The sequence below is a fragment of the Notolepis coatsorum genome (assembly GCF_963971535.1).
Source record: "Notolepis coatsorum genome assembly, chromosome: 6".
NCBI classification, from domain to species: domain Eukaryota; kingdom Metazoa; phylum Chordata; class Actinopteri; order Aulopiformes; family Paralepididae; genus Notolepis; species Notolepis coatsorum.
Window position 1 is genome coordinate 39,328,573 of NC_140170.1, and position 288,358 is coordinate 39,616,930.

A 288,358-nucleotide genomic window follows, 5' to 3' on the forward strand; every position below is an offset into this window, starting at 1 on the left:
TACTTCCTTAGGCGCTTAAGGAAGTTCAACGTGAGTCAGAAGATCCTCAAGAACTTCTACTCATGCACAATAGAGAGCATCCTGACTGGCAATATCACCTCCTGGTTTGGGAATAGCACTGCACAAGACCGCAGCAGACTACAGAGAGTGGCCCGTTCAGCTGAACGCACAATTGGAGGGGGGCTTCCCACTCTCCAAGGCATTTACAACAAGCCAGTGGCGGCCGGTGGGTACTTCGCCACTAGGGACGCTATACCAAACATTTTGCAAACATGTACAGTACAGTACCACGCAACAGACTCATGGCAAGACGTGAGCGATTCGACTCACGCTCACGGCAATGAATCGGCTCGTATGAACGAGTCGCTCAGCTGTTACTACAACAACACACAACCAGTCAAATAAAGTATAGTCTAGACTCTAATTCACAACTTGAAACACAATATATAAATAGAAAAGTTAGAAACAAAACTCGCCCCGTCTCCAAACACAGGCAGATCTCTCCCTCTCTCCTTCTCTCTCTCACACACAGCGCGACGTGGAATCGATTCGTTACACAATCAGACCTATTATATACCAAGAATAACTTCAGTATGAGTACAGGGCTGTACACATATTTTGCATATTGTTAAACGAGCCAAGGCTAGCTATTAAACTATCGATATGAATCGAAAATCTGGGACCCTGATGTAAACAAGACAAACGTCTTTCTCTGGTCTGCATCCCCTTAACAATTGTGTGTATTGAGCCGTACTGTATTGTACCCATTCTGCAATCTGTTAATAAAGTTCTCATTCATTCATTCATTCAAACATAGACGATATTGAACAAGCCATAATCCACGTATTTTCAATCCGAGAGAGCTGCAGTAGTTAAATCAATGAGCCATCGACATAGTCAGTGTGGTAACGTTATTATTGCATCCAAGATTGATACACGGCTGGCTAGGCAGTTGGTAGTCATAGTCTTGTGTTATAAAATAAATAAACAATCAGCAATGTCTCGCTTCATGAATGGCCAGCAGTAGCCTAACAGTACTGCTCCTAAAAAAACTATTTACAAACGTTAACGTTAACCACAGAGAGAGAGAGAGAGAGAGAGAGAGAGACTCACTGTTTAGTTGAAACGTCCAGGGCAGGAGAGCTTGATAAACGTGTATAATCCACTGATGATGTATTCCAGACCACTGTCCACTGTAGTCTGTCTCCAGACTGCATCCGCCATATAGCTTGTTAGCCAAGTGTTAGCTCGTTAGCACAACACAAGTACATTCCTTTGTCCATTTCCGCTCGAACAGACTGCAAACTACCTGGCGTTCTATCGCCATGCTCTAAGACAAACTCTAACCTTAACCAACTTTGAAAGAGTGCCTAAGCTTAACAGTCTAAAGAACTTGCAGTCACGGCACGCTCGTCTAAGACAAACAGCTGCCTGCATCATTCTCACAACTATCTCCACCGACCAACCTAGGAATAACCTAGAATTGGAACATTAGAAATTGGATTCGGCCAATCAGAGATCGTCTCTGTGAAATTCTGCTACGGAAAAAAATACTGGCGTCGGCCAATCAGAGAGCGTCTCCGCGAAATGCGGCTACAGATATTCTTGACGCTACTGGCTAGACCGCTTCAAATCGCGCCCGGATTCCAACATAATAGTCATATTTCAACGCACAACGCGTTATGCACTGATTGGCTGTGACGGATACAGCGATCAAACTGTGACGCGCACTCAGAGCGCTATCGCGTATAGCCCGGGCCGAGAAATACGAAAAAATTAAAAAAACGTGATGTCACTTCCTGCTCTGGAAAACGAGTGTTTTTTAATTGCGATAATAACGTTATATTGTGCATTGGAAATACAAACATACTTAAAATGAGTAAATATTATTAATTTTAAACATGTTTATATTATTTATAGGGCTATAAAACAAAAAACAAAAAGATACTTTTTCTTGTTCTACTCTCATATAACCAGGCAGGGCCTGAAGGGGGGGGCGGCGCCCTTGCGCCCCTAGTGGCAGAGCCGCCACTGCAACAAGCGGTGCATGGGCAAGGCGAAGATAATAATCAAAGACTCCAGCCACCCAAACAACTGCCTCTTTGAACTGCTGCGGTCAGGCAAGCGATACCGTAGTCTCATGGCAAGCACAGAGAGACTCAGAAGGAGCTTCTATTCCCAGGCCATCAGGATGCTCAATGAACAATGATTTCTCAATGAACAAGGTTTGAACAATGAACAATCGTAACAACCATCATATGCACTCACAGCACACACATCCACATGCACACACTCACTTTAAACAAACAACTCACTGCTGCACCCACTTTACCCACTTTAGAACACATAAACACACTTTATATTTATTGGCAAAGCATTTGCACTACAACCCATACCTCATTACACCTTACTGTAAATTGTACCTAAATTGTACCTCATCCCATTTCTGCATTGTACTGTATAGTATAATTTATTGTATTGTAACTCAGTTACTTTTCTACTCTGCATTGTACATTGTATATATGTATATATTGAACACTTTTTGTCTACGTACTTGACTTCTATTTTATACTTACTATACTTTTAGTATAGTATACTTATCTATTTTTGTCTAGCACAATCTCTGGAGCAAAACAGAAAGAAGCATTTTATATAAAAGTATTCTGTACTTCTGTATGACAACTAATAAAGAAACTTGAACCAGTACAACCAGTACAACAGGTCATCTACTGCTGGCCACTGAGCAATTGTGGATTCTGAGGACCTTGCTCAAGGGCATGATAATCATAGTTGTTTCATTCACTTTTCCACTTATATTTTTTCAGCTGCTATTGGGGATTTGAACCAGCGATTTTTCCATCCCAAGCTTGTGCTACTCTGGAACACCAGTCCACGCGTAACAACATTGTAGTTGTTTCTGCTAATTGCTCTTGCTTATGAACTGTATTTGTTAAAGTTATGTGATGTATACGATTGCATGTAACTGTCTAACTGTTTCCACAAGAGGGCGCTATAGGCAGAGCTGCTAATGCTGCCACCAGGTAAGAGGTATAAAAGGAGATGTTAACTCCCCCTCTGTCTCTTCCTCCATCGCTCTCACAAGAGAAGGACTCTCATGTACTGTTGGGTGCAACGTGATAATAAACCACGCCGTTTAATGGCTAAGTGAAGAAACCATGTCTCATGAACATATTATTGTCGCCCCATAGCTGACTCTGTCAACAGGTTATGGGCCCAGATCACGCAGGGGCGAGATAATAAAGGGTAGCAAGTTTAGCTGAAGTATAGGCTAGTTTAGTACCGCGAGCACCGCGTGGCTAAAAGCTAGGCCAACAGGAGCTAAAGCTATGCCTACCGTCAAAAAGAGGATGGCGACTAAAGGAAAGAGCAAATGGCCCTCGTTCAACGGAAGAGCAGAGAACTATGAGCTCTGGGAAGAGCGCATGTTGTGCTGCATGCAGGTGTGGGACTGAAGACAACAATCTTGACGGCCCCCATGGGAGAAGTAACGGCGGCCGTGCAAGCCCTGGACAACAAGCATAATGCAGATGCATACTGTGAGTTAGCACCACTGCTAGACAACACAAGCTTGGGGCTGATATTCCACGACACTAAGGACAAAGGCAGAGAAAACCTGAAAGTGTTGAGAGAACATTATATCGGACAGGGAAGACCCCGAATCGTATCCCTCTACACAACACTAACCGCACTGAAGAAGGGGCACACCGAGACTGTGGTCATCAGAGCTGAGCAGATCATTACGGCGCTTAAGAGTGCAGAAGAGAGACTTCCGGTTTAACGTACTATGGAGTGACACGCAGATTTAAGAGCTCCGGCAGAATTGCCTAATTATATAATCTAAAGGCACCCTTTCAAGAAGACGTTTTTACTAGTATTGAATATAATACACCCGTGAACTAGACAGTTTTTGTTTGGGCTTCAAAATGCCTCCAAAAGTTACTAAAATACCGTGTATAATATCTCAGTCGCAGCAGAAAATAACGCAATGTGGTGCGGCCCCGCTCTCACGTGAGCCTTCGATCCACTCTCTCCCAGTGGATACCAGGGAGTCAGAAGCCGCGGCCTTCAAGTTGGACATTCTTGCAACTGTGCGCAATGATATTGCTGAAATCTTTAAAGCTGAGTTGCACTCGGCTCTGGGAAATGACCTAGTAACCATCAAATCCGAACTACAAGCCATGAACACTGAATGGTCAGCCAAGATAACAACTTTACAATCTGAGGTAACGTTGATAAAAGGCACAGTGGCAGGAGTGGAAGACGCGCTAACCACATGCACCGACGACGTCGCCATTTTGAAGGAGAAAGTTGAACATCTTGTCAAAGAACTGATTAAAACAGAAGATAAATGTGAAGATCTCGAATCTAGGTCTCGTCGCAACAACATACGGATTGTTGGCGTTCCTGAAGGTACAGGCTCCCCCCTCACGACTGCAGCCGTCTCCAGGCTGCTTAAGGAGGCTTTCAACATGGAGAAGGAACCTGTGTTGGACAGGGCGCACCGTACACTCCAGGCCAAACCCCGACCAGGGGAGAGACTCCGACCGGGGGAGCGACCTCGCACAATTGTGGCCAGACTACACTACTTTTCAGACTGTGTCGACATCCTAAAGAAAGCAAGAGAGACGAAGAGGATCATGTACGAGGGGGTGTCCATCTCCGTTTTTCCAGACCACACCGCCAAGATAGCACGGGCGCGTGCAGCGTTTAACGAGGTGAGAAGCCAGCTCCGAGAGGTGGAGGGGCTCCGTTTTGGAATTCGCCATCCAGCCCGCCTCATCGTTACCTATCGCGGCAAAGAGAGTCAGTTCGACACACCTGAGGAGGCTGCAACTTTTGTCAAATCGTTGAACAGAAACGGGGACTAGACTGAATTAAAGATGGGACTGTTTTCTATTAGTTTCCACGGACTGATTGGTGAGTCAACGACATATTCGGGCCAACTATTTAAGTTGTATAAAAGAAGAAAAATGAAAGCCTCAACTTGTGCTCGCTACACATAATAGGATGTCAGTCAACTGCTATTTTATTTTTTAGATTTGAAAATTCCCCACGTTGCATTTTTAGATTTGAGTGGTACAGTGTTTATCATTACTGTGTAGCTGCTGCCACCGCGACCAGGTATGGTGTAGGTCAATACAACAGTCATTTTCTAAACATTAGAGTTGGGTGGTACAGTGTGTATTTTTATTTTTGTTGTTATTATTATTCTATGGCTGTTCGGGCCGTGTGGGTGCGCTCTGGCCGCGGTCCGTCGCGGTCCGCGGGGGGAGACACTCCTCCGCCTGCGGGTGGTGTGGGGCCGTGCCGTACGAGGGCGATCAAGATACCACTTATTCCCTTATATCTGAAAATGTACCACGTTTATTTAAGTTGTAGGGTGTTTTCATCATTACTTTCTGTAGCTGCCGTCCCCACGACACACATAGTGTGATGTCGGTTAGTGCCAGATGTTTTTTGTATCTGGGAACTGACCACGTTTAATTTACATTTATAGCACATGGCCAAGGGGGTCGGGGGTAAACACTAGATTTAAGATGCCCTATAACTGTGAAGGGAACACGTTCTATATCTGAAAATTGACCATGTTTAATTTACATTTATATCATATAGCCATAAAGCCGTAGGTTGAACAATAGAATTAAGTTGTAATAAGATCTTATCATTACTCTTTGTAGCTGTTGTTCCCACTACACATAGGCGAGAGGTTGGTCAATACACCATTTATTCACTATACCTGAAAATTTACCATGTTTGATTTACATTTAGATCATATGGCCATAAAGTCATAGGTTAAATACTGGATTTAAGTTGCACTGTACTCTTATCATTGCTCTTAGTAACAGTTGTGCCCCTAATCGTATGGTTTGAGGTTGGTCAATATACCATATATATATATGTATAATTTGTTTTATACCTAATCACGCCTGATTTAAACATCTACCAATTTTCTCCTATTTTTGAAAATTGGCAGGTTCAATCTGCATTTATACCCTATGACCATACATGTTGTAGGTTAAGCACTAGATCTAAGTTGCACTGTATTCTATGTTTAATGAGGTTGACATTGGGAGGGGGGATATTCCAGAGCCTGAATATTCTTTGTAATGGGTGTACCCACTACATATAAGGTCTGGTGTCGGTCAATAACCAGTGGTTTTCTATTTTTGAAAGTTGACCATGTTTAATTTGCATTTACATCCAAGGACCATAAAGTCATAGATTAAACATTAGATAAAATGATCCTTTATTTTGACTCAGGTTGCACTGTATTCTAGGTGCCTAATATTTACATATAACCCTGCTGAGCTCTTTTTTGTTTTGTTTTTGTTAGCCATGGTTATAGCCGTAAGTATCACTGAAGGGAAAGGCTCCTGTTGGAGTCAGCACGGTTGTTCCCATCATTCGGGGATGGAACACTTGATGTGCGGGGGGAGGGGGGAGGGGGGTGGGAGGGTTTGCTTTTGTTTTTGTTTTATGGTACTCTGTTATTCTTATACACTCTGTCTGTTTGCTGTGATTGACATTTTAGCGTGTGCTCTTCTAGGTCCGATGCACGGCAGTCTAGGTTGGTACCCTTCCCTGGTTGGGATACTATTATACACTCTGCAACTATTATTATGTATGATGTCTGACCCACTAACAACTGACAATGACTAACGCAAAGGTTTCGGTGGGACTGGGGAACACAGAATAAATGGGCCGGTCAAAAGGGCTAGGGTCTTCTCCCACATAAAAAAATTGAAAGGCGATATTATATTTCTTCAAGAAACACATTTACGTACCACTGACCAGGGGAGACTCGCTAGACCATGGATCGGTCAGATTTTCCACTCTAAATTTGAAATTAAAACACGAGGGACAGCCATACTGATAGGCAAGAAAGTACAGTTCACTCCCGTTAAGACTGTTTCAGACCCCAATGGTCGCTATATAATGGTAACTGGCTCACTATATCAGACCCCAGTGGTCCTTGTGAGTGTGTATGCACCTAACTGGGATGATGTTAACTTTATAAAGAAACTGCTGTCCTCACTTCCCGACTTAGACACACATCACTTAATACTGGGAGGAGATATCAACTGTGTAATGGACCCCCACCTTGATAGATCGAGTACCAGGACTGCTGTGCCCTCAAAGATGTCTCAAACATTGTCCACTTTTATGAATAACAATGGCTACATTGACCCGTGGCGATTTCTGTATCCTACAGATAAACAATTCTCTTTTTTTTCTCATGTGCATCACTCCTACACACGCATAGACTATTTTTTCTTTGATAAGGCCTTATTACCGTCTTTGTCCTCAGCTAGCTATTCTGCTATAACTATTTCAGACCACGCCCCCGTAACCTTTGAACTTATTTTCAAATCTAAACCCAAAGAGGCCCGTTTCTGGAGACTGGACTCTACCCTACTGGCATCTGATGAATTCTGTAACGTGGTATCTCAAGCGATTGACCTATTTCTCGAGACAAATAAAAATGACGAAACCTCACCCTCATTATTATGGGAGACACTAAAGGCAAATGTTAGGGGCACAATTATTTCATACACCGCACATGCTAACAAACAGCGTCTCGAAAGGCAACAACAATTGGAGACTCTGATTACAGATCTTGATCGTCGCTATGCCGTGGCTCCGACTCCGGAACTTTATAAGGACCGGCTTGGCTTTCAGACGGAACATAATCTTTTATCCACCAAAGAGGCAGAACGACTGTTGCTTAGAACAAGGGGTGCCCTATATGAGAGTGGGGACAAGGCGGGTCGACTTCTGGCCCAACAGCTGAAGAGCAGATCAGCCTCACATCTAATACCACAGATTCGCGATAGTTCAGATTCACTAACAACGGATCCTAAACAAATTAATGACGCATTTGTGTCATTCTATTCACAGCTCTACACATCTGAAGCGCCCAAAGACACCTCTGTAATGCTAGATTTCTTTTCAGGCCAAGTTATTCCCAAAATTTCTCCAGAAGATTGTCAGGACTTAGACCGATCGCTACAACTAAGTGAGGTTGCTGCAGCTATTAAAAAGATGCAGAGCGGAAAATCTCCAGGCCCAGATGGCTACCCTGTAGAATTCTTTAAGACATTTTCAAATCAATTGGCCCCTTTATTATTAGAGATGTTTGATGACTCATTACAGAAGGGTACTCTGCCACCTACTCTCACGCAGGCCTCCATCTCTTTACTCCTTAAGAAGGATAAAGACCCCATAAACTGCTCCTCTTATCGAGCTGTGTCTCTTCTTAATGTGGACAATAAAATATTAGCTAAAGCGTTGGCATGTAGACTAGAGGCTGTTCTCCCCACAGTAATATCTGAGGACCAGACAGGCTTTATAAAGAACCGCCATTCCTTTACAAATATTCGTAGACTGTTGAGCATTATTGGACTACCAAGCTCTCAAATAGTCCCGGAGGTAGTGGTTTCTCTGGACGCGGAAAAAGCCTTCGATAGAGTGGAGTGGGACTATTTGTTCTTTACATTAAAACAGTTTGGATTTGGGGAAGAAATGTTGGCGTGGATACGCTTACTGTACACCGCCCCCCAGGCATGTGTCACAACTAATGGCTTCAGTTCTAAGCCCTTCCCACTCACACGTGGGACACGCCAAGGGTGCCCACTGTCTCCATTGATTTTTGCGGCGGCCATTGAACCCCTGTCCATAGCTCTTAGAGCTGAATCCTTGTTCTCTGGCATTAGGAGGGGAGGTAGCGAGCATAAAGTATCTCTTTATGCAGACGATCTATTGCTCTACATATCAGACCCAATGGCCGGTATCCCAAATATTTTGTCTCTTCTAAAGGTTTTTGGAAGCTTTTCTGGCTACAAATTAAACGTACAGAAAAGTGAATGCTTCCCAATTAATGATCTCGCCCGGAATATTTCCCATCGCCTTCCATCTTTCCAGATAGCGGATACTGGTTTTAAGTACCTGGGCATTAACATCTCCCAATCTCTTTGCTCTCTTCGAAAACAAAACTTTACCACATTAACAACAAAGGTAAAGGCTGACTTACAGAGGTGGAATGGCTTACCCCTGTCCTTAGCTGGCAGAGTACATTCCATTAAAATGAATGTATTACCCAGATATTTATACTTATTCCAAAGTCTTCCCTTATTTCTCCCCAAAGCATTTTTTCTTGATCTGGATAAGATGATCTCTTCATTTATCTGGGAGGGCAAAACACCAAGAATAAAATTATCCTTGCTGCAAAGGGATAGGAGTCAGGGAGGAATGGGCCTACCAAATTTCATGTTCTATTACTGGGCCGCCAATCTTCACAAAATTGTCTTGTGGACGAGTGAACCGGACAGCAGCTGGGGTCAACTTGAGGCCAGTTCTTGCCCAACATCTTCCCTTCAAGCTTTAGCTTGTGGTGAAATGCCACTATCACCAACAAAATATAGTAAGAACCCAATTGTTGTTTCCACATTAAAGATATGGGCCCAGATGAGAAAGATATGCGGGTGGACTAAGCTCACTATGTCAGCACCCATCTGTAATAACCACCTTTTCTTACCTGCTACACTGGACTCTGGGTTCGCTAGATGGAAGAAAGAGGGACTAATCACTTTGAGTGACTTATACATAGATGGTGTATTTGCAGAATTTGGGGACCTATGTGACACATATAACTTACCTCACTCTGACCGGTTTAGATATTTCCAGATTCGGCATTTTGTGAGGACCCATTCCCCTACGTTTCCACAGTTGCCCCCTCCATCAGGTGTGGAGCGTTTTCGACACTCGGCTAGTATGGATAGGGGCCATGTTTCATATCTCTATGATACCATACCTAGAAAAGACACGGCCATAAACAGGATTAGGTCGGGGTGGGAGACTGAACTAGGGGTGGCCTTCTCGGATGAATGGTGGGGGGACGCACTAGAGGGAGTTAATACCTCTTCCTCCTGTGCCAGACTTGGCCTTATTCAGTTTAAGGTCCTTCACAGAGTCCATTATAGCAATGCCAGATTGGCTAAAATATATCCCAATGTGACGGACAACTGTAACAGATGTGCACAGTCACCAGGGGATCTAACCCACATGTTCTGGTCCTGCTCGAAATTGATAACATTCTGGAAGTTCTTTTTTGATACCATCTCGGAGGTACTGGAGATTACTATAGTGCCCTGCCCCCAAATTGCTATCTTTGGGATCCCCGAGGAGGATGTGATCTTGACCAAAAAACAATACAATGTAGTGTCCTTTGCCTCACTGATTGCCCGCAGGAGGATACTCTTGCATTGGAAAGCAGAACCTCCCCCATCATCCAGATTATGGCTGAATGATGTGATGTCATTCCTAAAACTGGAAAAAATTTAATTTACAATTCGAGGATCAGCTGATAAATTCTACACACATTGGCAACCGCTAATCTCATATGTAGATAGAATAGATCCGTTTCCTCCTGACTGAAGTTATGTCGAGTGCCATGTAGGGGGGGGGACAGTTTTCACTGAGTGGGCTTACCTGTTGATTGGGGGTGTTGGGGACAGTAGGCGTGTATTTATTTAATCTCCCACCTCACGTATTTAGGGTCATGCGACCTGGCTGGTGTATCGGACCTGGAGTTGCACTTATGTTTCATTATATCCATAGCAAATATACTTATCCTTTAAGAGTACCATATTGCTGTTAAAGTGGATCCTAATGTCACATTTTGTATTTGTCTTGTTTTATTTTGTATGTATTTATTTACTTTTGTACTGTCTTTTTTATTTTTCTGGGTGGGGCGGGAGGGAGGGATATTCAGTAAGGAAACAACAAAGGACATGACATCTGTATGCAGGATATGAATGTAAATGTAATCTTTGAATAAAAAACTTTGTTTATAAAAAAAAAGAGTGCAGAAGAAGCACCAAGCGATGGACTAATGATGGCGATGGTTATGAGAGGACTACCGGAGCTGTACAAACCGTTCACACTACTGATAACACACGGTTCAGCGGACATGTCGCTGGGAGAGTTCAAGGCCAAGTTGCGAAATGTTTAGGCCTCAGAAGATACCCACCCAGCCGCCGCGGAGGCGGGAGAGAGGGTGCTGAAGGCCCGGGCGACGCCGAGAGAGGACCAGGCCCACGACGGAGCTGGCGTGTTGGTGATGCGGAGAAAAAGGCCATCGGAAAGATAACTGCACAAAGACTGTTTGGTGTAGCTTCTGCAAATCCACGGGGCACACAGACAAAGTGCGCAAAACAATGGACAAGATGCGCATGGACAAGATGGCGGCAGTGGACAAGATGGCGACGACGGTGGACGTGAGACGAGTCGAGACGACGCCCGGAGAGTAGCGGGACAAGAGGACTTCATATTCGGGGCGCAGACAGCGTACATCACCCAGCCAACGCAGCTGCAGCAGGCCCAAAGGAAGGGACTGATCATGGACACAGGTGCGTTGTCCCACGTCATCAACGACAGGAATCGATTCAAGAACTTTGACAACACCTTCGACCCGGAGAGACACAGCATGGAGCTGGCAGACGGGAAGCACACCTACGGGTTGGCGCAAGGGAGAGGAGACGCACAGGTATGCCTCATAGACAGTGAGGGCCGCCAGTGTACAGTGACGTTAAAGAACGCTCTCTACATACCCTCGTTCCCACAAGAACTATTCTCTGTAAACTCTGCTACTGCGAACGGTGCCAAAGTGTTCTTCAATGAAGGTAAAAATGTTCTTGTAGAGCCTAACGGTACGCGAGTTAACATAGAGGTGTACAAGAGAATGTATTATCTACAAACAGAGTGTAATGACAACAACAAGTGTAATAATAATGATATGTGTAATGTGACTGTCAGTCACGATATTCAGACATGGCATGAGATCATGGGTCATTGTAATTACGAGGATTTACTGAAACTGCAAGCAGTGACAGAAGGCATGCACATTGAAGGTGAAAAGCGTAGACCTGACAAAGAATGTGTAGTGTGCATAAAGGGGAAGTTCACTCAATCGAGAAACAGAAATCCCACAGAAAAAGTAAAGGTACCACTTGCGCTAATTAACACAGATCTAGCCGGTCCAGTAAGCAACAAGTCCATAGAAGGCTTTAGATATGTACAGTCTTTTACAGATGTGTGTACAGGGGCAGTGTTTGTTTACTTTCTCAAAGCTAAGAGTGACACACTCCAGGCGACGGAGAAATTCCTGGCAGACGTAGCCCCTTATGGTAACATAAGATGATTGAGGTCCGACAATGGAACCGAGTTCACAAATAGAGAGTTCCAATCACTGTTGAGAAGGAACAAGATAAGACACGAGACGTCATGTCCGTACTCCCCACACCAGAATGGAGTGGCAGAGAGGGAAGGACATACTCTTTTCGAAATGGCTAGGTGTAAGCTAATAGCTGGTAACTTACCTAAGAGCCTATGGCATTATGCGGTACAAGAAGCCGCTTACACCAGAAACAGGTGCTTTAATAAGCACATGGGCACCACCCCGTATACAGTCAGGAAAGAAATGCAATCTAGCTAGAATGCACAAATTTGGATCAGTGTGTTATGCTTACCAGCAGGACAGAGGAAAGCTCAAGTCCAGATGTGAAAAAGGACTCTTTGTAGGGCACGACAAAGGAAGCCCCGCTTTCCTAGTCTATTAACCCGGTAAAGGGAAAGTGCAGAAACACAGGCTAGTCAAATTTGTCACAAAGACAACATGTGAGAACGAGACACAGACAGAGGAGCCAGAGCTGGACTCCAGAGTAAGGTGTGAAGAAACAGAGACACCTCAGCCTAGTGTACTTAGCACGGTCGTGCAGACAGACAGTCAGCAACCCCCAGAGGATGATGACAAGGAGCACCAGAGGGTGACGTACACGTGCCCCAAGCAGTGGGAGGTATCCCTCATGGGAACACAAACCCCCAAAGTATCTGACAGACTATGCCCGGAGAGAAAGTGACGAGGATGACAGTACACTTACCAGCATTGATTACTGCTACAGAATAGTAAGTGGAATACCTCAGACCTTTAAAGAGGCCATAGTGTCCCCTGAATCAAGTAAATGGGAGAGAGCAATGGATGAGGAGATGAGGTCCCTAGAGGACAACCACACCTTTACTCTAACCAAGTTACCAGAGGGCAGACAGACAGTGGGAGGGAAATGGGTGTACTCAATCAAGGAGGGTATTGAAGGCCACGACAAGTACAAAGCCAGGTTTGTAGCTAAAGGTTACAGTCAGAGGGAGGGGATAGACTACGGTGAGACCTTCTCCCCCACAGCCAATCTGACCAGTGTAAGGGTAGTGATGCAGAAAGTGGCTGAGGACAGTTTGATTTGACACCAGATGGATGTGAAGACAGCCTACCTGCATGCACCCATAGATAGGGAGATATGAACAACCTGAAGGTTACGAGAAGAAAGGAGAGAAGCTAGTGTGTAAGCTAGAAAAATCCATTTACGGCCTGAAACAGTCTGGGCGAAATTGGAACGAGATGCTTCATACATGTCTCATTGAAGATCACTTCCTACAGAACCCAGTAGACCCCTGTGTTTACTCAAGGGAGTCAAAAGAGTCAGGAAAAGTGATAATTGTCATTTGGGTGGATGATTTGATCATCGCAGCAGACAACACTAGAAACCTAGAACAGGTGAAAGGTATGCTCTCCACCAGATTCAAAATGAAAGACCTTGGTAGGTTAAAAAGAATGTCTAGGCATGGACTTCGAACAGTCTGCCAGTTGTGTAAAAATATCCCAGAAGAGATATGTGGAAAAGATCCTGAAACGTTTTGACATGCAAGAATGTAGAACAAGGGAAACACCATGTGATAAAAAACTAGACTACCAAGAGGATGCTCAGAAATTGACAGATGTAAAAATGTACAGAGAAGCTGTAGGTAGCCTCATTTATTTGACAACATGTACTCGCCCTGACCTATGTTTTGTAGTGAGTAAATTGTCACAGCATTTAGCTGACCCCACAGAGGAGCACTGGATTACAGCAAAACATGTTTTTCGTTATCTCAAAGGTACAGCAGATAAGCAGCTTTGTTTCAGAAAGAGCAGCGAAGGCTTAGGGCTTAAAGCCTACAGTGATGCAGATTGGGCGGCAGACACCACAGACAGAAGAAGTACCACAGGGTATTGTGTGAGTTTGAACACAGACAGCTCACTGGTTTCGTGGAAAACAAAGAAGCAGCCCACAGTGGCACTATCAACTTGTGAAGCCGAATACATGGCTCTAGCTATGACAATACAGGATTGTATTTATCTAGAACAACTGCTCGAAGGAATGGATACCTATGTATATAAGAAAACTGTTGTTTATGAAGACAACCAGGGAACCATTGCAATTGCGAGAAACCCTGTGTGCCGACAGAGGTGTAAACATGTGGATATAAAATATCATTTCAGATTTGCAGAGGTCATGTTTGGTGTGTAAATATTGACTGTTATGTAGTATTGACTGCCATATTCTTTTTGATGCTCTGAACTGTATTATTTTCTTTGAAAGATGTTTTTGGAAAAGTTGTACAGTATATAAGACAACCGTAAGTGGGAGTGTTAAAGTTATTTGATGTATACGATTGCATGTAACTGTCTAACTGTTTCCACAAGAGGGCGCTATAGGCGGAGCTGCTAATGCTGCCGCCAGGTAAGAGGTATAAAAGGAGATGTTAACTCCCCCTCTGTCTCTTCCTCCGTCGCTCTCACAAGAGAAGGACTCTCATGTACTGTTGGGTGCAACGTGATAATAAACCACGCCGTTTAATGGCTAAGTGAAGAAACCATGTCTCATGAACATATTATTGTCGCCCCATAGCTGACTCTGTCAACAGTATTATTATTTTAAAAAATAATTAAGTGTCTAGACCACTGCTGCTCACAGTAGCTGAATTGCACAACAATGTGACACGATTGAGGAACGCCACTACATTTCCGAATATGTCTCTCGTGCCTTTGAAGTCATACGTCTCTGTGAGTATCTGTTATAGTATTAATTAGTAGCATTTATAGTACTAAACATATATTTTATGGAGAGAGTGATACTTGTTTGTCATGCTGTCCCTGTGTACTGAATTGTAAGGTCCTGTTGTCCTTATATGTCTCATATCTAGATTCAAGATTGTTGTCATGTGCACAGTTAAACAGACAGTTTGCCATACAATGAAAATCTTACTTTGCTAGTCTGCCCTTCACACAAAATCACACAATACTTAACATATTTAAATACAAGCGAGTGCTAGAAAAATAAGGTAAAAATAGATAAATATATACAAGGCACAGTGAGTAACATCTATTCAATTTCATGACTATTTCTAACTCTTCTCTTCATCTTGCTGCAGGACAGGGAACCCTCTGATGATCAGTAGGTCTACTGAGTAGGGCAACACAAGGGATGAAGGCAGAGTTCTGGGAGCTACTGCTGCCTGAGAAGTACCCCAACCTCAGGAGATGTGCCATGAACTTAACAGCATTTTTTTGGATCAACCTACCTGTGTGAGTCTGCTTTCTCTCACATGAAGATCATCAAGTCCAAGTACAAAACCACAATGACAGATGACCATCTTGTGGACTGCCTGAGGCTTGCAACCTGCTCCTACAACCCAGACTTTGAAAAAGTATAGCTTCCTCTTCCCAGTGGCAGCGTTCTCACTAAGGTAGAGACTGACATTTAATTCTACTAAAAAAAAAGATAAAGGAGAACTATCAGTGACTGTTGACAGACCTTTTTGTGGAATTGTTTTTTGATTGTATTCCACTTTTGCTTTGGCAATGTAAACATGTTTTCTTTTAATTTAATTGACTGTGTGTGTTGTCAGTTGCAATGTGACAGCTCTGTTTACACATCATTCCTATTCCCTTTTAATTGTACGTATATCATTTTTGTTTTGATTGTATTGTTCCACTTTTGCTTTGGCAATGTAAACATATTTTTTCTCATGCCCATTGAATTATTTGTGTGTTGTCAGTGTGTATGCAGAGTGTGAAATAAATGGGTCATGCAGCCTGCATGCCCAACGTGAGAAGTTACAGTCTTGTCATTCTTGTAATTCCTACACTACACCGTTACAATGATATATAAAATATCATATTATATTATATACCCATTCAATATGCACATGACAGAAAATATTACATGCCATATAATATTTTCTGTCATGTGCATATTGAATGGGTATTACTAATACTATTACTACTTAATACTAGCCGAGAGTAGGTCAAATTTGGCTTCAGTGTCGAGTCTAGAGACTGTGTTAAATACCTAGGTGCAGACCTCGACCAAACACTCTCAGGGAAAACAATGGCCCTGAAGGTGATCAAAAAAGTTAACACAAGGGTGACATTTTTGCACAGAAAAAATAGGTTCTTATCACTGGAAACTATGAAATTGCTTGCCAACTGCATGATCCTCAGCCAATATGATTATGCATGTACATAATGGTATAGTGGTGTTACAGTGGAAAGTAAACACAGGCTACAAACCAGCCAAAATAAGACCATATGATTGGTCCTAAATCTGCCACCTCAAACCCATATTAAGCCATGTCACTTCAATGAGGTGGGATGGCTCCCTGTGGAGCAGAGGGTCTCCTTTCTGAAACTGGGACATATGTATAAAATGTTAAATGGATCTGCCCCCAGTTATTTATGCTCTCGCATTGTCCTGCGTGGCCAGGTCCACGGACGACAGTTACGGTCTGGACAGCTCTCAGTTTATGAGCCTAGAAAGGGTTCCTATTCACAGAATGGCTTTCTGTCTACAGCCTGCCGGCTGTGGAACTCTCTGCCCAGGGCCATCCAAAACTCCCCCACTATTGCTGTCTTCAAGAGGGGTGTGAAGCGACATCTGCAACAATAGGTTGCAGTGGGTGCTTGGCTACCACTCTTGAAGAACAGGAACATGACATGCTGTAATGAGGCTCTTTCAGAAAATTGTGTTGTCTATTTTATCTACTTGATCTTCTTAACTCTTTCTTTGTGATTTATTGTATTCTTCTTGGGACCTTTTTTGGAACAAGTCGACAGACTTTCACATGTTATCCTTGTACCCCTTGTTTTTATACTTTTGTATAAATTGTATGTACTAAATCAAAATCAAATCAAAATCAAATCAAAATCAAATCAAATCAAATCAAATTTGGGCTGGTAGCTCTCGGCTAGGTGGCAAATTAAAAAGTAGATCTTGGTTCAGAAAAGGTTGGGCACCCCTGGCTTAGATCAAATGCAATGATAACAGTGATGTACAGAGCAATGTAATTTTGGATTAAAGGTCAAATGCACTTAATTGAAAACTATTTAGTTGTAAATACCTTTTGTTAATCAAGTATATTAAAAAAAATAGAGCTATTCAGGAATCTCTCTCTACCCCCCCTTTGTCCCTTGGTGTATGGTGGAGGGAAAGTATTTTGAACATATACAGCGAGGAGCTATATGAATGAGATGATCACTCAGTCATTACCAGTGTTCATTTGTTTTACGTTCTTTATTAATATCACTGTTTTTGTATTTTCTTGTGTATTTTTACCTTTATGAATTTTGCTTTGTGCGTGTATATCTGTATAATTATTGTTCTATGTGGACTCCAGGAAAGTAAGCTGTTAGCTGATGTAAACAAGACAAACGTCTTTCTCTGGTCTGCATCCCCTTAACAATTGTGTGTATTGAGCCGTACTGTATTGTACCCATTCTGCAATCTGTTAAATAAAGTTTTCATTCATTCATTCATTCATTCATTCATTCATTCATTCATTCACCATTTGTAACAGCTAATGGGGATCCTATTAACACTTTCAGTGCCACGAGGTGGCGCCAGAGTTAGCTCTTGAATGCCACCATCGGCGCCAATGTTACGCTTAATATCGCCTAATCTATGTTTTAAATTATGTGTCTAATCTGCCCGTCGCTTATCAAAGAATCCTTTTCCAGTCAGTGCTGTCAAGGCAGATTGTTTTTTTATCGCTTCATTTCCGTTTGAGAGCATTTTGAAAAGCACCCGTTTTGAGGTAAAAAACAGTCCATTCTGGACCATTCTATGATAATCGTCTTTTACTGGAATATTCCAGAACGTTGATATTTGTCGGCCTATTTATGAATCGTTTTCAAATAAACGCTAGATGATCAATATTATACGTGCACGCATGCACATTCGAGCCGCGCACGGATAATCACCGTGTTCATTTCCTCTTGGATTTTTACAGTGAAACCGATAGAGCCCATTTCACAAAACAGCTTATATCTTCATCAAAATGAGTCTGATTATCCTAACACTGATAACATAGATTCCTTACCTGACTTCAGATGGTATCCAACTGGTATATTCCAATTCCTGATAACCATTCGAAAAAATCGATAAGTGTATAGATCCAACGTGATACAGTAGTACACATGATTCCGCAGGGCTCAGAGGATCCAGAATGAACTGTAGTAACCCCGGCTGGATCAGTGGACTGGAAAATGTGGAGTACAGGATTTTTTTCCCCATCCATTTTCATTGAGTCCATTCCGAAATCCCTTATGTCATCTGGGAGACGATAGGGGGGGCGCTTTTTTCCACATCTGATCGCCGGCGGCACTCGGGTATACTAGGGTAGGCTTGCGTGATGCAATATGATTTCAGATCGCTAAAAAAGAAAAAAAGAAAAAAATTCCGAGAAATCTCGTGAGTGGCTTTCAACGAGATATTAATCATTCCGAGAAAACTCGTGAGTGGCATAGAAAGTGTTAAACTAAACTAAATGGACCACAGGTTGAATGTTCATAAGCACTAGAACAAACGTCACATGTGTACTTTTGATACTTGAGAGCATTCCATATCAAATCCTTCACTTACTGTTACTTACGTAGACTTTTGAATCATATTATCTGGGTATTTCTACTTTTACTGTGAACTTCTTCCAACAGTGGATTTGTATTAAGTAGTTGTTTCTGTTTCTTCTTCTTTTGCCAGAAAAAAAAGAGAGAGGTGCTTGTTCTGCCCTTCAAATGTATGACATGACACCAAAACACATTTCAGATGGAGAGGGTGACTGTGACACAGTACAGTGTAGTTTTGTGACACTCGATCGCACCACTAAAACACAAGGCTCATTTGGATGTTCAGACATACAGTTCATTCCTTCTATGAAGTGGCTCCAGACTATACATCAATGTGACAGGAGTCTTGAACAAGAGAAGAACGGGATGGAGATGACTTCCTATGATCAATCATCTTGTGCCTCAGATGAAGAACCATGCAACTCCATTTAAAGGAACACGCCATTATTATGGGAAATACGCTTACCATGTTCTCCAGAGTCAGACGAGGCACAAGTTAATGGACCAGCTAGCTGTTGGCCAAAAACACCTCTCCCTGAGTTTTAAGCGAGGCTAATGGTCTGCTTCCAGGAATAATATTTTAAAACTTCATTATCTAAAGATGGCACGATAGTGTTATGTTCATTCATATTTAAAGACAGTATAGTTTGAGTACTTTATTATCTAAAGATGGCACGTTAGTGTTGTGTTCAATCATAGTAGAGTTTGAGAGAAAGAATTTGAAGGGTTTGGCCAGGAAGCGTCCGGTGAGTTTCATTAATGGAATATTAATATTGTTCTGATTCGTTCTGATTGGGATTCTCTCTTTTGTCTGCATCCTGCCCTCTACTCAGCGAGTTGACAAGTTTGCGTGAAGTATGTGTAAACCACTTATTCACTACCCTCAGATTTCGAGTGCATAACCATTGGGTCAAGCTAAAAATCCAAGCTTGCTAAACCGACATGCTACACTGCTTAGCCGTATAGGAGGAAGGTGTAGCTCGCTAGGCGTGGGTGGCACTAAGACAACAATGTCATCATAAGGGGACAGTCTCAACAAGGCTCCTGGGGATCAATCAACTTGTCAGGAAGTACTCTTGAGAAACTCAACCAGAGGAACTCTTACTGGTACTTTCCAGAAGAATGTGGGAGCTCTGAGGGTCCAACCCACTGGAATGTTCCCTCTTGTAGCCAGGCAGAGCATTGGGGACAGAACTGGAATTGATAGAATAGCCATTCCTATGCAAATCTACATTCTTGAACCTTAAAATAAGTTCCCACAGAATGTTGTTGTCATGGAAATCAGTGATGGTTTGGTGTACAAGACTCAAAAAGCTGATGTGTTACCATGATGTGTTACCGTGATGTGTTACCGTGATGTGTTATCGTGAATGATGTGTTACCATGATGTGTTGCCACTTGCCATGATGTGTTACCTTGATGTGTTACCTACAGCTACAGTACAGTTTTGCAAGTCATTTTGAATTGCATGGATTCACTTTTTTTTTAAAGAGATGTGCGTGTTATAATGAACATTCCAAATTTCTCATGCACTTAGGAAATAATGGATTGATTGATTGAATTGATTGAAAAGTTTATTAACAGATTGCAGAATGGGTACAGTACAGTACATCTCAATACATACAATTGTTAAGGGGATGCAGACCAGAGAAAGACTTTCGTCTTGTTTCCACCAGGGTCCCCCATTTTCAATTCATCATAACATATATGACATACATGACATACAGATAGACAGTACTGCTACATCTATACATTTATGACATATCAGATTTGCAAATACAGTACTGTTTGTGATACAAAAGTGTCCAGAAAAGGAGTGTATATACATTTGGCGTAGAAACTGTACATTGGAGGAGGTTGGTGGGGTGGGGTTGGGTGGGGGCTGTACATTGGAGGGGGGGGGGGGGGGGGGGGGGGGGGGTAGGGGTTCGGTAGTTGACACACACACATTTTACACTGTACATTGGAATGTTGACAAAGCCTTACTTGGTCATTTACTGTACAACTAGGTTAGGACATTTGTAGGGGCCAGTGTCTGGAAGTGTCTATATCCCATCACCTATATAACCCATGAAGGTTATATAGGGTTAAGGTAAAGGATAGGTTTATAAATAACTTCTTGGGTGAAAATGATGATGAATGAAGGCTAAGAGAATAATCAAAGACTCTAGTCACCCAAACAACTGCCTCTTTGAACTGCTGCGGTCAGGCAAGCACTACCGGAGTCTCTGGTGGATGCACCCTATGTGGATACTGTGATACTGTGAATAATGTATATTTCAGTGGATACCGTGATACTGTGAATAATGTATACTCAGTAGATAGTAAATTATAACACTACCTCATGCATACTGCACCTTATGTGACACTGTGAATAATGTGAATATTCCTCAGCTAGTCAGATAGTAAATTATATTGACCATATTGATCAAATTGTTTACACTGCCTGTGTTGTTTTTTACTACCTGTATACTGTGTTGTTTTACTACCTGTACCCCCCCCCCCCCTCCCCCCCCATGCTGCTATGATGCCTGAATTTCCCCAAGGGGATCAATAAAGGAATATCTTATCTTATGGCCAGTACAGAGAGACTCAGAAGGAGCTTCTATCCCCAGGCCATCAGGATGCTCAATGACAATGACACTATGTAACAAACAACCCATCATCTACTCACTGCACACGCATCCACATGTACACACTCACTTTAAACAAACGCTCACCTTACCACTCACTTTACTCACTTTAGACACTTTAACACACTTTATATGTATCTAATATTAAAGAGATTTGCACTACATTCATACCTCATTTGTACCCTACCCTAAGTTTTGTACCTCATCTAATTTCTGCATTGTACCTCACTGTTACTCATTTTACTCTGTATTGTATATTGTATATAAATTATGTATATTGACTGAACATTCCTTTACTTACTTTTTTACTTACTTCTTAATTACTTACTTTTTTTACTGTATGTAGCACACTATCAGGGGCTCATACAGAAACAAGCATTTCATCATAAAGTATTCTGTATTTTATTATGACAAATAATAAACAAACTTGAAACTTGAACTTGAATTATACGACTGCGGTTTGATGTGATTTGAAGTGATGACCCACTTCTAGGCCAAAGCCAGGGTCCTCCCAGTCAGTTGGATCTAGACACTATGTGAAACAATTCTAATTTCCATTATAACATCAAAACACTAGGGAAGCCATCTTCAGGGAATACACAAGGAGAGACCATTTCTATCCATTGTGGTTCTATGGGTGGACAGCAGGCTGGCTCACTGCAGTATGGAACGTTTGGCATCCATGCCAGCTTCGTATAGGGATGGGGGCGGGGTACTGCCACACCTACTGGGTAGAAACACAAAAAAGACCCCTCACCCCAAGAACGCCTGGCCAGTAAGTAGACATCTGGAACTAGTCTGGGTAAGCGAGAGAGAGAGAGAGAGAGAGAGAGAGAGAGAGAGAGAGAGAGAGAGAGAGAGAGAGAGAGAGAGAGAGAGAGAGAGAGAGAGAGAGAGAGAGAGAGAGAGAGAGAGAGAGACGGGTGAGTTACTGTGACAATTTCCAAATAACTCAGCACCCTAGTAACCACAGGCACTTGCATACAAGGGGCTTGCATCACTTTAACCCAATGCTTACATCATCTGATATGTAAATCAGATGTAATCATTTGGTTACCCAATACAACCACTGCATGGTCAGCTGAGGAGGCACAGTCACAGGGACAGTGGGCGCCTCCTGCATATAGGATGAAGATAAACGCTTTGCAGACTCCAAAATTAACAGTAGCCTACATACTCACTCAATAAGGCTTGGCATGTTTTGGATCTACAAGCTGCCGTTTGTAGAAGGCTAGTAGAGTGTTGGTAGAGAAATTGGTAGATGGCTAGTAGAGGACTGGTAGAGGGCTAGTAGAGGGCTAGTAGAGGACTGGTAGAGGGCTGGTAGAGGGCTAGTAGAGGGCTAGTAGATAGCTAGTATATGGCTAGTAGAGGGCTAGTAGATAGCTAGTATATGGCTAGTAGAGGGCTAGTAGATAGCTAGTAGAGGGCTAGTAGATAGCTAGTAGAAGGCTGGTAGCGGGCTAGTATATAGCTAGTAGAGGGCTAGTAGATAGCTAGTATATGGCTGGTAGAGGGCTAGTAGATAGCTAGTAGAGGGCTAGTAGATAGCTAGTAGATAGCTAGTAGAGGGCTAGTAGAGGGCTAGTAGATAGCTAGTAGAGGGCTAGTAGATAGCTAGTAGATAGCTAGTAGAGGGCTAGTAGAGGGCTAGTAGATAGCTAGTAGAGGGCTAGTAGAGGGCTAGTAGATAGCTAGTATATGGCTAGTAGAGGGCTAGTAGATAGCTAGTAGAGGGCTAGTAGATAGCTAGTAGAAGGCTGGTAGCGGGCTAGTATATAGCTAGTAGAGGGCTAGTAGATAGCTAGTATATGGCTGGTAGAGGGCTAGTAGATAGCTAGTAGAGGGCTAGTAGATAGCTAGTAGATAGCTAGTAGAGGGCTAGTAGAGGGCTAGTAGATAGCTAGTAGAGGGCTAGTAGATAGCTAGTAGAGGGCTGATCCAGATCCAGGCGTCACCCTTGACTCCACACTTTCATTTCACTCCCACATCAAATCTGTCACCAAGTCTGCCTTCTACCACCTCAGGAACATCTCCCGTCTCCGACCCTCACTCTCAGACTCTGTGGCTGAGACCCTGATCCACTCATTCGTCACCTCCCGGTTGGACTACTGTAATGGAGTCCTGTTCGGGGTACCCAGCAAAGCCCTGGACAGGCTCCAGTATGTCCAGAACTCAGCTGCCAGGGTTCTCACTCACACCAAGCCCTGGCAGCACATCACCCCCACCCTCATCCATCTCCACTGGCTTCCAGTCAGGTTCCGCATCACCTTCAAACTCCTGCTCCTCACTTACAAATCCCTCCATGCCCTCGCCCCCCGGTACCTGTCTGATCTCCTCCACCAGTACACTCCATCCCGGAACCTACGATCCTCTGATCTAGGTCTCCTCTCCATCCCTCGCACCAGGTTACGGACTTTTGGGGACAGAGCCTTCAGCGTGGCGTCCCCTGCCCTCTGGAACTCTCTCCCCCCCCCGAAATCCGCAACGCCCCAACCCTGGACACCTTCAAATCCGCTCTAAAAACACACCTCTTCACCAAGGCTTTCCCCATCAGTTAGTTTTAGATTAAATTAGGTCCATTATCCCCTACTTTCCCTCACCCCCCCCCCCCCCCCCCCTATTTTCCTTGCCCTATTTTTTGTCCTGATTGTAAAGCGACCTTGGGTTCTATGAAAGGCGCTATATACATTTTATCTATTATTATTATTATTATTATTATTATTATGGTAGCGGGCTAGTAGATAGCTAGTATATGGCTGGTAGAGGGCTAGTAGATAGCTAGTAGAGGGCTAGTAGATAGCTAGTAGAAGGCAGGTAGAGGGCTAGTAGAGGGCTAGTAGATAGCTAGTATATGGCTGGTAGAGGGCTAGTAGATAGCTAGTAGAAGGCAGGTAGAGGGCTAGTAGAGGGCTAACTTTAGGCTAACTAAACTTTAGGTTAGTTGTAACGTTAGTTTAGGTTCGTGTTAACGTTCGATAATGTACAAAATAAACGTTTTCCGCTGCTATAAACGTCGCACTTTTATTTTGAAAACCCCAGAAAGGAAGCCATTATATATGCTTTACCATCCTGTTCTGTGTTAGCTCCGGTTAGCTCAGAGCGTCCAGTAGTTAGTAGTATATTATCAATACCAGCCATTGGATTACTGTTTTCTAAATTGGGGAGACTTTTAAATCGTCAAGGTAAGAGGATTTTAAGTCATGGTATCCATAAACTTCAATCGGTTCGGATCCTTTGAATGAATGAGAATGTCAACAATCACGACGACACGTTGAAATCACTGACTGCGCTCAGAGAGGAGTGGTTAGGCAAAAAATAGTTCAGAGTATATTTGCTTATAAAACGTAATTGTCTAATTCAATAATTGTTTATTTCTCCACGTGGTGAATACACAGGTCACAACATGTTTACATGAACATTTTGGAGTTGTATTTGGAGTGTATTTCGTGACTGTATACAGTGTAAGGGAACGTCAGGCTCCGGATCTCCCCCACTTCCAGTGATGAAGCTCCGGATCTCCCCCACTTCCAGTGATGAAGCTAAGCTACGCTAACGGAGCGACTGTTCCCAAAGCTAAATGCACGCACAGAGACAAAAAAGGTATGTATCTTCTTGTCTAACTCCAGGGAAGATGTTAAATAAGCTAATTTCCCAAAATGTTGGAGTTTTCCTTTAATGTTGATGTTTGTAAATCTGGTTTTCAGTTTCTTACTGCAGTTGGTTGTTAAGTAATTTCCAAATCTCACAGGGTTTGTTTTTGTTTTCCTCAGTTTTATCATTGACAAAAAAGAATTGTGCAGATTTGATCATGGTATTTACATCGTTTCTTAGCCTATTTAGTTGTTGTCTGAGTTTAACCACATGAGCTTGGAGATCACTGTTGAAGCTTTTGGCAAGCTTTGACTGACTTTTATGAAGTTCAGAGCATTTTTTGTTTCTGGTTTTCATATCGGTCAGTATGTCCGAATGCAACCATGGCGATTTTTAACCCTGGTGGTTCTCAGGGGAGCCATGTTGTTAAGTATTGATGAGAATTTGGTTTTGAAGCCAAGCCGTGTTTCTTCAACTAGTGTACCCCTAAGCTCATCGGACCAGTCCAGGCTCTCCAGTTCTTGGTTAAAGGCCTCACTAGAGTAGGTTTTAAGGTCCCTAGATGTGACTGTTTTGTGACAGCCGGCCGTTTGTTTTATTTTTTTGCGGGTACAGAATATCATAAAATGATCGCTTAACCTGCATACTATAACCCCTTTATTGGAGATTATGGACTTGTCCGAGGTTAGAATGAGATCAATGGTAGTTTGCGTTGAGTCACACACCCTTGTGGGTTGGGTAATTAGCTGACTGACCCTGTGCAGATCACAAAACCTACTGAAAGATTTGAAGACGGGTGCTTCTTTACATTGCATATCTGTGTTCCAGTCCCCAATACGAATTTTCTCTACATCTTCCACCCCAGCTAAGCACCCATCAAGTATATTATAAAAACCTCAGCTGTCCCGACTGTGGTGGGAAGTTGGTTCCACCATCGTGAAGCCAGGACTGAGAATAGCCTGACCCCCCAAAACAGGAGAGGGTTGTAACAGCCATACTGTGACTGACCATCTGTTGTCTTTGTTTTCTTCAAGTACTCGAGGAGGGGACTCCGTGCTCCATTGTTCTGCAGGGGGTCAATTCCATGTCATCTCTGTCAGTTCAGGAGTCAGTCCAGCCAATGATTCCGTGGTCGTTCCAACTTTTGCGAATTGATTCAGCAATAGGATCTTCTTCAAAATTTTAATTCTGAGAACCTTTTAAATGAGTTGCGTTGTTCACAATAAAAAATGCAGACAATCAAGTTTCAAGTTTCAAGTTTGTTTATTATTTGTCACAATAAAATACATGTACTTTATGGTGAAATGCTTGGTTCTGTATGAGCCCCTGAGAGTGTGCTTCATACAGTAAAAAAGTAAGTAAGTAAAAAAGCAAGTAAAAGAGGAATATACAATATACAATACAATATACAATATAAAGTACAGCCTAAGTACAATCTAAGTACAGTGAGTAAAAATGAGTAAACAGTGAGGTACAAATGCAGACACTGAGGTACAAAATTTAAGGTAAGGTGCAAATGAGGTATGAATGTGGTGCAAATCTCTTTAATAAATAGATAAATATAATGTAGTGTTAAGTCTAAAGTGAGTGTTAATAAGGTGAGTGTGTGCATGTGGATGTGTGTGCAATGAGTGTAGATGATGGGTTGTTACATAGAGTCATTGAGCATCCTGATGGCCTGGGGATAGAAGCCCCTTCTGAGTCTCTCTGTACTGGCCATGAGACTCCGGTAGCGCTTGCCTGACCGCAGCAGTTCAAAGTGGCAGTTGTTTGGGTGACTAGAGTCTTTGGTTATTCTCTTAGCCTTGGCCCTGCAACGCTTGTTGTAAATGTCCTGGAGAGTGGCATCAAACATGTACACTCGATCTATTCTGTAAGCAAAACAAAAAGCAGGACCCCCAAAATCTGCCAAGGACCCCCAAAATCTGAGGAGATAGTTGTCAGGTGTGATTTAGTCCAGACTTCTATAACCGTCTATATCGTAGGAGGGGAGATAACTATGGAGAGAGTGAAACCTAGTCCTTACTCACCACTGTACTTTGTATTCTCGGGTGGGATGATCTGCCCTGTCCACGTGCAGACTCAACCATTGGCATATCCTTATTTATAAGGCTATCCTTGGACTGCTGCCAACTTACCTACAGATGTACATTCTCCAAAAAAGTATGGGCAGTTATGGTCTTCGTTCCCAGGGCTTATTTTTTACTAACTGTCCCTCGGTTCGTACTGAACTGGGAAAAAGGGCGTTCAGATATGCAGCTCCCTCCACCTGGAATCAGCAACAAAACCACCTGAACCATGAGTTGGTCTCACTGGTTGCTTTTAAAACACTTCTAAGTGATATGGAATCAAGCACATCTGGCTGCAGATGTTTTGACTGACTATAAATTCTGTGAATTGTCCTTGTTTTTTGTTTTAATTGCTATTATGTTTTTTTGTTTTTATTGTTTTCGTCTGTAAATGTGAAATTGTAACTGTGCTGCTGCCTATCTTGGCCAGGACGCTCTTGTAAAAGAGATTTTTAATCTCAATGAGACTTTTTCCTGGTTAAATAAAAAAAAAATTATTAACTCATTCAGCGCTGGAGGCCTGGAGCATCTTAATTCCTACCACGCCAACGCTGATACAGGCGAGAAACGGCACGGTTTTGAGTGAAATGCACTAAACGCTGCATAGCATCGTTTCCTGGGATTAGACAGGATTACTCTAAAACTATACTCATATTCACCACGGTATAAAACAGAATGTATGGATGGAATTTTTTTTTCTTTTTCACAAATTGAACAATAGATACTCGATGTCAAATGGGCAATAGTTTTATATCCATTGCTATGATATAAAATATAGTTTGAGCCCTGCAAACACCGCCATGTATCCCTATTCTTTAAAGCGGTGGCCTTCTTACCACACGGTAAACAGCGACCTCTGGCGCTGATTGAGTTAAGGGCCAAAGAAAAAAGTTTTTGGATTGTTTTTTTTTCTTTTCGATTTTAATATTCTATTTAATGTCACAGACCTAAATGTTGCCGTTAAAAGGCATACTGGGACCCCAAGGGTGCAGTACCGGCCAGATCCTGCTAGTAGGCAGTATCGAGAGTGCAGTAAACCCTGTTCCAGACTGGGCGTTACGCTTAAACTGCTCCGGGCGCAGTTTTTTAGTACAGGGAAGCCTAGGGCTTCACTCGATTGCATTGAATCGTTTTCAGGACTGTTACGTTCTGGACACCGACCTCGGTCGGTGACCACCCACATTCCTGGCATTTGTCACTGGGCTTGTCACCTGTCATTTCCCTGTCAATTAGTGCTGTCACTTAGGGGTGGTTCCTGATTGGCTGTCACGGGGGGGTGTGTGGAATGTTGGTATTTGGTCTCTATTTAACATACCTCTCTTCTGCTTGTCCATTGTCAGGTCTTCACTAATTGCGTTCGGGGATAACGCGGACGGTTCTACTGTGGACCTCCAATAAGCTCCCATTTACCTTATCTTACGCTTTTAGCACTTGTTCTCTCTTAGAATTTACTCTGTGTTCTTACTATTAAAGTCGAACCTGTTCAAGAGTAAACACTCTCTGTCTCTGTGATTGCCTTCAACCATTGGAATTCACCTACCTGCATTCTGACAGAAGACCTGACCATCAGAATTCCATGGAGGCCATCATGGAGACGCTCCGGACGCAGGGAGCAGCCCAGACACGGATGGAGGAACATCAGCAGCTGGTCAGCGCCGAGTTAATCCGACTCAATGGGGTCGTCGGATCATCCCAAGCGGTGGCGCAGTCGGCGTTGGCCACAGCTCGACAAGCCCAAGAAGGAGTGGCTGGTGTGCAGTCGGCGGCGGGGGAAGCAGCGCTCCACGCAGAGGAAAGTCGGGGGGGGTTCGGGGTCCAGGAGCGGTCCCGCGAACCACATCTGCAGGCGCCCGCTCGCTATGACGGATCACCGGATGGTTGTCGGGAATTCATCACCCAGTGTCTACTCGTTTTCCGGCTGCAACCACGATCATTTCCATCGGAGACAGCGCAGGTAGCGTATATTATCACACTGCTCACCGGCGAAGCTCTCTCCTGGGCTACGGCGGAATTAGAGGCAGGGGCGATAATCTGCGACAGTCTGGACGCCTTTACCCGGGAATTGAGAAGAGTATTCGATACTTCCCGGGTACTCTCGATCTTCGAGGCTGGTGGTCGTCTTCTCGACTGCCGGCAGGGCCTCCGCACAGTCGCAGCTTATGCTATCAAGTTTCGGATCTTGGCTCGGGAGACAGCTTGGGCGGAGAACGTCTGCGTGGTTCTGTTCGTCAGGGGACTCTCAGCGCGGATGCAAGATGCTCTCTCCGCGCGTGAGATCCCCGAGCAGCTGGAAGTGCTGATCAACACCACCATCAAGATGGATAATCGGCACCGGGAGAGGGAGAAGGAGCATGTCAACAACATCCAGCCCCAGGTATGTTTTCCTTCTTCTCCTGGTGTTGATAATTCCATGCATTACACGAGTGGGCCACTGGGTGATGAATCCATGCAGCTTGGAGCGCTGTCGCTCTCGGACGACGAGCGGCAGCGCTTCATCAAAGAGCGACGCTGCTTCCGGTGCGGCCGCACCGGTCACCGCTTCGGCAGCTGTCGGGTCCAGGCTGTATCGGCTCGGCGCCAATCGGGGATGGAAGGTGCGCCGTCGGGCCTCGAGAGGGCGCCAGCAGGGGGGCTCATTCCTGCCAAAACCACGGATTTTCGCACATTTTTTGAGGTGGCGATCAACTGTGGGGGTGACATTAGGGGAACTAAGGCTCTCATTGACTCAGGGGCGGCGGGCAATTTTATTCACGTGGGACTGGTGAAGGAGTGGGGAACCCCGGTGGAGGAGTTAGGGGTTCCCTTACCAGTCTATGCCCTGGACGGTCGGCCCCTGGGCAGTGGGAGTGTCACCCAGCGCACAGTTCCCTTACACATCCGGGTGGAGGGTGGGGAGTGGGAATGGGTTACTTTTTTTGTCATCTTTTCCCCCTATTCTGTCATGGTGTTGGGTCATCCCTGGTTGTCGTCATGTGTTCGTGTCATTAATTGGAGCACGGGCGAACTCTCAACGGCGGCCGACGTCAAGTCGATCGTCAGCGGGAGTTTGCCCAAACCCTTGTCTCCCCCCCCCTCTTCTCTTTTGTCTCCTCCCTCTTTCTCCAGGATGGTGGGGAGCGTGGCAGATTCTGATCTACCCTCTAATCCCGATTTAATAGGGGTGCCTGAGATCTATTGGGACCTGGCGGACGTTTTTAGCAAGACGCGTGCTAAAGCACTTCCCCCTCATAGATCATACGACTGTCCCATTAATCTTCTACCCGGTACCTCCCCGCCTCGCGGGCGAATGTTCTCTCTCTCACGCCCCGAAACCTTGGCCATGAACACCTACATAGAGGAGGCATTGCTTGCGGGGCACATACGCCCTTCCACTTCCCCTGCCGGCGCTGGCTTCTTTTTTGTTGATAAAAAGGATGGGGATCAGCGCCCATGCATTGATTATAGGGGATTGAATGACGTTTCCATCAAGAACCGATATCCTTTACCCCTCATGGACACGGCCTTTGAGTGCTTACAGGGGGCACAGGTCTTTTCTAAACTTGACTTACGTAATGCATACAACCTGGTCAGGATTAGAGAGGGAGACGAGTGGAAGACTGCATTTAACACACCCAATGGGCACTATGAGTATTTGGTCATGCCCTTTGGTTTGGCTAATGCTCCGGCAGTCTTCCAAGCCCTGGTTAACGACGTGCTGCGAGACTTGATTGGGGTGTCGGTGTTTGTCTACTTAGATGATATCCTGATTTTTTCTCGCGATATGGTGCAACACCAAATGCACGTTCGGGAGGTGCTAGACCGTCTCCTCAAGCATCAACTATTCGTTAAGGCTGAGAAGTGTGTGTTTCACACGGACACCGTGTCCTTCCTGGGCTTTGTGTTGACGAAGGGCGATCTGCGCATGGATCCAGCCAAGGTGAGTGCAGTTTTGGACTGGCCACGGCCTTCGTCGCTCAAGGGGTTACAACGGTTTTTGGGCTTTGCAAATTTTTACAGGCGCTTTATTCGCAATTTTAGCGCCTTAGCCAATCCCTTAACAGCTCTCACTAAGGCCTCTCTCCCTGGCTTTGAATGGTCGCCTAGGGCTGAGTCGGCCTTCTGCGATCTTAAACGTCGTTTTACATCCGCTCCTGTATTGATCCGCCATGACGCGGAGGTTCCGTTCATTGTGGAGGTGGATGCCTCTGACGTCGCGGTGGGGGGGGTGCTCTCTCAGAGATGCTTAAAGGATGGGAAAGTGCACCCGTGTGCTTTTTTTTCTCGCCGTCTGTCACCAGCCGAGCGTAATTACGACGTGGGTAATCGGGAGTTATTGGCGATCAAATTGGCACTGGAGGAGTGGAGACATTGGTTGGAGGGGGCGGCACATCCTTTCATTATTTGGACTGACCATAAGAACTTGGCTTACATCCAAGGGGCTAAACGCCTTAACGCTCGCCAGGCCAGGTGGACGTTGTTCTTCACACGATTTCGATATACCATCTCCTATAGACCCGGCTCCAAGAATATCAAACCTGACGCGTTGTCGCGCCAGTTTGATCTTCCTGGGCGGGAGGAGCAGCCCCATCCCATTATTCCACCGGCCTTGATTTTGGCACCCGTGTCTTGGGGCATAGAGAAGGTGGTAAGGTCGGCGCTAACGCGGGAGCCCGATCCTGGTGGGGGTCCTACGGGACGGTCGTATGTTCCCAAGGTGGCGCGCTCACGCTTGCTACAGTGGGCACATGCGTCATCCCTCACCAGCCACCCAGGGGCAACCAGGACCCTGGAATTTATCCGTAGGAGGTTCTGGTGGCCGACAGTGGAGGGGGATACGCGTTCCTTTGTGGCGGCCTGTCCGGTGTGCGCACGTAGTAAGACCTCTCGACGGGCACCGGCGGGTCTCCTTCGACCACTTCCTATTCCTAAACGACCCTGGTCACACATATCTCTGGACTTTATTTCTGGTCTTCCCCTTTCGGACGGATTCACCACCATTTTGGTGGTGGTGGATCGGTTCTCTAAGGCGGCTCACTTTGTCCCTCTCCCCAAGCTTCCTTCGGCCCGGGAGACTGCTGATTTAATTATACAGCATGTCTTTCGGGTCCACGGGCTGCCAGTAGATATCGTGTCGGACCGGGGTCCTCAGTTCGCCTCCAGGTTCTGGAAGGCGTTTGCCGCCGGCCTCGGCGCCTCTGTCAGTCTGTCGTCTGGGTTCCATCCACAGTCGAACGGGCAGACGGAGAGGGTCAACCAGGATTTGGAGGGGGTCTTGAGGTGTTACGTTGCCGGTAGTCCGGCAACGTGGAGTAGGAGGTTGGCTTGGGCTGAGTACGCGCATAATACCCTTCTCTCCTCTTCTACCGGTATGTCTCCCTTTCAGTGCCAGTATGGTTTTCAACCTCCTCTGTTTCCCGAGCAGGAGCAGGAGGCGGAGGTGCCCTCGGCCCAGGCACATGTGGCTCGCTGTCGCAGGACGTGGAAACAGGTTCGGAAGGCGCTACAGAAGGTTTCGGTTAGTACCCAACGGCAGGCTAACCGTAAGCGTCGTCCGGCTCCAGTTTACCGTCCAGGGCAGCGGGTTTGGCTTTCCACCCGGGATCTCCCTCTCCGGGTGGAATCCAAGAAGCTGGCTCCTCGCTTTATAGGACCATTTAAAGTGATTCATCGGGTTAATCCAGTGGCTTACAAGCTACGACTTCCGAGCTCTATGAGGGTTCATCCGACGTTTCATGTGTCCCTGTTGAAGCCATTCCTCTCATCGCCCTTGGCCCCGCCACTGCCTGTGGTTCCTCCGCCCCGGTTTATTGGCGGTCAACCCATTTACGCGGTGCGGAGGATACTGGGTTGTAGGCGGAGGGGTAGGGGGTTTCAGTTCTTGGTGGATTGGGAGGGGTACGGGATAGAAGAGCGTTCTTGGGTGCCTCAAAGGGATATTTTAGATCCCAGCCTGATCGTTGATTTCCGGCGGCTGAATCCCGAGGCTCCTAGGTGAACGTCTGGTGCCGTTCGTCGGGGGAGGGTACTGTTACGTTCTGGACACCGACCTCGGTCGGTGACCACCCACATTCCTGGCATTTGTCACTGGGCTTGTCACCTGTCATTTCCCTGTCAATTAGTGCTGTCACTTAGGGGTGGTTCCTGATTGGCTGTCACGGGGGTGTGTGTGGAATGTTGGTATTTGGTCTCTATTTAACATACCTCTCTTCTGCTTGTCCATTGTCAGGTCTTCACTAATTGCGTTCGGGGATAACGCGGACGGTTCTACTGTGGACCTCCAATAAGCTCCCATTTACCTTATCTTACACTTGTGCTTTTAGCACTTGTTCTCTCTTAGAATTTACTCTGTGTAACTGAGGGGTACAATTCCCTGACTGTATGGTTAGATATGATACTTACTACCACTACCTCTTGTACTTTAGACTCTGGCCACCCAGTACTAGGTATGAATATGTTGAACACTCCCACCTGATAAACGGATCCAACACAAATGTACCAAATCGAAAGTTTGAGTTTTAATACATAGCAAAAGGTATGTACAACGATCACTTAATTACATTTATGATTTGAAATAGTATGCACTTTTATGGCAAATTAGTATTCGTAGGTAGATCAATATCGAATGTCCAATCTCTGATTGCGCAGGAAGCAAATATACAACCTGGAATATTTAGGGAACAATAGCGATGATACTTGAATGATTATATAGCTGGATACACTAGGGGAAGGTTCCGACTGCTTGTAGGACAGCTGGAGGGGGGGGGGTTAGAGAGTCACTGGCTGGATCCCGTCTGGCCGAGGGTATCTTGGGAGAGTCCACAGATGTGCGACACGGTGCCCAACGATCCTCGATCCACAGATGAATGCAGTTGGACCCTCTGTGGCCGGTGTCCTCCGGTCCACGACGGAGAGACGTGAGGCGACCTCGCTGTGCAGAGCGCCGTCTCACCTGTCGTCCTCTCCGGGGGGGGTATTTCCAACACACCGCAGTGTTGGCCTTTATCCATAGAATAATCAAAGTACTCAAAGCATAATCCAAGCCGGGGAAGGCTAGCCGTCGTCGGTAGAATAATCCAATATACAGGTCCACTCGCTCTTTGGCCTGGAGCTCCTCGGGTGCAGCTTCACGTGGGGTCAACCACCCTGGATAAGCGTCCAGCTGATGCCCGAAACGATGGGGGTGCTGATTACTATAGAACTCTTACCGCACGAGGCACTACATATGAATAGACTATTATTAGCTTAATAGAATACGTCCAACTCGACGATATAGTGCCAAATATGACTATTCAAATATTAATATACACGATGTCTCAATGCCGATACTGGGCCGAATTGGCCTTACTGCCCACACGTGGTTCGCGGGGAGGCTTTTGCGTCTGTCACTCTGTTGGAGGGTAAGGAACTGGACTAAAAGAAAGCTCTACTTTAATAGCGCAGTATATATACGCACTATGAACAAATAGTACCATTAGTGGTGCGGTAGACATATTCCTACGCGGAACTAGGACTTGTCCATACATGTTGAGCGGTACGATTGAACCTGGTCTGAGGGGTATGGCGACCTGGCACCAAGGTCTCGTCCAATGGTAGAATGGAGACTATTATGGGATGTTCAGTAGACTAGAAGGGATATTCAATGCATATTGTACAAGGAATATACAAGGGATATCAGGGGATATCAGGGGATATACAATTAAATATATATATATAAATAAATATATATATTCGGTTTAATCTGATCCTTCAGAACAGCCGCCCCCTAATTGGTCCCAACCTAATTAGTTAAGCAGAGACAGATTAACCGCACTGTCTACCACTCAAGGGTTCGCTGTAAGGGTCAGTCAACTCACAAAGTCATAGGGTCATGGTCATCATCGATTGTGTCTGGGAGTCGGGGCAGTTCTATGAGCCTCGCCACAGGACGGGTGTAAATGCGCCCCTGGACGAGTACTTCAGCTGCTCGGACCTTGCCATCGGCACCGGTGATCACTTTGCTTACGCGGCCAGCCGGCCACATAGCTCTGGGTAGTGACTGGTCAATAATCATGACGACTGTTCCTTCCGTCAAATTGTCTCTCTCTTTTACCCACTTCTGGCAGGTCTGTAGAGACGGTAGGTAGTGCAGTAGGAAACTGCTCCAAAACTTGTCGGCTAATACTTGGCTGTACCTCCACATTCGTCGGCCGTTCGCTTCTTCAGGCCGGTACATTGTCTGGGGTAACGCGGGATCTAGCCGCCCCATCAGGAGGGTGTTGGGGGTGACTGGGTCGACATCTGCTACATCACTGGAGACGTAACCGAGGGGCTTTGAGTTCAATACTCCCTCAATCTCCGTGAGGACTGTCATTAGGACTTCTTCCGCCACAGTCTGGGCCCCAAGTACTGCGTACAGGGCTGTCTTTATAGAACGTACTTCTCGTTCCCAAGTTCCACCGAAGTGGGGTGCGTTTGGGGGGTTGAATTGGAAGTCAATCTGGGCTGGAGCAAGGTGGGTCTTAAGTTCTGGGCCCATAGCTTGGAAGCTCTCCCTCAGCTCTCTTTCTCCGCCTTTGAAGTTTGTCCCGTGATCGGACAATAATGTAGACGGTTTTCCTTTCCGTGATGTGAGTCTTCGGAAGGCCATAAGGAATGAGTCTGCGCTCATGGTCGGAAGGAGCTCGATATGTAACGCTCTGGTGGTCATGCATTTGAATACAATACCCCACCGCTTCTCGGTGCCTCTTCCTTTCTTTATGTGCAGCGGGCCAAAACAGTCCATGCCTGTTGAGTGGAATGGCTTGTCGCCGAGTCGGAGGCGACATGGAGGTAGGTCAGCCATCCGTGGTATGCTGGGCTGCGCGCGCCACTTTCGGCAGTCTAGACAGGTTCGCTGGAAGCGTCGCACCGCCTCTCTTCCTTGAAGTATCCAGTAACGACGTCTGATCTCCGCGAAGACTCTCTCTGCTCCTGCGTGGTGTACATCCTCGTCGTATTTCTTTATAATCAGCTCTGTGACCTTGTGTCGGCTGTTCAATACGATCGGGTACTTAATGTCATCCGGTAAATTGGGGGCTCTCCGCAGGCGACCACCCACTCTGATGAGGGTATGTGTGTCACTCTCGGGGGCCAGATGAATCAATCTGCTGTCTGATGGGACGGGCTTTCCTCCCTGTAGACAGTCTAGTTCATCGGGGAACGAGTCTCTCTGGGCTCGTTGCAGTAGAAGCAGTTCTGCTTCCTCGTAGTCAGCTGCTGACATATCAGCGGGGGACTGAATCTCTGGGTGGTGCCGCAGGAATGTCCGTTGCTGCGCACTCTCTATGGTAATGCAATCGTCTATGTTGGGGTCTGCGGAGACAACAGTGCTCAATCCACAGAACATAGGTTTCTTATTCTCAGCCTCCTCGTCACTTGCTTCCCTCGGGGTGGGCGTGGGCCAATCTCCTTCCGGGAGCTTGAGGAATGCTGGTCCGTCACTGTAGATGTTACGACGGGTTAAGTCATCTAGGGACATTCCCCGGGTGATGACGTCAGCTGGGTTGTGTTTTGTATCAACATAGCGCCAGTTTGCTTCTCCGGTTAACTCTCCGGTTAACTCTTGAATCTCAGTGACTCTGACTCCCACGAAGACTTTGTATTTGCATGAATCCGATTTGATCCAGGCGAGTACTGTCGTGGAATCTGACCACAGGATTGTTCTATGCACCGGAATGGTGAGCTCACGTTGGATGAGCGTGGCTAGATGCGCTCCTGCGAGGGCTGCGCAGAGCTCTAGACGTGGGATAGACTGTTGCTTGCGTGGGGCTATTCTCGAGCGGGCGAGGATGAATGCTGTGTAGATCTCTCCCCCCTCTTCTTGGGCCCGCAAGTAGGCTACTGATCCGTAGGCGACCTCGGAGGCGTCACTGAAGATGTGTAGATCCATTTTACATGTCTCTGGCCTCACCGTGGGTGGGAAGTAGCTTCGGCGTATATTAACGCCTGGGAGTGAGTAGAGTTCCATCTCCCACTCTCTCCAGGTGGATGCAAGTGTGCGGGAATGGGGTCGTCCCAGCCCTGGTCCATGTCCCACAATGCTCGTACAGTCATCTTTGCCCTGGTGGTGTACGGTAGTATACATCCTAACGGGTCATATTGTCGGGCGAGTGTTCTGTACACACTCCGCCTGGTGGTCGGTATTGCCGTCGACCTTCCCTGCTCCGTGGTCAGGGGTTTGTGTCTATAGTGGAGCGAATCTGTTTTGAAGCGCCACACTAGTCCTAGTGTCATCTCTTGGGCTTCTCCTGGGATTGTGGCCATCCAGGTCTCGCTGCTCGCTGCCTTGTCCTCGGAGGAGAGGCTGCGCAGTACGTGCGGATCGCTGCTGGCCCACTGCCTGAGATCAAAGCCGCCTTTGATCAGAGAGGCGCGGAGTTTAAGTAGGAGAGCCTCGGCTTCTTCCTGGGTCGAAACGCTTTGTAGACAGTTATCTACGTAGAAGCTGTTCTTCACACTGTGTCGGACCTCTTCGTCCGCTGCTGGGTCCTCTGCGACATGTCTCTGTAGTGCAAATGTAGCACAGCATGGGCTGCATGTAGTTCCGAAAGGGAGGACTTCCCATTGGTAGATGGCTGGGTGCTCATCTCCTGGCCTCTCTCTCCATAGGAACCGCAACAGGGGCTTGTCCTCCTCTACTAATCTCACCTGCAGGAACATCCCTTTGATATCCCCGCTGATAGCCACCTTGTCCTGGCGGAAGCGGAGTAGTACGCCTAGTAGGGAGGGGCCGAGTGTAGGACCGGGCAATAGCTCTTTATTCAGATTTTGGGATCCGATCTGGTAGCTGCAGTTAAACACGATGCGGTCTTTGCCGTTGTGATGAACCTTGTGGTGGGGCACGTACCACGATTCAGTCGTCTGGTCGGCCTCTTTAATGTCAATCTTTGTGACGTGTCCCGCTGTGATGAGCTTCTCAATCTCAGCGCGGTATACACTTTCTTGGGCGGGGTCCTTGGCTAAGCGCCGCTCTGTGTTTAGTAGGTACCGCTCTGTGGCGTCTTTCTTTGCGTGAAAGGTAGGCATCCCTTCCCGCCGCAGGAGTGGCGTGGCGTATCTCAACACGCCGCTGACTGGGACTCTCTTTGTTCCCGTCTCGAGGAGGTTAATGGCGTAGATGTCGTCTTTAGAGCGAATGTCTTTCTTTTCGTTCTTAAAGGGCATTTGTTCTAAGGTCCATAGCCTCTCTACATGCTGCAGGAGTGCGGTGTCTCCCTCTGTGACTCGGGAGTGGAGACAGCTAGTGGCTGTGGTTCGGTTGAGAGATTTGGCGAGTGGGCCTTGGAGAGTCCATCCTAGGCGGGTCTCGACTGCTGCAGGACAGCCTCTGGGTCCGGTATGAACCCGGTCTATCGGGACAATGAGGTCTGCATGGTCGGAGCCTATCAACAGTGTCGGGGTAGCACCGTCTATGAGTGGGATCGGTAGCTTGCGTAGATGTACATATTTCTCCATCAGCTTGGCTACGGGGTATGTGTACCGCGACAGTCCTATTTCTTGGCTGGTGAAAGCGTCTGTAATCCTGTACCGTCGCTCGGGCTGGCCGCTTGCTGCGATAGAGAATGAGACATTCTCGCCCTTTATCGTTTTCAAATCTCTTCTTATTGTCCGAATTGTCATTTGGTTTTCGCTCCCCCGCAGCCCTAGCTGGGCCGCAGCGGACGCGAGCAGAAGGGTCTTCTCTGACCCGTCATCAAGGACGGCGTAAGTGTCCATGACTTTATTCTGGTAGCTCAATGTCACACGGACTACCTTTAAGAGCACTCTGGCTCCGCTGCTGCTGGCGGGGTCGATGTACATGACGCTTGCTTTGCTGCTTGATGGTGCGGGTGGAGGCCGCCGTCTGTTACTGTCGTGGAGTATGTCCAGATGGGCTCCATCGCACCGACTGCACTTTTTCTTTAAGCGGCATTCGGCTGCCATGTGTGATCGCGCACAGCGAAAACAGCGTCTGTTGGACTTTATCCATTGACTCGCTTCCTCCGCATTCATCTTGGGGAATGAGTCGCATTGTGACAGCCAGTGTTCTTTCTCACAGTAGGGGCACACTATCTTCCACTTCTCCTTTCTTGAGGGGGTACTGTGGCTCCTACTGCTTGGCACTGACTCCGATTGGTGCATGACAGTCACCGATCGTCTTCCATCATTTAGTCTCCTGGTTCATTCTCTGGAGCCAGGGGTGCTCCTTCCGAAGGTATCTAGCCGTAAGCTGCTGACTTCTCTCGCCAGGAAGTCGGCTAGATCGAGGAGGTTCGGTTCGGGGCCATTCGGGTCTCGGTGGTCTCTCTGCCGCCTAAAGCGCTCCTGTCGGGCGGGCGGTAGCTTCTCCAAGATCCTCTCTACATTTGAGTTGGCGTATAGTTCATGCCTACCCTTTTCCCTCTGCGCTCCCAGCATCCCTACCAGGGACTGCACTCTGATGGACAGGTCGTCCAGTGCTCGATTGTCTGTTGCTGGGGGTAGGCGGTCGATGTGCCTGATCTCCTGGATCACGTAATCCCATATACGTCCATATCTCTGGTCCAACGCTACCAGCGCTGCGGTGTATGGGGTCGTGGAAGTGGCGTAGGCGAGCGCTATGTTGTGCGCGCGGGGTACCTTTAAATGCTTCAGTAGTATCGCGTATTTATGGCGTTCATCAATGACATCCACCAACATTGTCTCCAGACACATGCGGAGCTCCGTATACTGGGCCCGGTTCTCCTGGGTGAAGTCTGGTACCATAGGTGTGCCAATGTATGACGCGGATTGTTGATACATCGGCGAGCGTTGGGGGAGAGGCCTCCTAGGCGAGTCTCCTCCTGCTCCTTGGCGTGGGCTGGTACCGGCTGTGTACCATGGCCCGCTGGTCCAGGTGCTGTTCCTCGGTGCGGGTCGTGCGTCGTGCTCACCCGTGAATAGCGTCGGGGGTCTGTAGCGCAGCTCCGCGGGGGCATAGCCTGGGCTGTACTGGACCTCCTGGTCCGGTAGAGTACTGTGCTGTCGTCGGGCGTGGTTCTCCTCCTCTTCCTCTTCGTCTTCCGTTAGGTCATCCAGGGCTTGTAGTCTCTGATTTAGCCTCTCCGCAGTGTATGCTGCTCCTTCCCGGTGGCTGGGTCTCGCTTGGACCGGTTGGGGAAGGGGGTCTGCGGGGGGTATAAACCTCGTCTGTTGGTCAAGTTCAGGGTCGCTTACTCGGCTAGGGGATGCCGCCCTGGAGTGATGTCTAGACGAGTTCCTGGAGCCTCTGGTGGAGGGAGGGGGTGTTGTCCTTCTGATCAGCTGTTCTATTAGTTGCGCTTGTGCTCTGTCGCGCTCGGCTTCGCGCTTGGTGAGATCCGATTCTCTCTGGGCACCGGTGGCGGCGCGCTGGGCGTCGGCCCGGTCTCTTGCCATATTCTCTTCCATCTGGATGCGTCTTATTTCCAGGCGTATGTGCTCTTCTTCACTCCGTTGCTGTAACTGCAATCGATCGCGTTCACCCTGGAGTCTATCGCGTTCAGTAGAGGCTTTCAGGCTGACGAGGAATGCCTGCTGTAGTGTCCTCTCTGCCTCGCTGGGAGAAGACGGTTGTATAGGGGAGCCGTCCCTTGGGGTACTCCGTGCGGAGTCTTGGAGCTCTATCTCCACGGTGCTCTCCTCATCTTCTTCCGTGCCGAGTTCTCTCTCGGTAGTGTTGTCTTCCTCCCGGGACTCGTCGGGGACTACTTCTTCGGTATTGGCGGGGTGTAAAGTCATGTCTGGTTCCCCCTGGTCCCCACCGTGAGCTGGGTCAGTTACGTTAGAACCCATAGGGGCCTCTATGGTCGGGGTAGCCTGGTCGTTAGGGTTAGACATAATTTCACTTTCTAGTTTTACCGCGTTTACTGTTGGTAGAAGACTAGGTTGTTGACTGACAGCGTAAGCCTCTAGGTACTGAGGGAGCTGTCGTTTGCGCCGCGGGCGTTGTTGGTTAGGAGGATCGTTTCGTGGAGTGTTCATCATAGGCCATTTTAATATTAATAACACTATATTAATATTACACTGATTACCCTCCGGCTCGAAGGACCAATTGTAACTGAGGGGTACAATTCCCTGACTGTATGGTTAGATATGATACTTACTACCACTACCTCTTGTACTTTAGACTCTGGCCACCCAGTACTAGGTATGAATATGTTGAACACTCCCACCTGATAAACGGATCCAACACAAATGTACCAAATCGAAAGTTTGAGTTTTAATACATAGCAAAAGGTATGTACAACGATCACTTAATTACATTTATGATTTGAAATAGTATGCACTTTTATGGCAAATGAGTATTCGTAGGTAGATCAATATCGAATGTCCAATCTCTGATTGCGCAGGAAGCAAATATACAACCTGGAATATTTAGGGAACAATAGCGATGATACTTGAATGATTATATAGCTGGATACACTAGGGGAAGGTTCCGACTGCTTGTAGGACAGCTGGAGGGGGGGGGGGTTAGAGAGTCACTGGCTGGATCCCGTCTGGCCGAGGGTATCTTGGGAGAGTCCACAGATGTGCGACACGGTGCCCAACGATCCTTGATCCACAGATGAATGCAGTTGGACCCTCTGTGGCCGGCGTCCTCCGGTCCACGACGGAGAGACGTGAGGCGACCTCGCTGTGCAGAGCGCCGTCTCACCTGTCGTCCTCTCCGGGGGGGGTATTTCCAACACACCGCAGTGTTGGCCTTTATCCATAGAATAATCAAAGTACTCAAAGCATAATCCAAGCCGGGGAAGGCTAGCCGTCGTCGGTAGAATAATCCAATATACAGGTCCACTCGCTCTTTGGCCTGGAGCTCCTCGGGTGCAGCTTCACGTGGGGTCAACCACCCTGGATAAGCGTCCAGCTGATGCCCGAAACGATGGGGGTGCTGATTACTATAGAACTCTTACCGCACGAGGCACTACATATGAATAGACTATTATTAGCTTAATAGAATACGTCCAACTCGACGATATAGTGCCAAATATGACTATTCAAATATTAATATACACGATGTCTCAATGCCGATACTGGGCCGAATTGGCCTTACTGCCCACACGTGGTTCGCGGGGAGGCTTTTGCATCTGTCACTCTGTTGGAGGGTAAGGAACTGGACTAAAAGAAAGCTCTACTTTAATAGCGCAGTATATATACGCACTATGAACAAATAGTACCATTAGTGGTGCGGTAGACATATTCCTACGCGGAACTAGGACTTGTCCATACATGTTGAGCGGTACGATTGAACCTGGTCTGAGGGGTATGGCGACCTGGCACCAAGGTCTCGTCCAATGGTAGAATGGAGACTATTATGGGATGTTCAGTAGACTAGAAGGGATATTCAATGCATATTGTACAAGGAATATACAAGGGATATCAGGGGATATCAGGGGATATACAAATACAATTAAATATATATATATAAATAAATATATATATTCGGTTTAATCTGATCCTTCAGAACACTCTGTGTTCTTACTATTAAAGTCGAACCTGTTCAAGAGTAAACACTCTCTGTCTCTGTGATTGCCTTCAACCATTGGAATTCACCTACCTGCATTCTGACACAGGACAATCGATGCATATGTTGTGCCGTATTATGTCATGGACCAGATGGACATCAGATGGACCAGATGGCGATCAAACAATTGGAATATTCTTTTTGGAATACCCCTGAGCACAGGTAAGGACTATCTGACATCAATTTCAGCTTGATCCAACAATGTTTTCATACCGATCTAGCTGATCGGCGTGCATTGTGGTAATAATGAATGCCGTTACTGGAAATCAAAGCATCAGAAACGACCCCCTCCCCCCCCCCCCCCCTTTCATGCATTCATGATGAAACATAATACCTATTATATACATTTGATTTGGAAATAGTAGCGTGTCCAGGGACGAAACGCCAGTAGAATTCACGTAGCGCCCTATAGCCAGCCTCCCAGGAATTAGCCCGGATCATTCCGAAATTATACTTATATTCACCACGGCATAACGCGCGAACGTATTCATGAAATAAATTATTCTTTTTTGCATCTTTGACAGAAGATAGTTACTGTCAAATGACCATAGTATTGTATCCATAGCTATAATATAGAATATAGATATATAGCTCTACAAACAATGTGATGCACTCCTATCTTTAAAGTGTGGAGCTAGAACAGGATGAGGAATGAGTTATTGCATTATACACATGGTATTTATAGATTGTGTTCTCATTATTAGGAGATGAGTGACAACTTCTGGTACATGGCGTCCTCTTAAGTTCTCCTGCGACGGAACAGAAGGAACTTTTCTTTGTTTTCTCCTCAGACATGAAACTACTGCTTTCTCCCCTTCCTGCCTTCCCTTCCCTCAGCATGTTGGGTTTTTTATGGACATCTGCTGGCACTTTGGGCCATAACGGCTTCACCATATGCCCTCTCAGAAGTCAACGCAAAGGAGGACCTGAAAGAAGAAACCTAGCCGTCTCTCTTCAGACAGTGGAGGAAGTACAGGCGATAGCGTTTCGGTACATTCAGAAAGGTGTTTGTGAGGAGAAAAGAGAGTGGCGGTTTGACACGTGCTAAGAAAACATCTTAAAAGTCCATCTAAGTTATCTCAACTCACACGTTCAGTTAGGCTAACCCTGCCTCTTTGGTTTTATTGAGTTGAATCAACGGAAATTATGCAAAGATGATATTTCAGACTCACCTATATAGTTAATGAGACTAAAAGAAAAGAAAAGACAACGCAGTGAGGTTACTTGAAAAAAATTGTTGAGGCGACTAATAATTTTTCAGTGTGGTGTCAAAACTTGAGACCTAACTACAGTAAATAAGAATATCAGCCACAGGTAAACTGGAGGTGTACTTACTACTTACACATACGTATGAGAATCGGTATATATCTATATATTTTTGAATGCACACATACAAATCATTTTCTTTTAAAGGTCACTTTAAGGAAAGAACTGTTGCGGTTCTTGTATAGTATAGTTTAGAAATAGGAAGTATAGCATAAGGATATAGAGTAAAAATTGTATATTGTATAGTAGTGTACATAGGACCCAGTGCCTTAATTCGTAGCTAACAGTGTATTGCATTTATCTCAGGACTCATGTCTATTTTATCATGTCTATTTTATGTCTATTTTATTATCTTCTACTTATTTAATTTACTATTGTATTATTGCACAATCAAAGCGGGCATGGCCACCCGCATTTCACTGTATATCCTGGTATGTATGTGACAAATAAACGTCTTGAATCTTGAATCTTGAATATATACAACTCCAATTAGTTTTGCACCATTAGAGTCGTTTTAAGAAACATTCCCACTCCTCTCTCCTGGAAAAGAGGTCGTTGCCTCATCCAACCTCAGGCCGTGTGTGTCTTGTGGAAAAAGCTAAAAGGAGATGAGGTCGGCTCATTTTCATCTCCCCACTTCCTCACTCGCTCTCTCTCTCTCTGAATTTGGGTCTCTTCTTTGAGAGAAGTGCACCGTTAGCATTACTTTGGCAACACCTCAAGATTTTATTCCGGAGTGTCGTTTTACAGCCATTGAGTTTTTTCTTTTTGTGCTACACTATTAGCCTGTGGTACATATCATGGAAGCCTGTGATGATGGATAAAGTTTATTTGAACAACACCTTTTGACATTCACAGAGCCCATGTGAGCACGTCTCATTAACACAATGAATTATTCTAGACAAGAAGACACTTTTGTTGAGTTTTATCATTTGAACTTAATGACATTTTCCACTGGTACATATTAACAGGGTGACATCATTTAATCGCTCCGGTTGCATTCCAAAACCTGAGAGGCCCTGGAACGTTGCCACTGATTTTTGAAATGAAACCATCTGGTCATTTTAACAGAAAATGCATTGAAGGGAGAGAGAGAGATTGAACGTTATCAGTTGCATGTGGTAGGGTACACTGGTCATGTTTGTATGTGCCAGATTTGTAAACAACAGTCAGTGATGCAACACAGTCAGAACAACATGGTTCTCCATGTTGATATTCCTATCTGCAAGAATTTCTGTTAGAGAGCATTTGGTTTCGTATTCAAGTTGTATATACTATGATTTAAGGCTGTGGTTCTCAGCCTGGGGGTCAGGACAGGGGATTGCAAGATGATTTTGGGGGTGGTCGCAAAAAGATAGTATACAGATATATCATCACATTTATAATCTTTGAACTCTAATGTCAGTCAGAAAAAAATAGCTTGAATAATAATTATTCTTTGACGTCAAAAGTCACCATTCTGTCTCTACCTGACCGATCAATCAAAACCGTGTTGTGGGTCAAAGTGCACCATTCTGTCTCTACCTGACCGTGTTGTGGGTCAAAGTTCACCATTCTGTCTATACATGACTGTGTTGGGGGTCACAAAAAGGCATTCTTCTGTTTTTAGGGGTTACACATCAGAAAGACTCACCACCACTGATTTAAGCCAGTTGGTCCATATGGGGATGGAAACCCCCTAGAGTCCGTGATTTTGAGAGGGGGGTCATAAAGAAATATGGGAAAACATTTCTTACATTTATAATGTGGTAAACCAGCGTTTCCCTTGTGAAATAATGAATATTTGAAGTCTAAAGCCTTCCTCCAATTATGGATAGAGTTAAGTAGCCTCAAAAGGGAAAACGTTGCTGTCAAAGTGCATCCATGTTGTCTATGCTTGACCATGTTGGTGGGTTTGCGAATAGGTGTCTTTCTGTTTTTAGGGTCCATGAACCAAAAAGGCTGAGAACCACTCATTTATTGTGTTAGTTCTAACACCCCTGGCCAAAGCAGGGAGCTCAAAATCAAGATATATGAGTTACCAACACCTCATGATCTATGAGGTACTAACACCCCATGATCTATGAGGTACCAATTTAAAATCAAGATCTATGAGGGACCAATACCTAATTTAAAATCAAGATCTATGAGGTACAGTACCAATACCTAATTTAAAATCAAGATCTATGAGGTACAGTACCAATACCTTGTTTAAAATCAAGATCTATGAGGGACCAATAACTAATTTAAGATCAAAATCTATGAGGTACCAATACCTCATTTGTAATCAAGATCTATGAGGTACCAATACCTCATTTAAAATCAAGATCTATGAGGTACCAATACCTCATTTAAAAATCAAGATCTGCTTCAATAACTCAAGATCTATGAGGTACCAACTGACTTTTTCATCTCAGCTGTAATGTTTGCTTCTCAAACATCTGGAACAGATTATAAAGGAATGTCTGTGTTTTCACTTTGGTGTATCACATTATGGCAGAGCGTTTGCCATAATGTCTCGAAGATGCAACCTAGTTATATATTTGTACTGGCATCGCGTCCCGCTCTTAAGCCATACCGAGATATACCTCATCTCATGTACCTAGTGTACTCCATCAACGAATAAAATCAAATACACCCAGCACCTTCCAGGCCCCGCCCCTACTGCCGTACTATATAGTACCAAGCGTGGCCACCACTCACTCTTCCTCTTTTTTCGTTTCCATCATAGCGGATGCAAGACACCCTATGCAACTAGTTGATATGAAAAGTTTAGAGAAATTAGGTTTGAGTGCTTACCGAAGATTTGCCTACCCCTGAAATCTTCGCGGCATGTTCTGGCGGTTCTGCGACTCTGCAGCGGGATGCATTTTCTATGCATCTCAGCGTCGAGTTCTGTAGTCTCCTTGTCTTGTTGACAGCAGACAGAGGGACAGCGTGTGAGGTGTAGCTATCGAGCTACCTCGCACAAGGTAGGACTTGCGCCATTAGGCATTATCGCTGGTGTTAGTAAATGCTGCTTGTTGTGAGTTGTATATTGCGCCAGGGGCAGGATGTTTGGGTAAACGTCCCTCTAAGAGGTGGACATTTCCCAGGCTGTCCTGGAGCGCGCTGCTAATACTAAATGCTATAAATGCTGGGTCAATGTTCTACTGTTCCCCTCTGTGGGATGTCACTAGGCATGACAAATGCTGGCGTTTGTGATGTGCTCGAGTTGTCCCGAGAGACAACCGAGTGTGTATTGGCGCAAGCGGCGGGATATCTGGGTAAACGTTGTTGTTTTCCCTGTTATCCTGGAGCGCGTGGCTAACGCTATGCTATATTGGGCTACTGTTTTCTGTTCTGTCTCTCTGCTACGGGAAGGTCTATACTACGGTCTTCCCTCCTCTCAACCATTCATGCTGACGGTCAATCGGTGTCTACTGGGGGAGTATTGCGGGGGGGGTTTGTTTACCTTCATGGGTAAATGGGCTGAGGTCTAGGGCTGGTGTGCTGTTGTGAATATTATGAATGAATGCGGGACTGGTTCTCTCTGGTCCGCAACCCCTTAACGTTGTGTGCATGGGCTTGCCCATTCTACAGTATTTTCGTGGTGTTAGTTCATTTATTCATTAACCCCTTCATGGTGCACACCACAGTGGAGGTTGCTGGTTGCAACCACCACTGGTGCTCTGTGTTAGCATCAGTCCTTTGCTTTTGACATGTTGAAACAGTGCCCCACGCCCGGCCGACGCCATGAGGTGTGTCGGCCCGGCGAGTGGCTGGTGGGCTGCTAAAGCCTGTACAGCCACGGTATGGAATTGGCAGCGATTAGTAACTGTGTTTCGAATTGCTGTTTTTTTCTATCAAAAAATGGTGTCTGGTGGCGGGGCCTTGAGGGCCAGCCGACGTCGACACATCGCGCAAGGTTGTTGACGTTATTAGCTTTGACCCAGCCGCAAGCTATAACCGCTCAGGGCTGCCCTCTCCGCAGAGGATCTTGGTCTTCCGCTGGAGCGCGGGCGGTATTGTCCTAGGCCCCACACCGCCTCACACCGCGCAGCCAGAAGAAGAGAGAGCACGGCCTCGTCAGCGGCAATGACGAGGCCCTCGACAGGCAGCCATGTTTTCCCCCGCCAGATGTATCCTAGGCGTTGAATCGACAGGTGTCCAAATGGCCGACAGCCTTGGCGGCCGAGGGATCGGCCATGTTGGATGAGCTCGACTTGGAATATACAAGCCGTCGCCGTCCTGCCGCGAGCAGCCCGCTCTCCGATCACTCCCTCCCCCAACACCAGCGGAAAAAGGGGCTCTGATTGTTTCCTTTGGCTGCGGGCCGCGTGCCTTCGTTGAAGCGCGTGCAGCCCCACTTTTCGCTTCTCATGGGGACAGGGGCTGACACCCAGTTGATGGCTGAGCCTGGGTCTGTCCGTGAGAATGTTGTGCTGTCAAGCGGCTCCCACACCATAAGCTGTGTTGGTTGAGCCTGGTGTTACGTCTGTCAACTATAAGTCTTGTCAGCAGGGGGGCTCGAAACCTTTTTGAGGCACACAGTGCGGGCTTCCCCGACCTCGCCTTCGCCAGGCCAGGTATCATGTTGGTGCCTCCCACTCCTGAAAGATTGGCAGTGGTCTCGCAGGCGTGTGTGATTTGGGTGGTAGTAATATCACTGCAGGGCTACGGTGTGTAGGAACCCATGGGGGCCTCACACCTTGCATGTCCGGCTGCAGAACAACTCCTCAGCATGTTCTGGAGGGGTGTTCAGTGGGGGAGCTTTTGTCACCTAGAACTGATGTCAGCTTCCCCCGTATCAAACCGGCCCTTTCTGTCGGGGTCCCCCCTTGGGTGCGATTGCCTCGTGGGTAGTGTCAGGGTCAGATGTCCCGACACGGAACGCTCTGCTCGCACGGGTCCAGGGTTGGCTACGCACAGCGGGTGGGACCGGGCCGCCTATCTACAGTTCCTAGCGGACCTGCGCCACATGGCGGCGGGTGCGTTGGGAGTGTCATCACATATGCCTACAGCAGTACCATATGTCGAGGTGGATGGAGAGAACGCTGAGGCGGGGACTTGTATTTACACAACCCCACCCGTTTTCGGGTTTGGTACAGACCCTATTTCAGGGTCACCAGCAGTGACAGCTCTGGTCAACGAGATCTCTGTAGACGAAGCAAGCCATCGTCGTGGCGTTTTTCCTCCCGGTGTTCTCTGGTGCCTGAGAAATCGGGAGGGGGGGTGTCAGACCCATGCTGGACCTGTCCCATGGGAAGGTTCAGCATTTTTTGGATCGTCTCCTACCTGTTGAACACTGTCAGGTGGGGGTCTGGTTCTCCTCCATAGACCTGTAGGATGCGTATTCGCATCTCTGATCTTCCATCCTAGGGCTTACCTATGCTTCCTTTGCAGGGTTAGCGTATGAGTACCAGAGGCTGCCGTTCGGTTTTCTCTGGCTCCCCGCATCTTCACCAAGTGCGTGGAGGCCGCACTGGGGCCTCTGCGTCGTCAGGGGTTACAAAGTGTATTCTGCCCTGACGACGTTCTGGTCCTTGGCGGTCAAGGTGGATCGTCAGGTCTCGTACCAGGCAGGTTCCTACCAGCCTGGGGTTTGCTGTAGACTGGAAGTAGAGTACTCCTCTTCCCAGTCAACGGTTGGAGTGCTATGGGCATCCCTCTCAGAGCGTGTTGTCGACACGCTCGGGAGGTTCCGTCCTAGGACGGTTACGGCGCTGTCCGTGATACGCCTGCTCGGTATGATGGCATCTGCTCATTCTGTGGTCCCTCTTGGCCTCCTCTTCACCCCAGGAGGGGGTTACGGAGGTGGGTTTTCCAGTATGGAAATAGACCCGGTGAGAGGCATGTGGAAGCGGCTAAGGTTCCCGTGTCAGTACTGGGGGACCTCGCCCCTGGGGGGGTCCTCACCAGGGGGGTCCCCATGGGCAGTAGGCTGTCACACGTCACGTTTTTCACCGACGCCTCCCTCGCTGGAGACACGTCGGGCCAACGCAGTAGGGGGCAGCTGGCAAACCATGCTGCCCGATCTGTGCTACGTTCAATGTGTTGGTATTGAAAGCGGTTCTTCTGGTCCTCAAACGGTGTTGACCAGGATGGACAATACGACGTCAGTGTTGTATATCGACAGACAGGGAGTTCAAAATCAAGATATATGAGTTACCAACACCTCATGATCTATGAGGTACTAACACCCCATGATCTACGAGGTACCAATTTAAAATCAAGATCTATGAGGGACCAATACCTAATTTAAAATCAAGATCTATGAGGTACAGTACCAATACCTAATTTAAAATCAAGATCTATGAGGTACAGTACCAATACCTTGTTTAAAATCAAGATCTATGAGGGACCAATAACTAATTTAAGATCAAAATCTATGAGGTACCAATACCTCATTTGTAATCAAGATCAAGATCTACGCTCCCCCCGTCTGCACCGGGCGGCGGGCGGCTGGCTATGGGCTATTACGTCCGGACAGGGATTCTTTCCCCCATACATCTGTTAGGTCAGTTGTTGGGGCGGGTACGTTGAGGAGCGCAGGTCCTTGATCCTGATTGCGCCGGACCGGGGTGCAGCTGTGTGGTTCCCGGTCCTGATCCAGCTCTTGGTATCCCGTCATGGCCTGTTCCTTGGTCATCGCGGGCCCTCTCTCAAGCACACGGGTCTCTGTGTTAGTTCCCTGTGCTGGGCCAGCTGCTGGTGGGTTGGCTGGTGAGAGGGTGAGTCTGGAGAGGATGGATCCTTCTGTGGTTGGTACCATCCGAAACGTGCATGCTCCTTCCACTATCGCGGGTTACGCGGGTACTGTAGGTGGCGTATTTTCCAAGAGTGGTGTAAGGCCACCCTCTTGTGAAGCGTTTCCTGCTTGGCGTTGACGCCTTAAGCCGGTGAAACGCTCTTTGGCTCTGAGCTGGGATCTTCAATTGGTCCTCGGTCGGTTGTCCTTGGCCCCGTTTGAGCCTCTTGAGCAAGCGCTGTTGGAACGGCTGTCGTTCAAAGACTGCCTTCTTGCTGGCCATTACCTCCGCTAAAACGCGTGGGTGTGCTTTGTGCTCTTTCGGTACGGCCAGAGTACCTGTCTTTCGTTCCGATAGCGATGCCACTCTGCGGCCTAATCCAGCCTTCGTGCCTAAAAATATCCGGAGTGTTTCCGCTCCAGGGATATTATGGTTCAGGCGTTTCATCCACCTCCTCATGCTAGTGAGTTGGAGGCGGGCCTTCACCTGTCATGTCCGGTCCGGGCTTGGGGGTTACCTCAGCCGTACTCAGGGCCTCAGGGCTACCGATCAGTTGTCTGTTACGGTGGCTCTCGTGCTGGTAAGGCACTGTCGAAACAGCGCCTGTCCCATTGGTTGTGCGAGGGCATTGCCCTTTGCTTCACGTTGGCCGGGTTGGCTCACCCTGGGGGCGTCAGGGCGCACTCCACTCGTGGGGTGGCAGCCTCTGCCGCTCTGCTGGGTGGGGCCTCGGTGGAGGACATCTGTGCTGCAGCTTCATGGTCCTCCCCGGGTCCCTTCGTAAGGTTTTACCTCATGGACATGACCGGGGGTTCTGTCTCCCAGGCGGTTCTGAGGTCTGTGGCCTCTCCTGCTTCCCGTCCTTGGTGGGGTAGCAGGGGTGTGTGGGTGTGGGCCACAATGTGTTGTGTCACACGTGGTTCCGCCTGTGCTGTGTGTTCAAGAGGTTCTAGTTCCCTTTTGCTCGCACTCGGGTGGAGTTGACTGCGCCCCCTCTTCATTAGGAAGGATGGGGTGACGGGACTCCCCTCCCCCCTGATGTGGGCTTACGGGTACTCAGGGGGTGCATTTGTCGGGCCTCGTGTCCGCTCTACCCCATATCTCGGTATGGCTTAATAGCGGGACGCGATGCCAGTACGAATATATAACAATATAAGTTATATGAGTACTGGCTAAGCATCCCGCTCTTAGCGTGCCCTGAGTTCCCTTGGGGAAACTTTTCTTTGGAAACGATTTTTTTCCGAGAAAGAGTGAGTGGTGGCCACGCCTAGTACTATATAGTACGGCAGTAGGGGCGGGGCCTGGCAGGTGCTGGGTGTATTTGATTTTATTCGTTGATGGAGTACACTAGGTACATGAGATGAGGTATATCTCGGTATGGCTTAAGAGCGGGACGCTTAGCCAGTACTCATATAACTAGGTTATATACATAACCTGTCGTTATGGGGCCTCGCTTACAAAAGATTACTGCAACCTCGAAGGTTGATCCAATGTAATATTTCAATTGGACATTGAAGTTCCCAAAGAAACTAGAAAACAAGCACAAAACCACACAGAACCACAGCGCTGCCTGAACATGTGTCTGACAAAACGTCCCTGCCAGATTGTGAGTGAGTGAGTGATCCCAATTTGCCACGCATAGCCCACAGTGCCAGTCCTGCACGCCATGGAGAAAAAGCTATAAACTATAATGAAAAGTAGGCAACTGAGTGATCATGTATTTTCTTTTTCAGCAATTGCTGTTCTACACTCATACAGTTCCTCACACCCAGGAGAGCTGCCCAGCTAGAGTCTTATAGTTGGCCACTGAAGCAGTTGGGGGTTGAGTGCCTTGCTCAAGAGCACTTCAGCGGTTGTTGTTGTTGTTGATGGATGAGGAGAGTGTTAATCGATCATTTCAACCCATCCAGATATCCCTGCTGGTCTGGGGATTCGAACCGGTGACTTCATGATCATAATCCAGAGTCTAAAATGTTTAGGCCATTTGTGGCCCCAACGTTTATGTATGCTAATGTTTCTGTTATGTGTTCAAAGTTTATGTATGATAATGTTTCTGTTTAGTGTTCAAAGTGTATGTACAGTATGATAATGTTTCTGTATAGTGTTCAAAGTTTATGTATGATAATGTTTCTGTTTAGTGTTCAAAGTTTATGTATGTAATGTTTCTGTTTAGTGTTCAAAGTTTATGTATGTAATGTTTCTGTTTAGTGTTCAAAGTGTATGTATGTAATGTTTCTGTTTAGTTTAAGCTAATGTTTCTGTTTAGTGTTCAAAGTTTATGTATGTAATGTTTCTGTTTAGAGTTCAACGTTTATGTATGCTAATGTTTCTGTTTAGTTTATGTATGCTAATGTTTCTGTTTTGTTTATGTATGCAAATGTTTCTTAAACGTTTATGTATGTAATGTTTCTGTTTAGTGTTCAAAGTTTATGTAATGTTTCTGTTTAGTGTTCAAAGTGTATGTATGCTAAGGTTTCTGTTTAGTTTAAACTAATGTTTCTGTTTAGTGTTCAACGTTTATGTATGTGATGTTTCTGTTTAGTTTAAGCTAATGTTTCTGTTTAGAGTTAAAAGTTTATGTATGTTGTTTATGTATGCAAATGTTTCTGTTTAGTTCATGTATGCTAATGTTTCCGTTTTGTTTATGTGTAGACACCCGAAAATGTATGACTATTATTCAAGGTGTCTAACGCTAATCTTTTGCATTCCCTGGGTTCACAAGGACATTGTGTAACCGGCTGACCGCTCTTGATCATCCCTACCCTGACATGGACACTTAACGTGCGGCTCTCTTTGATTCCCCTACCCTGACATTGACTCTTAACTTGCTGCTCTCTTTGATTCTCCCTATCCTAACATTGACGCTTCATAGTGGGACAGGATACAGGTGCCGCCAGGGGCGCTGGTGGTCACGTTGGCAAGGAGACACCGGTGAAGAAGAATGGGTTCAGAGCGCGGTGTCGAGGAAGGAGCTTCCTCTTCAGCGTTTTCCACAGAGGGAGAAGGACACGGAACGGGAGCTCCGGAGATTCAGCAAGCGAGCGATAAACTCAGTTACAAAACGGGTTATCCTAGAAGTATGCGGTAGCTTAGCGTTTGGTTAATGCGCCAGGTAAACTCAGTTACACAACAGGTTATCGTAGAAGTATGCGGTAGCTTAGCGTTTGGTTGATGCGCCAGAGACATTGTGAATGAACCAACAGGCGAGCGACCGCCGAAGACCAGGTGGTAGATATTATCCACCTTGCGGTAACGTGTAGGCGTTATGACAGGGGGTTCACCACGACCCACAGCTTAGCTTTGTTTAGGTTAGCACCACAGTTTAGCCTGCGTGTCGGCTCACCACTTCAGCCCAGCAGCGGACTTCACTACACTGCACGCTCCTCCAGCCCCTCCCCGCCGTTACCCCAGCAGTCCACTGCCCAGTGTCTACCCCGCCCTGCTGCCTGTTATCGCGGGATCTCCGGACAGCCATCTTGGACGAGTGGTGGTGAGAGTAGGCCCGCCATCTTGGATAAGTACAGCGGCGCTCCGAGTGCTGAAACTATATTGGTAGACCTTTCCACTGTGTGGCGCAGGCTCTCTAAGTGCGAAGATAAACGGTGCTTTGAACTAATGCTGGCAGCAGTGTCTAGGGGCGCCACAACCATTTATTGTTTTGGGGAAAAAGCCGGCTTTAGCTAGGACTTTTATTTGCTAATGTGGGCCCACTGTTAATTTCTTTTGAGTGTAATAACAATGTGTGGTTCTTTATAAAGTTCCCATTGAACTCATTTACTACTTACCTGGTTCTCACCTACCGCGAAGCGGAGCAGTAGATAACCCTTAAAGGGGAACTCCACTTTTTTTGGAAATTAGCTTATTTAACATCTTCCCTGGAGTTAGACAAGAAGATGCATACCTTTTTTGTCTCTGTGCGTGCATTTTAGCTTTGGGAATAGACGCTCCGTTAGCATAGCTTAGCTTCATCACTGGAAGTGAGGCAGGACAGTAGCCTTACAGTGCCTTACAGTGTATTGCAAGGTCTGACATTGACCAAACTTGATATGCATGACCTTGGTGGGCTCTAGGTCAACTCCTGAAAAGGGGGTCAATGTCAGACCTTGCAATCAAAAGTTAGGGGGCGCACTGAAATTATGGCAAGGGTTATTAGCCCCCTAACTTTTGATTGCAAAGTCTGACATTGACCCCCTTTTCAGGAGTTGACCTAGAGCCCACCAAGGTCATGCATATCAAGTTTGGTCAATGTCAGACCTTGCAATACACTGTAAGGCACTGTAAGGCTACTGTCCTGCCTCACTTCCAGTGATGAAGCTAAGCTATGCTAACGGAGCGTCTATTCCCAAAGCTAAAATGCACGCACAGAGACAAAAAAGGTATGCATCTTCTTGTCTAACTCCAGGGAAGATGTTAAATAAGCTAATTTCCAAAAAAAGTGGAGTTCCCCTTTAAAGGGAAGAGGTTCTTACTGTGTCTGTAATATAGAGTTAGAGCACTAGGTGCCCAGTGTGGGAATAACTTTCCTATTTGAATAAATCATTTGTATATTGAACTAGACTTCCAGTAAAGGAGACATAAATGTGATCACTGTGTGCGTGTCTTTAATGTGCATTTCGTCTAACCCTTTTCTCTCCGGGTAATGCTCGTTATTGTTTAACCCTTTCCCCACCCCCTGCCTATAGTTTATTCTGAAAGGTCTCCACTTATCATTAAGGAAGAGTACTGCTTTGGGGAGCGAATATATCATCCATCTTACTGCCATCAGGTGTGGGAGGGCTCAGGAAGTATTTGGGGAAGTGTGGGTGTGTGGGGAGCTACTGCTGATCGCCCTGGAAGCAAGAAGGACCAGAGTACCATCCCTAGGTCAGTGAATCCTAGGCCCCATCCACTCCTGCTGCTCGACCTCCACTTCAACATTCCTGGCCTACAGTCGGGGATCCAGCTGGACTCAGCTCTGCTGCATTCTCGCTACCAGGTGGCCATGTACAACCACTCCCATAAAGCAGGGATAATCCACCCTGCTACATATATATGCAAATATTTCTGTTTAGTTCATGCTAATGTTTCTGTTATAGTGTTCAAAGTAAATGCACACAGTATTCTGGATCCAGGTAACCTCTGGCATTCCTGACTACTTGTAGCACACAGACTGTGCCTTCCATTGTTTAGCCCCCTTCACCTTCCACATTTTGTTGTTGTACATGATGTATTTTTGTATTTTTGCCATAAATACCCCATAATGATAAAGTGAAGTCACGTTTTTAGAATTTCTTTTACAAGTTTATTCAAATTTAAATACAGACATTTCTAAAATAACTGCATGGTTTTAGTGTGAGGATTGGTCCGTTACCGCACGCTTCCAGGTACCAATTACCTTCACGCACCTGAAGTGAGTTCCAAATCAGCTCGGTGGAGCCCTTATATACTCTGGTGTTCCGAACGTTCTGGGTCGGGTCGTTTTGGGCTTACCACTAGCTGCTGCTTGTTTTCCTCCCGTGTTGTACCTCGTCTGTTTTTCTCCAGGACGTCTATGGAAGTCGCCGCTGTTGCTTCTCTCTGCCATCTGTTGGATCTGTGCCTCGTTGCCCGCTTTGCGCAATTGCGCCTTGGTGAGTTTTGGAAACGTAATTTTTTTGGATGCTCTGTTTTTTCTCGCATTTTTCTGGACTCGGGACTGTTTTTTGTGTGTTTGGTAAACACTGAAGAGATTGTCGCTTGTGTTTGTACTGGACTCAGCTAAGGAAGACTGGACTGCCTTGTATTCCATTCGCTCGTTTGTTTACATTCTCTCTCTCGCTGTTCCTTCCCGAGTGGATCTTCAAGTAGCTGCAGAGCCGCAGAGTCAGAGGCGCAACGCCACAGTGCCGTCTCTGCTCTGAGACGAGCTGCAGAGCCGCAGACTACTCTGCCCAAGAACATTCTCCCCTTGTGCTTTTTGTTGTTTTCGCTCATTTCTGTTTTGTAAATAAATACGCCCTGGTTTTTGGCTAACTCTGAACTACCTGTCTGTGCCGTGCTGTTGGGGTTGTTAACAAACCATAACATTACGACCCGACCATGTCAACCCCAGCCGACACAGACAGAGTTAGGGCAGCGTTGGCGGTCCAGATCCAGTTGACCAACGACCACACCCAACAGTTAGGTGCGGCTACGGCTGCTGTGCAGGACCTCCGGGCCCAGGTCCAGCTTATTCTGGATTCCCTTGACACTCTGGCCACCCAGCAGACTACCCAGGGTAATCAGCAGGCTGATATTCTGCACCAGCTACAGGCTCTCAGTGCAGCATTTAACACCCTGCTTTTAACCCCACCTGTGCCAGGAGTCCCAGCCAGATCACCACCCGCCGCCGCGACAGACCCCGCACCTCCCGACCTCGCACCTCGGGAGCCCTGTCTCTCCGAACCACGTTTGTTCGACGGTAACTTCGAGGATTGTGCCACATTCATCATGCAATGTGAGTTGGTTTTCATTCATCAACCCAGCCGATTTACGTCAGAGGGAGCCCGATTAGCTTACATGACTAACCTGCTCACAGGCCGAGCAGCACAGTGGGTTACTGCTTCCTGGTCTATGAGGGCCGATTTTTGTTTCTCCTACCCAGACTTCGTGGCAGAGCTCCGAAGGGTTTTCCACCACCCAGCTCGTGGCCAGGACCCGGGAGCTCGGTTGGGCACCTTCCGGCAGGGCAGTGGCAGTGTCATCGACTACGCGCTGGAGTTCAGACTGGCCGCAACCGAGAGCGGTTGGAATGATCGGGCGCTTCATCTCACCTTCCTGAAGGGGCTCAACGTCGCTGTAAGGGACCAGCTTGCGACCCGAGAGGAGCCCGATTCTCTCGAGGGCCTAATCAGCCTCGCCATTTGCATCGACGGCCGCCTCCGGGAGAGAAGGCGTGAGAGAGCACGACTGGGACCCCCAGACGTTCCCCAGACCCCCGTACTCGTGACTGTTCTGCTGACCGTCCTGCCCCCTCCGCGACTGGTGGCTTTTTTCCCTCCCAAGCTGTGACCAAGGAGGAACCCATGCAGCTGGGACGCACCCGCCTTAGCCCGGCCGAACGGGAGTCCAGGCTCAGGTCCGGCCTTTGTCTCTACTGCGGCCGGGATGGACACCGTATCTCCAATTGCCCTACCCGGCCAGAAGGACCAGGCTCGCCGGGACCCCGGGAGATCCTGGTGAGCCATTTTTCCTGTTCCCACACCCGTGCACCACCTAACCGTCTGACGAGCGTCACCCTAGCCTGGGCGGACCAGCGGGCGACGGTGGGTGCACTCATTGACTCTGGTGCTGAGGGGAGTTTCCTGGACGTTGAGTTTGCCACCCAGGCCAACATTCCACTTGAGGACCTCGAGAGGCTCTTGGAGGTTTTCGCGCTGGATCATCACCGCCTGGCTGACATCACTCAACGCACCTGTCCTGTCCTCCTCACCATTGCTGGTAACCACGTTGAGAGACTCCAGTTCCTTATTACCAGATCCCCTCTTGTCCCAGTAGTCCTGGGTCGGCCCTGGCTCGGGCTGCATGAGCCCCACATCGCCTGGTCCTCCGGCGCCATCAGGGGGTGGAGCTCCTCCTGTCATGCCCAGTGTCTTCAGGCGGCGTCCAGTCCTTCGCCCCGGAGTTCCCCTTGTGTGCCGCCTTCGGACCTCTCAACTATTCCCCCCGAGTACCACGACCTCGGGGAGGTTTTCAGCAAGTCCCGGGCTCAGGCCCTTCCTCCTCACCGGCCTTACGACTGTGCCATCAACCTCCGCTCAGGGGCCCCCCTTCCCGGCAGCCGCCTCTACAGTCTGACCGTCCCTGAGAAGGCCGACTCTCTGTCCCGGTTACACTCCAAGGGGGCTCCAACCGCTGAGGATCCGACTCCCATCCTCCCAGAGGTCAGGGTGGTGGGAGTGGTCACCTTGGGCATCGAGACCGTGGTCAGGCGTGCCCTACGTTTCCATCCCGCTCCCAGCAACGTTCCTTTTCGTCGCCTCTTCGTCCCCGACTCAGTCGGGTCCCGGGTTCTCCAATGGGGCCATACCAGCCGGTTTGCCTGCCACCCCGGCGTTCGCCGCTTTCTCCTTCCTGGCTCGTCGATTCTGGTGGCCCACCATGAGGAACGACATAAGGGGTTTTGTTCTGGCCTGCACGGTCTGCGCCCGCAGCAAGGCCTCCCACCAGGCACCCTCCGGCCTATTACATCCGCTTCCCATTCCGTGCCGCCCTCGGTCCCATCCAGGGAAGCCGAGGCCGGGCAGGTCGCCGGGTGGCTCCCGTGGAGGGGGGGGGTACTGTGAGGATTGGTCCGTTACCGCACGCTTCCAGGTACCAATTACCTTCACGCACCTGAAGTGAGTTCCAAATCAGCTCAGTGGAGCCTTTATATACTCTGGTGTTCCGAACGTTCTGGGTCGGGTCGTTTTGGGCTTACCACTAGCTGCTGCTTGTTTTCCTCCCGTGTTGTACCTCGTCTGTTTTTCTCAAGTCAAGTCAAGAGTTTTATTTGTCACGGCATACAAGTATACAATGAAATGCGGGTTTCTCCAGGACGTCTATGGAAGTCGCCGCTGTTGCTTCTCTCTGCCATCCGTTGGATCTGTGCCTCGTTGCCCGCTTTGCGCAATTGCGCCTTGGTGAGTTTTGGAAACGTACTTTTTTTGGATGCTCTGTTTTTTCTCGCATTTTTCTGGACTCGGGACCTGTCTGTTTTTTGTGTGTTTGGTAAACACTGAAGAGATTGTCGCTTGTGTTTGTACTGGACTCAGCTAAGGAAGACTGGACTGCCTTGTATTCCATTCGCTCGTTTGTTTACATTCTCTCTCTCTCTGTTCCTTCCCGAGTGGATCTTCAAGTAGCTGCAGAGCCGCAGAGTCAGAGGCGCAACGCCACAGTGCCGTCTCTGCTCTGAGACGAGCTGCAGAGCCGCAGACTACTCTGCCCAAGAACATTCTCCCCTTTTTGTTGTTTTCGCTCATTTCTGTTTTGTAAATAAATACGCCCTGGTTTTTGGCTAACTCTGAACTACCTGTCTGTGCCGTGCTGTTGGGGTTGTTAACAAACCATAACATTTAGCCCAAAACCATATGGGACGAGCATAAATTGTGCAAGGCTGTAAAGAGGAGACTCTTGTGGTTCTATTGAATCCCTTGTCAATCATACTGTAGGTCATTCATAGGTGAGAAGCCAAGCAACCCCTTTGAACATTTTCTGTGAAAATTGTGCTTAACTTTGGAGCATGATTTACCCCCTTTTAGTGAGCCAGCATGATATGGCCAGTATGTTCAGATTCCTTAAGATCTCTAGTTCCACATGATATTCTTCACAATATTCTCTGAGAGTACTGTAAATTACCAGACAGATAGCATTGATAGCGTTTGTTTTGTCATCTTTAATCAGTTTTTGCGAGGACTCCATTATCCCTGTGGATCCCCTCTTACACCCAAATGACGGTGTAAGAGCTCACGCAAATATAATTTATAGCCTCATAAAGTCAGAGCCTCATTCATTGTCTATGGAGCAGCCACATATTTTACATCCCGGTGACATCATTGATTGACTGATTGATTGAAAACTTTATTAACAGATTGCAGAATGGGTGAATGAATGAATGAATGACTGAATGAATGAATGAATGAATGAATGAATGAATGAATGAATGAATGAATGAATGAATGAATGAATGAATGAATGAATTAATGAAAAACTTTATTTAACAGATTGCAGAATGGGTACAATACAGTACGGCTCAATACACACAATTGTTAAGGAGATGCAGACCAGAGAAAGACGTTTGTCTTGTTTACATCAGGGTCCCCCATTTTCAATTCATAGTGACATTTATGACATACACAACATACATGACATCATGACATTTATGGCATATGGACATACATGACATACAGGTATATAGTACTGTTACATTTGTGACATATATGATATGCAAATATACAGTACTGTTACCCATAGATCCTGACAGAGAGTATATACATATGATGGGGAGGAGACTGTACATTAGGAGGGGGTGGGTGGGTGGGAGAGAAATATACATACGGTGGGGAGAGAATATATACATACAGTGGGGAGGAGACTGTACATTAGGAGGGGGTGGGTGGGTGGAAGAGAAATATACATACGGTGGGGAGAGAATATATACATACATTGGACATTTACGGTGGCCAGTTTCGAATTGCAGCCTCCCGTAGGTGCTCTTTTAGAGCGGTTTTGAATGTGGGTAGGGATTCACATTCCTTTACAGCTTTGGGTACGGCGTTCCACATTGATGTGGCATAATTGCGAAACGTGTTTAGTCCCTTGTTTGAGCCGAATCTGGGTTTAACATGATTTGTTGAGCTTCCTCTGGTGTTGTGGTCGTGGTATTCACTGACCTTTGGGAAGTATTTTGACATGTCGTATAGTGTATCTTGTAGACCAGGCCCATTGCAAGTTGCTGTACTCTATCGTCTACTCTAAGCCATCCTAGGTAGTCAAAGTGGGCAGGGGTGAGGTGGGTTCTAGGAGTAAGGTCAAGTAGTAGTCTGACCAGTTTGTTTTGTGATGTTTGTAATCTTGTTTTTAGCGCCTTTGAGGTGCTTGCATAGTCGTAGTACCCTTAAATGAGTGCTCCTGCCAGACTCTTCAGGGTATTCTTGTTTACCAGAGAGGAGATCCGGTACAAGAATCTAGTTCGTTGGTTGACTTTTTTTATTACCTTGGATGCCATTTTGTCACAGGAAAGATTTGCCTCTAGGATGGAACCTAGGTATGTAATTTCATCTTTCCTTGTGACAATATTGTCACCCACTGTAACTGAGAAGCCGTCGGTCTGGCTGAGTTTGTTATTTGATCCGAAGAGAATGGACTCTGTTTTACCCAGGTGTAATGATAGTTTGTTATCAGCGAGCCAGGTGCAGATTCTGCTGAGTTCTGAGCTGAGGGTTTTTTCAACCTGTAACTTGTTCTTGTCAGAGACCAGCAGGGCTGAGTCGTCCGCGAACAAGAACAAGTTGCAGTCACAAGCTGACGACATTACATTTGCATAAATTAGGAACAGTAGCGGTCCTAGTATGCTTCCTTGTGGAACACCACAGCTCACTGTGAGGGGGGGGGGGGGGGGGGGGGTAGAGTACCATTTACCTCCACCATCTGTTCTCTCCCCTCAAGGTAGGATTGCATCCAGCTCACTGATAAACTATCAAAACCAATTGCTTTTAGCTTGTCAATCAGAATGGAGTGTTTGACAGTGTCCAAGGCCTTTTGTAGGTCCAGCATGACCATGCCGCAGTATTTGCCCGCGTCCACCTCTTGTTTGATGTGGTCGTTCAAATAGAGAAGACATGTGTCAGTTGAGTGGGATGTTCTGAAGCCAGATTGGAATTCGTAGATTTGATTTTTTTCCGCTAGGTACTTTTCGACCTGTTCGTAGACAATTCTTTCCATGACTTTCGAGATGGAGGTAAGAATAGAAACAGGGCGGTAGTTGCGTGGGTCTAATTTGCTGCCCTTTTTGTGCAGAGGGGTCACTCTCACAATTTTGAAGTCCTTGGGGACGTGTCCCTGTTTTATGGATAGGTTTATTATGTGTGTGATGACTGGGGTGATGGCGGCTGCTGAGTCTCTGAGGAATTTGGAGGGGATGTTGTCATGGCCAGTGGCCTTGTTAGGTTGGAGCGCGCTCAGTTTTTTTAGTACCTCATCTGTTGTTACCATTTCCAGTTTGAAGTCGTCTTTGCGGACCCCTAGGTTTTTGTAGTATACTACTATGTGTTCTACCCCATAATGCCCTGAGTGGGAGGGTGGTTTGTTTACCAGTGTTGTGGCTATGTTTGTGAAGAAAATGTTTAAGTAATTGGCTACATCCAGCTTGTCTGTGATGAACGTGTTGTCCGTCTTTATGTTTATGTTTGAGAATCTGGTTTTAAGTTGATTATTGAGTAATTTCCAAAGTTCACATGGGTTGTTTTTGTTTTCCTCAGTTTTGTCATTGATGATTTTTTTTTGCGGTTTTGATCATGGTGTTTACGTCATTTCTTAGTCTGTTTCTTAACATTTTTAGTTCAACCACATGAGCTTGGAGTTCACTGTTTGAGCTTTTGGAAAGCTTTGTCTGACTTTTATGAAGTTCAGAGCATTTACAGTGGCCAGTTTCGAATTGCAGCCTCCCGTAGGTGCTTTTTGAGAGCGGTTTTGAAGGTGGGTAGGGATTCACATTATTTGTTTGAGCTGAATCTGGGTTGAACATGATTTGTGGAACTCCCTCTGGTGTTGTGGTCGTGGTATTCACTGACCTTTGGGAAGTATTTCGACATGTACATGGGTACCTTAGTGGTGTAGTGTATCTTGTAGACCAGGTCCATTGCAAGTTGCTGTCGTGAAGTTGTGGAATAATTTACCTGAATACATCAAACAGATGTGTGGCACAATTTAAAAAGCAGCTAAAAAAATACACATTGGAAAAATACAGAAATTAGTATTGAGGATAAACAAAGTTATGTTATATTGTGTATGTAGTGCTGTACTATATTCACTGCTGTCAAGTGAATCAAGTTTTTTTCTTGTAATCTATAAGTAAAAGTATATTCTATATTGTAATACACTAAATTATGTTATATCTAGTCAAGTAAAAGTATATTCTATATTGTAATACACTAAATTATGTTATATCTAGTCAAATTAATGGAAGAACAAATATAAATGTAAGGGGGTAGGGATCAATAAGCTTAGCTTCCCTCTACTCCTTTTTTGGACATGTCTGCTAAACAAACACATTGCTCTTGACCTTTTGTTTATAATTCCTTCTTTTTTTTCTTTTTTTAATGCTTTTCTTTTAATGTTTTTTTTTATTTGTTGCTATGATTGTTTGGTTCGACGGAACAAGATATCGTGAGTTGTTTGGAGAAATATGAAGAATAACATGTCCAAAAATAAACTTTTTCATTCATTCATTCATTCATTCATTCATTCATTCATTCATTCATACTCTAAGCCATCCTAGGTAGTCAAAGTGGGCAGGGGTGAGGTAGGTTTTAGGAGTAAGGTCAAGCAGTAGTCTGACCAGTTTGTTTTGTGATGTTTGTAATCTTGTTTTTAGGGCCTTTGAGGTGCTTTGGTACCATGAGGTGCATGCATAGTCGTAGTACCCTTGAACGAGTGCTCCTGTTAGAGTCTTCAGGGTATTCTTGTTTACCAGAGAGGAGATCTGGTACAAGAATCTTGTTTGTTGGTTGACTTTTTTGATTACATTGTTTGCCATTTTGTCACAGGAAAGATTTGCCTCTAGGATGGAACCCAGGTATGTAATTTCATCTTTCCGTGTGACACTATCGTCACCCACTGTAACAGAGAAGACGTTGGCCTGGCTGAGTTTGTTATTTGATCCAAAGAGAATGGACTCTGTTTTACCGCTTGGAGGGTTCTATCTCTGATTTCTAGCTTTAGGAGAAAATGGGTCTTCACAAATAGGCCTACTGACTGAACTGTCCTGGAGCACAGGAAGAACATAATGTAAATTCTTAAAGGAACACATCAACATTATGGGAAAGTGCTTAAAAGTGGTCTGTATCAGCTTTTATTAATTTGTGCTAAGCTAGGCTAGCTTGCAGCCGGATAGCTTTCTACTGAATGCCCAGAGAGGAAATTGGTATCCATCTTCTTGACTGACTCCGGAGAAGACAGTAAGCAAATTTCCCCATAATGTTGTGTATTGTGAATGTGTATTCCTTTAAAAAGGGTGGCATTCCCCTTTCAACCAAAACAAACCCCAGGGTCCAGGTGGGATCAGTTGTAGAAACACTGCAGGCCTGTGTGACTCAGCTGGAGCTCCCTTATCTAGAGCGATTCCACTGTTCACTAGACACCAGTACCGTCCCCCAGCCTGTGGAAACTGCCAGTAAGAGTCCCAGTGCCTAAAAACACGCCAAGGAAAATGAATGACTTGCACCCAGTAGCCTTACAGGTTGACTCTGTAATGGTAAATGGCAACCTCTAGGCAAAAGAGCCCCGCTTGGTATTGCACTTTGTTTACATGTTTTGTTTTGGTCTGATGTGTGGGTTTATTAGTAAGCCCTCCCTAGCCCCTAATAGTAGACGATTTGGTTTGTCCCTAGTTATCGGATTTGCTAATAGTGGCCAAGATAATGATTGCCTATGGATAGTTTTAAATATTCATACTTTTTTGAGCTGGAGATTAACTGGTTAAAGGGAAATATTTACAATTGTATCTCCCAGCTGGATTTTCTTTAGCAGTAAGCAATAAGGTGCAAAATATCTCAAGAAAATACTTTTGCAATAGCAATAGGGATGAAATAAATAAAGGTCTAAATTAGGGATGCTCGATATTGGCTTTTTTACCGATACCGATATTCCGATATTGTCCAACTCCAATTTCCGATACCGATATCAACCGATACCGATATATGCAGGGTTTCCCCCCCAAAAAACGGAATAATTTCAGGTAACTAATAATTTCACTGGATGCATTCAAAAGGCTTTCTAAATGTAAGCATTATCTGTGCAAAATATGATAATTAAAAAAGTAAAAATGAACATTTTAAACCAACATGCATACTTTTTACAATAAATAAAATAAGAATTGGTTCTTACTTGCTTGCCTGGGTAAATAAAGGTTAAATAAATGTTAAAAAAAAAAAAAAAAAAAAAAAAAAAAAAATTTACCGATACCGATATTTTCCGATATCACATTTTACTGCCGATATCGGCCGATAATATCGGTCGGCCGATAATATCGGACATCCCTAGTCTAAATCAAGCAGTGCATTTAGAATGTTTTGAATGTTTCTCTCTCACTGTTTTAGTGTAAGCATTCTATTGAAACAATACTGGTTGTTATGGAGATAATGATTTGAGAAGTTTACCCAGGTAAGATTTGTATCCCACTCCATCAACAGCAATGTCTCCTCTATAGTTTTACCTCTATGCTATAGACAGTGGATAATGACATCTAATGGGTTATGTGATGTCATAAATCAACTGATTGGAATATGTCTATAGACGGTTTCAACGTGACTACAGTATCATTCTAAAAGGACAGTATCTTCTATATAATTCATAGTATGGCAAATCTGCACAGAGTTGTGAAGTTACACATACATTTTTTCAGCTTTTCTCCTCTTGGCTGTGCCCTAAAGGACATCACATTTCGTAAAAAAAAATGCCATCTTTAAAGATGACTTTGAGCCAAAGTTACACTGCAATTTGCTTTCAGACAGCACAGTTCCTTTTGAGGTTATTTGTTGGGCATCATTTCAAAAGTCCAATTTTATAATATAAAAAATATAATATATGTCATAAATGCCACATTGGGTTTTCATGTAAAATACCCATATATTTTTTTTCCTGAAAGGTGGGACCAGCCGGACTGCAAAGCTCTATACCAAGGACCATTTAAGATGTCAAACCATGACCATTTATGATGTAATACCTAGGTGCTATGGCATTACCCCATACCATGATGTCATACCCAGGACTGTTTATGATGTCATACCTAGGTGCCATGATGTGGATATCATACTAGTATATATCTATGGATAAGTAGGCCTACAGTGTGGTTGATACCGGTTTAATATCTATGGCAATTAGTACAGTGTGGTAGATACTAATTGAAACTGATGGCTATTTGTTTGTTTCATTATTAGGCTGTAGAATGTTGTCCAGATAAGACATAAAGTATTGGAACTTGTTTTTCTTGTACATTAGCCATGTTGTCACACTGTGGGGACCAATAGTATTAATAGACTTAATAGACCAATAGACTTAAGTGCCATGCTCTACCCATCAAAGTACACAAGGAGAATCCCTAACCCTGGCAGTGTTAGTGCCTTGCTCTACCCATTGAGCTACACAGGGAATGGAACCCCTAACCCTGGCAGTGTGTGACACTTTGTGGGGACAATGTTATTGTTTGTCTGTGATGCTGTGTGTTAGACCATGTCACTGCCCTAGAGGCAGCTGTTTTGACAGCATTACAGATTCCACCTTTAGGAATGCTTTTTATACACGTGTACCACGGAAACAAACCCGTTTCACTCTACAAAGATGAAAAAGACGGTGAGACATTGCCATCATCATCACTTTTTTTTATCCACTTTTTCTCCCCTTTTCCAATTTTTCTCCCATCCCAATTCCATTGTGCCAATTCTTCCCTGCCCTGTCTTGAACGTTGCTCGCATATGCCCCCCACTGGCCGGTTGTAGGGAGGCGCGGACTCTGTGGCGAGGTGTAACGCGTGGGAGGCTCACACTATCCCCGCCACTTCCTGTCTCTGCTGTGCAGGCGTCCCCAACCGATCTGTAGGAGTCGCTGTCCACAATGTCCAGATTACCACCCATCAACTTCCACCCCCTAACTCTGCCAATTGAGTTACCGTAGTATGACGACTGGCCCAAGCTGGAGGCAACGCCGACAGCCGGAGTCGAACCCGGTGTCTCTTGCGTTGGTGACGAGCGCAGTGTCTGCTGCGCCACCCAGCCGCCCCCATCATCATCACTTTTGTTTAAGACGTTCAGGTCTCATCCCCTTACTTACCAGTTACAGAGAAACTCAAAACAAAAGCCTATGTTTAATATCCCGCTGCTCCCCTTGGCTCACACATCTTCGTTAGGTCAAAGTCATATGTGTGAAAGGCCTGCTTGGCCTTTGATTTGTCGCACAGCATTGGGAGATGCCATTGTGCAGACAATGAGGTGTTAAGACGCAAACCATCTACATTGAGGATACCAGGCTTTGTGAATGAGACAATCAACTGCACTCCCTATGTCCTTTGCCCAAAATCTGCTTTATAAGAGAAGATAAGATGGTCCTTTATTAATCCCCTTCGGGAAATTCAGGAAAAGGTAGTTCCCTGACCGGGAATCGAACCCGGGCCGCGGTGGTGAGAGCGCCGAATCCTAACCACCAGTGTCTGTTTGCCTCGTCATGGAATGGTATTCTGAAAATAATTGAATACAATAAAATGCTGTTTTCGTGATTTGATCGTGGTTTGAATTCAGAAATAAAAGTTCCTTCAGCTTTTACCACAATATAACCAGGGGAAAAACAAGAAAGAATGGAACCCTTTTAGAAAGAAAGGCTTCTTTGGTCTTGGGAGCAAACTGTAATGAGTGCAAACAATGACGAAAACAAAACAAAAACCATCTGACAAATGATTTAAAGAGGAAAGGGTTAAATGCCATGTGGCTGGGAATGTTCAGGGCCAGACACTGAGACAACAACTATATTTGACTCACAGTCAGACTTTACAAGTTTACCAGAAACCAAGACTTGCTGATTCAGTAACTGTTTTGCGTGAGAACTACAGCAGTTTGGTTACGACTTCATATGAAAACGAGACAGAGATTCAACTAAACCATTGGTCCTTTAACACCATTCTGATTAAAGGGCAATTCATGTTTTTACACAGGGCGATATTCAGATGGTTCTTTTGGCTTTAAAGGGATAGTTCAGATTTGTTAAACCCTATCCATATTTCTTACTTACCAATGATGATGTTGATCTGTAAAGTCCTTTCTCAACACAATACATGCCGTTCCTCATACTAGCTCCAGATAGTTAGCCACAAACCATTGCAAAGTCAATGGGGTCAAGCTCCTGTCTTACTAAAGCTCACTGAAATGTACTTTGTTTGCACTGCTTACAAAAAACATTTGTAATCCCTTTAAGAGTTAGTCAAAAAAGGGAGCTCCAGTAGCTCACCACGTACCGCGAGTGCTATTTCAGCGCCGTGGACAACCGCGCTCGCGCGGATCTGGGGCTGAGCGCGTTCGAATCCCGGACGGCAGCCGTGCCTTTCCCAGAGTGTCTTTCCCCCCATCTGAACCCTTTCAGCCTGCTTCTGTCGGTCGAACTTGACCAAGTATGAATGCGACGAAAAAGCGATAAACGCTAAAAAGAACCAGCTGACTGGTCAAAGTTAAAAAAAAAAAAAAAGAGTTAGTCAAAAACTATTCTCTGCTAACGGCCATCTTTCAGTTAAAATCAACAGTTATTTAAGCTAAATGAGGATGGCTTTGCCAAAACCTTTGAAAAGTAAATCCCATTAATCTAGCGTTCGCGGTGGCTACCTTTTGCTGATTGTAAAGTGATTATCAGAGAACCAATCCCTGCATTCCAATCTTAGTGGATCCTTAACACTTTGATTGCCCAACCCGAGTTTTCTCGGGTTTACCCCCCGCGGGTTGAATGCTCACTCACGAGAATTCGCGTATTTTCTTGTTTTTTCTTTTATTAGCGATCTGAAATCATATTTCATCAACCGAGTCAACCGTTGGAAATTCAACCACTCCAGGCGCTCAGATGTGAAAAAAGCGCCCCCTATCGTCTCCCAGATGGTAATTCACCCTTTTGGATTGAACTCAATGAAAATGAATGAGAAAAAAAATCCCTGACTCCACATTTTACTTCTCACTCACGCAGCCGGGGTCGATCAGCTCCACTAGTGAGCCTCAGAGCAGCGGGGAATATGTGTTTTTACAGTATACATGGTGAATCAATAAAAGGATCGATTTTTCCGAATGACGATCAGGAATTGGAATAATCCATTTGGATACCATCTGATCTCAGGTAAGGAATCTATGTTACCAGTCTTAGGATAATCAGACTAGTTTTCACGGAGATATAAGCTTTTATGTGATTATGTGATATAGCTGATTGACTGTGCGAGCGGTCAGGAAATAGGAGAATCGATTTTCAGCTCGCGGTCAGAGCGTGCATGCGTACACATATACTATCAATAATCAAGCGTTTATTTGAAAACGATTCATGACATGGCCGAAAAATGACAACGTTCTAGAATATTCCAGTAAAGGGCAATTATCATGGAATGTCTTAATTTTTCCATGAAAACGAGTGCTTTTCAAAATGCTAGAAAACGGAAATGAATCGATAAAAAAACAATCTGCTACGACAATGTTGACTGGAAAATTAGTCTTTGATAAGCGACGGGCAGATTAGACACATAATTTAAAACATAGATTAGGCGATATTAACGTTAACATTGAAGTGGTGCTGGGCATTCAAGGAGGTAAAAAGGAATTAAGCTTGGGCAGTGAAAGTGTTAAAGGAACACGCCAACATTATGGAAAACACGCTTACCGTATTCTCCAGAAGGCTAGCTTAAAAGTCCGGGACAGGTGTTTTAGCTTTTTCTAGTGGTCAACTAGGCTAGCTTTTTCTAGTGGTCCGTATCCACATAATGTTGATAGTGTTCCTTTAAGAGTTTAAGACAACTCTCAGCATAAAGAACTATCTGAGTGTAAAAAAAAAACAATCATACACATTCTTTCATCCTTGAAATGCATGTGTACCAAAATATTGAGATGGAGATTAAACCATCCTCATTCAAATCGGTTACTTCTGCATCAGTACAAACACAACATTAAAAGATTTATTGTCCATTACTTGAATGGTTGCTGCACTAAACATACAGTGATGCAGCCAATCTCCTTATAAATCTCTGAGGTTGACACCACACTAAGAATATAGTCCCGAACCAGCCACAACTTCCATTGAAATATTTGCTCTTATTAAAAAGGGAATGAGAAATGTTACTGGGACAAAGATTACTTGGTCATAAACATAAACTCACTCACTCAGGCAGAGTGCAGAGGAAAACTGTAACACTTCCCCCGGTCCTGCGGGACCGGACGGCAACCCTTCTCCCGGTTCGACTGGTCCAGGTGTCGGACCGTCTCAACTCCCCTTCCATACACCCCTTCATACTACAACATTGCCAACCGGTGGGCTGATCCAGATCTGGCAGATCTGGCATCAGCTCACTCACCTGATTAATATTATTTACTGCCATTTATGTTTATTATGTTTATTGTCTGTGTTGTCGTTGTTGTCTCCACTTTGTTAGACTTGTGTTCCCCTGTCTGTGTTTTGTAAATATGTTTTAGTCTTGTTGGTTGTTTGTACAATTGTTATTGTTTTTCCCAGTGTGCTCTGTGTTCGGTTGTTTCTGTCTACCACACCTGTGTCCTGTTTGTAATTACCCTCTGTCTCTAATTAGTGTTTGTATATTAGGTGTTGTGGGCCAGCAGACACTTGCTGGTTCATTGTTTAATTGTTAACGTTGTTGTCAGTCGTGTTTGTTGTTTTCTGTTCTAAATAAAACCCTTATTATTCACCACTACGCCGTCTCCTGTATCCTGTTTATCTCTCCGTTCTACACTGCAAACTGAGTTCCACCACATCATGCCAGCAAAGCGGCACCATCGTAACAGAAAACATGGAGCAGCGTTCAAAATCGAAAACATCAATCAACAATCAACTCTATGAGAGATTAGTGAACAATATGTGTCAATATATTGTCAACATTTCAATAATTTTGCAACACCACCAGATGACATGAATTAAACGCATGCAGCCAAATGATATGTTAAAATGACTAATTTGAATCTTATTTAAATCGTTATCTTATTTCAAATGTTTTTCTTTTATCTCACATACACACTTGGGCTGCCCCCAAGTAAAGAATTATTTAGTCAACGAATAATCATAGACTATTCAAACTTTAATTGACAAATCTGTAAAAATGTGTTTCCTACATTCTTGTCCAGCAAATGAATGAGAAAACAAAGAAATGACCCCTTTAGATCTAGTGTTAATCAAAGAACAATACATATTTGTGAAACCGGTTGAACTTGTGACCCCAGAGAAGTGCTTCGAAATATTGAATCAACTGACACAAAATTCAAATTCATTTCGATTAACCATAATCCACACACAGTTTTGGTTGGAAAGACAAATCAAGTGTGCCCTGCATGCCAAGGTAATCATTTTGTTTGTGTAGCAGAGTAGCCAGCCCTGGCTGAAGCATAGTAAGCCTATTTGCCTCAGCCAGGGGGGGGGGCTCTTTGGCTGACTGGTAGGTGTTATTCCCATGTAGGAGACCACAGGTTTGAATCTAGGTGTGTTACAGTGGTGCCGTGACCTCGATGGGAAAGTCAAATGGGGGGTGTGGCAGAATAACCCTGTCTGAAACCTAATATATCAGCTGATTAGTATCATCTGTCTGAAAACTAGTACGCCTAATATCTCAGCTGGTTGGTACCATCTGCCTGAAACCTAGTACGCCTAATATCTCTGCTAATTGGTACTATCTGCCTGAAACCTAGTAAGCCTAATATCTCAGCTGATTGGTACCATCTGCCATATGGGTGACCCGGGTTTGAATCCAGGCTTTACAAATTGATCAGCAAAGGTAACTAATGTCTCTCTCTCTTGCTCTCTCTCTCTTTCTCTCACACCTACACTCACAACACAAACCTGTGCAAACTTCTCTATAATCATAACCAATTCCAATAAGGCAATGTTGTCTCTCCATCTCTTGGACAGAGGCAGGACACAAACAGATGGTCCTGTTTAGAAAAAGAAAGGAATAAATCACAGTAAAATGCCTCAGTTACGTAAAGGCACTTACTTTGCCGAAAACCACAGGAAGGTGGGAGTGGAAACACCATTGGATTACATTACTTAGTGATTCTCCTATGCTGTGTGTGGCGCAAGGCCTACAGAGAACTCATCTAACACTAGGGTCCAACTATTGATGACCAACTCTCTCTCTCTCTCTCTCTCTCTCTCTCTCTCTCTCTCTCTCTCTCTCATTTCATTTTAGCATCGTCGATGCCACACACGTGACCAGTTACATCCGCTCTCTGATTGGCGTTCACTCTCACGAGAGGGTTGAGAACGAGGTGAAAAAGTCGACTATAGGCGACAACATACAAGGATTTCACTTTCGGTTTGCTCTCCGCTGCTCCTCGCTCCTCCCAGTAGAAGACTGGCCACTGTTGGTCGTCAGCAATAGGACCCTGGTACATGGGGGAAGGGTGTGAAGTAATGCATATAGAAAAACACCTGAGAAAGGCCAGTCCTCGTGACAAGGACCGTTGGGAGGTGATGATGAACGATTCTGGGGGCATGTTTCCTCTTTTCCTATATGTTGCACACAGTTATGTCCAGGAATAGGGTCCGTTCACTTCAAGTTGAGTCAATTCAGTGGATTAACGCTACAATTCAGAACGCTTGATAATACTGGATGTCGTCGATTCAATCGAAGCCTAAAGACGAAGAACCATATTAAGTCCATTAAGATTTCACTTGAATGGCGTTTTCAAATGTTATCGTCTAAGGTTTTGTGCAAATTCATCATTAAAGACCGTAGAGGTTGAGCACGTTCAGGTGTATCTTATTCACACACCAAGTGATATAGATAGATTTTAGAACCACAAATAAATGCACTGTAAATGTTCAGAACAGACTTATATGGTTCTTCACCTCAAGGGTTCAATTGACCTCTCTCAAACCGCAAACTCTTTGTCCGAGGGAAACAACAGTTGGGATTGGAGGATCAAGAAAAGAGCAAGCAGGGTTTGAGATAGTTCAATTGTAGTTCCAGTTTTCTGGAATTTACCATATTGAAATTCACTTGAAATAACTTGAAACCCTGGTAAGACCAAAGTGCATGATGTTGGAAAGTAGGAAGGGAATGGTTTCTGGAAGAAGACCCGTGTCATGGCTTTTAATGTTGTTACACTATACGACAGGCGAACTATGGAACCACTATTAATCTGAAACCTATATGGTCTCGTTTTCATTTTGTTTACAAACACAACCTTAAATAAAAATGTTTCCTGTTTATGCGAAATAAACAACAGGTCATAACATAGTAGAAGTGATGTGGATTTCAGACGTTTATGCGTACAGTAGGTCTTTCAAAAAGAACATAGAAAATTAAATCCATCGGATGGTCGCGCGACTCCGCCGAGAGCGTCGACCAGCTTCGCATTGCATGTCTCTTCGACAACAGTTTTCTCCTTTTGCCTTCAAGCATTTGACTCCAAAAAAAATCACCTTTGAAGGACAAATACCTAATGTCCTCAATGCTTTCTTTTCTTTTGGGGGGGGGGGGGGGGGGGCATCTTGCAGCCGGTTCAGGCGGCCACCTCAAGATGTCTTTTACAGAGTGTCGTACATCCTCAGGGTGCGCTCCAGCTGCTGGACGATCTTCTGGTAGAAGGCGATCTGCTCCGTGAGGTAGGCCTGCATCATCTCCTTGAAGTCTACCTCTCGCTGGTGGTGGAAGTGGCTCATCTCGGCCTGGAGGGCGAATCCCACGGTCCGGCAGCGCTTCCGGATGCCGTCCGCCTCGTCCTGGTCGCCCTTCCCCTCGTCGCTCATCCGCTGGCTTTCCTTCACCTTGGCGAAGGCGCCTGAGAGCAGAAACAAAAGGGGGAAATGTTAGCTAGTAGCATGATTAGTGTAGCAGAGTAGCCCAGCCTGAAGCCTAGTAAGGGGGTTTTCTCACTAGCCATCCGGGGTCGAATCAGAGCACGATCGCACCAAAATAAGTGTGATGAGAACGCTCCCCCCGTTACCGGGCACGCTGATTCGCTCCAAGACGGGACCGCTTGAAAAGGTGGTTTCGGGTGCGAACCAGTGTCCCCGACAACGGAATGGAGCGTGGTGTGCAAGCAAACCTGTAAGGCTTTCATGCTTGCTTGAATTTTGGGCAATTTTGGTGAGTATTTGCGTGCGTGCATGGGTACAACAGATCAGTCAACAATGTTGAGCTAAAAGTGAAGAAGATGAGGCTTCAATATCTTAAAGTAAGGGATGCAGTGCGCAAATCAGGCAGCTCATTTGATGACAAGGACACATTTCCGTGGTTTGATGCAGTGGACAGCATAATCGGACAAAAACCAACCAGTGATCCCTCCATTGTTTAATCACTTCCCACAGTAACGTGGCCGACGACGGAGCGATCGCAGGTGTGCAAACAAACTGTACCAAACACGGAGGAGGCTTGCTGTAACAAGTGGTTCTGTTGGTGCTAACCTGCTTTCCCAGAATAGAGTTATATTCATACTTCAATTTAAAAATATTATTTAGGTCCGTTTGGGATTGTAGTGTAAAACCTGCTCCAACGAGGGAAGCTGTGTTGCAATTTAGCCGAGCGCTTATGTCTCTCTCTCTCTCTCTCTGTCAAGACACACACACATGAAAACACACAGACACGCACACACAAATTGGCCAGGCTGCGTGTGTCTGAGAGAGAGAGAGAGAGAGAGAGAGAGAGAGAGAGAGAGAGAGAGAGAGAGAGAGAGAGAGAGAGAGAGACAAACACAGACATCAGGGCGCAGGGAGCGCTTATTGTTGCGTCATCTATTATTAACTCGCTAAACTCTATCTAATTTGATCGCGAAATGCTTTATCCGAGAGCAAGAAGGGTTTAAACCCCAGCTATAGCAAACCAACTAGGTGCATACGCCACCTGCTGTACCGGAGTGTTGCTCTCCTCAATTGTGCTTGGGAACGAAACGAGACTGTGGTGTGTACACAGACCAGAGGGGGGAGTGGGAGGGGGGGCGGAACGGACCTACCGTGCCTAATGAGAAAATGCCCTAAGACTAATCTCTCCCTTGACCCGGGGGGAGGGGTCCCCTTTGGATGAGATGTTTGGTTTCTCATGCAGGGGACCCAGGTTAGACTCCAGGTGGTTTACAACAGTATGTGTGAATTCCCCTCTATCCCCACTCAACCCCTCCCTCTATCCACACTCAACCCCTCCCCTCTATCCCCACTCAACCCCTCCCTCTATCCCCACTCAACCCCTCCCCTCTATCCCCACTCAACCCCTCCCCTCTATCCCCACTCAACCCCTCCCCTCTATCTCCACTCAACCCCTCCCCTCTATCTCCACTCAACCCCTCCCCTCTATCCCCACTCAACCCCTCCCTCTATCCACACTCAACCCCTCCCCTCTATCCCCACTCAACCCCTCCCTCTATCCCCACTCAACCCCTCCCCTCTATCTCCACTCAACCCCTCCCCTCTATCCCCACTCAACCCCTCTCCTCTATCCCCACTCAACCCCTCCCCTCTATCCCCACTCAACCCCTCCCTCTATCCCCACTCAACCCCTCCCCTCTATCCCCACTCAACCCCTCCCCTCTATCCCCACTCAACCCCTCCCTCTATCCCCACTCAACCCTCCCCTCTATCCCCACTCAACCCCTCCCCTCTATCCCCACTCAACCCCCTTCCTCTATCCCCACTCAACCCTCCCCTCTATCCCCACTCAACCCCTCCCCTCTATTCCCACTCAACCCCTCCCCTCTATCCCCACTCAACCCCTCCCTCTATCCCCACTCAACCCTCCCCTCTATCCCCACTCAACCCCTCCCCTCTATCCCCACTCAACCCCTCCCTCTATCCCCACTCAACCCTCCCCTCTATCCCCACTCAACCCCTCCCCTCTATCCCCACTCAAACCTCCCCTCTATCCCCACTCAACCGCTCCCCTCTATCCTCACTCAACCCCTCTCCTCTATCCCCACTCAACCCCTCCCTCTATCCCCACTCAACCCCTCCCCTCTATCCCCACTCAACCCTTCCCTCTATCCCCACTCAACCCTCTCTCTATCCCCACTCAACCCTCCCCTCTATCCCCACTCAACCCTCCCCTCTATCCCCACTCAACCCCTCCCCTCTATCCCCACTCACCCCTCCCCTCTATCCCCACTCACCCCTCCCCTCTATCCCCACTCAACCCTCCCCTCTATCCCCACTCAACCCCTCCCCTCTCTCCTCACTCAACCCTCCACTCTGTCCCCACTCAACCCCTCCCCTCTATCTCCACTCAACCCCTCCCCTCTATCTCCACTCAACCCCTCCCCTCTATCCTCACTCAAACCTCCCCTCTATCCCCACTCAACCCACACATCAGACCAAAACAAAACATGGAATAATTCTTTTTTTTTTACCAAGCGGGCCGTTTAGCCTAGAAGTTGCTTATGGTGACATTTACATTTACATTTAGTCATTTAGCTGACGCTTTTTTCCAAAGCGACTTACAAGTTCTGTACGACAAGTCATCAGGAAGGGTACAACTCTATCAGCTGAGTAACAATGTTCATCAGAGTGTTGAGTGCTACAGTGTAGGTTAGTTTATTAGGACAAGTGCATGACGGTAAGGTTAGTTAGGGTTAGATTCCCTTTTTTTATTTTTTTAGATAATGGTTGAAGAAGTGCGTCTTTAGTCGACCGCAAAAGATTGGACGGGTTTCGGCTGTCCTAACTGGGGTGGGTAGTTCATTCCACCATTGTGGGGCAAGGACTGAGAATAGGCGACTTCTCTTTGATGACCCTCCCGTTGCTTGGATAGGAGTAGGTCTGAGGCGGCCAGAAGATGCAGAGTGTAGGGGTCTTGAGGGTGTGTAGTTAGAGACCATTGACCGGAGGTAGGTGGGAGCGGTTCCCTTTGCTGCACGGTATGCCAGGTCGAGGGACTTGAAGCGGATTCGTGCAGCAATGGGGAGCCAGTGTAGGTCCCTAAGAAGTGGGGTGACATGGGCCGACTTCGGTAGGTTTGAGATCAGGCGGGACGCTGCATTCTGAATGAGGCTTGGTGGCAGTGGCCGGGAGGCCAGCAAGCAGTGCGTTGCAGTAGTCGAGGCGGGAGATGACTGTTGATTGGACGAGGAGTTGGGTGGCTTCTTTTGTCAGGAAGGGGCGGATCCTTCTGACGTTGCTCATGCTATGTGTAATGCAAAGAGTGACAAACCACACCCTAAACTGTGGTGTTTCCAAGTGAGGTCATGACACTAAAAATAACCCCCTTGTAAAGGATTTCTATAGGTTCAAGAAAATTAAGTTAAATTCATTGCAAAGAGGGAGCTGCAGTGTGACTTTTATATAGGGCTGCTCTTTGAGTGGTTCTATATAAAACCTTGGTCTATATACACAAACACTTAATTTGTAGACCTTTTTGAGGCAACAAGCTCATTAAAGTGTGTAGTATAATTCTATTCTTACATTACAATCAGACATTTAAGACACATTGTAAGACACTGAGAGGCATTATAATATGTCATGAATCTGTGTGATGAGATTATTGTTAGCTATACAATGGCCTAGGGCTGACCCCTATTAGTCGATTAGTCGACTAATCGGTCGAAAGGAGCCGTAGTAGACTACCCAACCTCTTAGTCGAATATATATAAAGATTTTAAAAAAATTATAATATTTATTTTTAATTTTATTTTGTATCATTCTTTCCAAAAGAAAAGAGGCCTAGAAGCGTGGCTAACGCTAATGGCACGCATACCAGAGTCTAACTGCCTACGAAAACAGGCACAGAGGCACTGAAAGAGGATTTCACCCATCTAATGAACACACTAGACTAGACAAATATCAAGATGTATCCATCAGTGGACCAATTGCATGCTTTTGCAGAGGACAAGAAGCCTTCAGTCAACTCCTTCAGACATTAAGCACCCCCCACAGCCCAAATGGAATGATAAAAAAAAAAAAAAAAAAATGTAATCGTTTTTTTATTATTATTATATATATTTTTTTGTTTTTTGTTTTTAGTCGACCAATAGTCGACTAACGGCAAATTTTGGCCAATCATAGTCGACCATCCAAATCCTTAGTCGGGGACAGCCCTACAATGGCCATATACTAACTAACAGGATACAGTAGTGCGACCAGCAGCTCTATAGCTCACTCTGTTGGTTGGTTGGTCCACAAACGTGTCCCCACTGCGTGTATCACTTCCGCAACGGATTTAGTCGGAATTCGGTTTTTCCGGGTTGGCCTGATTGGTCGCGACGGCCACGTGACACGCTGTGGCACGCCCCCCGCGGCAGCGGCAGCAGCGTTGCCGCTGCGCCCTGCTGTGGCGACGCTCGCGGGAAGCAAGAATCACTTTTGCGAATCTGGTAGTTGGTTTATGACGTTAATTAATAATAAACACTGTTAGGACTCTTAGGGTGTTTTCACACCTGTAGTTCGTTTGCTTTGTTCCGATTCAGGGACTATTATGATACAATTGTTGCACTTGATTCTTAGTTTGTTTGTGTTCACACGGCTGTGTTCACACGGACCAAAACAAACGCACGCGCGAGCAAACTATCACTCATTGGTCAGATTTTGGGGCGTGCCCCCCCCCCCCCCCCCCCCCCCAACCCTGAATCTCCGCGTTACATTGAAATCGGGGAGGAGAGAGCGGGGGAGCAAATTAATGAATGTGGATGAGAGCCGTGATGTAAGTGGTTGCAGATACGGCTGTGGGGGTGCTAGAGACATGATCGAATAGTCTTTTATGCGCCTCAATCTCCTGAACACGGCGCGAGGCATTCCTAATCGATCAGAACTAAATCGGCAGCGAAAAAGCCCATTTTAAAGCACCTATTATTACCCATGCACATGCGCAGATTGCCCACAGAGTCTGGAGACGCGAGATGACGCACGAATGAATGTGGACTGTTCCATCAGAGGGGGGAGCTTCGGTGGCCAGTGTCCTTTCAGCCGACCAGGATAATGAAACAATGATCCCACTAAATGGCCAGAAGCGTCTTATGGCGACATCTACAATTACCTCATTGAGTCTCCAGGTAGACTAATGTTTATATTTAAGTGCAGCGGTCTGTAGCCACTCACATTACCACCGAAGCTCCCCGATGGAACAGTCCACATTCATTCTCTCGGTGAGAGAGAGAGAGAGAGAGGAGGTGTTGTCTCGCACGGTGCTGCTGTTGCAGCGTCACTACAGTCACTAAACTTTCTGTACACTTGCGTGTTCTCCAGCATCTGACGAATGTGATCGTCTGCCCAAATATCAACGAGGCACTGCCGCAGTGTACCGAGTCATCGCTGCTCCACGTTGACCCACGGCTCACTATTATTATTATTGTGTCGGTTTGCTAAATCGATTGCATTCTCACAGCATACGAGTCGCGTTGGGTTCGTTTGAAAGTGCGCCGAGACCACCCTCTCTAGGTGGTCTCGGTCCGCTTGTTTTGTTCCGCAACAGAATGTGATTGCTGTGTTCATATATGCCCAACTGAACCGAAATAGCGGGTAAACGCCAGGTTTCGGATCAACAGCTCCAAACGAGCCAGGTGTGAAAACGCCCTTAATAATAAACACTGTTAGGACTATCTGACTCTTAATAATAAACACTGTTAGGACTATCTGACTCTTAATAATAAACACTGTTAGGACTATCTGACTCTTAATAATAAACACTGTTAGGACTATCTGACTCTTAATAATAAACACTGTTAGGACTATCTGACTCTTACTAATAAACACTGTTAGGACTATCTGACTAGATTCTTGTACCGGATCTCCTCTCTGGTAAACAAGAATACCCTGAGGACTCTGGCAGGAGCACTCATTCAAGGGTACTATGACTATGCGTGCACCTCATGGTACCAAAGCACCTCAAAGGCGCTTAAAACAAAATTACAAACATCACAAAACAAACTGGTCAGACTACTACTTGACCTGAACCCCAGAACCCACCTCACCCCTGCCCACTTTGCCAACCTAGGATGGCTTAGAGTAGACGACAGAGTACAGCAACTTGCAATGGGCCTGGTCTACAAGATACACTATACGACCGGGGTGCCCATGTACATGTCAAAATACTTCCCAAAGGTCAGTGAATACCACAACCACTACACCAGAGGAAGCTCAACAAATCATGTTAAACCCAGATTCGGCTCAAACAAGGGACTAAACACGTTTCGCAATTATGCCACAACAATGTGGAACGCCCTACCCAAAGCTGTAAAGGAATGTGAATCCCTGCCCACATTCAAAACCGCCCTTAAAGAGCACCTACGGGAGGCTGCAATTCGAAACTGGCCACCGTAAATGCCCAAAACCCCCACCACCTCCTAATAGACAGTCTCCTCCCCACCGCATGTATATATTCCCTCCCCGCCGTATGTATATTCCCCTCCCACCCACCCACCCCCTCCTAATGTACAGTCCCCTCCCCATCATATGTATATACTCTGTCAGGATCTAGGGGTAACAGTACTGTATATTTGAATACCGCCTATGTCACAAATGTATCAGTACTAAATACCTATATGTCCCTATGCCATAAATGTCATGTATGTTATGTATGTCATAAATGTCTATATGAATTGAAAATGGGGGACCCTGATGGAAACAAGACAAACGTCTTTCTCAGGTCTGCATCCCCTTAACAATTGTATGTATTGAGCCGTACTGTATTGTACCCATTCTGCAATCTGTTAAATAAAGTTTTCATTCATTCATTCATTCACTCTTACTAATAAACACTGTTAGGACTATCTGACTCTTACTAATAAACACTGTTAGGACTATCTGACTCTTACTAATAAACACTGTTAGAACTGTCTGACTCTTAATAATAAACACTGTTAGGAGGACTATCTGACTCTTAATAATAAACACTGTTAGGGCTCTTATTTCATACTTATCTTGTCTAGCACAGTCTCTAACAGTAACAGTAAGAAGCATTTTGGATAAAAGTATTATGACAACAATGTATGCCTTTCAAATGTTAAATGATAAATGATTAAATGATACACACTGAAATCTACGCTCTCTCATCCTGCTTTCCACAACGCGACAATATTATTATATATTGTCGCGTTGTGGAAAGCAGGATGAGAGAGTTGTAATTAACGTCATAAACCAACTACCAGATTCGCATAAGTGATTCTTGCTTCCCGCGAGCGTCGCCACAGCAGGGCGCAGCGGCAACGTGTGTGTGTGTGTGTGTGTGTGTGTATGTATGTGTGTGTGGGGGGCGTGCCACGGCGTGTCACGTGGCCGTCGTGGCCAATCAGGCCAACCCGGAAACCGAATTCCGACTAAATCCGTTGCGGAAGTGATACACGCGTCCCCACCATCTAGCAGCCATGGTTTTCGCCCTAGGAGGCTGAAAAGGAGGCGTGTATGTATGTGTGCGTGTGTGTGTGTGTGTGTGTGTGTGTGTGTGTGTGTGTGTGTGTGTGTGTGTGTGTGTGTGTGTGTGTGTATGTATGTGTGTGTGCGTGCGTGTGTGTGTGTGTGTCCATACGCGGTCACATCTATTGCGGATTTGCACTTGTCTTAATTAAAAAGCTATCATACCAATGACTAACAATCACTATCACCATATCTTCTACACAGTTATTCACATGACCTACATCCTCCTACCTAACCCCCACCCCCCTCCCCCCCGGCGCCCAACTACTGTAACAATAGGCACATTATAGGTCGGGTGAAAAACCCACATCACAGGACCACTGTGTCCATCGCGGTGCTTTGTACCAAGCCTCTGATTCCAGGGACACGGCGGCCGAGAGGCGCGCGGCCAGACTGCACCTCACAGGAGGTTCAAGCCAAAGCATCCCCTCTTTTATTGATCTCATTCATCCTCTCACATGTCCTCGACCTATTAGAGAGAGTGTAGAACGGTTGATCTATGTCTACTACAAGCCAGGCGCCTGATTGCTCTGTGTTGGAAGAATGTTAGTGGTTCCTCTCTTGGCCTTTGGTTGACAAACGTAACATCAAGCTTGGCTCTTAAGAAACTCACTCAACTGAGAAAGGAAGAAAGTTCAGAATTTTACAACATTTGGGAAATTGTCGTGTGGTTGTGTGATATTGAAGAGGCATTGTGACTGGGTGTAGTTGTGTGAAAACGTCTAACTTACCATGATAATGTTTACTATACACCTTTTTATAAAAAAATTATTTTCTATACATTTTTATTTTTATTATCAATTACTTTTATGCCGCCAAATGTTGATTGGGGGAAGGGAAGATTTAATGTTTTATTGTTTACACTGCAACAGTGATATATAGCGACTGAAACGGGTTATAGTATATACTAGGGCTATAGTGTGTATACTAGGGCTATAGGCTATACTAAGGGTATCTGGAGGCTCACGTGGCAAGGTTGAGGTGCCCTGATTTCTTATTACATTTTTGTAAATACAAAGTGACACTGATGATGACCTGAAGGGGAAAACGTGTACGTCCAATTAAACAGACTTTTTAATCTGCATAAAATGAGAGCGGACCACCTCTAATTATAGACATTGATACAAAGAAAAACAAACAAAACAAAAAAAAACAATATATACTGTATATATATTGTTTTTTATGGAATTCCTGCCAGTGGTGCTGGGGAGGCGTGTGGAGTATACAGTCTGCGGAGCTGACCTACATTCATGCATTGTGTTTTCCGCATGAGAGGAGAACGTGTATCACCAGATAGCCTGTCTGTGAGACAGAGAAGAGGGGTGTGCATGTGTGCGTGTGGAGACAAGCATGATGGCTGAATCAACATTTCCAGATGTTGCCCTATTCCTGCATTCTTCTTCTAATAAAATGATGCCCCAGGCGCTCTCCCCCTCTCCTCTGGTCCGTTCTATTTGCTCTAGCTCTACGCAGACATCACCGCCGTCTGAGGACTGTTACGCGCGATGCATGCTATACATGGCAGAGAGATTATGCAGCGTTTAGCAGAGTCCCGTATCAATCCTAATATTCTAGTTAAAATATGGAGCTTGTCTCCTCCTTCTGTCCCATCTTCACAGAGATGTCTTTAACCCCTCCCTTCCCCAAAACCTCCTTTTGACCCATGTTATGGTGTTCCCCCTCCCCCCTTGACTATAAAGGGGTCTCTCTCTCTCTCTCTCTCTCTCTCTCTCTCTCTCTCTCTCTCTCTCTCTCTCTCTCTCTCTCTCTCTCTCGATTCTTCCTCTCACTTCCGGGTCTCATAGCTGGTACTAACCTGGAGGAGAGCCTTCCAGCCATATTCTCTCTACTATTGTGTATGTATTGATCTCTCTGAGTTAATAAATCGCATTAACTGGATCCAGTCGACTGAGTAAGTTATTCATATTCTCAACAGGTGCGTCGCTCACACACCAGCTCCGTCTGCCTGGCCTCAGACCTGCGAATCACAGCGGTTGTCAGATTAACCCTTTTACCATGGTATTCCAGAGTTTTTAGCGATCAGTAGCCATTGTGACCATCACCGTTAGAATGTTCACTTCTCAACATTCTCATCTCACATGTGAGGTTGTATGCCTAATATTGCAAAAGAAAGTCAACTATTAGAAAGGAATCGAGGTAAACAAGATAAATAAAGATTTACAAGCCCATCCTTGTAAAATAGCATAGCATATTTGATCAAAATATCTCCTTATCTTTCAAATGTTATGGTGTAGATGCGAGTAAAGCCTAGCTACATTAATCACTTCATAAATGTTGCCGCAGTTCAGGACCCATAGGGTTTACTAGGTTCCATAGGCCCCTGATTTACAAAACGTGCTCAGACTGTAAATTACATTGTAAATCCCAGATTCAAGTCGACAAACGAACATCAGTAAACCTGAGTAATGAGGTTAACCCCCCCAAGACAAATGCTCCATGATACACGACCAGCGGCCTGGAAATTCACCAGGTTTGTTTATCTTGCCCAACCAGACTGCAGTCTCCTGGCTAGCAGCTACCACGCTCCATGACCACGGCTGTCGAGAGAACAGAGCTGTTGAGAGAACAGAGCTGTCTGTGACAGTGCAGTGGAACCAAAGTGGGGAGCTACTCTGTGAAAGATATATGAATATATACTATACTGTATATATACATCTACATCTCAGACCTCCTATCCCCCTATTCCAACACCAGGTCCCTCAGGTCAGCCGATCAGAGGCTCCTGACAGTCCGGAGGTCTAACCTCAAGCTCAGGGGGGGCCGTGCCTTTGCTATCGTAGCCCCTGAACTGTGGAACAGCATTCCCACCTCCGATAGATGCCTTCAAATCGAGGCTCAAAACCCACTTCTACCTACTAGCCTTTCCCGTTCACTGACTCATGCCCTGTTTTCCTGTGTTTGCCTGTGTGCCCTCCCATAAAACGGAGTGTGATTGTTGTTAATATGTATCTATGTGTATCTACCCTCTGTACAGCACTTTGGTTGACACGCGTCATGTGAAATGTGCTATATAAATCAATCTGATTGATTGATGGAAGAGACGAGAAGAGGAGAGAAGATAGGAGAGAAGAGAAGAGGGGAGAGGAGGAGAGGAGAGAAGATAAGGGGAGAGGAGGGGAGAGCAGTGGAGAAGAAAGAAGCGGAGGGGATGGGAGGCAAAAAGAAGAGGAGAGGAGAGGGGAAGAAGAGGAGAGGATGAGAGGAGGATGGGAGAGGAGAGATCAGAAATATACAGAGTGAGGAGTACAAGAGAGGAAAAAAAGAGGGTGACAGGAAGAAAGAAAGAAAGAAAGAGTGAGAGAATAAAGGAGAGAGAGAAAGAGACAAAGGGGGACAAAAGAGAAGGGAGAGAGAGAGAGCAAGGACAGTTGAGATTAGCTGTGACCACAACCATCCTGGCAGACTGAACACAGGAATCTCCAGTGACAAGTCTGCTTCATACCTCCATGCATTCCCACAGGCAGACTTCACAGGGTCAAAGTTAACATCGGGACCTAGCTGAGCACTATCTATCTACAGTATCTACACCTCTGATCTGACCTATGTAATCTGAGAAAGGATGTCCGCCTTTCAGATAGTTTGTGTTTGTTTACAGTACATAAACTCTGAGCGCTTTTGTCTGTCTGTGTGTATGAGTCTGTGTGTGGTCTAGTAAATAGGTAATTTAATGGGTCTTGTTTAGGGTTAGAACTAGTTTAGGTTAGGTTTGGGTAAGTGTTGTGGCTATGGTTAGGCATGTGTTAGTGAGGGTCAAGGGTTAAGAGTAAGGAACTAGGGAATGAATGTAGTTGATAGTCCTCACAACTATAGTAATCCAAGAATGTGTGAGCATCTGCATACGTGTACCTGTATGCCCTTGTATGCTGCTTAGATGTGTTTGAATTTGTATTGGTTTGTTGATCAAGAGTCACTTTATTGTCCCATCACCTGGGAAATGTCTTGGGCTTACACCCACTACAGCCACAGACACATACAGACATGACACAACACAACTGACTCCAAACAGAGGAGATACAAAAAGGATACAGTAAAGTACCTGCACAGCAGGATGTCTGGCAACACCACATTAGAATAGTATACCCAAATATACTAGTATAATATAATATAATAGTATACCCAAAAAACCCAAATATCGGTTATTGAATATCGATAATATAACAACCAAATATCAGTTATTCGATAGTTGCCCTTTATCTGGCACTATTTAAAAGTTTAACTGAGATCGGAATAAAGGAGTTTTTAAACCTATTTAGTCTCGAGCGTGGAACTCTAAACCTCCTCCCAGAGGGCAATAGCTCATACTCGGCATGTAAGACATGGGAGGGGTCCAAGACTATTCTATTGGCTTGCCTTAGAGTAGCCTGTTCAAAAATAGACTGCAGGGATGGGTGACCTTTCACCCCTATGATCTTCCATGCAGTCTGCATCAGACGGACCAGTTTGGACTTTAATTGTACAGACAGGTTACCAAACCAAGCTGTAATCGTATCTGATGAGACTCTCTAATACATACTAATGTATACTAATGATGATGACCTTGACTAAATCCTTTCTGATGGTCCTTTTAATTAACCCCCCCCCCCCCCAGCATGCACTACAGTATGTGTACAGTAAGAACTAAGCAGCTGGTTCAAGTCCAAGCATTAGCACAGCGTTTTTAGGACAAAAACATCTAATTTTAGTCAGGACTGAGGGACCTTGGGTTCCAATATAAGCTAATTAAATGGTTCTGGATGTTTAACCCATACATGGCAGGCAGCGATATCAAACATTACTGTACTTTGAAGAGGGCCGTCCTCGCCAAAGAAACCCTTAAGAAATAGACTTAATGTTTGACGTCATCAAAAACCGCTATCCCACCAAGTCTGAGTAATCGGGGGATCTTGCGGATTGCATGTGTTGTGACGTAATGGCGCTAACCAACTGCTGTAACGACAAAACACTCTTGTCAACTGACTGTAAGAAACTATGAAGAAAAAAAACTTGGAACCAAGTGTTTCGCAATCACAACACATTGTTTGAAAACTGTCCTGAAATCTCTGTACAAAAAAAAGAAAAAAAGCTGCCAGAACTAAATCAGACCTCTGTGTTTGTTTGCTACCAACAAGCACATGTTTGCCTGAAGGTGAGACATCCAAGAACACGTCTGCGTCCACAGGAACATTTATACAGTAGCTTACCCCGTCTTGTTTTCCACATTCAATCATGCAGAGGAACCTCTTTAAATCTAGTGCTCCCGAGAGATGTGCTCATAATTTTCAGGAAATAACTCATGAACCATAGAAAAAGATGCAAAATGACCAGGGCCCTCATTCATCAACGTGTTCTACGCACAGATCTGTGCTTACCCTGTGCGTACGATCATCTCTAAGCAAAGAGTGGGATTCATCAATTTCGATTTGAACTTGACTCCGTGCTTACATCTACGCACAGGTCAGACCACACTTACCTGACGCCCAGTGGTAGAATATATTATTACAACAAGGAAATGAGCTTCTGTGCATAATAACACTGGCATGTTCTGTACGAACCGTAGTTCATTATAGTTCATTGTAAAATAGCAACAGTAGTGTAATTATGGTCAAAACCCTATAAATAGCATTTGGAATAATAGATCTTTCTCTCAGAATGAATGCAGCATGGTTTATATAGCGTTATCGGAATATACGGGGTGTAGGCTACTGACTGACTGCGCTCCGCGTAGCTTGATTGATTGATTGATTGAAAAGTTTATTAACAGATTGCAGAATGGGTACAGTACAGTACAGCTCAGTACATACAATTGTTAATTGGGGATGCAGACCAACTTTCGTCTTGTTTACATCAGGGTCCCCCATTTTCAATTCATCATAAATCATAAAGCTCAACTCGTTATTATTTTGCGCACAGACCGCCGAAACACGGGAACGTTTTGATTATATTTAAAAGGCTTTACGTTAAACGAAACAAGTGGAATTTCGAAGCTGTAAGCAGAATAAGTCATATGAATATAGTGTTCTTCCCCCTTTTTACTGTATAAGAAAGAATAGAAAACGCATTGCAATGACACCATGCAGATAGTGGACAGACTATGTATATGATGGGATTCAAGTTCGCGTTTTTGTTGCTCATAGGCATGCTGTCAGAGTATGATATCTTAATCAAACATTCTAGAACATTTGTCGTCACAGATCATGTCCTAATAGAACATAGGCTATGGCATGGATCGTGATATTGTGTGGACTGTAATTATTACTGTACCGGTACCACCCATTGTGACAACAGCCTTGTGAGTCCCGCACACAAACATGATGGAATTCAAGTTCATGTATTGAAAGGCATGCCTACATCATACATGCAGTGAGATTCATTGTTCTTGTATATGCTCTCTATTATTGTTTATATAGGCTACCCAATACTGACATCAAAATAGATTGTAGTATGCCTCTAGAAATCATATGCAGCAGGTAGAAAATTGACGGGAGATCCATCGCGATTTGGAATAGAATTGAGGAGAACTTTAATCCCTGGGTATCAATCAAACAACACGGGAAAAGGCAGTCATATTCCAGCGCGGTCTTTATTAGCCGACAACAAAATAGATGCCTCTAAAAATCATATAGCCAATCGAACACAACTAATAAAGGCATTCATATTACAGCACGGTTATAATGACACACAACCAACGCCAAACAGTGGTCAACGAACGGTCTTTATTAGTATTCTGAGCTGTCCAGGCAGAATTGCAGCAATGGTCTTAGGGAGCCGTTGATATCTGACATCACCGTTTACAAGTCCGCCTTTTATTATTTATCCCATAATACGCGATAGTGTCTTCTTGGTTCGACAGCAGTGAACAATCTTCGTGGAGTTTCTCAGGGTTCCGCTCGGGTCAGTCCATTATTTCACATCCCATGGGGGGTGTTTCCTCATTTTCATGACCATATATGGATAATCATGCACGAGCATTGACGGTAGAACAAAGTGGTATTCATCAACACGGAGGGGCGTAGAGCCTGCGTACGCACCGTGTGATGAATCCCGACTTCCCTGTGCGTACACTAGTTCTACATTCCGTGCTTACGTGTGGAAATAGAAATGTTCTACGCACACTATTGATGAATGAGGGCCCAGGCCTATTTGACTTACCAAGTCTGGGTCGACGAAAACCCAATCGGACTGATTAATGGACTGAGAGGGGGCAGCTACTTAGAACTATACTTTGGTCTTTTGGAGGTTCGTTCTGTGACCAAGTGCTTCCTGATGCTGGTTGAATGTATAAAAATAAAGGCTTTGTAAATCCTCTAAAGCCTTTTAACATTGGGGGATAAATGAGATGATAAAGTACTGACTTGTGAGATGTGAGATAGTCATGGTTTTCGTAATTGTGGTGCCAAGCGGGCTGAAAACTAAATTGAAATCTTGTCTAGGCAAATCTTGTCTCTGCAGAAGAAAAGCCTCTACTGTATGTTTCCAAAGACAACTCACACACATTCTACCCTCCTCTTGGAACAACACTGAATCTTTCCGTCTAAAAAAAAACTGATTTGGCAACATAAACCTTCTCCTAATCCAAGATGATGTAGTAATGTTTGGCAAAGCAACTATGGTATCTGCCGCAGTTCATGCTCAGTTTGTCGTTTTTGTTTTTTTTACCTTTCTTTACTTAGGGAAGATTTGCTGAGAATGCGTGATATTTTTCAGCAACTTCCTGCTTCACACAGTCGCACATCTCCACACACCTGGGCTCACTTATACCGGTACACAGTTTGACACCGGTTGATCACTGAGCAGCCCCACCGGAGCAGTTGGGGGTTGACTGCCTTGCTCAACGGCACTTCAATGGTGGGGTGGCGTCTATACTTTCCACAACAAATATGTGTTTCCGCGTTCGAGTTTTGCGCTCTGATTGGCCAGGTCATGTGATATGTGCGCCAATCGTGGGACGAACAGCCTGCAAACTACCTAACACCTAGTTTATCACTGGTTAAGCTTAGGCGACTCTTTCGCAGTTGGTTTTGATTGATTGATTGAAAACTTTATTAACAGATTGCAGAATGGGTACAGTACAGTACAGCTCAATACATACAATTGTTAAGGGGATGCAGACCAGAGAAAGACTTTCGTCTTGTTTACATCAGGGTCCCCCATTTTCAATTCATCGTAACATATATGACATACATGACATACAGATAGACAGTACTGCTACATCTATACATTTATGACATACCAGATTTGCAAATACAGTACTGTTTGTGGTATAAAAAGAGTCCAGAAAAAAAGTATATACATTTGACGTAGAAACTGTACATTGGATTGGGTAGGTGGGGGGGGGGGGACTGTACATTGAAGGTGGTTGGGTGGGTGGGGGGGGGGGGAGGTTGGGTAGGAGTGGGGTGGGTGGGGTACACTGTACAACTGTACAAGCATTTGAGGTGCTTTGGTACCATGAGGTACAAGCATAGTCGTAGTACCCTTGAATGAGTGCTCCTGCCAGAGTCTTCAGGGTATTCCTGTTTACCAGTGGTTAAGGTGGTTAAGGTTAGAGTTTGGAATCAGGGCAGGCGTTCTATCGCCATGCTCTAAGACTGTGGTCACCAACCCGTCGACTGGTCGATCTTTGAGACTTTCCCTGTAGATCATTCCCTGATTTTTTTTTTTTATAAATTATTATTATAATTTTTTTTTTAGATCTTTCCCTGAGAGTCCACATTACAGTTCTACTTTTGTTTTGATGTGAAAAGTGATGCTGCACTTAGCACTGATTGCACTTGTCTTAGCACTGACTGCACTTAGCACTGACTGAGAAAGTACACATTACAGTTCTACTTTTGTTTTGATGTGAAAAGTGATGCTGCACTTAGCACTGACTGCACTTAGCACTGACTGAGAAAGTACACATTACAGTTCTACTTTATAAAATGCTAATTGTAGATATGTTTGTCAATGTTAATAATATGAGAAAGTCCACATTACAGTTCTACTTTTGTTTTGATGTGAAAAGTGATGCTGCATAAGATGACTGCACTTAGCACTGACTGAGAAAGTACATATTACAGTTCTACTTTGACGTTTTAATGTTGGACCAAACCATTGCATGTAATTAGAATACAGGCAAATAAAAGTAATTTCGTTTAAAGTACAATCTTGGCTGTCTTTTTCTCTCAACGCTTCAATAGGTAGATCTTGCCTTCACCAAAAAGAAAAAGTGATCTTGGGCTTAAAAAGGTTGGTGACCACTGCTCTAAGACAAACTCTAACCTTAATCAACTTCGAAAGAGCGCCTAAGCTTAACCATCCAAAGACTTGCGGTCCCACGATTGGGCGTACATGTCACATGACCTGGCCAATCAGAGACGCGGAAACACAACTTTGTTGTGGAAAGTATTCAGGCGGTGGGGTGTGGAGGGAGGGAAGGGCGTTATTCATTCACTTCTCATTTAATTATGCTCAACTCTGCTCCCTCACATATCAGAACAATTGAATAAGTGGAACCATAAACCCTCTACTTTGAGAAACGCCTATAGTAAAAAGAAACATAGGCAAACATGTGTCCGGAACCAGGCAGGTCTTAAAACTATCACGTGACTTTCTAGGTATATACTATATATAGTACAAATATGTTGACACATGCAGATAACGGCTTGTCGTGAGAACTGCTGAAGAAAGGCTATGTGTGATTGATGCGTCAAGCACCGCAGTGGACTGCTGAGAGTCTTTCTCTCTCTAAAGATACAATAGCACACACATGTGCAAAAAGAAAATACTCCGCTGACATTTTGAAGATAAAATAGTCAACGCAAGTTGTCTTACAAGTCTTCAACTACAATTAGGAAGAGTCAAATAAATATTAGGAGAAAAGAGAAGAGGAAAGAAGAGGAGAGGAGAGAGGAGTGGAGGAGAAGAGAGAAGAGAGAAAATAAGAAGAGAGGAAGAAAAGAGAGGAGAAGAGAGAGAGAGAATGGAAGAGGAGAGAAAAGGAGAGAAGAGAAGAGAGAAGCTGGTTCTAGAAGGCAGGAAAGGGTCAAATGACTCAGCATTATCTGCCTGAGCTAAAAGTTCAAGTGTAAAGCCTCTGGCATAACGTTACATATCTCTATACTCTGCATCCCACAGAACCCTCTTCACTCGCTGGAGCGACTCAGAGAAACCAGTCTACAGTATCCCAGGGGTGTCTGCGGCTATGATGCAGCTCATCATAGAGTACGCCGCCTACACACGCTTTGTGCCGGTGACAGCAGAGAACGTGAAAGAGCTTCTGGTGGCTGCAGACCAGCTTCTCTTCACTGGCATAGTAGGAGCGTGCTCTGACTTCCTAGAGGGCCAGCTGTCTCTGGAAAACTGTGTCGGCATCTGGAGGTTTGCGGACATCTACTACTGCCCTGACCTGAGGCGCAAGGCCCATCTCTTCATCGTGTGCCACTTTGAGGAGATGCTGCGCGTCTCACAGGAGTTTGTGGAGCTGTCCCTGCAGCAACTGGTGGACATCATCGAGAGGGATGATCTGAACGTGAAGAACGAGGAGACGTGTCCGAGGCCGTCCTCCGTTGGATCGACCACTCCCATGAGGAGCGTAAAACACACATCCCTTTGCTGCTGCCCAAGGTAACTAATTGTATTACTACCGTCTACAAGCGCTGTCTAAGTTGTACCAGCTGTCTGCTTGTCTCTTCCCAGGTTCCCATGGGCTTGATGAGGCCTGACTACTTCGGGAACAACATCCTGAAGAACCCTGTGTTGAGGGACAGCCACGACTGCAGGGACCTCATCCTCAGCGTCCTGAACCCCCCTGGCTCCGACAGGCTCCCAAACCCCTTGACCCGCCCACGCCTGCCCCAGGAGGTCCTATTGGCCATCAGAGGCTATAGTGGCGGCAGCATGACCAATGGCATGGAGGCTTACGATATCCGAGCCGGTGGATGGATGGACGTGAGCGTTGAGGCGGAGAGTCCCCGGGCCGACCACTCCACCGCTTATCTCCACGGTCTGGTCTACTGCGTCGGCGGCAAGAACCTCGTAGAGTGTTTCAGCAGTGTGCGCAGGTTCAACCCTGTCACTCGCAGCTGGCTGCAGGCGGCTCCCATGCACTCACGCCGCGGTTACGTCAGCGTGGTCGCGTTGGATGGCTGTATCTATGCTATGGGAGGGTTCGACGGACACGTGCTACTGAACACCGCCGAGCGCTACGAGCCTGAAACCAACCAGTGGACAGTGATTTCACCCATGCTGGAGCACAGGAGCGCCGCTGGGGCCGCAGCCCTCCACGGCAAGGTGAGTGGAACTGAGGACCACATGGTGGTAGATGAACCCAAGGAACGTTCACATTAAAAACTAAGCGATTGGTATCATTCAGAATCAGAAATCATAAATGTCTTTATTGCCAAGTAAGCTTGCACATGCAAGGAATGTGTCTGGGTCCTTTGGTGCATCAACATTAACACTCAGACAATTAAAGTAGAATGAAATAAAATGGAATATATAAACTAAATTTGAATATTCTTTCTTATTACAGGTTTACATCTGTGGTGGTGACGTTAATTTTTCTTCTAGTATTTCAACAATATCTGTTTTTAGTAGAGCTGGGCCGTTAACGGCGTTAACGCACTAACGCGAGACTAGTATCGTGCGATAATATAATTGACGCCGTTAACACTTTTATCGCCGTTGACGCTGGAACACGTCATTCCCCGCCATGCTTATTCTGCCGATGACGCTGGACTAGGGCTGGGCGATATAACGATAACGATAAATATCGCGATATATTTTAATAATCGATATCGAATATCGAAATAAAATAAAAAAACGTTTTTTTTTTTTTTGTTGTTTTTTTTGTGACCTGCAACAGGGCAGTTTTAAAACCAGAGACAGTGGACAGACTTGTCTTTCTTGCCTGCAACTTAAAGTAATGGCTTTGCTTGTCCAAATGACAATACTGACCAAATTGAGATTTATTTTTCTCTTGTCCATTTATTTTGTTTGCTTTCTAATTTAAAATACAGTTTGAAACCGTCTGTACACAGTAGGCTATGTGTGCTAGCAGAACTAGACTCCAGTCACGAGTCACGGTGCACATGCAGTGGTTTGTCCACCAAAAAAGCGCCAAAAGATCGAAAATAAACTAGCAGAGCCAGAACTGTTCAACTCCCCTGGAGCCACAGCCAGCAGAGAAGCCGGTTTACTTTCGCTTTTAAACCAGCTGCAGCCTGAGAACTGGAGTGTGAGGGGATGTAACACTAAAGATGGCGGCAATGACAAAGAATTGCTGCAAAATAAACATACATCTGTTGTTAAAAATAAAAAAAATTAAAAATGTATATACTTATAACAATTCGATAATTATCGATATTGAGAAATATGATAACATTATCATATCGTTATCGCGATATGATTTTTTTCCATATCGCCCAGCCCTACGCTGGACAGCGTCTTTGATATCAATATTTCAAAAATCTGTGATCGAAATCATATTTCTGCCCCGGAGACATGAGATGTACTGGTGAGCCCCTATCAACTCTCTAACGGTTCAAGAGCGCCACCTGGTGGCCGATCGGCGGATCGCCCAGGGAAGAAACAGGAAGTGGAAGCTGGTGCTCATTTCAATTTGGTCCGATCACTCGGTAATAGTCCCAGGACTCGAGCTGATCACGACGGATAGTGATCCGTTACCAATAACTCGATAAACAACATGATTTGGACGTATATACTATTATACAACCTGGAAATGGATCGGGTATTTCTACATCCCATAATAGAACAAATCCTGTTCCACGCTCATCTCCCAACGGCGAGAGGAAGCTACGGTGAGTTTCAGCGTTATTTTTTAATGTCTTCTATACTAACTGCTCTAATGATCATATCACCCACACTAGATGAATGATATAACGTTGCCCACGGAATTATAAACGACCCCCCGCCCATCCGGTCAACATCAGATCATACGTAGGAACTTCTAGAAGTACGTGCAGTTGAATTTTTTTTTTTATCTCGCACAGATTCCTACCAAACTGTATTTGATCATCAATATAATGCATTTAGGGCTATAAATCAAGTTCTGGAGAAAGCTGCAGAAAACGATAAAAACATACTTATACTTTAGTATTTTAGTATGAATATGTGAATGAAAAAGTATAACGTTGCTACACCCTGAACAATAGATATAGGACTTTGAATGGGCCATGGTAATGTCAATTTAGCAATACAATTTAAAAAGTTATAGCCCTGCAAAGAAGGGGAACTTCTCCATGTTAAATAGGGCTGGCGAGGGATGGTAAATTATGAATTTAACCCCGGCGATCAAAGTGTTAAATCTATAATATTTTTTTTTTAACCTTTATTTACCCAGGGTAGGTTCGCTGAGCACAGATGCTCTTTTTCAGGAACGCCCTGCTTCACATTCACACAGTTCCATTCACACCTGGGAGCTGCCCATACAACCACAGTTGACACCATTGGCCACTGAGCAACTCCACTGGAGCAGTTGGGGCTCAAGGGCACTTCAGCGGTTGGTGTTCCTGCCGGTCCCGGGGATCGAACCGGCAACCTTCCGGTCACAAACCCGCTTCTCTAACCTTTAGGCCACCGCTGCCCCACGGGCTGAACTGAATTGAGTGACCTGACTGCTTTATGGGAGTTTAACACACATGCTGGACTGAAAATGAATTGTTTGTTTTATGAAATGTTTGCTTATGATTTGAATGGAATCCAATACATGGACATTTTGATTTTGAATTGAGCATGACTAGAGTGGTTTTTGAATTTATGAAAAGGTAATTGATTGTTACATTTTAGCAAACTAACCTATGATTTAGCTTGCTCAGTAGTCTAGGCCTACTATTAATTAAATTATTTGTCTACCTTTATGTGGTACAGTCTTATGCCGGAGCTATAGGCCTAATTAACCAATTAAAAAGGTAATTTGATTTGCATTGGCAGGGTTTGGCCCTGTCTGGCACCCAACGGGAAAAATATTATAGGCACTATAAGTAGACACCGCTACATAAAACAAGCTGGTCTGCCTGAGTGACTGGTGGAAGAAGGAGAAATAGAGATTGGACTGATTTGAGTCAAGCCATGTCACATAGTTCAAGTTTGAAATGCTTCTTTCTGTTTTGCTCCTGAGAGTGTGCTAGATACTGTACTGTTCTGTACTGGTAATATTATTTATTTGTGTTAACTTCTGAATAAAACAACTTATTAAACACAAGTACATCTTATTGAACATTATTTTGATATTTCATTACCAATTATCATAGCAAAACAGCTTTTTCAAACAGTCTGTAATGCATTTTGGAAACGGGAGATGGGCTCATGGTGTAATGGGCCACCTGGCCTGAGAAACGTAAGGAGGAAAGAAAAAGTAAGGACTTACTTCTGGTCATTATTTGGGTAGAACACACATATTTTGAATGCCTTCGGCAGACTTTTATTTTTTTTTGGCCATTTTAATCTAGATTAAATCCAGGATTGCAGATCGATTAATCTAGATTAAAAAAATTAATCTATGCCCACCTCTAGTTTTTAGTTTGTGTAATGTAATAATATCTGTTTTTAGTAGGGATGCACGATAATTATTGGTTGAGCCTGTTAGGAATTGCACCTCCAACCTAAACAGATTACAGATCACTCTCTCTATATCAGGGGTCTCATACAGAACCAAGCATTTCACTGTAATGTACATGTACTTTATACGTGATAAATAAAACAAAACTTGAACTTGAAACATACTTTAATTGTCTGTTAATGTTGCTGCACCAAATAAACGACCAAAACAAATTCCTTGTCTGTGCAAATTACTTGGCAATGAAGACCTTTCTGATTCTGATTAGAGGAAATACAGGAAGGATCATCTAGGCCCCCCAGATGCTACTGAAAAATGTATTATTCATAATGTATTCAAATATTTGTCTCAGAAAACACTCTGATTATCATTGTCATGCTGTTGACACCAGTGGATTTGAAACCCATTCCTTGTGAGAAGTGGTGTTTTGATTCTAGAAGGCATCACATGACGAGTCATCGTTAGCATAGAGTGGAGATTACATTGCATGTACGGATGGAGGATAATACTGCAACACCTATTTCAGGTAAGTTTAGCGTGGTTCAGGTTAGCTTGGTTCAGGTTAACTTGGTTAGTAAAAAGATACTATACTGTACATCTACTGTAAAAAGACACTATACTGTACGTCTACTGTAAAAATATACTATACTGTACTTCAGCACACTCGGTTGGCACTGCTCAAAGACGTACCTTTTTAAAATAGCTTTTAAATGAATTATTATCTTTATTTTATTGTCTTATTTTTCTTTATTTCTATTATTTTTACTTAAATATTTTATTATCATTGTTATCATTGTTTTATGTATTTTCTTAAATAATTGTATTTGTCTTATTTTAGTGTTATAATTTTTTTTCTTATTGCTATTTTCTTATTTACATTTTTTTATGTTTTGGTCTTTATTATTATTTTATTTGTAATTATTTTATTGTCTTAGGTTATTGTCTTACTGTTTGTCTTATTTAGCTATTTTTACTATCTTATCTAGTTGTTTTATTACCGTTTTTATTAGGGATGTTCGATATTGGCTTTTTTACCGATACCGATATACCGATATTGTCCAACTCTTAATTTCCGATACCGATATCAACCGATACCGATATATGCAGGGTTCCCCCCCCCCCAAAAACGGAATAATTTCAGGTAATTAACATTATTTGTAAACTTTCTTTATTACAGGAAAACAATGAGTTAAAGGGGAACTATTTTACTATTTCTTTCACTATTTGGGCACTTTTACACAATTCCTGTGAGTCTATGGAACACCTCTGTAATATTTTTTATTTTTTTATTCATTGTTTTGTATTTCTAATCAAGTCCTCAAAAACAGCATTTTTCTACCTCAAGATCTCGAGCCGTTTTGAGCCTGGGCACCTAAACCACTGTGTGCAGCTCATCATGTACCTCGCCATTATCATGCAGCGGTGTCTCTCTGACATCACAAATCATCACATTTTCACCCTCACAAGTTCAGTGAGGGTGAATATTGTGAGAGGAGAATTGGAAGAATGCGCCAATATGAGAATTAGAGACATAGATCATATTAATATAAGTTCACATAGCTAGGAAACAATGCTAAACACTCAAAAAGGCCATTTATAAGATAGTTCCCCTTTAAACATTACAGTTGCACATGTTATACATTTTCAATTTTTTTCCCTCCCTTCGTTCTCCCCTCCCCTCCCACATTCCCTCCCCATCCCGCTCCCGGAGGTTACCATCAAGCACATCTGCAATATGCATACATACGTAAATAGAAAGATTCTTTGGCATAGATGTTTCTGGGAAAGAAAAACAGTAATGAAATCATTATACATTTTATCCCTGCCCCCTCCTATAGTATCCTTCCTATTAATACTTGGACATTTCAATCGTCTGCTGTAATTAACATTATTAACACAACATTATGCATACTTTTGACAATAAATAAAATCAGAATTAGTTCTTACTTGCTTGCCTGGGTAAATAAAGGTTAAATAAATGTAAAAAAAAAAAAAAAAAAAAAAAATTTAAATCCGATACCGATAATTTCGGAAATCACATTTTAATGCCAATATCGGTAGGCCGATAATATCGGACATCCCTAGTTTTTATCATTTTTATGTCTGATCATTTCCATCCTTAGTTATGGAGTGATTGTAATTATTTTCTTATTTTTTTGTATCCTTTTGTTTAGTTTTTTGTGTAAAGCACTTTGAGCTGCAATCTGTATGAATGATGCTATATAAATAACGTTATTATTATTTTACATTTATTTTAACTTAAATTAAAAATATATATTTTAAGACTTCTAAAGAATGTCATGTTTTTAGACATAATATCTATATTATTCAAATGAAAGCTAAATATATTATACTTTATTATTATATTACATTATATTATAATATATAAAATTACATTATATTATATCATACATATTATTTATATTATTCAAATGGTTCTCAAATATTTTCCGTTGTGATGTCACAGTATGATGTCACAGTATGATGTCACAGTATGATGTCATAATAGAACATTCTAGATTAGAACATTTGTGTATCTATTCAACAATTCTCTCAGAAGATCTCAGATGACAAGTGAAGATCTCACTTGTTGTTTCCGGCTACTTGTCTGTAAGCTTGAATATATACTGTAGATACAAGTTAAAAATCCCCACATGGAAAAGGAAACAATGTCCTGTACAATTCTTAATGAGCTGCGTCTGGAGGGAAGGTTCTGTGATGTGGTTATTAAAGTCAACAGCACTGAGTTTAATGCCCACAAAGCAATCCTGTGTTGCTGCAGCACCTATTTCAGGTAAGATTAGCTTGGTTCAGGTTAGCTTGGTTAGTAAACAGATACCATACTGTACTTCTACTGTAAACAGATACTATACTGTACTTCTACTGTAAAAATATACTATACTTCTACTGTGCTAAGACCCTATACTTCTACAGTGAATATATATTAGTACACAGGACAGAATGTTGCTTACTGTTTACTCATCAGTAGGCCTGCCGCGATAAGCAATAAATCGATTAATTGCTGCGATAATTAAAATGAATGCAATGATTTTGACGGGCGCGATTAATTGCTATTTGCGCGTTTGTTTTAATGAGGCGGAACCAGTGCCCCTTCAGTCACTGTCCGTGTTGGGAGGCGGGCCGCTGACGTTACTAGAGTACAGCACGGGAGCTCCGTGGGGCAACGCCACATAGACATTTCTCAATAGTGTTGCTCCTTTTAACCAAGTAGCATTATTTGTAGTGTAACGTTAGCTATTTTTAGACCCAAGTAGTTACTCGCTACTGCCCGGAGAAACTGGACTGCTAAATAAAGATGAAAGATAGAGCTTTGATTCTCATTCCATGCTAACAACATTAGCTAAATATCTAACAAACGAAATACAACGTATAGCATAGCTACAAGTACAACACAGAATAACGTTAATACAATTACATGCATCATTGTTTACAATGAACGGGTGGGGCTAGTCAAAGGACTGGACACGGGGACAAGTTAAACATGAATTCATTTATTATAACACTCCGGTAGTTTCGAGTCGTGCTGCAGTGCTTACGCACCACAGCTATTCTATTACTGCTTTGACGCTTCCTCCTCATCGTTGATTGCCTGTAGTAGCTGCATCTAACGTTAGTAGCTAACGTTAAAACTAACCGAAAGGTAGTTGTTCACCAACAATTTGTTTTATCATTAGCTCAAAAACAGAACCGGGCGAGACATGTTGTCGGCTCATAGTTTCTGCTTAGGATAATAACAACAATACTTCCGGTCCGGTCGGTGGGCTTCAAAATAAAAGTCAAACACCGGAAAAGACGGAGCGGTGGGCTTCAAAATAAAAGTTTTGGGAAATAAATTTCTCAAAAAAAATTCTCTAACCGGTCGCAATAATATCGCTTATCGCGATATTTTCGGGGGCAATTAATCGCCCAGCAAAATGTGTTATCGTGGCAGGCCTACTCATCAGATATCTCTATACTCTGCATCCCACAGAACCCTCTTCACTCGCTGGAGCGACTCAGAGAAACCAGTCTACAGTATCCCTGGGGTGTCCGCGGCTATGATGCAGCTCATCATAGAGTACGCCTACACACACTTTGTGCCGGTGACAGCAGAGAACGTGAAAGAGCTTCTGGTGGCTGCAGACCAGCTTCTCGTCACTGGCATAGTAGGAGCGTGCTCTGACTTCCTAGAGGGCCAGCTGTCTCTGCAAAACTGTGTCGGCATCTGGAGGTTTGCGGACATCTACTACTGCCCTGACCTGAGGCGCAAGGCCCATCTCTTCATTGTGTGCCACTTTGAGGAGATGCTGCGTGTCTCACAGGAGTTTGTGGAGCTGTCCCTGCAGCAACTGGTGGACATCATCAAGAGGGATGACCTAAACGTGAAGAACGAGGAGACGGTGTTCGAGGCCGTCCTCCGTTGGATCGACCACTCCCGTGAGGAGCGTAAAACACACATCCCTTTGCTGCTGCCCAAGGTAACTAATTGTATTACTGTGCATTGCATTAAAACAGGTTCCCTAGTACAGTGGTTCTCAAACATTTGGGTCCTTGATGTCACACCATGTTACCTGTTACCTGTTACCTGTTATTGCACAATGTTTTTGTATTGGATTCTATTATATGTTGTACCCACTGTATTGCACATCGTTGCGGGCAAGACCACCCGCATTTCATTGTATACTCGTATGCCGTGACAAATAAAACTCTTGACTTGACTTGACTTGACTCCAAACTGTTCCCTAGCAACAGAATTCCAGTGAAACCGTCTACAATCGCTGTCTAAGTTGTACCCGCTGTCTGCTTGTCTCTTCCCAGGTTCGCATGGGCTTGATGAGGCCTGACTACTTTGGGAACAACGTCCTGAATAACCCTGTGGTGAGGGACAGCCACGACTGCAGGGCCCTCATCCTCAGCGTCCTGAACCCCCCTGGCTCCGACAGGCTCCCAAACCCCCTGACCCGCCCACGCCTGCCCCAGGAGGTCCTATTAGCCATCGGAGGCTATAGTGGTGGCAGTGTGACCAATGGCATGGAGGCTTACGATATCCGAGCCGGTGGATGGATGGACGTGAGCGTTGAGACGGAGAGTCCCCGGGCCGCCCACGGCACCGCTTATCTCCACGGTCTGGTCTACTGCGTCGGTGGCAAGAACGACGTAGAGTATTTCAGCAGTGTGCGCAGGTTCAACCCTGTCACTCGCAGCTGGCTGCAGGCGGCTCCCATGCACTCACGCCGCGGTTACGTCAGCGTGGTCGCGTTGGATGGCTGTATCTACGCCATGGGAGGGTTCGACGGATACGTGCGACTGAACACCGCCGAGCGCTACGAGCCTGAAACCAACCAGTGGACAGTGATCTCACCCATGCTGGAGCACAGGACCGCCGCAGGGGCAGCAGCCCTCCACGGCAAGGTGGGTGGAACTGAGGGACACAGGGTGGTAGATGAACCCAAGGAACGTTCACGTAAAAAACTAAGCGATTAGTATCATTCAGAATCAGAAATCATAAATGTCTTTATTGCCAAGTAAGCTTGCACATACAAGGAATTTGTCTGGGTCCTTTGGTGCATCAACATTAACAGACAATTAAAGTAGAATGAAATAAAATGGAATATATAAACTAAATTAGAATATTCTTTGTTATTACAGGTTTACATCTGTGGTGGCTTCAATGGGACGGAGTGTCTGCTCACACCTGAGTGCTACAGCCCAGACACCAACCAGTGGACTCTGATCGCCCCCATGAGCAGCAGGTGTAGAGGAGTGGGAGTGGCTGCGTACGGAGGACAAGTCTATGCGGTAGGTGCACACGGAGACAAATGCTTTATACTAGGTATTTTCTATATAGATATGTATCATTTGACTTGCAATGCTGCTGTGATGCCCTCATTTCCCTAAGTGGATTAATAACGTGTCTGCCTGCCTGTCTACCTGAGACACACACTAAAACATTCCTCACATGTGTCCTGTCCTCAGGTGGGAGGGTTTGATGGTGAAATCGAGCTGCGTAGCGCGGAGGCCTACAGCCCCTTGACTGACTCCTGGCGCGCCCTGCCCACCATGATCACCCCCCGCAGCCACTTTGGCATCGGGGTGCTGGACGACCTGCTCTTCGTGGTCGGAGGCTCCAATGGCTTCAATGGCTACAATTGCTTCACCACCATCTCCAAAGTGGAGCGCTACGACCAGAGCAGCGACAGGTGGACTGTAGCCGAGGACATGGAAATCCAGCGCGGTGTTCTAAGCTGCTGCATAATGCATGGCCTGCCTAACATAAGCCAGTACGCCGCTCCCCGTGGCGCCCTGCAGGAGGAGGAGGAGGAGGCAGCGGGGGGATCCATCTAAGAACCGTAAACATTTATTAGACCAGTCCAAAAGAAATCCTAATAAATGAATAAATTACTATCAGCCAAAGGTGGTGACGTTTCTTTCTTCTAGTAATTCCGACAATATCTGTTTTTGGTTTGTGTAATGCACATAATATGGGCACTTTTATCCATATGGTTGAGCCTGTTAGGAATTGCACCTCCAACCTAAGCAGATTGCAGATCACTCTCTCTATATGGAGGCTACCATCTCTCCTCACTGATACTGGACACCTGACAAACACACACACACACACACACACACACACACACACACACATGCACGTGGTACAGTAAGACAATGATTACATAGTAAACATCAATATACATATACACGCATAAGCAAATACACAAAAGACGGCAAGCACACACACACACATGCAAACGCACATGCATGCACATACACACACATACCAATGCATACACACATGAACATAGTTTGTGTAAATAATATGTACAGTATACAGTATAAAATCCTCACTTCCGTATTCTTCATTTCTGTGAATAAATCACAATCAGTGTGTTGGTTTGATCAAATCAAGGTTTTCAAGGACAGTGGTTCTCAAAGTGGGGTCCGGGGACCTCCAGGGTGGCCTATTAACTCAATGTGGGGTCCTTAACATGAAGACGTTTGAGTTTGAATACTATACTGTACTTCTACTGTAAAAAGATACTATACTTCTACTGTGCTAAGACCCTATACTTCTACAGTGAATATATATTAGTACACAGGACAGAATGTTGCTTACTGTTTACTCATCAGATACAAATCACCAAGAGCACGGAACTTACTGCTGACTCTGCTAACCGCAGGAACAGTGTTTACTTCGGCCAATGACAACAACAGAACTGTTGGAGGAGTTTCTCCTCCGTGATGTGCGAGTGTCTTGGAATGTGCACACAGCCTATTTTATCCATATGTGTGCCCTTATTTATCCCCATGGAAGCGGTTTGAGCACTAAGCAGCAACAACAGGATGAATTACTTCAGTGATGAAGAATGTTCAAAAACAGAACTGCTCTCTCCCTTCTTGTGACCAGGGCAAGTTCCTGTATGAGCCTGTTTATTGTATTTCCTAGAAGAGAAGAGAAGAGAAGAGAAGAGAAGAGAAGAGAAGAGAAGAGGAGAGGAGAGGAGAGGAGAGAAGAGAAGAGAAGAGAAGAGAGAGAGGAGAGGAGTGGAGAGGAGAGGAGAGGAGAGGAGAGGAGAGGAGAGGAGAGGAGAGGAGAGGAGAGGAGAGAGAAGAGGAGAGGAGAGGAGAGGAGAGGAGAGGAGAGGAGAGAAGAGAAGAGAAGAGAAGAGAAGAGAAGAGAAGAGAAGAGAAGAGAAGAGAAGAGAAGAGAAGAGAAGAGAAGAGAAGAGAAGAGAAGAGAAGAGAAGAGAAGAGAAGAGAAGAGAAGAGAAGAGAAGAGAAGAGGAGAGGAGAGGAGAGAAGTTCCTGTATGAACCGGTCCTGTTTATTGTATATGCTGTGATCGCAAAACACTAGTCTCCTCAAAGTGGGGGGGAAGGGGTTGAACAAACACTCATGCAAAATTAAAAAGATGTGTTGAAATAACTGTATTGTTCCAAACTCTGTTATTAAAGGCCTTATGAACATGAGGGTATATGATATATTCTTGGAGAGTTTGATCTGTAGTTGGTAAATGTGTTGTGTGTGCTGATGGTAAATGTGCTCATAATGAATATAGGTATGTTGTATACAAACATTACCTATGTAAACAAACCTTTTACAGCCACAAAATACAGCAAATACAATTAAAATAAACTCATGTTTACCTGTTGTCTAATGTTATTCCTTGTGTCAAGATCTCAGTCAAGCCAGTAAGGTAGGTCAATGAAAAGATGCCTCCATTCCTATCTTATTTTTGGTGGTGGGGGTTCCCATTTGTTTACAATTTGGATCACTGAACATTTGTTTTTTAACACGGGCAAAACACGTGTATGCATTTAGTTAGAGACAGCTTAGCCTACGTTGTGTGCCTGTCGTTCCGCAGTTCAAAATGAATTTAATTGAACCCACATTGAAACCAGACTATTGTTCCTATATGGAAGAACTATGAATGCTAAACCAAGCAGCTGGTGTTATGAATCCATATGCTTAGTTTATTTATCAACGCAGGACATGTTCTACATTCAAGTTTCTTTAATAGTTGTCATACAGAAGTACAGAATACTTTCATACAAAATGCTTCTTACTGTTACGCTCCAGAGACTGTGCTAGACAAGATAGTATCAAATAACATAGTATAGCATGTAGTTTAGAAGAAGAAAATGAGGTCACAGTGTTCGGTATAGACATATGTACAATGTTCTGAGTTACCATATAATATACAATACTATGCAGTGTACTAATGTACAGTACTATATAGTGCAAAGCAGAAATGGGATGAGGTACAATTTAGGTACAATTTACAGTAAGGTGTACGAGTTGTAGTGCAATCCTTCATCAATAAATATAAAGTGTGGGGAGTGGGTGCTACAGTGTGTTTGTTTAAAGTGGGTGTGTGCTATAAAGTGTGTGGAGTGGGTGCTACAGTGTGTTTGTTTAAAGTGAGTGTGTGCGTGTGGATGTGTGTGCTATGTGCGTTTGGTGGTTGTTGTTGTGTAGGGGAGGATCTATGGTGGTTGTTGTTGTGTAGTGTTCATTCATTGTTCATTTAGCAGCCTGATGGCCTGGGGATAGAAGCTTCTTCTGAGTCTTTCTGTGCTCGCCTTGAGACTCCGGTATCGCTTGCCTGACCGCAGCAGTTCAAAGAGGCAGTTGTTCGGGTGACTGGAGTCTTTAATGATTCTCTTAGCCTTGCCCTTGCAACGCTTGTTGTAAATGTTCTGGAGGGTGGGGAGCCCCCCTCCAATTGTGCGTTCGGCTGAACGTGTCACTCTTTGTAGTCTGCTTCGGTCTTGTGCAGTGCTATTCCCAAACCAGGAGGTGATGTTGCCGGTCAAGATGCTCTCTATTGTACATGAGTAGAAGTTCTTAAGGATCTTCTGACTGACTTGGAACTTCCTTAGGCGCCTGAGGAAGTAGAGGCGTTGTCGTGCCTTCTTCACAACACTGTCAATGTGTGTGGTCCATGTCAAGTCCTCGGATATGTAGGCTCCGAGGTACTTAAAGCTGTTGACTCTCTCAACCGGTGCCCCGTCGATGCTGAGGGGGCTGTAGTCCTTGACCCCCGACCTCCTGAAGTCCACAATCATCTCCTTTGTTTTGCTGACGTTCAGGGAGAGGCTGTTTTCCTGGCACCATCCCGCCAGGACCTTGACCTCTTCCAGGTAGGCCCTCTCGTCGTTGGCAGAGATCAGGCCCACCACCACTGTGTCGTCAGCAAATTTGATGATTGTATTGCTACTCCGCTGAGCCACACAGTCGTGTGTGTACAGGGAGTAGAGGAGGGGACTCAGAACACAGCCCTGGGGGGCCCCTATGTTGAGGGTGATGGATGAGGAGGTGCAGTTGCCTGCTCTCACCACCTGGGGTCTGCCAGTCAGGAAGTCCAAGACCCACTGGCAGAGGTCATAGTTCAAGCCCAGGTCCCTGAGCTTGGCTATGAGTATCATTGTTGTTGACTGTAAGGATAATTAATCACAGCTGGCCCCATGTTGGCTTAAATAGAACTTTTGATCATAAACCTATACATCCCTGTATGCTTGTTTTAACTGATTTGTTTGTTTTTGTGGGCTATAGCCGTGGAGCACAGGACTGCCTCTGTAGACTAGGGCTGACCTTCGATATTTTTTTTGGAATTCGAAGCTTCAGGGCCGAGATTCGATTTTAATTCGAAGCTTCGAAATAAAAAAAAATAATAATAATTTAATAAAAAATAAAAAAAATATATATATATTTTTAGATTTTTTCTTTTTTTTATGTTGTGGGACTTGTACAGCACTTTGTTCAACTTTGTCAGTGCTGTAAAGTTTAAACCTTTTTAAATCTTAGACAAACAAAACACTTTGCCGTCATGAAATATTGTAAGCCGTCATTTGAGGCTTTATAAAAGCAGCACAATGAACACAAATCTGTCAGTGCCGAGTCCGACCTCATCTTAAATAACAAACAGCATTGCAAGAGAGGCAGAGTTGATTTAGCAACAACAACAACAAATCATTTTTAATTTTTTTTTAATAATCCAATTTTATGTTCATATTCGAATCCCATGCCCATCGAACGAAGCTTCGAAGTATTTAAGACAGCCCTACTGTAGACTATATATAGTGCACAGGACTGCCTCTGTAGATTATATATAGTGCACAGGACTGCCTCTGTAGACTATATATAGTGCACAGGACTGCCTCTGTAGACTATATATAGTGCACAGGACTGCCTCTGTAGATTATATATAGTGCACAGGACTGCCTCTGTAGACTATATATAGTGCTGCCTATGTGGACTAAAGCCAAAATTCAAAGTGTCAAACTGTGGACACTCTTGTTGAGGTACATTTTGTAGGACGCATGCGCAGGTCATGTAGGTGCTTCTAATGGCGCCTTTCTCTGCATCACCCAAAATCATCACCTTGAACGTCGTTATCCACATTATCCCACTTTGACTTTCAACGTATTAACAACATAACAGTGTGTCCAGCACCCTGCTCTGCCCCCGCCATCTCTGCTCTATGTGCCTGGCCAGTGCTTTGTCTCCTGAGATCGTGTTTGCTAGGATCAGCCTGGGTGGCAACCGTCGGGACATCAACAATGCCCTCTATGGACGTCGTCTATGCCCGTCCTTTACCGTCTCATAAAGCCGCATGTTTGTTGTGATGGTAAATGGTAAATGGACTCCATATATCGCTTTTATCCAAATGGTGTTTAGCGGAAGGGAACTTTGCCGGTTCAATGGTTTCACTGGAATTCTGTTGCTAGGGAACAGGTTGGACCCAAATGTGTTTTCTGTCAACTATTGCATTAGTAAACATTGCTACAGGAAATAAACGTGGCTCTGTTTAGAATGTTGTCGCTTATCGTTGTCACAAACCATCTATACTAATGTATTGTTTTCTTTTCTGTTAGGAGGTCCAGTAATAATGGCTTGGGCTGGACAGTGCGAGTCACCATCTGTGATATCTCACTATGTTAAGACATAACATAACATAACATCTGGCATTTTATGGCGGCAGGCAAACTATGATTAAATGATTCAATTCATTGCACATGGTTGGCAACCCACACACACGCACGCGCGCGTGCGGACTAGACGTGGGGCTAGACGGAGCCAATCACAGCCAACACAACCATTACGTTTGATGGACGGCTTCTCCATGCAAACCGTGAGCATTGTAAGCGCTATCAGTACTGCAGCCAGAGTAGGCTGATGCCAAGACGTCATATACCTCTGAGAGCCACGAGCTTCAGAGTGTAGCCAAGCAGTTCTGTGGTGTAACTGGTAGCTTTGAGCTAAACACAAACGCCTGACAGAATTGATCCTTTTTTCCCTAAGTGGGTGATATGTGGGCTATACATGGGTTATACACAGGCTATACATGGGCTATACTTGGGTTATACGTGGGCTATACATGGGTTATACACAGACTATGTGTAGGTTAAACGCAGGCTATACATGGGTTATATATGTGGGCTATACGTGGGTTATACATGGGTTATACACAGGCTATACGTGGGTTATACGTGCAGTGGCGTCCGTTCACTAAAAGGCAAGGTATGTCGAGAAGGGGGGGTGGATTTTTTTTGTCAAATCAGTTGTGCAATAGTCACTTTTGGTGAGTTGTTTCTATACAATTCAGTTATATGACATTTAGGTATGACACAGGACTACACAAGCATTTTTAGTATAGAAATGTGTCAACAGACTAAAGCAAGGAACCACAATATTTTGCATACGAATTATGCAGAATGTAATATCATAACTGTCTATAACTTTTTTTGCAATTGAGCCAATTTTCCTTAGGTACGGTTTTGAGGTGTGTGTTCAACAGAATGTAGTATCAAAAACACATTCACAAAAAGTATGGGTTACTGAATGCTGAACGGCACTATTATAATCACTAAGCCAGACCTTACCTGTGTCCTTGTATCACTTGTCTCTGCTGCCCTTTGATAAAAAAAAACGTCCCTATGTCCATTTTCCTTTTTTTTGGGCATATTTCAGTTAGTCACAGTAAAAGTCACCTAGTAAAAGTGAGATAATTGACAATATCAAAACATGCTAGGGCTGTACCGAATAGTTCGAAGCTTCGTTCATAATGTTGACATTCGAATTCTAAATCAACATAATTTTTTCTTTTTTACATTTTTATTTGCCAAGGTATGGCGAGTGCCATACCTTGCCATACCAAATGGACGCCCCTGTATACGTGGGCTATACACAGGCTATACACAGGTTATACAAGGGCTATATGTGGGTTATACATGGGCTATATGCAGGCTATATGTGGGTTATACGTGGGCTATATGTGGGTTATACGTGGCAAATTGTGGTCACTATTACATGGACGTGGTGTGGGACATTTTGTAGGCCACATGCACAGGTCATGTAGGTGGTTCTAGCGACGCCTTTCTCTGCATCTCCCTAATTGATCATCCTCTTTTTTTCTTTTCCTTAAATCATCACCTCGAACTGCATTATCCACAATATCCCGCTTTAACTTGCGAAATATTAACAACACAACACCCTATACGCAGTTGTGCCATGGGTCTGGATGGTTTCCTGCTTGTTTTTCAAAATATACAGCATTGTTTTGACATTATAAAATGGTAGTGTTTAGACTTAGAAAGAAAGAGAGACAGACAGGCCGACAAAAAGACAAAGAAAGAAAATCTGGATCAGCCATATTATTGTCTAGTCTGGGTTTCGGTGTGTTGCTAATACTTTCTGAGATGGGAAAAAAATCAACTGAGCTGCTCTTTTCAGTAGGGGGGGGGGGCAGTCTGAGACATCTGTAATTTCCTTCAGTGAGGAACAGCAGTGCACTGGGGCAACACAGGCAGGAATGTAGAGTCATGGGGATGGAGGGTGGATGTGAAACACAGGCCTTAGCCCTTGTCCAGATTTATGTGTGAGCAAATAGGGGAGGGAGAACATTCTCTCTCTCCCTCTCCACAGTCACTGTGAAACTAACTAAACTCTTAGTCAAGCGGCTACATGTGGCTTTGGGACTGTCAGAATGTCAACAGCCAATATCATTTCTTGGAAGCTGGCGGAGTTGCCAGACAAGCTAGGCCTCCTCTTTCTCATACAGCTATTTGATTTGATTTGATTTTATTCGATTCGATTCGCACACATACAAATAAATAATACAAATACAATACAATATTTATAAGGTGGATGTGCAGGTGAGGTAAGAAACCCATCTGGGCTTATGTGAAAACCTCACCACAACTTAAAACATTTAAATCATAAGAAAAGTAAAAAAAAAAAAAAAAAAAAAAAAAAAAAAAAAAAAAAAAAAAAAAAAACGATGATGTAGTAGGGTGGCCTGAATTTTAGATCCCATTGGACTAAATGGGTGAGATCTAAATCTGAGCGCACTCAGCGCAGTGATTGATTGGTTTACAGGTACTTGAAAAGTTGAAATGTCAATTGGCTGAGTGGAGGGCGAGACCAAGATACCTTGTATGTAATTGCTGTAAGGTACTGAATGACGTGACAATAAAGGAATCTGAATCTAATTGCTCTAATAAAAGAAGGGGTGCTCCGATCAGAATAACAATCGGTCACTCAATGGATCTGTCAGCGACAGAAAAGAAAAACTCACCAGTCACTCACAGGAGAGGTGGGGGGGTTAGAAAGTGTGATTAGGGACCAGTTGTTAGCCAAGGAGAGTTTACAATAGAAAAGACTGCTTGAGCAGAGGATGGCTACCTGCCAAGGACCCCCCTTTAGAATTGAGCAAATGAGACGCTCCAGCTTCAACGTACCCGCATTTGGTTGGGGGCTATTGTGTATGTCAGCACAGTCAGCAAGAAGAACTGAACACAACAACACTTAAAGGGGCATTTCACCGAAAAACAATGCTGAATTATTTTGCATATAATCTCACATACCCCAAAATACTTTTTCTGAGTTCCTCCAGTGATGTCATCGGAGAACACATTCCTTGTGTTGTGTTAAATAAAGCTCAATGAATTGATGAAGATGCAAAAATACCATTCCCTATTGCCATTTTCTCATATACTGTACATAATTTAATTGAGCTGAAACTAACACAAGGATTCAGTGTCCTTCGATGACATCACTGTAGGACATATTCAAAAATATTAACTCAATGACTCTCAAATGTAATTAACGTGAGGATGTGGGAGCGTATGTGCATAATAAATCAACATCATGGCCCAATGATGTGGCAGGTTAGTTATCAACATTAACAATGATACTGGGCATCTGTGAGGCCAGAATGGAATACCATGTACTCTGTGATGCCCGGTCAATGGACGCTCAGCCTAGATGAAGTAATCACTATACAATATGGATTGATGGGAAACAAAACAACTTTATTGAAATTTGAAACGTGCCTCTGTAGTTTTGAGGTCCTATGCAGTGAATATAGGTAATCTGGCAGACATGCTCGTTGGGTATATACTTTCCAAACTGATATGTGCTGCATGTGGTTTTCTTATGTACAGTATTGCCTTTTGGGAGATGAATAACGACCCTGCCAAAGTCTGCCTGCTGTCAAAGTTATTGCAAGGATTATTTTTTAACTGAACTGTGGTCTGCTTTTGGTCACAGAATAGGTTTTGACACACAGAGGCGGGGGTCACGTCATTTTCAATTCAAATAAATTCTAAATGGAATCAGAAAACACAGTTTATTTGCTGATGACACAATCTCAATGACCTGTGAATCAGTTGGGAGGACAACCATCTCACGTCAAAAGCTGTGTGTGTATATACGCATTATGCATCTTCAAGACACTTCACTTTCTAAAGTGACTCAATTTAATGTGAATACGCCAAAACCCTGGTCCATATACTGCAGTTGATCGGTCAGTGAGGACAACACACACAGGGTTTTTCTGAACTGGATATCAAGGGGCCCAGCACCCTCTCACTGCAAGCGAGTGCCCTTTTACTAAAATGCCAACCTTTGTTACCTCGGTAACCCATCAGTCCTAGAATGTATTGTTTCTACCTCAAAATCTCCTCAGCTCCATGGAACTGCCAACCTTTGTTACCTCGGTAACTCATCAGTCCTAGAATGTATTGTTTCTACCTCAAAATCTCCTCAGCTCCATGGAACTGGGGGGGGGGGGGGGGGGGCTACTGTACTGCCCTCAAATTTCCTAGAAATAACCCTAGACATGAATCCAAGGTTCAGGGCAGGCAACTTGCAGAGTGACTACTTTGAGTTAGGGATGCACTGATCCGACTTTTTTAGTCCCGATACCGATACCTGGCTTTGGGTATCGGCTGATACCGAGTACCGATCCGATACCATTATCTGAAATAAATTTAAAAAGAAATAAAAAATCTAACCCTAACTAACCTTACTGTCATGCACTTGTCCTAATATACTAACCTACACTGTAGCACGCAACACTTTGATGAACATTGTTACTCAGCTGATAGAGTTGTGCGAACTTGTGCCCTTCCTGATGACTTGTCGTACAGAACTTGTAAGTCGCTTTGGATAAAAGAGTCAGCTAAATGACTAAATGTAAATACCCATTGTTCAATTAATAAACTGTATGCCTCACTGTGTGGAAGAGACTGGGATCATTATTTTGTGCAAGGCCACATAAGGCTTGACTTAAAACATTACTTTCCTAACTTAGTGAAACTAAATGTAACAAATTAACAGATAGATATAAATGTACTGAATTGTTATTTTTTATTTTATTTATTATTATAAAAGAATAAAATTAAAATTAAATTCCGATATTAAAAAAAGAAAATTACCGATACCCGGTCCAGCTATTTTAGTGATATCGGGGCTGATATCTGATATCAATATCGGATCGGTGCATCCCTACTTTGAGTCATTGGTTCAGGGGTCCTAGAGGGGTTTCCAGCAGGGGGTCCCCAGTAAAATGGGGAGTAGTCAATTTCACTAATATTCTGTTCACTAATAGTTAGTTAGCACAATATACAGGAATGACTATTCTGATCATAGGTTTCACTAATAGTCAGCACAATGTATGTACAGGAATGACTATTCTGATCATAGGTTTCACTAATAGTCAGCAGAATGTATAGGAATGACTTTTCTGATTATAGGTTCCACTAATAGTTAGCACATTGTATGATAATGTCTATTCTGATCATAGGTTTCACTAATAGTCAGCACAATGTATAAGAATGACTATTCTGACCATAGGTTTCACTCTCTCTACTATTGTCTCCCCACCTACAGTATATACTGTAGACTGTAAGTTATGGAATTCTGGACTAAATCATATCCAACAACATTCCTCTCAGACAAAGATTCAATAGAGGACGTCCACGACTTGTTACACTGAAACAGTTTGAGACTCAATGCTATAAGTGACATTCAATGTCCCAGGCTGGCCCTCAAATACCATGACCAAAAACTACAAAGCTCAGCTTTTGTTTGTTTTCAGACAAACTTGATTGTCAATTTACAGAAGGCAAATTAAACGTGTCTCACCCCATATCCCTCCTAGATACACACACACAGTCTTCAAATATACATTTAATCTGGAACAGTTTTGGGGTTCAGTGCCTTGCTCAGGGGAACTTTGGCAGAGGTGGTGGGCATGTAATACGAGCCATCCTCCCAATTGCCAGCTCACAGCTGGAATATACCATCTTCTCTGTGCCAGGTTAGGGTAAGAATAACTTATATTATTTATATAACTTATATAACCTGACCTTGTTTGGAAATCAATACTAGTTTTAATTCGCAGTAGTTTCTACACATTACAGCATTTCTCACACATGTATTTATTTGTGGCGGCCCCAATATCAGAGAGACCCACCACAAATAGATTTCCAGCAGTGATACATGAACAGACTGTATGTGGCATTTACACCGTCATCTCTGCTGCAGGCTCCATTGAATCTATGGGGCGATAGTGGCTCAGATAGAGCAGTCGTCTGGTAATCCGGAATTTCCCAGGTTTGATTCCCGCTCCTCCCGAGCAGCGTGTCAAAGTGTCCTCGAGCAAGATACTTAACCCCTAACTGCTCCTGATGAGCAGGTTGGCACCTTGCATGGTTGCCGGTTGCCTCTGCCGTCAGTGTGTGAATGTGTGAGTGAATGGGTAAAAATGTGAGGAACGACTTCCGGTTATGTCTGCGTAGGAGAAAGATGTGGTAGAGAAGGCTCTCCTGCCTCACGCTAATAATTTACATTTCTAACATCTAAAAAAAATTTCAACCACAGACAATCTAAACTCCTACTTAACAAACACCCTACAGAGGAAAAAATTAACAACGACTGGACCAGAAATCTTAAACAAGCGACCTTACAACTGACACGGACAACTCCAATCAATAGAGCTAACGCTACTAGCAAGACAATGGCCGCACGAGACGTCGCAGTCAATACGGAACACAGAGAAGACGCCCTATCCATGACTATTCTACTCGAAGTTTTAGCAAAACAAAGATCCAGCCTCAGAGAAGACTTTTCAACTTTGTTACAGAACTCTCTCTCACCCCTACAAACATCGGTGGATGCACTTCACGAAACGGTTAACTCCTTTCAAGCACGCCTCGCCAGAGTTGAAACCACCGCGGGAGATAACTTTGATGGTCTCGTCAAAGCGGAGAAAACCATACTCAAATTGGAAACAGACAACACCACCCTCCTAGACCGGGTCGACGAGCTGGAAAATCGGTCAAGGCGAGTCAACCTCCGTATTGTAAACGTACCCGAAGACAACGAAACGGGACAAGACCCTATTAAATTTGTCGCAAATCAACTGATGGAAGTCATGGGTCCCGACTCCCGATGTATTCGACAAGCCACCAGAGCTGGAGAAAGCACACAGATCTCTACTCCCCAAACCGAAAAACAGGTACCCCGCCACGATCCATCATAGTATGCTTCCACCGGTTCCAGGAGAAGGAACGAGCATTACGCTGGGCCAGAGAAAGCGAACCCCGCTATCAGAATAAAACTCTGAGATTCTACCCGGATTACAGCGCAGCCCTCTCTAAAAAACGTGCAGCGTTTAATAAGGTCAAAACTATCCTGTACCGTAAAGGCATACGCTTCGGGCTCCTTCACCCCACCCGCCTCCGGGTTACACTGGCGGAGGGAGAAGTCTACACTTTCACCACACCGGAGGAAGCCAAGACATTTTGCAAGGAACGATTTGGCCAAGCTGAAAACCCCGTTAAATGAATGACTGGGACACCAGGCTATAAAGACGTTCCACATCGACCGTGAAAGAAAACAAGCAGAGTCGACCGGTCATAGTTTGTATGGGTACGTGATCACTTCCCCAGTTTTAGAATTTAAGGTGGATCTTCCTGTGGTAATGTCACTTCTTGAATGACAGTGGTTATATATAATTATTGACATGTTGCAAAGTTGACCTGCCACATTTTGTATAGATATGTGATCACTTCTTGTTGTTTCTCAGAATCTAAGGTGGAACTTTTCATATCACCGTAACTTTTTGAATTATAATGGTTTTATATAATTACTGACATACTGCAAAGTAGACCTGCCATAGTTTGTCTGATTAACCCGCTCAATGACCGGGACACCAGACTATAATAGACGTTCCACATCGACCGTGAAAGAATTTACGCGTATGTATACACTTTTTCTGGTTCTTAGAAATTAAGGTGGAACTTCCCATTTCACTGTCACTTCTTGAATGAAAATGGCTTTATATAAGTATTGACATGTTACAAAGTCAACCTACCATAGTTTGCAATCTTTCTTTATTTTTTTGCTCTTTGTTTCTTGTTTTGTTTCTTAGAATCTAAGGTGGAATTTTTTTCTTTTTTTTTACCACTGCAAAATCGACCTGCCATAGTTTGGATATGGAATTGCTTTTTCTGTTTCCTAGAACTTAAGGTGGAACTTTTCATATTACTGTCACTTTGCGAATGACAACAGTTTTATATAAATAAACTATATATATATACATATATCTTTTAAATATCTATTATTTTTTCTCCCTTCAAATGGATGTCGCTTTTGAACATGAAACAAGGGTTGGGTTTTCTTAGAATCAAAGGAAGAACTTTTATTTTTATTTTTATTTTTTTTCTCATACCACTACCACTTCTTGAAGGACAAGTTTTACATAATAATTGACATATTGCAAAATCGACCTGCCAGAGTTAATTTGGATATGGGATCGCTTTTTCTACTCTAATAGAGAATAATCCAGACATGGATTGGTGGGGAGATGGAGACTACTTTACAACACAACCACAGAGATCAAATGATGGAGCCAGTTAAATTCATAACATTCAATATCAAAGGTCTAAACAACCCAATCAAAAGGAAAAAGGTCTATTCATAATAGGGCTGGGCGATATATCGAGTATACTCGATGTATCGCGGCTTGTTCTACATGAGATGTAGTACATTTTTATATCGTGAACATCGAGTATATGTTGTCACGTCGCGGCTGATGAGACTTGCTTTAGCGCAGAGCTTTCCTCTCATTTCATTATAGACACATGACCAGCGCGGACCTTAAATTACATGCAATTGTCATTTCATTAGACAGACCAGCGCGGACATTTAATGACATGCAATTTAATTGACGCAAGCAATGGGCTAACGTTAGCTGCTAACCAAGTTATCCATGATGACTAGGCTAAGCTAACTAGCGTTAGATGCTAACCCTGGAAAACGCTCAAAGCCGACTCCACAACACTAGTTCCATTCGTAAGGAAAGGGGGTGGGTTATATTGACGACGCTTGACAACAGAAGTTTAAACATAACTTCCTATTTATTGGTTATTCGTTTCTTTATATCATCCAGTTTCCATCTCCGTCGGTTCAACTCTTCCTGTTTACATTCGAGTGTGACATCATCACTACAGCAGCTTAGACGATCAAAACGCAAACCTAGAACAAAAAAGCCCTAATTCATACCTAAAGAAACTCAAAGCAGACATTGTATACCTACAGGAAACACATCTCTCTGATGAGGAGCATAAGAAACTCAAGAGAGAGTGGGTTGGACAGGTGTTTGCTTCCTCCTTTAATACCAAATCAAGAGGAACCGCAATCCTTATTAATAAAAACATCCCTTTCGTTGCCACCAAAACCACCTCTGACCCTAGAGGCAGATTTGTACTTGTTGAGGGATAAAAATAGGGAAACAATGTCCAGGCACGCACTCCAGGTTTTTCCAAATTTATTGGCAGCCTGTAATCATGACGTTTCGGTGTGAACACACCTTCTTCAGAATGGCTTGCATGAAGCATGAAGGGTAAGTGACCCTAGTATATACAAGTCAAACAGGAAGTGACAACATAGGAAGTGACAACACATTCCCACAAGAGATCTGCAAAAAAGTACAAAATACCACTTACAAGCACAACCTTTTCAGAATTATGTAAATCAAAAAGAAGCGTGTAAATCAAAAAGAAACAGTAAATCACAAAGAGATATATCGATATATAGTTATATATATTTTATACAGAGTAGGCCTACATCTTAAACTCTAAACATAAACACTCATGACCCATATAAGCCATCTTTCAATTATAAATATAAAGAATGATAAATGAAAATAGTAAACAATCGAATGAAATGAAATAATCAAATGAAACAGGTCAAAACATTTTCCTCATTGAGGCCTCTAGGCTCTAGACCAGGGGTCTGCAACCTGCGGCCTCGAGGCTCTAGACAATCCAGAAAATGAATATAAAAGCATTCCCTTTGTAGCAAGAGCCTGTCTCTGTCGCCGCCTCTTGGTGGTCTCAAGACCTGCTCTATACCCAGGGTTCACCCAAATACTTCTACTAACGGCAACCTAACTTAAGGGACCAGTTAGTTAAAATAGATTTTCCCAAAAAATGTACCCATTTTATGGCTAATATTCCAAATGGCAATTTTCCATGTTTGTCTTGTACCCAATGTCATGGCATGATTAAAGAGAAATTGTATTTACAACCAAGTACAGGTAGGAGTATCGCTGTTAGAGGCCGGATTACCTGTAATTCTGATTTTGTTGTTTACTTGCTTAAATGTCCTTTACTATGTTGGAAAAACAAGAAGACGTTTTAAAAATCGAATTTCGGAGCACAAATGTTCTATAAGAAGAAATGACGAGAAGTCTTCAGTTGCAAGGCACTTTAATAAGTTAGAACATGATATTTCTGGCTTAAAATACATGGGTATAGAGCAGGTCTTGAGACCACCAAGAGGCGGCGACAGAGACAGGCTCTTGCTACAAAGGGAATGCTTTTATATTCATTTTCTGGATTGTCTAGAACAGGGGTCAGCAACCTTTACTATCAAAAGAGCCACTTTTCCCCCGTCCCACAAAATAAAATGCTCAGGAAGCCGCACAATCTATTTACCCTTAAAATGAAGATAACACAGTGTATAACGTTTTATATATCCCCAAGCATACCCCACATTTAGCATAAAACGCCTGACAATTGCATACCCAAAGTAATTTGCGATTTATTATACTTTATACTTATAGCACACAGTTAGTTGCATTAATGGGATTATAAAGCAACAAAAAGAAAATGTTTGACTTTTTAATTGCTGTTTTTACCTGTTTTTACCAAAGGAAAACCTCAAACTCTTATGAAGAGGAGAAAAAATACTGGCTGTGTAGACCTATTTTTTTTAATAAAACACAGAAGAGGAGACAAAACACTGGTGTCTGTAGACCTACTTTGAAATAAAACCCTGAACTATGCAGCTCTATTAGAGTCCTTCCCTTATTTGTGGAAAATCTATCAAATAAAAAGTACATTTTTCATTGTTCGCAAATTTCTCACCACATATCAGGCATACAGGTAAGCCTTTTGTTGACTAAATATCTTAGTTGATGAAATATTTTTTCATTTCAGTGTCACAGTATGACATCGATCTCCAAAATAATAAAATAAAAAAAAAAAAAGTAAAAAAAAAAGAATTTGGGCCAGGGAGCCGCAGCTGATTGGCTAAAGAGCCGCATGCGGCCTCGAGGCCGCAGGTTGCCGACCCCTGGTCTAGAGCCTAGAGGCCTCAATGAGGAAAATGTTTTGACCTGTTTAATTTGATTATTTAATTTCATTCAATTGTTTACTATTTTCATTTATCATTCTTTATATTTATAATTGAAAGATGGCTTATATGGGTCATGAGTGTTTATGTTTAGAGTTTAAGATGTAGGCCTACTCTGTATAAAATATATATAACTATATAAAGATATATCTCTTTGTGATTTACTGTTTCTTTTTGATTTACATGCTTCTTTTTGATTTACATAATTCTGAAAAGGTTGCCAATAAATTTGGAAAAACCTGGAGTGCGTGCCTGGACATTGTTTCCCTATTTTTATGTATGATATCAGAGGTTACAGCACCCAGTGTCAAGTCTAGTGAGGTGAGCGTGTTCTACAACTTTTTTCACTTTTTTTACTTGTTGAGGGACAAATGTACTCAGAACTTGGTCACTATTGAACATTTATGCACCTAACTTCGACGACCCCGCCTTCATCCAAAATATTTTCCTTTTTATAGCTCAGGCAACTGGCATAATTTTAGTGGGAGGGGACTTCAACTTCTGCCTGGATACAGTACTAGATAGATACTCAACCAACCCGGGTTCCCCTACCAAGGCAGCAAAAACAACAATTTATTTTATGAAGGACTATAACTTGACAGACGCCTGGAGGGGAATTCACCCAGGGGTTAGAGATTACTCATTCTATTCTCACCCCCATGGCACCCACACGCGTATAGATAACTTCCTGCTATCCACTCACCAATGTCATAGAGTATTGAACGCTCAATAATACCTTACTCGACTACTGAGCGATCATTCCCCCCTGATTATATCCATATTTATGCCAGATAAGATAAAAACAATATATAGATGGCGATTTAATCCAATGCTCAAACAACCAGAATTTTGCTCCTTTATTAGAGAACAAATTGCATTCTTTACACTAACAAATAAACAATCTGCCCCTAATAGCTTCATCTTTTGGGATACACTCAAGGCTTACCTAAGGGGCAAAGGGTCTGAAAAATAAATACTGTGCTGAACTTGATTCTATTGAGGCTGAAATTCAAACACTTGAGAAAGACTATCAGAGAACATCAAATAAAGATACATATAGGACCCTGTTGAACAAAAAAATACAATATAATAACTTAAATACATACAAAACTGAGAAATCCATTATGCATTCTAGACAAAAATACTATGAGTTGGGGGAGAAACCTAGCAAAGCATGGCAACTAAAAACAGAAGAAAGCAAGAGGGCAGTTAACGGAATTGAAGTAGCCCCAGGCAAAATCTCCAATAAACCCACAGAAATTAGCGATGCTTTTAGAAACTATTACAGTGACTTATACACTGCACAGCCTAGCGGGGACAGCACAGCAATAGACTCCTTTCTTTCCAAACTTGATCTCCCAAGCTTGTCTGCCGAGGATAGTGACTTTATGAGCAAACCATTTTCAATTTGCGAAGTAACAGCGACCATTAAACTTCTACCGTCAAATAAATCTCCTGGGGAGGATGGTTTCCCCCCAGAGTTCTACAAGGAATTTCAAGACCTCTGAAATCCCTCCCTTAATGGAAGTCCTTCAATTAGCTAGAGAAAAAAAACAATTTCCTGAGACGTTCTCTCGGGCCATTATATCGGTTATTCACAAGACAGGGAAGGACCCTTTAAAGTGCGCCTCCTACAGGCCAATCTCGCTCCTAAATACAGACTATAAACTTGTAACTAAGATGACATCCAAAAGATTAGAAACATTCCTTCCCCGCCTTGTTAATTCCGATCAGACTGGCTTTATAATTAACAGACATTCCTCTAACAATCTTAGACGCTTTTTTAATATTATCCATTTCGCACATAAAAACAAGATTCCCAGCATTGCTCTCTCCCTGGACGCCGAAAAGGCCTTTGACCGGTTGGAATGGCCTTATCTCTTCAAAGTCCTTGAAAAATTTGGTTTTGACGCTCAATTTGTCGACTTGATCAAATCACTCTATGGCTCCCCCAAAGCTAGGATTGCGGTCAATGGGACTACCTCAGACTATTTCTCCATACATAGAGGTAACCGACAGGGCTGCGCTCTTAGCCCCGCCTTATTTATGCTCGCCCTAGAACCCCTAGCAGAAGCAATCAGAATACACTAAAATAACAGGCTTCGAAATTGGACCGAACACCCATAGAATCTCGCTCTTTGCCGATGATATTCTTCTCTTTTTAACAAACGCGGAAAGCTCCCTCTCACGTTTAGTCGAACTGTTGGACTTATATAGCTCCTTTTCCGGATATAAAATTAACCTTGACAAAAGTGAAATACTGCCCTTATCAGATTCTATTAAAGACACCATTCAACATAACTTCACTTTTAAATGGTCACCAAATGGTATAAGATACTTGGGATGGATGAACCTCCCTCTCACCTTACTAGGCCGAATTAATGCTATAAAAATGAATGTCCTGCCAAAGTTTCTTTATATATTTCAGTCCCTCCCAATCCAAGTCCCTTCTAAATTTGTCTTCTCCTTGGACGGATTGATCAGACGGTTTATATGGCGAGGTAAATCCCCAAGGATCGCCTTAATTAAACTTACTTTAGACTAGGGGTGCACCGATATATCGGTCGGGTATCGGTATCGGCCGATAAGTGCCTTGTTGACTGCTATCGGCCTATCGGCCGATAAGCTCAAATGTGCCGATAGCAGTCGCCGATAACTAACCATCCATTTGTGTAGCGTCAAAAGGCAAAAAAAAAAAATTCACTCGCGACCTACCTGCACAACGCCCGCCGTCCCCCCCACACACACACAAGCTACTGCATCAAAGTTACTATTTATGATTAACAAGGCATTCGTTTTGTGGCATTAACGTTATATAGTTAGTGTTACACGGACAATAACATCAGCATATTATTATTACCCATAGCAGCAAGGCATTACTCCGAGTCCGTTCATAGCCGGGAGGCAGAAGACTAACGTTACTGGTGAAAATGTGATTTACGTTGGAATACTCCTTTGCCAACTTGCTGTACTTTGCTTGCAGGTCTGCAGCCATTATTACTGGATTAAGAATAGCCCCAACTTTAGCCAACGTAACGTTATGGCTAAACCTTTAACATTAGTTAACCCTAGCTTTCGGTTAGCTGTTCAATGTTAATAACACAACCAAGCGAATCCATCAGAGCTCCCCATCAACACCGCTCTGTCGGGAGGATGGCATTTAAGAAAGTATCTGCTGTTAAAATGACACAAACATTCGTTTTGTGGCATTAACGTTATTATAGTTAGTTACACGTTCAATTACATCAGCATAGTATTTACCCGAAGATAGCAAGCAAGCCGTGCATAGCTCGGTTACATTCCGTTGCTCATTCCGTACCCAACTACACATTCTGCAATCTGTTAATAAAGTTTTCAACCAGACAAATGTATAGAAAGGCTTTGTTTTATTATAAAAAAATTTGCAGTAAAATCATTGTGTCTCGTTTGGCCATCCTGTGGAGCGCGCTGGTCGGCGGGCACTGCCGGGCAGCTAACGTATTAGCTTGTTGTGGTTCTAAGTTTGACTCGCATTCTCGCAAGCAGATCAATGGCGGCATGCCCCGAAGTAGAAAAATGAATAAACGCTTGGTGGTAAGCAGGAGGTGGGTGCTAGCGGTGTGGCGTAATTGGCCGAATCGACTGTCAATCAAAATGGTTCCATTGCATTGGTTGAAAGCTCTGGTTGAGAGAATAGTATCCCGCTGCAGGCCGCCAGAATGGTTCCATTGCATTGGTTGAAAGCTCTGGTTGAGAAAATAGTATCCCTCTGCAGGCCGCCAGACGATACTGGGAGAGGGATCAGTGATACCATAAACATATTTCTTGATGTTTCCTTTTTTAAGTAAGTAAAGAGGCCTACAAATACAAACACACATACAAATATACAGTAGTTTCATTAAAAAAATTTAAAAAAATTAAAAAAAAATTAAAAAAAAAATTAAAAAAAATTAAAAATACTTATTTTTTGCCACAATTATCGGTATCGGTATCGGTATCGGCCGATTGTGTTAGTTGAACAATCGGTATCGGTATCGGTGGCCAATTTTCATATCGGTGCACCCCTACTTTAGACTATACAAAGGGAGGACTGAAACGTCCTAATTTTAGATTGTATTACTTGGTGGCACAAGCCAGATTTTTGGCTCAAATGTTTGAGGGGGACCTCTCAGCCTCATGGTTGAACATTGAATGTCTAGACATTAACGAGACCACCCCGTCTGATACCTTGTACAAATGGGACGTGAAATCCAGAACCCCTTCATGATCCATTCAGTCCAAACTTGGTTAAAATTACAAAAATAATTCAGACACAATAGCCCTCTATCACCTAAAAAAACCCTATGGGGAAATAGGCTTATACCTATCTTATACCAGAATAGAGACTTTGAGTCCTGGGCCCTCATTCATCAACGTTGCGTACGCACAGATATGTGCTTAACCCGTGCGTACGACCATTTCTAAGCAAAGTGTGGGATTTATCAATTTGAACGTGAACTTGACTTTGTGCGTATGTCTACGCACAGCCCAGAGCATGCGTAGGTGACGCCCTGTGGTAGAATATGGGGACTGCAGACGGACGGCATAGCTCTCATCAGTTGCATGCATTAGTTTCAACGCAGAAATAAGCTTCTGTTCATTACTGGCGCGTGTTCTGTATGAACCGTAATTCATTATAGTTCATTGTGAAATAGCGACAGTAGTGTAATTATAACGGGCTCATGCGCGAACAATAGGTTGGCTTGCTTGTTTGGCACGGGGGCAGACGCAGAACACCAACCTCCAAACGCGATTAAATATTGTTTCAAATAAAAAGCGACATACTATTATTTTGTGTCATGTTTCCAAATAAGATTGGCCACAACGAAATGCTTTCTACTTCAATTTGTTGGTTAGAATAGATTACCTCGCTCCGTTGAAACTTCACTGAGACACTAACAGTAAAAGACTTTTTGTCACTTGCTCCTCAATGGGAAACCAACCTAGATTTACCATGAAGGACTGGTTCTGGCCGAACCGTTCGTTATACAAGAATCACAGAGACGTTTCAAAGGTACTCACAGTTGCACGAGGGTTTCGGACACAAATACGGGATGGTTTGAAAGCTCGGCGTTGCTAATAAACATTTTAAATATTTTTTATAAACTGGTCAACACTGCATTATTTCCGGCGTTGGGTGCATGATGCGCATGCGCTGTGATCACAACCAGGCAGCCAACGCCGAAAATAATGCCGTTTGAGCAGTTTATATAAATAAATAAATGGGCGTTTATTTGATTTTGGGCACTTTTGGGAAAATCTATTTATCAAAAATAAAATTGCATAAAACCTTAAATTATCAATTAAGCTTTATAGTCATTTTGTCAGGAATCATAATATGAACATTGTTGTAAACATCACTTTATGGAATTTAATATATTTAACACTTTTCCTAGAATGTCAGAGAACATTGTCATTACCATCACGTTACCAAATAACTTTAAAATGTAAAAAAAAAAGTAAAACATTTGTGCTTTTAAGGCATTTATGTAACATTATACCTTACTTCTGATGTATTAGTGGTTTGAAATATTTTACTTGAATTTAAACATGCTTTAGATCTTTAAATATGCAGCCTTTTAAATATATTGCTAGATCCTGTCAAGAAAGATACAATTACTACAACAACAGGTCCATGACTCTTGTTTTTCATACATAAAATGTTAAGGGAGGGCTTGTAATATAGGAAAACATGTAGGAAAATGTCAGATTTAAACTATTTGTTACAAATTTGTTAAGAAATATGTCATGTGTTGGTAATGACGTACTGTTGTGGTAATGACGAAATGTGATGGGAATGACATTTAGATAGATTTATTGAATTCATTCATGGATACAGTAACACAACATCAGAATCATAGGTATTATCAACAACTGTTAAAACAGGATAGGAACATCTAAGAAACCATCTAAAAAAAAACACTGACAACCTTTATGGTTTCAAACAACATACTTTAACAGTAAGAGGTTTGTTCTTTTAACATGCCTACATCTTCTTCTCCATGAGGGAGCATACTTGTTTCCAGACAGAGGCATTGAGCATCATATGTCTTTTAGTAATCAGTTGGGGCTCTGGGACCAGCACAATTTCCATTCTATACCATATTAGGGGAGAACGGGGGACGTTGTCACACTTTTTACTCTAGTGTGAATTGCTCATAATCAAAACATCTTTCAATAGTCATTCCTACATTAAATTGAAGCTTAAGATGTTGGCTTGAAATGTGTATCCCTCTCATTTTCCAAAGTATTGTAACAAAGAGTTAATCACCTATCAAAGACACTCTGACACATTGTGACAACCAACCCCATCATGGGGATGGTTGTCACACACTATGGGGTTGGTTGTCACCATGTGTTTTAAAACTGTTAATGGGAAAATCTTAAAAAGAAGACAAGATTTAGATTTCAGATAATGATTGAAGAAGTGCGTCTTTAGTCGACGGCGAAAGATTGGATGGGTTTCGGCTGTCCTAACTGGGGTGGGTAGTTCATTCCAACATTGTGGGGCAAGGACTGAGAATAGACAAGAAGGCAGAACTAAATTTGAAAGTTTAATTGCATTGACAAGTTGACAAATACATAACTTAATGCATCTTAATGAACATAAACAGGAAACACATCTTTAGGCCATCCTATATAACAAAATAAGAACACAATAAATCGGCCTAACAATAATAGCCTACACAACATGTCTAGTAAAGTACCTGCACAGCAGGATGTCTGGCAACACCACATTAGAATAGTATACACAAATATACTAGTATAATATAATAGTATACCCAAAAAACCCAAATATCGGTTATTGAATATCAATAATATAACAACCAAATATCAGTTATTCGATAGTTGCCCTTTATCTGGCACTATTTAAAAGTTTCACTGAGATCGGAATAAAGGAGTTTTTAAACCTATTTAGTCTAGAGCGTGGAACTCTAAACCTTCTCCCATAGGGCAGTAGCTCATACTCGGCATGTAAGACATGGGAGGGGTCCGAGACTATTCTATTGGCTTGCCTTAGAGTAGCCTGTTAAAAAATAGACTGCAGGGATGGGTGACCTTTCACCCCTATGATCTTCCATGCAGTCTGCATCAGACGGACCAGTTTGGACTTTAATTGTACAGACAGGTTACCAAACCAAGCTGTAATACCGTATCTGATGAGACTCTCTAATACAGATTGGTAGAAAAGTAACACATTTTTTTTATCTACACCATGAACTCTAAGGCCACGTAGAAAGTGCAGTCGTGAGTTGTTTACACCAGGTCCCCCATTTTCTATTTATAATGAATTGTAAGTAGGGTGCAACTAGCACTGTGCAATCCATTCTTTGTGGATCTAGCCCTTAATGTTGCTAGTCTTTAGCACTTTGTGATGGAGCAGTTTGTCAGCCATCAGTTGAGTGTTTGCATGTGTTTTACACAAGCATGTGTCCCTATCACGGACGGTTGGCCTCACTATCCAAAATGGGCAGGTTTTCCATAACTTACTATAGGAAATCTTGAGCTGTGGATGTTCATTCTTGAATTTCCGCCAAAGACTGTACGTTTCATTCAGAAAGCGCTTTTGCATTTTCACTTTCTTCTGCATCAATGTGTCTCTCTTCCCTGTTGTTGCCCGTGAGTTATCATCACGTTCCAGAAACTCTTTGACTTTTGTCCTGGTAGAGAGAGGCAATGCATTTGCATGTTTCTTCTGAAGTCCAGTTCCTCTTCTGTATTTCCGCATCATCTTTGCAGAGAATCCAAGTTCCTTTTGAGCCAGATACACCAACTTGTACTTTTTCAGAATTCCCCCCCTTAGAATCTTTGAAATTGCTTGCTTCTCTTTAGTGTTGGTGTCTCGCAGCTCTGACACTAGAGTATTGTGGAACAATATAGTGTCTTCCTGAGATCACATTTCTTTGACTTCATTTGTTGTTCTGATTTTGATTGTGGCGATTCTTGTGGTTTGAGCTTATTTGACAGTCTTTCATATCGTTTTTTATATTTCTCCATATTTCGTTTTGCTCTCTCCAACATCAGGTTGGCTTCACACAGATCTCTGTAGACTTTACTTCTGTTTCTGTTCACCTTTTTTCGTCCTCTTTGTTGTGGGGTTTCTTGTGGTGTAGGCTGATTGGGACTTTCACATCTGGCAATAGGGACAGGGACAGCATTGTGTTGCTCAGGTTGTTGTGTTGGTGACACTGGTGGCCTATTCACTGTTAGGTAGGGGTGGGAATCATCAGTTTCATCACGATACGATACGATATCGATTCTTTGGACAACGATACGATATTTGCCGATATCACAAAGTCTGCCACGATACGATACGATACGATTCAATTCAGGTGCCTGCGATCGATATGAGGCGATATTATGTGCCCATTTAACACAATCAGTCACATTTAGATCAACTAAAAAAAGGCTACGGAAATATCAATTGATGTATTTATTTTTGAGCTCTTCCAGACATTTAAATGAAAAACAATCTATTGTTTTTAATACAAATAGACCTCCTGTTCACTTTTGTTTTTATATATTGAGCTTTAACACACACACAGACACACACAGACACACACACACACACACAGTCCCCCACAGCCCCCACCCCTCCTCCTTCCAAGTCCCCTCTTCACTCTCCTGTTCTCTCTCACGTTTAGCTGCTTAGTTTTTAAGCAGCCAACGCGACGTTCATTTAGATATTTAACGCGACGTTGGCATAAAGGAATGGCGACGATGCAACGCCTGTTATATGCATTTGACCCGTTGCGGGGAAAAAACTGCACAGACTTATATCTGCTCGCAAAATAGACGCTCTGTAGTGCTTTACAGCAGACGCAAACACTGCTGTAATGTGTACACGGAGTTTCACAATACTGGGCGCCGGCGGATATGACTCGCGGGGATTTTCAAAATAAGAGTATCGCAATATGAATCGATCTTTTTACGTTGCGTCGATCCTATTTGATTATTGATAATAGATCGATATATCGATCTGGATCGATGTATTGTCCCACCCCTACTGTTAGGTAGTCATCCATATTTCATATTTGCTTATCGTTTGTTCTTTTGTTTCTTTGATTGATTCGCCATTGATGCCTTTTATATCTTTGTGTGCATTTGGGCAGCTGAGATATGCATTGCAGCTTACCCGTCTCTTTTCTCTTTTTATACCGCTCTTTTTCTTTTTGAAAGTATCTTTGATATTGTTCTGGATCATCTTTAAGTCTGTCTCTGTATGATTTTGACCTTTGGCCTGTTGATTTAGGTGCCATGGTGAAGACACTAGCATAAACAAATACAAAAACCAATAAATAAATAAATAACAATAAATATCAGTTATAAATGAGACACAACATATATTTACATATACATATACATACAAGTAATGTTATCCAAAAAAAAAAAGCTATAAACAGATATCTTTGTCATTACCACCACACGTTGTCATTACCACCACACTTCATTGTGTGGCGGTAATGACCGTGATGGTAATGACATTTTCTTACTTTTAAGCTAACAGCTAGCATAACATCAAACTTGCTTATATTCAATTCTTAGCTAGCTAGCAATGTACTCAATGTACCTACAAATATGAAGAAGTTTGACTAAGATTCAAAAGCATTATCAAATTATAGTGTGTTTGGTAATGACACACAATAAACATATTCTGTAGTATGAGTAAGTAAATGTGAAAATATCTTACATTCCTGGTGATCAAAATGTCAGTCTTCCACTCTGACAGCCATGTGCTCCACTGTCACTACAGGTTGTAATGGGTACCAAAGCAAGGGACGTAGCCAACACTTCATTGTATTGCAAATAGTTCAACGTGATGGTAATGACACAGATATTAAGGGACAAACCTATTTTGATATTTTTTTTTTCACATATTGTACTTAAGTTAAATATTTGGCAGATAATCATTGATTCAAATGTAGTTATAGTAATATATACCTAAAAGTATTGTTTTTTAATCGTTTTTTCTAGAGAAATACAAGACCAAACGTTAAAACTCTGGATTGGGACAATGTGAAAATGGTCAAATTCCAACATTAAACAACAAAAAATAAGATAAAAAATTTATGTTTTAAATTGAATAATTAAGTCTAGGTAAGTAATTAATTATACTAATCAATGATAGCATAAAGAATCTGGAAATATTTTTTTTTCTTTCAAATATATCCCAGGGACATGAAAATGCCCAAAATCAAATAATCACCCAAATATGGAATAAAATTGAGGAGAACTTTAATCCCTGGGTATTAATCGAACAAAACGGGAAAAGGAAGTCATATTCCAGCACCGTCTTTATTAGTGTTTGCGCTGCCCAGGCAGCAATGGTTAATAGATATCATATCCGACATCATCACTGTACGTGTACATGTCTGTCAACCTGTCTCGTATTTCTCCATAACACCCGTACCTCGGGTCAGTCCACTTTTCCACATTTCATGGGGGTGTTCCATTACCCTATATGGTTAATCGGGGCGGTTCTGGTATGCAAATACGTGAAAGTGTGCACGAGCCTCAGCGTAGGAGCAAGGTGATATTTATCATGACAGGTGTGCGTAGGACCTGTGTACGCACGTGTGATAAATCCCGTTTTTTTTGTGCATGCACACATTCTAAATTCTGTGCTTACGTATGGAAATAGAACATTTTCTAAGAAAACTTGATAAATGAGGGCCCTGGTCTTTACAAGGTATCACTCGACTGGAACATTGTTATAAAATTTTGGTTTTTATGTCCTTCCAGCAAATGAAAGAGAAATATAAACTTCCTGGAAGAGATTTCTTTAAATACCTGCAACTGAGAGATTTTGTGAGGGTTAACACTCAAGGTCAATGCAAACTACCAGAAAAATCTCCCATTGAAAGTCTTTTTCATAATGATCAAAGGATGGTGAGAACCATCTCTCAAGTCTATAACACCTTACTACCCTCTCTGCCGACCACTGAACCTGATAGGTCCGGGACTAGATGGGAGAGAGATTTAGACACAGAAATTGATCCAGACCTCTGGGAGGACCTATGTAAAGATGGGGTCACATGCACACTAAATTCAAGATATAGACTGATTCAATCAAATTGTCTGCATCAGGTCTATTTTACCCCCTCCAAATTACATGGGTTCAACTCTAGTATCTCGTCCCTCTGTTTTAGGTGTGGTCAGGAGGAGGGCACGTTCCTTCACTCCACTTGGCATTGTATCAAACTGCAACGTTTCTGGGAGCGGGTCTGTGAGGCTATATCACAAATTCATAATATAACATTTCCGACTGATCCCGAAATATGCCTCCTTGGTAACTTTACAAACTCAAATCTTACACACAGTCATTCCATCAAGCTTACAGAACTCCTCCTGGTTATTGCCAAAAAATGTATTGCAACAAAATGGAAGTCAGATCTCCCTTTGCCATTTGGGATGTGGCTTTCTTTCAGAGGTGAAGAGCTGTATCCCTCTAGAAAAGATCTCCCACCCGACTTGACTGAATTACCTTCTCATTGATCTCTCTAGTAGCTCCATTCTGGTAAAGATGTGTTGAGGACATCCTGTATCTCTCAATGTCTCTGAAAATATTGTTATTTTTTGTTCTGTTTTTATTTTGTTTGTTGTTGTTGTTGTTTGTTTGTTTACATACGTAGGGACCTCTATCACTTTATCCTACACATTTACAACCATTTACCATAGGAGTAGATAGGCACCCTCATATAGTTGTTGTTATTGTTGCTGTTATTACTGTCCTGTAATTGTCTCAGTATTGTCATTTGTGTATGTTTTGAATAATGGAAAATCAAAATAAAATATTAAAAAAAAAAGAATGTGAGGAACAAATTGTAAAGCACTTTGGATAAAAGTGCTACTGTATATAAATGCACCATTTACCATTTTACCATGCCACCACAAAGAACCTTTACACGGTTATCTCTGCCGCAGCCTCCATGACACAGCAAAGAGGCTAACAAACAACCAGTTCTCTCTCTGCCACCTGCTCCATACCACCACAAAGAAGAACCCAACCTGTGAGAAACACTGCAGTCGCTGTCCAGCGCCTCAGATTTCTCACACAATGTGTGGGCAGATTAGACTGATACTGACACCTCAGGGCAGGTCAGTTTCGCTCTATTGTGCTCCCCGTCTGTATTTGTTCCAGGTTTTCAACAAGTGTTTTTCCCACATAACTTGAATGGATAGAAGGGGCCTTATGGTAATTTCCTTTGTTACAATTAATATGGCTCCCAAAGCCTTTTGATGCTGTGGTAATGGTAATGAGCTCTGAGCACTGTTTCTATGTGTGGACAGAGCGTGAGACCAGAGACATCTCAGGAGGGAGACCAACCAACATGTTCTCACTTCCTGAAATGTGTCATGTGGGTTTCACAAGGCGCTGCATTGGAGGGCTTACTGCCCCCCCCCCCCCCCCCCCCCCCTTACCATAGGAGACTAGAGCGGGCACAGGTCTCTAGGGAACAGAGTCCCTTCATTTTACACCTTAATAAACCATTAAGATAACCTATTAAATATGAATTAAGGTGAATTAACCCTTTAATCGCCAATGACGTGTTAAGACGTCATTCCTCGCCATGCGTAATCTGCCAATGACGTTTTACAGCGTCTTTGAGATCAATATTTCAAATTTCTGTCATGGTATTCACATTTCACCCACGGAGTCATGACTGGTGCTGTAGATCTCCACTCAACTCTCCAGCGCTTCAATACCGCCACCTGGTGGCCGATCGGCGAGTTGCCAAACCGGAAGTGCGCCGGAAGTGCTTGGTGTCCCCCCTATTCCGTCCGCCACTCGCTATCGCTCGCGGGACTCCATCTGGACACACTGGATAATCGATCCGTTGCCATAACTCGATAAACAACATTATTTGGACGTATATAGTATTATACAACCTGGAAATGGATCGCATAGATCAACATCCCATAATAGCGATCTTTTTGCTCCAGTATCATCCCCCATCGCTACGAGGAAGCTGCGGTGAGTTTCAGCGTTTTTGATTATTATTATCCATACAAACTGCTATGATCAATATATCACCCATACTACATGATTCATTTAACGTCGGTCATTGCATTATAAACGACCCCCCCCCCCCCCTCCGGTCACCAGCAGATGATGAGTCATGACGTTTAGGACCTTATACAATTGAAATTTTTTATCTGGCGTCAATCGCTATCAAACTGCATTTGATGATCTAATATATGCATAAATGGCTATAACTCACGTTCTATGAAATACTGCAGAAAACGATAAAAACATATTTATACTCTAGACCGTATTTTTGTATGAATGTGTGAATGAAAAAGTAAAACGTTCCTACACCCTGAACGATAGCTAATCGATGTTGAATTGGCCATAGTAATGTCAATTTAGCAATACAATTAAAAAAGTTATAGCCCTGCAAAGTAGGTGAACATCTCCATAGACAAATAGAGCTGGCAGACTGGCCACAAGGATGGATATAAGCGTGGCAGAGAAAGGGTTAAGAAAGAAATTAAGTAGAATTGTGCAAGTAAAATTAAGGACCAAAAACCCAGAATTCTACCCTTAAAACAAACACCTTAATTTAAATTAAACTCCTTAATTTACCCTGACATTACTGATTATGGTGTTAACCCCTGACTGCAATCAAGCCCTTTTTAAGGGGTCTGCAATGTTTTAATTACCCCTTGTTTTTAGTGTGTTGTGTGCATAGATAGGCATCGGTTATTTTAAGGCATTCCATTCACCCCAAAGAGAGATGTGCAGATGTTTTGTCCTCATGTGGCTATTTTTTCCTTTACCATCCAATCAAGGGTAAATATTGGACTTAGAGGTTGAAGGTGTTATGAACATCCCAATACTAAACACATGTTCTTCTGGCCTGTAGATCCAGCATAAAACAACTTTGTTTAAAGGAAATGTACTATTCACACAAGAACAGAGCCCCAAACAAGGACCACAAAAATATCAGTTTCCTCTGAAATTACAGCATGATATTCACTCAAACTACCACATAATATTCTTGTTCGTAAATAACAACAACAAAAAAAGCAAAACTGACCTGCCCTGAGGTGTCAGTATCAGGGGGGTGGGTTTTTATTCTTGTTCGTAAATAACAAACTTCTTCTCCACCATATTATGAATAAAAATAGGTTGGAATCCCAACCTAGCATGACATAAGAGCAAAATGGCCGCCATGTGAAATTCATATCTTTGAGCCATGACACACACCACATGGACCATGAGTGTGTGTTCTCCAATGTATTTCACTGGTATTGCTGCTGGCACTATTGGGACCCCTTCCCTTCCTGGCTCCACTTAGTGTGTCAGTTGTCTGACTGTGGGGAATCTAATTGTGGTGGGCGACGGGCGTGCCTGATATTGTGGTGCGTCCGGGTAGGCCACCACAAATTAATCTATGAATTCATAGAATAGAATAGAATAGAATAGAATAGAATAGAATAGAATAGAATAGAAATACTTTATTCATCCCGAGGGAAATTTCTGGGAAAGACTGGATTATCTCTTTCAAAATCAACAGTATTCACAAAAACAACAAGAAGACACAAGTATTTACAGAGTTGAGGCCGCAGTTGAGTCCAGACCCCATTTAAAAACCATCAAACTGAGGCCAGAAAAGTGTCCTCGTCTGTCTTGTCACATAAAAAGGTTTTAAGGCCTTTTATTCTACATTAGTGTAAGATATATTTGCATTAGGGGTAGAAAGTAACTTTGTAATTTGACTCATACTGTACAGTCTATGAGTTTCATGTTGGCTGTTTTACTGAACGAGAAACAGAGAAATCGTCTTTTTCCTATACTTTAATGAGATGACATTGCCAGGAATGAACTGGGATGAGAGACAACAAGGCCCCAACACATCACCACCACAGTAAGTCACAGTGACTTTATCGACAACCATTTTCCGCTTTCAGACCCGAGGGAGAGCGAGCTAGCGTATCACTCTGTGGGTCTGACCCGTCAGGCTAACAGTTCTGATACGGTCGTTCATAGAGAGACGCGCCTGGACTCTGGAGTAGATAGATAGAAGATAGAGACGAGAGAAAGAGGTAACGTGGAGAGGAGAGAACGCTTTAATGAGATGGAGGAGAAGCTTTTGTGCCAGACCAACGGAACAGAGACTGAGTGACAGCAGAAGCAAAGTGAAGACGGACGATAAGATAAGATAGGATGAGTAGAAGGATGGGTAGAAGGAAGACAGACCGAGAGAGCAGAAGAGACGAGGTTCCTACGCATTTTCCACACAGCTGAAAGTCATCTTAAAAAGTACAATTCCAGTTACTTTCAAACTAGACTCTATTGCCATTGTTTGGCAACTTAATGCCAGTTGATTCAGGCCAAAACCTTGTCAGTTGGTCCTTTATTGAGAAAGTTGTGTTTTTTCATTTGTTTAGATACAATCCATCGAATTTCAAGCTAAATTATCTGGAGAATGGCAGAATGGTCTGCCTTGTTTCAAGATATAAACACTTGTTTTCAAGACTTTTGATGAAACCAGGTCAATTGCATCTTAACAAGTGCCATTACCTCACTCCATTGGCAGATTAGCCTTTTTTTAATGAGAAAAAACAAGCTTTAAGACTTCGTATTCCTTATTAAGACGGAGAATTTTGTGGTGCATTTCAAAATCCAATCCTTTTTCTAGTCGTAATTGCTTAACAGGATTTTAAGATTTTGGCTGGCGTTCATACTGTATGATGATGGTGACTAATAGCTGTGCTTTCTATGACTATGACTGTGGCTCTACAACTACAAAAATAAAGTGGATTGATTCATGTGTGTATCGGGACAGGAGCACAATATTTATCCTCTTCAATTTGGAATTCCCTGAACTATTCAAGACCTTCAAGGAAGTACCAAGCTTGTTTTCCATATATTTCCAGATCTAGGAACCCTGGAATAATGCATACAGGAAAGGGAGCCATACAAAATATAGGTGAATGAGGGAGTGAGGGAGAGAGAGAGAGAGAGAGAGAGAGAGAGAGAGAGAGACAGAGCGAGAGACAGAGCGAGAGACATGAAAGGGGGATACTTAGATATAGGATGAGTTAGAGAAAGAGAGAGAGATGTATGGTACACCCTAAAGAGAGTTTTATTAATTTATTTCCAGAGTCTCCCGACCACTCTACTCCCCAGTCCTGCTCTATCAGTCCCAGATGTAACTTGCACCACCACACCCCAAATACTTGCAGCGTTATTCCTGAAGGTTGTGTCTTTTGTTACTGGGCCAGTACCCTATGATGCCACATCTATTGCAGCTTTTCTTCTGAAATAAGTACCTGTGGTGGTATCTAATCTATTTAATACTGAATGTACCTAAAAGTACACATTCTATAAAAAAAAATTTTTAATAATGTATTCAATGTATTCAGTGTTTAACCTCATTCCGTTGACCTCTAAAGAGTGCTTGGCAATCCACTTATGTATGCAAAAAGAAAAACTTTGCTTCAAGGAAACTTGTTCGGGCAGGGTTCAGAATGTTGGGGAGAAGAAGCAGGACATTTAATTTGAAATGCATTGGAGTAAAAAGTGGAGCTTAAAAATAAATATAAACATACGTATAAGTGCATTAGAACACATGAGAACAAGTACTTAGTTACTTGATAGGTACATTTTTTTACTTTTCTGCCAACAAAGCTAATACAGTATTAGTGCCTTGAGGACAAGTGATGTACATTAGACTCTAGGATACATACATAAGTATGCAAACCAAAATGTAGGAGGGACTACTCCCCTAAAGAGCAAATTCTTCTGAGAGTGCATTCCCCACAGTCTCTAAGTTCAAACGCAATGACCGACGACCCTGTTCACTGAAACACATGTCAGGGGAGCAGTTATCAGGTGATGGGGGTCGTGTACAGAGAGGAAGGGGCGACAGTGGCTCAGGAGGTAGAGCGGTCGTCTGGTAATCAGAAGGTTCCCGGTTCGATTCCAGCGGGCAGTGCGTCGATGCGTCCTTGAGCAAGACACTTAACCCCTGACCGCTCCTGACGAGCAGGTTGTCACCTTGCATGGTCGCCTCCGCCATCGGTGTGTGAATGTGTGAGTGAACGGGTGAATGTGAGCCATAAGTTGTAAAGCACTTTGGATAAAAGCTGCTGTATAAATGCTGTCCGTTTACCTTTTACTATTTGGTGGTGATGGTGACGTACTGTACAGGAATGAGGTGACAGGGTCGTGTGTACAGGGAGGGGGTGATGGAGGTGGCATACAGGAATGAGGTGACAGGGGGTCGTGTACAGGGAGGGGGTGGTGGTGGTGGCATACAGGAATGAGGTGACAGGGGGTCGTGTACAGGGAGGGGGTGGTGGTGGTGGCATACAGGAATGAGGTGACAGGGGGTCGTGTACAGGGAGGGGGTGATGGAGGTGGCATACAGGAATGAGGTGACAGGGGGTCGTGTACAGGGAGGGGGTGGTGGTGGTGGCATACAGGAATGAGGTGACAGGGGGTCGTGTACAGGGAGGGGGTGATGGAGGTGGCATACAGGAATGAGGTGACAGGGGGTCGTGTACAGGGAGGGGGTGGTGGTGGTGGCATACAGGAATGAGGTGACAGGGGGTCGTGTACAGGGAGGGGGTGATGGAGGTGGCATACAGGAATGAGGTGACAGGGGGTCGTGTACAGGGAGGGGGTGATGGAGGTGGCATACAGGAATGAGGTGACAGGGGGTCGTGTACAGGGAGGGGGTGATGGAGGTGGCATACAGGAATGAGGTGACAGGGGGTCGTGTACAGGGAGGGGGTGATGGAGGTGGCATACAGGAATGAGGTGACAGGGGGTCGTGTGTACAGAGAGGGGGTGGTGGAGGTGGCATACAGGAATGAGGTGACAGGGGGTCGTGTACAGGGAGGGGGTGGTGGTGGTGGCATACAGGAATGAGGTGACAGGGGGTCGTGTACAGAGAGGGGGTGATGGAGGTGGCATACAGGAATGAGGTGACGGGGGGTCATGTACAGAGAGGGGGTGGTGGAGGTGGCATACAGGAATGAGGTGACAGGGGGTCATGTACAGAGAGGGGGTGGTGGAGGTGGCATACAGGAATGAGGTGACAGGGGGTCATGTACAGAGAGGGGGTGGTGGAGGTGGCATACAGGAATGAGGTGACAGGGGGTCGTGTACAGAGAGGGGGTGGTGGAGGTGGCATACAGGAATGAGGTGACAGGGGGTCGTGTACAGAGAGGGGGTGGTGGAGGTGGCATACAGGAATGAGGTGACAGGGGGTCGTGTACAGAGAGGGGGTGGTGGAGGTGGCATACAGGAATGAGGTGACAGGGGGTCGTGTACAGGGAGGGGGTGGTGGAGGTGGCATACAGGAATGAGGTGACGGGGTCGTGTACAGGGAGGGGGTGGTGGTGGTGGCATACAGGAATGAGGTGACAGGGGGTCGTGTACAGAGAGGGGGTGGTGGAGGTGGCATACAGGAATGAGGTGACAGGGGGTCGTGTACAGGGAGGGGGTGGTGGTGGTGGCATACAGGAATGAGGTGACAGGGGGTCGTGTACAGGGAGGGGGTGGTGGTGGTGGCATACAGGAATGAGGTGACAGGGGGTCGTGTACAGGGAGGGGGTGATGGAGGTGGCATACAGGAATGAGGTGACAGGGGGTCGTGTACAGAGAGGGGGTGATGGAGGTGGCATACAGGAATGAGGTGACAGGGGGTCGTGTACAGGGAGGGGGTGGTGGTGGTGGCATACAGGAATGAGGTGACAGGGGGTCGTGTACAGGGAGGGGGTGGTGGAGGTGGCATACAGGAATGAGGTGACAGGGGGTCGTGTACAGGGAGGGGGTGGTGGTGGTGGCATACAGGAATGAGGTGACAGGGGGTCGTGTACAGGGAGGGGGTGGTGGCATACAGGAATGAGGTGACAGGGGGTCATGTCGTGTACAGGGAGGGGGTGGTGGAGGTGGCATACAGGAATGAGGTGACGGGGTCGTGTACAGGGAGGGGGTGGTGGAGGTGGCATACAGGAATGAGGTGACGGGGTCGTGTGTACAGGGAGGGGGTGATGGAGGTGGCATACAGGAATGAGGTGACAGGGGGTCATGTTGTGTACAGAGAGGGGGTGATGGAGGTGGCATACAGGAATGAGGTGACAGGGGGTCGTGTGTACAGAGAGGGGGTGATGGAGGTGGCATACAGGAATGAGGTGACAGGGGGTCGTGTACAGAGAGGGGGTGGTGGAGGTGGCATACAGGAATGAGGTGACAGGGGGTCGTGTACAGGGAGGGGGTGATGGAGGTGGCATACAGGAATGAGGTGACAGGGGGTCATGTTGTGTACAGGGAGGGGGTGATGGTGGTGGCATACAGGAATGAGGTGACAGGGGGTCATGTTGTGTACAGGGAGGGGGTGGTGGTGGTGGCATACAGGAATGAGGTGACAGGGGGTCATGTTGTGTACAGAGAGGGGGTGATGGAGGTGGCATACAGGAATGAGGTGACAGGGGGTCGTGTACAGGGAGGGGGTGATGGAGGTGGCATACAGGAATGAGGTGACAGGGGGTCGTGTACAGGGAGGGGGTGATGGAGGTGGCATACAGGAATGAGGTGACAGGGGGTCGTGTACAGGGAGGGGGTGGTGGAGGTGGCATACAGGAATGAGGTGACGGGGTCGTGTGTACAGAGAGGGGGTGATGGAGGTGGCATACAGGAATGAGGTGACGGGGTCGTGTACAGAGAGGGGGTGATGGAGGTGGCATACAGGAATGAGGTGACGGGGTCGTGTACAGAGAGGGGGTGATGGAGGTGGCATACAGGAATGAGGTGACGGGGTCGTGTACAGAGAGGGGGTGATGGAGGTGGCATACAGGAATGAGGTGACGGGGTCGTGTGTACAGAGAGGGGGTGATGGAGGTGGCATACAGGAATGAGGTGACGGGGTCGTGTGTACAGAGAGGGGGTGATGGAGGTGGCATACAGGAATGAGGTGACGGGGTCGTGTGTACAGAGAGGGGGTGATGGAGGTGGCATACAGGAATGAGGTGACAGGGGGTCGTGTACAGGGAGGGGGTGGTGGGGGTGCATGGCATACAGGAAGAGGTTGACCTAGATTCAGTGTGTGTACGGCTGTTTCCACAGCTGGAGCTAGTGGAGCAGAACACGACCCACATCAAAGGAAGCTCTCTGAACCAGCAGTGAAAAACACAGCATATAGGGAAACTATAAGGACCGGAGGAGCTGTCCCAGACCAAAATAATGATTATAGTCTAATAATTCCAGTATTAATAGGAATTTTCATCGACTAATAAGATCAGCGTTACATATTTGTTACATATTGTCCTCCTGTGGATGGATAGAAATGTATATGCTAAATTACCCCTTTAAATCAAAAGTTTAGTGTCAATCAAAGTACAATTCCTTTTTTTCTGAAACCTATTATGATGCCAGAGAAGTACCTTTTCCAGTGGATCAACTGATCCAACATGACAAAAATCATTAACAAAAAAAAAGAAGGTCTTGACCCACTAAGTCCCTCGTGATCAAATCATGGTCTTTGATGAGACAGCCTGTAGCCCCAGTGCGTTTTTGTTCTTCCTGAGGGAATAGTGAGGAGTAGGGTGGGGAATGTACTGGTAGACGCCCTGATGAGTTCAAACCTCTGCAGTCTTTGAATAACAGTAAGATGGGAGAAGCCAAAGCTCTTTAACACTTTAAGTGTCACTAACCATGTCAATTCACACGGCAGCCATTTTGCTCTTATGTCATGCTCAGGTTGGGTTTTTTTCCACCATGTTCCCACCGGGGCTACATGTAATATTTGACTCAATAATCTACTGTGTAACACAATACTCAATTTCACGGCATCCATTAGACTGCAATTTCAGCCCAATTTGCCCAATTTGAGTGTCAAACGAATGATACTGACCCATTTCACTGGACAGACCCGGTTATATATATAATTGCCCAAAATCCCAATCGTTATGCCAATTCCCCCCTCCCCTTCCTGGTCGTTGCGCGCATTTGCCCCCTACTTGCCGGTCTAGGGAGCCCTGAAGTCTATCAGATGCTTCCTCCGATACATAGGAGACAGCCAGCAGCCTCTTTTCACCTGCCAGCGCGGACTCTCATTGGTGAAGTGTAACGCGTGGGAGGATCACACTATACCTTCACCAGTTCCTTCCCTCGCTGTGCAGGCGCCCTGACCGACCTGTAGGAGTCGCTGTTTACAATGACCAGGATACCACCCACCGGCTTCCCTCCCGCTGACACCGCCAATTGTGTCAGTATGATGACCGACCAAGCCAGAGGTACCGCTGACAGCCGGATTCAATACCAGTGTCTCTGCGGTGGTAGACAGATGCTTAGTCCGCTGCGCTACCCGGCCGCCCAAATCCCAATTTTTCATAAAAGATTTAACAAGCTTGTAGATCACAGCGGAGGCAACCATGCAAGGCGCGAACCTGCCCCTCTGTGAGTGGTTAGGGGGTTCATTGTCTTGCTCAAGGACACTGACACACTGCGGGGACGAGCCGGGATCGAACCAGGAGCCCACAGATTACCAGACCACCACTCTAACCTCCTGAGCCACAGCCGTACCTGTAGAGCACTCTATTGCTAGTTTTCACAGAACCACTATTGTTCAGTTCCACGATAATAAACATTGTAATTTAAAAGTGCTTAGTTTTCTAAATGTTCCCCCCATCCTGGGATATGCAAATATGAGTATGACTCTTGCTGAAATGTATTTCAATTAACGCTCTGCAAGCCGCTTGAGTGAGATTCCAACATTAGCCAACAACACCCTTATTCTCTGCCTGTCGCAGCCTCGCCCTCCTTAGCCCTTCCTACCTCCTACCTATAGTATCACCTGATAAGGGTTTGTTGGAGAGCCGTTACAGTGTTGACATTATGCAGGTGTCCTGGCTGTTCAAAAGCCATACCACAGTCAATCTTCACAAATACTCTATCTATTGTACATGAATGTCACAGTCATCACACTCTTGGAAATGCAGTAGACTAAATCCTGTAACTGGTGAAACTACTGGATATAGCCTCTAGTGAAACTAACCCCACAGTTGTGGGGAAACCCATGTATTATGTGGCCCTGAAGCTATTAGTTGTAGTGACTTTTAAGAGTGACAGAGTTTACAACTGTAGGCTACAATGCCTTTAAAAAGGTACAGAACCCTGGTACTAATAGGCCTCCTTGTCCCAAAGTGGCCATCCACGTGTGGTACTTGTATGAGAACAAAATATTCTCACTGCCTATCTGACTTGCCTCTCCAAATGTAATGATGTTTGAAGCTAGATACTAAATAACACCAAACACAATATGTAATTGGTGGTAGAGATGTTGTTATACAGTAAATACTAAATAAATGTAAAGGACGCCAAAAGTCCTAATGAATCAGATCAGTTGACTTAAGTTGAAGTACTACATTCCTAGCTTGGCCCTGACAATTATGTAAGAGTCTAGTGGTGTACGAGACTTGAATGAATTAAGTTTATTTCTAGCCATTTAGCTTGTACAAAAAAACAACACACAAATCAAATTACAACTTGGCCAAAAAGGTTAGGGCTGAAGCTACAAGCTTGTAAATTCCCTAACCCAGTGCATCATCTTAAATGTATCGTTGATCTTCGTTATCAACCAAAAAAAACTAAAAGATAATAATCATTAACAACAATCAGCAATAAAAATGTTAACAATTGATCTAATCAATTTGATTAAAAAACATATGGTTAACCATCCACGGCATACTTCTCAAGAATATGTTGTTTGTACTTCCTTTTGAAATTAGCAGTATTTTTACTTTCTTTTAACTCCTCTGGTAGACTATTCCACAACTTCACCCCACAGACAAATATGCACATGCCTTTTATAGTGGTGTGTACAGTTGGCTGTTTTAAGTTAAGTCTCCCTCTTAAATTATATCCCCCTTCTCTATCTATGAAAATCTTTTGGATGTTGCCTGGTAGTAAATTATGCCTTGCTTTATACACCATTTGTGCCGTTTTAAATTCCACTAAATCCCTAAATTGCAGTGTCTGTGATTTAAAAAATAGTCCATTGGTGTGTTCATAATATCCTACATTATTCACTATTCTGATTTTTTGCATGGTAATTATTGCCTGTAGGGTGCTCTTGTAGGTATTACCCCAAACCTCCACACAGTCATTTAGATATGGCAGAATGAGCATGCAGTACAGTGTAGACAGTGATTGATGGTTCAGAATGTGCCTAGTTTTTCCCAGTATTCCAACACTCCTTGCTAACTTGGTGACATGGTTGACATGGGGTTTCCAGCTGAAATTGTGGTCGATTATGACTCCTAAGAATGTGTCTTCAGCGAGTTGACAATTTGAAATAATGTAAGAGTCTAGTGGTGTACAAGTTGACAGTTTGAACAGTGAGTTGACAGTTTCAAATGATGTAAGAGTCTAGTGGTGTACGAGTCTTCATCGAGTTGACCAATCAATCACTAGTAGGCTTAGAGTTACACCAGAGACACACTGGACACAGAAGCACTGGGAAGAGCAGCCAGAGCTCCACGGCCGGCTAGCCATCTCCAGCGATAGTTTCGGCAGATCTGCTCTATTTTTTCCATGAGCCGCGAGTGCCTCTACATGTGATCGGAGCAGAGGAGAAGAATCTCTCTCGTTGCTCATCGCGGAGAAATGGCTTCTGGTGTGAACAGCCAGGCTCCTGCTCTTCTGGTGTGAACAGCCAGGCTCCTGCTCTTCTGGTGTGAACAGCCAGGCTCCTGCTCTTCTGGTGTGAACAGCCAGGCTCCTGCTCTTCTGGTGTGAACAGCCAGGCTCCTGCTCTTCTGGTGTGAACAGCCAGGCTCCTGCTCTTCTGGTGTGAACAGCCAGGCTCCTGCTCTTCTGGTGTGAACCGCCAGGCTCCTGCTCTTCTGGTGTGAACAGCCAGGCTCCTGCTCTTCTGGTGTGAACCGCCAGGCTCCTGCTCTTCATGGTGTGAACAGCCAGGCTCCTGCGCTTCTGGTGTGAACAGCCAGGCTCCTGCTCTTCATGGTGTGAACAGCCAGGCTCCTGCGCTTCTGGTGTGAACAGCCAGGCTCCTGCTCTTCATGGTGTGAACAGCCAGGCTCCTGCGCTTCTGGTGTGAACAGCCAGGCTCCTGCTCTTCATGGTGTGAACAGCCAGGCTCCTGCTCTTCTGGTGTGAACCGCCAGGCCCCTGCTCTTCTTCTGGTGTGAACAGCCAGGCTCCTGCTCTTCTGGTGTGAACAGCCAGGCTCCTGCTCTTCATGGTGTGAACCGCCAGGCTCCTGCTCTTCATGGTGTGAACCGCCAGGCTCCTGCTCTTCATGGTGTGAACAGCCAGGCTCCTGCTCTTCTGGTGTGAACAGCCAGGCTCCTGCTCTTCATGGTGTGAACAGCCAGGCTCCTCCTCTTCATGGTGTGAACAGCCAGGCTCCTGCTCTTCTGGTGTGAACAGCCAGGCTCCTGCTCTTCATGGTGTGAACAGCCAGGCTCCTGCTCTTCTGGTGTGAACAGCCAGGCTCCTGCTCTTCATGGTGTGAACAGTCAGGCTCCTGCTCTTCTGGTGTGAACCGCCAGGCTCCTGCTCTTCTGGTGTGAACAGCCAGGCTCCTGCTCTTCTGGTGTGAACAGCCAGGCTCCTGCTCTTCTGGTGTGAACAGCCAGGCTCCTGCGCTTCTGGTGTGAACAGCCAGGCTCGCTCCAGAATTTACACTTCACGGCACTTCGGTGTCCAGTATGTCCCCGGCCATAGAGTGCATACTCTAGCTAGACTATGGCACCCTATAATAGCATAATTTGTATGGGAGAAAGGTCTGACTTTGCAAGGCAACTACATTCCTATACCTTTAATAAAACACACTGTATCCTGACTGAGGAGAAAGTCAGATGTCTGAGATATGAAAAACCCAGAGCTAGTGTACTGTCTCTGAGAGAGACTGGGGGATAGCATTATCCTCGAGTCTAAACTGCATAAAAACATGTTGTTTAGTGGGAAAGACATGTCCTCCTTAATACAATATTTAGTGGGAAAGACAACGGGTCGGAGATCCCTTTTCCACATGGGGAGCAGCAGCTCTTTTTCTCCATGACTGCTAGATATAGGTTCCATAGTGGTTGAACCCTTTCCATTATTTTCTGGTGATGGTAGTGACCAAAAGATGATGGAAATACCATGATATTACCATAGGTATGATGATTTAACGTGGATTATACCATGGTATTATTTAAAGCTGCAAAAAAAAAAATCTGACAGCGTATTTCACATTTTCAAAACATTTGTATGACCACCTGCTATCGAAAGGTCTTGTTAAAGGGGCAGTTCACCCAAAATGAGTATCTCCTAGTTTTGGAGATATCTGCCCTCCTCTCTGTGATGTCACCCAGAGGAATTCCATGGGGTGCCGCTGCGGCTGAGCTCTTGAGATTAAGAACATGTTGGTGCTCCTTTAAGTATAAAAGTACCATGGCAATTACATTAACACACCCCTACTGGACTAAATACTTGCATAATCAACCAAACATACCTGTTCATACTTCACTGACTCATACTCTTTGCACATACTTGCCCATTGCATAGCCCTGGCCTGGCCTATTCCTATTTGATCTTTATTGTAAATTCTCAGATTCTATTGTGCTATATTTAATTTAGTTTATATCCCATTTAATATTATTCAACCTCTTTATTTACAGTTGTACAGCCCTGGCCTATATTTTATTTTATTTCATAATTATATTATATTATATTATGCTCAACTTAGTTCATATTTCATTTAATCTTACTCCACCTCTTTATTGTATTATCTGTCTGTTAATGTCTGTCCGCTAATGTCGCACCGAAAACGACCAAAGCAAATTCCTTGTATGTGAAAACTACTTGGCAAATAAAGACCTTTCGAATTCTGATTCTGACATAACTTTTACCATGGCAGTACATTACTATGGTAAATTTATTATACAATGGTAAATCGTAAAACTGAAATTACCATCAAACTACCATGCAAAGCTTAGCAAAATCCACAGTGTAGTGGAAGGCTTGTGTGACACTAGATTTGAAATGCTGGAGGCAACAACCTTTGACCTAAAATACCATCCACGCCTAAATAACGAACACATATTTACACGCAAATCCTGTTTAAGAATTACTCTCAACTTCGAATGCCGTGCAAGAACTTGCCACATTGCACTCTCATTCCTTTTTTACCTGTAGTGTGCCAACGCGGGGCATGTTTGAACACCATAAGCTGTTATTGGCTGTTACTGGATCCAAATCAATCCATGTGAACTTCTATCAACATAAAGAGCAGGTGTCCCTAGGCCTTTCTGTCTCCGTTTAACATCACCAGGCCTTTCTGTCTCCGTTTAACATCACCAGGCCTTTCTGTCTCCGTTTAACATCACCAGACCTTTCTGTCTCCGTTTAACATTTACGTTTAACATTTTTGGAAAGGTCAATGTGATTCAACGTGCTCTCCAATGATAGGCAACATTTTATTGTCGTTTGTAAAAGCTTAGGCTTTTGATGAAGGCGCTACAGTAGAACCTGCTTTGCCACCGAATTTGAACAATTGCAGGCCTACACGTTTCCCAACATTTCCAAATATGCACGTCCTCTATGGTTTATGTCTATATTAGCATCAAATCGTTGCTATTGGTGTCAAGGAAATCCCTTTCAAACGATAAAATTCCTTTTTGTGATGGTAGCTGAGTTTAGAGTGTGGTCCATTAGGGTGGGTGAGGGGGGTGGGTGGGTATATAAGTATGTATATATTATTTTAAAAGGATTATTATAAATTAATTTGTGTCAAAAATCTGCCAGGTTTCCAATAGGAGGGCTTTGGTGTTCAACAGCAGAGGACAGCACATAATAAGCAAACTTTTACCCGGACACTTCAACATAGACTACCCAAAGTAAGACACTGGAGCACTCATACCGTCTACATGTCTATTACAGGGAGTGTAGACAGTAAGAGTGCTCCATTGTTTTACTTTGGGTAGTCTATTTTGAAGTGCTAGGGTAACATTTAGCTTAAAGGCCCATTTGCATGTTGTATTTTTGTTCAATAAACAATGTGGACTAGGCCAACGGTGACTTTCATGAAGAGGGGGAAAAAATGATCGAAATTTACCCAGTTTTAGCGTTTTTATCAAACATTTAGTCCGCCCAACCACAACCACCACGCACATGCATATTTTAATCCATGTTTCATAGCGTGCGTGTGTCATCTTAATGATGACGTCACACAAGGTACAGGGCAGCAGGGGGCCTGAGATTAGAGTAGACGACAGAGTACAGCAACTTGCAATGGGCCAAAGGTCAGTGAATACCACGATCACAATGAATGAATGAATGAATGAATGAATGAATGAATGAATGAATGAATGAATGAATGAATGAATGAATGAATGAATGAATGAATGAATGAATGAATGAAAACTTTATTTAACAGATTGCAGAATGGGTACAATACAGTACGGCTCAATACACACAATTGTTAAGGGGATGCAGACCTGAGAAAGACGTTTGTCTTGTTTCCATCAGGGTCCCCCATTTTCAATTCATATAGACATTTATGACATACAAAACATACATGACATTTATGGCATAGGGACATATAGGTATTTAGTACTGATACATTTGTGACATAAACGGTATTCAAATATACAGTACTGTTACCCCTAGATCCTGACAGAGTATATGATGGGGAGGGGACTGTACATTAGGAGGGGGTGGGTGGGTGGGAGAGAAATATACATACGGCGCCGACGGCGGGGAGGGAATATATACATGCGGTGGGGAGGAGACTGTCTATTAGGAAGTGGTGGGGGTCTTGGGCATTTACGGTGGCCAGTTTCGAATTGCAGCCTCCCGTAGGTGCTCTTTAAGAGCGGTTTTGAATGTGGGTAGGGATTCACATTCCTTTACAGCTTTGGGTAGGGCGTTCCACATTGATGTGGCATAATTGCTAAACGTGTTTAGTCCCTTGTTTGAGCCGAATCTGGGTTTAACATGATTTGTTGAGCTTCCTCTGGTGTAGTGGTTGTGGTATTCACTGACCTTTGGGAAGTATTTTGACATGTACATGGGTACCTTAGTCGTATAGTGTATCTTGTAGACCAGGCCCATTGCAAGTTGCTGTACTCTGTCGTCTACTCTAAGCCATCCTAGGTTGTCAAAGTGGGCAGGGGTGAGGTGGGTTCTGGGGGTAAGGTCAAGTAGTAGTCTGACCAGTTTGTTTTGTGATGTTTGTAATTTTGTTTTAAGCGCCTTTGAGGTGCTTTGGTACCATGAGGTGCGTGCACGCATAGTCGTAGTACCCTTGAATGAGTGCTCCTGCCAGAGTCTTCAGGGTATTCTTGTTTACCAGAGAGGAGATCCGGTACAAGAATCTAGTTCGTTGGTTGACTTTTTTTTATTACATTGGATGCCATTTTGTCACAGGAAAGATTTGCCTCTAGGATGGAACCCAGGTAGGTAATTTCGTCTTTCCTTGTGACAATATTTTCACCCACTGCAACTGAGAAGCCGTCGGTCTTTCTGAGTTTGTTATTTGAACCGAAGAGAATGGACTCTGTTTTGCCCATGTGTAATGATAGTTTGTTATCAGCGAGCCATATGCAGATTTTGCCTAGTTCCAAGCTGAGGGTTTTTTCAACCTGCAACTTGTTCTTGTCAGAGACCAGCAGGGCTGAGTCGTCCGCAAACAGGAACAAGTTGCAGTCACAGGCTGACGACATGTCATTTGCATAAATTAGGAAGAGTAGCGGTCCTACTAGTATGCTTCCTTGTGGAACACCACAGCTCACTGTGAGGGGGGGGGATAGAGTACCGTTTACCTCTACCATCTGTTCTCTCCCCTCCAGGTAGGATTGCATCCAGCTCACTGATAAGCTATCAAAACCAATTGCTTTTAGCTTGTCAATCAGAATGGAGTGATTGACAGTGTTGAAGGCCTTTTGTAGGTCCAGCATGACCATGCCGCAGTATTTGCCCGTGTCCACCTCTTGTTTGATGTGGTCGTTCAAATAGAGGAGGCATGTGTCAGTGGAGTGGGACGTTCTGAAGCCAGATTGGAATTCGTAGATTCGATTTTTTTCCCGCCAGGTACTTTTCGACCTGTTCGTAGACAATTTTCTCCGTGACTTTCGAGATGGAGGTAAGAATAGAAACAGGGCGGTAGTTGCCTGGGTCTAATTTGCTGCCCTTTTTGTGCAGAGGGGTCACTCTCGCAATTTTGAAGTCCTTGGGGACGTGTCCCTGTTTTATAGAGAGGTTTATTATGTGTGTGATGACTGGGGTGATGGCAGCTGCTGCGTCTCTGAGGAATTTGGAGGGGATGTTGTCATGGCCAGTGGCCTTGTTAGGTTGGAGGGCGCTCAATTTTTTGAGTACCTCATCGGTTGTTACCATTTCAAGTTTGAAGTCGTCTTTGTGGACCCCTAGGTTTTTGTAGTATGCTACTATGTGTTCTACCCCATAATGCCCTGACAGAGGGAGCTCCACAAATCATGTTAAACCCAGATTCGGCTCAAACAAGGGACTAAACACGTTTCGCAATTATGCCACATCAATGTGGAACGCCCTACCCAAAGCTGTAAAGGAATGTGAATCACTACCCACTTTCAAAAACACTCAAAAAACACCTACGGGAGACTGCAATTCGAAACTGGCCCCTGTAAATGTCCTAACACAACCCCCTCCAATGTACAGTAAATTACCAAGTATGGTCTTGTCAATATTCCAATGTACAGTTTTGCTTGTACAGTTGTACAGTGTCCCCCACCCACCCCTCCTACCCACCCTATTTGTAAATCTGGTATGTCATAAATGTATAGATGTAGCAGTACTGTCTATCTGTATGTCATGTATGTCATATATGTTATGATGAATTGAAAATGGGGGACCCTGATGTAAACAAGACGAAAGACTTTCTCTGGTCTGCATCCCCTTAACAATTGTATGTATTGAGCTGTACTGTACTGTACTCATTCTGCAATCTGTTAATAAAGTTTTCAATCAATCAATCAATCAAGAATCACAGGCAGGTAGTGGCAGGAAGCAGAGAGCCTTCTTGTTACTACTAGGCTAGCCGAGGATCTAGTATCTGTTTCACCTAACACTATTGCTCCGTGATCATAGCCATTTATCTCTAAAGCTAACCACTATTTGTAAAAGCCACAACCACGTTACCATATTTGTAAATACTAATGTAAATCATTGTGTCGTTATATTGTGTATATAACGTTAGTAGCTAAGTTAGCTTGCTAGCCGGCATTCTCGAAACTCCTAACTCCTGTATACCTTTGTCCTCACAAGCAAAGTATTCTGCCAGGGAACTTATGGAGACAACAGTAGTAGTAGTTATAAGGTGTTTGAGCTTGTAACGGTAACGTTAGTTAGCTATCGTGGTAGCCCGTTTCGTGACTGTGATGCACCATCACAGTCATGAAAGGGGCTACTATCGTATCAACATGCCGTGACGTGTAGCTAGCTAGCTAGCTTGCTAGCCGGCATGATGCGTGCAGTGCTTTGCCCCACAGGTCTGAGAAGAGGACCTGCACATTTTACTCGTTCCCGAAACTCCTCTACATGCCCCGATTTAAAATGGTTCATGACAGTAGACATGCTAACGTTAGCGGGGTAACGTTAACGTTAGCCAGAGCCATATAGCTAGCTTGGTACTATGACCCGTGACGGGAATAAGGCAACAGCCAATAGCGCTGCGTACTGACAACAGGCTGCCTAGTGGTACATGTAGTTCTTTTTTTTTATGACATTAAAAACGTTATAACTACCTTTGTTTCAACCAAAAATGCAGTAGTAGCTGGTCCATCAAAGTCTCTCCGACGATTAAACCCATTTGCGTCTTGTAAGGCGTCCATTTGGATCAAGGAAATAGCTTTCTGCACTCGTCAAAACTCCATTGTAGTGGATGAGAGGTAGGGGAAAGTTACCTTCAGTGATGTCACGGCACTGATAGCATCTGATAAGCTTTTTGATTGGCTCCATACATGTTATTCGTGCGTGGACATTTTTAACCCTTTCTGAGTGGAATTTCCGGTGTCAAATGGGAAAAAAATAATAATGAAAATAGATACCAATGAATAATGATGTAAACTACACATAATTGAAGACTAGAGTTTAAAGGAAAACTCCAACATTTTGGGAAATTAGCTTATTTAACATCTTCCCTGGAGTTAGACAACAAGATACATACTTTTTTGTCTCTGTACATGCATTAGGCTTAGGGAACAGCCGCTCCGTTAGCATAGCTTAGCTTCATCACTGGAAGTGGGTCAGACTTGTACCCTGACGTTCCCTACAGTGCCCTACAGTCACGAAATACACTCCAAATACAACTCCAAAACGTTCCTGTAAACATGTTGTGACCTGTGTATTTACCACGTGGAGAAATAAAAAATAATTGAATTCGACAATTACGTTTTCTAAGCAAATATACTCTGAACTATTTTTTGCCTAACCACTCCTCTCTGGGCGCAGTGATTTCAGTGCTACTTTCTAACGTGACGCCGTGTTTGTTTACATTCTCATTTCATTCAAATGATCCGAACCGATTGAAGTTTATGGATACCATGACTTAAAATCCTCTTACCTTGACGATTAAAAGCCTCCCCAATTTAGAAAACAGTATTCCCATGGCTGGTCTTGATATGCTGCACGCTAACGGAGCTAACCAGCAACCGGACACTCAAGCAGATAACGAGGGTAGTAACTTCCGGTCGGGGAGTTCCAAAATAAAAGAGCGACGTCTATAGCAGCGGAAATACGTTTATTTTGTACATTATCTAACGTTAACACGAACCTAAACTAACGTTACAACTGAACTAACCTAAAGTTAGTTTAGGTTCGTGTTAACGTTAGATAATGTACAAAATAAACGTCCCCTTTAAATGAATTGTTTGTTTGTTTCTGTTTAATAAAATAAAGTAAATGACTAAATAAATCTATACTAAATACATCTCCAATGTAAGTGCTTATTACCTTTCTGTAGATGTATAATGTCAGGGAAGTTGGCGAGTAGACCCTGGTAGAGCGACAGCTTGTCCAGCATCTGGAAGAGGTCAGACTTGGGTTGTTCGGCGAACAACTCCCCGATGTTCTCGTATGTGCGGCCCGTGTGGGAGATGGCGTTGTTGAGGGCCTCTGAGCTGTGGGGAGGGTCCAGCATGAAGGCCTGGCTGATGGACTGGAAGGCATTCCCCAACCGCTGGAACTCCTTCCTGAACCCCCCCAGGTGCTTGCGCACCAGCTCCGATGCCACATGTGTGAGCTGCATGACGCTGTCGTCCATCTTCTTGGCGAATGACTTGAAGGCGTCTACTCGCTCCTCGACGTCCTGCAGGTCCTGGTGCTCGTTGGGGATCTGGAACGTCAGCATGAAGTGGGCGCCCACCATCTCGTCCTTCTCCGCCCGCCTCTTGCCCAGCTTCCACTGCTTGTCGTCGACGCACATGAGGAAGTGCTCGAACCCCTCATACTGGGAGAGGATCGGGTGACTGGTCATGTGGTTCATCCAGAGGACCAGTCGCCTTTTGCGCTTCTCGATGAAGTCCTCCTCGAAGCGCCCCGTGGCCTGCTTCTCTGGCAGGTGAGGCACGGAGATCACAGTGAACTTGTGCAGCATGCGGTTGTACAGCCAGTCAAAGTGTTTGTAGCGTCTGTAGACGGGTCGCCCGATGTGGCTGGGGGTGACCCGGTAGGATATGTAGGTCTTGATGCCCTTGAACTTGGTCTGTTTTGTAGGGTCTTCAATGGAGCAAGAGAAAGGCTGAGGATTCTCTTTCCACTGGGGCCCTTTGGGGCCCATCTCGATGGCGTACGACTCTGCGATCTTTGCCATCATGGGTACGTCGCCCAGCACGAACGCCTCGACCCCCGAGCGGACGAAGCTGGAGAACCGGTTCAAGTTCCTTCCCACCATGCTGCCCTTCCGGGAGCTGGAGATGCTGTCCTGTCTCTCCATGTAGGGTTTGGCCCGGTAGTGCACATTGGGGTTGGTGGAATTGGGGATCTGGTGGGCATGTCCGTTGGCCCCGCTGCTTCTCCGATGATGATGGTCATCGTCGTCCACCACGGTGGAACTGTCATCCCAGTCATCCCAGTCGTCATCGTCATCGTCGTAGAAGTTCTGCTGGATGTGGAAAGAGGCGTTTGGGGTCGAGGGGAAATAGGAGGAGTCGTTGCCTGGAGAACCGGCCGGGCTAATGGAGCAGTCTGTCAGGTTGGAGTTGGAGCGAGGGCGAATTATTTCCACATAGGAAGCGGGGAAAAGACCCTTCTCCCCTCGGCTGTTCTCCCCCTGTAACCAGCCGTCTACTGAGGCCTCTTCAAAGATAACGAGTTCCTCATTCTCCTGGATGCTGATTTCTTCTTTGTTTTCACTTTGAAAAGTGTAGATGGCTTTGGCTTTTACCGACATCTTTAAGACTCTCAATGCTTCCAAAAAGCAGCAGAATTCTACATGCACATAGTGTCTATGCTGGTTTTATGCTGATGTGATTTTACACATTTTGTACTAGAAAAACCTGACTTAAGCTCACTTTACGATTTTAACTCACCTCAAATTGCAGTGGTTTGATTCACTGTGAGATATTGTTGAAGGAATCTGTCAAATTTATTCTTTGGTGTTTAATTGACACTAGGTGACTCCAAAGTCAGATAACACCAGAATCAAACTCATGAAAAGAAATATCTTCCAAATATATGTGCAATAACAATCACATTCTCGGTTTATCTGGGCTATAACTCGATTGTTTGTTTCTTCTTCTTATCTTTACAGACGATTTTGTTCAAAGGTTGAATAACAACTTTATAGATGCTTTGTGTCATGCATGATAAAGTAATGCTTGCCTTACTATCAGGTCCTCAGCACATTAAACAAAACCGGTTCACAACAAAAGAGCTATTCGGAACAAACCGTCGTTGTTGTAATCCTTGGCAATTGTACTGCAACCTTGCAGTGTTTCGATTTTGTATAAAAGGCTTGTTGTTTCACATCCCACAGCAGCACAGGTTAGAAATGATCCTTGATGTAAATATTTCCAAGACAAAGTGGGCCGTTTTGAAGAAACGCCGAGTGATGAGTAATGGTATCCTTGTGCATTTTGAGTAGGCTGCGCTACATTCCCTCAGATAGAAACTTGCTCCGTTTTCCTTGTAAACAGGTTCATCTCCAGCCCCTATAAAGCCGACCGAGTCACCGATCACCTCCGACTATAACAATAACATCAACACCACGCATGACGGGCCTATCTTGTTTCTTTATTCCTATGCGCTCTGCAACAAAGTAACTATTTCCATGATGACGTTGTTGCTGGGCTGCTTGGGACAATCGAGGCAAGTTCCCCCTCTTTTCATCTCCAACCTTCCCATTCTTTGAGACGTGAGAGAAACTGGCTCTACACTGCCCCCAACATGACACATACAATAAGTGTGGAAATCCTACTAGAGCCACTATGGTATTTGCCAGACAAGATGGTGTGTGGCTTTATAATTAAGATACAGTCTGTATCATTGTTGATATCAAGTCACTATGAATTGAAAATGGAGGACCCTGATGTAAACAAGACAAACGTCTTTCTCTGGTCTGCATCCCCTTAACAATTGTATGTATTGAGCCATAGCCTACTGTATTGTACCCATTCTGCAATCTGTTAAATAAATAAAAAAAAATAAAAATGAATTCGTTCATTCATTCATTCATTCATTCATTCATTCATTCATTCATTCATTCAAGTCCATGAAGTCCTTGCGCCAGTTCTCCAAACTGAAGCAGTTCGGTTTGCGTTCTTTCCAGTTCATTAAAATAATCTGTTTGCATGCTAGAAAAGCCATGGTGCTACAATATTATTTACAATCTTTGCTTGAGCAGTGTCCATTTTTACGCCCAATATACAAGTTATAGGGCAAGGATTAATGTCAATTTGGAGATTAACTGACAGGTCCTCAGCAATGTCCAACCAAAATTGCCTAACAAGCGGGCAGTGCCACAGCAAGTGCATGAGCGTACCCTGTCTACTCCACACCCATGCCAGCACAATTTGGGTAGGGTGTGATTCATTTTATTCAGTGTACAGGGTGTTATATAGGCCCTGTGTAGTATCTTTAATTGTAAAATGTTATATCTAACACATTTTGATATTTTAGTACTATTCCTAAGTGCTGCTTCCCATTGTGTTTCAGATATGCATACCCATGTCTTGCTCCCATTGGACTTTAGTTTGGGTATTGGCATCAGGGGTGGTTGAACATGATAGTTTATACATTGCAGAGACAATGCCTTTCCTGCCTATAATTCCCCTTAATGGCTCTTCCAAGACTCTGTTTGTTCCTATAGCTACCTTTAGACAACAATTATTTAATAACTGATTGTATTTGTAAATAAGATTAAAATTCTGTGTCTTTCAGTAAAAATGCTGTGTCTTTCAGGACTTGATATCAATGGAACAGGCTGCTCTATCTCTTCAAGAGAGTGATAGGCCCGATGGCCTTCAAGGTCCCTGGAACTTTATTAGATCACTATGTTTGTGTACTGAACCTTTGTAACACTCTGCAACCCCCCCCCCCCCTCACCCCATTGTTGTTATTATTATTATTATTATTATTATTATTATTATTATTATTATTATTATTATTATTATTATTATTATTATTATTATTATTATTATTATTATTATTATTATTATTATTATTGTCTTAGTTTATCTTGTCATATGTATTGTCTTGCTTGTGAAAAATAAAAACTTTAAATATGAAAAAAATACTCTCTGGAAGATCAGGTGACTCCTGTCAAGACGGATAAACACAGGCATTAAAAACTGTAGAAAAATAAAACTCACTCAACATTCCAAAAAAAAAAGAGATAGTCTGTATCTTATCATCATAAGATGATACAGATGAAAACATTGACGATGATGATGTTGATGATTGATTGAACATTTTATTAACAGATTGCAGAATGGGTACAATACAGTAGCTCAATACACACAATTGTTAAGTAGATTCACTTTATTGTCATTACACAGAGTACAAGACAGTGCAACGAGATTGTGTACGTCCAACCTGGATGTGACAATCACCAGTCAGTTGCAATATAAGATATATAAATAAAACTGTACAAAGTGCAATGGTTAGCACAATGTGCAATGGTGAGAATAAATTTAAAAAAATATATAATAATAATAATAATCATTCAAATAAAGTCTAGATAAGCTATGGCTATATACACAGGTATACAGTGAGGTGCAGTGGGCTATGTAGAGTTTTGATTCAGAAGTCTGAGGGGAAGAAGAGGTGGGTAGGGATTCACATTATTTTATGGCTGTGGGTAGGGCGTTCCACATTGTTGTGGCATAATTGCGAAACGTGTTTAGTCCCTTGTTTGAGCCGAATCTGGGTTGAACATGATTTGTGGAACTCCCTCTGGTGTTGTGGTCGTGGTATTCACTGACCTTTGGGAAGTATTTCGGTGCTTTGGTACCATGAGGTGCAAGCATAGTCGTAGTACCCTTGAATGAGTGCTCCTGTTAGTCTTCAGGGTATTCTTGTTTACCAGAGAGGAGATCCGGTACAAGATGATGATGTCAGCTGGTAGACCAGGGGGAGTGGCTTGCCTTTCTTGGCTAATATCATAATGTGGATTCAATTACAATGGTCCATAGGTTTCCCATCTATAACCAGTAACCACTTAATTCTGAGATTATTATTATTATTCCAGTATGGACCATTGGACCACTTTCAAAGAAAATACTTAATTTCTGTGCAGTGGTAGAGTAGGTAAAACACAAGGAAAGCATTGATTGATTGAAAACTTTATTAACAGATTGCAGAATGGGTACAGTACAGTACAGCTCAATACATACAATTGTTAAGGGGATGCAGACCAGAGAAAGACTTTCGTCTTGTTTACATCAGGGTCCCCCATTTTCAATTCATCATAACATAATAGTGAGGATTCGGAGTTCAGGAGAGGTGTAGGATTCAATCGCAGGACGAGGGTAGAGAGACAGGCAGGACACAACGGGATGTAGTTGACAAAGGCTTTACTTGTTCCTTCACAAGGCTTTAACTACAACAAAACGATAATAGTACCTCAGCATAAGCTGGCAGATTTACACGATACCAAACGTGGAGAGCACAGCACGGAAGGGTGCTGTGTGGAATCACAACCACAACATTGATGATAACAAGATAGGATATGACAAGATAGGAAGAACAGCACGGGAAGGTACTGACGGGGTAACCTAACTACAAACAATGACGCGACACTGGAAGACAGGGGCGGGGAGAATATATACAGGTACTAATTAGACAACAAGGAACAGCTGGGGGCTGAGGCAGGACACATGAATACAAGGGAAGGAGACTAGACACTGAACTAACAGGCAGGAATAGACATAGTAACATAACAACACAGGGAAGACTAGGACTAGACAGGAACATGAATATGAATACACACAGGGAACAAGAACATAGGCAGTGCATTAGTGATAGCAAATACCAGGTACAGGTGCATGAAAATCATTTACCCCAGAATTCCGCCAGGGGGCGTCAGAGGATTGCCTATGTTCAGAGGGTTCATGAGGCCAAAGGGCAGATCCTGACAGTACCCCCCCCCCCCCCGAAGTGGAGGCTCCCAGACGACCCACAAGACCGACCCGGAACAGGCAGGGCGAAGGGCCGAGATCCCGGAAAAAACTGGGGACAAGGACACGGGAAACAGGAGCCGGGGGGTGGGAAAAAGAACCCAGGAGGGGCCCAGCAGCAGGGGGACCGGAGAACAGGACCAGAGGGGAGCCCGGAGAAGGGCACACAGGGCACGGGACCAGGGGCACCGGAAAGGGGGACAGAGACAGAGGCCCGGAGAGGCGGGCTAGAGACAGGGACAGAGGCCCGGAGAGGGGGGCCGGAGACATGGAAAGAGGCCCGGAGAGGGGGGCTGGAGACGGGGACAGGGACCCGGTGAGGGGGGCTGGAGACGGGGACAGGGGCCCGGTAAGGGGGGCTGGAGACAGGGACAGAGGCCCGGAGAGGGGGGCTGGAGATGGGGACAGAGGACCGATGAGGGAAGCTGGAGACGGGGACAGGGGCCCGGTGAGGGGGGCTGGAGACGGGGATAGGGGCCCAGTGAGGGGGCCTGGAGACGGGGACAGGAGCCCAACGGCGGAGGCCGGGCACCGGGACAGGGGCCCGGTGAGGGGGCCCGGAACAGAGGGGCGATCACTCCAGAGCAGGACCCCGGACGGGAGCCACTCCAGGTGGAGGTCTTGGGACCGGGCGCAGGACTCCCCGGGGACAGGAGCAGGGGCACGACCCGGACCAGACGTCGGGATCTCCCCGGGAGCCGGAGGAGGAACCGGGGCAGCTAGAGCTGCCCTAACAGGGGCTAAACTGGCAGTAGAGACTGGGTTAGCTACCTGGAAAATGCTAGCTGCAGGGCCTGTGCTGGCTGCTAGGGCTACACCAGCCGGCGGGGCTAAGGCGCTAGCAGTAGGGATTCTAGCGTGCGGAACTGAGGGACTAGGCGTAGGAACCCTAGCAGACGGGACCGAAACGCTAGCAGCGGGAGCTCTAGCGGACAGGACTAAGAGGCTAGCAGCAGGGGCTCTAGCGGACGAGACTGAGGTGCTAGCAGCAGGGGCTCTAGCGGACGAAACTGTGGGGTTAGCCAATGCGGCGGCTCCAGGGGAACCGACTTTGCTAGCTGAAGAGGCAGTCCTAGCAGCGGGGAGACTGACCATGCTAGCTGAAGGGGCAGTCCTAGCAGTGGGGAAACTGACCTTGCTAGCTGAAGGGGCAGTCCTAGCAGTGGGAGGCATGCTGGTGGTAGAGGCCACATAGGCAATCTGGAGTAAGCTAGCAGGGGCTAAGCTAAGTGCAGGAGCAGTACTAGCTGCAGAGAGTCTGCTAGCAGTCGGGATGTGCTAGCTGTAGAGGGTATACTAGCAGGAAGAGCTAAGGCGCCAGCTACAGAGGCTACATGGGCGATCTGGAGTAAGCTAGCAGGGGCTAGGCTAGCAAATAGGGCTGGACTAGCTGTGGAAGCCTGGTTAGCTGCAGAGGCTACGCTATCAGACGGGGCTGTACTAGCTGTTGAGGCCTGGTTAGCTGCAGGGGCTAAGCTAGCAGACAGGGTTCCAGGGAAACTGACCTTGCTAGCTGAAGGGGCAGTCCTAGCAGTGGGAAACAGGCTAGTTGACGAAGCTACGCTAGCAGTAGGAACAGTACTAGCAGTAGGGGCTGGGCTAGCCGTGGAGACCATGCTAGCTGAAGGCGCTACACACACAGTGGGGCTAGCAGGCAGGGCTGGGGTGCTAGCAGCAGGTATCCTAGCAGGTGAGGCTATGCTAGCCTTCCTAGACTTTCTAGCTCTCCGTGACTTGTTAGCAGTAGGAGCTACGCTAGCAGACAGGGCTATGGTGCTGGCAGTAGCTGTGCTAACAACCGGGGCCACGCTGGCAGTAGAGGCTTCACCAGCAGAGGAGGCCGTGCTAGCTATGCTAGCAGTAGGAACTAGAAGTAGTTAGGCTAACAGTGGAGGCCATGCTGGTGGTGGAGGCCTTACCAGGGTTAGCAGCTTGGCAGTCGGCTGGGGAGTTGGGGTCCTGGAAGAGCACCCTAAACATGTTCCCGGCCAGTACCCGGATTTCGCATGCTCTTTCAGGACTCCGCTTCATCATTGAGAACACCAGGCGATAAGCGTTCTTTCGCTCCTCCAGACTGCAGGCCGGAGAATAATTGCCCAAGAATTCTTGTAGGAGGGAATGTGCCTCATGAAACTCGTCCCCGAGGGGGGCTACGGGACCAGTAGGGGACGTTATACTAGCAGAGAGGGCTATGGTGCTAGCTGTAGATGCTATACTAGCAGGAAGAGCTAAGGTGCTAGCTGTAGATGCTACACTAGCGGGAGGGGCTAAGGTGCTAGCAGTAGGAGTTACCCTAGCAGGATCCAATGATCGAAGGGTTGGTGGTTCGAATCCCGCTCAAGCCCATGTCCATCCCATCGCCGTTGTGTCCTTGGGCAAGACACTTAACCTACTTGCCTCGTATGAATGTGTATGCATGTGAATGAATGTTGGTGGTGGTCGGAGGGGCCGTAGGCGATGATTATTCGCCACGCTTCCGTGAGTCTGCCTCAGGGCAGCTCTGGCTGCAATTGTAGCTTACCACCACCAGTATGACTGTGTATGAACGAATAATGGACTCTGTAAAGCGCTCTGGGTGTCATGAAGAGCGCTATATAAATCCAAGCCATTATTATTATTATTACCCTAGCAGGAAGGGCTATGCTGGTCTTCTTAGCTTTGCTAGCCTTCTGAGGCTTGCTAGCAGTGCATGCTACGCTAGCAGGCGGGGCTCTAGCGGACTGGACAGAGGCGGTAGCTACCGAGGCTACACTAGCGGCAGGGGCTGTGCTAACCACGGAGGCCATGCCGGCCGAAGGGGCGGTCCCAGCATCTGAGGCTATGTTAGCTATAGGGCCTGTGCACGCGAGGGCAGCTAGGTAGGTAGCTACTGCAGAGGCTGCTCTATCACCAAAGGTTCTGCCAGTTGCAGAAGCCTCGCTAGCAGTAGCAGGAGGGAGTAAGCTAGTGGTAGAGAACGAGCCTACACTGAGCCTCTGAACAGAAGGAACCCTTGACTTAGCTGTGGGGGCAGAGAGAGCTAAGGGGATAGCTGCCGAAGCTACAATGGCTACAGGGGCTGCACTAGCTACTGGGCTTGTGCTAGCTGCCTGTGTAGTGAGGGCCGCGGGGCCTATGCGAACTGCTACAGGGGCAGGACTAGCTACTGGGCTTGTGCTAGCTGCCTGGGCAGTGAGGACCGCGGGGCCTACGCTAACTGCTACAGGGGCAGTGTTAGCTAAGAGAGCTAAGGGGGTAGCTGCCAAAGCTACATTGGCTACAGGGGCTAAGCTAACCACAGGGGCCTTGCCGGCTGACGGGGCGGTCCCAGCATCAGAGGCTTTGTTAGCTATAGGGCCTGAGCTGGCTGTCTGGGCAGTGTTAACAGAGCGAGAGCTAGCCGTACAAGCTGTGGAAGCTAGGCTAACGGCTATGCTGGTAGCGTGGACTGTGTTAACGGAGCCGGAGTTAGCAGTGCTAGCTGGGGAGGCTAACGGCTATGCTAGTAGCCTGGACGGTGTTAACAGGACGAGAGTTAGCAGCATAGCTGGGGACGCTAGGCTAACGGCTGGGCTAACAGCCTGGACAGTGTTAACAGGATGAGAGTTAGCAGCACTAGCTGGGGACGCTAGGCTAACGGCTGGGCTAACAGCCTGGGCAGTGTTAACAGGGCGAGAGTTAGCAGTACTAGCAGGGGAAGCTAGGCTAACGGCTGGGCTAACAGCCTGGGCCGTACTAACGGCGAGAGGACTAGCTGTACTTGCGGAGTAAGGCGTGCTGGGAACCGGGGCTTTGGAAGCAGAGGACAAGAGCTCCCGAATCAGCCCACGGATCACACGGCCGTGTGCTTCCAGCTGGAACGCCTGCTCGGCGCTGCGCTCACCAACAGAGATGAGCAGCGTGTACATAGTCCATCTCTCCTCTGAAGATGAAGAGAGGAAATCCCCTTCGAAGAATCTCTCCATCAAGAGGAGCGCGTCGCTAGCTCTTGCTGTCTTCGTGCGTGCTGGGATCAGAACTGGTCGCACCATTCGGTCTCTCCCGTTGTCCGCTGAATCCTGGTTAGGTCGCGTCATACTGTGAGGATTCGGAGTTCAGGAGAGGTGTAGGATTCAATCGCAGGACGAGGGTAGAGAGACAGGCAGGACACAACGGGATGTAGTTGACAAAGGCTTTACTTGTTCCTTCACAAGGCTTTAACTACAACAAAACGATAATAGTACCTCAGCATAAGCTGGCAGATTTACACGATACCAAACGTGGAGAGCACAGCACGGAAGGGTGCTGTGTGGAATCACAACCACAACATTGATGATAACAAGATAGGATATGACAAGATAGGAAGAACAGCATGGGAAGGTACTGACGGGGTAACCTAACTACAAACAATGACGTGACACTGGAAGACAGGGGCGGGGAGAATATATACAGGTAAGGGCTGAGGCAGGACACACGAATACAAGGGAAGGAGACTAGACACTGAACTAACAGGCAGGAATAGACATAGTAACATAACAACACGGGGAAGACTAGGACTAGACAGGAACATGAATATGAATACACACAGGGAACAAGAACATAGGCAGTTCCTTAGTGATAGCAAATACCAGGTACAGGTGCATGAAAATCATTAACCCCAGAATTCCGCCAGGGGGCGTCAGAGGATTGCCTATGTTCAGAGGGTTCATGAGGCCAAAGGGCAGATCCTGACAGGGGGACTGTACATTGGAGGTTGTTGGGTGGGTGGGTGGGTGGGGGGGGGGGGGTGGGTAGGGGGTGGGTGGGGTACACTGTACATTGGAATATTGACAAAGCCATACTTGGTCATTTACTGTACATTGGAGGGGGTTGGGTTAGGACATTTGCAGGGGCCAGTTTCGAATTGCAGTCTCCCGTAGGTGTTCTTTGAGAGTATTTTTGAAAGTGGGTATAGTGATTCACATTCCTTTACAGCTTTGGGTAGGGCGTTCCACATTGATGTGGCATAATTGCGAAAACATGTTTAGTCCCTTGTTTGAGCCGAATCTGGGTTTAACATGATTTGTGGAGCTCCCTCTGGTGTTGTGATCGTGGTATTCACTGACCTGTACTATATGTGTACTATATGACATGTACTTTTGGCATGATATAACTATTTTACTGTGACTTGTTTACAAGATCCAGTAATCAGAATCAGAATCAGAAAGGGCTTTATTGCCAAGACAGTATACTTTTCACATACAAGGAATTTGCTTTGGACGTTACTGGTGTGACATTAGTGGACAGACATTAACATACAGATAATACAATAAAGTGGTGGAGTAAAATTAAATTAAATATGAGCTAGGTTAAGCACAATAGATAATATATTTATGAAATAAAATATAGGCCAGGGCTGTTCGACTGTAGTATAAGAGGTTGTGTCACCACCAAATGATTATGTTTTTGTTGATATATTTATCATAGCAAATGGTGTTTTGCACATACCAACCATTGTTTCTTCCATTGCCATATACAAAACAATGGTTGCTATACAGACAGCCATGTTGGAAGACGGGAAAGTACACACAAATGATGTGCAAGGCTCTATAACACAATATTTAACATTGACAGTAATAGGTTGTGAAGTTTATGTAATTTAGTAACTTGTATATGTACTGTTGTCTGTTCTTGTGGTTATGAAGTGTACCACACACTACTTGTGTGTATACTCTCTGCAATGTGATCTCATCATTCTACAGTATAGACATTATGTAATTCAGGGAATAAGTCATATATCTGACAACAAATATCTTTTCGGATGGGGTCCAGATCAAACAGGGGTCCACGGTCTAATGTCTATCAATGTGGTGGTCCAACATTATGTTTAATGTGCTTGCCATCTTCTCCACAGTCAGACAAGAAGATAGATACCAATGTCCTCTCTTTGCGTTCAGTAGAAAACTATCCTGATGAATTGAAAATGGGGGACCCTGATGTAAACAAGATTAAAGTCTTTCTCTGGTCTCCATCCCCTTAACAATTGTCTGTATTGAGCTGTACTGTATTGTACCCATTCTGCAATCTGTTAATAAAGTTTTCAATCAATCAATCAATCAATCAATCCAGGTGCAAATTAGCCTAGTGTATGGAAGCGAATACGGACCACTAGCCTAGCTGTTGGCCAAAAACACCGCTCCCTGAGTTTTAAACTATAGGCTAGTAGTGATCCATTATCCACTTTCATTAATTTGTGCTAAACTATAGGCTAGCTTGAAGCCGGATATATATATATATTTTTTTTTTTTTTTTTTTTAAACTTTATTTTTTAGCGTTTATCGCTTTCCTGGTCAAGCATGACTGACAGTTGTAGGGTGAAATGGGAGAGAGAGCAGGGGGAGACATTCAGCAAATGACGGCGAGTCCGGGAATCGAACTCGGAGTCAACCAGATCCGTGACGCAGCACGGAGTTCCGCGACGCAGCGCGGTAACATGGTGTGCTACTGGAGCACCCTGGATATATATTTCTACTGAACGCACAGAGAGGAAACTGATACATATTATTGCCTGACTATTTTTTTTCCACGCATAATGCTCACTATTCTTTTTAAAGCTCAAGCTCTAAATTGAGGTTAGCGTGGCGGGGTCTCTACACACTAGTAGTAGTTACCCGTTCCGAGGCGAGGTCCAATGTACAGTCCAATACCCCACCCCCCCACCCACCCCACCTACCCCACCTACCCAACCTCTCCAATGTACAGTCCCCCCCACCGACCCCACCTACCCAACCTCTCCAATGTACAGTCCCCCCCCACCGACCCCACCTACCCAACCTCTCCAATGTACAGTCCCCCCCACCCACCCCACCTACCCAACCTCTCCAATGTACAGTCCCCCCCCACCGACCCCACCTACCCAACCTCTCCAATGTACAGTCCCCCCCACCCACCCCACCTACCCAACCTCTCCAATGTACAGTCCCCCCCCACCGACCCCACCTACCCAACCTCTCCAATGTACAGTCCCCCCCCACCGACCCCACCTACCCAACCTCTCCAATGTACAGTCCCCCCCCACCGACCCCACCTACCCAACCTCTCCAATGTACAGTCCCCCCCACCCCCCCCCACCCACCCCACCTATCCAACCTCTCCAATGTACAGTTTCTACGTCAAATGTATATACTCTCTTTTCTGGACTCTTTTTGTATCACAAACAGTACTGTATTTGCAAATCTGGTATGTCATAAATGTATAGATGTAGCAGTACTGTCTATCTGTATGTCATATATATTATTCTAAAGGTGCACTATGCAGTTTCTGAGAAAGGGGTTTTTGTTTGTAGAGCCTGCAAAATACATTTACTGTTTTTCTTCTCTATATCTGTGTTATTATAAATGAAAACCATTATCTGAATTAAAAAGAAAAAAAATCTAACCCTAACTAACCTTACTGTCATGCACTTGTCCTAATAAACTAACCTACACTGTAGCACTCAACACTTTGATGAAGTGTTACCCAGCTGATATAGTTGTGCCCTTCCTGATGACTTGTCGTACAGAACTTGTAAGTCGCTTTGGATAAAAGCGTCAGCTAAATGATTAAATGTAAATGTAAATGTAATGTTATGATGAATTGAAAATGGGGGACCCTGATGTAAACAAGACGAAAGTCTTTCTCTGGTCTGCATCCCCTTGAGCTGTACTGTATGCTTGAAGCCTTTTTACAACTCATCCGCGTTTCCGGCGCTCTGATTGGCTAGGTCATGTGACATGTGCGCCCAATAGCGTGTTTGCCCATTTCCGCTTCTAACAGCCTGCAAACTACCTGGAGTTCTATCGCCATGCAGACTATACTCTAACCTTAACCAACTTCGAAAGAGTGCCTAAGCTTAATCGGCGAAAGAACTTGCCGTCACGCTCTAAGACAAACTGTGTACAGCACTTTGAGCTACATGACATGTATGAAAGGTGCTTTATAAATACTTACTTACTTACTTACTTAACCAACTTCATAGAGTGCCTAAGCTTAACCAGTGTAGAAACTTGCCGTCCCACGATTGGCGCTCATGTCACATGACCTGGCCAATCAGAGCGCAAAACGGGAACCCGGAAACGCGGATGGGTTGTAAAAAGGTAAAAAGGCTTCAAGCGTACTAAAGTTTTCAATCAATCAATCAATCAAACTAGCCAAACTGGTTCTAGCCAGAGCCGTTGATTTTAAAGCCCGGGTAAGTTCGGTTTTTTTGTCGGCCAACACTAATGGTCGTGGGAAACGTGACGGCGGCGTGAGTTTCTCTCCCTCAGCCTCTAGCAGCAACAAGGTAATAATATTATTATATATATATTATATTAGTGTCCTGAGTCTCAGCACATGGCCCCGTATTTCATTTGGATTTGATTACTTGATTGTATAGCTAGCTAGTGGTGATTTAAAATGAATATAAATGTGCCCAAATCATGTACGTAGCTAGATACTCAGAGAGGGAAACTAGCTAACGTTAGCTAGTGTTTGCTAACTTGTTGAGCATCATTATGCTAACATGTTGGCCTAATAATCAACCAGAGTAACCAGTGCTGCTAACGACAGTGCAGTCACGTTACATATTTCACTATCTCTTAAAAGTTGACTCACTTTTAATGTAGCAAACTGACGCTAATGATTACCCTAGAATGTTAGGGGGTATATAGCATCCGAGAGCTTTGCTCATTGAAAGGCTAACGTCAATGGCATGTGACTCATATCGAGATGAATGAATGAAAACTTTATTAACAGATTGCAGAATGGGTACAGTACAGCTCAATACGGGATGTAGACCAGAGAAAGACGTTTTTCTTGTTTACATCAGGGTCCCCCATTTTCAATTCATAGTTACATTTATGACATACATATGACATGACATTTCATTTATGCCATAGGGACATACATGACATACAGGTATTTAGTACGAGACACGCATAAGGTTGCTGAGCTTGGCGGTAGGCTACTCGCTGTGATAATGGATGTACACATCTGTAACTCAAATTGAGGATATGTTATCTTTTTTGGCCTCTCTGACAGCCTAGACTTGAGTCTTACTACTGCCTGGGCTTTATCTTCTGTCCAACAATATTATATGAATATATTTGATCGCAGTCGCAGCACACAGGTGATTGTAATCCAATCACAGGTGATTATCATTGAATGACAACCGTGTGGCCATGCCCTATATTGTATGCCAAAAACACCATTAGAATACTACAATATAATTAACAAGAAACAATAAACTCCTACAACTGCCCAAAGCAAGTCCCTCCACACTTTCAAGATTTCAAGAGGTTTGTATACATACCAGGGCAGGGCATAAAGTGAAATGCGGGTGGTCTGGTCATGCCAGTTTTTACTCTATATCCGACCTTATGCTATACTTTACTTGCTATTTCTAAACTATACTATACAAGAACCACACCAGTTATTTCCTTAAAGTGACCTTTATTTTCCTCATTCCTTTAAAGTGTCCTTTCCATTTTGTTTAAAGTGACCGTTTGTGTGTGAGCGAATGCAGCTTGTGTGTACGTCACGTGTGCTCATGTGTACTTGTGTGTGGAGAGTTCAGTGTTCAATGAGATGAGCCTCTGTTCTTGCTGCATGTGTGCATAGGCTCTTGCCTGACCACAGCAGCTTGAACAGGCTGTTGTTGGGGTGGTGGTGGGGCTCTTTCATTATTCTGCAGGCTCTGGATCCTATATACCTGTTCAAGTTCAAGTTTCAAGTTTCTTTAATAGTTGTCATACAGAAGTACAGAATACTTTTATAAACAATGCTTCTTACTGTTATTCAAGTGTGTAAAACTGCCCGTTTTATTATCGAAATATTGGAAACGGAGATAACATACTCTTTATTTTGACATCGGATGACGACGACATAGGGCTGGGCGATATGGAAAAAAATCATATCGCGATAACGATATGATAATTTTATTTTATTTCTCGATATCGATAATTATCGAATTGTTATAAGTATAAAAAAAATAAAAATAAAAAAAAAACATTTATTTTTAACAACAGATGTATGTTTATTTTGCAGCAATTCTTTGTCATTGCCGCCATCTTTAGTGTTACATCCCCTCACACTCCAGTTCTCAGGCTGCAGCTGGTTTAAAAGCTAAAGTAAACCGGCTTCTCTGCTGGCTGTGGCTCCAGAGGAGTTGAATAGTTCTGGCTCTGCTAGTTTATTTTCGATCTTTTGGCGCTTTTTTGGTGGACAAACCACTGCTCATGTGCACTGTGACTCGTGACTGGAGTCTAGTTCTGCTAGCACACATAGCCTACTGTGTACAGACGGTTTCAAAATGTATTTTAAATTAGAAAGCAAACAAAATAAATGGACAAGAGAAAAATAAATCTGAATTTGGTCAGTATTGTCATTTGGACAAGCAAAGCCATTACTTTAAGTTGCAGGCAAGAAAGACAAGTCTGTCCACTGTCTCTGGTTTTAAAACTGCCCTGTTGCAGGTAAAAAAAAAATTTCGATATCGATATCGATGATTAAAATATATCGCGATATTTATCGTTATATCGCCCAGCCCTACGACGACATGACAGAAGTTGAACAGCGTGGGGAAAATTGTGTAAACTGGCGCGAGACATGTAGGAAATTGGTCCACGGCTGTCCGCTCGACTATGAAAAGCTCAAAGAGTCAGCGCGGACCTCCGCGGAGTCCAGTCCGCGTACAGTCCGCTCGACCATGGGAGCACCAGTGTATGCTAGTCAGTAGCCTATGGTGTGAGTAACCTTGGTTAATCAAAGTGTTGTATTGATTTGTAGACCACCATGGATGAGCTGACCCAATCCCTCTCAGCCAGCTTTGCTGTGTCCAGGGAGTCCAACAGCACGGCGGCCGCCCACCCTCGGCTGGCTCAGTACAAGACCAAGTTCAGCGTCCTGGAGCAGAGCGAGAGGCGCAAACGCTTTCTAGACCTGCAGAAAACGTACATTTTTCTCATATCTTGTGTTTAGGGTTGGGCCTAACAAAAATAATAGTTGGTTTCAGGTTGGTTGTCAGTTTGACCATGGGTAGGTAGGGAATTTATTTTATTTTATTTTTTTATTTTATTCTTTCCCACGGCGACTATGGATAGGGAATTTCTTTATTTAATTAAAATGTTCACAACAACATGGATGCATGTACTCTGCCAGCATGTTTAATATCCATAATACTAAAGGTTTGACTAAGATTTATATGAAACTTTATTCTAAAAAAAAAAAAAAAATCGATTTTTTTTTTTTTTTTTTTTTTAATATATAATTTTTTTTTTTTAACTCATAAAATATATTGGGTCGCACCTAAATCGGCAGGGTCGGTCGGCAACCTGAAACCAACCATTATTTTTGTTAGGCCTTGGGGCAATAATTCAACATGAAAATCTACCGTCATTCATGGGATCATGTCATGGTGAAATCATTATCAATGTGTCACGATACACAATTCTGTTGTCTGAATTGATCATAACGAGCACAACTTAAACATTTTATCTGACATTTTTAAGGGAATATCATCATACATTTTTTTTGTTTTGTTTTATGTCACACTTTGCATTACCACACAGTTCAACAAGATTAACATCAACTGGATTACATAACCTGTGATTTTGTACAACTGAGCAGATATCGTGATATATTTCGATATTGAGAAAAAGTCCTTGTGATTATCATCATACTGACTTCTTCCATATCGCCAAGTCCTGGTTAAGCCGGACCCCCCAAATAGATTTGCATTGGATTGCATTAGGTCACCACAATGCTAATTATGCAACTAATTTTAGCTTTTTGCATGGACTGAAATTACTTGATGATGGCTTAGAGAATAACCAAAGACTCTAGTCACCCAAACAACTGCCTCTTTGAACTGCTGCGGTCAGGCAAGCGCTACCGGAGTCTCATGGCCAGTACAGAGAGACTCAGAAGGAGCTTCTATCCCCAGGCCATCAGGATGCTCAATGACAATGACACTATGTAACAACCCATCATCTACACTAACTGCACACACATCCACATGTACACACTCACTTTAAACAAACACTCACCTTACCACCCACTTTACTCACTTTAGACACTTTAACACTAAATTATATTCAAGTTTCTTTAATAGTTGTCATACAGAAGTACAGAATACTTTCATACAAAATGCTTCTTACTGTTACGCTCCAGAGACTGTGCTAGACAAGATAGTATCAAATAACATAGTATAGCATGTAAATTAGAAGTAGAAAATGAGGTCCCAGTGTTCAGTATAGACATATGTACAATGTTCGATGCAGAATAGACGTAACTGAGTTACCATACAATATACAATATACTATGCAGTTTACCTCTACCCCATTCAAAAAAGTGCTGATTATCTAAGGGATTGTAATATCTAGTCCTATAAGCTCAACTGATAAACTGGAGAAATCCAGTGACTACTGTGAAAGTGCAGCTGACAACAAGGGAAAGACCATGTGACGGCTTGGAAAGACAGCTGACAGGAAGGAAAGACCCCAACGGGGCTGTCATGGACTAGCTATCCATGATGGCAGGCTCCGTCGCTTAATTAAGTGCACAAAAGCCACCCCTCATTGCTACGAAAAGTCTAAAGAGAAAAACACCCCTAGAGTCTGCGAGAGCGGGGGCGGAAGATGACTCATCGGCTGACCACCCGGTAACTGACCCTGGAACGACGACGAACCAGATAATCGGCACATCAACTGAAGGACAGGAGCACAGAGTATGTAGCTGTGGCTGGTCCAAGGTAACATCCATCAGAGGCCTACGAATACATCAAGGCCGGATGAAGTGCTTGAAGAAAGTGAGGCCGGGATCTCGCATTGACCATTATCTTCTGAGAGAAAGGTCAAGTCAGGCGAGTGAAGCTCAGCGGCAGGATTTAACCCACAGTCCACCGAGCATCAGTACCCCGGCTGAAAGTAATTCAAGCACATCAGTCACTTGCAACCTTCTTTGGAGCTGAAAGAAGAGCATCGAGGGGTAAAAGCAGAGGGGGGCACACCTGGGACGCCAGGTGTTGCCGTTGAGCCCTTCGGAGGTGTCGTGGGCCTGTCAACGAAACACCAATGAAGGAGGGTGCCCACCTGAAGACCCCAGTGAAGCTTTTACCTCTACCCCATTCAAAAAAGTGCTGATTATCTAAGGGATTGTAATATCTAGTCCTATAAGCTCAACTGATAAACTGGAGAAATCCAGTGACTACTGTGAAAGTGCAGCTGACAACAAGGGAAAGACCATGTGACGGCTTGGAAAGACAGCTGACAGGAAGGAAAGACCCCAACGGGGCTGTCATGGACTAGCTATCCATGATGGCAGGCTCCGTCGCTTAATTAAGTGCACAAAAGCCACCCCTCATTGCTACGAAAAGTCTAAAGATAAAAACACCCCTAGAGTCTGCGAGAGCGGGGGCGGAAGATGACTCATCGGCTGACCACCCGGTAACTGACCCTGGAACGACGATGAACCAGATAATCGGCACATCAACTGAAGGACAGGAGCACAGAGTATGTAGCTGTGGCTGGTCCAAGGTAACATCCATCAGAGGCCTACGAATACATCAAGGCCGGATGAAGTGCTTGAAGAAAGTGAGGCCGGGATCTCGCATTGACCATTATCTTCTGAGAGAAAGGTCAAGTCAGGCGAGTGAAGCTCAGCGGCAGGATTTAACCCACAGTCCACCGAGCATCAGTACCCCGGCTGAAAGTAATTCAAGCACATCAGTCACTTGCAACCTTCTTTGGAGCTGAAAGAAGAGCATCGAGGGGTAAAAGCAGAGGGGGGCACACCTGGGACGCCAGGTGTTGCCGTTGAGCCCTTCGGAGGTGTCGTGGGCCTGTCAACGAAACACCAATGAAGGAGGGTGCCCACCTGAAGACCCCAGTGAAGCTTTTACCTCTACCCCATTCAAAAAAGTGCTGATTATCTAAGGGATTGTAATATCTAGTCCTATAAGCTCAACTGCAGTGTACTAATGTACAATACTATATAGTGCAAAGCAGAAATGGGATGAGGTACAATTTAGGTACAATTTACAGTAAGGTGTACGAGTTGTAGTGCAATCCTTCATCAATAAATATAAAGTGTGGGGAGTGGGTGCTACAGTGTGTTTGTTTAAAGTGAGTGTGTGCTATAAAGTGTGCGGAGTGGGTGCTACAGTGTGTTTGTTTAAAGTGAGTGTGTGTGTGTGGATGTGTGTGCTATGTGCGTTTGATGGTTGTTGTTGTGTAGTGTTCATTGTTCGTTTAGCAGCCTGATGGCCTGGGGATAGAAGCTTCTTCTGAGTCTTGATTGATCTGTTATTAAAGAGATTTGCACTACATTCATACCTCATTTGCACCTTACCCTAAGTTTTGTACCTCATTTCTGCGTTGTACCTCACTGTTACCCATTTTACTCTGTATTTCTGTATTGTATATTGTATATAAATTATGTATATTCCTTTACTTACTTTTTTACCTACTTAATTAATTTTCTACTTACTTTTTCTTTTACTGTATGAAGCACACTCTCAGGGGCTCATACAGAAACAAGCATTTCATCAAAGTATTCTGTATTTTATTGTGACAAATAATAAACAAACTTGAAACTTCCAGCTATTTTGACAATTCAGATGAGCTCCTTAAAATGTGTGGTATATCCCTTTTCATATTGAAATATCAAATATAACACTATTTTCACAAATCACAGCAAAAGGTTGAACTATGTCAACCACGCCCGGCGCCTGGCCGATGGGGACTGGACTGCAGGAGACAGCGATGGTGAGGAGGAGATGGAGAAGAAGGAGGAAGGAGACCACAAGGCAGAGGAGGAGGAGGGCGGCATGGAGGTGGAGAGGAAAAAGCTGCCGAAGCATTATGCCAACCAGGTCAGAGTTTATGCCAACCAGGTTAACATGATGCCAACCAGGTCAGAGTTTATGCCAACCAGGTTAACCTGTTCCACCCCAGCCAAATTTCTCGAAAATTTGCCAAAAGTACATACCCAAGTAAAATGGAAGATTTCTCCAGTTCTACAAGGACCATTTGCATGTTCTTGGTATCTAGGAACATCTATGGAACTCAGGGAATGTATTCCCAGTGTTATAAATATTGTGTCTGGTAATATGCTATGAGTAAATTGTGATGAACCAAAGAAGAAATATAGATTTACATCCTCGCCTGTTTTTCCCTCATGTTTGACAGTGAATAACACCATGCTAACAATGTCCAAACCTGAAAGGATGCCACTGAGCTCATTCAGCAACTTCCTAACAACTGTACCAAAAGGCTAAGCAATTGAACAAAGGACATAGCTTCCAGAGCAGTTCTAATAGGTGTAGTACCAGGCGGACACTCAAAGGACATCTGGGATACCCAAAAAGTGCCCAAAATGTGCCAAATGGGTTTCAATGGAATTTGGCTGGAAAAAAACACTTATGATCACTACAGGAGGTTATTGCCACATAATGCAGACTTTGAGTATGACATGTACCCTGTGCATCATCATATTCTACCATTGTGCACAGTATAAAATCAATAAAAAACAACAATTTGTATAATTTTGCCTCCAAATGGGGTTGTTTATTATAAATCTGTAAAAATTAAAATAGTAAAAGTCTGGGTGCATCACCTCTGCTTGGCAAATGTACGAAAACACAAAAATACAAAGATAAAATGCTAAACAAAGTGCAAATAATGCAATAAAATTGTAACTTCAGGGATAGGTTTCAGTAAAGTCTGGGTGCATCACCTCTGCTTGGCAAATGTACGAAAATACAAAGATAAAATGATAAACAAAGTGCAAATAATGCAATAAAATTGTAACTTCAGGGATAGGTTTCAGTAAAGTCTGGGTGCATCACCTCTGCTTGGCAAATGTACGAAAACACAAAAATACAAAGATAAAATGCTAAACAAAGTGCAAATAATGCAATAAAATTGTAACTTCAGGGATAGGTTTCAGTAAAGTCTGGGTGCATCACCTCTGCTTGGCAAATGTACGAAAACACAAAAATACAAAGATAAAATGCTAAACAAAGTGCAAATAATGCAATAAAAAATGTAACAAAAAGCCTACTATATACAATAGGGGTCTTTACAAGTGGATTATTAATTTCAATATAGAATATTCGTTGATAGCCCTACAAGTACAATTAGTTACTGCACACTACATCACCCCTGAGTGGAGCCTCTCGTGGTACTCCAAGAAACAGTTCCTAGTTGATGTCAAGCACAATGCAACCTTGCAGTTGGTGCAGGAGACAGGGGTCTTGATCACTTTGGTCTTTAATTGCCCCTGTTCCTTAGCCTTCTCCATACAGAGCACGCACCTCCTGCGGCCAGTCGTGGCATCTTCCCCCAAGTACACAGGCATACAGCCGAGGGGGGAGCGGGGGGGGCGGGGGGTAGCAGCAGTAACCACAGCCCTGGCCTCGCCAACAAACTCCTCCATCAGAGTCTCCCTGAACCGCTTCTGAGTCAGGGGAGTCTCACCTGCACTTTTGAGCAACTGCTTGTGCAGGAGGAAGGAGTTGACAATGGCAATGTCCAAGAAATGGTAGAAGAAGGTCTTATACCATCGCATGGTCTTGCCACGTACCGAATAGTACTGGATCAGGGCATCTGACAGGTCCACCCCTCCCATGTGTATGTTGTAGTCCTTGATGGCGTCCGGAATAGGGAGCATAGCCACACCCCACACTCCATCCGCTCCCTTCACCCTCCTCGCTGCAGTGGCCTGGCTGTAGGCTCTGTGAATAGTGCTGCACACGCTCACCACCTTAGTGTCCATCCACCTGGCAAAGAGGAGGTTGCCCTTCCTCATCCACCTCATGTCTCCCCTCGTAGGCTTGCGCTGCAGGTCATTGACCCTGGTTCGGGGAAATCCTAGCCTGTCCGCACGGACAGTTCCACAAGCCATCGTATGATTCTCTGCTAATTTCTTGAAAAGCAGGGGGCTTGTGTAAAAATGATCAACATACAAGTGGTAGCCTTTACCAAGATGGTCAAAGTTCATTAGATCCATTACGGAGGTGACGCTGAGACCAAGTTCTCCCTTCTTCTTGGCTACAAGATCTTTCCCTTGATAGATAAAGAAGTTGAAAGTGTAGCCAGTGCTGGAGTCACACAATACAAAAAGTTTGTAACCATATTTGGTCGGCTTGTCTTTCATGTATTGTCTGAATCCAATTCTGGCTTTACTGGCAACCATCCTTTCATCAATGCTAATCTCCCGGTATGGCTGGAAATGTGCATTACAGGCATTCACAATCTGGTCGTACATTGGCCTGATTCTGAATAGCTTGTCATACCCGGGAGTGCCTTTTTTTTCTTTCATTCTCTTCATCTTCTGTAATATCAGAGAGATGAAGAGACCAGAAGATGGTCTCAAATCTTTGCCGGGTCATGCTGCTCCTGGGGAATGGTATATTATATGGCCACCTCGTCCTCCAATAGTCAGCCCTTGTATGAGCCTGTAATAGGCCAGAAAAGAGGATGATCGACAGAAAAATATAGAAGCTGTCAACCGTGAGGGTTGTCCACTTGTACTTTTTGCCCCCTGCTGTCACTTGTCGTTCTGCGTTGGCGTTAGTGTTTCTGATTAGTGTGTTCACAAGCGTAGAGCTGAAGAACAGCTTGAAGAGGCTGAGAGGAGACCAGGCTACAGTGGTGTCGATCCTGGGGCCAGGTGGGTGTTTAGGTGCAAACTGTGGCCTTGGATATTCCACATCCGGCTCTTCCTTGTTACACCACCTCTCCTCCTCAGCATCTCCAGTAGCCAACAGAGACTGCCCACGACCACGTCCACGACCACGTCCACGACCGTGTCCACGACCGCGTCCACGACCGCGTCCACGACCGCGTCCACGACCCCTCTTTGGCGGTGGTTGGGTGGGGGAAGAGGGATCACTGGCTTGAGTAGATGACCTGCGCTCCGGTGAAGTAGGCAGCATGTACCCATCATCGTCTTCTTCAAGCCCACTATCATATGGAAACAGAGTGATACATTTGATTAAAATATAGTCATTGCACAACACAGGTAGTTAGCAGGAGTAAAATGTAACTTGAACTAAACATATACAGTAATTACAGGTATGTAAACAGTAAGTACAGTCAAATGTATCACAAAAGTATGTATTATAGTTGAGACCAAGTTACACACCTTGAAAATGCTGATTGCTCGGGGGTTGGCCTGCGTGCCGATCGAGTAGTAGGTGGTCGTCTGGAGGGGGAGGGGGTGGGGGCGGTGCCCGATGTGTGCCTCTGTGCTGCTGGCCCAGACGATGTAGAGGGGGTTATCCTTTCGCCGTCAGAATCACTATAAATAAAATAATGCAGATATAATTTTATTCTTAGTTTTACTGTATGAAGCAATTATCAGGGATCAATAAAGGAATATATTATCTTACTGTATACAGGACAGAACATTTCACTGTACAGTACATGTATGTGACAAATAAATGTACTTGAACTAAGCATATACAGTAATTACAGGTATGTAAACAGTAAGTACAGTCAAATGTATCACAAAAGTATGTATTATAGTTGAGACCAAGTTACACACCTTGAAAATGCTGATTGCTCGGGGGTTGGCCTGCGTGCCGATCGAGTAGTAGGTGGTCGTCTGGAGGGGGAGGGGGTGGGGGCGGTGCCCGATGTGTGCCTCTGTGCTGCTGGCCCAGACGATGTAGAGGGGGTTATCCTTTCGCCGTCAGAATCACTATAAATAAAATAATGCAGATATAATTTTATTCTTAGTTTTACTGTATGAAGCAATTATCAGGGATCAATAAAGGAATATATTATCTTACTGTATACAGGACAGAACATTTCACTGTACAGTACATGTATGTGACAAATAAATGTACTTGAACTAAGCATATACAGTAATTACAGGTATGTAAACAGTAAGTACAGTCAAATGTATCATATTGTATTATAGTTGACTTGACAGTGAGACCAAGTTCCACACTAAAGGAATATATTATCTTACTGTATACAGTAGGCTACATAGATCAAGTTGCATATACAGTACCTTGAGCTTGGGGGAGGGGGGGGGGCAGTTGTGGCCTTTGTCCACCTAATCTCCTCTTCAGAATCAGAATCACTATAACAAAAATACAATAATGATGTAATATGATGTAATCAATATGATGTAATCAATATGATGTAATAAACACAAAGTATATTATATGATCAAAATAAAGAATTACTTACATCTCATCTTCAGAATTATCTGTGCTGTCGCCCGAATCTATCACTTCTGTATCAGAAACCCTCAATATCTCCTCCAAAACCTCATGTAGTGTCTTGTATATCTTCTTAGAAAGATAAAAAAAGAAGAAAAGCACTAAAACTTATGTTGTACTGCTGTTATATACTGCTGTTATACTGTTGATGGCCTATTCGACTATCTGTGCGTCTCCGTGCGTCGCAGAGGTAAAATTCCAAATGCCTATCGGTCCTTTGCGCAAGGACATTCAAATACCTTCCTAAATACAAAACACGTCAAGTCAGATATCGTTCGAAAGGCCGCGATACAAGGTACAACGCTACAGTCTGCATTCGAGCTGTTGTAACACCTCCCGGCCAGCAGATGGCAACAGAGTAGCGTGTGTGCACTTTAGTGTTTCAGACTAGGCAACAGCATTTTGATAACTGCTCGCGTGTTTCATATCGGATTTACTTGTGGATGGGCTCAAACGAACGACAGAAAGGTAAGGAATCAATTAAACATTGCATTTGATGACAACCGCCGTGTTGTTTGTTCCGAAATTGAGATATAAACACGTATTGTCACTCTTTCGGTTGAAATAATGAAAGCATTGTTTGGCTTGAGCAATGGATGGTGTGCCCTGGGAACTGTAGTTCTCTTTACCTCTTGTGCCATTCGAAAGCCCTGAGTCTCCCGGTCATTAGGACTACACATATACGTCATATTCCCCTCGGTTCTTAATGTAAACAGCAGTTGTGTGATGTGATACGCGACTTTTTTAATAAGCTCATATTTAACTAATGTCATGGAAAATCATTGCTAAACAAACGTATTGCACTAAATATACACTTTGACTGTTGTTTTTGACATGGTTAGGGTCTTAACTCAAAAATACAAAAAAAAAAAAAAAAAAAAATCTTTTTGAGAGATTGATTTATGATGTGTTGTCATAAAGGGGTCGGTACCGACCCCGTGGGGTGGAACAGGTTAATATGCCAACCAGGTCAGAGTTTATACCAACCAGGTTAACATGATGCCAACCAGGTCAGAGTTTATACCAACCAGGTTAATATGATGCCAACCAGGTCAGAGTTTATACCAACCAGGTTAATATGCCAACCAGGTCAGAGTTTATACCAACCAGGTTAATATGATGCCAACCAGGTCAGAGTTTATACCAACCAGGTTAACATGATGCCAACCAGGTCAGAGTTTATACCAACCAGGTTAACATGATGCCAACCAGGTTAATATGCCAACCAGGTCAGAGTTTATACCAACCAGGTTAATATGATGCCAACCAGGTCAGAGTTTATACCAACCAGGTTAATATGATGCCAACCAGGTCAGAGTTTATACCAACCAGGTTAATATGATGCCAACCAGGTCAGAGTTTATGCCAACCAGGTTAACATGATGCCAACCAGGTCAGAGTTTATACCAACCAGGTTAACATGATGCCAACCAGGTTAATATGATGCCAACCAGGTCAGAGTTTATACCAACCAGGTTAATATGATGCCAACCAGGTCAGAGTTTATGCCAACCAGGTTAACATGATGCCAACCAGGTCAGAGTTTATACCAACCAGGTTAATATGATGCCAACCAGGTCAGAGTTTATACCAACCAGGTTAATATGATGCCAACCAGGTCAGAGTTTATGCCAACCAGGTTAACATGATGCCAACCAGGTCAGAGTTTATACCAACCAGGTTAACATGATGCCAACCAGGTCAGAGTTTATGCCAACCAGGTTAACATGATGCCAACCAGGTCAGAGTTTATACCAACCAGGTTAATATGATGCCAACCAGGTCAGAGTTTATACCAACCAGGTTAATATGATGCCAACCAGGTCAGAGTTTATACCAACCAGGTTAATATGATGCCAACCAGGTCAGAGTTTATACCAACCAGGTTAACATGATGCCAACCAGGTCAGAGTTTATACTGTAGTTTATATCAACATATTAATATTATAGGTCATCATGGAGTGTGTTTATTAACATATTAAAGGGGAACTATCTTACTATTTCTTTCACTATTTGGGCAATTTTACACAATTCCTGTGAGTCTATGGAACACATCTGTAAGGTTTTCTTAAAAAAATGCATTGTTTTGTATTTCTAATCAAGTTTCTGCCCTTCAAGATTCCAAGCTGTTTTTGGCTGGGCTCCGCCCATACTCTCAATGCGCTTTGAGTGAAAGTCACCCACTGCACTGGCAGATACCTTTTGGGGGAGAGAGAGAGATAGAGAGGGACTAATAAATTTTGCCGCGGGGAGGGCATAATCCCACAGGACAATGCATTGGTAACTTGTTTCAAATGACAATATATACCCCCGTGAATATTATTGCACGGATCGGAATACGCGTGGGAACGTGCGCTATGATATTTTACAACAGGTTGACGGTGAGAGAGAGAGCCTCCTCCCAGTCCAATTACCTTTTAGCCTTGTTAACTCTTCCTCCATCTTTATTTTCTGAGATGGCTATGAATGCTTTTCAATGAGCTGATGACTAATTCACTTAATATATTTAAAAACAAAGTCGGGTCACGAGTTTGTAATTTCGATAGTTATTCTTGAAGTTATTCAGATTTTTCTCTGTTTTCTCCCCATCCCAATTTGTTGTTGTTGTGCCAATTCCCCCCTCCCCTACCTGGTTGTTGTGCACATCGGTACAAGGGAACCCTGAAGTAATCCGCACGCTTCCTCCGACACGCACAGCCAGTGACTCTTTTTTCACCTGGCAGCGAGGACTCTCATTGGTGAAGTGTAACGCGTGGGAGGTCACGCTGCCTTCCTCAAGTCCTGCCTCCGCTGAGCAAGCGCCCTGACCTGTAGGCGTTGCTGTCCACAACGCCAGATTCCCACCCATGACTTGCCCTCCCCCTAACCCAGCCAAACTGGTTAGTATAGCGATCAGCCCAAGCCCCAAGCAATGCTGACTCCGGGAGTCGAGACCGCAGCCTCTTCCATTGGTGAAGAGCGCAATCTCCACTACGCCACCTGACCGCCTAGCTAAGTTTTAACATTGAAGTGAACGGGCACTTGCCACTTACGCATTATTTATAACCCCTCATTATATCAAAGTTGACCAATATGGCGGCGAAGTGATTAAGGCAAATTATCCCAGTTAAAGATAAATAAATCATGTTCCTGTGAACCAGGAGAGTTCAGTCAGTATTTGTGACCATGTACCACAATCTCCTAAAGCTAGAAATCGGAGAGAGAAAACTTTAATTTGTGATGTCGCATGTAAAATCCGGGGGTTGCTCCATAGACCATGAAAGGACCACAGTGTTTCTATGGAGTCATAAAATGTTTGTGTGAGCTGAGCTCTTAAACAAGGTTTAAAAATGTGGTACAGATCTTTTAGCAAAACTAGTATATAACCCTCACTTTGATTTAAGAACTCAACATTTTATGACTCTACAAAATCAGTGACCCATTCATGGACATTCAGCAGTGATGACATCACAAAATGGCTGATACTCTTTCAACTCTATCTTTAGGAGAGAATGGTAAATGTTCACAAATATTGACTGAAATGTCCCGGGCCACGAGAATAATATTCATGTGAATTATTCAAATATGTGATGGTTGCAGGCTTGGGCAGGTGTGATGCACAGTGTAGTGGTGGGAAAGCACTGTGTACAACACAAAAAACGTGTGAATGTGTGGGAAATCAATTTGCGGTGGCTCTGTCTGATAATTGCGATAGCCTGCCACAAATAAGATCAATAGCTGTAATACATTTTCATTGTAATTCCACCCTCAGCCCTAAACCCTCAGTCCTAAACCCTCAGTCCTAAACCCTCAGTCCTAAACCCTCAGTCCTAAACCCTCCACCCTAAACCCTCAGTCCTAAACCCTAAGTCCTAAACCCTCCACCCTCAGTCCTAAACCCTCAGTCCTAAACCCTCAGTCCTAAACCCTCAGTCCTAAACCCTCAGTCCTAAACCCTCAGTCCTAAACCCTCAGTCCTAAACCCTCAGTCCTAAACTCTGTCCTAAACTCTGTCCTAAACCCTCAGTCCTAAACCCTCAGTCCTAAACCCTCAGTCCTAAACCCTCAGTCCTAAACCCTCAGTCCTAAACCCTCAGTCCTAAACCCTCAGTCCTAAACCCTCAGTCCTAAACCCTCAGTCCTAAACCCTCAGTCCTAAACCCTCAGTCCTAAACCCTCAGTCCCAAACCCTCAGTCCCAAACCCTCAGTCCCAAACCCTCAGCCCTAAACCCTCAGCCCTAAACCCTCACCCATAAACCCTCAGTCCTAAACCCTCAGCCCTAAACCCTCAGCCCTAAACCCTCAGGCCAAACGGAGGGTAATGTTGTAGCGTTGTGGGGACGGTTGTTTATAAACCTGACCTTAACCTGGACACTCACTGGAGACCTCACGCTTAAACCTAATCTCAACTAGAAATGAAAAGAATATAGTGTATTTGGGAAACACTGCATTACAGTGTGGCCTGTTCCAATGCATTATTGATCTTGGCCAGAAGAGGGCGCATGAGCCTGTAGGATTTAATACCCGTTTCACTGTCCCAGTGCATTCACATGAACGCCACTGTGAAATTGCCATAGATGTTTTTAGTTGTTTTGTTTTGCACAGACATACTTTCCATTTTCCTTCAGTGATCACTTGAATAATAAAACTGCCAGTGAAGCTGGAAGGCAGTGGTGTTTTGTTGTTTAACTGATGTCTGTTGTTTAACTGTGTGGTTCTCTCTCTCTCTCTGCAGCTCATGCTGTTTAACTGTGTGGTTCTCTCTCTGCAGCTCATGCTGTTTAACTGTGTGGTTCTCTCTCTGCAGCTCATGCTGTTTAACTGTGTGGTTCTCTCTCTCTCTGCAGCTCATGCTGTTTAACTGTGTGGTTCTCTCTCTGCAGCTCATGTTGTTTAACTGTGTGGTTCTCTCTCTGCAGCTCATGCTGTTTAACTGTGTGGTTCTCTCTTTCTCCAGCTCATGTTGTTTAACTGTGGTTCTCTCTCTGCAGCTCATGCTGTTTAACTGTGTGGTTCTCTCTCTCTCTGCAGCTCATGTTGTTTAACTGTGTGGTTCTCTCTCTGCAGCTCATGCTGTTTAACTGTGTGGTTCTCTCTCTGCAGCTCATGCTGTTTAACTGTGTGGTTCTCTCTCTGCAGCTCATGTTGTTTAACTGTGTGGTTCTCTCTCTCTCTCTCCAGCTCATGCTGTTTAACTGTGTGGTTCTCTCTCTGCAGCTCATGTTGTTTAACTGTGTGGTTCTCTCTCTAGCTCATGTTGTTTAACTGTGTGGTTCTCTCTCTCTCTGCAGCTCATGTTGTTTAACTGTGTGGTTCTCTCTGCAGCTCATGTTGTTTAACTGTGTGGTTCTCTCTCTCTCTGCAGCTCATGTTGTTTAACTGTGTGGTTCTCTCTCTCTCTGCAGCTCATGTTGTTTAACTGTGTGGTTCTCTCTCTCCAGCTCATGTTGTTTAACTGTGTGGTTCTCTCTCTCTCTGCAGCTCATGTTGTTTAACTGTGTGGTTCTCTCTCTGCAGCTCATGTTGTTTAACTGTGTGGTTCTCTCTCTCCAGCTCATGTTGTTTAACTGTGTGGTTCTCTCTCTGCAGCTCATGTTGTTTAACTGTGTGGTTCTCTCTCTCTGCAGCTCATGTTGTTTAACTGTGTGGTTCTCTCTCTCCAGCTCATGTTGTTTAACTGTGTGGTTCTCTCTCTCCAGCTCATGCTGTTTAACTGTGTGGTTCTCTCTCTGCAGCTCATGTTGTTTAACTGTGTGGTTCTCTCTCTCTCTGCAGCTCATGTTGTTTAACTGTGTGGTTCTCTCTGCAGCTCATGTTGTTTAACTGTGTGGTTCTCTCTCTCCAGCTCATGCTGTTTAACTGTGTGGTTCTCTCTCTCTCTGCAGCTCATGTTGTTTAACTGTGTGGTTCTCTCTGCAGCTCATGCTGTTTAACTGTGTGGTTCTCTCTGCAGCTCATGCTGTTTAACTGTGTGGTTCTCTCTGCAGCTCATGCTGTTTAACTGTGTGGTTCTCTCTCTCCAGCTCATGTTGTTTAACTGTGTGGTTCTCTCTCTGCAGCTCATGCTGTTTAACTGTGTGGTTCTCTCTCCAGCTCATGTTGTTTAACTGTGTGGTTCTCTCTCCAGCTCATGTTGTTTAACTGTGTGGTTCTCTCTCTCCAGCTCATGTTGTTTAACTGTGTGGTTCTCTCTCTGCAGCTCATGTTGTTTAACTGTGTGGTTCTCTCTCCAGCTCATGCTGTTTAACTGTGTGGTTCTCTCTCCAGCTCATGTTGTTTAACTGTGTGGTTCTCTCTCCAGCTCATGCTGTTTAACTGTGTGGTTCTCTCTCCAGCTCATGCTGTTTAACTGTGTGGTTCTCTCTCCAGCTCATGCTGTCCGAGTGGCTGGTGGATGTCCCCACAGACCTGGACACCAGTTGGCTGATGGTTGTCTGCCCCGTAGGGAAACGATCTCTCATCATCGCCTCCAAGGTAGGGGGCCAATCGGCTCTCAAAGTCTGGGTTCAAATTTCAGGAAATGAGGAAGTCATTGGGAAGTAAAGAAAAAAAGAGACATTGATCATTTAGAAATGTAACCAGTAGCTTCTTATGTTTGTTAATATGCCTTCTGGTCTAATCACTCAAATGATGTAAATAATATACTTATTCAAATGCATCAGAATAGACCAAATAAAGCATCTTCTCAACCAAGCAGAATGGTGTGTAGGTCAGATTTGGCCTGTGGTGTCAAAGTACTATGTGTTAAATTCACAAAATATATCTGCGCCAGATCAACGGTGACCGAGTCTCTGTGCTGCTGAGTCTCTGTGCTGCTGACTTCCTCTCCCCTCCTGAACAAGTGAACTTCTGCTGAACCGTGTCATTCACCAGGCCACGCCCCCATGATGCAACAGGGCGCATCATAATGAATGAGTGCGTGCAGCACAGTCATCCATTCTCTCATTTTGCCGGAACTTGACCCCCGTTGTTGGCAAATCTTTCAAATTCCGTGGCCCAGTACTCTCCCTCTGAGAGACTGGTGATGTCACTTCTATCGAATCATTCACTTTGCCGACACTTTGCTTCCTTGCACCAGGAGGACTAAATGCACAGTGTGGCGTGAGCATCTCATCCTTTTGTAGAGGTTTTTCTCCAACTGTTGGCTCAATGTGATTTCAGTCGGTCGTGAGAGCCAGCGGTTAAAGGGGCACTTCACACAAAAGAAATGCAGATTTTCTTTCCCATAATATCGCACACATCCCAAAACTGTTTTGCAGTCATTCATTTAGTTTGACAGTTATTGAGAGTAAGTGAGTTTGAATATGGCCACCAGTGATGTCATCGTGGACATTGAATCTGTGTTGTGTTAATCACGGCTCAATTAAATGATAAGGTAGCAGTCCCTATAAAACAAGGTTTGCTATTGATCTACATCATTTCATGGAGCTGTAATTAATAAATGACAAGTGTGAATCTAATCTAAAACTAATAAATTAGCCTTTTCTACGTACTGAAACGACTCCCCCGTTTTTTTTTTTTTTTTTTTTTTTTAAACTTTTATTAACATTTATAGACAAACAACACTTACACAAAAATGGATCCCATAACACATTATGAAAGAATGCAGTGAACATAAATGGTTACATGAATAGCATTGTTGGTTATATGTTTCCACTACAGTTGTTTTTCCAGGCACTTAATACAAAGACTGATTGTTTACCGCCCTTGAACAGGTATAGACAAATTTAATACTTACTCCAAAGGATTAGATACTGACTAAGTCAAATATGTATGGTATGGGTCCAGTGACCCTCCTTGAATTTCTTTCTTCTCTTATCCTTCGCCCTTTCTATTTCTTTTATACAAAATTTCTCTTTGCCTTTTGATTCACCCATTTACAAACCACATCTTCCTTGATTATTAATACAACATTGTTAAACAGACATAAATAATAAAGTACAAAAAATATAATACAGTAATACCCAAAAAAATGAAAAATGAAATCAGAAAATACTAACTAAGTCAAAAGTGTGTGACATGGGTTCAGAGACCCTCCTTGAACCTCTTTCCTCCTTTACCCTTCGCCCTCTTGTGATGCATTTGGTTCTTCCTCTGTGATGTCGTTTTCGTTCCCCTTGTAATCCTCCCACTTTCCCCATCTTTCTCCAAATGTCTCTTCCTGTAACCTCAGCATGTGTGTTATCCTCTCCATATCCTGTATCTCCTCCACTATTCCTACCCATTGTGCTATTGTCGGTGGGTCTTCTTTGTACCACAGTCATGTTATTGCTTTTCTGGCCGCTATCAACATTATCTTTATTAAATATTTGTCCCCCCCTTGTATTCCCTCGTGTGTCAGGTCTCCTAAGTAAAGCACCAGTCCTGTTTGTGGTAACCCGTATCCTAATATTCTGATCATTGCCTCCCCTATCTCCTCCCAATACCCCTTCAGCTTCTGACATCCCCAGAATATGTGCGTGTGATTTGCCCCCTCCTTCCCACACATCCTCCAGCATGCTCTTTGTGTTAGTGCATATTTTCCCTTCAGCTCTGGGGTTATAAAGAATCTGATTATGTTTTTCCATCCAAACTCTTTCCATATCCTCGATCCTGTTGTTGAATGTTGCACCTCGCATATGTTCCCCCATTCCTTCCCTGTTATTCCTATCTCTAGTTCTCTCTCCCATTTCTCCCTTATATAATCGGTCGTGTGTCCCTTGCTGGTTATTATAGCCCGGTACAGTGCTGATATTACCCTTCCTTTCCCTCCTTTGTATGCCCTTACTATCATCCTAATTATTCCATTCTGTTCTTCTTCCTTGTCCCCTCTTATTTCTTTATTATAGTAATCTCTAATCTGTAGATATCTGAAGTGGTCCTTGTTTTCTAGTCCAAATTTCTCCTTTAATTTTTGTAGTGTTTGCATTTCCCCCTTCTCTATCATTTTGCATATCGCTGTTGCCCCCCCCCCCCCCTCTCCCACCTTCTGAATCCATGGTCCAGCCTCCCTGGTTTGAATCTCTTGTCATGTGCTATCCATCTCAGAACCCCTGACTGCTTCTCTAATTTGTGTGTTTTTACTACTCTGTTCTGAAAATTCTTTTTTAAACTTTTAAAATAAAAAAGTATCCCTCCCTTCAAACTCGGCTCCGTCTGTTGTTGACTGTAACCTGCGCAGAGGATGAGCTGATGCATTGGTGACAACATTATCCCTCCCTTCTGTCTCTTTACTCATGTTTGTTTTCAAAGGGGTCGACTGCGGTGTACACTAAAAGCGGCTACTGTATGAACCGCTTCCCTTCGCTGCTGCCCGGTGGAAACCGACACAACTCAGCCCTGGGGAAAGGTAGGCAGGAACGCAGACGGGGCCTTCAGATGGAGAGCTTGATCATATATGATGATTATAACTTATGGGCTTTATAGAAGGCCTAACCAACCCCCCCCCCCCCCCTTTTTCATTTTCTTTACATTTTACCCTCGAAAGGTTCCCGCGGCATCTTAAAATCAGAACTTTAGCCATTAAAAAGTCTTGAATATTATTTACTTAAAATATTGGATTAGGAGGTTTTACTTCTATGTTGGATAACTTCTCTATCTTGTTTAAATGTGTTTGGGGGAAATGTCCGGGCTGCAAAGTAAGCAGTATAGTAATACTGATCAGCCCGCCCCCACCCCACCCCTAGACAATTTGTATGGAATTACTTCTTTCATAGTAATTTTCCTTCATACTTTCTTGCCAGTTATGGCAGTGGTATTACAGGTATTACATTTTATATAAAGTGGTCTTAAAAAGTCTTAGTTTAACCTGTTGAAACCTGCAGGAACTCTGCCTCTGCCACCCTAGATGTGTCTTTCAGCTGGCCGTACACAGTGGTTTAAATGAGGGACGGTAACAGTGCAGCTTTTCAGTTAAGAGAAGTGATGAACACAGAAACCTTTTCAGCACACTGTGAAGAGTGTCTAGTGAATTCAAATGTCTTCAAGATTATGAGCCAATTTAGACTGTGACTGTTTATGAATTGTGTGGTGTTTTTGTGTGTTTCTCTGTGCAGACCACACTATACTTGATTGCATCTACAGTGAAGTGGACAGGACGTTCTACATCCTGGATGTCATGTGCTGGAGAGGTCACCCTGTGTATGATTGCCCGGTAAGACTGGTCGCTCATTGCGTGTACAGGGGTCATAATTTAGTTTTCAATAAGTAATTTTGCTCATTTGCTATAGACCTCTCACGGGTGACGTACATTATTCTCTGGTTGCTCTTGAGTCTTCAGTCTGCTATAGGAAAATTAATGGATTATTAATAGATCGCTCCTAGCTTTGTCTGTGGTTCATACAGCTGTGGTCCTGTGTACAAAGCCTTCTAATATACATTTCTCTCTCTGATGAGGCAGGGGATTTTCATGTTTAAGTGTCCTACTAGCTAGCTTAGCATTGCAGATCAGGTCACCCGACGTCCGCACCGCCAGTGCATTCTCTGCAACATCCGGCCATTTAGGGTTAACAATTTGGCCTTGAAAAATTGGAACATTAACAAAACATAAAATCCAATTTTCCCATTAACCCCACATGCAGCATCAAGGACAACATTACTGGTAAACGGGAAAGGAAAAGACTGTTAATTTCTGCCATAGGTGGGGAAAATGAGATGCACCGGGCTTGTCATAATGATGTGACCACGTGAGAGGTCTATTGTCGTCATACGTGATGAAAGTGCACACATCCATTAAATTAAATGTGAAATGAACAACTTTTGGACATTGTTGTCACCGCTGGCGACGGCCATCATCACTCGATGACTGGACGGTAAACCTTATGATCTTTCCGTGTTCTGTTTTGATTGCTTTCATACACCATTGCACATTATATTCCTAGGTTGCCTGTGGCTATGGAAAATGGGAAAAGCTACAGTCTTATCGTTTGGCCTGAGAGAGGTTCCTAAGAACCGTGTGAAACTGGAGCGCACGGTTTAGTTCTCTAGGAACGGCAGTACAAACATGGGTTGACACTTCTCAGATTCCATTTTTATTTTTTATTTTTTTATATTATTGCAAAACAAAATTATTAAAAGTCAGTACTCAACACACAATGCATAATGAAACTAACAATTAAGATGGCTAAAATGACATGCAAGCACAGAAACAGAAAGCAAAAAAAGTATATAATAATACTTTACAGTATACAGTGTATATCCAACGAAATTACCAATTATACCAATGTCTTATACAGGATATACCCCTAATACCTGTTATCTAAAACCCTACACACATATGCTCCAGCTCGAACCCCCCCCTCCCGGACCCCTCTTTGGATAGTACCATTATCCCTCGCTCCTAACCAGACACTACCATTATAAGCTAGCTTTTATTCTCTCCACCACTTCTAACCACATTGACATTTTGGATTCATTGAGACCCAGAATTCTTGCTGTAGATATTTCTTGATAAATCACATCGAGATATGTAAGAAACCAAACTTTCCGGCAAATTTTTTCCGGTTGAAACCAGCGTGATGCGATCAGCTTTTTAGCTACTGTGATACCCGATAAAACCAATCTCTTTAGCTGTGGATTTACTGCAAACTCAAAAACATCATTCAATAGTAATACAGAGGGGTGTACTGTATATTCCAAGATACGAGTTTTGATAATTGTTGGGTCACATCTTTCCAGAATGCTCAGATTCCATTTTTTAAACCTTTTGTCTGCTGCATTTTCACAAAACCTCTGAACATTTATTTGTATACTCAACTTGTTTTATCATTTACATTTTCAATAGAGGCCTTGCACGGAATGTTTGTGTAGTTTTCCTTCTTCCGGCATGGCTGCATCTAACATAGGCAATGGTTGGTATGTGGTGATATGAGAGAAATTATATCAACAAAAACATAATTTGGTGTCTTATTACTGGATCTTGTTAACACAGTCACAGTAAAATAGTAATATCCAGTGTTTAACCTACTTTACCACTGCACAGAAATTAGGCATTTTCTTTTCAAAGTGGCTACCAATTAGCTGTCAAAAAGCGCTTTCGTTTTGGAGATACCCCTACCGGAGGTAGAACAAAAAACATAGTTTGTTTTCCTCATCTCTAAGATCTCTCATATATGGAACGGATTCTTGTATAAAAATATTCTACTGCAAAAATGGTTACATTTATAGATATTAAAAAATAAAAGCTAAAATGAAGCCTGGCCATATGGGAGTTGAGGCATATCAACTCATGTAGTTTAGTTTATAGATTACAAACTCTTGAGAGCTTTCAGACTTGACATACTAGTAGTCAGGATATTCCCCTACCTAATGAAACGAGATATGCGTGTCCAGACAATTTCTCCCCCGCTCGCTCTAGTGCCACCAAGGCAAATATGAACACACACTTCCAAAAATAAAGGTGGCATATGCAACCATTGTACTCGCAGGGTCCTGAATACACTATAGAATCCTGCTTAAAATGCAGTAAATTATAATGTTGAGTAAATAGGAGGGACAGAATCTAAAATATCAAATTGACATCACTCCTATTAACTTGATTCAACTTAACTTAAACAACCCAATGCAAATCAACGTGAATTCAAAGATAATTCAGTTGTGTCAACTTTAGATTTCATTTTACAGATAGACACAGACAGACAGACGCCTGCTGTACCTTTATAAAACAAAGAACAAATACCTTTGAGGATATCATATGATTGGGATTGGACAGAGGGTAACTATGTAGTTGAGAAAATTGTACTCATGGCCTTAACATTCCATTGTGTGTGTTCGCTCCATTTGAAGGTTTTTGGTTGGCTATCCTGACCTGCAATTGTGCAACTAGACTTGCATGGATGACAAACGACTGGTTGTCGAAGTGGATATGTTCTATTTAAACTCCGGAGACACTGAGGAAGAGTGTGCGTTCTCCAAGTGTGATGAGGTGTCATTTCAAGACATTCTGGTTCTGTGTCACTCCGAGGGAGGGGCGAGACAGCAGACCAGGCAGCTGGTGGAGCATCTTACTTTACTGCGATCATGGAAAAAGAGTTGATATTCTTGCCCTATAGAAACGGTCCTTGCATATCTCCAGTTGCTACCGGAGACGCTGTCCTTCTCTACTGTGAAGGTCTATGCTCCAGCAATCTCAACTTGTCACAAGGGCTTAGATGACAAACCATTATTCAGCCACACACGTTTTAAAGAGCTTCCTTCAGGGACCTCCTTACAATGGCTTTCTATCAAGACCACTCTACTTTTGGCTCTCATCTGCCAGGCGTGTCGGCGAGCTGTCCACTTTGCCAGTCCATCCAAGCTGTTTTAACTATTAATAAGACGATAGGCTAGCGGTGCCACACTAAGACCTAACCCCACCCCCACCCTCGTCCTTGATGACATCAGAAGTTCTTTTCATTCTTGGGACATTGAGAGGGAGAAAGACCTCTGCCTACCGTGTCCAGTGCACATGCTATTGTGAGTTGGCATGTGGTGGAGCACTTTCTCACTGGCTGTTTGAAGGCATCTCCTTTAGCATACACTAAAGCCGGTCTAACACTTCTGGTCAAGGTTAGAGCCCACTCCACCAGGGTAGCGGCCACCTTATCAGCCCTTTTTGGAGGTGTATCAGTGGAACACATTCTGCTCTTGCCGTTTCCCCTGACTGCCCAAATGTGACTCATTTAGTCACTCATGGATGATACTGTGGATGTGTGACGCAAACGTGTTAACCCTTTTCACTACCACACTACATAAGGTTAACCCTTTCCCTGCCACACTACAGATGGGTAACTCTTTCCCTGCCACACTACAGAAGGTTGACCATTTCACTACCACACTACAGAAGGTTAACCCTTTCACTACCACACTACAGAAGGTTGACCATTTCACTACCACACTACAGAAGGTTAACCCTTTCACTACCACACTACAGAAGGTTGACCATTTCACTACCACACTACAGAAGGTTAACCCTTTCACTACCACACTACAGAAGGTTGACCATTTCACTACCACACTACAGAAGGTTAACCCTTTCACTACCACACTACAGAAGGTTGACCATTTCACTACCACACTACAGAAGGTTAACCCTTTCACTACCACACACATGGGTAACCCTTTCACTGCCACACTACAGAAGGTTAACCCTTTCACTACCACACTACAGAAGGTTAATCCTTTCACTGCCACACTACAACGGGTTAACCCCTTTCACTACCACACACATATGGGTAACCCTTTCACTGCCACACTACAGAAGGCTAACCATTGCACTACCACACTACAGAAGGTTAACCCTTTCACTGCCACACTACAGAAGGCTAACCCTTGCACTACCACACTACAGAAGGTTAACCCTTTCACTACCACACTGCAGAAGGTTAACCCTGTCACTACCACACTACAGAAGGTTAACCCTTTCACTATCGCACTACTGTAGTGTGGTAGTGAAAGGGTTAAATATTGTTACTGCTACATGAATTGTTGTTTTTTCTCAAATTATATATCAAAATGATAGGGGTATTGTCACTAGCCTAAATGGTTACAGGCAGCCATAAACCTTATTCTGATTGAACCCTTTCACTACCACACTACAGAATGTTAACCCTTTCACTGCCACACTACAAAGGGTTAACACCTTTTACACTACACACTACTGACGGATAACTTTCTGTAGTGTGGTAGTGAAAGGGTTAAATATTGCCACTGTTATTGCTACATGAATGGGAGTCATGGGGCAATCATTACATTGCATAATTATGGGCTAAATATGTATATATTTTTTTTACATTGTTGTGCTTAACCCTATGACTCCCATTCATTTAAGAATTGGCAGGGGACTAAATTTAGCAGTGTTGGTGTAAACAATAAACGGTGAAGTAAACCACATTTTCCAGTTTCACTGGGTTCTCAGACTCACAGGCCAACATCTGGATATCACATTGGAGGGGCTGGGAGGGGAGGAGAGGGGGGTGGGACCATCATTTAATGTTAACTGGTCCTTAAAGGAGCACATCACCAAAAAAAACATGCTGATTTATTTAGCTTATGCTGAAAGTCAATTAGTTTGAATATAGCCACCAGTGATCAGCTGGGACATTGAATCCTCCCAGAAGACGACGTGTTGCTATTTTTTAATCTACAACTATTTATTTTAGTTTCAATAACTGTTTAACTAAATTAATGTGTGCTAGAGTTTTTGGACGTATGAGATTATGTGCAAAATAAATCGGCATTGTTTTTTGTTGAAGTGCCCCTTTTTAAAGGTGCAAGTGTGCATGCCAAACAAATTAAAATGTTCTTCTAAAAGTGAAAGATCATTGAATATCTTTCAACAGAACATCTCTAATCCTCCATGGCTATAGGAGATCATGATGCTCATGTAAATCACTTGGATAGCAACGTCTGGGCCACAGATGGGATTTTCTTTTCTTTTTTTTCTTCTTTTTCTGCTACGTTGCCAATTCCATTTACTTGGAATTTCAAAGGGGAGATTTTTGTGTACAGTGCTTGTTTTCTCCATCAACAGACAGAGTTCCGTTTTTACTGGCTCCAGTCCAAGGTCCAGGAGACTGATGGTCTCTCCGAGATCGCCAAGCGCAACCCTGTAAGTGTCAACACTAACTTTTACTACAAAGATTATTTTAGACTAGCAAGACAAGAGTCCCACATCTTCAAGATCAGGACACAAGAACATCTGAGAAAAAGGATGTTTTAATGTGGAACCTAGTTCCATAGCTTGAGGTGAAACTCTTTTTCAAACATTATAGGACGCCTGTGTGTCCGTCCAAAAGGCCCTTGTACCAGTGTTTTGTCATTTTAAAATACTGGAAGTTAGTATTATTGGCATTTCTTAGCCATGCTGGACGTCAATGAGGTATGAAGCATGTATCTGACAAAACAAGACTAATAGTCTAAAAGCCCTGCTAGCTACATTGCCATGGCCACCCAATTGACCATATTCACACGGCGGCCATTTTGCTCTTATGTCACGCTCCGCTCCCCTGAGGTCTCAACCCAGGACATAAGAGCAAAATGGCTGCCGTGTCAATGGAGCCTTTTGTGGCCTAGTGGGACTAAAAGGAAAAAACACATTTAAGTTATTCAATATAGTTAACTATCTGCCCGCCACAGATGTTGTATAGTTAACTATATAGAAGTACAGGTTTAGAGTTTAACTTTAATGTTGTAAACAAGTTGGGAAGCTGTTTGGAAGGTGCTACTTGTGATTGTTCAGACATGCTCCATGTAGGGTTGGGTACCTTCACATTTGAACCGATACCGGTACCTGTGAATCGTACTTTGGTCTCTAAAAATGTAATCTACCTGCCTCAGTTGTAGAAAAAATTCCAAACTTCAAATAATTTATTATTTATTTAGAACAATTTGTTAATATATACTGTATATAATATTGCAGCGAGCGTTGTCTTCATCTAGCTTTGTAAAGTGTAACAACACTTGCGACCGTTTTCGGCTTGCCATTGCCCCGACTGCTTTGTTGTTTAATCAAGTCAAATCCTAGGTAAGCATGTATTGTGCGTGTGAACGTGCGGCACACTTTATAGGTTTCGTTTTGTGGTAAACGAAACGTTGACGTCATCGAAAAAGAAAATTCAAAAAACGGTCGGTACCCTTAATTCGGTTCGGCACCCATCCCTAGCTCCATGCCCTATTGACGTCCACTAGTATCATGGTCCATGCTCATTGACTTCAACTAGCATCATGTTCCATAACTAGGGATGCTCGATATTGGCTTTTTTACCGATATACCGATATTGTCCAACTCTTAATTTCCGATACCGATATCAACCGATACCGATATATGCAGGGTCCCCCCCCCCCCCCCCAAATGGAATAATTTCAGGTAATTAACATTACATATCTCTTGTTGTGGTATGAACACAACATTATGCATACTTTTGACAATAAATAAAATCTGAATTTGTTCTTACTTGCTTGCCTGGGTAAATAAAGGTTATAGAAATGTAAAAAAAAAAAAAAGATTTAAAACCGATACTGATATTTTAATGCCGATATCGGCCGATAATATCGGACATCCCTATCCATAACCCATTGACTTCCACTAGTATCATGGTCCATGCTCATTGACTTCAACTAGCATCATGGTCCATTGACTTCCACTAGCATCATGCTCCATTGACTTCCACTAACATCATGCTCATGCCATCTTGACTTCCACTAGCATCATGCTCCATTGACTTCCACTAGCATCATGCTCCATTGACTTCCACTAACATCATGCTCCATGCCATCTTGACTTCCACTAGCATCATGCTCCATTGACTTCCACTAACATCATGCTCCATGCTCCATGCCTCATTAACTTCCACTAGCATCATGCTCCATTAACTTCAACTAGCATCATGCCCCATTGACTTCCACTAACATCATGCTCCATTAACTTCAACTAGCATCATGCCCCATTGACTTCCACTAGCATCATGGTCCATTGACTTCCACTAGCATCATGGTCCATTGACTTCCACTAGCATCATGCCCCATTGACTTCCACTAGCATCATGCCCCATTGACCTCCACTAGCATCATGCTCCAGGCCCCATTGACTTCCACTAGCGTCATGCTCCAGGCCCCATTGGCCTCCACTAGCATCATGCTCCAGGCCCCATTGACTTCCACTAGCATCATGCTCCAGGCCCCATTGGCCTCCACTAGCATCATGCTCCAGGCCCCATCGACTTCCACTAGCATCATGCTCCAGGCCCCATTGGCCTCCACTAGCATCATGCTCCAGGCCCCATTGGCCTCCACTAGCATCATGCTCCAGGCCCCATTGGCCTCCACTAGCATCATGCTCCAGGCCCCATTGACTTCCACTAGCATGCTCCAGGCCCCATTGACTTCCACTAGCATCATGCTCCAGGCCCCATTGGCCTCCACTAGCATCATGCTCCAGGCCCCATTGACTTCCACTAGCATCATGCTCCAGGCCCCATTGGCCTCCACTAGCATCATGCTCCAGGCCCCATTGGCCTCCACTAGTGTTTGCTAACAAATCTTACCCATTCCTGCTTCCAATATCTCAAAAACTAAAACACTGGCATGAGTGCTTTTTTGGATGGACTGAAATGACAAATCAGATAGACTTGTTCAAATGGGGAGATAATTAAGGGAACACTTCACCCCAGAAAGGATCATTTGTACATCAGTTACTCATCCTGTCTTGCCTTGAATTCCTGAAGAAAATAGTTATTTTTCTTGCATGCCTCCACGTTGAACGTGGATAATCCAAAAATGGTAGCCATACTTGATGAATTTAAGTTATTACATGGCGTTTTCACATTAGCCGAAATGCTTGCTTGTGATTGGTCAATAGCGCGCGTCAGAGGTCCGATATTACACAATAATGACCGCTGTGCGCAGCTGTTCGCAATCAAGCCCACTGACATCAGTGCAATCAGACACTGCCGGCTGGCGGGGAAGCTGCTGGGGGGTGGAGCGACGAGCACTCAGCGGAGCCAGAACCAGTGTTGCGAGTCGATGTAAAATGAATTAGGTATATTGTTAGTAAGTTAGCCATGTAATAAGCGGGATAATGTATAGCTATACTTGATCATTGTCGCAAAATAATTGACCTTCACTGACGTTTAAAACACCTCGCCGAGGCGGCTCGGTATTTTAAACTCTGTCGGTCAATTATTTTAACCTCGCTATACATTATCCCTTACTTAATGGGGTCCAAATTGAACAACAACAAAACTATATTGTTTTAGTTTTAACCCTTTGCCGTGTGGTAGTGGAAGGGTTAACCATCTGTATTGTCGCAGTGAAAGGTTTAACCAGCTGGTAGTGCGGTAGTGAAAGGGTTAAGTGGAAATATTCTGCCCATTGCCCAGTTGCCTAGTAACTGTGTCCTCGCGACTTCAGCCACTTGAACGGCAAGCATGTGGTGTACCTGACGTACCATGTGGTGTACCTGACGTACCATGTCATGTACCTGACGTACCATGTGGTGTACCTGACGTACCATGTGGTGTACCTGACGTACCATGTGGTGTACCTGACGTACCATGTCATGTACCTGACGTACCATGTCATGTACCTGACGTACCATGTGGTGTACCTGACGTACCATGTCATGTACCTGACGTACCATGTCATGTACCTGACGTACCATGTCATTTACCTGACGTACCATCTCATGTACCTGACGTACCATGTGGTGTACCTGACGTACCATGTGGTGTACCTGACGTACCATGTGGTGTACCTGACGTACCATGTGGTGTACCTGACGTACCATGTGGTGTACCTGACGTACCATGTCGTGTACCTGACGTACCATGTGGTGTACCTGACGTACCATGTCATGTACCTGACGTACCATGTCATTGTACCTGACGTACCATGTGGTGTACCTGACGTACCATGTGGTGTACCTGACGTACCATGTGGTGTACCTGACGTACCATGTGGTGTACCTGACGTACCATGTGGTGTACCTGACGTACCATGTCGTGTACCTGACGTACCATGTGGTGTACCTGACGTACCATGTCATTGTACCTGACGTACCATGTCATTGTACCTGACGTACCATGTCAGTGTACCTGACGTACCATGTGGTGTACCTGACGTACCGCGTCGAGACCACAAGCATGTCGTGTACCTGACGTACCGTGTCGAGACCACAAGCATGTCGTGTACCTGACTTACCGCGTCGAGACCACAAGCATGTCGTGTACCTGACGTACCGTGTCGAGACCACAAGCATGTCGTGTACCTGACGTACCGCGTCGAGACCACAAGCATGTCGTGTACCTGACGTACCGTGTCGAGACCACAAGCATGTCGTGTACCTGACGTACCGTGTCGAGACCACAAACTCACGACGTCCATTTGAAGCATAGCATTTTGTTTTGCTTTTAGTGGAAGTATGGGAAGTACTGCGCATACGGCTGGATAAATAAAACTTGGATTATGCTGAACGATGAGTTTGCGAGTTTGTAAACGGATGTCTTGATATAGTTTTGTTGTTGTTAGATTTGAACCCCATTAACTTCTATTCATCAAGTATGGCTACCGTTTTGGGATTCTCTGTTCAACACGGGAGGCATGCGAGGAGAAGGAAGATTCGTCAGGAATTCAAGGCAACACGGGACGAGTAACAACTGATGTACAAATGATCATTTTTGGGGTGAAGTGTTCCCTTAAACACTTTTAACAAGTCTTAACTGATTTGTCATTGCTCCTTTTTAAGCTTAGAATAAAATAAACCATTCACTCAAATAATGCATTGAAGCATGGCCCAGGTGCATTAGAGTGGTGGCCTCCTGACTGCACTTCACTCAGTTAATCCTCTTGGCCTAGTAAAGATATCCCTCTCTTGAAAATGTATGCCTTTCTAAGGGAGGTATTTCTTGTGTTTGGCATGAGGACAAAATGTGTGTGTGTTTTGAATTTTCTTTCAACTAACAACATGCTGCTCTGGCTTTGTTTATGTCAACAGTTCCGGTTTGTGAGTCTTGAAAGCACATCCTGTACAGCACCATCAATACAAACAGCACTGGCAGCGGAGTACAGCTTCAACGTGAGAATAAAACCCTCAAAACTCTTTCTACTGTTTGTCCAAAGATGTTTCTCGGTTTGGGATTTCGAGCTGTAGAGCCGTTTTTACGGAAGCAAAAATAAATGTTGGTTTCATCACGTTTTTGTTTGTTTTTGTTCCTTGTATTTGTGGTTATGTGTAACTTGATGGGTAGAGCAAGGCACTAACGCTACCAGGTTTAGGGGTTCCATTCCCTGTGTATCTCAATGTGTAGAGCAAGGCACTAACGCTACCAGGTTTAGGGGTTCCATTCCCTGTGTATCTCAATGTGTAGAGCAAGGCACTAACGCTACCAGGTTTAGGGGTTCCATTCCCTGTGTAGCTCAATGTGTAGAGCAAGGCACTAACACTGCCAGGGTTAGGGGTTCCATTCCCTGTGTAGCTCAATGTGTAGAGCAAGGCACTAACACTGCCAGGCTTAGGGGTTCCATTCCCTGTGTAGCTCAATGTGTAGAGCAAGGCACTAACACTACCAGGGTTAGGGGTTCCATTCCCTGTGTAGCTCAATGTGTAGAGCAAGGCACTAACACTGCCAGGGTTAGGGGTTCCATTCCCTGTGTAGCTCAATGGGTAGAGCAAGGCACTAACACTGCCAGGGTTAGGGGTTCCTTCCCTGTGTAGCTCAATGTGTAGAGCAAGGCACTAACACTGCCAGGGTTAGGGGTTCCATTCCCTGTGTAGCTCAATGGGTAGAGCAAGGCACTAACACTGCCAGGGTTAGGGGTTCCATTCCCACTGAGGCCAGCTATGCTTAAAATTTATATACCGTAATTTTCGGACTATAAGCCGCACCTTTCCCCCCCATTTTTCGACCCTGCGGCTTATATAACGGTGCGGCTTATATGTGACTCGACGTGACCAAACCCGAAAATGTAAAAATCGAAATATTCCTTTTTTGACTGCATTTATCTGTTCCCTTATTTGCTAAACTTAATACAACTTGTAAATGAGTTAATTCTTATTTGTCCAACAGTATTGTGTCCCAATGCTGGTGGGAAGACTCTAATTAAAAATTAAAACTCCTGCGGTTTATAGTCCAGTGCGGCTTATATATGTACACATCATTCAATTTAGCTGCTGCGGCTTATATTCAGGTGCGGCGTATAGTGCGAAAATTACGGTATTCATGGTTCTATGAGGTGCTTTGGATAAAAGTGACTGATGGATGTTTATGTTAAGTCATGTATTTGTGTTTTCAATCTGAATCGGGCTTCAATCTTTTCATCTGCACAGGTGGACGGCCTCCTCTTCTACCACCAGCAGACCCACTACACCCCCGGCAGCACCCCTCTGGTGGGCTGGCTTCGCCCCTACATGGCGGCCGACATCCTGGGCATGGAGGTTCCCGCGGGCCCCCTCACCACTAAGCCCGACTATGCCGGCCACCAGCTGCAGCAGATCCTGGAACACAAGAAACCATCCAGCGAAGTGCGGCCGGCCGACAACGGACGCTACGAGCTGGAGTACCTCTCCACCCCCAGCCCGGTGGAAGAGGGCGGAGACACGCTGTCTTTTTCGCCCCATAAGCCAATAAGAGAAGCTCGTATGGAGAAGTGAAAAGGGAGGATTTTCAGCAAACAAAATGCTAATTCTCCTCTGGAACTCCTCCAGCGTTTTACGTCTGGCATGATTGGTCACAGAGCAGGACCAAACCCAATCCCTTACTGGTCAAAGATATCCAGAGTGCAAAACAGTGGAGCTATGTGCTTGTTTTCATTGTTTTTACCTTCAATTCTAGCGTTTCATTCCTAAGTTTGGGGGACGGATGTCCACAGAATCCGAGTGATGTCTGACTCAGAAGGTGCCCGGCAGCCTATGACATGATGGGATGCAAAGTTGCCATTGAAGAATGAGGTGCCACAAATCTTATTAACCCTTTCATTGCCACACGACAGAAGGTTAGCCCTTTACTATCACACAACCGACAGCGATGCTCCATCATTAGCATCGCCGTCGGTTGTGTGATAGTAAAGGGCTAACCTTCTGTATTGTCACAGTGAAAGGGTTAACCGGCTGTCATGTGGCAGTGAAAGGGATAGGTTGGATTTTTGGACATTAAGTATAGTCGAAACGAAGCTATTGGCTTATTTACCGAGTCCCATGGTCCGAGTTCTGGCTTCAGACAGAGTTTGAATTCACACCACAGCGTGTAGCCAAAGGGTTAGCCACCTCCAAAACAAAACCACAGCCCTCCAGCATTTTTAAATGGCTGATAGGCGGTGTTTCCTGTGAAGAGGCTCCAGGGTGTAGTAATACACCAGTGTGATAGCAGATAGCAGAAGTGATGGCAGAATTCAAAGTGATGGAGGATGATGATTTTGTGTTGGAAATGGGTAACTACTGCCTGCATGTTGTGGATTAACCCGTGTAGACCTAAAACGCCTGCTAATAATGCATTATATATACACACAAATGTGTTTCCGGCTTTCAATGGGTTAAAACTTTTTGGTTTGAAGACCCCATTGGCTTTTTTCGGTTCGCTCTGAAATCAAGTATTTCAAACAACTTGTTGACCAAAAATCCGACCTATCCCTTTAAAAGCCATGTTATTTTGCTACCAGGTCGAACATAAAAGGACATTCGCCGTGATGGGACTTTTACAATTGTTTTAAACTGAAAGATGCTAACTCTAGAAGTCATTGTTTTATGTGTATGCAATTAATGCAAGTAATGTTTTTGAATAAATACTTTTTTTAAATTGAGAATGAAGACTACCCTGTAAAATATATAGGGCAGACTGGTACAGGCTGGTTTTTAATCACAGGCTGAATTTTAAACCTCGAGGGTACAAATAAAAAACATTTCAAACCACCATGCAACCACTTCAGAGCCGACTACAACGTGTACGGTCTTGTCAGTTGTGTGTTGGGCCTGGAGGATGCATGTGTGGTTAGTCCCGAAACGTGACTCGTATTGACGGGACGAAGTGTCGGCAGAGGGCAGTAACGTCTCCTCTTCCCCTCTGCCTTGTTTTGTGGGCCATTTGTGTAACTGTGGAGCTCTTGAGTGGAAGTTTGCTGCCAGCGGTGAAGATGAGCCTATCTGCCCGGCATCCTCATCCTTTGCCAAATGTCAACTTAGTTAGAATATTGTCTCGGGTTGCATCAAAAAACTGAAAAGCAAATCCAAGATACTCTTCCAAAAGTGAAAAGCGCTTTAATATAAGGCTAGTTCATAATTGAACAATACAAAATGATAGCCTAATGTCAACTAGAGGCGTATAGGGTTTGAGAATGTGAAACAGTTTCATTGTAATGTCCTGATGAAGGCCAATTTTTTATATTGTTCCATTATGAACATACCTTTTATTAAAACTTGGAAGAGTGCCTTGGATTTTTTTTGATCGTCTCAGGTTGGTTAGTATTGACTCATAAACAAGAACTTTGAAATATATATATTTTAATATATATATTTCACTCACTGAAAAAAATCTTTAGCAATCTTTAATCACAGAGCTTGACTAAATGAGAGAATTCAACCAACACCAATGCATGAAACGCAGTGAAATTTCCTATGCAAGTTCTTCTGGTTGGGCACCAGTGGTGTGGAAAAAGGCTATGGTCTCATTTCCAGAGCGTAAAATGTGAATGACTATTTTTTTTTTTTTTTTTTTTTAAGTTGCCTTGCTTGAAGAAATCATTTGTTTTGTTAATGTATACTGAATGGGGGATATACTTCGGTAGAAAATAGTTCCTACTTTTTTTTTTTTTTTTTACCTACTTTTTCTGTGATTTTTCTCTCATCCCAATTTCCTCTCGTGCCAATTCTCCCTCCCCTGTCCTGATCGTTGCTCGCATGTGCCCCCCACTGGCCGGTCGTAGGGAGGATGGAAGGCCATCACATGTCCCCTCCGATACATGTGGAGGCAGCCAGTCACTTCTTTTCACCTGCCACCGCGGACTCATTGGCGAGGAGTAACGTGTGGGAGGCTCACACTGCCCCCGCCATCTCCAGTCTTTGCTGTGCAGGCGCCCTGACCGACCTGTAGGAGTCGCTGTTTACAACGACCAGATTACCACCCATCGACTCCCCTCCCGCTGACTCTGCCAATTGAGTCAGTATGACGGCCGGCCCAAGCCGGAGGCAGCCGGATTCGAGACCGGTGTCTCTTGCGTTGGTGACGAGCGCAATGTCCGCTGCGCCACCCAGCCGCCCGAAAATAGTTCCTACTTGAAACTGCGCAAAACAAAGTCTGTTATCCTGAGTAACCGGGTAATGATTTCTGGAAAGAGACATTGCTTTGAGTGCCATAAGCCAAGTGCCATTCAGCTCTATTGTATTGTAGTGACCGCAGATATCTCAAACTAAGAATCAAAGTGATCTGGATGGATAGATGGCACTCTGGGTAAGAGGGATTCTTTATTTTTTTTTGGTGAACTGAAGACATCGCCTCTGGTTTTACCATCGATGTTCAAAAGAGCTGTGAGCTAATTTTGGTTACCGGTTGATTTTGACCTTTAACCATTTTCCAGATCAACTTTTTTTGAGGACTTTCCGGTAAATGGTTGAATGTAAATGGCAACATGGCAGTCTTCTCTTTTATCTCACAGCTAGTCGCCTCTTCACTACTGATGATATCATATCAAATGTATTTGTAGCCCGAGATCACATGGAATTGCCCCCATGGGCTTTACAAGTCAAGAAGTAACATCACAATAGATCCAGAACAAAAACCACCATAAAGTCCACATATGCAACAACACCCCCAGACTTTCCCCAATGAAGATAAGGAACGACTCACTAAAACCTAGCAATAGGAGAAAAAGCACCACAGGTGACTTGGAGGAGAGAAACCTCAGATGGGATGTTCAAAGGGCATCCCCCAACTGGATGTCAGTGATAATATAGTGTTGCTATGGATGGAGAATAGAACAGGGGAATAATTGGTGTGTATGTATACATGGAATTGAAACGCATATACATACTGTACATGGTAGCAATAGTATCTAAAGTACATAAGAACATTTTTAAATGTAAATAAATAGACCTAAGAACAACAACAAAAAAGCATACTGTGCTGGTTTCATACTAGTGCTGGTATGAAAATAAGATGAAGGCTAAAAGTCTCAGTCATATTTCCCAGGGGGCGGGAAGTTGAAGTAGAACGCGGATGGTTAGATGCCAGTCAACTAAGGGCGACATCGCGGATCCATCGCGCCTGTGGTAGTCAGATCCCGTGTGAGGTAGAATAGCCGCTGCAGTCGACGCCGTTTGCCACATCAAGGCAAACGGCCTCAAGGGTGTCCATCACACCACCTTGACAGGCCCAACGGGGGCGGGACCAGGCCTGGCTGTATAATTATGAACACACCATCACTCAAGACATCCACTCACAGAGAGACAGGGGTTAGAGAGCTCCCGTGTTCGCAATGGGCAGACATGCATATATGCATACATAGAATAGAATCAAAGTATATAAGAAAATTGTAAAATGAAAGTAATAAATAGAACTAAGAACAAAGGCATAGGAATACAAGCACTGGTATACAAGATGAAATACAAAGAACAAAGAAGGTGGCTCAAGGCCATTCGCCCCGGGGGGCAGGAGAACCACTCTGAACAGGTTGATGTAGATCAACAACAGGCATGTGGTAAATCACAATCAGTAATGTCTTTATTGCCAAGTAAGCTTGCACATACAAGGAATTTGTCTTTGTCATTTGGTGCATCAACATTTAACATGATTAAAGTAGAATAAAATAAAATGGAATATATAAACTCAATTAGAATAAAAAATGCAATAGAATAGAATATAGGACAGGACAGGGGTGTACAATTGTGCAGGATTGTAGTAGGGTATTTACACGAAATTAGAATAAAAAATACAGTTCAATTGTGTAGTATTGTGCAAAAGAAAAAGTATAACGGCAAGACTTTAGATATTAGTCACCACCACTGGTCGCTTTCCAGGAGCAGCGCATACCTACCAACCCATAGGCACACTTTTCAGAGAACTACACACGCACGCAAACAGAGAGAAATAGAGGGAGTTACTCAAGGCCAGCCTGATTTCCGTGGAAGTCTTATCACAAGACTTCTAAGAAAACGTTGCTTTAGTTTTGCACGGCTGGTTAGTAACAGTTCCTCATAATTATCTCCACCATGGAGGTTATTCGTTTTCTGCCCGCCCCCGACACATCTCGACAAGTAATGTCCGGATTCATGACATTTTCTGTGCACATGTATGACCCCAATAGGAAGACACCTATTGCTTTTGGTAACCTTCCATTTTAAAATGAGCATACTCCTGACCCCTTTTTCTGTGAATATTCATGACCCCATAGATGGAGAAACCTGTTTATATTGGTGACACCGTGACCTTTCCCCTAGAGTCACCATATGAATTTATAGCCTGGGTCTGTTGAGACTGGCAATATCAGCAACTATTGTTTGTCATCTACCCAGTAAAATCTTGCATGTGAAGTAATGGAAAAGTGGAGAGATTGTTGGGCCTTGGCAAAGATCTGGACTCAACTACGTAAGTGCATTCTTCTAGTTCCGTGTTAATTTGAATTCAACTGAATATTTCAAATGAGTTGTTTAGATCCCTATCAGGGTGGGAAATTAACTTTGTTTTTGTGGACATGTCAACTTATTTTGAAGGCTATTTTTCAGCACCCACATTCATGTGAGAATTATGACACTGTTGAAAGATGGTAAACTATATTTCTTGTCCATTTTCTGTCTTTTATTTCAGGACCACTCTTAACTCTTTCTGCGCTAAATCTGAGATTTTTCGGGTTTCAAATCCAACCGTTGAGCGCCAAACCCGAGATTTCTCTGGTTTTGATCCATTTTATTTATTTTTTTATTTTCCCATTCTAAACACTTGTGCGGACCTACCTGTGTCTCCCTGGCACCGCTGCCTACGTTAAAATTGCAATGACGATTGAATCCCGACAGGTGGCAGTATCGCCTACCTTTTGAACTGGGTCTGTAATGCCTCTTTTCCACTGCATGGTACCTACTTGACTCGACTACTCTGCCTTTTCGGTTTTCCATTGCCAAAATTGTATACTGTTGAGTTGGGAGTTGACTTTAATGAATCAATGCAGAGTTGATACTGTGTGCGGGAGTTGACTTGAATTAATCAATGCAGAGTTGATACTCAGGGTCATTTCACACTAAGGGGCAGGGCTAGTGATATAGAGGTGGGATTGGAAAATTGAGAGACTTGAGTCTCTAATGTCTTGGGAGAGGGAGTTCCAGAGCCTGAGAGCTGCCCTGGAGAAGGTTCTGTCCCCAAAACTGTGACGATGGTTGGACTTTGGAGTGGAGAGAAGGCAGCCTGAGATTTGAGGGACAGAGGAAAGAAAGAAAGCACAGGTAGACAACTGCACCTGGTTAGGCAAATGTAAACTGCAGATCTATAGACCTTTTCAGAAGAATTCTGTTGCTAGGGGAACAGCATGGGCCCCAGTGTATTTCCTGTCAGCTATTAGCAAACACTGCAACAGGAAATGAACTTGGGCCAATTTAGAATCGTTATGTTGTCATTAGAAAAGGCCAATACATTCATTGTCGATATAAATTCCAACTGTTTGCAGTATTGTTTGAAAGCAGCAGTAGAGTGAGAGTGAATATTTGCCGTCACGACTCACCAGTGGTGGAAGAAGTCCACAGTTCCTTTACTTAAATCAAAGTAGAAATACCCAGATAAAATAATACTCTTGTAAAAGTAAAAGTTCTCCTTCAAAATTCTATTTGCGTAGAAGTGTCCTTGGGGTGGCCGGGTAGTGCAGCGGACTAAGCGTCTGTCTACCACCACAGAGACAGTGGGATCGAATCCAGCTGTGGTGCTTCCGGGTTGGCCGACCGTTCATACTAACACAATTGGCAGTGTTAGTGGGTGGGAAACCCGGCGAGGGTGGGTCCTGGTCGTTGTAAACAGCGACTCCTACAGTTCGGTCGGGGCGCCTGCACAGCAAGGGAAGGATCTGGGAGAGGTAATGTGACCTCCCACACGTTAGACTCTCCCAGTGAGAGTCCGCGCTGCCAGGTGAAAAGAAGCGGTGGGCTGGCTACACGTGTGTCGGAGGAAGCATGTGATAGTCTCCGCCCTCCCTGACCGACGGTAGGGGGTAGAGTGCGCAACGACCAGGAAGGGGATTGGGAATTGGCATAACGACTAACATTGGGATGGGAGGGAAAAAAACGGAAAAAGGAGGGGAAAAGATAATAAAAAAAAGTGTCCTTAAGTATTTGATACTTAGGCATCAAAAGTACACATTCTATGTGTATTCCAGTGCTTGGGAGCATTCGATCCTCGATCCAGTTATGCAGCTCTGATTATGTCCTCTTGAAGTTGGCAGGCTTCAAATGTACATAATCTTAATACATTTTTGCCATGTTTTCCATGCTAAATCTTTTTCTTCAAAGTAACTAGTAACTGATGGGTTGAGATGAATGTAGTGGAGTAAAATGTGCAATGTTTCCGTTGAAATGTAGTGGTGTAAAAGTACAAACTTCCCTAAAATGAACATACTCACTCAAGTAATGTACAAGTACCTCAATATTATACTTAACTACAGTGCTTGAGTTCAAATACTTTGTTACTGTCACTACTGGCCGTCACTGTCGTTTTCCTCTCTCCTCTCTAGTGAGCAGTGCAGTGTGACTCAGAGCTTCTAGTCATAAGTGCCTTGCTGCTGCTGCAGACTGAAACAAAGGCTGCGGGGAGGGCTTTCTAGACACATTAAGTGGGCGGGTCCAAGGTTTGCCAATCGCATCGTCCCAAATGACATGACGTCAGCCGAGTTGACAGGAAGTCTATTGTTGTCCCGCCTCCCTGATCCCTTCACACGCAGACGTCCCCACGCCTCATTATTCACAGCTATTATGAGATCTAGGTTTTTGTGTATGCAAAATGTGGAGTGATATTCATAGTCCGTGAATGTATTGTGTCTGCCCAGTGCCAATTATATAAACATTTGTCAGTCTCATAAACAACAACAACAACAACAACAACAACAACATTTGCTAAAGTGGAGGGGGGGGGGTTCTTGGATGAATGAATGAAAACTTTATTTAACAGATTGCAGAATGGGTACAATACAGTACGGCTCAATACATACAATTGTTAAGGGGATGCAGACCAGAGAAAGACGTTTGTCTTGTTTACATCAGGGTCCCCCATTTTCAATTCATAGTGACATTTATGACATACACAACATACATGACATCATGACATTTATGGCATAGGGACATACATGACATACAGGTATATAGTACTGTTACATTTGTGACATATATGATATGCAAATATACAGTACTGTTACCCATAGATCCTGACGGAGAGTATATACATATGATGGGGAGGAGACTGTACATTAGGAGGGGGTGGGTGGGTGGGTGGGAGAGAAATATACATACGGTGGGGAGGAGACTGTACATTAGGAGGGGGTGGGTGGGTGGGAGAGAAATATACATACGGTGGGGAGGAGACTGTACATTAGGAGGGGGTGGGAGAGAAATATACATACGGTGGGGAGGAGACTATTAGGAGGGGGTGGGGGGTTTGGACATTTACGGTGGCCAGTTTAGAATTGCAGCCTCCCGTAGGTGCTCTTTTAGAGCGGTTTTGAATGTGGGTAGGGATTCACATTCCTTTACAGCTTTGGGTAGGGCGTTCCACATTGATGTGGCATAATTGCTAAACGTGTTTAGTCCCTTGTTTGAGCCGAATCTGGGTTTAACATGATTAGTTGAGCTTCCTCTGGTGTTGTGGTCGTGGTATTCACTGACCTTTGGGAAGTATTTTGACATGTACATGGGTACCTTAGTCGTATAGTGTATCTTGTAGACCAGGCCCATTGCAAGTTGCTGTACTCTGTCGTCTACTCTAAGCCATCCTAGGTAGTCAAAGTGGGCAGGGGTGAGGTGGGTTCTAGGAGTAAGGTCAAGTAGTAGTCTGACCAGTTTGTTTTGTGATGTTTGTAATCTTGTTTTTAGCGCCTTTGAGGTGCTTTGGTACCATGAGGTGCAAGCATAGTCGTAGTACCCTTGAATGAGTGCTCCTGCCAGAGTCTTCAGGGTATTCTTGTTTACCAGAGAGGAGATCCGGTACAAGAATCTAGTTCGTTGGTTGACTTTTTTTTATTACCTTGGATGCCATTTTGTCACAGGAAAGATTTGCCTCTAGGATGGAACCTAGGTAGGTAATTTCATCTTTCCTTGTGACAATATTGTCACCCAATGTAACTGAGAAGCCGTCGGTCTTGCTGAGTTTGTTATTTGATCCGAAGAGAATGGACTCTGTTTTACCCAGGTGTAATGATAGTTTGTTATCAGCGAGCCAGGTGCAGATTCTGCCGAGTTCTGAGCTGAGGGTTTTTTCAACCTGTAACTTGTTCTTGTCAGAGACCAGCAGGGCTGAGTCGTCCGCGAACAAGAACAAGTTGCAGTCACAAGCTGACGACATGTCATTTGCATAAATTAAGAACAGTAGCGGTTCTAGTATGCTTCCTTGTGGAACACCACAGCTCACTGTGAGGGGGGGGGGGGGGGGGATAGAGTACCGTTTACCTCCACCATCTGTTCTCTCCCCTCAAGGTAGGATTGCATCGAGCTCACTGATAAACTATCAAAACCAATTGCTTTTAGGGCGGTTAGGTGGCCGAGCGGAGATTGCGTTCGTCACCAGCCCCGGAGCTGAGCTGGATTTGCCTGTTCGAATCCAGCTCACAGCTCCGGGGTTGTCACCAGCTTGGCTGGCCGTCTGCACTGATACAATTGGCTGTATCAGAGGGTGGGAGAAGCTGGCGGGGTGGGTCCGGGTCGTTGTAAACAGCGACTCCTACAGTTCGGTCGGGGCGCCTGCTAAGCGCGGATTGGACGTGAGGGGGATAGTGTGGTCCTCCCACACGCTACGCCCTCTCAATGAGAATCCGCGCTGCCAGGTGAAAAGAAGCGGTGATTGGCTGGACGTGTGTCGGAGGAAGCACGTGGTAGCCTCCACTCTCCCAGATGATCTGACTGTGGGGGGTAAGTGCGCAGCGACCAGGAAGGGACTGGGAATTGGCATACGACTAACATTGGGATGGGAGAAAATCGGAGGAAAATGGAGGGGGAAAAAGACCAAAAAAAAAAAAAAAAAACCAATTGCTTTTAGCTTGTCAATCAGAATGGAGTGATTGACAGTGTCGAAGGCCTTTTGTAGGTCCAGCATGCCGCAGTATTTGCCCGCGTCCACCTCTTGTTTGATGTGGTCGTTCAAATAGAGAAGGCATGTGTCAGTGGAGTGGGATGTTCTGAAGCCAGATTGGAATTCGTAGATTAGATTTTTTTCTGCTAGGTACTTTTCGACCTGTTCGTAGACAATTTTTTCCATGACTTTCGAGATGGAGGTAAGAATAGAAACGGGGCGGTAGTTGCCTGGGTCTAATTTACTGCCCTTTTTGTGCAGAGGGGTCACTCTCGCAATTTTGAAGTCCTTGGGGACTTGTCTCTGTTTTATGGATAGGTTTATTATGTGTGTGATGACTGGGGTGATGGCGGCTGCTGAGTCTCTGAGGAATTTGGAGGGGATGTTGTCATGGCCAGTGGCCTTGTTAGGTTGGAGGGCGCTCAGTTTTTTGAGTACCTCATCTGTTGTTACCATTTCCAGTTTGAAGTCGTCTTTGCGGACCCCTAGGTTTTTGTAGTATGCTACTATGTGTTCTACCCCATAATGCCCTGAGTGGGAGGGTAGTTTGTTTACCAGTGTTGTGGCTATGTTTGTGAAGAAAATGTTTAAGTAATTGGCTACATCCAGAGCGGCTAGGTGGCGCAGTGGGCAAGGCGCTCGCCACCAACGCAGGAGATGCTGGGTTCGAGCCCAGCTCTTGGCATTGCTACCAGCTTGGCTGGTCGTTCATACTAATACAATTGGCAGTATTAGGGGGTGGGAAGCTGGTGGGTGGGGATCGGACGTTGTGGACAGCGACTCCTACAGGTCGGTTGGTGCGCCTGCGCAGTAGAATCAGGAAGCGACGAGGGCGGCGTGTCCCTCCCACGCAGACCCTCACAGCTGAGAGATCGCGCTGTGCAGGTGAAAAGATGCGACGGCTGCCTCATCGAGTACCGGACGGGACACGTGATGCAAGGCTTCGTCCACATTGCAGCCGGCTTGTGGGAGGCATGGCCAACAACGTTCGAGACAGGGGAGGGTAGAATTGGACAATGCGAAATTGGGGACGGGAGAAAAATAGAAAAATGGGGAGAAAAAGTAGATACAAAAAAAAGTTATTGGCTACATCCAGCTTGTCTGTGATGAGCGTGTTGTCTGTCTTTATGTTTATGTTTGAGAATCTGGTTTTAAGTTTTTTACTGCAGCCTAGTTGATTATTGAGTAATTTCCAAAGTTTACATGGTTTGTTTTTGTTTTTCTCAGTTTTGTCATTGATGAATTTTTTTTTTGTGGTTTTTATCATGGTGTTTACGTCATTTCTTAGTCTGTTTCTTTGAATTTTTAGTTCAACCACGTGGGCTTGGAGTTCACTGTTTGAGCTTTTGGAAAGCTCTGTCTGACTTTTATGAAGTTCAGAGCATTTTTTGTCTCTGGTTTTCATAGCGGTCAGTATTTCAGTGTGCATCCATGGCTCAGCGCAATTTTTAACCCTGGTGGTTAGGGGTGCCATGTTGTTAAGTATGGTTTTTGAATCCAAGCCATGTGTCTTCAACCTGTGTACCACTGAGCTCATCTGACCAGTCCATGCTCTCCAGGTCGAAAAGTACCTCGCAGAAAAAAATCTAATCTACGAATTCCAATCTGGCTTCAGAACATCCCACTCCACTGACACATGCCTTCTCTATTTAAACGACCACATCAAACAAGAGGTGGACGCGGGCAAATACTGCGGCATGGTCATGCTGGACCTACAAAAGGCCTTCGACACTGTCAATCACACCATTCTGATTGACAAGCTAAAAGCAATTGGTTTTGATAGTCTATCAGTGAGCTGGATGCAATCCTACCTGGAGGGGAGAGAACAGATGGTGGAGGTAAACGGTACCCTATCCCCCCCCCCCTCACAGTGAGCTGTGGTGTTCCACAAGGAAGCATACTAGGACCGCTACTGTTCCTAATTTATGCAAATTACATGTCGTCAGCTTGTGACTGCAACTTGTTCCTGTTTGCGGACGACTCAGCCCTGCTGGTCTCTGACAAGAACAAGTTACAGGTTGAAAAAACCCTCAGCTCGGAACTAGGCAAAATCTGCATATGGCTCGCTGATAACAAACTATCATTACACTTGGGCAAAACAGAGTCCATTCTCTTCGGTTCAAATAACAAACTCAGCAAGACCGACGGCTTCTCAGTTACAGTGGGTGACAATATTGTCACAAGGAAAGAAGAAATTACCTACCTGGGTTCCATCCTAGAGGCAAATCTTTCCTGTGACAAAATGGCATCCAATGTAATAAAAAAAAGTCAACCAACGAACTCGATTCTTGTACCGGATCTCCTCACTGGTAAACAAGAATACCCTGAAGACTCTGGCAGGAGCACTCATTCAAGGGTACTACGACTATGCTTGCACCTCATGGTACCAAAGCACCTCAAAGGCGCTAAAAACAAAATTACAAACATCTCAAAACAAACTGGTCAGACTACTGCTTGACCTTACTCCTAGAACCCAACTCACCCCTGCCCACTTTGACAACCTAGGATGGCTTAGAGTAGACGACAGAGTACAGCAACTTGCAATGGGCCTGGTCTACACGATACACTACACGACCAAGGTACCCATGTACATGTCAAAATACTTCCCAAAGGTCAGTGAATACCACGATCACAACACCAGAGGGAGCTCCACAAATCATGTTAAACCCAGATTCGGCTCAAACAAGGGACTAAACACGTTTTGCAATTATGCCACATCAATGTGGAACGCCCTACCCAAAGCTGTAAAGGAATGTGAATCACTACCCACTTTCAAAAACACTCAAAAAACACCTACGGGAGACTGCAATTCGAAACTGGCCCCTGTAAATGTCCTAACACAACCCCCTCCAATGTACAGTAAAAATTACCAAGTATGGTCTTGTCAATATTCCAATGTACAGTTTTGCTTGTCCCCCACCCACCCCTTCTACCCAACCCCCCCCCCCCCACTCCTACCCAACCTCTCCCCCCCCACCCACCCAACCACCTCCAATGTACAGTACCCCCCCCCCACCTACCCAACCTCCTCCAATGTACAGTTTCTACGTCAAATGTATATACTTTTTCTCTGGACTCTTTTCGTATCACAAACAGTACTGTATTTGCAAATCTGGTATGTCATAAATGTATAGATGTAGCAGTACTGTCTATCTGTATGTCATATATATCATATATGTTACGATGAATTGAAAATGGGGGACCCTGATGTAAACAAGACGAAAGTCTTTCTCTGGTCTGCATCCCCTTAACAATTGTATGTATTGAGCTGTACTGTACTGTACCCATTCTGCAATCTGTTAATAAAGTTTTCAATCAATCAATCCTCTTAGCAGTTGTTTGTATTGAGCCGTACTGTAGTGTATTGTACCCATTGCAATAATCTGTTAATAAAGTTTTCAATCAATCAATAACAGATTGCAGAATGGGTACAATACAGTAGGGCTCAATACATACTAACCTATCTCAAACCCTGCCCCTTTTCTTGATCCTCCAATCACAACTGTCGCTTACCTCGGAAAAACTTTCATCTTGTTTACATCAGGGTCCCCCATTTTCAATTCATCATAACATATATCATGACACACACGACAATACAGATAGACAGTACATTTAAAGCATGTTGTTCGTGTTCAGAACATTGTTGTATGTATCATGGCTATATATGTATCCCCGTGCGTAAAGGTGAGAGAACTCACAAAATGGTGATTTTCCTGTTTTGCTATTTTTATGAATGAAGGCGGGGGTCGTGTCCATTACCCAGTGTAACCACCAGGGGGGGTATACTAACAGTTTGATTCGTCTCGGAATGTTTACGGTATGCTTCACGATATAAAGCCAGGCGACGTTCAGATATAATAAAACTTGCAATTCACGGCATGGACGCCGCAATGATCACAGTATAGCCTATCGTTTGTGGACGACGGACAGACGGACCATCATCATGGGTAATAAAACCCGATCGACGCCGATCCGTCGCACGGAGACGAGCAGCAACTGAGCGCTTCTCACTCGGACCCCTCTCTTTGACACAACATCAGCGATTTTTTTTTTGTACTTTGGGATCTTTTTAGATTCGAGATCATTGTCTCCATGTCTCACTCAGATGATCACACAGGGAACCTATAGGAACAACACCCCTACCATTCCGCAACGTTTCATATATATAATATACCATCAACTTGGGCAAAAAAAAAGGGACAATTATCCCAATTTGCAGGAGGAAAAAAGACATCTTGGCCGTGTTTTCACTGGACGAGCAGGACACATCTTCATAAAGGTGACCGAGAACAACGGAGGAGGAGTGATGATGATGGCAGCTAGTTTATCGGCAGAGGAAGAGCAGGTAAGTTATAACTTCTCTTCACCGTTATACCCCCCCTTCCCTTTCTGTGATCATAGACCTAGAAGTAAAGCTATAGGCCCCTTTGTATGTGGCCTGTTCGTGCCCTACGTGTGAATACTGCTGTAAAGTACTTGGGACGAGGTTCGATCAATGGGTTAAATTGTTGCGAAATAGACGGAAACATTGTATCGATTTGTGACGCATTCATGCGCGTCTAGCTGTATCACCGCGAGTTCCTCTCAAGTGGCCGAACTGTTGCGAAATCTAGAACCCGTGTCGCCTTCATAAAGCCAGTCTTCTCAGATTTAAAAAAAAAAAAAACATGCATACATACATTCCAGGCTAAGATTGACCCCCATTCATCATTCGTGGAGCATGATGATGATGGCTCTGGTGGTGAAGCTGTCTAGGAAAGTATTCCTGGTGATGATGGTGTAAAACATGAAACTTAATAATACAAAACTAGTCGTGGCCAGGCTAAGCTTGCTGCCTGATGACACAGGGTATTGTGTTGTGTATATAGGCCTACTGAGGGAAAACTTTTGAATAACATCCATCACAGTGAAGAACGCTGTGATGGATGTTATCATTGAATTCAGAGACTGAGGTGAACACGAGTTGTCTCGTTATAGGCCTTTTCTATTGTGCTTCAGACCTCCCAAGTTTTGTTTGTTTGGATGTGTGTGTGTCTGTTATTTTATACTGTATGTGGTCCCTATAGACTACACTCAAACTCTAATTGAGTCAAATCTCGATTAGGCTCTGTCAACATGTTTTGTGTAAATGGAAAATTTAATGTTGAATAGTGTAATTAATTCTGGCACTGGAAGAGGGGTGCAGGCACCGTGCAGCCCACAGTCACATTACCCACAGTAAAGTCTAACACCAGAGATCCCAGATATAGAATCAAAGTGTGTGTGTCTAATGTAGCATCTCAGGTTTTCTGTTCTACAGAATCCACTGGATCTCACTGTACATCCCAATAGAGTTGGTGCACCGAGTTGAATGTTAATCTATCAATGAAAAATTTAAACGGAAACTGCATACATTTTTAAAAGAGGTCAGCAGCACTCTGTCGCAAATATTTCACTTGTCTTTTATTTACAGATCGGAATCCCCCCCCCCCCCCCCCCCCCCCCCCATTCTAAATTAGATTTTGAATTCCAGAATTGGAATAATAATCTCTTTATTGCCACGTGCATTTTTACATGTACAAGGAATTGATCCCATCCTAACTATTTAGGCAGCAGTGGGTGTCCATAGTCCAGCGCCCGGGGACAAACTCCAGTCGTAATGGCAGGAGTATGACCATACAAGGGACATTAAAAGGCAATGCAGGAAAGCGGAACGTAAGTGGGAAAAGGATAAGCCTGTGGTTTCACTAGACACTCTTAAAATGGTGTCCATACCAATTTCTAAACTACCATCTTGGCATCTTCATCAAAAATGTTAGAGAAGAGCGTTTCTGCTAACTAAAATCGTTTATGAATAACGACAACATTTTTGAGGACTTGCATACATTTTGGGTCCCTTTGTCCATTTACATGCTTCCCTTCGAGGACATCATGGTGATAATAATCTCCAGTTCCAGTGCTATGCAGATGACACTCAACTCTTTGTCCCACTTAAGCCCAGTGAGGCAGGTAACTTGGTCTGTGTCATGTTGTGCCTCGCTGACACAAGTGCTGTATGTCTCAGAACTTCCTTCAGCTTAATGAAGCAAATTCTGAGATTCTTCTATTTGGCCGCCCGAATGCTATCAACTCCCTGCAGTCTAATCTTTGCAGCCTGTCCACCCATGTTAAATCTGCTGGGTGATTCTTGACCCTAATGTCTCTTTTGATGTCCAAGTAATTCGAATTGTACTTCCTGTTTTCTCCATCTGAGGAGCATCACTAAAATGAGGTCCTTCATATATTTTACAGACCTCGAAAAGGTCATCCATGCTTTTATTCCTTCACGTTTAGATGACTGTAACTCTCAATACTCAGGGCTGAGTCAGAAAGCCACTTCCCGTCTCCAGCGGGAACAAAATGCTGCTGCTAGACTTTGAACTAACTAGGAGACGAGACCATATTTCACCCATCCTTGCCTCTCTTCACTGGTTGCCTGTAGTTTTTAGAGTTGATTTTACGATTCTACTGATAACCTTATAAAATGTTTGTCATTTTTAACCGTGTTTTATTCTGTTCTGTGAAGCAGAAAAAGTGCTTTTCGAAAAGTGCTATGCAAATAAAGTATATTATTATTATTATCATGAACCTAGAATGCATGTCTTTTATGGAGTGGGAGAAAACCAGAGGAACACCATATGAACATGCACAAAATAAATGGATAAATAAATCACATAATTATGATTTATTTATGTAGTTATGTATGCAAATGCCACTCTGACTGAAAATGATGCATCAAATTTCAGAGGGCCGCTTTTCAGTCAGTGTTCCACTTCTCTCTCTCTCTCTCTCTCTCTGGCAGTACGCATGCCCATTTCTCCTCGTTCTCTCTTCCTCTCTCTCCCCTCGTCGGCTCATCTCATCTGGCCAGCAGAGAAGCCTTATCTGGCCACTTCATTTCCTGTTCGGGCCCCCGCCAGGGTATACGCAGGCAGCAGCACGCCCTTATTACATCCCCAGCCCGTGTGTGTGTGTGTGTGTGTGCTGGGGGGGGGGGGTCAGGACTTCTCTTGGGAGCATACATAACGGCAGTATGTTGGTCGTTCTGAAAAAGGCAGCTGTTAAAAGCATTTCCACTGGACTTGGGGGGGGGGGGGGGGGGGGGTTGGTCGGTCATGTGTTTGGGAGAGAGAGAGGGAGGGCGAGAGGGAAAGATAGCGGACGGAAAGAGCGAACAAGTGAGTGTGTCTACATGTGTTTGAGAGAGAGTTAGTGGGAGAGAGAGAGTGTGTGTATGTGTGTCAGAGTTAGTGGGAGAGAGTGTGTGTGTGTGTGTACATGTGTCAAGAGAGAGGGAGAGACTGTTGTTATGGGGGGGGGTTCAGCTCCCACCCAGGAAGAGAAGGGGGGGGGGGGGGGGGGTTGTCGGATATGGGGGAGTGACGTTATTGACTTCCTGTTTTGGTATTGACTTGTGCCAAATGGGACTGACTGGCCTGGGCTGAATAGCTGCTTTGGCAGCTGCAAGTCATATTGTTGTAAATGGCTTAACATGGCGTTTGTAATCAAATAAACCTTGAAGAAAGAGGTGCTAAGCCCAGTGTCAAGGTGTGTCATCTTCCCACATGCTCTTTAATGCAATTGTCCTACGTACCGTTAGCCACAGAAGCCATTCAACTGAATCCTATAGGGCTGGGTCTCGGGCCTCTCTGCACTGATTAGCTGATTCGATTACATTTAGATTCACAAGGCCCTGATTCAATATTGATTTCAGTTAGGCTTGATGGCGCTGGTTCCAGGGGGCCAGCACCTTCCATTGTTGTCGAAGTAGGCTATTTCATTCGGTGAACTGAGTTTCTGTAGTAGTTGAGTTCAGCAGAAACCCATAAGGCAAACTAGAGACATCTGCAGGACGGGAGGCGTCAAATAACGTTTGGCAAAAATCTCCATACATCCACTGGAAAAATCCATATTTTCCATATTTTGGGAAATATCGCTGGACACTCAGCCATACATTCTTCAAGTTTCAAGTTCAAGTTTCTTTAATAGTTGTCATACAGAAGTACAGAATACTTTTATACAAAATGCTTCTTACTGTTGCGCTCCAGAGACTGTGCAAGACAAGATAAGTATGAAATAAAATAACATAGTAAAATTAGAAGTAAAAATGAGGTCACAGTGTTCAGTTTAGACATATGTACAATGTTCGATGCAGAATAGACGTAGTTACCATCTTGTATAATTATCTTGTATAATTAAATACACTTGCTCCCTTATGAGTCCTGCATACTGTTGCTATGCTGTATGTGAATACTGAGGGAACATTGAGCTGTTTTCCAGTACTCAAGTATTATTAGAAACAGCAATTTGGTTTGTGTCTCCAATGAATTACACCCCAGCGATACCAAACTCTTTCAAGAGAGGATGGAAAAACACTGTCTGATTAACCATGTTAAGTTTATTCTGTGCGACACAAGTTTGTAAATAGTTTTCATGCAGCAGGAGCAAGCCTCCGCGACGTGATGGGAGAGGAGGTAGAGCAGTCGTCTGGCAATCCGGAGGTTCCCGGTTCGATTCCCGCTCCTCCCGGGCAGCGTGTCGATGTGTCCTTGAGCAAGACGCTTAACCCCCTTGCAGTCGTCGGTGTGTGAATGTGTGAGTGAATGAAATGTGAGTAACAAATTGTAAAGCGCTTTGGATAAAAGCGCTATATAAAAAAAGCAGCCATTTACCAGAGGAGAAAGTTTTAACATTGTTCACTGTAGATAAAAACAGTTTTCCAGTGTTTTTCAAACCATTTATAGGTCCTTGGTTGTTCAAAGTTGAAATGTTTCCATGACCTCTGGAAGTGTGGATTTGACTGTTTTGAGGAACCGAGACGACTCTCAAAACGCCATGAAGGTGCAGGATGAGGCCAAAGAGGCTTTCTCACTAAACCCCAATCTAGAAATCTACCAAGAACGGCAGCTTTGAGCTTAGTTAGTAGTTCCAGGAATGAGCTATCTTGTATTATTATTATATTATATTATTCTCCTCTGGTGGACATTTGAAGATACAGGAGTTAGACATAATAACATGAAAAGGAATGACATTGCTTTTGAACCTGGACATACAGTAGGGACTCCTGATCTTGCAGCCACAATGCCAACAGATGGTTTTGTCATGAAGCACACTTGAGATGTTGTGTCACGACGATCAGCTGTCTGGCCGAGGAAACATGCTTCCTGGAATACATCTCTGGTGGTTAATAGGTACTCTGTGTATTTAATGGAAACATTGAACGTCCTCACTTCAGGCTAGGATTATAAGAGGATGAATCCCAATATTCTCAGGGATGTTATTATTCAGCACTGGGGGACAAACGGTGCTACTTCTTACAGGGAAGCCATTTTCCAACATTTCTATGATTATACTGAGATTACTGACTCAACCATCCTCTTATTATTATATCTATTATTCTAGTCTGCCATTTTCTGTGTCATGGCATTGGTTTTCTTATCTTATTGTTGCTCACAGATAAAAGTATATAACGAGAATATAACGCACAATAAATACAAAACAAAAGCAAGAAAAGTCGATCAATTGAAAGCAACTGCAGACTGGGATGAATTGGTTGGTTATTAAGGATTCAAACTGACCAATGGATACGAGCGTAGTTGTGTTTTATAGTACATTGCAGGACGTTCCATTGTGAAAGGAAAACACTTAGATATTAGGGGTGGGTGGGGGGGGAAATCGATACGTAGTAGTATCGCGATACTTTGTGTGGCGATACTGTATTGATACAGGGACGGCAAGGCATTCAGTTAAGTTGGAATATGACTGTAATACAAACAGTTCAGTTTGTCAGGTACATGAAACACAGATTACAGTGTTTACATCTGTCTGCTTGAGAAAATACCATGTTCTGCAATAAAAATGATTTGAAGTGAGATGAACAGACTGAACTTTATTTTATTAGATAAAACATGTTGACAAAGTTTTACTTTGTAGTTGAAAAAAGGTAATAAATAAAATGTTCCGCAATACTCAGCGTATCGCGATATATTTAGTATCGCGATACTATCATATCGTGACACAAGTATCGTGACACAAGTATCGCGATCGTATCGTGAGGTCTCTGCCTCTGGCGATTCCCACCCCTAGTTCATAGCACGTTTAAATGTTTTTTTTTGGCGTTTTATCGCTTTATTTATTCTACTGGGCAGTCCAGTAGAGAGAGACAGAGGAGGAATGGGAGACAGAGTGGGGGGAAGACATTCGGCAAATAACGACGGGTTCGGGAGTCGAACCCGGGTCGGCCGTGTCGCGGCTGAGCGCGCTATGTGGTTCGCCACTGGGGCGCCCCAGTTCATAGCACGTTTGACCATATCACTATTGGGAGAGCTGGGGATTTGTGGGCGCAGTTGGCAAAAGGCTGTAAAGGAGATGTCAAAAGAAGCATTGAAAGGAAGTCGATGGATTTGTTTGAGGAGAAATAATGTCAGCTGGGGGGCCAAAGTAAACGAGGGATAAGAGTATTCTTTTTCTTTTGTTTCTGCTTCACGTGCAATATTGTTATCAGGAATAGTACTGTTTTCGACATAAGGATAGGACAACTGTATGTTCTGTATGTGGGTAACGCATGGACAATGAGAGAGCTATGGAGGTGGCGGTTCTGGGACTCTGGAGCTAACTGTTGAGCCTTCCCGAGGTGTCGTAACTTAATTAAACACCAGTGAAGGGAGGTGCCGACGTGATAACCCACACAAACATACAAAATCACTCATTGCTTTCCTTATAGTTATTGGCATTAACATGCTAAAGCTAACAAACACACTGACCACTCTCCAATTATAGTTACTAATAGGGGTGTGCGGAGACTTCATTATCTGTAGGCCTATCTGTATTCAGATAGAAGACCAAAAATGGGCGTGGTTATTAATAATTAATACAATTATTGTACAATACAAGATGGGAACAGATGTCATCAAATTAACATTAGATTAAAGGAAAAAATCACGTTAAATCCAACAAATGTATTTTCTAACCTAATATTAATTGGAAATTCAATTGTTGTGCCTTCAAAGCATCAAATTGATTTAATATTGGCATATAATTCATTATCAATATATATTTATACCTCCTCATACTGTACATGTCCGCTCTCTCTCTTTATTCTTATTTTTAACTAAACTATGTTTTATGAACTGTCTGAAGTTGACACCCCCACACTTTAACTTTGGTACATTGAACAATCAGAAACTGAAAACATTTACAACAATGGCATTTCCATGTTGTAAACAGGAGCCTGAGAGCTGATTTTCCTCTTCACTGCATGAAGTCAATCGGACAAACGGTTCTCGAGATGTGTGTTGCAGTCACGCACACAGACACGCAAAGATTCCTTCCTCAATAGTTGGATATCTCTGCTTTTTGAGCTTCTTCCTTTCAGAAAATTATTTTGTTGATACGTGGTGGGTCCTCTTTATTTTTTTAATCACTGTCATTTGAACTCTCATTGCTATGGTTAAGAAAATCATGGATTTGAGGTTTAACACAAAATATTCAGAATTCAACCTCGCCACTTAATATCTGAAATATGACACATCAAGTTAGGGGCCTTTGCTGCTCATAATTACCCCTGCAACAACCCAGAGAACCCCACTGTAAATCATGTTCCCCCACTTCCTGTTTGCTTAAACCTTAGGCATCAGAGGTAGGACGCAAATGCAAGTTGAGGGTGACTTTGAAGTTAGTAGATTTTTGTCTTTGACGTCTTATGATATTAAGTACATTAAAAAAAAAAAATCTTACAATGTATGCAGACAAGAGCACATGATGATGCCAGTAGGATCTTTCCAGCTAAGTTGCACATAATTCTCTGATCATACAGTATGTTACCAGCATCGGAAACGGTTCATTCACCAAATACAGCATACAAATCTCCACAGTGCAACCGACATGGTGTAAGGACAACAGGACCACACTGGACTGACTCTCACTCCATACATTTACTACAGTATTTACATCAAACAATAGACTCTGGACTCTCACTCCATACATTTACTACAGTATTTACATCAAACAATAGACTCTGGACTCTCACTCCATACATTTACTACAGTATTTACATCAAACAATAGACTCTGGACTCTCACTCCATACATTTACTACAGTATTTACATCAAACAATAGACTCTGGACTCTCACTCCATACATTTACTACAGTATTTACATCAAACAATAGACTCTGGACTCTCACTCCATACATTTACTACAGTATTTACATCAAACAATAGACTCTGGACTCTCACTCCATACATTTACTACAGTATTTACATTAAACAATAGACTCTGGACTCTCACTCCATACATTTACTACAGTATTTACATCAAACAATAGACTCTGGACTCTCACTCCATACATTTACTACAGTATTTACATCAAACAATAGACTCTGGACTCTCACTCCATACATTTACTACAGTATTTACATCAAACAATAGACTCTGGACTCTCACTCCATACATTTACTACAGTATTTACATCAAACAATAGACTCTGGACTCTCACTCCATACATTTACTACAGTATTTACATCAAACAATAGACTCTGGACTGACTCTCACTCCATACATTTACTACAGTATTTACATCAAACAATAGACTCTGGACTGACTCTCACTCCATACATTTACTACAGTATTTACATTAAACAATAGACTCTGGACTGACTCTCACTCCATACATTTACTACAGTATTTACATCAAACAATAGACTCTGGACTCTCACTCCATACATTTACTACAGTATTTACATTAAACAATAGACTCTGGACTGACTCTCACTCCATACATTTACTACAGTATTTACATCAAACAATAGACTCTGGACTCTCACTCCATACATTTACTACAGTTTTTACATCAAACAATAGACTCTGGACTCTCACTCCATACATTTACTACAGTATTTACATCAAACAATAGACTCTGGACTCTCACTCCATACATTTACTACAGTATTTACATCAAACAATAGACTCTGGACTCTCACTCCATACATTTACTACTACAGTATTTACATAACAGTGTGGCTTGCCGTATTGACTGTCCAGTAGCCTAGTACATTATACACTATCCAGTAATGCATGATTATACACTATCCAGTAGTACATTATACACCATCCAGTAGTACAGTATACATTGTTGTCCTGGTGGTTGATATTTTCACCCTCCTGCTCACTCTGCCCCACCTGCAATGTCAGAGTACCTCTTTTTCTTTTCCCTAGACAGGCTTTGATAGTGCCACCACAGAGGTACTCTGACATCACAGGTTGGGGCGGGGCAGAGTGTGCTGCAGGGGGTAACTATCGACCACTAGGACGGCAAAAGGACCCCATGTGTTTAGTTGCTCTAAAGATGTTGAATCTCAAACACAGTAGCACTGGCTGTAGGGTTCCATGACACAACTATGGCGGCGATCTATAGTGACGTCAAATCATTTCAGTGCATACACACAGCAAGCGACTTGGTTGACGGGTTGTTCCATTGTGGTTTATTGTGGTGCTGGTTTTATCTTATGTAGTGGTCTGGATGAGCTACACAGTTAATTTATCTACTCCGTCAAATAAAAGTTGTAAAGCACTGGGTAACTTTGAACAGCTGTTTTTCAATTCTGGCGAGAATGATACTACATATTCCACTGTATCATGACAGGCGGAACATTGATATATAAAACTGTTGGGATGTGAGGAAGCGTGGAAATCTGGCTGCTGATTTGTGTGATATTGCAACACTGTTTGGTATTGTGATACTAATTGGTATCAAGATACTTGGTCTGTAAAGCCATTATCACAAAGTGTAAGAGTGATATAGGTGCTATAGATAACATATTGTTTGTATATACTGTATGTAGAGTAATCATTCAAAATAAATAATAATAACAACAAATTAAGAATACATCCTTAGAGCTTTTAGAAAGGTGCAGAATATTGAATTTCTTTATTTAATGAATTTATCATAAAAATATATTTGGCGGGTCCAAAATTAATGTTTCATGCATATGTCCCCTCCCTACTTCCCATTTCCCCTAGGTGGAATGCACCTGATTGGATACATTATATACTGGTGCTCTAGTGCAACATCTGGTGGCTGAATGTTATCTATAGCACCTTTTATAATATCACAATTCAAATGCCTTCTTTAAAAAAAAAACACACACACATTCTTTGTAATCCAACCAATAATCCCAAACTGTTTGCAGTCTAGTGTTTTAATTTTTTACAGTAATTAATATATTACAGCTACCAGTTTATTGTAATCAAATTACTGTAATCCGTTGAGCTACTCCCTGTTCATGGCTGCAGATGACCTCATCAGTCTCCCATCGACGAGCATTGATGTCAACAGTGCTTCTGAGCCCAAAGCAATGTAATAATAGATGTATGTGAGTAGGGACCTTGCAGCGGAAACCACTAGCTCTGTATTTCAGAAACACCGGGGGGCTGCGGGACGAGTGAACAAGGGGGAAAAGACCTCTGATGTCGGGATACTGACTCATCTAAGAACGGCTGGTCCTATTTGGGGTTTGCATCAAAGTGTTTAAGCATGAATGAAGTGGTGGAAGTAATTATGGTGGATGACTGGAGGAAACCCCCCCTCTCACCACATCAGAGTAGGAACAAGTTGTGCAAATATTTATGCATCTTTTAGGAATTCACTAAGCCCTGCCCCCTCCAGTAGTGAGCCTTTGTTGCATTCTGGTGCTAAAACAGGATATTGGTGTCCCCAATGCTAAAATCTTATACCAAGAGCCATGTGTAACATGACAGAATTTCAGCATGTTCGGCTCATTGACGCATGTTAGATCTCTCTAATGGAGACACATAATCATTTCAATAATTTGTCAAATGATCCCCCAATTAATGGTCTATGGATTGTAGGAAAAGTGATGCACCCAATTGACCTATCTCGAGCTCCACCCTCCTTGATCCTCTGATCACAACTGTCGTGTCCCTCGGACAAACTGGTACTCTGTATGGGACGCAACCTAAAGTTTAGTCACTATTCAACATAGTTTTCTGCAGTGGAGAAAAGTGGTACTGGTGGATCTCTATTCTGGTATCTGCTGTCATGAGAAACGAACTCACGTCCGTTCCTGCTCTTGAGGATATCGCCCCCACTACTGAAAAACCAAACAAGCCTGTCTTCTCCAGGAACACGGGGTCAGGAACCCTCAATACACAGCCTGGATTTGGCAGCGCCTCTCCTTAAAAGGCTAAGATAACAGGCTCATGTGAGAGAAATAGCAGCCATCGGACCAGCAGAGATCTTAGAAACCCCAGTTGTACCTGACTGATTTGGCGAGGAGTAACGCTCCCACAATACTGCTACAACAAGGAGCAAAAAGTATTGCCGTTCTCTCGTTTTAGTTTTTAAAGTATACAGTTTCTGTATTTTTATACTTTTTAGTAAGACAGTTAATCTAAATGTTTACGAAATCGCAATATGGTTTAGTGCAGGGGTCAGCAACATTTACTATCAAAAGAGCCACTTTTCCCCCCCTCCCACAAAATAAAATGCTCAGGGAGCCGCACAACCTATTTACCCTTAAAATGAAGATAACAGTGTATAACGTTTTATATATCCCCAAGCATACCCCACATTTAGCATAAAACGCCTGATTGCATACCCAAAGTAATTTGCGATTTATTACACTTTATACTTATAGCACACCGTTTGTTGCATTAATGGAATTATAAAGCAACAAAAAGAAAAATGTTTACTTTTTATTGCTGTTTTTACCAAAGGAAAACCTCAAACTCGTATGAAGAGGAGAAAAAAGACTGCTGTGTAGACCTATTTTTAAATAAAACACAGAAGAGGAGACAAAACACTGGTGTCTGTAGACCGACTTTGAAATAAAACCCTGAACTATGTAAGGGATAATGTATAGCTACGAGGTCATTGTCGCAAAATAATTGACCGACACGGAGTTTAGAATACCGAGGCGCCTCGCCGAGGTGTTCTAAACGTCAGTGAAGGTCAATTATTTTGCGACAATGACCGAGTATAGCTATACATTATCCCGCTTATTACATGGCTAACTTACTAACAATATACCCAATTCATTTTACACCATCGACAAGACGAGATCAAATGCAGACGCAGTTGTTCTGTGGCTCTGTCAGCCCAAATAAAGTGATTATTATTATCGCCGGCAGCCGGCAGGTGTGTCTGATTGCAGTGTGTGTCAGTGGGCTTGATTGCTTCTGCTGCGAAAAGCAATAATCACTGTCAGTTTTCGGTCAGTTATCGAAAAATAATTCACCGCTGTCGGGGGGCTATTGACCAATCACAATCAAGCATTTCGGCGAATGTGAAAACGCCATGTAATAATCAGGTATATTTGAGTCCTTCCCTTATTTGTGGAACATTTATAAAATAAAAAGTAGTCTACTTTGAAAAAAGACTACCATGTGTAGACCTACTTTGAAATAAAACACAGAAAAGGAGAAAAAACACTGGCATCTGTAGACCTACTTTGAAATAAAACCCTGAACTATGCAGCTCTATTTGAGTCCTTCCCTTATTTGTGGAAAATCTATAAAATAAAAAGTAAATTTGGGCGGCTACGTGGCGTAGTGGGCAAGGCACTCGCCACGAAATGCTGGAGACGCTGGGCTCGTCAGTTCGAGCCCAGCGCTCCACATTTGCTTTCAGTTTAGCTGGTCGTCCGTACTAATACACATTGGCCGTATTAGGGGGTGGGAAACTGATGGGTGGGGATCGGGCGTTGTGGACAGCGACTCCTACAGGTCGGTTGGTGCGCCTGCGCAGTAGAATCAGGAAGTGTCGGGGGCAGCGTGAGCCTCCCACGCGTTACTCCTCGCCACTGAGAGATCGAGCTGCGCAGGTGAAAAGATGCGACTGCTGTTACCTCAAGTACCGGAGGGGACTTGTGCTATGTATGACTTAGTCCACATTGCAGCCGGCTTGTGGGAGGCAAGAAACAGCGTCCGTGACAGGGGAGGGTTGAATTGGATGATACGAAATTGGAATGGGAGAAAATATAGAAAATGGGAGAAAAAGTGGATAAAAAAAAAAAGTTAATTTTTCGTTGTTTGCAAATTTCGCAACACATATCAGGCATACAGGTAAGCCTGCATCGTTAGTCGTGAAAGCAAATTAATCTGTCTACGCTGAATTAAACCCTCTATTTTCCTCAGACTTTCCTTTTTTTGGATTTATCCATGGTTAGCTTACTGGGGGGTCGGAAACTCAAGATTAGCCACTTGCAGACGGCAGGGAGAGGCGCGGGGTGTGACGTACTGTATATTTTAGTTGATGAAATATTTTTGTTGACTAAATATTTTAGTTGATGAAATATTTTTTCATTTTAGTGTCACAGTATGACATCGATCTCCAAAAAAAAAAGAAGAAAGTAAAAAAAAAAGAAAAAAAATAGGCTTTTTTGGGCCAGGGAGCCGCAGCTGATTGGCTAAAGAGCCGCAGGTTGCCGACCCCTGGTTTAGTGCAATATCCAAATCACAGGAGGTGCAATATTTGTTAAAGGCAAATGTGTGCCAAAATTCATTCATCATCCATTGTAATTTAAGTATTGCAGTTCTGCAGAGATGTCCTGCTGCATGGCCAATATTCTACAGACTTAAGAAAACATCTTTGTTTGATACAGACCCCCACAAATCACACTATGATAATTGTAATGTTTTTCAATGAAAATTAAATCTCTAATATCGTTAATCATATTGCAATATAAAATAATTGTATAACATTAAAGCATTGAAAAGTTAATGTTGAAAGATATTAGTATTCAAGAGTTTATTGCCAAATGCCAAGCGAATGAACAATGATGAATTTAAAATGGTTTTAACATTTAATCAAATGGAAGCGTGCACTTGCGTTGACACGTTATCTTTGAAAGTATAATCTGTTATGTTGTCAAACAGCTCTTTTGCCTAGAGGTCGCCGTTTGACGGCGTCCCAGAGTCTACCTTTTTAAGATTCCAATGCATCACAAAGTGGACAACCCTATAGCGTATGTCCTCTGCACATAGGTCGGCTCTCCCTACTGCCTGTGGAATCATCCAAACCCCACCTGCTATGACGTCTGCATCACATGACTTAGTACCCAAACACGAATGTGAAACATTCTTTAAGAAAACATACATTCAAGGTGTTTTTTTACTGTTAATTTGCTTGTGTCTTTGGCTATAGTGACTCTTTATCTTGCTCCATTAATGACCATGTTCAGGAAGTCATGACTCACCTTCCTCTCAATGATTTCCCATGTTTCCAGGCCAGCATCAATAGACATCAACGTACACAGCAGGTACGGTAATAAACAAGAAACAAGTCTTGTCATGTGGACCGCGGAAAGAACGGGTGATGAATAATGTACTCGCGGATAGCGGAAGGTCTGCAGAAATGTTGAGGGAGAATCAACGGTCTTTATACTGTTGAGTAAAAGTACTGGATATGGTCGGTGCTCTGTATCCAGTGGTTCTGTATGGGCTGTTAAACCCTGATGATGATGATGTCACAATGGCTACTTTTCTATTTTTATTTTATTTTACACTGAGTGTTTTGAGTATGTGAGAAAGCGCTATACAAATAAAATGTATTATTGTTTTATTACTGGCCACTGAAAGCTAACTCACAAAAGACTAGAGTGGTATCGATGCAGCCTTAGTTCATAAGGGATGATCAATTATCTTGTTTGAGAACCATACGTTTGGGCCACAGCTAAGGTAGCCTGCTTGAAGAAATTTGAAATATAAATCCAAAATTTGATAAAAAAAGACGAGAAAATCCAAGAGTATCCAAATAGCAGCTGAAATGAGGATGAACCAGTGAAATGGAGACGGAACAAGGCCTAATCCTGGTGCCGCTCAACGCAGTAATCCTTCACCCCTTGCATGTTAAAGGCATTCGACCGAAGCAGAAACCAATGCACCCCACTATTCTGTGAAAAAGCGTTGGCCTTTCCTGAGCCGAGAGACAGTGGGCATCCTGTCTTTCAGGCTCATCAGTGATCTTTTTGTATTCCTGAGGAGTCGAGGGATTCCCAGGAACCCACTTCCTCCCTCCTGCCCCCCCTCCTTACCCCTCCTGCCCCCCCTCCAACCTCCATCCTGCCCCTCCTCCCTCCTACCCTCCCTCCTACCCTCCCTCTTGCGTTGAGCATGAGCTTTCATCGCCTCACTCGTCTCTCTCTCTCTCCTTTTGACAATTCACCGGGTGCTGCTGACGTGATAGCTCTCTGGGTGGGGAGGTGCAGGGGAGGTGAGGTTGGCAGGCGGGGAGGAAACCCATAAAAGGACATCATCTGTTCTGGTCGCAAATAGGTTATTTTGCAAGTTTGGGCTGCTGTTGTATTTTGCAAATGATAAAGGGGATTTTGGATATGGAAAATGGGGATAAGGGGTTGGTTTATAATATTTTATTTCAATGTATTTTCATCATTTAGACCATAGGAAGACTTAGTTATGTGGATGCTTGCACGGCAACTATCCAGGTCTTAACATTTTAAAAGCAATATTTGAATCCGCAGATACAAAAAGCACATTCTCTGCCACACTGCCGAGCTAACTATTACAGCAGAGATAACAAAAAAAGCAGTTTTGGACCTTTTCCTCGATGGGCCTATCCTTGAGCCACAAATGCAAAGTTTATGAACACACTGATGTTAAACACACATGCGCACACACACTGTCACACTGTATACCTGTACATCTGAAGTGAGGACCTCATTCATTATCTAGCCTAAGAATAATCCTAATCTTAATATCATCCTCCCATTAATATATGCCTAAACCTTTAACCTGTACCCCTACCTCAACCCTAATTCAACCCCTGAACCTACAATGGCCTCTTTTTCAAAGTGAGTCTTTGCTGAAATGTCCTCCCTTCCCCAAGACATGCTCACATCTTTCTGTATATCCAGAACTCAAACTGCACCTCACAAATATAGCAAATACAAACACACAAACACTAAACCCATAAACACTAACGTACGTATGTCATCCATGTGTGACAGCATGTGAAACACTATTTGGGCCATAACATACAGTACATATACATACATACTACACCACTTCCTCCATAGGCTGTATAGAGTTTTAAGGCCTAGTTTCACTTCCTCCTCCCGGCTTCTGTATTATATTGACAGGAGTATGTTGTGGGTGACCACATCCTGTATTTGATGCATAGTACTGTACATATCTGACTATATTGCGTCTCTGGGTTTTGTTTTCAGGCCACCAAGCAGTTTCTGGAGGAGATCAATAAGTGGACCAGTCAGCATGGGGTGTCGCCGCTGTCCTGGGAGCTCGCCGTCAAGTTCCTCATGGCGCGCAAGTTTGACGTCCTGCGAGCCATCGAGCTCTTTCACAGCTACAGGGTGAGGGTTGCTGTGTGTGTGCGTGTGTGAGAGAGATATCTTGAGATAACTGTTCAAGACGAGAGCCACGAAACAAAATCCAGAATGCTTATTGAGTCTGATACAAAAATGTATCCGTGACCTTGATCTAGAAGGGTTTTGGCATTTCTGGGAATGAAAATGGCGATAGTTCATTTTTTTTTTTAGAGAAGACAAATTGTTCAGCATACAGTACAAACCATATACAGTCCAAACAATGAGCTCTGTGCTGATTAATATTAATACACTGGCCAAAATATCATGTCACAATATGTTTCTTAGTTTTGATGGTGCAACAGTATTTGATGGTATTTTGTTTTCCAGTACAAATTACAACGTGATATTGCATGTCTTTTATCTTGTAATACAATTGTCGTGGTGCTGTTTGATTCAAAATGGTCTATTTTTGTTTACTTATCTTAATATTGCTTACATTATGATTATTGTTTTGTGAATTAGTGCAATTCTTATCATTGCTTATGCTGCTATTTTTACACATTCTATTGCTTTCTATTTTGTCCTACATTATGTTGAGGTTAGGAGCCTAGAACAAAATAAGTGCACTCCTCTATGTTGTAACAGTAATGGAAGTCGGAATTTTATTTTTATTTTTTCTATTTAAGAATATATAATTAACGCTCGTCACCAATGCAAGAGGCTGCGGTCTCGACTCCCGGAGTCAGCATTGCCCTGCGGCTTGGGCCGCTCGTCATACTAACTTGTTTGGCTGAGTTAGGGGGAGGGAAGTTGTGGGTGGTAATCTGGCGTTGTGGACTAAGACTACAGGTCAGGTCTGGGAGCGTGTGATTCTTAAACGTAGCCTATGTGTGCGAAGACGCTCTCTGATTGGCTAGCCGCGTACAGCGAAAACCCTCTCTGATTGGTTTAGCGCCGAAGGGTCTCTTCCGCCTAACCTTAACCCTAACCCTAACTCTAAGCATAACCCACTTCGAAAGAGGGCCAAAGCATAACTACTTTGAAGCAGAGAATATATATGTACAAGGCGGAAGAGACCCTTCGGCGCTAAACCAATCCGAGAGGGTCTTCGCTGTACGCGGCTAGCCAATCGGAGAGCGTCTTCGCACACATAGGCTACTGTTGAGAGCCGATGGGTTTGTCTCCATCTATCTCAGGTCACTTACTTGAGATATAACCCTTTGGCCGCCCGATATCCCCCAGCGAGGTGCTAAACTCACTAAGTTCTCGGGTCAATTACTATTTCTATCAAGCTTACTTCATAGTCACTAGTTAGTTATATCCAGTTGATATGAAATATAAGCATAGAAGAGTTGTTAACCTCTTCTTTGTTTGTAATAAACCGAATGTATGTCTTGGAGAACTCTTATTGCCTATAATAACAATAATATTATTATTATCATTACCATCATTATTATCATCATTTTACGAAAGGCCCGTAATGCTACTCATTTGAAAGCCTGATGATATTTCTACTCTTTTAATAAGTATTACTACTGTTAATAGTGTAATATTAGCGTACTAACAATCATTTGCAAGCCCCATAACCCCTTATCAGTTTGACAGGTCCATCAGTCCGTGGCCACCGATCGTCCGGCCCTGCAGTGGCGAGACTCTTAGTTCCCCACAAACCCAATGGTGCCCGTCGGATACAGAGGCTACCGGCGCTTGCAAACAACAAACAGTGAAACTAAGCATTACTACTGTCAATAGTATATATATATATAATCTTTATATAACTTTAGCTGAAAAGCAGTGGCTCCTGCATGGCTCCCAGTTATAGATATACCGTTGCCTTCAGACGAGAGCAGGGCGAGGCCAGCGTCGTGATACATTGCGATAGAAAACAGTCCACGAATTCAATAGGTATTATAAAAAAAGTTATTTTAATTAGAAAAGGCAAGTTACAAAAAGGGACTGCATTGGCAATGTCCAATTCAGTAAAAGTGAGTATAAAACAAAAAACATCTCTTCTCTAGCATAGACTCTAAGGTCTGAGGTCAAAAAGTGAAAATCTGCCCGACGAGACGGAAGCTGTCAGTTTTATACACAGGTCCGTAGCGTCATATAGCAAGCACAGATAAACACTCCTTCTTTCAACTTGTGTCGTTGTCATTGGCTCATCGCTACTCCACTAGTTGGTAACTAAAAAAAGTAACAGATTACTGTGCTGTGGGAAACCCCCTAAGAGTCCTCTCATCATACATCAATGTCATGACTGTGCAATTTGCACTGGTCTGAGCTTATAGATATATACAGGTATATGCAGATATATATATACATGTACAATACAGACATATACAATAAACATATACTTAATCATTGGTTATATGTTTACACATCACACATGTAGTTAAATCATCGCCCGTTGTATGATGGCTTTTCCCTCGGTAGAGTGATAGGAAAGGGTTAACCGCTGCAGAAAGTGGTGCACTTTCTTTGCAGACGCCCAAGGTCAGACACAGGGATGGAAGCACACATTCCTAATAGCACCCACTCTAACAGAGAACGGAACAATTGCACTGCTGTATACATGGTCCATAATACATGGTCCTTCAGCATATACAATAAACATATATTTAATCCTCTATATATATGTTAATGCTTAATATATTACATCATACAAGTGCATCATAATCATAATAGTACATATCATAATCATAATAGTACATCATACAAGTGACAGAGAGAGAACAGGATGTCAAATACAAAAAGGGTCACTGTAGTTTTGTGGCACTTCAACAGCTACGTTTAAAAACCACGCGGTCTGGGCGCCTGCTCAGCGGAAGGCAGGAAATGGTGAAGGCAGCGTGACCTCCCACGCGTTACGCTTCACCAATGAGAGTCCTCGCTGCCAGGTGAAAAGAGAGCCACTGGCTGTCTCCACATGTGTCGGAGGAAGCATGTGGTGGACTTCAGGGTTTCCTTGTACCGACCAGTAGGAGGAACATGCGCACAACAGCCAGGTAGGGGAGGGGGGGAATTGGCATAATGACTAAATTGGGATGGGGAGAAAAATAGAAAAATCAGGCGGAGAAAAAGAGGATAATTTTTTTTAAAGAATATATAATTATACTTTTTTTTTTTTTTTTTTTTACAATTTATATATATCATGGACAAGGGTATAGTGAAAATCCATACCTTTGCATGAATCCATGACTGTATATCTTCATATTCGGTATACCTCCCAGTCCTACAAAGTAACCAGATAGAAGTCAACAAAGAGTGAATAACCAAATACTGGGTCGTAGCAACTAAAGAAGAAATGAATGACAGGAGTCTGGAGTTGTGCACATCCCGGCTCTAATACGTTAGTCAGATGGGAAGGCAGCATGTGGAATCATGTTTTATTTCAAACTGCTTCAATGAGTCTAAAACATGTCCAGCTCCTCTGTGTCATATTTCACTGTATATATTGTTTCAGAAGCCTTCGCCAAGCAAGTGATGACCTAAGCAGATGCATTTGAAAATCAAGTTCAGACAAATAAAACACACACACACACACACAGATACTGTGTGTGTATATATATATATATATATATATATATATATATATATATATATACACACACACACACATGCGCGCACACAGAGAAAGAGAATCGTACACCAGAGGCCTCATTACAGGGGGGGGGGGGGGGGTTCTATGTTTGCCTTATCCATCCTAAATGTCAAGAGATAGGAAAAATCCTTGTTGCCATTACAGAAGCCAGTCCTAAATCCTGTTTGGTTTCCTGTCTTAAAAAGGGGAATACCACAAATGTTTTACCTGAATCATATCGTTCTGTTGTGAGGAGGACATGACTGTATGTTTTGAGTAAAGCTGATAGCAGTGTAGACATCTGTATTTGACTATCTACCATCACAAATTTTGGGGGAATCGTGAATTAAACCAACTTGAGAAAATGCTACAATGTTGTATTCACCCTGTCCAAGCCTGTTTGATCTATAGTTGGTTTAGAACCGATTTTATGTTTTAGTCTCTCACCACCCACCCCACCACCACCACCATTACTTCCAGCATTGTTGGGTATGTCCTGCTCACAAACACCTGCGAGTGTTGCACACAAGCATCCCTAAGTAGTTGAACGCTGCAGTCGATGTCGACCCTTCATTTCCAAGTAGTTTGCCAAATGTCAACAGGCCACAGCTTGATGTTAACATTGCGTATATAACATTATGTAATTCCATGGGTCTGCTTCAATCTGCCCACAGCTGCGAGTGGAAAGTTCCCCAATGCACTGCTTAATAACCTGAATTAAGACCTGGCAGGATTTTATCAGTGACATTTAGTAAAGTATCTTTAACCATCATTAACCATTATTTGAACAGTGAACACTCTGCCTCATATGCACGTTTTGAGAAGGACTCGTTTTACTTGGCTCCCTTGATTCATTTCATTACAGGAGCAAGGGTGTAGTTGGGTGGTTAACCCATAGATATAAAAATAGACATGAAATAACACCATGATAATTTAGTACCTCAGACGAAGAACCATAACTCTGTTTTAAGTTTTCAGAGGGATAATGTTTTCAAGCTAGTAAGTTAGTAAGTGTTGTTAATTCATAGTTAAAGACGGTAGAGGTTGAGTATAGTTTCTTGTGATATATCACATTCACACTTGGATTGACTTCACAACTGCAAATACATTTTTTAAACTGACTTGTATAGTTCTTCAGTGCAAGGGTTCAGCTGTATTACAAAATGAAGACATATTAAAGCAATGTCATATATCACATTGTGATTTGTACTGGAAAACTAAATGCCATCAAATAGGGTTATAACCTACTGTCAAAACTAAGAAAAATATTGTGATGTGATATTTTGTTCATATCGAGTTGGCATATGCAAATGCAATATCCCCTCTACAATAACTAAGACAAGCTCATATCCCGGCTGTGAGAAATGTGCATATGATCACTGAGATATGCTGATATTAGCAGTGATACTGAACCATTAAATACCTTATGTGCTGAGAAGGTTTTATGACCCTTTAAGCCCACAAAACCCATTGTATCGTTCATATAATTTCAGAAATGCATGGTTTTAAATCTGAGTAAGCAGGCTATTACAGTCGAGTGCCTCGTGTTAACCATGTCTTGTTGTTATTAGCATGCCTCTCTCTTAAGAGAGACTGGAATCTTATTGCATTTTGAAAGGGTTTCAACTCTTCGCCCAACACTGATCAGGAGAATGTTAAATGAAGGCACCTGTAGGCATCCATCCTGATCCTAATGTGACCATCATATTGTTTGTCAACATCTCTACAGAGCTGCATACAATCAGGAGAGGAATCGCTACGGAGATGTCCTGTGCCTTGATCAAACAAGAGTTCGTTTGAAAGCCCGAAGGAACGAGGTTGGTACCCGTTAAAAATTTACATTTGGGTGGCCTGTGATGGTTATGGCTGGGCGATATGGCCAAAAATGTTATCACGATAAAATGTTTCATATAGTTCGATATCGATAATTGATATTTTTATTAGTATAAATTTTTTTTTTTTTTTATTTAAACAACAAATGCATGTTTATTTTGCAGCAATTCTTTGTCGTTGCCGCCATCTTTAGTGTTACAGCCCCTCACACTCCAGTTCTCAGGCTGCAGCTGGTTTGAAAGCGAAAGTACCAAAGAAAGCTGTGGCTGTGGCTGTGGTCTCTAAAAATGTAATCGACCTACCTCAGTTGGGGAAAAAAAAATCCAAACTTCAAATAACCACACTTTCGACCGTTTTCGGCTTGCCCCGACTGCTTTGTTGTTTAATCAAGTCAAATCCTAGGTAAGCGTATATTGTGCGTGTGAACGTTGACATGAAAAGAAAAAAGTCAAAAAAAAAATTATTATCATGTAATCTTTCGCAGGCCGGTCAGAATCATCCCGCGGGCCGTACAATGCCCAGGTCTGCTCTAGGTGGTGGTATACACATGAGAACAGTCCATTTCCCCTACACACAAAGGAGATGATCATCTGACTCAAATGGTGCTGTGCCGTGAGGAACAGGGTACTTCATAAGTGCACACAGGGGCGAAATTTCCACTAGGGCCTCACTTAACACTTTCAGATTGATTGATTGATTGAAAAGTTTATTAACAGATTGCAGAATGGGTACTGTTACAAAGGATCAGATTAAACCGAATATATATATTTATTTATTGATATATATTGCATAGTATTTGTATATCGTTTGATATCCCTTGTATATTCCTTGTACATATACACGGAATATCCCTTTAGCCCAGACCATAATATTTCATTCTCCTATTGGACAGCGGTCCACCGGCGCCAGAGCCGCGCCTCCGGAGTCAGGTTCAAAGTCACCGTCAAGACATGTCTGTGATTACCCGGCCTTTGCTAGGGATACGAGACAGAAATGTCGTTGGCACTAGTTTGTTCACCGTGCGTATAAATACAGCGCAGGTGAATACAGAAGCACTCTTAGACAGAAGTCTAAGAGTTACCCAATAAGTTGAAGCCTCACCCACGATACTCCGTGCGGTGAAGTATGGCCTGTTTGGCCCCAGAATAGAGCATTGAGACCGCGTGCGAATTAATAACTGAATTGTCAGAGTTTGGCGCTATACCGTCGAGTGCGACATATTTCTATTAAGTCATTAATAGTCTATTTGTGTATAGTGTATCGTGCGGCTAAAGTTCTACAGTGACCAGCATCCCCAACGCTTCCTCGTTCTAGCTAGAGTTCTTATCCAGGCTGGGCTGCTTTCATGGCGCTTTCACCCGAGGAGACCTAGACGAGAACCGTGTGGACATGTACACTGGATTAATCTACCCGATGACTACATAGCCCTTTGCGGCTGGAATATATTTGCTTTGGTCCTGTGATTTATGGAGCGGAGAATCGCCGACGCCTGCACGTGTTGGATTTACCCCGCGAGGAGCCAAGTCGAGTCGGCGCCTCAGAGAGCCTGAGGCCGGCTAGCTTTCTTCACTGTGGAGCTACAGTCTACGGAGAACAGCTGTATTCGTCTGTGGATCAAGAGGCTATTGCACCGTCTCCTGTACTTGGAGTCTCCTTAGTCATCGTTGACCAGACTCTCTACTACCGACAGATCTTCTACCCCTGCTGGCTTACAACCAGGGGGACCCTTCCAGTATCTCCCGCTATATATTACTAGTGTACCATAGATATAATTCCCTAAGATTCAGGTTGTATAATTACCTCCTACGTAACCAGAGAATGGACATTCATTGTTGATTTGCCTACGCACATTCCTTTGCCTTACAAGTGCATTCAAAGTATAATCGAGAAGTATTATGTACCTTTTGCTGCAATAAATACTTAAAGACAACTTTGTATAGAACCGGTTCATTGTGGGAAGTGTTCATTATATTTAGATATCATGTACTGTATGGCCAGTAATTAAAGTACATAAAGCGGTAGTGGTTTAATGATACCATACTTATCAATACAGTCAGGGAATTGTACCCCTCAGTTACAATTGGTCCTTTGAGCCGGAGGGTAACTAGTGTAATATTAATATAGTGGTATTAATATTGACATGGCCTATGATGAACACTCCACAAAACGGTTCTCCTAAAGTAGATCGCCCGCAGCGTAGACGGCAGACACCTCAGTACTTAGAGGATTACGTTGCCAATATACTACCTAGCCTTCTACAGACGGTAAACGCGGAAAAAGTAGATAGTAAAATTATGTCCGACCCTATCGACCAGGCTACCCCGCCAATAGAGGCCCTAGTGGGTTCTAACGTAACTGACCAAGCTCACGGTAGGGACCAGGAGGGACCTGACCCGACTTTACCCCCCGCCAAGACCGAAGAAGTAGTCCCCGGAGAGCTCCAGGATAAAGACAGCCCTCCAGGGATGGAACTCTACCCGCTACAAGAAGAGGAGAGCACCCCGGAGATGGATCTCCAGGACTCGCCACAGGAGAACAGATCTCCAACGAGTACTGCCAGGAGCGGATCACCTCAACCAGCGTCTTCCCCCAGCGAGGCGGACAAGATGCTGGCACAGGCATTCCTCGCCAGCCTAGCAGCCTCAACAGAGCGCGATCGACTCCAAGCACAGACGCTTAGTGAGCGCGAACATTCTTCCATGGAAAGAGAACGCCTTCAGGCGCAGCAACGGAGCGAAGAAGATCGTATACGTCTAGAGATTAGACGCCTTCAGACGGAAGAGAATATGGCAAGGGACCGGGCCGAAGCCCAGCGCGCCGCTGCCGGTGCCCAAAGAGAAGCAGAGCGCGACCTCGCTCTCACCAAGCGCGAAGCCGAGCGCGACCGATTACAAGCGCAGATAATGGAGCAGCTGATCACCAGGGCAACACCCCCTCCCTCCGCATGGGGTTCCAGGGCCTCGTCAAGACAAGGGTCAAGGGCACCCTCCCCTACCCGATCAAGCGACCCTGAGCCCGACCACCAGAGAGCCTATACCCCCCTCCGAACTCCTTCCCCGACCGGTCCACGCGAGACCCAGCTACAAGGAAGAAACGGTCTACACCGCGGAGAGGCTAAATAGACGACTACAGGATCTAGAGGACCTGCCAGAGGAAGAAGAAGAGGGAGAGGAGAGTCAAGCCCGACAGCAGCACAGTACTCCACAGGACCAGGAGGTCCAGTACAGCCCAGGCTCTACCCCCGCGGCTCTGCGCTACAGACCCCCGACTCAATTCACGGGTGAGCTTGACACACGACCAGCCCCGAGGAATAGCACCTGGATACGCGGGCCATGGTACCCAGCAGGTACCAGCCCACCAAGAGGCGTAAGAGGAGACTCGCCTAGGAGGCCTCTCTTCCAACACTCACCGATGTGCCAGCCATCCATAGCATCATACATTGGCACACCGACGTTTCCGGACTTCACCCACGAGAACAGAGCACAGTACACGGAGCTACGAATGTGCTTAGAGACAATGATGTCCGATGTAGCTGATAAACCGTACAAGTATGCTATCCTACTGAAGCACCTCAAGGTGCCCCGAGCGCACAATATAGCGCTGGCCTATGCCACCTCTACTACCCCATACACAGCGGCTCTAGCAGCACTCGACCAAAGATATGGACGCATATGGGACTACGTAATACAAGAGATAAGGCATATTGACCGCCTACCCCCAGCCACAGACAATCGCTCACTAGATGACCTGTCTATCAAGGTACAATCCCTGGTAGGGATGCTGGGGGCGCAAAGAGAAAAGGGTATGCACGAACTGTACGCAAACTCTAATGTCGAGAGGATTTTAGAGAAGCTTCCGCCCGCCCGACAAGAGCGCTTCAGGCGGCAAAGAGACCACCGTGATCCTAACGGTCCCGAGCCATCCCTCCTAGACCTAGCCGACTTCCTGGCGAGAGAAGTCAACAGCCTACGGTTGGATACGTTCATGCGGAGCACCCCAAGCTCCAGAGAGGGACCTAGGAGAGCAAACGATGGCCGAAGATTGGTGACCGTCATGCACCAATCAGAATCAGTACCGAGCAGCAAGAACCACAGTACCCCCTCGATGAAAGAGAAGTGGAAGATGGTGTGCCCGTACTGCGAAAAGGAACACTGGTTGTCACAATGTGACACGTTCAAGAAGATGACCGCCGACGAGGTGAGTCAATGGATAAAGTCCAACCGACGCTGTTACCGATGTGCGCGCAGTCACATGGCAGCCGATTGCCGCTTAAAGAAGAGGTGTAGTCGGTGTGACGGAGCCCACCTAGATGTCCTACACGACAGTAACAGAAGAAAGCCTGCACCCTCAAGCAGCACAAAGGCAAGTGTTATGTACATTGACCCCGCCAGCAGCGGGGGCGCCCGGGTGCTCTTAAAGGTGGTCCGCGTAACACTGAGTTACCAAGACAAGGTCATGGACACTTACGCCGTCCTTGACGACGGGTCAGAGAAGACCCTTCTCCTCGCGTCCGCTGCGGCCCAGCTGGGGGAGCGAAAACCAGATGACGATTCGGACAATAAGAAGAGATCTAAAGACGATAAAGGGCGAGAATGTCTCCTTCACTATCGCAGCAAGCGGGCAGCCAGAGAGACGGTATAGGATTACTAATGCTTTCACCAGCCAAGAAATAGGCCTGTCGCAGTACACCTACCCCATCGCCAAGCTGATGGATAAATATGTGCACCTGCGTCAACTACCTATCCCGCTAATAGACGGTGCCACCCCGACCCTGCTGATAGGCTCCGACCATGCAGACCTCATAGTCCCGATAGACCGGGTCCACACAGGGCCCAGAGGCTGTCCTGCAGCAGTCGAGACCCGCCTAGGATGGACATTACAAGGCCCCCTCGCTAAGTCTCTTAACCGAACAGCAGCCACTAGCTGCCTCCACTCCAGAGTGACAGAAGAAGACACCACCCTCCTACAGCATGTCGAGAGGCTATGGACACTAGAGACAATGCCCTTTAAGAACGAAAAGAAAGACATTCGTTCCAAGGAAGACATTTACACTATAGCCCTCCTCGAGCAAGGGACAAAGAGAGTCAAAGTCAACGGAGTGATGAGATACGCAACTCCACTCCTGAGGCGAGAGGGTATGCCTACCTTCCACGCCCCAAAAGAAGCGACGGAGCGGTATCTATTGAACACAGAGCGGCGCCTAGCCAGAGACCCCGCTCAGGAGACTGTGTACCGCGCTGATATTAACAAGCTAATCACAGCGGGACACATAAAGAAAATTGACATTAAAGAGGCCGATCAGACGACCGAATCATGGTACGTGCCGCACCACAAAGTCCACCACAACGGCAAGGATCGTATTGTGTTCAACTGCAGCTACCAGATCGGATCACAAAATCTGAATAAAGAGCTCTTGCCCGGCCCAACACTCGGCCCCTCTCTACTAGGCGTGTTACTACGTTTCCGCCAGGACAAGGTGGCCATCAGCGGCGACATCAAAGGGATGTTCCTGCAGGTGAGACTAGTGGAGGAGGACAAGCCCCTGCTGCGGTTCCTATGGAGAGAGAGGATCGGGGATGAGCAACCAGCCATCTATCAATGGGAAGTCCTCCCTTTCGGAACCACATGCAGCCCATGCTGTGCTACGTTTGCACTGCAAAAACACGTCGCAGAGGACCCAGCAGCTGATGAAGAGGTCCGACAAAGTGTAGAAAATAGTTTCTACGTGGACAACTGTCTGCAAAGCGTCTCGACGCCAGAAGAAGCCGAGGCCCTTCTACTCAAGCTCCGCGCCTCCCTGATCAAAGGCGGCTTTGATCTCAGGCAGTGGGCCAGCAGCGACCCGCAAGTATTGCGCAGCCTCTCCCCCGAGGACAAGGCAGCAAGCAGCGAGACCTGGATGGCGACCATCCCAGGAGAAGCCCAAGAAATGACATTAGGACTAGTCTGGCGCTTCAAAACAGACTCGCTCCATTATAAACACACCCCTGACCAAGGAGCAGGGAAGGTCGACTGCACTACCGACCACCAGACTGAGTGTATACAGAACACTCGCCAGACAATATGACCCGTTGGGATGTATTCTACCTTACACCACCAGGGCAAAGATGATTGTAAGAGCGTTATGGGACAAGGACCAGGGCTGGGACGACCCCATACCCGAACACCTTGCATCCACATGGAGAGAGTGGGAGACGGAACTCAGCTCACTCCCAGGTGTCAACATACGCCGCAGCTACTTCCCACCCACAGTGAGGCCGGAGACGTGCCAGATGGACCTGCACGTCTTCAGCGACGCCTCCGAAGTAGCCTACGGTTCGGTGGCCTACTTGCGTGCCCGAGAGGAGGGAGGAGAAATACATACTGCTTTCATCCTGGCTCGCTCAAGAATAGCCCCACGAAAGCAACAATCTATCCCGCGTCTAGAGCTCTGCGCAGCCCTAGCAGGGGCGCAACTCGCCACGTTAATCCAACGTGAACTCACCATTCCGGTGCAAAGAACAATCTTGTGGTCAGACTCCACGACAGTACTCACATGGATCCGGTCTGATTCGTGCAGATACAAGGTCTTCGTGGGAGTCAGAGTCACAGAGATTCAAGATTTAACAGAAGTAGCAAGCTGGAGGTATGTGGACACAAAACACAACCCAGCTGACGTCATCACCCGGGGAATGTCCCTGGATGACCTCACCCGTCACAACCTATACAGTGACGGGCCAGAGTTCCTCAAGCTCCCGGAAGAAGAGTGGCCTACACCCACCCCACGGGAAGCGAGTAAAGAGGAGGCCGAAAACAAGAAATCTATGTTCTGTGGATTGAACACACTCGTCTCCACAGACCCCGACATAGACGATTGCCTCACCCTAGAGAGTGCGCAGCTAAAGACATTCCTGTGGCACCACCCGGAGGTTCAGCTCACTACTGACATTACTGCAGCTGACTACGAAGAAGCAGAACTTCTTCTACTACAACGAGCCCAGAGAGACTCGTTCCCCGATGAGCTAGACTGTCTACAGGGAGCAAAGCCCGTCCCATCAGACAGCAGACTGCTCCACCTAGCCCCCGAGAGCGACGCCCATGGTCTCATCAGAGTGGGTGGTCGTCTGCGGAGAGCTCCAGACTTACCGGATGACGTCAAGTACCCGATAGTCTTAAACAGCCGACACAAGGTCACAGAGCTGATCATAAAGAAATACGACGAGGATGTGCATCACGCCGGGGCAGAGAGAGGCAAAATCGTTCGTTGGTTACTGTCGTAAGTGGCGAGCGCAGCCCAGTATACCCCGGATGGCTGACCTACCTCCCTGTCGCCTCCGACTCGGCGACAAGCCTTTTCACTCCACCGGTATGGACTGTTTCGGCCCGCTGTATATAAAGAAAGGAAGAGGAACCGAGAAGCGGTGGGGTATTGTATTCAAATGCATGACCACCCGAGCGATGCATATAGAACTCCTTCCAACCATGAGCACAGACTCATTCCTTATGGCCTTCCGAAGATTCACATCGCGGAAAGGCAAACCGTCTATATTATTGTCTGATCACGGGACAAACTTCAAAGGCGGAGAAAGAGAGCTGAGAGAGAGCTTCCAAGCTATGGGCCCAGAACTTAAGACCCACCTCGCTCCATCCCAGATTGAATTCCAGTTTAATCCCCCGAACGCACCTCACTTCGGTGGAACTTGGGAACGAGAAGTACGTTCAATAAAGACAGCCCTGTACGCCGTGCTTGGGGTCCAGACCGTGGCGGAAGAAGTCCTAATGACAGTCCTCACGGAGATCGAGGGAGTATTGAACTCAAAGCCCCTCGGTTACGTCTCAAGTGGTGTAGCAGATGTCGACCCAGTCACCCCCAACACACTCTTGATGGGGCGGCTGGACCCCGCGCTACCACAGACAATGTACAGGCCTGAAGAAGCGAACGGCCGAAGAATGTGGAGGTACAGTCAAGTATTGGCTGACAAGTTTTGGAACAGCTTCCTACTCCACTATCTACCGTCTCTACAGACCCGCCAGAAATGGGTGAAAGAGAGAGACAATTTGACAGAAGGAACAGTCGTCATGATTATCGACCAGTCACTACCCCGAGCTATGTGGCCGGCTGGCCGCGTAAGCAAAGTGATCACCGGTGCCGACGGAAAGGTCCGAGCAGCCGAAGTGCTCGTCCAAGGGCGGATCTACACCCGACCCGTGGCGAGGCTAATAGAACTGCCAAGGCTCCCCGATACTATCGATGACGACCATGACCCCATGACTTTGTGAACTGACCGACCCCTCACGACAGACATTGAGTAGTGGACAGTGCGGTTAATCTGTCTCTGCTTAGCTAATTAGGTGGGACTAATTAGGGGGCGGCTGTTACAAAGGATCAGATTAAACCGAATATATATATTTATTTATTGATATATATTGCATAGTATTTGTATATCGTTTGATATCCCTTGTATATTCCTTGTACATATACACGGAATATCCCTTTAGCCCAGATCATAATATTTCATTCTCCTATTGGACAGCGGTCCACCGGCGCCAGAGCCGCGCCTCCGGAGTCAGGTTCAAAGTCACCGTCAAGACATGTCTGTGCATGCCCGGCCTTGCCCAGGGATACGAGACAGAAATGTCGTTGGCACTAGTTTGTTCACTGTGCGTATAAATACAGCGCAGGTGAATACAGAAGCACTTAGTCTAAGAGTTACCCAATAAGTTGAAGCCTCACCCACGATACTCCGTGCGGTGAAGTATGGCCTGTTTGGCCCCAGAATAGAGCATTGAGACCGCGTGCGAATTAATAACTGAATTGTCAGAGTTTGGCGCTATACCGTCGAGTGCGACATATTTCTATTAAGTCATTAATAGTCTATTTGTGTATAGTGTATCGTGCGGCTAAAGTTCTACAGTGACCAGCATCCCCAACGCTTCCTCGTATTAGCTAGAGTTCTTATCCAGGCTGGGCTGCTTTCATGGCGCTTTCACCCGAGGAGACCTAGACGAGAACCGTGTGGACATGTACACTGGATTAATCTACCCGACGACTACATAGCCCTTTGCGGCTGGAATATATTTGCTTTGGTCCTGTGATTTATGGAGCGGAGAATCGCCGACGCCTGCACGTGTTGGATTTACCCCGCGAGGAGCCAAGTCGAGTCGGCGCCTCAGAGAGCCTGAGGCCGGCTAGCTTTCTTCACTGTGGAGCTACAGTCTACGGAGAACAGCTGTATTCGTCTGTGGATCAAGAGGCTATTGCACCGTCTCCTGTACTTGGAGTCTCCTTAGTCATCGTTGACCAGACTCTCTACTACCGACAGATCTTCTACCCCTGCTGGCTTACAACCAGGGGGACCCTTCCAGTATCTCCCGCTATATATTACTAGTGTACCATAGATATAATTCCCTAAGATTCAGGTTGTATAATTACCTCCTGCGTAACCAGAGAATGGACATTCATTGTTGATTTGCCTACGCACATTCCTTTGCCTTACAAGTGCATTCAAAGTATAATCGAGAAGTATTATGTACCTTTTGCTGCAATAAATACTTAAAGACAACTTTGTATAGAACCGGTTCATTGTGGGAAGTGTTCATTATATTTAGATATCATGTACTGTATGGCCAGTAATTAAAGTACATAAAGCGGTAGTGGTTTAATGATACCATACTTATCAATACAGTCAGGGAATTGTACCCCTCAGTTACAGGTACAGTACAGCTCAATACATACAATTGTTAAGGGGATGCAGACCAGAGAAAGACTTTTGTCTTGTTTACATCAGGGTCCCCATTTTCAATTCATCATAACATATATGACATACAGATAGACAGTACTGCTACATCTATACATTTATGACATATCAGATTTGCAAATACAGTAGTTTGTGATAAAAAAGTGTCCAGAAAAAGAGTGTATATACATTTGACGTAGAAACTGTACATTGGAGGAGGGTGGGTGGGGTTGGTGGGTGGGGGCTGTACATTGGAGGGGGGGGGGGGTAGGGGGGGGACGACACTGTACACTGTACATTGGAATACTGACAAAGCCATACTTGGTATTGGTAATTTACTGTACAACTGGGTTAAGACATTTGTAGGGGCCAGTTTCGAATTGCAGTCTCCCGTAGGTGTTCTTTGAGAGTGTTTTTGAAGGTGGGTAGTGATTCACATTCCTTTACAGCTTTGGGTAGGGCGTTCCACATTGATGTGGCATAATTGCGAAACATGTTTAGTCCCTTGTTTGAGCCGAATCTGGGTTTAACATGATTTGTGGAGCTCCCTCTGGTGTTGTGATCGTGGTATTCACTGACCTTTGGGAAGTATTTTGACATGTACATGGGTACCTTGGTCGCGTAGTGTATCTTGTAGACCAGGCCCATTGCAAGTTGCTGTACTCTGTCGTCTACTCTAAGCCATCCTAGGTTGTCAAAGTGGGCCCGGGTGAGGTGGGTTCTAGGAGTCGGGTCAAGCAGTAGTCTGACTAGCTTGTTTTGAGATGTTTGTAATTTGTTTTTTAGTGCCTTTGAGGTGCTTTGGTATCATGAGGTGCAAGCATAGTCGTAGTACCCCTGAATGAGTGCTCCTGCCAGAGTCTTCAGGGTATTCTTGTTTACCAGAGAGGAGATCCGGTACAAGAATCGAGTTCGTTGGTTGACTTTTTTTATTACATTGGATGCCATTTTGTCACAGGAAAGATTAGCCTCTAGGATGGAACCTAGGTAGGTAATTTCATCTTTCCTTGTGACAATATTGTCACCCACTGTAACCGAGAAACCGTCGGTCTTGCTGAGTTTGTTATTTGAACCGAAGAGTATGGACTCTGTTTTGCCCATGTGTAATTAAGCATTACATCACACGCAGGAGTGGTTTGTGACCAATAAACCATGCCTAGGGGTGGTTGTTAGGCCCGAGGCGCAGCCGAGGGTCGTTAGACCCCCCTAGGCATGGTTTATTGGTCACAAATCACGACTGCACGTGGTGTAAAGCTTTTATACAACTGCCAGATTCATCCAACCTTATTTCTATACAATAAACACACATTAATCGAAGATTTATTGAAAAAACCATCCGCCAGAAAAAGTAGTTCCCACAACTCCATGTGGAAGCAGCTTGAAGTGCATCCAACCAAACTAACACATCCAACTGTGTATTATTGGAATGATTGAGAGAAGTTGCCTCATGTGGAAGCAGCTTGAAGTGCATCCAACCAACTAACACATCCAACTGTGTATTATTGGAATGATTGATTGAAAATTTATTAAAACGTTTTCTTTGCCCTATAGGAAAAAAACGTTTTCTTCGCCCTATTTTTTTATTTATTTCTTTTAGCCTAAACTTAACCAGTTGGAAACCAGGGGTACAGTAATAAAATTAGCAATCAACCAATCAATCAATTCAATAGACCATGCTCACTTAAAACAGCGCTGCTTCTCTCTCAGTCTGACTCCCCCGCTGTTGCAGACAGGAGTGTGTGTGTGTGTGTGTGTGTGTGTGTGTGTGTGTGTCACAGTGTGTGTGTGCGTGTGTGTGTGTATGTGTGTGTGTGTGTGTGTGTGTGTGTGTGTGTGTATGTGTGTGTTTGTGGGTACGCCAGCGTCGGACAGTGTGAGAGAGAACGCTGCAGTCGGAAAGTAGGAAGGAAGAAATTTAAATCAATCAATTAATCTATCAATCAATCCGCGATTTTTCTTTTGTTCTAGATTGAGTCAAGACCCATCAATTACATCATCCAACATTGTTTAAAATACTAACACATTCCCCTTGACAGAATCGCTTCATATTTAGTCGTTATGGTGCTTTCAACATAACCATTTGTTGTCCGCGCGATCCTGTTTTCTCCCGGAGTGAGCCGGGGAGGGTTATGTGATTTGGTTGTGGGCGGGTCCTGAGCCCAGGACCGTGGATTGTTCCCAATAAAGACGTGTGAATGGCCAATCAGAATCGAGAAATTTGCATGCCGTTGTATAATGATAGTTTGTTGTCGGCGAGCCATATGCAGATTTTGCCTAGTTCCGAGCTGAGGGCTTTTTCAACCTGTAACTTGTTCTTGTCAGAGACCAGCAGGGCTGAGTCGTCCGCAAACAGGAACAAGTTGCAGTCATAAGCTGACGACATGTCATTTGCATAAATTAGGAATAGTAGCGGTCCTAGTATGCTTCCTTGTGGAACACCACAGCTCACTGTGAGGGGGGGGGGGGTAGGGTACCGTTTACCTCCACCATCTGTTCTCTCCCCTCCAGGTAGGATTGTATCCAGCTCACTGATAAACTATCAAAACCTATTGCTTTTAGCTTGTCAATCAGAATGGTGTGATTGACAGTGTCGAAGGCCTTTTGTAGGTCCAGCATGACCATGCCGCAGTATTTGCCCGCATCCACCTCTTGTTTGATGTGGTCGTTCAAATAGAGAAGGCATGTGTCAGTGGAGTGGGATGTTCTGAAGCCAGATTGGAATTCGTAGATTAGATTTTTTTCCGCAAGGTACTTTTCGATCTGTTCGTATACTATGTTTTCCATGACTTTCGAGATGGATGTAAGGATAGAAACAGGGCGGTAGTTGCCTGGGTCTAGTTTGCTGCCCTTTTTGTGCAGGGGTGTTACTCTCGCAATTTTGAAGTCCTTGGGGACGTGTCCCTGTTTTATGGAGAGGTTTATTATGTGTGTGATGACTGGGGTGATGGCGGCTGCTGAGTCTCTGAGGAATTTGGAGGGGATGTTGTCATGGCCAGTGGCCTTGTTCGGTTGGAGGGTGCTCAGTTTTTTGAGTACCTCATCTGTAGTTACCATTTCCAGTTTGAAGTCGTCTTTGTGGACGCCTAGGTTCTTGTAGTATGCTACTATGTGTTCTACCCCATACTGCCCTGAGTGGGAGGGTAGTTTGTTTACCAGTGTTGTGGCTATGTTTGTGAATAAAGTGTTTAAGTAATTGGCTACATCCAGTTTGTCTGTGATGAGCGTGTTGTCCGTCTTTATGTTTATGTTTGAGAACCTGGTTTTAAGTTTTTTACTGCAGCCTAGTTGATTGTTGAGTAATTTCCAAAGTTCACGTGGTTTATTTTTGTTTTCCTCGGTTTTTTGTCATTGATGAAATTTTTTTTTAGCAGTTTTGATCATGGAGTTTACGTCATTTCTAGTTTGAGTTCAGTCACGTGGTCTTGGAGTTCCCTGCTCGTGCTTTTGGCAAGCTTTGACTGACTTTTACGAAACAACGAGCATTTTTTGTCTCTGGCTTTCATAGCGGTCAGTATTTCAGTGTGCATCCATGGCTCAGCGCGATTTTTTACCCTGGTGGTTCTTAGGGGGGCCATGTTGTTTAGTATTGATGAAAATTTGGTTTTGAAGCCAAGCCAGGTTTCTTCAACCAGTGTACCATTGAGTTCATCTGACCAGTCCAGACTCTCCAGTTCAAGGTTAAAGGCCTCGCTAGAGTAGGTTTTGAGGTCTCTAGATGTGACTGTTTTGTGACGGAGCCCTTGCTTAACCTTGATTTACCCGTTGAATGCCACCATCCACTTCAATGTTAGCTTAAAAACGCCTAATCTATGTTTTAAATTATTTGTGTCTAATCTGCCCGTCGCTTTATCAATGACTCGTTTGCAGTCAACATTGTCGAAGCGAATTGTTTTTTTTATCTGTTCATTTTCGTTTTATAGCATTTTGAAAAGCCCTCGTTTTCAAGGAAAATATAAAGATTCCATGATAAAAGACATTTACTGGAATATTCTAGAATACACAAACGTTGTAATTTTTCGGCCTATTTATAAATCGTTTTCAAATAAACGCTAGATTATCGATAGTATATGTGTGTACGTACGCACGATATGCACGCAAGCTGAAAAATCGATTCTCTTATTTCCTCATCAGCGATCGCACACACACAGACACATCACACATAGGGCAAACGCTGAGATCTCAGCGAATACAACTCTGATTATCCCAAGACTGATAAAATAGATTCCTTAGTTACCTCAGATCAGATGTTCTCCAAAAAGATCATTCCAATTCCTGATCGCCATTCCAAATATCGATCACGCTTATTGATTGAGTATTGGCTGCTGTGAATATATATTCCAGGCTCATTCCCGTCCTGCGATGACTTCCATGTTGATCAGACTTCTTGCCAGCACAAGGAACCAGCTGGCTCCGCCTCTACAGATCCCAGGTCAGTCTAAGCGACTGACCTGCAGTTACACAGGGATAGACGATAGGGGGCGCTTTTTTCCATTCTGAGCTCCTGTAGGAGCTGGTGTACCAACGGGAGACTCGGTTGATTAAATATGATTTCAGATTGCTAATAAAACGATATTTGTCGTCGTCGGCACTCAGTGGGGGGGCTAATAAAACGAGATATGTCTTTTTACCCTGGTGGTTCTTAGGGGGGCCATGTTGTTTAGTATTGATGAAAATTTGGTTTTGAAGGTGACCACTGAAAGGGTTAATCTAGACTATTTCTGTGATGTGTGCGTTTGTGCAATGACATGCCGAGAGGAGTATGGCTATTGGCTAATGAAAAAAAGTATGGTTAAATGGAAATTGCTGTGGGTATGATTTGAGCTTCACATGCACAGGAAAAAATCAATCACACGCACATATTTCCCATCCCATAATAATTGTGTCCCCTCCACTTCTCAAACTAAAGTTTGGCCCTTGAGTGCACACACTATACATCTCAATGGGTACACCACCAGCTGCTGCAGCGGTGCCAAGCTAGCTTACCAAGGATGGGACTGGTTCAACAACTAGTTGGTTAATTGCTGGGTGATGTAAGGTAATAATTGATTAATTAAGCTGCATTTCAAATGAAATTACCCCAACCTTTTAGTCCCAGGAACTACATTTCACGTTAACTTTTTGTTCCTTCAGCCCATTCAGTTTCCACCACGTGTAAAGACCTGTGAAGATTAGGCAAAGTAGACCGCTGACGTGGGAAAACGGTCTCTGGGCATTCCAGTGCCTCACTAGAACATTACTTACTTACTTAGGCCTTTTATTCCTTTCGGAACATAGGCCATTGATGAAGTTTCCACCCCTGTCTGTCTTGAGCCATCCTCTCCAGCTGTTTCCACGTCAGTCCCCTCGTCTTGAGTTCCTGCTCAGTGTCTCTTCTCCAGGTGTTTTTGGGTCTTCCTCTGCCTCGCTTGCCTTGTGGGTTCCAGGTTAATGCCTGTTTGGTTATTGCGGTTTTGTGTCTTCGAAGTGTGTGCCCAATCCAGCTCCATTTTCTCCTGGTCAGCTGGACCTCCACTGATTTTTGCTTGGTGCATTCCCACTGCTCCCACCCTCTGGAACTCCCTCCCTGCAGAACTCCACACCGCCCCAACTCTGGACTCATTTAAAAAACTGCTCAAAACCCACCTCTTCAACCTGGCCTTTAACCCCTAATTTCTCACCTTATATGTATATGTTGTGTCTGTCCACTATGTTTGTTAATTTGTCGTCGTCCCCCCCCCCCTTATGTAAAGCGACCTTGGGTCTTATGAAAGGCGCTATATAAAAGTTATTATTATTATTGTGTTTGGCCAGAATATCCTGAGGATACGTCTCAATGATTGATTTGAGTTTATGAGTTTATTGATGATGTTAGTGGTGGTTTTCCAGGTTTCAGAGCCATATGGCAGTACGGATTTGACGTTGGAGTTGAAGATTGAGCTTGGTGTTGAGTTTGATGTTTCGGGTTTTCCAAATCTTGTTTAACATGTTGAATGTTGCTCTTGCTTTTCCTATTCTTGTCCTTAAGTCTTCCTCAGTTCCGCCATCCACAGCTATAACACTACCCAAGTATGTGAATTTGTCAACCTCTTCCAGTGTCTGGCCCCCGATGGTTATGGGGTTTGTGCTTTTATTATTGACTCTGATTACTTGAGTTTTTGGTCCATTTATCTTTAGCCCAAGTCCAGCTGCAGTTGTTTCTAGCAGCAGGGTTTTGTCTTGCATCTGTTGATGGTTGTGTGAGAGTAGTGCAATGTCATCCGCAAAGTCCAGGTCTTCGAGGTGCTCTGTTAGACTCCACTGGATGCCAGTCTTCTTATTGGTTGTGGTTTGTCTCATGGTCCAGTCAATGCACAGGAGGAAGAGGAAGGGGGAAAGTAGGCAGCCCTGTTTCACACCGGTGAGCACTTTGAAGTGTTCTCGTGCACTTCGTCTCACTAGAACATGGAACGACAATTTTCTCTGATCAGATCTTCATAATCACGGTTCATACAATATTGTTGTAATGTAAGAGATTTGCTGGAAATAAATATTGTTTTTGTGCATAGATCAATAGATTTATCGGCTTATAATACGCATTTCACATTTCCTGGTTGAAAGCAGATGACATTGCGAAATGGACATTAAATGTCTCATTAAATATTTAAGCTACAAACTTAGGACTGCACAATATTTAAAATGATTTGCTGCGGGGGGATGTTTTTAATGCATAGCTCAATTAACAAAAGAAAATGGTTTATGCTGCAGATTTTTTTAAATGCCAGTTGAAATGAAATGTGAGTACTGGAACATTCAGAATGTTCAGCGCCGCAAGCACCACTCCCAAAATTCCCACGCACTTCCGAAAAGTCCCACGCCCAGAGCAGGGATGCTTTAGGGGTAAAATAATGTCCCGGAACTGCTTGGACCCTGGTCCCCGCGTGGGTTTCTCAAAAGGTCCCTAGTTCCTGGGGAAAGTTCCTGTAGTGGACAAGGGGCTCTAGTGGCCTCATGTAATGAGGCCACATCTAGAGTGGCCAGAAAAAAGGACTATATCTACACCTGTTGGTCCATTATCACGTTCAGGTGTACATTTGTTTTGTGGAATGTTATCTCAGAATTCTATCTTAAAATTATATAGCTTTCAGTGGCTAGTAACCATTGTGACTTGACAACATCGTTCCAATGTTCAGTTCTCTCAATTCTAATCTCACATGAGCTCATACACCTCAATGGGTTAATAACTAACAGAGTTTAGATTAATTGTTACTCATCCCTATTGTGTATATGGGCCACAGATAATGTCCAACATTCTCACTTATAGATGCTCCGTTTCACTCACGTTTGTTCAAATTTGCTAACACAAATTCACACACCAAACACAAGTACTGCAGACAACCGAAATTCTAACTTTATGAACATCCACTTTTTAAAGCTGGATCAATCCGTAGTAAATATGTTCATGCCGGTCTGGACTGCACCGATTGCTTGGCCCCCGGAAGTGCTGCTTGCAGCATTGTGGAGACCCGTAGTATGGCTGCTTGCAGCGTTCAACAACCGCTCATCCAATTGGCTTCACAGTCGATACTGCACTCCCTTGGGTGCTGAGCAATACACCCGCCAAACGTGAAGTTTGTTGTTATAGCGCCACCATCTGGCCCAATGCCAAATATATTTGACACTGGACTCCCCTGGGTCCACAGCAACACATCCACAGAGCGTGAGGCCCATCGGATGAACCGTTCGAGATATGTCAAATCAAATGGCACCAAATTCGACACTGCACTCCCCTGGGTCCTCTGCAACACACACGCGTGTTCTCGAGATGTGCGGAAAAACAGTACAGACAGACGAGCCCGCAGATGGGACAGAGATTTCTTTCCTTTATAGTTGGATAAGCAAACGCTGCAACAGCATTAACTTGGGTCCATTTAGAATGTTTATGTTGTCAAGTTTAAACCGTCTAGACATCCCTAATAGGCAGTATTGCAAGCTAACCTGTCTCGTCTGTCCAGACCTGCGAACAGAGACAAGTGAGTCACTTCCAGTACCTCAGCTGGCCGGACTACGGCGTTCCCACCTCGGCCGTCACTCTCATCGACTTCCTGGGTGCAGTGAAGAGGCAGCAGAGGACGGTGGTGAAAGCGTTGGGGGTCCAGTGGACAGGACACCCACTGGGACCCTCCATGGTGGTCCACTGCAGCGCCGGGATCGGAAGGACAGGTGAGACCCCAAATGTTGCATCCTCTACATCAGGGGTCTCAAACTCGCGGCCCAATTGCGGCCCGCTGGATGATATTTTGCGGCCCCCTACTTGACAAAGTAAAAAAAATTATAATTTGTGGGACTTGTACATCACTTTGTTCAACTTTGTCAGTGCTGTAAAGTTTAAACCTTTTTAAATCTTAGACAAACAAAACACTTTGCTTTCATGAAATATTGTAAGCCGTCATTTGAGGCTTTATAAAAGCAGCACAATGAACACAAATCTGTCGGTGCCGAGTCCGACCTCATCTTAAATAACAAACGGCATTGCTTGTTGTAGTTAACAAAGAGAGGCAGAGTTGATTTTGCACAAAAAATAAAATAAAAAATCATATATAATATTTGATGCGGCCCAGCCTCACCCAGACTCTACCTCCAGCGGCCCCCAGGTAAATTGAGTTTGAGACCCCTGCACATGGTTTGATGATGTTTTGTCAGTTATTTTCTACACTGAAGCCCGATTCACTATTTTGCACTTGATATCTCACATAATGATGTACAGTATACATCATAGGCACGACCATGCAAATTAGAGGTAGCCCTTAATTCACTAACGCTTCACAGCATCAACTGTGTGACGCAAATACACATTTTTGGAAGGGTGGCGTTGTGCAGTTTGATCAGTTTGGCTGATCAAACGGTTTGAAAAAAACGGTTTATATTAGTTACTGTAAAAATAAAACAAAAGACACACACGCTCTGCACGCTTCATTGGTTGTAAAGTAGGGATGAATCCAAATATGAATTGGGGAAAGCACAGATACTGAGATGGACACAAATCCACCTAGGCACCATCTGTTCGCCGTCAAACTACCTGTAGGACTGCCATCAAAACTACCTGTAGTTTCCTGTTACCCGTTTCTTAGTTTGGACCCACGGAAATATCAGTAATCATATCTTTAAAGTCTAGAGAAAGCTTGTCCTTGAATCGTCATGAGTTATGCATGTGAAATTAACTATAGAGACCTATTTCAGAACCAACCCAAGACGCACAGGGCGCTCCCCACCTCTCCTCTCCCTTACTGCACCAAGAGTAGCATTTACTTACGCCAATTCCAGGAATATGATTTATAGATATGTTATGGGTTGTTATAAGTTGTCATGGGTTGTCATGCTTTTGTTCCCCAGACTGATTGATTGATTGATTGAAAAGACACCATTCCAAATATTATAAAAAATATTTCCACTACTCCAAATCAAGAAGAAAAAAATTACTCAGTATCTTTTGAAGGCGGACATAGTGGTCAGTTTAACAATCTGACATGGACAACTACGTCATTGGAACGGGGGCCGTATCCGCTCGTCCTTCCTCATGTATGGAAAACAGCCCACAAATGGCATGTTTAGACAATTTATCCTTATGTATGAATAATTCATTAGACTTTAGAAACAATCTTGGAACGTGGGCCAATTTGAATTGGTAGACGAGACGTGAGCATTTTTTTAAGATTAGTTTACCACGTTTCTAAGTATCATCCTTAAACGTTTTCGGCGCTATAAAACTGATTTTGTTTTCAGAACATCAAAATCTTATGGGCAACCTATTAGTCTAAAAAGAACACCCCTGATTTAGCAGGTGAGGGAAGGTGGGTGTGCATGTGCACAAAGGCCTGCTGTTCTACACTCATAACAAAAGGGATGTTAAATAGCACTAAAGGTGGTTATTTGGCTCGTATTCATCTACATGCTGCATAAATTATTTAAGTATATATATATAAAAAATGGCTAAAAGTTAATGTATACTATTACTGTTATGTAATACTGTTTCAGTTTGATTGTTCAATGTCCCCCAGTTAACTGTCTGTCAACTTCAGACAGTTCATAAAACTTAGTTTAGTTAGATAATAAAGAGAGATAAGAATAAAGGGAGCGGGGAGCTCCCGTAGCTCACCGCATATCTCGGCGCTATTTCTGCGTCGGGGAAAACCGTGCTCGTCACGGATCTGGGGGACACGAGTTCGATTCCCGGACCCGCCGTCATTTCTCAGAATGTCTTCCCCTGCTCTACATCCCATTTCAACCTGTTTCTGTCGGTCATGCTTGGCCAGAAAAGCGATAAACGCTAAAAAAATTAAGTAAAAAAAAATAAAGGGAGCACAAGTACAGATGACAAATATAGTATGAAGAGGTACACATATATATTCATAATTAATTATATGTATTAAATCTATTTGATACTTTGAAGGCACAATTGCATTTCCAATGAATATTAGGTTAGAAAATACATTTGCTGTATTTAACGTGACTTCCTTTAATCTAATGTTAATTTTATTATATCTGTTCCCATATTGTATTGTACAATAAAATAAATATAATAAATGTTTATCTCTTAAAAAAAAAATCAATTAAATAAAACCTCCAGTAGGCTATAAACCACACCATTTCCGAATACAGATGGACAATTGTTGGTTGAACATATACAGAGACGGATACAGATAATGACGTCTTCGCACACTCCTAGTGTAAAGACGGTAAAAGCACTCGCCTACCACCACAGAGACCTGAGTTCCATCCCCGGTAGTGGTACCTCCGGCTTGGTCAGACGTTCCAACAAACACAATTGGCAGTGTTCACGGGTGGGAGGCTGTTGAAGTATTAGTCCTGGTCATTGCATTAGCAACTCCTACTGGTTGGCTGTTCAGCAGGGAAGGGACCCGGGGGAGATGGCGTGAAGCACTGCGCTCTCCCAGTGAAACTCCTCTGTGAAAAGCAGCTGGCGACTCTACATGTATCGGAGGAGGCATGTGGTAGTCTATACCCTCCCCAGACCGACAGAGGACAGTAACACACACAGGGAATTGGCCAGTAGCGGCTGGTGCCGCTGGTGCCTTGTGGGTCGCAGTTCACGTTAGGAGGTCGAGTTGAAAATGTAATGCTCTGAGATGCTCTGGAGCAATCTCTCTCTCTCTGTCTCTCGGATCAATCAAATAAAATAATTAACACATGTATGTTGTCATTTTAAACAACTCACCATTCATTCATTATGCATCAGCAGCAGCTAAATTAATGTTATAGTTCACAACACAGCAGCGCGTTTTGAATCGCTAGCCTATTATCGTCTCAGCAAGCACAGTCGATACTTTTTTCCGTAGCCGCATTTCGCGGAGACAGCTGTGTATAGCGAGAGAGAGAGAGAGAGAGACTCACTGTTTAGTTGAAACGTCCAGGGCAGGAGGGCTTGATAAAGTGTATAATCCACTGTTGATGTATTCCAGACCACTGTCCACTGTGTCCAGACTGCATCCGCCATATAGCTTGTTAGCCAAGTGTTAGCTTGTTAGCAGTTAGCACCACACAACACAAGTACTTCATTTCTTTGTCCATTTCCGCGTCGAACAGACTGCAAACTACCTGGCGTTCTATCGCCATGCTCTAAGACAAACTCTAACCTTAACCAACTTTGAAAGAGTGCCTAAGCTTAACCGTCTAAAGAACTTGCAGTCACGCTCTAAGACAAACAGCTGCATCTCACAACAACACAACTATCTCTACCACCAACCTAGGAATAAGCTAGAATTGGAACATTAGAAATTGGATTCGGCCAATCAGAGATCGTCTCCGCGAAATTCTGCTACGGAAAAAAAACTGACGTCGGCCAATCAGAGAGCGTCTCCGCGAAATGCGGCTACAGAAATTCTTGACGCTGCTGCCTAGACCGCTTCAAATCGCGCCCGGATTCCAACAGTCATATTTCAACGCACAACGCGTTACGCACTGATTGGCTGCGACGGATACAGCGATCAAACCGTGACGCGCACTCAGAGCGCTATCGCGTCTAGCCCGGGCCGAGAAACACAAAAAAATAAGAATAAAAAAAAGTGAGTCACTTCCTGTTCAGGAAAACGAGTATTTTTAATTTTTATATATTATATTGTGCATTGGAAACACAAACATACTTAACACTTTGGTTGCCTAAGGTTAAATTCATGATATACCATAGATTGCCAGCGCTATTTGTCTATGGAGAAAGTCCCCTTCTTTGCAGGGCTATAACTTTTTAAATTCTATTGCTACATTGCCATTATTAGGGCCCATTCAAAGTCCTATATGTATTGTTCATTGTGTAGCAACGTTAAACTTTTTCATTCACATATTCATAGTAAAGTATGGTCTAATGTATAAGTATGTTTTCATCTCTTTCTGCAGCTTTCTCCAGAACGTGATATATAGCCCCAAATGCATTATATTGATGATGAAATACAGTTTGATGGCAATCAGCGCGATATAAAAAATTCCAACTAGACGTACTTCTAGAAGTTACTACACGTCATCTGATGTTGACCGGATGGGCGAGGGGGCGTTTATAATTCCGTGGGCAGCGTTATACCAATCATCTAATGTGGGTCAAATGTTGATAATAGCAGTTAGTATCGAAGACGGTAACGTTACACGCTGAAACTCACCCCAGTCTCCGCGCGCCGTTGGGCGATCATCGTCGAGTAGAAATCTTTTTTTTTGGTCCACTTTTTCTCCCATTTTTCCATATTTTCTCCCATCCCAATTTCGTATCATCCAATTCAACCCTCCCCTGTCACGAACGCTGTTTCTTGCCTCCCACAAGCCGGCTGCAATGTGGACTAAGTCATACATAGCACAAGTCCCCTCCGGTACTTGAGGTAACAGCAGTCGCATCTTTTCACCTGCGCAGCTCGATCTCTCAGTGTCGAGGAGTAACGCGTGGGAGGCTCACGCTGCCCCCGACACTTCCTGATTCTACTGCGCAGGCGCACCAACCGACTTGTAGGAGTCGCTTGTTCACAACGTTCGATCCCCACCCTTCAGTTTTCCCTCCCCGTAATACGGCCAATGTGTATTACTGCGGACGACCAGCCAAACTGAAAAACAATGTGGAGAGCTGGATTCGAACACGCGAATCCTAGCGTCTCCACACTGGTGGCGAGTGCCTTGCCCACTACACCACCTAGCCGCCCTGTCGAGTAGAAATCTTATCATTATGGGATATATTTTTACCCGGTCCATCTCCAGCTTGTATAATGGTATATACGTCCAAATCATGTTGTTTATCGAGTTATTGCCAATCGATCACCGTGTAGCGTGACGAGCCAGAGTCCCATGACCTATAGCGAGCGCCCGGAAGTACTACGGTCGTCATGACAACCTCTATTCAACATCCTGTTTGGCGATTGCGCCGATAGGCCACCAGATGGCGCTCCTGAACCGCCAGAGAGCTCAGTGGGTCCTGCTGGTGGATCTCAGGCCAGCGGAGGGGACATATGAATCCGATCGCAGATTTTTTTAATATTGATATAAGGACGACGTAACGCGTCCTCCGGCAACTTTAGCATGGCCAGCAAAGACGTCTAAAGACGGGTCCCGGCAGTCAAAGTGTTAAAGAGTAAATATTATTCATTTTAAACATGTTTATATTATTTATAGGGCTATAAAACAAAAAACTAATTTTTTCTCTTCTTCTCTGATATAACAGGTGGGTCGGCGCCCTAGCGCCCCCGGTGGCGAGCCGCCACTGGAATTGGCACTAAATTGGGGAGAGAAATCTACAAAAGAAAGTGTAAAGATGGCCGACCACAGCCAATAGATCATTGAACATGTACACATTGAATTGCTTTGGCACAGAGTCCATCTTCCTGGACTCTGTGCCAAAAACTAGAAGTGATAATGTGCACAGATTTGTGTTGAACTAGAATCAATTGTGTTGATTTTAGAACCGATTGTATGGATTCTAGAATTAGAACGGATTGTGTTGATTCACTTTCAGCAGTGAAACCCAGAAAATGGGTTCAGTTTATTAACCCTTTCACTGCCGCACTACCAAACAGTTAACCCTTTCACTGCGACAATACACAGAAGGTTAACCTTTTCACTGCCACACGACAGAAGGCGACCGTCGGTTGTGTGATGGTAAAGGGTTAACCTTCTGTCGTGTGGCAGTGAAAGGGTTAATAATCGTGCTGTGGTGCAGTGGCTCAGCAGCCACTCCCAGTCACTGTTATGCCAGCGTCACTCGGCAGCAGCCAACCCCCTTGAATTTTTTGAGGCAAAAGTAATTAACACTTTAATCGCCATGGGTTAAATTCATAATTTACCATCCCTCGCCAGCTCTATTTGTCTATGGAGAAGTTCCTCTTCTTTGCAGGGCTATAACTTTTTAAATTCTATTGCTAAATTGCCATTATTATGGCCCATTCAATGTCCTATATGTATTGTTCAGGGTGTAGCAACGTTAAACTTTTTCATTCACATATTCATACTAAAATATGGTCTAAAGTATAAGTATGTTTTTATCGTTTTCTGCAGCTTTCTTCAGAACGTGATTTATAGCCCTAAATGCATTATATTGATGATCAAATACAGTTTGGTAGGAATCTGTGCGAGATAAAAAATTTCAACTGGACGTGGTTCTAGAAGTTTCTACGCATCATCTGATGATGACCGGATGGGCGGGGGATCGTTTATAATTCCGTGGGCAGCGTTCGATGATTCATCCAGAGTGGGTCATATGTTCATCAGATCAGTTAGTATAGAAGACGTTAGAATATAACGCTGAATCTTACCGTGGCTTCCTCGCGCCGCTGGCAGATGATGATTTTTCTATTATGGGATGGAGAAATGCCCGATTCATTTCCAGGTTGTATAATAGTATATACGTCCAAATCATGTTGTTTTTTCGAGTTATTTGCACCGATCGATGTTCACTGCGTCAATACGGAGTCTCTCTAACGATAGCGAGTGCCCGGACCACATATGGATGAACACTACCGGTTCAAAGGTTAATTTCCGGCTGGCGATCTGCCGATCGGCCACCAGATGACGCTCTTGAACCGCTAGAGAGTTGAGTGGAGCTTTGCACTGTGTCTCAGGGCTCCGGAAAGGAAATATGATTTCGATGACAGATTTTTGAAATATTGACATCAAAGACGAGTTACGGCATCTTCGGCAGAATGAGCATGGCTAGGAATGACGTGTAAACTTGTTCCCGGCGATCATAGTGTTAAAGTAATCTTATTACAATACGGAGTTTGACTTGTGTTACCGACTACAGCTCTAAGCAGGTAATCAGTTACCTGTAATAGATTAACCAGATTTATTATTTATTTTAAGTAACCATCCCAACCCTGTTCCCCCAGGTACCTTTTGTGCTCTGGACATCTGTCTGTCTCAGCTGCATGACGTGGGCACTCTAAACATCTGCCAGACGGTGCGGCGCATGAGAATGCAGCGGGCGTTCAGCATCCAGACTCCAGACCAGTACTACTTTTGCCATAACGCCATTCTGGAGCATGCCCAGAAGCAGGGGCTGCTCTCAGCCAATCAATGAGCTTCTGCCCCTCGCCTTCCTAGCCAACCCATGCACCTTGGGGTGTTATGCAAATATACAGCCAATCCATGAACCCCTCCTCGCTCCCAAGCCCACTGGCGTGACCAGTCAGTGTGCACGGGAAGTACTTTTTTCCTTTTTCTTTTCTTCACTGAAGAGGTCTTTGAAACTGGCTAGACGAGACGGTGACGAGAGATGTTTGGGAATACTGACATTTAAGATGCATCAATGTGATAACATTCTTCTGTCTGCTAACTTTGTGAAGTCCTCTGTCTCTGTTCAGTGTGTCTCTGCTAGCTTGTCATTTTTGTTGTGACCGACAAACCGCTTTTTCTGTGATCAGGTACGTGGGATTATGTGATGAATGTGATGTTCATTCATTAAATACATTTTGTTTATTATAAAAACCTGCCTCTTGCAACAATGAGAGTTTAAGGACCTTGAGGTAGCATGACATCTTCTTACTCGCTCTACTTGACTGAAAGACAAGACGGTGAAATCAAAGAGTGCACACACATGAAATACATCTGAAATGACCAGTCTGAGCTTTCGAAAGGTTGATTTAGATTCACCTTTTTTATTTTTCAATTTCCACAATAATTTCACTGACCAAGTGCACTCTTACGCCATTAATCTTTTTACACCATTAATCAAGAGTGCACTCCCACTTCCAGTTTCAATTCAGTTTTATGACCGGCGTCACCTTCCAAAACCCAAGCCATCAATCTCTCAGTCTTAAAATTGTAATTTCCTGGCTTGCAGCACAGTGACCTGTGTCTACAGCTTTTTCTCACTAGCTGTGAAAATTATGCTTCACTGTAATTATAGGCATGTGCTGCTGCGCCAATCTGCACCACTCACACACACACCTGTTGAGCAGTCGATATTGCAAAGATTTTGCCACATTGAGGCATACGTCTACACTGCAAAAAAATCTCCCTCTTGAGAAAGACAAATTTAATCTTGTATTTAGTCTTGAGATCTTGCTTTCTTGAAACAAGTGAAATTTGCCAATGGGGTGAGAAACTAAATAGTGTCAAGGATTCTTTCAGAAAAGGAGCAACAGTCTCAATACAAGATTAAATGACTTGTTAAGATGTTAAATTTTTTTTACAGTGTATATAACTCACTAGTTTAAGACCTCACCCGAGTAGTGCAATAGATTTTAATTAAAATGTTACATAGTGTTGTGGAAGTACTTTGAAATTAGTAAATTACCATTCTCAATGTACTTTTTGAAATGACATACAATGGCAACAATGTTAAATCACAAGAAAATATTAAAGGTCTACATGTAATACTGGGGTTAACTTGACTGTTAAGTTTAGTAACTCATAAATATGGGACACATGTTTAGTGACATTTTCTGACTTAAGTGTGCATGAATCTTTATTGGGGCAAATCGGTATGTGAGACGAGAAATTTATTATGTCAGAATAGTAGAATACTGAATAAGAAGCCACAAAGTGGTAAATACCCAATAAAGTACTATTTATGCGCTTAAGTCACAAACCGTATTTTCTGTGTGAATGTGTTGCTTTAAGTGGATCTTGAGATTCCTGTGGATATTCAATCAACGCTTTCATATGATCCCAATATCTTACATTACAGTACATGTATAAGATTTGCTGTTCAGTGTTTGTGTATGATACTTTACATTATATTGTTGGGTGAGAATATTTTCTTTGCTACAGAATTCATATTGAATTTGCTTGTAGTGAAGTTTTTTTTCCCTTTTTTTTTAAGTCTGCCATCCTCATGCACTCTGGTTTGAGAATTATTGTTACTTTTAATGATGGGACGCAAAATGTACCCCGTTTTATTTTTCTACTCTATTCAACAGCTCCGTTTTCAGTTATTCAGGCTATACAGTTATCAACATAAATTTTATATATTTGTTCTGTTATATAACCAGTAGTATGATTATGACAATTGAATCAAGCTATACTGTATTAAATACCAACTTATGTCAACATGTGTATTTGTTTGTAATGGTTGTGATTTTTTTTTTGGTTTTGCTTTTGGCCACCAACACTTTTTCTTTTTTTTTTTTTACAATTAACAGATTTTGTGAAAGACTCGATAATGTTCAAAATATTTTTTATCTAATTATTGAGAAATTAGTGCTCAGACTCCAGTTACCAGTTATTGCAAGTCAACATAATTAACAAAGTGAGAAGTGATGAAAGTATGAACATGATAGCATAAAAAGGGTCTGCTACACTGGGACCCTATCAAAGTTTCACAAATGTTTTTTAGCAGGCAACTCCATACTGGGGTCAAATCCCTGACCTCAGACAATTAAAAACCCATACGACTAGTTCTTTTCACTTACCCATGGCATTTTCTTACACGTTACACCAAGTGCATAAAAAAGCCAAGTCCACAGAAATCGAGCTGCCCTTGTGAGCCGATCAGTGACAATTATATACATTCATGGCTTTGCAATTTTTTTGTTCCGTTTAGCTTATGATATGTGTAGCATTTACTGTGTACTGCACATGCTTCGTTGTTAACACTTTGAGTGCCACGCAATTCGGTTATGATTACCCTTAAGTGGTCTGCACACGGCGGGCGACCGACGTTGCCTGGCGATGCGATTGTCTGTCGCTCAACGACAATCGCCTGGCCCCCCACACTAGAGCCGACCGTCGCTCTGTCTAGCTGGGGGTGTGGTTATTCGTTTCCCCACGGAGGGAGATATCAGAGGACGGACCGGATGTTAGGTTAGCGTATTAGCAGGTAGCTGTGTTGTGCTTTACGAGGGAACTAAACCCATATTGAGCTGGAATTAAACCACCATATACTAATACAACCTCTCCTCATTCTTCCTGACATTACTGCATGACTGATCGCTACAATACGTTCATTACCACCGATTGGACAAGTATTGTTATGCAGCTGAGAGAGAATGTTTTTTCACTGAAGACGCTGTTCTGTTCTCAACCATCATTTTCTTTGGACAATAAACCTTATAAACGACATAAGCTGCAGCCTGGACATTAAACTCTGTCAACATCCACAACTTATTTTGTTACCCGAGTATATTAAAAACATCTAAGTAGGTGCATTGTGGCGCATTGTTCATTTATTAGTTAATGACAAGCGGCCACTATAGCTTCTCCACTAACGTTATTTATTTAAATTGTTCCTGTTAATAATAATGAACATAAGTAGCATGGTAATAATACGTAGGTTATTGATCAATGAATGTATTGATAAATTAATGGTGTACAAATGATACACCAGTAGAACTTCTGTACTACTTCTACTGTAGAAGTCATGTTATTTCCTCATTGTCCTTGCTGTGTTGCCGCTGCCGTCGCCTCAAAAAATAGGATCGAGGCGATTTTTAGCCAGGCGACAGAAATAGCTGCGCGACCGTCGCTTCAAAATCTCCTGCCATGTGGGTTCTCTCATTCATAACAATGGAGGCGATACAATTCTGTCAGTTGGCTCTCAAAAAAAGTCGGTCGCCTGGCTAAAATCGCCCGCCGTGTGCGGAGCCCTTTAGAATGCCAGCCTTCTAGTCGTTTCCGTGGTCGTTGCACTATGTTTGCGAAGCTGTGTTTGTGTTCTGTATTATAGCTGTAGAGACACGGTGTGGCTCATTTTGACAAACATTACTTGTAGTCCAGCATGGGAATAATAGTTTGTTTCCACACGCTGTAGTTTGTAGTTTATTACACGCTAAACATCGCATTTTCAAGATAGTCTTTTTTCATAGATCGCGAGATAAAACGCGGTAGGTGCAAATAAGCCCAAACCGTTCTGGCTGATGCCCTGAAACCCTGAATACTCCCAAATCAAAGCTATATGTCATGTATATATATATACCATCACAAAATCATCAAGGGGGGGGGGGGGGGTAGTTTTAACTCAAAACTATGAACGTGTTTGCCGAGCATGTTTTTCGTCCAGTGAAACACAGAACTGTGATCGTTAAAAAACACTTTTCAGATTCGGTAAAATAGACATAGAATGTAGCTTACCTTAGCCAGAAGGTATTCCAAGAAGAATAATTCCAAGTGATCGCTGGCCAAGCAGAAATTAAAGTTAGAGTGTGATTCAACACAAGCCATCGCAGTTCAGACACGGATGATACCGCCACCTGGTGATAGTCGATCGGCATTGCAGTTCTAATGTGTGGGGATGGTCGAAAATGATGCAGATCGCTCTGGGCAAGTCTGTAGAGCGGGGATCAAAGTAAAAAGATCAAACGATCCAAAAACGACTTTTTACGTTTTTGGCACTCAACCGTTGGCGCCCAATAACGACTTTTTACGTTTTTGGCACAGAATGTGTTAAAGACTAATGCAAGTGGGTTATAAATGTTTTAATTATATCAATAGTGGACATTCATTGAATGAAAACTTTATTTAACAGATTGCAGAATGGGTACAATACAGTATGGCTCAATACACACAATTGTTAAGGGGATGCAGACCAAGACCTTTGTCTTGTTTACATCAGGGTCCCCCATTTTCAATTCATAGTGACATTTATGACACTCAACATACATGACATGACATTTATGGCATAGGGACATACATGACATACAATTATAGTACCGTTACATTTGTGACATATACGATATGCAAATATACAGTACTGTTACCCATAGATCCTAACAGAGAATATATACATACGGTGGGGAGAAAATATATACATACGGTGGGGAGGAGACTGTCTATTAGGTGGGGGTGGGGGGGTTTGGACATTTACGGTGGCCAGTTTCGAATTGCAGCCTCCCGTAGGTGCTCTTTAAGAGCGGTTTTGAATGTGGGTAGGGATTCACATCTTTTTACGGCTGTGGGTAGGGCGTTCCACATTGTTGTGGCATAATTGCGAAATGTGTTTAGTGCCTTGTTTGTGCCGAATATGGGTTGCACATGATTTGTGGAACTCCCTCTGGTGTTGTGGGCGTGGTATTCACTGACCTTTGGGAAGTATTTCGACATGTACATGGGTACCTGTGTAGTGTAGTGTATCTTTTTTCTTTTTTATCCACTTTTTCTCCTTATTTTCTATTTTTCTCTCATCCCAATTTCATGTTTCCAATTCTCCCCTCCCCTGTCTTGAACGTTGCTCGACTATGCCCCCCACTGGTCGGTTGTAGGGAGGATAGAAGCCTTGCATCACATGTCCCCTCCGGTACACGAGGAGGCAGCCTGTCACATCTTTTCACCTGCCAGTGCGGACTCTGTGGCGAGGTGTAACGCATTGGAGGCTCACACTACCCACGCTACTTCCTGTCTCTGCTGTGCAGGCGTCCCCCAACCGACCTGTATGAGTCGCTGTCCACAACGTCCAAATCCCCACCCATCGACTTCCACCCTCTAACTCGGCCAATAAGTTAGTATGACGGCTGGCCCAAGCCGGAGGCAATGCTGACATCCGGATTCGAGACCGGAGTCTCTTGCATTGGTGACGAGCGCAATCTCCGCTGCGCCACCCAGCCGCCTGTGGTGTAGTGTATCTTGTAGACCAGGCCCATTGCAAGTTGCTGTACTCTGTCGTCTACTGTCTCTAAGCCATCCTAGATTGTCAAAATGGGCAGGAGTGAGGTGGGTTTTAGGAGTAAGGTCAAGCAGTAGTCTGACCAGTTTATTTTGTGATGTTTGTAGTCTTGTTTTTAGGGCCTTTGAGATGCTTTGGTACTATGAGGTGCAAGCATAGTCGTAGTACCCTTGAATGAGTGCTCCTGTTAGTCTTCAAGGTATTCTTGTTTACCAGAGAGGAGATCCGGTACAAGAATCTTCATTGGTTGACTTTTTTTTTATTACATTGGTTGCCTTTTTGTCACAGGAAAGATTTGCCCCTAGGATGGAACCCAAAGTGAAGGTGAAGCCTGTTATTATATCGTTTCATCCCGTTCCCACCCCGGGGGACTATGCAATTTTCACTCTGGGTGAAAGATCTATTGGTGTAGAATAGATTTAGGAATATAATGTTGTCCATTTACAATCCACCCGGTTTTGCGCAATTATCATTTTAAAGTCGGGACTAGATCTTTACTCGCGAGCGGATACTTAGGTCATCGCTAGTTATATTTCATGTAAGTGGTACGAGTTCTGTCACGTGTCTTGCACTCGACCAATAGCAGCCGCTTTGTTGCCAGGTTACCCGATGACAACACATTTGCGTGATGGGAATTCCGGCTCTTTTTAGAGAGCCGGTTCTTTTGGCTCGGCTCACTAAAAAGAGACGGCTCTTTCGGCTCCCAACCGGCTCCTCAGATTTTTTGTTGCTTAAATTAATTTATTACCAAAAATTATGTAAAATGTATTACAAATGTAAAAAACATAAATGATATCAAATGTGTATCATTTATATAGCTTTATTTACATACTCAACATGAATTAGAGTGCTACAAAAAATAGTGTCATAGCCATTTGCAAGCTCTGGGTTGTAGGTGGTTGTGGTGTACTGGATGATGCTGTAGAAAAGATTGCAGCAGCAGCAACAGTTGCAGTAGACACACTGGCACCTTCATTAACACATTGGGTGCAAACAATGAGAGATCTCGTTATTGGCCATCATGCGTTGGTTGCCAATAACGAGATCTCTTGTTATTTAATCGTTATCTCTCTTATTAGCGATATCCATTAATTTTTCATCCGTCCAGCCTGACATTATCATTGGGAATGGCTCTGAGCTCAAAGGGCAAGTACCGCCCCCTATCGTCTCCCGGATGGTAATGCACATCATTGGATTGGATTGAGTGAAAAAGTGCATCAGAGAAAAACTCCGCCCCAGGGTTTCCCCACCTCTGGCAAGCAGTGTCGTGTTACCAGATACACTGGCGAGGCTGGAAGCATGCTTGGATCATGCGTTTTGGACTATAACGTTGGATCAATAAACGCGATCAATATTTGGAATGGCGATCAAGAATTGGATTCATCTTTTTGCAGAACATCTGATCTGAGGTAAGGAATCTATCTTACCAGTTTTGGGTTAATCAGAGTTGTTTTTCACAACCTGTGTGTGTGTGGCGTTAGGCGCTGAGCGCGGCAGGAATAAATGATTTTTCAGCCCGCTTTTGTATCATGCATAAGAACACAAATACTCTTGATAATCTAGCGTTTATTTGAAAACGATTCATAAATCAGCCGGAAAACGTGTTTTGTGTATTCCAGTAAATGGCTATTTTCGCGGAATTTCTCTGAAATTACTAGAATTCTCCGAAACTATACTCATATTCAAAATGGTATCTAACGAAATGTTACTGAAGCTAAGTCTGTAGTACCTCTTGAACTGTATAATCGTATTGCCTGGGTTATGTGCAACAGAGGACCCAGCAGTGGGCCATTATGTTGACATCCCACATGACTTAACCTGTTAAGCTGTAAGCTGTATTTCGCCTAAAGGTACATGCCTAAGTAAATGGAAGATTGCTCCACTTCTGCAAGGTCAATTTGCATGTTCTTGGTATCTAGGAACATCTAGGGACCTGGGGGTATGTATTTCCAGTGTCAGAAATATTGTGTCTGTTACTAGGCTTGAGTAGATTGTAATGAAGAAAAGGAGAATATAAATTATGATTTATTTTTGCATCTGTGCCGGTGAATAACACCATGTTACAATTGTGCCGTAACCGAGGTCGCTCACTGAGCTCATTCACCACCTTATTGAGATCAAGTGTAAAAAAAATCTAAGCAAATGAATAAAGGGAAGATGATTAAACAGAAGGATTTGTAGATACAGTAATAAATGATCATTTTAATTATGAATTCATATTTGACCTTGAACTTGACCTTGACCTTATACATCTATGGATAGGGAAAATGCTCCTCTTTCCAATGGCAGGGTTGAATCTGGATTTAGTCATTTCCTTGCGGTTTTACGATAATTAGCATTTTTCCGATAAATTCGTATTTCCGATAAATCGTATATAAAACATCAGTAAAAAATGAAAATATACACTTTGACTACTGTTTTGATAGGGTTATGGTCTTTACTATTGGCTACAAAAAATTAAATAAAAAAAACATCTCTTAACATCCAAGGGCCCACATGTGGACGATTCGCGATGCCACTTTGCCGACCTCTAGTGGCTCGGGTGTGCATGTCTTTTAATACAATATAGATAGAATTAAAGCCCTATTTGTTGCCTGTCGGTTGCCCTTTCAGGTGACAAAATCCGTTCAGCAGTTATCGAGTTACATGCCGATATGTGAGGCATGCCCCAAAGTACGCAAAAGTACACATTACCCCCGACTCCCGGGGCTCTAGCTCCATCAATCATTTGGCGATCTCGAAAAATCTTTGCACAGGGTTGTAGCCAATGAGTGTGGCTTTCCAATGATACCCCATGATATGATAATTGGGGATCTAATACGGTCTCTATTGATCGATTTATGATAAAGAAAAGCAGGGTCCCCCCATAGGGGGCTTAAGTAGTTTTAAACAACCTTAATTAAAGTGCTTTCAATTTGTCAGGACATAGTGTATCTTGCATCTAGGGGGTGGAGACAAACTCCCAAGTCATTGTGTCTTGGTTTAACTGTACGCCATTTGACTGGGTCGTCACAAGTTGTGTTTCTTCTGAGTAGATTAGGACACTCTGCCTCATGGGATACAGTTGTCAGTCTAGACACAAGCCTTGCTCAGTTGCAACTCATTGAGGGCAGAGATAAAATACCCAGGGCCAAGGGTTTTGCAAAGAAGGTTCCTACAACATTGGTCTGGGATAACATTGATTTGGGGGAGGAGACCTTGTCAGGTTGTGGAACCACACACCACACCAATGGTTCAAAGTTCTATTGCTGCATCCGTGTCCACAACAGCCAGACAGCCACTATAGAAAGGAGTTTCTTCCTTCAAAGCAGCATCCCCATAGAACAGTACCAACAGTCTAAAAGAGAAAGGCCACAGAACTTACTTACTTACAACTTGCACAAAACTGTGCAAATGTTTCTAAGGAAACTGAGGATAGGGCTACATGGGATAATAGTGGTGAGGATGATAGTGGTGAGGATGATAACACCAGTGTTGCCTGGGAAGTGTGGTGGTGGATAAGGGTGTGGACTGGGGTTGGGATGTATAGGGCGAGGGGATAGGGTTATACAGTAGGTAGTGTGATTTGTTTGTATTTATGTATCTGCATTCTATTTTGTTTTTAAATGGAAAATAAAAAGGTTAATGAGTAACTTATTGCTTTGTCAATTTTTTTTTACATTATTCCAAATTAAGGGGATGGTGTAGTGTTTTGATTTAACTATCTTGATCAAAAGTGTGTGGGTCTATTCTTTTTCTCATTATACTATCCACTGAACTGTTTTATGTGTACAACCTCAATCTTTAGAAAATTGTACCAGCATCTCTAATATTGCAGGTTGGGAATCACAAGGTAACGCATTTTTTTTTCATACTGCATACCATGGTATAAATTCACATTCAAAGTATACTTTCAGCATCATAATGCATGGTGGTGGTTCAGCATCATAATGCATGGTGGTGGTGCAACATCATAATACACGGTGGTGGTTCAGCATCGTAATGCACAATGGTTCAGCATCGTAATGCATGGTTGTGGTTCAGCATCATAATGCACGGTGGTGGTTCAGCACCATAATGCACAATGGTTCAGCATCGTAATGCATGGTTGTGGTTCAGCACCAGGGCCGTAGCCAGGGTTTAGAAATTAGGGAGGTCCATTTATTTCTTTGGCCCAGACCGGCCCACTATAATCGGTCGGACACCAGTACACCATCCTTACGGTCCCCTTAAATATGCGTACCTACTGTACTATTCCCCCCCCCCAACCCATTACAAAGCTGGGTAGTAAGTGCCATGGACAAGTGGACCAGTGTACTCACTCGCTCTTGGCTGAATCTTGTTTTGGGTGGTGATGTAAAAACACCTGCATCATAGCAGGCTCAGGATGGGCAACGTAGTCTATAGCCTGTTCATCCCTGTCTCTCTCCTCCACAACCTGGCTTGACTAGACATAAGGAGAGAGATGATTACAATTAACTGGTACATTCAGGTCCAGAATTGTTGGAATCCCCTGACAAAGATGTGCAAAAAGCTGTACAATTTAAACAATACCATACTGGTAATGAGAAAATAGTTGTTTATTCAATGAATGCATGGAGCAGTTCCATCTTATTTCATTTGATACTAACTACTCAGTTCATACAGATTTCAAGTATTCAAATATCAATGATGAATATTGCATAAGGTTTACACAGTTAATAGATCACCTTCTTGTTTTATATTCATCTTATATGGCAATTAAATCAATGGTGTGTTTGTTTGGGGAGTTTGACCTATGTGCCTACCATGTGAAGGTGCATGATCAATGGACAGCACAAAAACAATTTGTGTAGGTGGAGACTAGAGCTACCACAGATAGTAATAAGTTATTAAGAGTAAGTAATCCATACCATATATATCCTATTATTACATGGCGTTTTCACATTCGCCGAAATGCTTGCTTGTGATTGGTCAACAGCCCCCCGACAGCGGTCATTATTTTTCAATAATGACCGCTGTTTTTTCAATAATGACCGCAGTGCGCAGCTGTTGGCAATCAAGCCCACATCAGTGCAGCAAATCAGACACACCTGCCGCGCTGCACTGACAGCGGAGTGTCAGCGGAGCCAGAACAGAGCTGGCTGCCCGCGATAATAATAATCACTTTATTTGGGCTGACAGAGCCACAGAACAACTGCGATTTGTCAAATGAATTAGGTATATTGTTAGTAAGTTAGCCATGTAATAAGCGGGATAATGTATAGCCTACTCGGTCATTGTCGCAAAATAATTGACCTTCACTACGTTTAAAACACCTCGGCGCGGCGCCTCGGTATTTTAAACTCCGTGTCGGTCAATTATTTTGCGACAATGACCTCGTAGCCATACATTATCCCTTACTTATTACATGGCGTTTTCACATTCGCCGAAATGCTTGCTTGTGATTGGTCAACAGTCCCCCGACAGCGGTCATTATTTTTCAATAATGACCGCTGTTTTTTCAATAATGACCGCAGTGCGCAGCTGTTGGCAATCAAGCCCACATCAGTGCAGCAAATCAGACACACCTGCCACGCACTGACAGCGGAGTGTCAGCGGAGCCAGAACAGAGGCTGCATGCCCGCGATAATAATAATCACTTTATTTGGGCTGACAGAGCCACAGAACAACTGCGATTTGTCAAATGAATTAGGTATATTGTTAGTAAGTTAGCCATGTAATAAGCGGGATAATGTATAGCTTTACTCGGTCATTGTCGCAAAATAATTGACCTTCACTGACGTTTAAAACACCTCGCCGAAGCGGCTCGGTATTTTAAACTACGTGTCGGTCAATTATTTTGCGACAATGACCTCGTAGCTATACATTATCCCTTACTTAATGAATGCTTTTAGGTGATATCCTCAGGAATACAAATTGGTCAAGATCATTTGTTTTTATGATGTGTTTTTAATTTCCAAATAAATCTAATCAAATAAAAAAGCAGTTTTTGCAGTTGAGCTACTGGTGTTGTATATTATACAGCCTTTTCATGCATCTTTATCAAGGGAACCCTTATCCTAATGATTTAAAAAATAATATTATGATGATACGATATGGACCTAGTAGTTGGGTCATCTGTGGCACTTCGTTTCTCAATGGATTTTTTAAAAAGGCGGGGGAAATTTGTGAGAGACCAAAATCCAAAATGGCTGCCGTGGAAATTAACTTTTTAATGGTTTGACCTACAATGATGCCCAATACATGGTACCAGCCCCCTCTCAGTCATGTACCAGCCCCTCTCAGTCATGTACCAGCCAGCCCCTCTCAGTCATGTACCAGCCCTCTCTCAGTCATGTATACCAGCCCCCTCTGTCATGTACCAGCCCCCTCTCAGTCATGTACCAGCCCCCTCTCAGTCATGTACCAGCCCCCTCTCAGTCATGTACCAGCCCCCTCTCAGTCATGTACCAGCCTCCTCTCAGTCATGTACCACAGCCCCATCTCAGTCATGTACCATAGCCCCATCTCAGTCATGTACCACAGCCCCCTCTCAGTCATGTATACCAGCCCCCCTCTCAGTCATGTATACCAGCCCCCTCTCAGTCATGTACCAGCCCCCTCTCAGTCATGTACCAGCCAGCCCCCTCTCAGTCATGTACCACAGCCCCCTCTCAGTCATATACCACAGCCCCCTCTCAGTCATGTACCACAGCCCCCTCTCAGTCATGTACCAGCCCCTCTCAGTCATGTACCAGCCCCCTCTGTCATGTACCACAGCCCCCTCTCAGTCATGTACCAGCCCCATCTCAGTCATGTACCAGCCCCCCTCTCAGTCATATACCTGCACGACTGGCGGGGGGGGTGCTTAGTAAGAGATGTGATTGGGCCAGCCCAGTGTCAGTCAGTACCAATGGGCCGATGTCTCAGCCTAGTAGTGGGCCGGTCGTTGACTAAAAAAAATAAATAAAAAAAATTATAATTTTTTTTATAAAAAAGAAATTATATTTTTTTTTATTTTTTTTTAATAGTTACAAATAGTTACAGAGGTCCGGACCTCGGTGACCTCATAGCTGGCTACGGCCATGTTCAGCACCATAATGCACGGTGGTGGTTCAGCATCATAATGCATGGTGGTGGTTCAGCACCATAATGCACAGTGGTGGTTCAGCATCATAATGCATGGTGGTGGTTCAGCACCATAATGCACGGTGGTGGTTCAGCATCATAATGCACGGTGGTGGTTCAGCATCATAATGCACGGTGGTGGTTCAGCACCATAATGCACGGTGGTGGTTCAGCATCATAATGCACGGTGGTGGTTCAGCACCATAATGCACAATGGTTCAGTATCGTAATGCATGGTGGTGGTGCAGCATCATAATGCACGGTGGTGGTTCAGCACCATAATGCACAATGGTTCAGTATCGTAATGCATGGTGGTGGTGCAGCATCATAATGCACGGTGGTGGTTCAGCACCATAATGCACAATGGTTCAGTATCGTAATGCATGGTGGTGGTGCAGCATCATAATGTAAAGTATCCTTGAACAGACCTTTCAGGCACTTGATATAGTGAATCCAGCTTTTGACAAATTCACCTAATTTATAACAGTTAGACAATAACAAACCATGACATTTCAGGGTAGAAGGGAAAGGCCACAATTGAAATGCTATTAAATGGCACAGACCGGTGCTACTCTGTTTGGTAAGGGGTAACCTAGCTGGCAATATTATCATATTATTACATATTAGGGCTGAATTGACTACAGGCCATAAACAATGTGGAACAGGCCTGATCTTGAACTGACTTTAGCTGTTGGGTCTTTAGTTTGTGTTTATTTATAGGGACAATGCACATTAAAAGAAAATGCCAGAATAAAAGGAAATTATAGTAACAATGTTAATATACTATGAAGACACGGTATTGGTTTATAGATCATAGATTAAAAAAATTTTAGTTACAGTATCAAGGTTAATATATATATAAGTATATATATATACTGTATACATACACACACACACACATACACAAATCAAACAAATCAGTGTCTTACCAGCACAGAAATTAAGTCTGTCTGAGTGGAATTGGTGAATGCACAATAGTTGATTACTGATCACTGATCAGCCATGATTTCAAGTGATTAGAGCACTTTCTTATGTTTCCTGGCAGTTTATTCCAGTCATGAGATGCTTTGATTGAGAATGAGCCTTTTGGCTGAATGTTTGTTAGCATGAGAATGCTATCCCCCAGTCAAATACACCCCAGTCAAACTGCCCCCAGCTAAATCCAGTCAAACTGCCCCATGTCAAACAGACCCCAGTCAAATACCCCCCAGTCAAACTGCCCCCAGCCAAATACCCCCCCAGTCAAATACCCCATGTCAAATAAATAGCCCCCTCCCTACACTGTAGCTGGATTGTGACAATAAAAATATTCTTATAATAAATCACACTGTTCCATGTTGAGATTTCCTGCTATTTGCAGTTAATAGCCTTGAGCACAGTCTAGGCCGACTACAAATCTATTTGCGGTTACAGTAATGATACATATGAAATTACCTTTTAAGGGGAACGCCACAGACTTTCAGCATCACACACTGAACATGTTATTCATATGCCTTCAGTTGCCCCTTGAGGAACAAATAAAGTATTTGAATTGAAATGCCCCCCAGGTCAATTTAATATTATTCAGGCTAATGTTTCTGCGTCTCCGCTTTGATTTCTGACATGTTACAGATGTCTCTTAACAGTTAATTCTGTTAAGAGGCATTCTTATAAAAAATTCTCTGATACCAATAAATTATGCCTGTGTGTCACACTGTCAGTGTCTCTATTTGCAGGTCTTTAGTTTTGAGAGACGTGTGGTCACAAATTCAGTCTGACCTGTTCAAGGACAAAAGAGTGGCATTTCCTGGTCCTCATCTACAAAGCCCTTCAGCAACTTGGTGCAGAGGTGCTATACATGTAAATAATAATTTAATAAATAATTTAGGACCTGCTCAGAGGTCATCAATCGGCATGCATGCGATGCATGCATGCGATGCATGCATGCGATTCGTCTCTGCGATTAACCCATCCCGTCGTCCTTCCCCCCCAAGGGCAGCCGGGAGCAGACAGGCGCAACGTGAGCCGCGCCAGGGGACCAATCCAAGTGCTCCTGTCCGTCTTCGTCAAGGACGCCACAGCGTTAGCGATCTTGTTGTTGTGCATGTTTTTCCATTGAGTTTATCTTATCGGGGGGGGGGGAACCCTTGCGAGCACGGGGAGAACATGCAAACTCCACACAGAAAGGCCTGGGAGATACCCCACCTGGGTAACTGGCATCATGGAAACCTGGTCCCCAAGCGGGAATCGAACCCTGGACCTTCTTGCTGTGAGGCGACAGCGTTTAACCACTACACCACCGTGCCGCTCCACTACACCACCGTGCCGCATGTAGGCCTCTTGGTCTAGACTGCAAAGGCTCCGGGGATTTGGAAAGAAATCCCAACCTGAGCATGGCATAAGAGCAAGATGGCCACGTGTGAATATGGTCAATTGTTAATATTGTTATTATTATACTTGAATATAATCAATTCAAGTTATGTGATGCCTACACTTCTCAAAAGTCCTTTGGGACCTCACCAATCATACTACACATGTATACAGTTCAACTCTCAAAACTCTAAAGCGCTTTATAAAAGCCCCAATCAGCATAGGCCTTTATTATCACATTATTACTCAAGTTTCCCCTACTAGGCATTCAGGGGCCTGCCCTGACAAGATGCAACAGAGATGACGTGGTCTACAGAAAGCTCTATTGGCTTTATTGTCAATCAAGGATAATTCATTAAACATGAGCATTCAACAACATAAACGAAACAATGTATACCATACTAAACGCACATTGTTACCATAATGTATGATAATAACATAGTTATTGTTTAAATATATATATATATATAAAATCAAGACATTTAATTTTTTAACAACATTTTATACTTGAGTATAAAGCCAGTGTATTGGGGCTATAGGCCTATAGCAAAACAAATGATCATAGTCGTTTTAGGAGCCACACTCTTACGCAGAAAGGTGGATTACATTCCACTGTCTGTCAAACATCTCTGCCCAAAGAGGAAGTACACTGACCACTTAATTTCACAGATTTAATAAATAATATTATATTATTGTTCCCCCCCATATTTTTTGTTTTGTTTCTTTTACAAATAAGAGCCAAAGATTTGTTGTAAAAGGTTCAATTGTTTCATTTCACAGCGCCTGTGCACCTTTGTTGATTTACTGTCCATGGAAATTACGTTGACTAATGGCTTTGGTTATTTGTGATACTCTGTATACACCTAATTCAAAGTTAGAACTGAATCTCACAGACATCCAAAAGACACTTTCTGCAAATAATTGACTTTTATCTGACCTAATTTTATTTTGATGTTACTACTACTACCTATTGTTACCATTCTTGTATTAATTTATGTTTCTTATTGTGCACCGCCGAGTCTGAGCTCGAAACACAATAATTTCATTACCTGCAATGCCCGCTGTATTGTTGTGTATTTGACTAATAAAGAACTTGACTTGAATCAATTTAGTTTGACAATTATTGAGAGTAAATGAGTTTGCATATGGCCACCGATGATCAATGTCACCAGGGACATTTAATCAGTGTGTTGTGTAAATACAGCTCCATGGAATGATACAAAAAATTGCCTTGTTTTATAGGGACTGCTCCTTTATAATTTCATTGAGCTGTAATTAACACAACACAAAGATTCAACGTCCACAATGACATCACTGGTGGCCACATTCAAACTAATTTACTCTAAATTAATGTGTGTTTAGTGTTTTTTGGACGTGTGTGAGATTATGTGCAAAATAAATCAGTGTTGTATTTTGGTGAAGTGACACTTTTAGGAGCAACAGTGCAACACCATGTAATTTGTTGTGTAGTTACATATATAAAATGGCCAAGTCTTGTAATGATGCAAAATAATCCATTTTACTTCACAGCAGTTTGCAAAAACACTATACAGTTTTTAAGAACGAATTGCTGACAAATTATTTCGGGCTCTGACATCCTTTATGTCGCCTTTAAGTCAGTAAACAAACAAATGTTGTCATTTTACTAAATGCTAGTCCTACTACCCATTTGGCGGGTGATATTTAAAATAAAATGACGTGAAATGTAGTATGCGCCAATACGGTCCGTGTAAGTTTTGATAGTTCGTTTTTCGTTTCAAACGGAAATAATGGAGAACGGAACCACGTGACAAGTACGTTTTTCAATGTAAAAGCCATGCACAATCTAACGTTAACGAATATGTATAACGTTATGAATAAATACATAAATACATGCATACAGATCTATACCAGGGTAACGTTATGATACATACATTTTCTCTTTTGTGCATTTCATTTAGACATGATCTTTTATGTGAAGTAATAGGCTAATATGGTCTGTCCCAAATAGTGTTCGCACGTTACCCAACGGATATCCTAGTTCAGTGGTCGGCAATAGGCCGCTCGCAGGCCCAAAATAGGTCCGCCAGCAATAATATCTGCCGGCCCGTCAGATTATTTTGATAATATGATTTGTGATGAAGACTCTCTTTATTGTATCGGAATCGGGAGACTTAGGTAAAGTTAGAAAGATATTCAAAGATATTTCCGCGGTCAATAATTCTTAAGCGAAATGTTTTTAAAACACAAAGGACACCTCTTTCCTATCGTAGTAAGGTAGACAATGAGCTACAACCTTATTTTCACCTAAACGAGGCGAGCCGGCCTCGGAGCTGTACAATTAATAATAATAATATTGATCTATATCAATCAACTAGGCTGCAGTAAAAAACGTAAAACCAGATTCTCAAACATAAACATAAAGACGGACAACACGCTCATCACAGACAAGCTGGATGTAGCCAATTACTTAAACATCTTCTTCACAAACATAGCCACAACACTGGTAAACAAACTACCCTCCCACTCAGGGCATTATGGGGTAGAACACATAGTAGAATACTACAAAAACCTAGGGGTCCACAAAGATGACTTCAAACTTGAAATGGTAACAACTGATGAGGTACTAAAAAAATTTAGCGCCCTCCAACCTAACAAGGCCACTGGCCATGACAACATCCCCTCCAAATTCCTCAGAGACGCAGCAGCCGCCATCACCCCAGTCATCACACACATAATAAACCTCTCTATAAAACAGGGACACGTCCCCAAGGACTTCAAAATTGCGAGAGTGACCCCTCTGCACAAAAAGGGCAGCAAATTAGACCCAGGCAACTACCACCCTGTTTCTATTCTTACCTCCATCTCGAAAGTCATGGAGAAAATAGTCTACGAACAGGTCGAAAAGTACCTGGCGGAAAAAAATCTAATCTACGAATTCCAATCTGGCTTCAGAACGTTCCACTCCACTGACACATGCCTCCTCTATTTGAACGACCACATCAAACAAGAGGTGGACGCGGGCAAATACTGCGGCATGGTCATGCTGGACCTACAAAAGGCCTTCGACACTGTCAATCACTCCATTCTGATGGACAAGCTAAAAGCAATTGGTTTTGATAGCTTATCAGTGAGCTGGATGCAATCCTACCTGGAGGGGAGAGAACAGATGGTAGAGGTAAACGGTACTCTATCCCCCCCCCTCACAGTGAGCTGTGGTGTTCCACAAGGAAGCATACTAGGACCGCTACTCTTCCTAATTTATGCAAATGACATGTCGTCAGCCTGTGACTGCAACCTGTTCCTGTTTGCGGACGACTCAGCCCTGCTGGTCTCTGACAAGAACAAGTTGCAGGTTGAAAAAACCCTCAGCACAGAACTAGGCAAAATCTGCATATGGCTCGCTGATAACAAACTATCATTACACATGGCCAAAACAGAGTCCATTCTCTTCGGTTCAAATAACAAACTCAGCAAGACCGACGGCTTCTCAGTTACAGTGGGTGACAATATTGTCACAAGGAAAGACGAAATTACCTACCTGGGTTCCATCCTAGAGGCAAATCTTTCCTGTGACAAAATGGCATCCAATGTAATAAAAAAAGTCAACCAACGAACTAGATTCTTGTACCGGATCTCCTCTCTGGTAAACAAGAATACCCTGAAGACTCTGGCAGGAGCACTCATTCAAGGGTACTACGACTATGCGTGCACCTCATGGTACCAAAGCACCTCAAAGGCGCTTAAAACAAAATTACAAACATCACAAAACAAACTGGTCAGACTACTACTTGACCTGAACCCCAGAACCCACCTCACCCCTGCCCACTTTGACAACCTAGGATGGCTTAGAGTAGACGACAGAGTACAGCAACTTGCAATGGGTCTGGTCTACAAGATACACTATACGACCGGGGTACCCATGTACATGTCAAAATACTTCCAAAGGTCAGTGAATACCACAACCACTACACCAGAGGAAGCTCAACAAATCATGTAAAACCCAGATTCGGCTCAAACAAGCGACTAAACACGTTTCGCAATTATGCCACAACAATGTGGAACGCCCTACCCAAAGCTGTAAAGGAATGTGAATCACTACCCACATTCAAAACCACTCTTAAAGAGCACCTACGGGAGGCTGCAATTCGAAACTGGCCACCATAAATGCCCAAAACCCCCACCACCTCCTAATAGACAGTCTCCTCCCCACCGCATGTATATATTCCCTCCCCGCCGTATGTATATTTCTCTCCCACCCACCCACCCCCTCCTAATGTACAGTCCCCTCCCCATCATATGTATATACTCTGTCAGGATCTAGGGGTAACAGTACTGTATATTTGAATACCGTTTATGTCACAAATGTATCAGTACTAAATACCTATATGTCCCTATGCCATAAATGTCATGTATGTTGTGTATGTCATAAATGTCTATATGAATTGAAAATGGGGGACCCTGATGGAAACAAGACAAACGTCTTTCTCAGGTCTGCATCCCCTTAACAATTGTATGTATTGAGCCGTACTGTATTGTACCCATTCTGCAATCTGTTAAATAAAGTTTTCATTCATTCATATGTGCAGTCGGCCTTGAGGCAAGTGCGCAGCCAGGGACCATCTAAAAAGTGCAACACCGAAAAGAGACACTACAAAAAGATTCAATAACTTCACTGTCATACAGTGTATAGTGTGACCAAAATTACTGCACACATCATCAGTGGTATCCTATTTATATTATAGTGTTATACTACAACACTTAGATTTGGAAAAAATGCTTTTTCATAATTCTGGGGATTTTGTATAGGAAAAAACATTAAATATCTTCACTCTTATAGAGTGTAGTGTCACCAAACTCACTGCACACATCAATGTTATCCTACTGGTTATCCTCTTGTAGCTTGTAGAGGGGGTGGGGGAGGGATTCTCCAGGATAGCAGCCAGCTTCCTTCTCATCCCCCTCTCTTCCATCACCTGACCAGCTCGACTCCCACCACAGAGCTCAGCTTGTTCAGTTTGTTGGTGTCCCTTGAGTTGATGTGGGCCCCCCAGCATAGAAGAGGACGCTGGCCACTACAGACTAGAATGACTGCAGCAGTGACACATTGAAGGACCGGCCCACAGCAAAAAGACCAGTGTTGAATTAACTCCCTGAACTTTTTCAGGGTTTATATAGCTCCAATTAACACTTGTAAAATAGTTAAACATTTAACACTATGCCAGTTATATTATCGTATAGCTTACGCTCTGCTCTCTAGTGGAACTATCCCTTTGAATGAGAATGAGAATGGCGCTGCAACGACCGGCTGCCTTTCTGTTCGCTCCGTCGAGACTGTGCTTACTTTTGTTAATATTTATAGTTTTAAGAGTTTTGTCTGTACCAACAGTAGGTGCATTTAATGTGTATGACCGTCAGTCACTTATAGACATCAGATTACGGGAAACTTACCGTTTGGATTACTCACTGGACCAGCTTTCCGAACCGCAACAATGGCCTGAGGAGATTCTCCGGAGAATGGGACCAGATCCCTTTGTTCCCGACCCCAGGAACAAAGGATCCAGACGGCGTGGGAAGAGAGCTGGGATCCGTAACAGGCTGAGATCCAGACGCCACCGAACGCCATTACCCAGTATATTGCTAGCCAATGTACAATCAATTGACAATAAATTGGACGATATCCGAGCAAGGATTCAATACCAAAGAGACGTCAGAGACTGCAACGTTCTCTGCTTCACCGAGACGTGGCTGGCGCCGGACGTTCCAGACCACGCAATCCAACCGGCCGAACACTTCTTTATCCACCGCAAGGATCGTACAGCAGAGTCCGGTAAACAACGTGGAGGAGGTATTGCCTTCATGTTTAACAACAATTGGAGCGATCCAACTAACGTGAAGGAATTATCCAACCACTGCTGCCCAGACCTGGAATATATAACCAAGTGTCGTCCTTTCTTCCTCCCGAGGGAGTTAACGGCGATCATCCTTGTAGGAGTGTATATTCCACCGCAAGCCAGTAACAACGTCGCGCTCTCCAGACTCCACGACGAGGTAAATAGAATACAAGCGGCGAACGTTAACGCCGCCATTTTAGTGCTGGGTGATTTCAATAGCGCCAATCTGAGAAAGGTATTACCTGACTTCTATCAGCATGTGACTTGCAACACCAGAGGCGGTAACATCCTAGATCACTGTTACACGCAATTTAAAGGTGGCTACAAGGCTCATTCTGATAGTGGCTTTGGTAAATCAGATCACGCGTCCATCTTTCTTTCACCAATGTACAAACAGAGAATCAAAAGTACTCCTGTAGTCTCGCGAGAGGTGCAGAAATGGGATTTGACGGAGGAGACGCTCCAGTCTGCGTTTGACTGCACAGACTGGAATGTGTTCCGCGACACAGATAACATTAATGTCTACACGGAGACAGTGCTGGACTATGTTTGTACTTTGGTGGAAGAAACAATCCCCACTACCAAAATGAGAGTTTACCCAAATCAAAAACCCTGGGTAGACAAATCCGTCCGTGAAGCTCTGAGAGAGCGCACCAAAGCATACAACGACGGCCTAGTGGCAGGCAACATGAATGACCACAAGGTGGCGCGATACAACGTAAGGAGGACAGTGTCAGAGGCCAAACGGCGCTACAGGGATAAAACAAGCTGACTCTAGAGCTATGTGGCAGGGGCTCAAAACGATGACAGACTACAAAGGCGCCTCCCTCAAACTGAACAGTGACATCTCCTTAGCAAATGACCTCAATACCTTCTATGCGAGGTTTGATGCTGGTAATAACAACACCAGCTCACAAGCCACGGCAATGGGGGGGGGGGGTCGGCTGCTGATGGAGGCGCAGTGTTCAGGGTAACAGAGCATGAGGTGAGGCGGACCTTTAAAAAAGTGAATATCAGGAAGGCAGCAGGTCCGGACGGCATCCCCGGCCGCGTCCTAAAAGTCTGTGCCGACCAACTGGCCCCAGTATTCACTGACATATTTAACCTGTCCTTAGAACAGGCTGTCATCCCCACCTGCCTGAAGAAGTCCACTATTATCCCTGTACCCAAAAAATCCAAGCCTGCTTGCCTCAACGACTACCGCCCTGTAGCTCTCACCTCCATAGCCATGAAGTGCTTTGAGAAGCTAGTAAAGGGCTACATCTGCTCCTCCCTCCCCATCAACATGGACCCCCTGCAATTTGCATACCGCCCCAACAGGTCCACGGAGGACGCCATAGCCCATGTGCTGCACACAGCAGCATCACACCTGGACAAGAGGCAGGGGAACTATGTGAGAATGCTATTCATCGACTACAGCTCGGCATTCAATACCATAGTCCCCTCCATACTCATGTGTTGCAAGGGCAAGGCTAAGAGAATCATTAAAGACTCCAGTCACCCGAACAACTGCCTCTTTGAACTGCTGCGGTCAGGCAAGCGATACCGGAGTCTCAAGGCGAGCACAGAAAGACTCAGAAGAAGCTTCTATCCCCAGGCCATCAGGCTGCTAAACGAACAATGAACACTACACAACAACAACCACCAAACGCACATAGCACACACATCCACACGCACACACTCACTTTAAACAAACACACTGTAGCACCCACTCCCCACACTTTATATTTATTGATGAAGGATTGCACTACAACTCGTACACCTTACTGTAAATTGTACCTAAATTGTACCTCATCCCATTTCTGCTCTGCACTATATAGTACTGTACATTAGTACACTGCATAGTATTGTATATTATATGGTAACTCAGAACATTGTACATATGTCTATACCGAACACTGTGACCTCATTTTCTTCTTCTAAATTACATGCTATACTATGTTATTTGATACTATCTTGTCTAGCACAGTCTCTGGAGCGTAACAGTAAGAAGCATTTTGTATGAAAGTATTCTGTACTTCTGTATGACAACTATTAAAGAAACTTGAAACTTGAACTTGAAACTTGAACTTTATCCAATCTAACAATGAATAATTTTTCTCCACATGACACACCCATCCGCCTGGCCACACCCACATCCGCGCCTCTACATAAGCGGGGTCGTGGCCACATCAACAGCTCCTTCCCTATTTTCACCACCGTAAAGTGCCTGTATACCCCACTTTAGTTTAGTGCCAAAATAGTTATTTGAAAGGAGTTACGTTATTGCGTTGCGTTGACATATCTTTGTTTTCTCCCTCACTATTTTTCGAGGAAATACAGCGATAATGTCTTCGCCACCGGAGTGTCTAGAACAGTGGTGCCCAACCAGTCGATCGCGATCGACAGGTAGATCGCGGGCTGATTTCAAGTAGATCTCGATTAATAAAATGTGATTATAAAAATATATATATATATATTATTATTTTATTTTTTTTAAATCAACTCTGCCTCTCTTTGTTAACTACAACAAGCAATGCTGTTTGTTATTTAAGATGAGGTCGGACTCGGCACTGACAGATTTGTGTTCATTATGCTGCTTTTATAAAGCCTCAAATGACGGCTTACAATATTTCATGAAAGCAAAGTGTTATTATGCCATATAATATGTTCTGTCATGTGCATATTGAATGGGTATTACTAATACTATTAATACTAATACTAGCCGAGAGTAGGTCAAATTTTGGCTGGTAGCTCTCGGCTAGGTGGTAAATTAAAATGTAGATCTTGGTTCAAAAAAGGTTGGGCACCCCTGGTCTAGAAGATGATGATCATTCTGACCTCCACCGGCGCTTCGCATTAGGGGCTCGCGTCGCTGAGCAATCCCCGCCGGCATTGCCTCCGGCTCTGCAGCTGGACACTTTGCTTGGGAGGCGATCGGCCGTGTGAGGGCTGACTGCCTCTCTGGGTGGGTGATGTTTTTTGCGACGGCTAGGATCCTTTTCGCTGCCCCTTAGCAGCGTGGAGGGGGTTCTAGTCTGATGCCCCACGATAACATTAGCTCCTCCTCAAGTGAAGTCGTAGCTTTGTTTTCCTGGGACCGTGATTCTGAATCTGCGGTTCAATTCCCCGGGTCTCTGGACAAACGGATACCCTCTGTCGCCGTGCTCGCCCTGCTTTTCAAGATGAAAAACACTCGGTGCGAGGGAGGTGAGCTTGGTGTTCGTTATGAGAATATCTCCAAGCTCAGGTCGGCTACTTTCCGGGGGGGAAATGCCGGGTCGGTCCGGGCTTCGCAGGGATTGATGTCGTGGATGTGTGTGTCATATGTATGCCACTACGACTTGCCCATAAGTGACGTGCTTGGTCCATACTGTGTTGTACCTTGCGCTGTGTTAGGGGGCCTGGTCCTTCTCCATTGTTTCACTCCTCCCTCCCCCTGCTGGGCAGGGATGGGAGGGGGCTGTCGAGGTGGTTGTTGTCAACCCCTCTAGGCATCCCTGTGTAGGTCCCGGTCCGCCAGGCCCAGGTCCGGACTTGTTCCCGTCGACCTGTTGGCCTGGGTTAACCCTTTGAAAACTGAAACACTTTGTTTCTAGGTTTTTCTTGGTGTGTTAAGGGAACAACCGCCTCCTGTTAAACTAAACATAGGGAGGTGGTTGGTTCGCCGGTGTGTTTGTAGCAGTCGACTCTCGGGTTGTTGCAGCGTTCTTCTAGAGAACCACAGTATTGCTGCTTGTTGCAGCGTTCTTTAGCAGTGTTTCTCAACTGGTGGGACCCAAAAGTGGGTCGCGGGGCCATTTTGAGTGGGTCGCGGATGTGTGTGTGTAAAAAAAAAAAGTACGTAAAAAGAATATATATATTATATAATTTTTTTTTGCACTAGCTATCTTTGTGAAAGTGGCTTCTCAGCTCTGGTCCAGCTGAAGACAAAGCAGAGTAACAGATTGGACATTGAGCATGACCTCAGAGTTGCTTTGTCTACCATCACCCCAGACTTTGAGACTCTTGTCAGGAGCAAACAACATCTGCAGTTATCCCATTAGTTCCCTGGGATGTTTAAGCTAAGAAGTCTGCTAAGAAGGATATATTATTTATTATTATTATTATTATTATTTCATTGTGTTTTTAGCCCTAGTTGTACATTTGTTGCAACCCCAGTTATCCCATTAGTTCCCCCAAACTTACTGTAGGTCTGTTATGTTAAGCTAAGAAGTCTGCTAAGAAGCATAATTATTTATTATTATTATTATTATTTTATTTCATTGTTTTTTTTTAGCCCTAGTTGCACTTTTGTTGTAACCCCAGTTATGCCATTAGTTCCCCCAAACTTAGGTATGTTATGTTAAGCTAAGAAATCTGCTAAGAAGCATATATTATTTATTATTATTTTATTTCATTGGGTTTTTAGCCCTAGTTGCACTTTTTTGTGTTTATTTCATGTTTTTAACAGTGCATGAAAGATTGTGTATTACTGCAAATTATTATTATTGTTTTTTTATTCAGTCGTTAAAAAATCTGGGTCGCGACTTAATGACTAAGGAAAATGTTGGGTCCCGAGGCTAGACCAGTTGAGAACCACTGTTCTAGAGAACCACAGTATTGCTGCTTGTTGCAGCGTTCTTCTAGAGCAGTGGTTCTCAAACTTTTTACACCAAGTACCACCTGAGAATGTAGCTGGCTCTCCAAGTACCACCATATGACCGGCGTTAAAATACAGTCTATTCAGCTATGCACAGTTCACGCAGGAGGCAAATGTATTCCTAATACCATTATTTATTGTTAACTTTTGTCAGACACAGCCACAATGTACAAAGGGATAGCACTAGAACTAGCAAACGCTTCCTCACAACTCATACAATGCAAGGGGCATTGAGAACATAATAACTAACATTCTCACATAGGAAGTGAGAAAATTAAGAACAACTGTATTTCAGCAAATGTACTTAATTCTCTCTCTCATTCTCTCTCTCTCACTCAAACACACACACACACACACACACACACACAATTATTTTGTTACAAAAACTTAATTTCCTGCATTCTGGTGCAGGAATTTTTGAATGTTTACCCTTTAAATGCCAGTGTTTGTGATGGGCATCACAAATTATTGTAAAAAAGAAAAGAAAACACATTCAATACATTTTTTAATGTTTACCCTTTAAATGCCAATTTGTGTGATGGCATCACAAATTATTGTTAAAGAACACACAAAAAGTTAAATATTTTCAATATATCAAATGCAAAGTAAATTTTTCTGGGGGGGGGGGGGGGTATTACAGGCTAGGCATGTGTCAATGATTAGCAGCAACACAGATTGATGGATTTTTTGTAATATCAGATTTAACACCAACTCTTTTTAGAAAAGTGGGAGTATTTCATTTTTTATCTGACATTACAAAAAAATCTAAAAATAAATGGTTATGATCAGGGCTGAAGTTATCTAACTATCGCGCCGCCGCAACCAGAAACACTGGCCTGGCCTGCTTCTAAGTTCAGTGGCCTGACATTCAGTGGCCTGACATTTTTTGTAAATGTTTTCAAGTACCACCAGCACAGTACCACCAACTCACCAAGTACCACTAGTGGTACGCGTACCACAGTTTTAGAACCACTGTTCTAGAGAACCACAGTATTGCTGCTTGTTGCAGCGTTCTTCTAGAGAACCACAGTATTGCTGCTTGTTGCAGCGTTCTTCTAGAGAACCACAGTATTTTCAGACACCATTTGTTTACAAGGATCCCCATTAGTCAGCATCAACATGTTGACTATTCTTCCTAGGGTCCTCACAGATATACACATACAAATATGAAACATTCAGTGTAAATCAGTCATATATCACATACATAATCAATATAAAATACGCTTTATGAAGTGGAGTAACTCACTTCCAGATAGATGGTAACTCACTGGTGGATAAAGAACTGTTAAATCAGCAGGTGGATACATCAGGATATTGGAGGACAGCTTAACAAACTTGGCTTCCAGCCCCTCAAGTCCAGCACCACTATTCTCCCTCAGTTCATTAATAGAACATTGTATACACAAAGTAATAGTTAAATTAGCAAAACCACTTAATAAGAATTTTTAGCACACAATGCCAAAGAACATCAAGGTAAACAAACATACAGCAGCGGCCCACTAGCAGGAAGATGTTAACAGCAGAAGAGACTCCATAGAAAATCAATACATGTATAATGGAGTCTCAACTAAGACTGCCCATTCATAAACACGTCTAAAGTGATTTAAGACATCCGTCATGTGACATTAGTATTATTACTGTGCTTTATACAAAGCGTCCTTTTCCTTTAAGGTGTAAATGGCTGAATCGTAGAACCAAGACTCACACATGCACTGGACTCCTGGACATAACAGTAACTGAAGGCTAAATGCACACACCCCTTTTCAACACAAAGTCAAGTTTAACACATAGCCCAACAAGGAGCAGTAGAATCTCTAGATAATAATAATATCAACAAGAATAATATGAACACAAATTGCTAGGAGGGAAAAACTATTTAGTTAAGCATTCAAAACAAATATGACTATTATAGTTGTGATAAAGGGAACACGTTATAATACATTTCCAGAAGATAAATAGTTCAAATGATGTATTTAACCTTTATTTTACCAGGTAGTCACTTGAGATCAACAATCTCTTTTTCGAGAAGACCTGAAATGTATGATTCTATTATCAGGCTAAAACACAGCATCAGATATAAGTCTATTATCAGGCTAAAATACAGCATCAGATATGGGTCTATTATCACGCTATCAGATAATTTCCCCAATGCTAAAATCTGATACCTGATACCATATTATTTATCTCTAATGGAGATAAATGTATCATATCTCAAACACTTTTGTCCAATGACCCCAAACTGTCTAAGTCTAAACTGTTCAGTAATAGCGGTGGATCAGATCAGTACTCGATACGGGTGGCTCTGCATGGACATAACTAACCCTAACTCTAACCATAACCATAGACACAACTCTAACCCTAACCATAGACACAGTCGTCCAGAGGGAATAAAGGCACATCTGGTAGTTCTTAGACGAATACCCTCAGACTCTCTCACTGTCCTGGCGTGGCTGTAGTAGAGCGATGCGAGGGGGTGCGACCCCGGTAAGAGACTGTCGGCACCGGACAGAAACCGGTCAGCGTCCCACTTCAGACACCAAAGAATGTCGTGGATTTCGACTGGTCATAGAATGCTTAAGGCATACAGAATATACCCAAGATAGGCCTGATGAGCGCGTGTAAATGTCAGACCACAACAGGTTCTCGCCCGGCATTAAAGCAAACAGTAACATGGTCAGACAAGAATCAAGTAATCAAATGAAGCAAGGAGATAAGGCTCTGAATACTCACAATGGTTGGTTTATTTGAAAAAGAAGGTTTACATCCATGGAGGGACTCTCAGTTTGGCAGAGCGTATATCACGGTACATGAACACAGGTTTGCCAGAGCGAAAAGCAAACAAAAGCATTGTGTGTTACGTTATAAGCATAGCGAATAGAGACATATCATTGGTGCGTTTTAGTTTTGGGAGGATAATTTCTGATTGGGTTGGGCTTTATATGGTCATTTGGAAGACGGAAGAGATATGCTTTTGAAGAAGTGCAAACGGGGCCCCTTGCAGGAACACTGCAGCCTTGGTGGTGTAGCTACTTTATCAAGCCTGCGTATGAATCCTGATTATGATGAATGCCTGCAGTGTTTTAACAGTCTTGTAGCGAGCATGACTTCACGACCGACCTTGGTGTCTGGGAGAAATTAGGAGAACTATGAAATTACACTCACAAGTGTAACAGAGTATTTTCTGTTTCCCAAATAATAGATTCTTATCAAACTGGTGAACTACACGCCTGTAGCCCCTAAAGCTGCTAAAATACACATTTTGTTCACCGTTTTGTTTCTAGAAGTAGAGCAGGTTGGAAACCCTAAGTATTACTCTCCCCAAAACCAAGACTTCTCCCCAAGCAGAAACAATTTATGAGTAACGCATACCTACTCCCATTATGGGCGGTAAGTGTGTACACAAAGTTAAAACACAGATATACACATTCTCTCTTCAAGTAGATCATGTTTTTTTTGGGTTATCAATGAATACATTTTTTTTTACATGTATTAACTCTAGAATTGCCAGTTATCTACAATAGCAACGATAAAAAAGTGCCAACCACATATTATAATAATTCATCCAGTTTTCTTTTAAGTGTTTTGGTTAATCAGAGTGTCTAGGGATGCTCGATATTGGCTTTTTTACCGATACCGATATACCGATATTGTCCAACTCTTAATTTCCGATATCAACCGATACCGATATATGCAGGGTTTCCCCCCCCCAAAAAACGGAATAATTTCAGGTAATTAACATTACATATCTTTTGTCGTGTAATTAACACAACATTATGCATACTTTGACAACAAATAAATATATATAGATATTTTCCGATATCACATTTTTATGCCAATATCGGCCGATATCGGTAGGCCGATAATATCAGACACTGTTTACCAATCGTATATTATCGTTTTTTTGTTCCAAGTGTTGTTTTTGATTACATCACTAACAAAATAATAAAAGAAAAAATACTAATTTAATCAGATTAATCACTTTATTCAAATTGAGGATTTAGTTTGAGGATAAAAAAAAATTATAAAAAGAGAATTATTTTTTTTATTTATTTTTTTTTAATTAAAAACGAAGGTTCGAACGCCCGTTCGAAAAACCCTGACGAAGTTTGAATCACTTTATTCAAATTGAGGATTTAGTTTGAGGATATTTTTTAATTAAAAACGAAGGTTTGGAACTCAAACATGTTCCGTTGTGATGTCACAGTATGATGTCATAATAGCACATTCTAGAACATTTGTGTCACAGTATGATGTCATAATAGAACATTCTAGAACATTTGTGATGTCACAGTATGTCATAATAGAACATTCTAGAACATTTGTGATGTAAATGGCTGCTTTTTTATATAGCGCTTTTATCCAAAGCGCTTTACAATTTGTTACTCACATTTTACCCATTCACTCACACATTCACACACCGACGGCGGAGGCAACCATGCAAGGTGCCAACCTGCTCATCGGGAGCAATTAGGGGTTAAGTGTCTTGCTCAAGGACACATCGACACGCTGCCCGGGAGGAGCGGGAATCTAACCGGGAACCTCCGGATTGCCAGGCGACTGCACTACCTCATGAGCCACTGTCACAGTATGATGTCATAATAGAACATTCTAGAACATTTGTGATGTCACAGTACAGGGGCGTCCATTTGGTATGGCAAGGTATGGCACTCGCCCATACCTTGGCAAATAAAAATGTAAAAAAAAAAATTTAGAATTCGAATGTCAACATTATGAACGAAGCTTCGAACTATTTGGTACAGCCCTAGCATGTTTTGATAGTCAATTATCTCACTTTTACTAGGTGACTTTTGCTGTGACTAACTGAAATATGCCCAAAAAAAAGGAAAATGGACATAGGGATGTTTTTTAATCAAAGGGCAGCAGAGACAAGTGATACAGGGACACAGGTAAGGTCTTACAATGGCTTAGTGATTATAATAGTGCAGTTCAGCATTCAGTAACCCATACTTTTTGTGAATGTGTTTTTGATACTACATTCTGTTGAACACACACCTCAAAACCGTACCTAAGGAAAATTGGCTCAATTGCAAGAAAAGTAATAGACGGTTATAATATTACATTCTGCATAATTCGTATGCA

At 43.9% G+C, this 288,358-nt stretch overlaps 3 protein-coding genes across 4 annotated transcripts; 2 read left to right on the forward strand and 1 right to left on the reverse strand.

Moving 5' to 3' along the window:
* Positions 1 to 71,058: 71,058 nt before the first annotated feature.
* Positions 71,059 to 152,669, reverse strand: snx33 (sorting nexin 33). Its single transcript, XM_084316516.1, has 2 exons — positions 150,341 to 152,669; positions 71,059 to 73,777 (listed from the first exon to the last, which is right to left on the reverse strand). The coding sequence occupies exons 1-2, from the start codon at positions 151,776 to 151,778 to the stop codon at positions 73,524 to 73,526; spliced, it is 1,692 nt and encodes a 563-aa protein (XP_084172642.1). The 5' UTR covers positions 151,779 to 152,669; the 3' UTR covers positions 71,059 to 73,523.
* Positions 152,670 to 163,879: 11,210 nt separating this feature from the next.
* Positions 163,880 to 198,422, forward strand: snupn (snurportin 1). 2 transcript variants are annotated; one of them, XM_084317629.1, is made up of 9 exons: positions 163,880 to 164,075; positions 166,747 to 166,910; positions 170,653 to 170,830; positions 181,542 to 181,646; positions 184,404 to 184,500; positions 185,207 to 185,304; positions 190,660 to 190,737; positions 195,619 to 195,699; positions 196,951 to 198,422. In XM_084317629.1, exons 1-9 carry the CDS (start codon positions 164,016 to 164,018, stop codon positions 197,272 to 197,274), a joined length of 1,185 nt encoding a protein of 394 aa, XP_084173755.1. In that variant the 5' UTR covers positions 163,880 to 164,015; the 3' UTR covers positions 197,275 to 198,422. The 2 variants fall into 2 exon arrangements, with proteins under 2 accessions (XP_084173755.1, XP_084173756.1); XM_084317630.1 differs by lacking the exon at positions 163,880 to 164,075 and adding an exon at positions 164,162 to 164,263.
* A 12,243-nt stretch (positions 198,423 to 210,665) lies between these two features.
* ptpn9a (protein tyrosine phosphatase non-receptor type 9a) lies at positions 210,666 to 259,800 on the forward strand. Its single transcript, XM_084315530.1, has 6 exons — positions 210,666 to 211,205; positions 227,083 to 227,226; positions 231,201 to 231,250; positions 232,491 to 232,578; positions 250,281 to 250,488; positions 257,637 to 259,800. Exons 1-6 carry the CDS (start codon positions 210,966 to 210,968, stop codon positions 257,825 to 257,827), a joined length of 921 nt encoding a protein of 306 aa, XP_084171656.1. The 5' UTR covers positions 210,666 to 210,965; the 3' UTR covers positions 257,828 to 259,800.
* Positions 259,801 to 288,358: the final 28,558 nt, after the last annotated feature.

Bases quoted from the DNA above. Each gene is read 5' to 3' on its own strand.
- snx33 (XM_084316516.1), bottom strand. From the start codon at position 151,778: ATGTCGGTAAAAGCCAAAGCCATCTACACTTTTCAAAGTGAAAACAAA. The intron at 73,778-150,340 runs GTAATAAGCACT...TTCTGCTCTCAG, and splicing joins CATTATACATCTACAGAAAG to GCGCCTTCGCCAAGGTGAAG.
- snupn (XM_084317629.1), top strand. From the start codon at position 164,016: ATGACCTGGCCAATCAGAGCGCAAAACGGGAACCCGGAAACGCGGATG. The intron at 166,911-170,652 runs GTACATTTTTCT...CACAAATCACAG, and splicing joins TTTCTAGACCTGCAGAAAAC to CAAAAGGTTGAACTATGTCA. The intron at 195,700-196,950 runs GTGAGAATAAAA...TCATCTGCACAG, and splicing joins CAGCGGAGTACAGCTTCAAC to GTGGACGGCCTCCTCTTCTA.
- ptpn9a (XM_084315530.1), top strand. From the start codon at position 210,966: ATGATCACACAGGGAACCTATAGGAACAACACCCCTACCATTCCGCAA. The intron at 211,206-227,082 runs GTAAGTTATAAC...TTTTGTTTTCAG, and splicing joins TATCGGCAGAGGAAGAGCAG to GCCACCAAGCAGTTTCTGGA. The intron at 231,251-232,490 runs GTATGTCCTGCT...ACATCTCTACAG, and splicing joins ATTACTTCCAGCATTGTTGG to AGCTGCATACAATCAGGAGA.